Raw genomic sequence first — 221,394 nt, 5'->3', positions numbered from 1 at the left:
GATCCCATCCGGCGATCCCCTTTAACCAGAACCATTATCCTGTGTGTGGTGGTTGGGCTAACCTGAGATCCCATCCGGCGATCCCCTTTAACCAGAACCATTATCCTGTGTGTGGTGGTTGGGCTAACCTGAGATCCCATCCGGCGATCCCCTTTAACCAGAACCATATCCTGTGTGTGGTTGGGCTAACCTGAGATTCCATCCGGCGATCCCCTTTAACCAGAACCATTATCCTGTGTGTGGTTGGGCTAACCTGAGATCCCATCTGGCGATCCCCTTTAACCAGAACCATATCCTGTGTGTGGTTGGGCTAACCTGAGATCCCATCCGGCGATCCCCTTTAACCAGAACCTGTGTGTGGTTGGGCTAACCTGAGATCCCATCTGGCGATCCCCTTTAACCAGAACCATTATCCTGTGTGTGGTTGGGCTAACCTGAGATCCCATCTGGCGATCCCTTTTAACCAGAACCATTATCCTGTGTGGTTGGGCTAACCTGAGATCCCATCTGGCGATCCCCTTTAACCAGAACCATTATCCTGTGTGTGGTTGGGCTAACCTGAGATCCCATCCGGCGATCCCCTTTAACCAGAACCAACATGAGATCCCATCTGGCGACCTCATTAAACCAAAACTAAAAAAATATGTGTAGCTCGGTCAACCTGAAATCCCATCTGGCGATTCCCTTTAACCAAAGCTACATGAGATCCCATCTGGCAACCTCATTAAAGTGGAACTAAAAAATGTGTGTAGCTCGGTCAACCTGAAATCCCATTTGGCGATTCCCTTTAACCAAAGCTACATGAGATCCCATCTGACGACCTTATTCAACTAGAACTTAAAAAATGTGTGGTAGCTCGGTCAACCTGAAATCCCATTTAGCGATTCCCTTTAACCAAAGCTACATGAGATCCCATCTGGCGACCTCATTCAACTGGAACTTAAAAAATGTGTGGTAGCTCGGTCAACCTGAAATCCCATCTGGCGATTCTCTTTAACCAAAGCTACATGAGATCCCATCTGGCGACCTCATTAAACCAAAACTAAAAGATGTTACATAACTCGGTCAACCTGAAATCCCATCTGGCGATTTCCTTTAACCAAAGCTACATGAGATCCCATCTGGCGACCTCATTAAACCAAAATAAAGAATATGTGTAACAAAATGGTCTCATTGTAATGGGTGACCTACCCAGGTGGAGGATAGAAAAAATATGAAGTGGTCTCATTGTAATGGGTGACCTACCCAGGTGGAGGATAGAAAAAATATGAAGTGGTCTCATTGTAATGGGTGACCTACCCAGCTGGAAGATAGAAAAATATGAAGTGGTCTCATTGTAATGGGTGACCTACCCAGGTGGAGGATAGAAAAAATATGAAGTGGTCTCATTGTAATGGGTGACCTACCTAGATGGAAGATGAGAAAAATATGAAGTGGTCTCATTATTATGGGTGACCTACCTAAGTGGAGGATAGAAAAAATATGAAATGGTCTCATTGTTATGGGTGACCTACCCAAATGAAAGATGTGATGTGACAAGTGTGAAAAATGGGACTTACCTGGCGAAGTCCTGAAGGGATGATAGAAGAAGGGCCGGAAAACTTGGTGCTTCTTGATAATTCTTGATCGCAGGGTTTGAAAACTCGATGCTTCCTGATTGCAAGGTTGATCTTTTCATTTCTTTGAGATTTTCCTAACAGTAAGGTTTATCTCATCTTCTTCCCGTTTCAAGGTCACAACCATGATTCTCTGTTATTATCAGCTCAATGATTCTCCTTTTTTTTTTGTTCCTCAATCTTGCTAAACTACATTGAGGATTTTTCCTGCAACAAAAATAAAAAATATGTGCAATGTTTTGAGGTTAGATGACATGTTCCATCGTCACATGGTGCCTTTGTTTTCATTCCCAAGCTTTCTTTGTTCTTTCGATGCATTGGCTCATTCATGTGCTAGCCATCCACTCAGTTGTAAGTATAGTGCCCATCCTGGGCTGTCCACGATGATTACTGCTCTCGTTGTTTATCAAGCTTGACAATGCCCCCAAGTGTGGTGTTGCTTGATTCATCATGAAGGATTTTATCTCCTTTGGATTCTTCTGGGAATTATCCTCTGATTGGTTCTTGCAGTAAAAGGACTCATCGTTGTAAGCACAATGTTCTTCTTCATGGATTCTTCTCAGCTTGTCAAATCAGATCATGAACGGAAATGTGTTGGCATCATCAATGATGTTCATCACCTATATTCATGCGGTGAAGTGCGCATTTGAGATTCAGAATAGATGGTCCCACAGTCAGTCTTGGTGGTGTGCATCTTTCGATGTTCATTCAAATGCACTCACCTGATAACATATGTTAGGAGTCATAGCCATGTTTTAGCTGACGATAATAAAATGTCCTTCAAGTGCAGCGTTGCTCATCAATTGCTGCTGAAGTTCACTAAATCACTGACTGTCTTTGAACAACATTGCCCCCAGTAATGATCTGAATGCTTGTTCTACTTATTAGCTTTCTTTAAACACCATTGTCCTCAGTGCATTGATTCATCATTTGATCATCTTTCTTTGCCCCCCAGCTAATATGAATACTGTTTGTTTTCCTTCTCAGAGATCCACTGTATTGCCCCAAAGTGTCTCAACTTTTCAAGGAGTGTTGAGAAGAGTTGATGTCATTCTTGTCAAGGATTTTGCAAATTCGGTCGATGTTCTTGTTGTTTAACAATCTTTCTTGTTATGGAATCAACTCTCATATTTCAAAGGTCATGTCAATTCAAGTCTATTTGTTGAAATGAAATCAAAGAAATATCAGTTTTGGAAAAGATCTTTTAAAAATCAAGCTTTTTGGTCAAAGACCCAACACACACTATTCAATATAGTTCCTTTGATTGTCTTGTATTTTGAAAACAGAAATGACCCATTGTAAGTTTAAAATGACTTTTTTCATGGTTCTTTATGTCAGTTTTAATCTTTGATCTTGGGTATATCTTTTCACGGTCTGCAATGAGGTGACCTTCTGTGAATTTCAAGGAAAACAAAAGGCTCAAGTCAAAACTTGAGGATTCATCAAGAAAGATTGTTTTCTTCTTTAGCACTAATCTTATCAGCATGCATAATAACTCGTAGCTTGATTCATGAAGTCACGACTCTTATGGAAAGGCTCTTCAAGTTTTGAGAGCGCCATTTATCAGTTCAAATTGCTTACTTGATCGAAAAGGGCTTTTAAAAGTATGTAATGCAGGCTATGGTTCATGGCTATGAAAGAAAGGAAATTCACAAGCTTAAAAAGTGTTTGAGGGTTTCAAAGACCTAGGATCAATATCAACTATTCATCAACTTTCTTTCTCTTGTTGTCATAGTAGAGAAAGTGATATATAACCTTGTTAATCTCAGAATTCTTTTAACATAGATCATAATGCAAATCCAACTTTCCTTTGATGAATAACCAAATCTCAATCATCTGATAACTTCAGGGGCTTTATCATGGATGCCAAAGGTCATGGCTTTCCATAGCATTTCTCATAGTTTTCTAACACGCCCCCAGTCTAGGTCTTCTTTCTTTTAACTCACTCTCAAACTTTGGACTTTTGTTCTAAGCCTTCTCTTTCACTTTTGTCTTCTCTTATTTGCCCCCAAAGCGGGGTGTGATCCTAGTCAGGGTTTCTTGAAAGAAAATATTTTATCAGGCTCAAATGGGGACCACAAGGGATAATATTTCAAGAAATGTGAAAGGATAACAAAGATGGCCTTTTCTCATCTCAAGCAAGGTCGGTTAGAACCGATAAATTTTGACCTCATCTAGTGTAATGATTAGAACTTGTAAGAGTCATGATTCACGAGTCCATAACTATTGAATCCACTACATGTCATTATGCATACTGCTAAAATTTAGCTACAAGTGTGGTTCAGTTTCAGGAGGTATGAGTTCAAAATTGTTTGGTCACCTCATGTAATTTTCAAGCATCGAGTCATTTCCGCAATCAAAACACTTTTAATGTTCAGGATTAAACTTTGCATGTTGGAGTTTGATCAAACATATTTTGTCAAAGTACCCTTTGAAATAAGCATCTCTTGATTTCAAAACAACAGGAAGATAAAGGAAAGACATGTTTCGTTCAAGGATGAGATGTGACCCCAAAACAAAATGCAAGATGGCAAAATTCATGACAAAAATGATTGACAATTCAACACCATTCTTGGATCAGCTTTTCTGGCAATATTTGTGCTTGGCCAAGCATTTCTGATCACTCATCATTCTGAGGATGTTCTGGCGACAAAATGATCGATGACATCATCTTTCACAAACTGAGCTCGATTCTTGAAACTCTTACATTTGTTGAACTGAAATGGCTGAGGACCCCACCATGACAACACATCTCTTGTCTGGATTGAACCACCTAGAAAACGGTGGTTGCACGGGTTTTGTCGGAGTCAGGCAAAATTCTAGAATCTGGCAGATGCTAGTCGACAAACTTAAGTGGTAGAGGGATGTCAATCCTGACAAAGGTACTTGAGCAGTTGATGCTACAGTGAGACCTGACTAAACCACATGAATAAGGTTTTCCACCTTCAGAGTTATTTTCTTATTCATTTCTCTTCATTGTTCTGGAATTCATGGCAGAACCTTCAATCTTTCACTTCTTCATGGCACGTTCAATTCTTTCGACAATCTTCACAACCTGTCAATATTTCAATGTTGTTGTAGTTGGTTGAGGGTTGTCGGAAAACTTCCACCAACTAGGTAATCTTGGCAGCGCCTAGAAACTTGCAGCATTGCCACTGCCGACGTGTGGAATCACGCATTATCTTTATTGGAAGAGAACCTGATGAATCTAAAACTCCTTTGTCTCCTCTTCGATCCCTCACTAACAGTGCAGCAAACAGACACTTGTAGAGGGAGTTCTGCTCCATTGAAGTTTCAGTCTTATTCCTGTTTTTCAGCCCACGTTTGTCTCTTCTCCCTACTTTTGTGTTTTAATTCCAACAATGGTAGGAGAAAATTGTAGATGATCCGAAACTACTGCATTCCTTCTTGGATTCTCCACTTGCAGAGCCACAAACAGATTTCTGCAGAGAGAGCTCTGCCATGGTGAAGTTCTATATTTGCTCCTGCTTTCTAGCTCAGGTCTGGCTTTTCTGCCTACTATAGTGTTTCGATGCTGAAACTGGTGGCGTAAATTTTCACATGGTCTGAAGGTACTACATCCCCTCTTGCATTCCCCACTTGCAGAGCCACAAACGGGTTTTTGTGGAGTGAGCTCTGCCATGTCAAATTTCGATGACTGCTCATGTTTTCAGACTAGGTCTGACTCTTCGGCCTACTCCAGTGTTTCGGTGCTGAAACTAATGAGACAAAGTTTTGTAGCATATGAAAATACTGCATCCCCTCTTGCATGCTCCACTTGCAGATCCCCAAACAAATCTCTACAGAGAGCTCTGCAATGTAGAAGTTTGATGTTTGTTCATGTTTTTTCAGACCAGGTTTGGCTCTTCAACCTACCACAGTGTCTTTGTGCTGAAACTGATGAGAGATTTTTATAGCATATGCAACTAATAAAACCCCTCTTGCATTCCCAGCTTGCAGAGCCATAAACAGATTTTTGTAGAGAGAGCTCTGCCACATTGAAGTTTGATGACTGCTAACATTTTCAGACCAGGTCTGACTCTTCTGCCTACTACAATGTTTTTCTGGTGCCACTGGTGAGAGAAATTTTTAAAGCATATGAAACTACTACACCCCCTCTTGCATTCCCCACTGGCAGATCCACAAACAAATCTCTACAGAGAGAGCTCTGCAATGTAGAAGTTCAGTGTATAATCATGGTTTTTTTTTTTGCTGCTGAACTGGAATTAAGCTCACAGTGGGGGGTAACTTCAAAGAAGGCTAATGCACCATGCACAGAAGGCTAGCAATTATTTGGTGCCATTAGAAAATGTGGAGGCGATGAATAATTATCAGTGCAACTGAACAAGAACAAAGGTTGTCATTAGCTGATGACTGAAGGCATTGCTGCAGTTATTCATGACTGAAAAGGATAGGTGCAGCTTCAATTGGACGTGGGAAAGCAGTGTTTATACAGAAGACTGTGCAGACATTCCCTTTACATTTGAAGCTCAACACTTGTTCAAGCAGATCTAAGTCTAGCTACTTCACCTTTAATGCTCTCAACTTTCTTTTGACAATGAGCCTCTCTCTGACCCCTTTCTTCATTTCCCATCATCTTTGTTCAATCAGGTGTAGCAAAGCTCGGATGGGGATCCTATTTTCAACTTGGTGCATGCATGACAAAATGTATGACATGTAATCTATATGATGAACTCGCCCTTCGAGGGGTGACATATGGTCGTAACTCTTGTATGATGAAACAAGAATCTTGATTCTTGCCCAAACTCTACAATGAAAATTTTCTGAGTGACGGCCATTGGGTCACCCACAAGTCTTGAGTTCAAGATGCTTCAAGAAGGGTTTGCCTTGATGCAAAACAATGTATACGGAGCACACATCCTAAAGGCAGGTTCTAATCTTTTTAAGTGAGACAAAAGGCAGGTTTACTACTTGGTCTCTAAAAGGGGTCTCTTGTTGTCCCAGTGATCACCCTCTTGAAGGCAATATAGGGGCTTGTAGGCAATGAGATGGCACGTGTCCAACTATTACCAGTCTAAGCACTCAACGAAGAGTTGGGGTTTACACAAATTTAAACCTTGACTAAAAGTCGTAAGGTAAGCTGCTAGTCCCCCTCCTAACCTGAAGCTTGTGTGTGCTTTCAAAAATAAATACAAGTGATGCATGAAACAATTCTAAAAATGCATGGATAAGACAAAAATAAAACAAGACAAAAATACAAAAACTTAAACACATCAAATACACAAAGCTTAGTCCAATATTGTCAGAAAACAATACCTTCCTTAGTGGAGTCGCCATTCTGTCGCACGTCAAAAAATTCGCGCGGCGTCGGCTGGCGATTTTATCGTTGTTTGTTTTGATTTGATTAGTTCGTCGGAGTCGCCACCTAGTAATTTATTAAGGGCTACTAGGAAACCTGATGTACTGGTCTTGTCAGAGATTCACAGGAAAGGAACTGGTTGTGGTTAGGAAAGGTATTAGCACCCCTAACACACCCTACCTGAGGTAAGCTGCTTCGTGGACTTGATGTGTTTTTTAAAAATAAAATTTTAGCCCAATTCTAAGGCTTTGATAAATCAGTTATTGGTTCCCAAAATATATGTAGATACATGTTCTACATTTTCATGGGAAATACAACATGATTTTTATCTGTCCTTTAGATATTTGTACATATAAATTAAAATATTAAATTCATTTTTTTTATTCAATAACATACATAAAATAAAAAAAATACACAAACACACATACACCTTCACTGTATTTTTTTCTGTTCTTTTTCTTTACTGTATTTTTTTTCTCTTTCTTTTCTTTTTTGCTTACATGTTTACAAAATACAAAGTACAACAAAAAAAAACTCCAAACTAAACCAATATTACATTAAACAAAAATTACATTAAACAATTCTAAAATTACAAAACAGCCATCCAAAAATCCATAACAGTGCTGGGACCAGTTCTATGACGGCATGAACAGTGGCGGCGCGTGGCCAGAAAATGGTGGGTTCAGCTCAGCTTCTTCTCCTTTTCTCTTCTCTGCCGGTGGTGACCTGCAAAGTAATCAAGAAAACGCAACAGAGCAAGTTGATTTCAGTCTTATTCTTTGTTTTTCAATCGGCTTCGTTTTTTAGATCTGCTCCACTTCTTTTTTTTTTTTTCCTTCAGATCCGCTCCTCTTCCCTGCCTCATCTCTTCTCTGTCTCATGGATTTCATCTCCTTCTCCTCTGCTTCGGACGGCGCTGCTGGCTGATGGTGGATCCGTGGCCGGACATGAACGGCGCTACTAGCTGACGGTGTGGAGGCTGTCTGATGGTTGCTGCCGCTGGAAGCTGTTCGGGAGGAGGTGCTGCTGTTGTGGTGCTCGCTGGAGGCCGGTTGATGGAGAGAGAGCTGGGTTTATCGGCTGTGGGAAGAAGCTGCAGCTGCTGGAGGTCGGCTGCAAGGCGATTTGTGAGGGAGGAGCTGGAGAAGGAAAGCTCTGCTGGGTGCTGCCGGATGAAGAAGGCGCCGCTGCGGCTGGAGAAGGGAGCAGCTGAGAGAGGATCTGTGGAAGGGGGTGCTAATTCGTGGCTGTTGTTGCTCTATGGCCGGTTGATGAGTGAAGATCGGAGTAAGAGAGAGGAGGTGAGGGGCTGTCTTGTGTGGGCAGAAAACTGGAGATGGAAGGATGGTTTTGGGTGAAGAAGCTGGAGGGAGACGAAGGGGTTGGTCTTCGGGTGGCTGGTTTGTGGGGGATGGGGAATCAACCCCTGTGAGTCTCAGCTTGGCGAGGGAGAAGAAGGCAAAAAATTCCAGCCAAGGGAGGGCTGGCGGCCTGGCAAAGATGCAGCAGAGCTATCAGCTCTCTTTCCTCTCCCCTTTTCATACGTTAGGTCTGCCTATATGAAGGAAAAGGGAGCAGCGGGGAAGGAAGAGGGGCCGGGGACCAGGGACCTGTTGCCAGCTGCTGTGGGGAAGAAGAAAAGCCAAAAGGGAGGAGCCTCCTGTCGGCTGGAAAGTGAAAACAAGGTGGGGCTGCTGTCTAGGCTCCTCCCCTGATTTTCAGCCGAAAGAGAGGGATCAAAAATGGTCTTGGACCCGGGGGGGGAGCGGCTTTTCGGCGCAGTGGGTGCAGGGGAGAAGAAAAGATATTAAGTTTTGCCCCCCTTTAATTGTAAAATTGCCCCCCCCCCCCCCCCCCCCAATCCAATATTCAAAATTCCCTATGCATAGGCATAGGTAAAATATTGTTTGAGCCTCAAAATTGGTCCCTCAACTCTCTTTTTTTTTATAAATTTGATTTTTTTTAATTTTTTTGTATTTTTAAAAACGAGCAATATCAACGTCGACTCAATGAGGAAAATCAATGATTTTAAAATTAACGCGTTAAAAGTTGAACGCGTTCGAAAGACCTTTGAAAATTTAAATTCTTTTTAGACGACGGTGCAAATGCTAAAAACGATGCAAATATATTAAAAATATATTTTTTTGGGTTTTCAATGCTTTTTGCTATTTTTAGATTTTTTCTGAAAATTTATTAAAACATGGGTCAAAAATTGGGTAGCAACAGTGGGAACATGTTATGTATTTTTTTCATTTTAAAAATATAAATTTTACTCTATTTCACTCTAAAACTATTGTAAAAAAATATTTATTTTAAATTTATCTATATTTTATAGTTCAAAAATTAAAAATAAAACAAAATCAATCCAAACTCATCTAAAAAGAGTTAATTGTGACATCACTATATATATATATATATGCTACAACTAGCTTAAAAAGGTCATGTTTATCAGGACCATAGAGTAAAAAAAAAGAAAAAAATTGAATTGCATAAGAATAATTAACTGAAACTTGTATTCCTAAACAACGTTGACCCCAAGTCAAGTCTTCTCTATGGATCCTTTGTCCCTAAATAAGCTCACCTCAAGTAATCTTTTGTGCTTCATGAGGTTCCAAAAGCTGAAAATATTCATCTTTTCCAAAGCTGAAAATATTATTTTTTTGTGCGTCATTAGGCATACCAACTTCCATCCTTGAGAAAGAGTCATAGGTATACCAACTTCCAAATGTGAACCAGTTTTTATTAACTAAATAAACTTATATTACGAAGTTTTAATTATTAATATTAAATTTAAAATACAAATTGCACATATTTCAATATGTTATGTAGTTTAATAAATTAGGTTATGATTGAATTGATTAATTTATGAGTTAATTTATCTAGTTGATTAAGTTTGATTGAATCAACTTTCACTTCAATTTTTTAAAATATAAATCAAGCTAGGTTTCAGATTAACTTATCTTTTTGGAAATAATTAACGTGTGGAAAATTATGCTTTAATTTTAATAGCGATGGCAAAATCAAACAATATCGTTGATATTGATAAAATAAACCACAAATGATAATATTTATAAAATACTTCTTGTCATTGTCATGACAATAAGTCTTTTTTTTAAAAAGTACTTATTAGTTTTTTTTTTGTAATACAGTCAACAAGTAAGATGGATAGAAGGATTCAAAACGTCATTATTATCAACCTCCTATATACCATCAGCTATAGAAAAACTTTTGATACAATGGAGTGTACATGTTGGTAAAAGGTTGTTACTGATCCAGAACAGCAGCCACAACTGAAGAGAGAAGGGAAAGGGAAACTTGCAGAATCTCTCACTTGGAAGCATCTGTTTTACCACACTTCGATGAAGAATCACAGAGGAAGGATGGCATTCTTCTTCAGGGAAAACTGAGAGAAGAGGAGACCCAGAACCGGGGAGAAGAAAAAGCCATGAAAGGCAGGGGCTGTTCTGCTTTCTTCTCCCTACAGATCGGGCTCCACCGACCACCAAACCAACCAGCCACCCTCACCTTCATCTTGGACCCAACACTGCCGCCAGCCACTTGTAAAGGAGAAGAAGAAAGTGAGATCAAAGGAAAAAAGCAGATCAGATCCTCTCGCTGCAGATCTGAAGATATCTTTCATCGCCCAAGTAAGCCAAAAGTAAACAGTAAGCCAAAAGTGAGGGAAAGTAAGCAGCTCACACAGCAACATCGACGATCTTAACAGGAGGACAGAGAATAGGACAGAGAACTGCAGCCAGATCATCAAGAGACAGCCGATCTCTCCCCTTTCCTCCACCGGAGCTATTGCTTGGATGCAGAGCGGAGCTCATGCATAGTACTGACCATGAAGAATGAAACCGGGCTGCAGCACACAAAGCAAATGGTGAAGACCGGTTAGCTCTGGCCGGACGATGTCTTCTCCCTCCTCGTTTCCTCAAGATGCATAAAGGTCTCCATCGGTGACACAGCTAACACAGGAAAGGCAGCAAGGAGGAGATCTATCTGATCCCCTCATTTTTCACATTACCAGCGACAGCCAGAAATTCCAGCACTGTTCCGAGTTTTTTTGAAGCTGCTGTAGCCACATCTGTCTATCATCCTCTCCCCTGCAACGATGCTCCCATCCAAAACACTTCCCCTTTTGTCTATCATCCCCTCCCCTGCAACCCAGGTTTTAGCAACCTCTTTCAAACCTCCCTCTTACAATCCAACCCCACAAACACCTGTCAATGTCCCTCTTAAACATACACAACACCCCCCTCTTCATCCTGCCACCATGAACTTTCTGCAACCTATGTGTTACACAAACAACAGTCAAAACAACAAACACTTACCTAACACAACTCCTACTCCCTCTGTTCTTACTAAGTTTTATTTTGAACGTTTCCCATCTTGGATTGATTACCAAGATCTCAAAAAAGCTTTTTCAAAAATTAGTTTGGTCACCAATCTCTTTGTTTCCAGGAAAAAAACAAAAATAGGGAGACGGTTTGGTTTTGTAACTTTCTTCTCCCATTTAGAAGAAACAGAACTTTGTGACAAATTGAATCTTATATGGTTTGACTCTTTCAAAATTCGTGCAAACTTAGCAAGATTCCAAACACCTACAGATTCCAGGGAAAAGACAACCCTCACCACAAAGCCAGAAACCAAAATCTCGCCCAAACTAGCCCTCAGAGACAACAGGACCTTTGTTGAAGCTCTTTTAGTCCAACAACCATCAAAGAAGACTGTGGTGTATGAGTCTACACAGGATGACAAGGAATGGTTATTGAGAAGTTTAGTCGGTTTTATAGCCACAAAAGTGGACTATGCACAACTGGAGCATATGGTTTTGAAAATTGTTAAGAAGGCAATTGGATTTCGCTTCCTGGGAGCAAGCCAATATCACCTTTACAGACAAAGAGACCATGGAGAAAGAATTAATAAACAGTTGCTCTGCTTTGGCAAACTACTTCTCTAGTATCAAACCATGGAAGAGGGAAGTAAAAGCAGCAGACAGATTTGCTTGGGTGTCTATTCTAGGACTTCCTCTGATTGGATGGAACCGTAGATGTATTAAATTCATGGTAGAAGATGTAGGCAAGATGATTGGGTACGACATTACAAGTGTGAGTCAAGGTTCACTTATGGGAGTCAAGGTACTTCTGAGCACAACCTCTTTCACAACTTTAAACAAGCAGCTTTCACTGATTCTAGACGGAGAGGAATTTGATATATCAGTCATGGAAATGAAGCCAGGTTTTAGCCCCCTGCTTACCACAATTAAATACTCAATGGATACATCAGGCACTGAAGAATCAGATGAAGAGACATGCAGTAAATTTATACCTCCAGAAGAGTTTTTGCCGGCCAGTATAAATGAACCAGAAGCTGACTGGACCTCACCAGTGCAACAGGACAAGGACATGCAAAATGACCCCTCTCTCATTCTCTGCACAAGGTACACTGAATTACCCAGCAACCTAGACCAATCTGACACAACATACAAAACCTTCTACCTTTTTCCTGAAACTAAGGAAACACACAAGCTACAGACAAAAAACCAGCAAATGCACACCGCCTCTTATCAATCTTCCTCTATAGAGCCATGCTATGACACCATTAAGGAAAATATACAAGTGGCAGAAACCAACTACAGCAACCCAGATGACTCAGCAGTACCCTTTTTAAGAGTGGGCCTTGATAAAAAACAAGCACAAACTAAAGCCTCTTCAACCCAGGTTATAAGGCCCACCCCAAAACTAACGAGACATATGATACTAGCCTAAAATCAGAGCCAGAATACACAACAACAATCTTTCTCTGCATTCATACGTGACCTGGCGGAACCACAAGAAATAGTAGAAATGGAGTTGGAAGGAAAAATAAAAGATACGAAGCTTAGAAGATCCAGAGGGCTTGCACCTAAATCTTCATTCAGCAAAAGGAAGAATGTGATGAAAGTTAGATCGTTTGCAACTCATATTTCTGATGGAGCACCCAACCTTCTTGCAATGAAGGTAACCAGCACCCAAAATAACACACCTCTACAAGACACCATATCATCCCCTGTTATCGAGTCATCCGGCGTTGGAAAGAACCATAACTACGCCTCCATGGATGATGAAACCAATGGCAAGCATCTCCATCTACCACCCCTATTGAACCCTCAAAGCAGCCCACAAACCTCTGCAGACACGACCAATGAAAACGCAAGCGGGAATAGCCATAAAATAAGAAAACTGAAGTTGTTCCAAGCCAATGGTAGTGTTGCTAACACTATGGAGGATTGTGATTCTTCAGACTCCTTAAACTCAGGAATCCAACAAGGAAATATTCGGTTTCAAATCACCTGTATGAAGCATCCAGACAATGGGTTTGACAGTGAAAAGGAGACTCAACAAATGATACAAGATGCCGAGGCTCTAGGTTTGGGAAACCCGCAAGAACTAAAAGGGTACGAAGAAGGAATAATGAGAAATATTGACAGAGAAGTAGAGGAGTGGACATCAGTTAATCAGTTGTAAGTTTTCTACCCCGCTAAGTCTAGTCTGCCTTGGTTTTTGTTCTCGTTATGAATATCTTTGCTTGGAACAGTTGTGGTTTAGGTATGGCACACAAACGAAATTCCTTCCGGAATAGGCTTATAAAAAATAATGTTGGTATCTGCTTCCTTTTAGAAACCAAGAAAAATAATTGTTGTGACTCCTTCATTAGAAATTTATGGAATATTGCAACTGTCAAATGGACTTCTCTAGAATCTGTAGGGAAATCAGGAGGAATTATAGCAATGTGGGATAACTCTGTTTTTTAAGTTAACTTTATAGAATTTGAGGGGCAGTGGATCAGCCTATGTGGGACGCATATTCCCTCTTCTTTTAATTGTATGATAGTTGGTGTCTACGCTGCATCTTCAGTGAAAGAATGTGCTGATCTATGGGAAGAAATTACCACTCTTAAGTTTGCTTTTAAACTACCACTGGTGGTGATAGGTGATTTCAACGAAACTCTACTCCCTAATGAGAGAAGTAGTGGTAACCTCAATCTATCAGGTTCAACTTCATTCCGCAGATTCATATCCGACTGTGAAATGGTTGAATACAATATGCAGGGGCACCAGTTCACTTGGTTTAGGGGCGGGTCTATGAGTTGTATTGACAGAGCTTTTGCTTCCCCGGAATTTCAGTTGCAGTTCCCGTCTCTATCTCTTTGCCGCTACCCTAGAGGGATGTCAGATCATTGTCAGTTGCTCCTCCAAAGTCCTGAGGTAGACTGGGGGTGGAAGCCATTTCGTTTCATAAACTGCTGGCTGTCGCACCCTTCTTTCTTAACAGATTTTGAGGCCCTCTGGTCTGATAGCTGTAAGGAGTTTCCAGGTGAGTATAGTCTGATTAAGAAGCTGGGGATCATCGGAAAAAAGCTGAGACAATGGAATAAATCCACTTTCGGGGATCAGAATCTAAAACTTGCAGACATCCAGAACTCCATTACAACACTTGAAAACAAAAGTGAAGTGTGTCCCTTGTCTGAGACCGAAAAAACAAAGCTCCAGTGGTTGAACTCTGATTTATGGGAGGTTAACAGAAGGGTTGAAGATATCTGGAGACAAAAATCTCGTCAAAACTGGTGTAAAATGGGGGATAAGAACACTCGTTTTTTTCACATATCAGCAAGTCTAAGGAAAGGCCGCAACTACATTAGTAAGATTGATCATAATGGTAGTCACATAATCTCCCCAAATGATATAAAAGAAGGCGCTGTCAACTTCTTCTCATCCTTGTTTCGGAAACCAACGTGTAAAAGAATTGAAATGGGAGGCTCGGGGTTCTCCAAAATTTCAGAAGCAAAGTCTATTTGGCTAGAAAGACCACCTTCAATGGAAGAAGTTAAGCAAGCTGTGTGGGACTGTGATGGTTCTAAAGCCCCTAGCCCCAATGGTTTCACCTTCTCCTTCTATAAAAAGGTATGGAATATCATCAGCTCAGAGGTTTTTATGTTGGTTAAAAGTTTTTTCAGAACCGGTAAACTTCCAAAAGGTATCAGCTCTTCTTTTGTAACTCTGATTCCAAAATCAAAGGGGCCGAGCAGATTCTCACACTTTCGTCCGATAAGCTTGATTCACGGGTTATATTAAATAGTGGCAAAACTATTGTCCACTAGGCTTAGAAGTGTCTTGACAGATGTAATCAGTGTTAACCAGTCTGCATTCATTGCTGGGCGTCAGATTTTAGATGGTTTCATGATAGCAAATGAGGTTGTCCATGGTGTGCGCAGTAAGAAGGAGCATGGCCTCTTACTGAAGGTAGATATTCATAAAGCCTTTGACTCAATTTTATGGGAACATATTGACACAAGCATGGGATACATGGGTTTTGGCCCACACTGGAGGAAGTTGATCTTTGAATGCTTATCCACTTCTAAATTAGCCATCTTGATAAATGGTTCACCCAGTAGAGAATTTAGTCTGGAGAGGGGTCTCAGGCAAGGGGACCCTCTCTCTCCTTTCCTATTTGACATCGCAGTTCAGGGATTGACAGTTTTATTCAATAGGGCATCAGCTTCAGGTTATTTCAAAGGCTTAGAGACTGCTCCAGGACATTACATAACTCATTTGCAATATGCCGATGACTCTTTGATTTTCCTGCCAAATGATTTTCCCTCTCTTCTACATGCTAAGAGGATACTTCGTTGGTTTGAGATCATTTCCGGATTGAAAGTTAATTTCTATAAAAGCTCTCTAATAGGAATCAACTTGGACAACGACTACACCTCTAGCTTGGCGAAGTCAGTTTTCTGTCGTAGTGATACTTTCCCGGTCAGGTACCTTGGACTACCTCTTGGAGCCAATCCCAGCAGACTCTCAACTTGGAAACCAGTGCTGTCCACTATCAGAGCAAAGCTAAGCACATGGAAAGGGAATTTTTTGAGCATGGCGGGAAGGTTATGTCTAATTAAATCAGTCTTAAGCTCTCTTCCTTTGTTCTACATGTCAGTTTTTGCTATGCCAAAGGGTATTATTAAAGTCATCTTCTCTAACCCAATCTTTTCTCTGGAAAGGAACCTCATCATCTCATGGCATTTTTAAGGTGGCCTGGCACAAGGTAATAAAGAGTAAATCTTCTGGTGGTCTCGGGCTAGGATCCATCCACAACAAAAATTTGGCTCTGCTATTTAAATGGCTTTGGAAACTGGATAATGGAGTGGTAGGAGGCTGGCAAGAACACATTCTTCTAAAATACCGACCTCACTTTATTAACGGTATCCCTGAGTTTACAGGTTCTTTATCTCCAACTTGGCATGGCATTGTTTCGGCGATCTTCTCAACACAAAACAGAGCCAATCTTTTACATGCAAATGTCGGGTTCAAGGTGGGTGATGGGAGGAACATCCGGTTTTGGACTGACTCTTGGCTTGGCTCTATAACCACTCTCCAAGTCTTATTCCCCAGACTGTATAACCTCTCCCTACAACAAAAATCCAGCCTTGCAGATATATGTGATTTGACAGATACATCTTTCAACCTATCCTGGAGAAGACCACTCCGGCCTCGTGAAAACTGCATGAGGGAGAGCTTGATTGCAGAGGTGCAGCGTGGTCTCATTTTCTCAGATGGTGCAGACCGCAAGTTATGGAAATTTCACAGCTCTGGCATGTACTCAGCTAAATCAGGTTGCGCTCTTTTTGATAGTCTATCGGCAACTGAAAATAATCACTACCTTGTTCTGTTATGGAATAGTTATGCCCCTCCAAAAATAGATGTGTTCATATGGCTTCTTGTTCATGGCAGTTTAAGTACACGGAGTTTTTTAGCTGAGAGGAGAATCATTAAATATGAGGAATCTCACTGCCCATTCTGCTGCAAGGAAATTGAGACAATTAATCATCTCTTCCATTGGCGTCCTATAACATGGTCTCTTTGGGGTCGTTTCTTGAATTGGTTTGGGTGTTCAGGTTGTCTACACAAAGACCCATATCAAAATCTACAGGAATGGTCCGGTTTGATTAATGGAAATTTTCAGCGACGTGCTATTAACCTCCTCTGCAAAGGTCTGTACTGGTCATTTTGGATAGTGCGCAACCGCCTAATCTTCGAATCCAAGGCTCCGGATTGGGATATGATTTTTGATCTCACCTTTCACCGTTTGGCTTTCTGGTTGAAGTCTTCAGTTAGAAATTTCAGCTACACAGGCTCAGATCTTTTTAGAAATCCAGAATGTATTATGAACTGGACTAATTAATTAGGTCCCTCGTCGCTTTGGTCTTCTCTTCTCTTTTATATTCCCATTGTATTTATGTTTCATTCAGTTCCACCTACTTGATGGGGCTGTTTAATATATAATTCACTCGTTTACTATAAAAAAAAAAAAGTAAGATGGATAGAAATTTGTAGTGTGAGATGAGTTTGTAAGACTATTGCCATCTGTATTTTTTCCAAGATATAGGCCAATGAGATGGTCCATGAGACCATTGCTATCAAGCATCTTTTGTTTTTTCTACGTGATGGGTCCATGAGACCTTTGCTCCATAAGCTTGGGAACAGATAATATGCTTTAATTTCAATTTAGATTATAAAAAAAAAATTAAATGCTTAAGCATAAAAAATAAATCTCAAGTGTTAGAATGCAACCACCAATTAATTAATGGACAATGGACCTTATATTAATATATGACGCATCTTTCAATGGGAATGTAAATGCTTTACTAGAATATCATTTTTTTAATTTGTTTTTTTGGTTATATTTAATTTTTCATCAATATTTCTAACGTAAATTGCTACGTATTTTGCATCTTGAAGGATTGAGAGATGGGAGACAGAAAAGAAAAAGAGACAAAATAGTTTAGAAGAAAAAAATAATAATGAGAGACAGATAAGAGAACAAAAATAGTTTATTGAATAATGTTTTATATATTTTTATTAGAGAAATCAATATAAACAAATTTATAGATAGACACTAATTTATCAAATACTTAAATAGAAAAATAAAATCAATTAGAGTACTTGAATATAACAAAATATATATATATATATATATATATATATATATATATATATATATATATATATATATATTGTTCATAAATTAAAAATATAATAAAATCAATCCAGACTAATCTGAAAAATAATTAATTATGATATCATCATTCTGATAATAAAACTAATAAAAATATTTTATTAATTAAATTATGTGAATATAAGTATTCAAATTGAAAAAAAAAACATTGATACAAGCTTTTAAATAAAAAAATTATAAAATAAATATAATTTGTACTGTCATTATCTCTTCTGCATTGCTAGCACTTAACGAGTTGAATATATAATTCTCGTGTGAATAACATTACAATAAATTTAGCTGTATGACATGATAACATCTGTTTATTTTTGTATTTTAAAAATAATAAATTTCTTTAAATGGATTACCTACTTTTGAAAAATCAAGCAATGAAACACAGAAAGAGTGAAGAATAATCAAAGTGGTGCGGCTCTACATCAATTTTGATCCATGTTTTTGGTATTAATCTCTTCATTCATTTACAGCAGGAGAAAAGAACATCACCTGCCTTTCTTGTCTCTTCTTGCTTGGAAGGTGAAGATAAGGTATGTAAACCTTCGAGTGCCACCCATTTTACTACATGGACCAAATATTTTTCCACCGCTTCATCACCATGAGTTATATTTTTTTAAAAAAATAAAAACAGTTATATATAAATTTTTTCAACATTTGTTTTATTTTAAAAAAATTTAAGTGAAAATAAAAAAATATATACAAAAATATAATCAAATAAATAAAGAATTATGTATGTTAATAAGTGAAGAAAAACCATAAACGATGACTCAAAATAAAAACTAGAAAAATCAAGAAATAAGTATACATCAAGTTTAATAACCAAATTTTTATCATCTATTTTTTCCAAAAAGATATTCAGATCAAAAGTAATATTATAAAAAAAATAAAAGGATTATATATATATATATATATATATATATATATATATATATATATTAAAGATAAATGTTAAATGTATCAACTCAGATATTGTGAATTATGTAGTAAAACTAGCTTAAGAAAGTCATGAATTATATATATTCTACACGAGAGGGGATGGGTCCGTGGGATGGGAGACCGTTGCCTTCATGCAGTTTTTTCCAACGCTCTCTACTTGCCGGATAATCGTTTCCAAGAGCTGGTAAGTAAATTATTTTTGACATTAATATATTGGTAAAAAAATAAAAAAATTAATTTTAAATAAAAAAATTAATTTTTTAAAAAATACAGTTTCAAATTTATTCTCAAACGACCATTTAGTATATTAAAACTAAAAAAAAAAAAAAGAATTAGTGTTTAGTAGGAAAACAATATTAAAAAGTTAGAGTTAAGTAGGAAAAAAAACACGGCATAAAATCAATCAGGAAAGATTCATATTGAACCCTAAATGTTAAAATTAAAATGGAAAATGTTGAAGATTTTTTTACTTAATGTTGAAGAGTTAGTAATATAACCTTTACTGCGCGCAGTTTAGATGGAAAAATTGACTACAACAACAGCATGGGTAGGATTTCTCTTATTAATATTAAGAGAGAGAGAGAGGATATATATATATATTCATTAAGATATTTTTAAAAATTACTGAGATACATTGTTTTCATTAAGATATGGAATTCTTTAAAACAACAAGCGATGCAGTTTTTTGCACGGCATGGGTCCGTGAAGTCCTCTATAAAAGCCTTAACCTCCTCGCTGCCATTTGCAGCAATATTGTAATAGTTGATATTAAGATGGTGTTAGTGATGACGGTTTCGCTGCAAGGATGGGTGCCTCTTGGTTGCTTGGAGGAAGAGAGGATCGCTCTGTTGCACCTCAAAGATTCTCTTGGCGATCCCAATGGCACCTCCCTTCCCTCCTGGATAGAAGCTGACGCCGCCTGTTGTTCTTGGGAACGTATTAACTGCAACAGCAGCACAGGTCGAGTCACCATGCTCGATCTTTGGAGCGTAAGGAACTGGGAGATTGGTACTTAAATACCTCCCTTCCCTCCTGGAGAATAGCCCACGCCAACTGCTGTGATTCGGTACAACAGCAGTACAGGTCCTTACTCCTTCTTGAGGGCGCAAGGATTGGTACCTAAATGCCTCCTTGTTTCTTCCTTTTCAACAACTCAACGCTCTCGACTTGTACGGTAATAGTATAGCTGGTTGGGTTGAGAAGAAAGGTTTGCTCTCTTAAGTATTACAAAATATTTATGTTACTTTTAGTTTTTTAGAATTAATCAAATAAAGTGTTGCTTAATTAGTATCATTAATTTTGGTTCTATATGGAAGAAAATAGAAAGCATATTTAGTAAAAAGGAGTTGTTTAATTCCTTACATTATTAATATAATCATTCCACCACAACAGATTATAATCATGACATCATCACTTTAACAATTATTCCTCTTACTTTCATTGTCATCATTACTTCTCTTTCTTTCAACCTCTTTACATGAAGTCATCGTACCAATTGCATGCCTCTTCATCAATAATAATTAAGTTACTCCAATAATATCTTTTATTAATTCTTTACATGAAGTCTTAATTAATTTATTTTTTATTTGTTTATATAGGTACTTATGAGTTCCAGAAGTTGAGCAATTTGGAGTTCCTTGACTTGGCATATAATAGCTTCGATAACGGTATTCTATCATTTGTGGAGGGGCTTCCGTCTCTTAAATCACTATATTTAGATTATAATAGACTGGAGGGGTTAATAGATTTGAAAGGTTTGTTTTTTTATATACTATTATTTTCATAAATATTAAATTTAATTAACACAATTATCTATTAAATTTAATTTCAAAAAACACAATTAATGAGTATTGTATTAATTTATTTTTATATAAATATCAAGAATCTTTGAGCAGCTTGGAGTACTTGGGTCTGGACAGCAACAATATTAACAAGTTGGTAGCATCAAGAGGTAATTAGTAACACATTCACATTACCTACCTGGCTGGTAGCATCATGAAGATAATATTAATTATTCTTGTTTCTTCTCTAACTAACTTGCAGGTCCAAGCAGCTTGAGGACTCTATCCCTAAATAATATCACAACCTATGGAAATAGCTTCTAGTTACTAGGATCATTCCCAAACCTCACGACACTTCATATGAGCGACAACGATTTTAGAGGAAGAATATTTGGTGACGGTAAGTTATATATTATATTATATATAGTTATGTTTATATATTTGAGTTTAATTCAAAAATTCAATTTGCTACTTTTGAACAAACAGAGTTGCAAAATTTAAGCTACTTGGAAAGTTTGTATCTAGACCAGTGTTCTCTAGATGAACACTCCCTTCAAAGCCTTGAAACACTGTCTTCTCTAAAAAATATGTCATTGTGAGAACTTAATGGCACTGTACCTTCTGGAGGTAAATTAACAAATTTCAACTCCATTGTTACTTATCATTGATCATTTTATTTCTCTCTGTACCAACTACAATTAGGTGTCTATATAGATTTCCTCTTTTATGTTTTAACAACCTATTAAACAAGTCTTGGAGAGACAATTAAATCTCAAATTTTAAAATTAACTCCATTGAAATCTTTATTATTTTAAAATTCTACCATCCATTTAATATAAATAATATTTCAATTTAATTTCCCCCCTCTCTCTCAACACTAATTCAGTATAATGTAAATAAAATGATATCATAAAAAACAATAATTTCTTTAATGAAAATGTAACTTCATACATAGAGAGTGCTATTTCTAGGAGGAGAATAAATTAACAATGGTGTATTTTTATATTTTTAGGTTAGGCGTATAAAAATCCTTCTCTTCATTGAACAATATAATCTCTACACTTAACATATATTTTTAGTTTTTTTAGCCATGATTAATATATAATTAATTATTTTTAATCTTAATTCCTTCTACGTTAATATAATTTCTTGTGTAATTGATTGTGACAGGCTTACTTAATCCCAAGAACTTGGAATACTTGGATTTGAGTTCCAATACTCTCAACAACATCTTCCAAGTCATCGGAACGATGACCTCTCTTAAAACTTTAAGGTTGCAGAATTGCAATCTAAATGGCCAATTACCTACAGCCCAAGGTAAGGTTTATGACTCTTACTCTCTCTTGATTATATATTTTCCATTAGAAACTTAAAGTTCTTTTTCTAAATTATAATGTGATCAGGCCTATGTGACTTAAATCATCTCAAAGAGCTGTATATGTATGACAATGATCTCAGTGGTTTCTTGCCTTCGTGTCTAGCAAATTTGACTTCCCTTCAACAATTAGATCTCTCTTCTAATCACTTGAAGATCCCTATGTCATTGAGCCCATTATACAACCTTTCAAAACTCAAGTCTTTTGATGGTTCAAGTAATGACATATTCGTAGAAGAAGATGATCATAATCTGAGCTCAAAGTTCCAGTTAGAGTCCCTCTTTTTGAGTAATGGTGGACAAAATACGAGAGCATTTCTCAAGTTCCTTTACCATCAGTTCAACCTGCAATATGTGGATCTTACAAACATCCAAATAAAGGGAGAGTTTCCAAATTGGTTGATTGAGAACAACACATACCTCAAACGTCTTTCTTTAAAAAACTGTTCTCTTTCAGGTCCATTCTTGTTGCCAAAGAGTTCCCATGTGAATTTGTCATTCCTAAGTATATCCATGAATCACTTCCAAGGCCAAATCCCTTCAGAAATCGAAGCTCGTTTGCTAGGGTTAGAAGTTTTATTTATGTCTGACAATGGTTTCAATGGAAGCATTCCTTTCTCGTTGGGTAACATTAGCTCGCTGCAAGGGTTAGACCTATCCAACAACATTTTGCAAGGGCAGATCCCTGAAGGGATAGGGAATATGTCTTCTCTTGAATTCTTGGACTTATCAGGGAACAATTTCTCTGGTTGTTTACCATCTGGATTCGACACTTCTTCAAATTTGAGATATGTTTATTTGTCTAGAAATAAGTTGCAAGGGCCGATCGCAATGACATTTTATAACTCCTCTGAGATATTCGCATTAGATCTTCCCCATAATAATTTAACTGGTACAATTCCAAAATGGATTGATAGGCTATCTAACTTGAGATTTCTACTCTTGAGTTCTAACAATCTTGAAGGTGAAATCCCAATTCGATTATGTAGGTTGGACCAATTAATCGTGATTGATCTATATCACAATTATCTTTCTGGTAACATCCTCTCTTGGATGATATCTACTCATCCTTTCCCTATTCAATACAATTCTCAAGATTCTATGCTCACATCACAACAATCTTTCGAGTTTACAACAAAGAATGTATCCCTTCCTTATAAAGACTTGGTGTTTTGTTGTGTATTCTAGTTTTAAGAACGCTAGTGATGTTGTAATAATTTTGATTTGTATTTTGTTTTTCTTTTTAGCTTCCGTGTGATATATTAAGTAAATTTCTTCATTGGTTAATTCGGCAAGTATTTTAGTTCGAATCAGTTTTGTGGGTTTTTATATAGTGAGGGCTTTTCAATTTCACGAGTTTTACTCCTCGTCATCTTCATATCTTGTACATTACATTATTACTTGATTTTTACGGATGATAAATTCAAATTTATAACACATATCCAAAAATATTTAATATCAAAGGGAATACATTACAACACAAATATCAATTCAAATTTATTTCACTGTTTGTATATAAGCTTGTGAGCACTTGGAGAATTCTCAGCAATTGGAGAGTTAAGAAGATCCACACCTTGACTTCTCACACGCATCAAGAAAACCTTTCAACTCAACAAAAAGTACTTTAGATGCCAGTAACTGTCCCATAAGGGTCTACGTAACAGCACTTACATATGATATCTGGAAATAAAATATCCAGTGCCGCATTAAGCATGTTGTAAAATTTAGCCGATCCTCCCAGTTTGGTCAATCGGTGTACCAACTTGCTCTCCGCATAATGCTTAATTTTTAGATGTTCCCAGGCTCAAGGAGGTTGAAGACCACAACTGTAAAAAACAAAATTATTCATTTAGCATGGAACCCAATCTCCCGAGAATGATCCAACAACAATGCTAAATGGCTAAAATATGGCAATTTTATGTTAACAAACTGCAAGAAAAAGAACTGATTTGTTTGTAACAGAAAAGGTGCAGCAAAATTTACCGATCTAATTACCTTGTGATAATGGCATTCCAGGTGATAACATCCTTGTTTGGCATTGAATCAAAGACCCTCCCCGCAGATATCAAATCCCCACACTTACCATACATGTCAATCAAAGCAGACCCCACATACGAATTTACCTCCATCTTCTTCTCCAAAACAAGCCCCTCCACCCATCTGCCCAAATCCAAATCCCCACACGCCCCAAGAACACTCACAAACGTCATCTGGGAAGACATTTCCATAAACAACGCAATTGCCTCTTTAGCAAAACCCATCGTAGAATACCCCGAAATCATCGAATTCCACGACACCAAGTCTCCCTCACCCATTTCATCAAACATCTTCCGTGCAAAACCCGTTTCACCACACCTTGCGTACACTGTAATCAAAGAATGGTTCACATACTCATCACCATCCATACCAGCCTTGGACACCAGACAATGACCAATCTTTCCATGAACCAAACCCCAAACATTCCCTGACGCTACAAACAAAAGGGTATGTAAAATTATTTGCTTTTAGGCCTAAAGACTTCAACTTGTAATCCAATTCAACACAAAAATCATACCTTTTCCATGTGGTTGTTAACCCACGAAGCATGACATCGAAGGCATAAATATTGGGTTTGGTGAGTTGATTAAAAACAATGGATGCATAGGCCAAGTCTTTGAGGTCAATGATTTTGGAAAGAAGGAAATTGGGCTTTGGTATTGAGCATATAAGCATTTGTGTGTGGATTTGTTTTAATAGGTTTTTGGATTTGCATGGTTTATCAGAGACAAGCTTTTCAGTCAGGGTTTGATGTTCTTTTTAGGTTTGGAAGTTGAGGTTTGAAGGAGGGAGATGGTAGGGGGGGTAGAAAAGAGGTAGGTCTTGTCTTGAGCATTGTTTTTTGGAACTCAACTCTGCTTACGCTTCCAAAACATATAACTAAGGCAACGTTTGTTACTGTCTCTGGACACAACAGGCATAGCATAGATAGTTACCCATCATTTTTTTAAAAAATCGAGCTGGAATGACCCAAAAAATAAATTTTAAAAAATAAAAATCACATCGTTTTGATTTAAAAAAAAGGTTTTTTCTTGCAACACCAATTTGATTTCTTGCATGTTCTCGTGTGGTCACCAATCAACATTTGACAGATTATATGCCCGGGAGAAGAAACTCTACCACGAAGTCAGGGTACATCTCAAATCTTCTGCATAACTTTTTGAATGATGCATTCTGAGCGTCCCTAGTTTTCAAGGCCATGATTATAGCATAGAATTTCAATGTATTTATTTTTTCTGCTGGAATGAGGTTTATCTATGCACAGCAGCTAAGAGACGATCCACACAGGATCCCAATCAATTCAAAGAGATTTGGAGCAGTGTTGTCAGTTGAATGAGGCAGAAGTATGGAAATGGTGGAGGTTGATGAAGTAGAAGATGTAATGACTACAGAGAAAATGACCGAAATTGCCATAAAGGTACTTTGTGCAGGAACGTCAGCTGCACTGAGCTCGCATATCTTTTTTCATCTATTTTGTTATAGCATCGCTGAGTCATCATATTTTGTCCCAATATTGTAAATTGAACCGGTTGAAATCAATAAACAAATGCTTCTCAGTTTCTTATAGCTATTTTGAATCCAAAAAACGAGCTGAATATCACCGGAAACGGTAAACAAAGAACCAGAAACAGGAAGAAGAAATTGAAAGTAAATCAATGAGAATGAATGAGCACTCACAGGGTGATTTTTTACAGTGGATTCAAATTCAACAACTACGAGGGCTATTTCCTGCAGCAAGGAGAGTTTCTAAATTTTCATTATAAGAATCCAACTACTTTGGCACACAATTAACAACTGTTTGATGATTATTTTTCAAAAATTTTTCATGAAAAATCATTACTGCTCATGACAAATAGAAAGCCAAAAACTGCAACTCGTGTTACTAGGAAGTATCTCTTCTGAAAGTTTTCTCCTCTTCCGTACTTTCCCTCTTGGGTTGCTTCTTAGGCTTTGAGCCCAGTGATAAAAACACATGAAAATAGTTAGAAATTCTATTTGAAAGAAAAGAGACATGGATGGTACTTTTTGACCACTTAAACAACAAATTGGTTTGGTTTAGTAAATCGACAACTCGACACTATCAGATGACCAATTTAATATTCACAAGAATAAAAAATGAAAATATCTTGCCTGAATTTGAAGGACATCTTGTTGAAGCGTCTGAAAGGAATTGCGGGACAGAAGAAGACGATCCAGCCTCCAAGAAATCTGTCTTAATTTTTTCAGCATATCGGATGAGATTACCATGCTCCAAGAGTGCACTTCGCAGCATTGATGATTCCTAATGGCATGGAACACATAAAAGGATAGGAGTTGAAAATATTTGACAAGTGAAGCAACAAACTCAAATGCTTTGTGCCAAGACAGAATAACAATAGCAGATCACGTGAAAATCAAATAAGTAGAAACCATGTTAACAGAAAATGGTTTCAAGAGAGTTTTTAAATGGAAAAAATAAAATTGATGGTAATGTGTTTTATAACAGCATAGATTGCTGTAGTGTTCTTGAAAGAAATTAGAGGGACTTGATTGTTAGATATTTACAGCAAGGCCACATGTAATAACCATAGCAATGCTTGTCATTAGGGCATTCAACTACAGAAAGTGAATGATAATAGTGTAATTGATTTTGCACCATCATGCCAGGTCATGTTTTCAGCCGTAAATAATTGTTCTGGCCATACAAATCTATCCATAAATTAAAAGAAAATAATTGAAAATTAACAGAAAATGAAGCAATATATAAAAGGGTAAAATCATCCCACAAATCCATATGCTTTCTAACACTAGTGTATGTCCACAAATCCATAATAAAATAATTTACCAACAAGTGCCACTCCATCTTTAAACACACGACAGTGCAGAGAAAGCTCTTTCCTTACCCATTGGAGGTCAGCAGCTTCTTTCTGTGCAGAGACAAAAAAAGTTGGGATCAGTATATCTTTTGCACCCTATAGAAAGGAAAAACATAAAAATATAAAATCTCTAGATCTGATAGCCGAACATTAAATAATGATATCAAAAAAAATGAAAAGAAATTCAAGGCAACCCATGTTAGATTGATTAACTGGTTACCCGCGATACAGCTGTCATAACAAGCCATGCATATTCTGTTTTCCAGCGTTATAAATTGATGAGTTGAATGTTAATGAAAAAAAGTCATAAATTTGGGATTATTTTACAAAACTTGATGGTGATCCTACAACCCCTAGAGCTGAATGTAATTATCGTGGATAGGATTATGCATGTTATACTATTATTAATGGGACAAGTAATATGTGGAGTCATTTGAAAGTATGTAAAAAGTTTCCTTTTGTAGTTGATTAGAAGCAAAAAAATTTGGTATTAGAACCTAATAAAGTAAGGGGTGAATTAGGAGATCGAAGTGTGGGAACTCTTAAGGCAATAGGTTATGATTATGATGAATGCAGAAAGGCACTAGTGAAAATGGTTATAATTGATGAGTTGCCTTTTAATTTTGTGGAGGGTAAGGGACTTAGATTATTTTCTAGGACCTTGCAGCCTAGATTTGACGTTCCTTCTCGTTTCACTGTTATGAGAGATTGTTTGAAACTTTATGTTGAAGAGAAGGAAAGATTAAAGAGAGCTCTTAAGGGTCAACGATTATGCTTAACAACAGATACATGGACATCAATCCAAAACATTAACTATATGTCCTTAACGGCTCATTGGATTGATAATGAATGGAATTGGTCAAGTTATTGAGAATTGTTTGTTAGATTTGGGGATTGATAAACTTTTAACTGTTACAGTAAACAATGCAAGCTCTAATAGTGTTATTATTTCATATTTAAAGAACGTGATGAAAGATTGGCCAACTAATATATTGTCAAATGAACATTTGCATGTTAGATGTTGTGCACACATTGTAAACCTGATTGTATGTGATGGTTTGAAAGAGATGAATGTTTTGGTTGTTAAGATTCGAAATGCAATTAGGTTTGTGAGATCTTCACCCTCTAGGCTACTTGTATTTAAGAAGTGTGCAGAAAAGTTGCATATAGAGTGTAAGAAATCATTGTGTTTGGATGTTGCAACTCGATGGAATTCAACTTATCTTATGTTAAAAGCTGCTGAAAAGTTTGAAAAGGTGTTTGTGAGGTTAGGTCAAAGTGAACCTAGGTATGTGAGTTACTTTTTGAAGGTTGATTCAAAGGGGAATAAAAAAAACATAGGGCCGCCTAGTTTGGAGGATTGAGAAAATGTTAAAACTTTACTGAAGTTTTTAAAGATCTTTTACATGGTTACATCGAAATTTTCTGGCTCATTGTATGTTACATCAAATTCTTTCTTCAATGAATTGATTTGCATGCATACAAACTTGTTGCAATTGTGTAAAAGTAGAGATAATCTTTTGAGTGGAATGGCGATGAACATGATGAGTAAATTTGAGAAGTATTGGGGTTGTAGAGCAAATCAGAATTTTTTATTGTATGTGCTAACAAAAAAAGTGAGAGATAATTTAGTGAGCTTATATGAGTTTTATTTGAAAGCCGATAAAGTGGTGGATGATAATAGGCATAAACAAGATGTTAATGATGTTATTGATGACATGGAGATAGATGTTAACACTTTAGCTCGATTCAAAAGCCACTTGCTAGAGGAAGATAGTGTGGAAAATAGAAATGAGGTTGAGAGGTATTTGGTTGATGGTTGTGAGGATCCTAATGATGATAAATTAGATATTTTGGATTGGTGGAAGATTAATGCTTCAAAATATAAGATACTTTCGAAAGGTGCACAACATGTCCTGACTATTCCTATATCCACAGTGGCTTCCGAATCAGCCTTTAGCACAAGTGGTCGTATACTTGACCAATTTCAAAGTTCTCTATCTCCAGCAACAGTTCAAGCACTTATTTGTTGTCAAAATTGGTTGCATTATGGTCCAATCCCAACTGATAATACAACCTTGATAAATGATTTTAAAACCTACAAAAACCTTGAATCAGGTAATGTTTCTTAAAAACTTACACCTTTTATTTTATGATTTATTAATTAACACATTTTTATTCTAACATGTTTAATATTTTATTTTGTAGAATTTGATGGAAAGTTGCATTTAGCAACGGATGATAATTAGTTCATAAATTGTGATGCATTTATTAAAAACGTATGGTATAAATGTCTTTTTTTATTTTTATATCTTCTGATTTAATTTATCATGTTATAATTCTAGATTACGAATTTCAGGAATCAAAGTGCAATGCTCTTGAAGTGCTTTTTTATTGAGATGATGTGCACATGAAGATTTATTTTTTGTGGCTTGGAGTGTTTTACGATAATGTAATGTTATTTGTTGTTTTTTTGTTAAGCCTTTTGAAGGCAATGGTATGTAATTTGAATTTTAACTTATTAGTGTGTGATTGTGAGTGTGTATTATTTATTTAAACTTTTTAGAAGTAGAAAAATATTAGTAAGTTAAAAAATATATTGAACACTAGATTGACATTAATAATTTCATATAAATGAATATTAAGAGGTAAAAAATTAAATATATTTGGAATCGTCAAAGAAAATGAGACAATATCAACATTAATTGTAAGCCTAATAGAAATCCATTAGAAACCCATTACAAAGCCCATTAAAAAGCTTATTAAAAAGCCCAAAATAAGCTTATAGGTTTGTCTGATTTTTTATCCAAAAAATAGGACCGAAACCAGCCGGTTTGGGCCGGTTCCAGTTTGGTTTCAGGTCTTCTTTTTTTTTCTGGTTTGGCTGTTTTTTTTTGGGAGAAAACCGAACCGAACCGAATTTACTTACCTCTAACTTAAGCTATTAAATAAAATTTTAAAGTATAATTTATATCATTTTCTAACATAAATAAAAATATATAAAGCTGGTGGTCCATAGCAAAAACGACATGGACATGTATCATCTGCGTGGTATCTGTTGTTTTCATGTCCATTACCCCGTAAAGGTTTGCCGCCAGAGGAGGAGTGAGTATAAGAAACAATTTTAGCCTCTTTATAATTTTAATTATCACATGCTCTCTCTTATCTATCTTCTATGCTCTACAAATATAAAATAATTATAACCCCATAAAGGTTGAATTTCATTATAAGAAGAAAAAAAAAAGTCAAAAGAAAAGAGCCTAGAAAAAAGAAGTAAGAGAAGTGTTAATTGAAGGCAACTAACACATGGCGATTGCCATGTGAGAGCACGACACGGGCAGCATGCATCTACCTCTGTACTAAGATTACATATAAATTTATAAATCAAAGCCAAGTAATATATAAGACCGACCATTTTTAGACTGAAATAATTTCATTATAAAAACCCTTAATAATAAAGTATAACATTCAATTCTCAAAGAAATAAATAAACACAATAATTCAGATAAAATATTGTGATCTCTATAGTTACGCGGTTTCCACAGGGGATTATGTTGGAATTCAACCATGATCAAACGAATTGGCAAAGCCTTCATCAATAAAGTTAAATTAAGCTCAAACGTTTTGACTCCATGGATTATTTATAATTTAGTTTCTATCTTAATTACTTAGTGAATGTGAGCGGGTGAGAATTGAGTCGGTCACATCTGATGAATCTAATATATCAATTTACAACCTAATTACTCTTAACAAAATTCAGTTTGATTTTTTTTGTAGAAGTTATGAATACTACATCATTTTAACTTTAAAAAACAAATTTAAAGCGATGCTACATTGAATTGACCCGAATCAATATGGGTTGACCTACTCAACCCATAATTCGTGTCTTGAAATTGGTCATGGACAAAGCCAGATTCACGGGGTGTTTAAGAGTGTGGTAGCGATTGCTTTTTAAAGTATTTTTTGCTAAAAGATGCATTAAAATAATATTATTTTTTTTATTTTTTAAAATTTTATTTTTAATATCAGCCCATCAAAACAATATAAAAATATAAAAAATTAATTAATTTTAAGTAATTTTTTAAAAAATTTTGGTCATTTTTGTTTGGGCTTGCACAACCAAATCAACTTCAAACTTTCTATACATATTTTTAATTGTAGAAAAAACTACATGAAATAATAGTTAGCGTAATTTAGAGATTGGAATAACACAGTTAATTTATCTTTGGTGAAGTTAATGGTTGCTATGTATCAAAATCTAACATCATCCAAAATTATGAGGGAGAATAAAATAAAGAATTAAAAGAGAATTAAGTAGCTTTTAATTATCTGTATGTGGCTTGATGATATATGTTGATCATAGACTGAAATAAAATACATGACATTATTTGGGATAAGTCGCTATAGATAGAGGATGCATAATCATGGACATAGCTAGAAAACAGATTGTGTGAGAACTTATTTAATGTATAGCTGTTCTCACAAGGCAGTGCTCTTGTTACAACGACAGGTACTTCATTATTCATTCTTGCTTTTATCAGCTCTTTTAGTTTATTAATTAAAACTAGCATGGTACGTTTTGTCCAATGACACGTCTTGTTGTGCTAGTTTCTGAGCAATTATTCAAGTAGCTAGTGGGTTTTAATAAATCTATTTCAGGAGCAATTATTCAATTATTCAAGTCTTTGTGACCAATCAAAGACTTGTGGACATTATTATTATTATTATTATTTGATTTGTTTATAATGGAGCAATATTGATTTTAATATAGGTTTTGTTATTGTTTTAAGACGAAAAAGATATAGACAAGAGACATATCTTGTTTTTTTTCTACATTCTGTAATTTTAAAATGATAAAAATTTATTTTAAGATTATCATAATAATATATTTATTTTATATAATTGTCTTTGCCCAGCTAGCTTCCAATTAAACGAATTTAAATTTTTTTGAAATTATATAAATTTATTTTAAGATTATCATAATAATATATTTATTTTATAAAATTTTCTTTGTCCTTCCAATTAAACACATTTATATTTTAATTTTTTGTATCTATTTTTTTTCTATTCTAAAACGCACTAACCGAATACATAAATGTCTAAATTTTTTAAAATAGTTATAACTTAGCAGCTGAGAGAAGTCTAATTCATAATTGGTTCATGTTTCATGAATTTATTGTTGTTTCTAACCAAGAAAAATCTAATAAATTTAACTGAAACTTAAATAAATAAAAATGAGATTTTAGTAAATTGCATGCCTTATTAAGTCATAAAAAATTATTTCTGTCATAAATTGACAAAAAAAAAAGAAGTCCTGATTTGATCCATATTTTAATTTGACTCTCCATCTTGATAAATTAAGATTTTATGTAAAAGTAATATGAGTTTGAGTACTATAATTACATGGTATTGGAACTTGATTAATTTATCTATTATTATTACAAGAGAAAATAAAACAAAACTCTTTTAAAACTGTGTTTTTATTATCGTATGGGACTAAACAATTTCCTTTTAAAAGCAAACAGCTATGCTTAGAAACGTTTTCAAGTCCTGGCACCATGCATGTTACCACAAAATCGAACTATATATTTACCTATTTCTCAAGACTTTTGATAGGTTTAGCTATTTCTCAAAGTTTTTTAAGCACATAAATTTCTCAACATTTTCAAAATCTAATCTATTTCGTATATTTTTTACATGTTTAGCATTTTTTTTTCATATTTTATTTTTGTTCGAGTACCCAAAAAAAATGAAGAAAAAAAAATAATGAGTGTCAGTAGAGAGCTAGCTGGAGAATTTTTAAAAATAAAAAAGAGAAAAATAAAGAATAAATATCTTTATCCTCTTTTTTTCATAATCTAATCCTACACTTAATTTTTTTTTAAATCCTAATTAAACATACCCAATTGAGGGTTCCCTTAAAAATCTCTCTCTCTCTCTCTCTCTCTCTCTCTCTATATATATATATATATATATATATATATATATATATATATATATATAACAGGGTAGCTGACCTCTCTCACTCTTGGTATAGAATGACGTATTTTCATAGACAAAGATTGGTATTCATATATAGATTTTTCTTCCATGATTAGGTTCTTTATTGATTGTTTAATTAGTGAACAATATTATACGTTTTACAATTATATAATACAATTGTAGTATTTTGCTTCTTAATATTCTACCATGCAATAGCATAATGATAGTTTTTTTTTTCATGGGTTGTATGAAAATTTTAGCTCCATTATAATGATATTATCTTCAATAACATCCCCCCTAACCTTCAAATTTATTTTTTCATGATGTGTCAAAGTATTTTTTTATAGTTGAGGATCAATTCCAGCTCTTTAGAGCTTAATATAAAAAATGTTTAGTAAAGAAGATTTAGTTTTTTATGTTTTTTTGTCCCCCTAATTATTGCACTCCATGTTTCATGCAGTAGCTTTTATGTTTTTATTTTATTTCTTTATCTAATATAAGTTAGACTACTATCTTTATAACTATTTTCTTAATAAAACTTTGGAGTATTACCAACAAAATAAATATATTCTACCCTTTTTTATAATTTTTTTGTTACAACTTCTTTTATGTATGGTAAAAGAAATCCAATTTTTTTGTCAGTTGTTTTAATTATAAGAAATCAAAGGATGGATTAGACAATATTTGATGGAATGCTAATGGTTTCATGTATATAAAAAAAAAATTCTTATTTAAGCCCATCTTCTAGTATTTTTTTTTTCTTTATTATAAATAAAGTTTGAAAGAGAAAAAATAAACTTGAGTTTATTATGGATATTTTTTTTATTAGTACCATATATCCCTAAGGATTGGCATAAAATGGTCTAATTAATTGATTAATTAATCCATTATAAAATGAAATAATTGCACTCTTTAGAGTTTATTTCGTTTTATAACAAGGTCATTCTTTAGAGTTGATGCTTCAATTATTGGTTTGAACCTTCCTCAGTTCCTACCCGTAACACTCTTGCACATTTTTGTTTGACATTGATACAAAACCCACCACAAATCATAAAATTAATAAGAGAAGGAAAAAAAATTATGTATAATAATTAGTAATTAGTAACATTTTTTTAAAAAAAAATTAATACTTCACAACAATCAAGGGTCTATTTCTTGATTTTATTAAAAGGTGTTACAAATCTTGCCACAATCAAGGAATACAATTTAAAACCTAATTTGAGGTTGGTTAACTCGTGATATGATAAATTTGAGATCTAATTTCAACAAAAAAATTTTTTACCTATTTTGATCCAGTAAAAGACTCGGGTTGATATAATATCTGATTAATATAAAAAAACTTAATCAAAATTCTTTAATTTTTTTTAATTTTTTTAAAATAATATTATTTTTATTTTTTATAAAATAATAAAAATAAAATTAATCTAGTTAACTCGAGTCAATTTATTTGTGACTTACAACTTGTCGAAACTAACTTGATTCAGATTTAAAAACTATGGATATAATATATCTTTCAATAAAGAATCATGTAATGAGATAAGTGAAATGAATTCTAACAACAGACCACTGATTTGAAACTTAATTTGTATGCCGGTGCTGATTTGAAACTTAATTTGTATGCCGGTGCCTCCCATGTTGATGAGATATATTACTCTTTAGAATATACATTATCAATATTTTAATATCATTTTACAAGTTAACGTTTCCTCCTGAAAAATATTTTCATGGAACTCAACTTGCAATAGCTCCTCTCATTCATCAAAAGGTTCAGATTTTATATATATATATAACCTTCTTCTTTCGAGGTTATGACCTAAATGCCTAGATATTGAAATTCCAAATCTCAAATGTCTTGACCCGAAATATGTGTGTGTGTATAATTGTGAATTGTGAGTAGAAGTGAATTTCGTACTCGAATTTAATTTAATTTTTTTTTTATTTTAGTATCTCAAACTATTTTTGATAAAAAAAAATGAAAAAGTATTTCTATTAATGTTAACCATGGGCAATGATTTAAAAACACGACATGTGCTATCCACCCTGCATCAAGCATTCTTGGGGAGGTGTTGTTCAACATGTCACTCTACCATTGGACAGACTTAAATACGCTCTAATCCAAGGTTAACTTCACCACCTCCCTAGCCAAGAATTGTGAACCATGAACATCATTCCCTATATATAGAATCACGGACCCTCTTCCCAATTTGCTCCCTTAGTGGACTACAATACTACATATTTCCTTTCTAAGTGATTAGGGATGACAATTATTTGTTCTTTTAGCAAAGCCTCGCACCATCTTTGTAGCTCAACTTGGTGTCTAATGTCATGTTTCTACCGTCTAATCCTTGTTAGAGTGAATTCTTTTTGTATTCAACTTTGCTATTTTCTCTCCGTTTCTTTCTTTGGTTTTGTTGTTCTGAAGGTTTTGAAGCCAAGAACCCATGATTCTTTTAAGCCTAGGAACTTAGATCTGTTCTTCACATCCGTGTCTGCCACCACAGTTTCAAGTATGTCGACTGTTGAAATGGAAGTTTTCTCCAATTCCCAACTCCTTGTTTTAACCATTTTAATGCTCATTGGTGGAGAAATCTTCACTTCCATGGTTGGACTTCATTTCAAGAAGTCTCAACTTAAGAAAATGGAAAACAAAATTTCTTCCCTTGCTAACAATGATCCTAGCACCTACCAATCTGGGTTGGTAATGGCAGAAAAACAAGATTTTGAAAATCTTGAATCAGGAAATCATGAAACTTCATTAGATAGTAGTGCAGATTTCTTGAAGTACAAATCAATCAAGTTTTTGTGTTTTGTGGTTTTGGGATATTTTATAGTTGTTCAAGTTCTAGGAGTTTCACTAGTTTCAACCTACCTAGCCCTTGTTTCTAGTTCAAGAAATGTGCTAAAACACAAGGGGCTAAACTTGCTAACATTTTCTATCTTTTCCGTTGTTTCAACTTTTGCCAACTGTGGTTTTCTTCCAACAAACGAAAACATGGTGGTCTTTAAGAATAACTCAGGCCTCCTACTCATCCTCATCCCTCAAATTCTTCTTGGAAACACCCTGTTTCCCTCTTGCCTAAGATTCTGTGTTTGGTTCCTGGGAAAGTTTTTCAAGAGAGTAGAATCAAATTACCTCTTGAAGAAAACAAGTGAAATTGGATATTTTCACTTGCTACCAAGCCAGCATTCTTCTTATTTGGTCGTTACTGTTTTTGGGTTTATCATCACTCAATTTATATTATTTTGCTCCATGGAGTGGAATTCAGCTGGATTAAGCGGTCTAAATTCTTACCAAAAAACTATAGGAGTATTATTTCAGACCATGAATACAAGATATGCTGGAGAAAGCATCGTGGACCTCTCAACCATCTCCTCAGCTATCTTGGTGCTGTTTGTGGTCATGATGTAAGTGTTCGCTTTCCTCTCTATCTAAGTTTAAATAACGCATAAATTGATAACCTATAGTTTCTATGTATTTTGTCTTTAAGAAAGGTGGCATTTTCCCCCATTTTCCTTTTGCTGTTTTGGTAATTGGTACACAGAACAGCCTCATAATCAGAAAATGTCCAAATTAAATAAATCATAAAAAAAATGTGAGGAATGAACTATCTATATAAGGAGTAGACTGAGTTAGTCCTCACATGCAATTCATTTACTTTTCTTTTTATTATAAAGTAGTTTCTATTCATAATGTTTTTGTTATATTATATATAAAGTAGTTTTTATTAAAGGAAACAATAATCTAGTGATTTACTAACCTAAAATTTAATCTAAATCAATTTTAAATTAATTCAGATATGAATTGTCCTAGCTGATTGTACGAGTCAACCTTGCAATCTAGTTAGAATTCGGTTTGATTTCTAAATATTTTTTAAAATAAAACTTGGGTTTAGATTGAAGATTAAACCAAGTAGCATGAATTTAATAACTTTGTATATCTTTATAAAATAGCATAACGACTTGGAAAATCGTAATCAAACTTGAAAAGCCAATAATGTAACCTAGGATACGAATCATCTTAGGATTACTGAAGTAGACTTTAATCTAAAATTTTATATGACTTGAAAACTCCACTTCTGACCTTACCAAAAGAATTCATATTTTATTTTCTGTTTACTTCATAAAATATTATTTCTCATACTAAGAAAATAGAATATATACATTGAAATAGCTTTATATATCCATTTTATTTTTCAGGTATCTTCCTCCTTATACTTCTTTCCTCCCCATAAAAGATGACGAAGAAATATATAAGAAGAAAAGAAACAGAAGGGGAAAGCTTTTGGAGAATATACTGTTCTCTCAACTATCATATTTAGCTATTTTCATCATCCTTGTATGCATCACAGAGAGGCAAAAACTGAAGGAAGATCCTCTCAATTTCAATGTATTGAATATTGTGGTTGAAGTAGTCAGGTACAAATATTTTTGCCCTTTTCTCCTTGGATCTTGACCTCAATTTTTAATATAATTGATGAAATAAATGTGGTAATTATAGCTAATTAACATCTTTGATTCTTTTTTCTTTTTGTTTTTCTGGTGCAGTGCATACGGAAGTGTAGGGTTTACAACAGGCTACAGTTGTGACAGGCAAACACAACCTAATAGTAATTGTGTGAACAAATTTTATGGATTCTCAGGGAAATGGAGTGATGAGGGGAAGATTATTCTCATAGTGGTGATGGTGTTTGGAAGACTTAAGAAGTTCAATATGGATGGTGGCAGAGCTTGGAAACTCTTGTGATCATGGAGACATGGAAATACCAGCAATATATATATATATATATATATATATATATATATATATATATAGTGGCGCCATGCATGTTTATATATATAATTAATTAGTCCTCGAAGAGGCATAATTATTCTTCTCTTCCTTTTTTAGGAGAGAGCAGGTATTCAACAAAATACATAATATAAAAATGAAGCAATTATTTAGTGTTTTTAATTAGAGTAGTTGTACTCCTTGTTTTTATATGAAAATAAAATTCAAGAATATATAATTGCTATAATTAATGGATTTAAATTTTATACAAAACGAGGAGTGCTCCTCTTAGAATATCTAATAATTCTCGTGCAAATGGATATTTAGAGGTAGGCTAATTAGAGATATAGTTTTCATACTTAACTGGAGAATTAACTTAAAAAATTAGTTTGTTAAATTAACTAGAATTAATCCTGGTTTTTTTTCTTGGTTATTGAGTTAATTAGATGAGTTTGGTTAAGCACTTGAATTAATATTTTGTTTGATTTAATTAAAAATTAAATTCAAACCAGTTCAAGTTTTGGATTTCTCATTAAATCTTATTAAATCAAGACTAATAACTATAATATATAATATGAAGTTTGGTTAGTCCTTTTATTGGGCTGAAACCTGATGCTCCTTTTCCGAGACTAATTGCTTAGGTTGGAATTTTGTATTATCTTGTGCCTTGTGGGATAAATGCCTCCACGTCTCTACCCTTTTGGGCTCGATGCCTTGTTACAATTATCTTCCAAATTTATAATAATAATAATAATAAAAGAAATGAATATATTTGTAAAACTTGACGTAACCCCCACAGGATTACCGGTGACTTGAATTGTTGTCATAGATTTGATCTCGGCCTGGGGATCGACCCGAGACTTAGTTAATCTTGGATTAAGATGTATTTGATTTAGTTTTTATAGTTAAAGTTATGGTTAATTATAACTTAATTATGCACAAAACTCAACCATAAAAGCTAATATTTCTTGTTTTTTTATAGCTTTTTAGTGGGTTTTACACCCAAATTTCAACTTTTACCTCTAAAACAACCACACACTAAAATTAAATTGAGATAGAGAATGGAAAAACTTGGCGACCAGGTTGACCCGACAAGACCAGGTCGAAAATCCGGTTGTAACCCGTTGACTTTTGTTTTTTTACTAAAACGACGTCGTTTTGATTTAAAAAAAAATTGACCCAGACGATTTAGTGATCGGGTTGAAACCCAGAATCCAAATCTTAGACCAGACCGGCCACCAGGTCAAGTCTAAAAATTATAATTATAGGTGAAGTGAAGTTTCAATTAAAATAAAAATAGGATTGATATAATATAACCTAGTAAAAAACTTGAATTAATCTATAATTTAGTTAGTTTCAGGAAAATTTAAATAAAATTCAATTAAAATATATTAATTTTTTTAAATGATATTATTTTTAATTAAAAATTAGATTGGTTTTCTTATAGATTCTAAACTTGATTTAACGGTTAATTTATCTAATAAAAAATCTTTGATTTGTCCTAAATTGATCTAGTTTAAAAATTATAAAAAAATTTAATAATTTTTTGCCCAAAAATAATTTAAACATTAACAAAATATTAATTAAAAAGTAAGTACTAGAATTTTAATAACTACACTAACATAAAATTCATTTATAAAAAAAACTCCCCACCCTTCTTGTTAATTGTTTTCTTTAAAGTTTAATTTATCAAAAAAATAGATTTGAGAAGGGCAAACTTTGCATATTTAAGAAATACAAGGGGCTAATTTCTAGCTCAATTTGTCTTCCACCAAGGGTAGAGAAGTCATTATAGACAGCACTGGTCTGCGCTTACAAAGATTTTTGCTTTCGCATGTTTTGAGCTCAAGTGGAAGAGTTTAATGGCGAAGACATGTTAAAGACTTCCCTTCAGACATTGAAATCACTTGCAATCACTACAAAACAACAGACTCGAAGATTTACTAAAAACTCAGTTGTAATGGAAGCTCAAAACGACAAAGTCTATGTCCAATATAACCACACTGATTCCTGCAAGTTTTCAAGGTGGACTGCCAGGTAAAACCAAGAAAGAACTCATCTTTATTACAAACTTTCCTTCTTCTTTTGAGATTTTATATATTTCTCGAACTGGGTTTTCAGTTTCAATCAAGTTAAACTTGGTTTTCTTGTTTTTTGATTATTTGGGGGTGTTAGGGAGAGCTTTGAATTCATGCATGCAAGGCCTTGGCAAGAAGTGGTTGATTTTTACTCCAAAAGTGTTAATGGGCAATTGTCATTGTGGGAATTGTTTGGAACTCAGGTATTTTTCGCTATGGAACTTAAAAAAGTTTGGATTTTTAGCATATAAATTGTGTTATTTGTAAGCATCCAGTGTGGTCTTGTAATTTTTTGTTGTATGATGCTAAAGAATTTTGTTTGCAGGCACATGATGTTCATTGTGATGATAAAATTGAAGAGGTTTCTAATGAAACTGGATTATTAGAGGGTGTTTCAAATGTCGATAAGTCTGGGAGGTGGGCAAGGGTAACATTCAAGATTGTGCTTTCATATCATGGAGGTTCATTTGATGGTTGGCAAAAGCAGCCTGGTTTGAATACCGTTCAAGGGTGAGTTGCTTGCCAGTTTCAAGTTCTGAGCACGGAATATGTGATGCCTCATATCTTGCTCCTTTTCTCCACGACTAGTAATGAGGTTCTGGGGAAACAGGCATCTATTATGTCTCAAAGGAAATCTGTATGATATGAATACTGTTAGAGAGACTTTTACTCTAAATTACACTGTTTTGCATTCAAATATTTGATGGATGCAGTTATCTGAGTATGTTTTTATGTTGTGCCAAAATACCCCAATATTTTTATCTTAATTTCTTTGGATTTACCTTCTTCTTCTTTTTTCCTTTAAAATGATCCAGGGAAATTGAGTTAGCGAATTCATAATTTATTTTTTATTTGGATTTGTTTTCATGTTCTTCTGTTCTCTTCTCCGTGTCTTTCAGCTTAGTGGAAAAGTCTCTTGGAAGATTTGTTGATGAGAAGAAAGCTCAACAGCTAAAACAACAATGTAAGCCATTAGAAGGCTGTGCTAGTGTTGCTGGGCGCACTGACAAAGGAGTGTCAGCTCTTCAACAAGTTTGTTCTTTCTGTATGTTAATGCCCTCTTCTTTCTGCAGTTCCTTATATTTTACAATACATTCAATGTTTTAGTATTCTTATTCATAAGGCCTGTTTCTTTCACTACTTTTTGTGTTTCCCAGCCACATCAACAAATATTGTGTGCTAAATTTGTGAAACTTATCATGTCAGTTTTCCACCCATTTATGATCCTTTTTTGGTTCAATCCAAAGCCTCAAATTTTCCTGTGATGAAAAAGTTCTGTTGACATTTTTTGTGGATATAGAAGATTAAAGTTGAGCAGAATTAGTTATTTTTTTATGGGTGATACAAGGATGATGCCTCAAAAATATTTACTGTGTGGGATTTCACAGTCTGTTTCATCACTTGTTCTTTTTATTGATTGGATTTTAGTTTTTGATTAATTGTATGTCCAGATACTTGGAGAAAAGATGTTAAGCCTCATGAAATTGAAGATGCCATCAATGATGTGGCACCAGGAAAAGTCAGGGTTGAATCCATTTCTGAGGTATCAATTACATTAAACTTCTAAATGCCTGATTTCATCGTTGTTCTAAACAGAAGCTAACTGTCTCGGTACTGATTAGTTCTTTAACTTGCTGTAGGTTTCACGTGCATTCCATCCTAATTTTTCTGCCAAATGGAGGCGCTATTTGTATATATTTCCTTTAAATGATGGAGAAAATAGGGAAGAGATTGAGGGTGAGGGGGGTATTGAAAATTTTAGTTCTCATGAAAATTGTGAAAAGCAAAGAAATGAATGTGGTGAACTGGCCAGTGAGGAGAATGTTGAAAATTCAATAATCAGTGATGAGGATGAACTTAAAGGTGCAAAGAAACCTAGGAGTTTCAGTGTATGCAGGGTTAATCAGCTTTTACAACAACTAGAAGGGAAGTTATTATCCTACAAAATGTTTGCACGCGATACCAAAGCTTCGAGGAATGTGTAAGAATAAAGAACAAAACGAAGACTCTCTACTTTCATGGCTAGGAAAGTGCGCCTTTATGCCTTTGGTCTATGAGTTGTTCTGGTCTTCCGATAAATGAGCTTTTGTTCCTCGTGGAGAATATATGAAGGGTTTATCTGTGTCTATCCTTCTTAAAGTATTCTTCAGTTATTGAATTTAGGAATCAAATTTTAATCTACTGGTTTGATCTTGCCAGCAAATTTATCTGTGTGTTTATGCCCTCATATATGCAGAGTGCACAGGATTATATGTCAACATGTTATAAATATACCTTAGATTCTTAATGAATCTTCAGCTCCTAGATATAATGCTGGTTAAATGAATTTTGTTCATCAGAACCATCTCTGTAGTGAATTCCTTATGAATCACATTGGCCCTCACTCATGCATCCATGACTTTTAGCTTTGTTTTTGGTTAGCTTTGGTTAGTCATTTTAAATACCTAAAAAAGAAAAAGGGTATTCTTAAATTTCCACTTTCTCAACCTGACTTTTTGGGTTAATGCCAAAAAATGGCGTGGGCATTGTCATATCTATGGGAAATTGCTGTTATTTCACTTAAATGTTGATTTAACAATAACTGACGAAATATGCAGTTGTTTTAATTTTATCTAAGAAGCCTGTAATTTGATTGCTAGTGGCATTTTTCTGTTACAGGGGTCCTCCAACAGAATGCTTTTTATATCATGCTCGAGCCATGGAAACCAGATTGCCTTCTCCTGTAAATTTTCTCACCATAACCTCTCTTGTGAAACTCTTTGTTTCTCCCTTTAATCACATCGCTTTGATTCTAGTGGATGGGTGGGTGAACTGGTATGCTTTGTGCAAGCACATGTTAGCAGTTTTGTGGAATCTATGAGTGGGAATGAATTCTCTTATCTCTTCCCCCCCTGAACATAGACTCCTTTATGAAGTTATATTTATAACATTTTTGAATATTTAGATGCATTACTAATGATGCTACTTCTTGTGTAGGATCATGAGAAAGGGATAAGGGTCATGTGTGTTGAGCTCATTGCTAATCGATTCCTACGCAAGGTTTGTCCGTTAAAATTTCATATCTATCACTAGGGAAGCATTTGTTTTTAGAATTTCCTGGCAATAATAGAATGATTCTGTAGATTCACCTTTAGAATTACTATAAAGTTCATGAGTTTGAAATTTCAGCTTGCAAATCTACTTATTAGTTTTTTTTTTTTTTTGGGGGGGGGGGGGGGACTCCACTTATTAGTTTACTCTGATGCAATGCATGACGACTCCACTTATTAGTTTACTCTGATGCAATGCATGACGACTCCACTTATTAGTTTACTCTGATGCAATGCATGGCGATTCTTTTCAAGTTAGGCTATTTCTCACCCAATCCCAAACACCACATCGGCCTCATGCTTTAACATTATCAGTTTGTTTTGGATCGTATTTGCTTTGCTTAACTATTCATAATTTAATTACTACCAGATGGTTCGGGTTCTTGTGGCAACCTCGGTAAGGGAAGCAGCTGCAGGTGCACAAGAGGATGCACTGCTAAAGCTGATGGATGCTACATGCAGACGTGCAACTGCTCCACCTGCGCCCCCAGACGGCCTATGTCTTGTTGATGTAGGATATACTGAGTTTGACCCACGAAACTGCCTCATTCCCTAGATCATATCTCATGGCAATTTCACATTAAATATTGCTTTCAGCCTACTTTTGAGCGGGTATGTTATGCACATATGAGCTTTGGACCATCATAGGATTTTGAGTGATCCTACATGAAAATTTTTGTTTCCAGTGACTAAAAGAAAGGAAAAGAAAAGGAAAACGTTACATGCTATTTTTTGCATATCTTGTTCTGTCGTTACTTTTTTTTCTTTTAAATATACATGTTATGACTTCTATAACCAATATTGTTTCTTTGCGAATTTTCTTGAAATCTTAGTTACGAAAAAGCCACAACTTATAGCTTCTTTTAAATCTAATTTTTTCAAATAACAAAAGCAATTACAATGCCAAATACAAACTTATATTTTTTAGATTTTGGTTATGTGAACTATCAGCTGCTTTGGACATAGAAGAAAAGAAAAATGAATAAAAACCAATTGTCTCCACCAGAAATTGTGTTTTAATTCTTCAGAGCAGGCATTTTATAAGGGAGGAAGACTTGGATTTCGGAGGAAAATAATGGATAATGTTATTAAAAAAAAAAAAAAACAAAGTGTTTTGACACAAGTGAAATGCTGGACACAGAAATACGAAAGGAAAGGGCTCAGCTTGGTGTCTAATTCAAGGTCAGACCGGAGATCTCTGGTCTAAATCCATATCTCACTCGTGCGTTCTAACAAAGAGATCTGACTTTGTCAGAACTTTATGCAGAACCCTTCTTTCATTTGCTTATTGTAAGACAACCTATACTAACCTCTCCTATTCTTAGCAAACCAATTCTCTTCCTCTCTCTTGTCTCTCTCATATCTTTCTTTCTATGCCATCAAAACTTCTTCACCTTCCCAAGCTTCCTCTCCACCCCCTCCCACCCCAGCATTATAGTCCTTGATCGAAGCCATTCATGTCTGCAATGGGCGCGCATGCCCCCTCACCAGTGCGCGTCCCACTACTCTATAGCATCGTGACTTCTAATCATAAAACCTCATTTCTTCTTGTCTTTCTTCTTGTATCCCTCCATTTTGTTGCCTCTTTGGGACTGACGGACTCCGAAATCCTCCTCAAGTTCAAAGGTTCTTTAACGAACGCATCTGTGTTGTCAGACTGGAGTGATAAGACCACACCATGCACGAAAAATAATGCAACAAATTGGGTTGGTGTAATTTGTGTTGAAGGGTCCCTTTGGGGGTTACAACTTGAGAATATGGGATTGGCTGGCAAGATTGATGTGGAAATTATAAAAAGTTTGCCAGATTTGAAAACATTCAGCATCATGAACAATAACTTCGATGGTCCCATGCCAGAGTTCAAGAAAATGGTTACATTGAGATCGATTTATTTGTCTAACAACCATTTCTCAGGGGTGATTCCACCGGATGCTTTTGATGGCATTTTGAAACTGAAGAAAGTGTATTTGGCACAAAATGAGTTTACAGGTGCCATTCCTTCCTCATTGGTAGCCTTACCTAAGCTTTTGGTTTTAAGGATTGAAGGAAACCAATTCAGTGGGAAGCTACCAGATTTTACACACAATCTCCAATCATTCAGTGTGTCAAATAATGCTTTGGAGGGGCCAATCCCTGCAGGCCTCAGTAAGATGGATTTGAGCTCCTTTTCAGGTGAGTTGCCCTCTTGATCTAAAGATCAGTAATGGCGACAAGTAATCATCTTTACTTAAGTTTTCTGAGACTTACAAAATGTAGGCTAGACATTGATTTTCTGTCATAAAGATTTTTAGATCATTGGCACCTCGAGCACATCAATTCACCAAAACAAAATTGAGTCTTAGTACTATTTTTTTTCAGATTTCTGGTGACATTGCCAATTTGTTCACTTTTATAGCTTTTTTGGTTGAGCAGGAAATAAAGGTCTGTGTGGACCGCCATTAAATGAATGTAATACCACAGACAACGATGGCCATGACTCTGACTCCAAGAAAACCCCAGTGCTACTGATCGTGATCCTTGCTGCAGCTGTGGGATTACTAACAGGTGCCATCGTTGCAGCTTTCTTATTACTTCGTCGTCGACGTCAAAGACAAGCATCAGGCTCATTAGAAGCACCTCCACCACCAATACCATCAAACCTCAAAAAGAAAACTGGTTTCAAGGAAGAAAACCAAAGCCCATCAAGCTCACCGGAGCACTCGGTAGGGAGCAGGAAGGGTGAAGGTCCAAAGCTGTCCTTTGTGAGGGATGATAGAGAAAAGTTTGATTTGCCAGACTTGTTAAAGGCCTCGGCTGAGATATTAGGAAGTGGTTGCTTTGGGTCCTCATACAAAGCAGCACTTATCTCTGGGACAATGATGGTGGTTAAGAGGTTTAAGCAGATGAATAATGTAGGGAAAGAAGAGTTTCAAGAGCATATGAGGAGGCTAGGGAGATTGAAGCATTCTAACTTGCTTCCTCTTGTGGCGTACTATTATAGGAAGGAAGAGAAGCTCTTGATTACCGACTTTGTTGAGAAAGGCAGCCTAGCTGTTCATCTTCATGGTATGCTTCTAGAACAAAATTTGGACAGTCGCCAAACATACATGGTGATGCTTTTCATCCATTGAATGTGTGCTCCACCATTGATGGACGGACATAATCGCTCTACGCATGTTTGCACAAGTGTCCATAGCATTCCTCGTCTTTTTCTTTCCATTCATTCATATAATGTGTGACATTTCTGTATTCTGACCTTGCTGCTGCCATCTGTTCCCTTTCAGGTCATCAAGCTCTAGGTCAACCAAGCCTTGGTTGGCCAAGCAGATTGAAGATTGTTAAAGGAGTAGCCAGGGGTCTTGCATACCTCTACAAAGACCTTCCCAACATCATTGCTGCCCACGGCCACCTCAAATCCTCCAACGTTCTTCTCACTCAATCCAACGAGCCAATGCTTACTGATTATGGACTAGTTCCTGTTATCAACCAAGAGAATGCTCAAGAACTCATGGTAGCCTACAAGTCCCCTGAATACTTGCATCATGGCCGGATTACCAAGAAGACAGATGTCTGGAGTCTTGGGATATTGATAGTTGAGATCTTAACAGGAAAGTTGCCAGCAAACTTCGTGCCACAAGGCAAAGGAAGTGAGCAGCAAGATTTGGCAAGTTGGGTCAATTCTGTTCCTTATGAAGAGTGGATTAATGTGGTGCTCGATAAGGATATGACTAACGTGTCAACAAAACCCAATGGTGGTGGTGAAAGTGAGGTGATGAAGCTATTGAAGATTGGTTTGAGTTGTTGCGAAGCCGACGTGGAGAAGAGGTTAGACTTGAAGGAAGCTGTTGAGAGGATTGAAGAAATAAAAGAGAAAGATAGTGATGATGATTTTTTCTCCTCATATGCCAGTGAAGGGGATATGAAATCTTCAAGAGGGAAGTCTGATGAATTCACATTCTCTTAAACATCTCGAGTATGGTTGAGTTAAAAATTGGATCTCTAATCTATTAGAGTGGGGGAGGGGGGAGATAAATAAGATTTTCTGCATTTGAATGAAGAGCCATGGGGATGATAATGCATAAGAAAATGAAGAAGAAGAGGGAAAAAAGAAGGAAATAGTCTTTGCTCTTGCATGCTTACCTCTCTATATAACTACCATGAAAACAAATAATACACTACTAAAATTCTTATATTAAGAGATTGTACTGCTATGGTAGTGTGGAAAATTTGGTGTATGGATTATTTTTACAACATCCATGAAATAGACAGTCCAAAATTCATTGAAATAATATATATATATATCTCCAAGACTAAATGAGCTAGGGTTTGACAGCTTTTTCTTTCTCCTTGGTAGTACAATGGATAGCAAGAACATTCACACAAAATGGATTCACTTGGATCAGAATTATCTGATTACTTAGTGTAATGGATGCTGTGGCAAGTTTCTGTTAAGCAATTGGTTAATTTAGTCCATATAAACCATTATTGTAGCTCAATACTAAACGGACTATGGAAACTCGAAACCTAGCTAAAGACAGGATTTCCTAATAAGAATAATCTAAACTGGCCCTTCCCTGCCTTACAAGCAAGTCTCTTGATGTATATCATCGCTGCCGCGGCCATTTCCAGCTCTGATCAGCAACTTCATGATGGATTCTGAGTATTATACAAGGCCCTGGAATGGAGCTGTTGCTTTGGAGTATCGGCCTGATTGAATAGTCATTCCATATTGTGACTGCATTTCGGGAAAATCAAGTTGGTCCAGTGAAGTGAAAGTGGTCTATTGAACAGCACAGGAAATCCTGTGCCTGCTGCTGAATCTGCTACTGAGAAATAGGAAAATGTTAGGCTAACTCAGGAATAGAACAGTGTGTGATCCCTGCCTCTTGGAACTCCTGACTAGGTCCATTGCCACCCTCTTGCCTTGTTCCCATGTTTGTTGTCGCTGCTGCTGCGTTGAGCTTTGGCTCCATACAAATGATCATACCTGTCCAGTTTCCCGATCCCCCATGCCTCCACGATCGCCCACAATTCCTATCTTCTTTTGTGAAAACCTTTAAGTCAAGTTATTTGATTAAATGCTTTTGAATATTAGCTAATCAATAGTTGTGATGTAGGAAAAGAGAGAAAAAAAATCATGAAAATACAAGAATCAAAGTAGAATAGTAATAAAAAAAATCATCAATGAAGGAGAGAAACCCAATCTCGAAGAGACCAAAACAAGAGTACACACTTAATCTTGCATAAACTCTGAGTTTCAATTTCGATTAATAATTCAAAAATCAAAATAATTGATGTCTAGGTATTTATTTATACACACCAAACCAAACCAAATAAAATAACAAATCTTAATTTAATAAGAAAACTAAATCATAATTTAAATACTAAATTATAAATACAAATAATTTTAAATAATAAAATCTAAAATAATCACATAATATCAAAACTTTTAAATAAATAAAAACCAATTCTCTTTGCTGTCCTTCATTCTCCGTCAAGTTGTCAAGAAAACCAAAACTAATTCGTTCTAGATATGAGGATGGTATGCTAATTTCTCATAAATGTATCAGTCTAGACAAGGATAGTATGTAAGTCTATGACCTATGACCATAGATTGATTCGAGGATCAAGATCTAATGTAAAAGTTGGGTCAGGTTAAATAGGGTTAATCTAAATTAATAAAAAAATTAAAAAAATTAAAGGTTTTGAAAAATATTATTATTTTTAAATAATTCAAACCCGATTTTAATCGAGTTCCAGGCTAAGGTTGACCAAATCAAACTGTTCAATTCTGAGTTGATTTTCTTGACACTCAAAGTAGGCTAGGAGGCATGTTGGTCGGGTTCGGACGGACTCTTGAATCAGGCTAAGTTTAATACAAAAGGAGACTTGGTCTTGATATGTGAAAAAAACCGTCAAAAAATGACAGGATGTCTTCTTGTATAACGAGAACTTATCGTAATTTGAATTTGATGAGTTTAGTTAAGCACATAAATAATTAATCATTACCTATAATTAGTAAAAGAAATGTTCAGTTTGAAGAAAAATGGATGGTGGCACTGATTAGTTTTCAAAGAGCTTCGCTAATGATTTGGCAACATGTTGAATGTGACTAGCTGTTTCTTTTTGTTCTGTAACTGACAGCCAGCCATGGTGGATTATTTGAGGGGCCAATGTCTTGTTACAACCTCAATGACCACAAGGACTAGATCATTGTTGGGGACAGACATCCATGGGTTAGGGTTAGGGTGTTTCTTGAACCTAGGGCAAGTCTTTCCAATGATCTTGTTTTGTTTCTCATAGTTTCTTCGTTTGATTCTTTGTCAAGAAACTAAAAGGGGGAGAGTGAAAGGGGGAGAGTGAAAGGGGCAGAAAATGTTGAATCTAAGAGGCAATGCTGAGAGGAGGAGAGGAAGAGAGAGGGCAACAGCTGTGGCTATAGATAAGGATAAAAGCAGCCAATCTGCTCTCATTTGGGCTGCTGATAATCTTGTCACCAGAGACCTTGTTTTGAAACTTGTCCATGTTAAAGATAGACAAAATGCAGGTTAACTCTCTTAAGAATTAAGATACATGCATTAATTTCTCTGCCATTGTTTCATTTATTACATCTTTACATATACATACAATATTGTCTGGACTATAGTCAGATATCCTATAACAGGAACAGGCTTTTCGATCATATGAGGTATTCATGATTTCTAGGCCATTGTTCTGCTGTTCCATTTTGAACAGAAAAGTTGCTAGGGATGGGATTTTGGTTAAAAGGATAAGTTTGTATGTAATTGTTTCCAAATATTTACGCAATTTCTTGTATTTTGTTGCAGTTTCAAATCATCATAATGCACCGGAGGAACAACAAAGCGATAGTCAAACGATGGACTTCTTTCTTCCATTTCGATGTTTCTGTAGGCGTCGACGAGTGGGTTTTGGGTGCTTCCTTCTCTTTATTTATTACTTTGTTAAACATCCGAATTCAAATGACATGAAGCAATGTTTTCAGATTTTGCTTTCTGTTCCTTCAGCTTTTTCTTAAATTTCCTTCTTTCATGATTTAATTTTCTGCATTAGGTACGATGCGAAACTGTGCTACTTGAGGATTCAGATGTGGCAAGAGCACTCATTGGATATGTTTACCGATATGGAGTTGACACTTTATTGCTTGGTGGAGGATCAAGAAATGGCCTTTCCAGGTGATTCCCAAATAGTTCTAGTCTATTATAATCAACCTGAAATGAAAATGTGTAAGCAGGCAGGTATTGTTATATCTTACAAGTCTATCAATTGTTCGGTGTTGTTCTTTGAAGAAATCTGTGCTACTAGGTATTGTTATGCAAAGATAGCTTCATGGTTATAAAGCAATTTTTTGAACCTTCAATGTTGGTTTGCACAGACTATTTAAGACTGTTGATATTCCTGGCACTGTGTTGAAAAGGGCACCGAATTTCTGCACTGTATATGTAGTTTCCAAAGGGAAGGTCAGTGGTTTGCGAAACGCAACTCGTCCAGTCCCAGCTAGATATGCAGCTGGAGGGGCACTGCTTGTGCAGCGTAACTCGAGTGTTGATCTACCTACAGCCATGTAAGACTAAATACTTTTCCTGACCTTGTACATTGTGCATTCTTAATTTCAGAATCTTTCTAGGGGGTAGCTCTTGTTACATGTTGATCTTCACAGACCAAGATTTTGAGATTCCCAGTTAAGTTCAGGATTCAGGATTATTTATATGATTCTTCCGACTGTATCTTTTTGCCTAATTGCCCATGGTGTACCACCAATTGCCTTGTTCTTCTCTGGCTAGTTGCAGCCTGGATAAAGTCTCTGCAATATCTTTGAACTATAACTATGGTGGTGGATACCACATATGGTAGATTAGATTGTCACTTATCACTTGTACCTATATGCTAATTCCTATGAAATAAGATACCTGTTAACATTTGATAACCATTTGTGTAGAGCGGAAAGCTGGTATGATGAGCTCTCGCCGGATCACCCTGATAGCCCGACTGAAAGTTCTGAAAGGCCTAGCACTGATACCACATTCTTTGCTTTCTATGAAAATCTGGGGAATTCTGAACTAACTGAAAACTTGCAAAAGGACTTGTATATGGATGAAAGAGACTTCGAATCAACACATTCAGGGTCCAGTTCCCCAGTTGAGCTTAGGGGTATTCCTGAATTTAAAATTTTTGACAGTCATGCAGAACCATGGTTGGAACTGAATGAGGTCAGAGTGCTACATAAGTCACTTTCGATTCCGAAAATCAAGTTTCAATCCTGTCTTAGTGCAAAATTGTACAGTGACAGGAGTTCGAAAGTAAAGTGTACTTTGCCAACAATTTTTCATATCTTTCAGCTGCACTTTCTCAACAAATGTTTATTTACAATTCCAGGAAGGCCATGAAGATGAGGTTAGAAGGCTAAAAAAAGAGCTCAAGCAAACAATAGATATGTATCATGCAGCCTTAAAAGAAGCACTTGCTGCAAAACAAAAGGTATTGATTAGAACATGTCCATTTAGTGACTTTCATTTTCTGGATTTTGCTTTAAGCATCGGTGATTTGTCGAAATATCTAATACTACTGTAATCTTAGCCTGTGATACTTTAATGATATCCAGATCATCAAATCTTCTCCAAATTGCAAGGTAAAATTGACTAAGATCTTAATTGGAGACTGTAGAAATTTAGCAGAATTTAGCTAGGGGAAGAATTGTTAAGAAGCTGAGTTCCATTTTCCTACCCAACAAATCCTAACCTTCAGTGTTTTAACTGCAGGTAATGGAACTTGAACATTGGAAAATAATAGAGGAGAAAAGAATACCGGAGGCACATCTAATCGAGGAAACTGCATTGAAGATGGTGGAGTGGGAGAAAGCAAAGAGTAGGGCTGCAAATGAAGCAGCAGAAGCAGCTCAGATGCGTGTTGAGATAGAGGTACAAAAGAGAATCAAAGCTGAAAAGAAAGTTCTCAAAGAGACTGAGGAAAAGAAGAAAGTTTTAGATGCTTTAGGACAATCCCACATAGTTGTCAAACATCAGAGCTTGTTCCACATGATAGTTGTTGTTCTTCTGTTTTACTTTTACTTCTCTGTATTTAAATGATCTTCTTTTGAGGTGATGTCCACCATTGATTTGTGTTGTAATCCCTAACTTTGTAATATGATTGGATTTCTTATGGTTTCCTGTAAAATAACGTTACCGAATTTCTGTCAATTCTTCAGGCTACTCCACAGATTTCAGTGATTCAGGCATGGTTTATTTTTCCCACATAACTTCTTAAGAGATTTGCATTGCAATGTAGAAGGTGAGAGTTCATGATAAATCACAGGAGAACATCACAATCATCACACATAATCAATATAGCTACAGCAGAAATGTACTCGATTCAAAAATTTATAAGCTGAAGCAGAAAATTTCTTGATTAACAATTCAATGCAAGAATTCCAACAGGGTTTATACAGCATCTACTCTCTCCATTACACTAATCTTCCCATAGTACACAATCAAATCAGATGAATAGTAACTCATCAATAAAAATCAATCAAGAAAAGAAACTTTTGGCTTAGAAGGCAGCATTACAACTCTGAAAATCTTGTGAACATAAAAAAAATATGGATAACCTAAAGAATGAATGACCAGTCTGGAAATAAAGAAGTAAATCAGTAATTGATATCAGGATTTTGGGCCAATAAGAGAAGAATCTACATGAGTTTGTAGTAACAATTTCTTCCATAGAGAAGAATCTGATAGCCTTCGCCACAAGAGCACTTGAAATGAATAATCAAGCATTCCCCAGTTCTTTCCACTGTCACAGATTCTTCACAATCTGTCTCTGAATCACTCTGCATCAACCAGAAAGTAATTTAAATGAAAACCATACACTAACTTTGACATAAATCATCAATCAAACCATCCATCAAACAGTCAATGTATCAAAATTCTTAATATGAGGATCTTCAAAATTTGGATCTTTGAACACAAAATTCACTCCAAGGTAAGGCCAATACAGTAGCTTTGGCACAATGAAACATAATTACAATCTAACTTTTATTTTGACCCAAATTTTTCTTGGAAGTGAAAAGGAGTTGTACCTTGATAGCATTAATATTCTCTAGCTCAGTGCCCTTATCATCTTCTTCATGATTTTCGCACGGTGGTTCTTCATCTGCAGGCATAATTATCTCATCCCACAACTGATTGATCTCCTTCATGTTGTCCCTCATCTTCTTCAGCCACTGTTTTTAACCATCAATTCACAATTTCACATTATAATCTGTCTCAATTATCTTAAAGAATAAGAAAACCAACCCAAGAATCCGAAAAATGTAAAAGAACCACATATCTACTTTGCACAAAGAATTTCAAAAAGGGAAAATCCAGTTTAACTCTAAAAGAGAACTATTTTAAAGTCTAAAAATCAAAACCAGCAGTCTCAAGAATCTTTGTAATTATCAAAGATAACAATACGATTAGGATTGACAAAAAATAAGTAGACCTTAAAGCTTGACGACCGTGAACAGCTCTCGTTTGGAGATGGGTCTAACACTGACCTTCTCAGTGCTGGCTGTGATGGCAGAGACACTGCATTAGTCCCTACCATCTTGGAGCTATCGAGTGGTGATTGCAGAGCTAATTGGTTGGCCACTGGTTCAGAACATGGATCAGAAAAGCAACGGTGGAAAGAATTAGGATAATTTGCGGTGGTGGTGGTGGTGTTTTCTTGGGATCCAAGAAAGGGTTTCTTGAGCTGGTTCAAGGAGGGAGTCGTGTTGAGGTCAGAAGGGCTGCGTTTGTTATTGGAGGAAAGGGCTCCTTGGTAGCCACAGGCATTGAAAAGATCAATATTCGTGGTTTTTTCGTTTCTTCAGTTCTTGATTGATGCAGAGATTTATTTTGTTTCTTTTCTTTGGCAGTCTATAAAAGGATTGGTTTGGGTTTGTTTATACAGAGGGGGAGAGGTGGGCGTGGCGCCAGTTTCAGAATGAACAAAAAAATCAGTTATCTTCATTGCCTTGTGGGCCTTAATGTGAATCTAAAATCTAGTCTAAATTGAGTTAAAACTCTATCAAAAATCTTCATGTTAAATTTATATATATAAAGTTGAATTTATGATACTAGCTAAATATAAAAATATATGAAAAATAATTTTAATTTTTTATATTATTGAAAAACACTTGTATACTAAAAAAAAATTGTATTGTTCATGTTTTTTCTTTATTTGAGAAATAATGGAAAACTTGTAAAGGAGAAAATACAAAAAGCTTCTAAAATATAGTTTTCAAATTCAGGACAAATTTTAAAAACTAATAAACTAATTTTTCAATTTTATGAATAAGAAAAATATTGTATTTGAATAAAAAGTTTTAATTTTCTTTTTGTTGACTATAGTTTTTCACAAAATTAAAGTATTATCAATTTCTCGACAGACCCTTGCCCTTCATGAGCCACACCACTTTGTAGAGGGGAAAAAGAAAAAGAAAGAGAACAAGATCCTTGTAGGGATGGCAAACAAATTATATAAGGTAATCAGTATTTTAATGATTTATATCTCATTTATGCAAATTATTACAAATAGATAACATTAATATTAGAAAAAAAAATGAAAATTGTTTTGCAAGTAATCAAGTGAGGGTGCCTATCATAATCCAAAGAATAGGGCCCCTCATTCAAAATCAAAACCAACCCAAATAAAGGTTTGTCTACCTGTCAAAGAAAAATGACAAATTTAAGGACACTCACATGAAATATGTTCTAGGGCTAATTCATATGGTTGATCTCATGGTATGCAGACATTTTCACAATTTGGATTTGAGGATCTCTATTTGTTAGTAAGAAATTCTACAGGGCTGAGGTGGATACAGATTCATAAGAAGAGACAGAATACATGAAAACCCTAGGTAAAGTTGCTCAATCTAGTTTCTGGAACTAACACAAGGCTACTCTGCACAGTGTGGCATTACTTGGCTGATTTTGGGAGTTTACCAGCTCATTTTCATTTGACCCCCTCCTTGCATGGGATTTACACAAGGTAGAAACAGCAGAAAAACCTCCTTGACCTTCTCATCAGGAAAGAAAGGAAAGGGTTTGAAGGTTAGTTTCTGAAGAAATTTCTTTGTTCTTCATGTTTATCAAGATGGTGATCATATATTGCTATGGTCTTGATGCATATTTCAAGGAGACAAGGGGCTACCATTGAAGCTTTGTTTGTTAGTTTGTTTGTTCTCATATAGTTTAAACTTGTACCTAATTTGATTTTAACAGAGACAGAGAGACAAAGATGGCCAGAAGGAATGGAGAAAAGAAAGAAGACAATGTAGCAGTTGCCATAGACAAGGATAAAACTAGCCAATATGCTCTTAAGTGGACAAGCTCTTACGCTTCTGCATATTAGACAAAAACCATCATCCATCCCCACCCCATGTATACCTCCTTCGCTTATTCATGTCAAAATGATAATAATAATCTGATAATCAGTTCTGGCTTGAATGATAATGATCATTATCAGTCATCGATCATCCAGACCTTGCATGCAATGCATGTACATAGGAATCAAAACATCCTAAAATCCATCACACAATTCAAATGCAATGATTACGGTTTAAGCTAGCAGTTCTGATATCAAAAATCTTTTCAATTCTTATTAGACATTGATTTGGTTGCTCTTAACTAAATATTTGACATGGGAATTATAAGCATCGTACTGATCACCATAACAATTGTCCCTTCGGTTGCAGGTGGAAACCAAGTCTCCATCAACTAAGTCAATGATGAGGTTGCTAGAACATATAGCAAACAAATTGACAGCCAAGCCAAAGAGTTGTTCCTTCCATTCCGTTGCTTCTGCACAAGAAAGGAGGTGATTTCAGCTGCCTGTTTTATTTTCAAATCCCCATTTCATTAGGTTAAACGTTTGGTCAAGTGCTACACGTAATTTAGCAATAGAGATTACTGGGGTTTCTTTTACTTCATTTATCTCATTTTTGATGTTTGATGCAGATAAAATGCACCGAGGTTGCTCAATAGAGGTGTATTGATCTTTTGCAGTACCAGAGAGGTTAACATGCACACTACAAGGCCTCCAAGAAGATATGGAAATCAAGTTCGACAGATTAACTTCTCTGGGGTGAATAGGTATAAAACAATGATGACCATCAATAATTCATAATGGATACAGGTTAATCACAGGATTTAAAGTCTAAATGGATGGAAGTTTCTTTTCATTCTCTTCCAGTAACAATGGCAGGCAGTGCCATGTTCTTATTGAATTATACTCTTTGAACTTAACGCAATTTGATACTTCTCTTTTCAAAGCTTGATAAGAAATCTAATTAGCATTAAATCTATTAGCATCTTTTGGCCATGCTACGAACCTTCTTTTTTTTGCTGTTGTTGTTTTGCTCGTATCACTAGTCCCAGCACTACCGCTTTCCTTCACCAACTAAAGACAAGTCAAAGCAAAGCCATAATATTTCTCACCACAAAAGCTATGCCGTCCATGCTCACTTGGCTGACATTTTGACACAAGCACTGATAACAAGACTGGTTAAAAGCACCAGTAGATCTTTAAGCAGAGACTATTTAAAGATGACGGAAATTTCTGATTAGAGACTATCCTCGTATCAATGAGAGGACAAACCTGATAATCACTGAAACACGTCACCATTCACTAGAAGAGGTGGAATAGCCAGATATGAAACGGTTCCAGGTTCTTACATATCATTTGTAAGCAGCGGAAGGCCAAGCACTGATCGCATGTTTCCTACTTTCCATGACGGCTTAGAAACTGGAATGGTACCTCGGCTTTCAAACCTCTCAGATAATGATTATAGATCCTTTGGGTCATCAAACTCAGGAAATAAATCAATAGATGCGAGATCAAGTATAATTTCTCATCAACCTAAGAAGGAGAGTGGCACATCATGGTCATCTTCACAGAACATGGTAAGGACATGAAGTCCCAGAGAAAGAATGGTTAACAAATGCATAAACACCCACCAACATGCATCAATTTATGTATGATCCTGATTGAAGTATGTTCCCTGGCAATGAAAGGGAAAAGCGTCCCAGTAGATGTCTCCCCATTTTCTTTCAAACCCATCACCTTCTTTATAAGTTTTTTTTAGGGGTGTTATGATTACCATAGAAACATAATCATTCATAACATGTAATCATGGGCGACAATAATAAACGTTAGGGAAAGAAAGACACACTCATGTAGCGTACAATGATTCACATTAGAATAGATAGAAAACAGAAAGATAATGCATGCTTCATTCAAAATTTATAGGATAATATGGAAGCTGAGATGTGGAGGCTCAGACATGAGCTCAAGCAAACAATGGACATGTATAGCTCAGCATGCAAGGAAGCACTAACAGGAAAACAGAAGGCACTTGACATTTCAAATTTCTTTGAGCGGAGTCTAAATTTTGTTAGTTCTTTGGTGAAAAAAAGTTCATCCTTCAGAATGAAATTATCAGTACATTTAAAACTATGTGAGGGGCATGGCATCATTCCATTATTTATTATTCATGCTCTCTTTTCATTTTCTTCAAACAAGCTCCTCGTAAATTAGTATGTTACTCAAACTTGAAAGTCAAAATAAACAAATAGCTCAAAGTATCCAAAAGCACCAATGGACACACTAATAAAGGCATGCCTAAACACATAAAAGTAAAAAATCAAACCTTGAGTTCAAATGCAATTTGATTGAATTCTGATGTAATTTCATTGCAGGCCAGGGAACTTCATCATTGGAAATTGGAAGAAGAACTAAGGTTAGAAGAAGCATGATTAGCAGAGGAAGCAGCATTGCAACTGGTAGCAAAGGAGAAAGCCAAGTTTAAAGCAGCCATTGAGGCAGCTGAAGCAGCTCAAAGGATCGCCGAATTAGAATTACAGAAAAGGCTAAATGCAGAAAAGATAGCTCAAAAGGAATCTGAGGAGAAGAAGAAAGCACTAGAATCCATTTCAAACAGTGATCTTCGGTATCAAAAATACACAATTGAGGAGATTGAAGCAGCAACAAATGAGTTTTCAAACTCACTCAAGATTGGAGAAGGAGGTTAATGGCCTGATTACAGGTGTTATCTGGATCATACACCGGTGGCCATTAAAGTCTTACATCCAGATGCAGCTCAAGGAATGTGTCACAGTTTCAGCGAGAGGCTCTGTCCATCAACCGAAATTAAATAAGTAAATACACCAGAAAACCTCCATATATCCATCAAAACTTTCTGGAATTAAACTAATGAAACTGAATTCAAAATGATGAAACTAACATCCTAGCAGAAGTGATAAACAAAGTCAACATGAGGAATTGAATTGGGGAACTAGTAACTTCTCACTCTTTTCTTTAGAAACCACAAAAGGAGAAACCAAACCTAGTGATTTTTGAAATGTCAAAGAGCTGACTAAAAACTAATCAGATTTATTTAGCCAGTAATGGTCAAGCAAAAAAAAGTCCCGACTATTTTGAGCTAATCAATTGCCTTCCTCCAGCTCGTAAAAGTTGAGCCACATGTATTGGATTTAAGTTTCTCAAACACAAGCTGTTTTTTTCTTTTTTGCTTTAGGAAGAAACTAAACAAAATCCAGTGAAATGGCACTGCCCCTTCTTCTCTTTTCTTTCTTTTATTGTTATTATTTTAACTTTTTTGTTCTATTGAACCATTTGTTCTAAAGATGTATTCTGACAATTTCTATGCAGATTGAAGTATTATCCTGCATAAGGCATCCAAACATGGTTCTCCTCCTTGGAGCATGCCTAAAGTATGGTTGCTTAGTCTATGAGTATATGGCTACCAGAAGCTTGGAAGACAGCCTGTTCCGCCGAGGAAATAGTCACCTCTTTCTTGGCAACTAAGATCCTGGATTGCTGCAGAAATTGGCACTGGCCTTCTTTTCCTCCATCAAACCAAACCAGAACCACTTGTGCACTGTGATCTAAAACCAGGCAACATCTTGCTTGAATGCAACTATGTAAGTAAGATTGGTGATGTTGGCTTGGCCAGGCTTGTCCCTCCATCAGTAGCCTACACAGTTACTCAATATCGCATGACATCAACAGCTGGAACATTCTGTTACTCATTTGGCATCCTGCTTCTACAAATAATAACAGCCAAGCCACCTATGGGTTTAACTCATCATGTTGAGAGGGCAATTGAGACAGGAACTTTTGCAGAGATGCTTGACCCAGATGTTCCAAACTGGCCCATCAAGGAAGCCATGAAATTCACCAAGTTAGCTCTTCGATGTGCAGAACTGAGGCAAAAAGACAGACCAGATCTTGGATCAGTCATGCTACCTGAGCTTAAAAGATTGAGAGAACTTGCTGAAGTAAACATGCCTAACATCATGCTTGGGGAGAGCACAGGAAGTTCACCTAATCACAGCCAATTTTCCACAGTTCAAGTGAGTTTTACACGCTTCCAAGACTTCTTTTTTAACTGAAAAGGAAAAAAATCTGCTTGTGCAAACTTCAATTTTTCTGAAGATGCAATGTTTACTAATTCCATAGCATATCATAGATCCCACAAGTACAACCACTGCAAGCTTTGCCGTTCATTTATTTCTGATCTGTTGTCAGGACGTCATCATTCAAAGCAACCTACAATCTGGATGTGATAGCCCAGGAAGCCACACAAGCACAGCGTCTTATAAAGGGAGAAGATAGAGTGCAAAATGAAAAACACTTCACTGTAGCAAAGATAGATAAATTTGGCACTTGATGTTACCTGAAGCTTGTTTTACATTCTTACGTAGCTCGCAGATATTGGTATGTAGTTGAGTATTCGACCAGGTACAGTGAATCCAACAGCACTCATTCAGATTTCTCCAGTATTTACAAATGAAACTGACAATTTATATCTCAACCATGTCCAATTTCATCTTCAGCCTCTGCAGGGGTAACCATCCTTAGATCAGCAAGATTTGAAAAATATTCTAGAATTTAAGATGACAGGGGACATCTTTTGGACAATTAGTCTAATCATCAGACATGGAATTGCTATCAAGCAGAGTAGACATCTGAAGCAAAAATCATCATCTTTTCCAACAAAATACAAAGTAATAATAGCTCCAGGTTGCATAATGACCACAAACTCTAGGAACCTAAAAGAATTCTACATGAGCATACTTCAATTTTCAGTCAAACCAACCGAGATTCATCAGAGTCACATATGGCCAATTGTCAGTAATTCCAAAAGATATGTTTACTTCTGTGTTGTTTCCTGAGATATATTTTAATGAGCTCTCTGTAAGTCCACTTCCTCTGCCTCTTAAATTCCATAAATGCCTCTGAGCTTGAATGGAAATCCCCTTTCCCGAAAACTTCAAACACAAAAGGATCTGTTGATAACACTGGAGAATTATCCACATGCATCTTGCTGAGAGCAAATTCCAAGTTTCTAACCAATCTTCTATCCAAGTATGCATCAACAATACAACCATAAGTCACAAGATCAGGAGCAACCTTATCATGTTTCATATGTTCAAGGCCAAGATGGAGATCCCACAACAAAGACATTCTTGAAAAAGCCAAAGCTCGTATATTAAATGTAGTAAGATCAGGATGAAATCCTGCTTCCAACATCTTCAGAAATTCCCTCTGCAAAGTTTTCATCTTAAAATTAGCAGAATAAGATAGAAGAAGAAGGTTCCAAATAAGGTTTCCCAGATTTTTCCTACCAAGACCTACATCCCTTAAGAACTCGCTTAGCCCGTAAAATTTTCTTTCCTTTATATACGCAAATGACATTGCTCTGATTCCTTCTCTTTCTATGAGGAGTCTAGACCTTTTAAGGCGATCATAAGCAGCTTCCATCTCTGCCAAAGAACCGTGAAGACTATAATAAACAACAAAAGCATTGCCAGTGGCAGAGTCTACCCAAAAACCTTTGGAGACCATCTTCTTCAACGTATCCTCCATCAACTCAAGTTGACCACCCTTTCCAAAGCAAGAGATGGCCAGTGAGTAAACCTGAGGTAAAAAGTCAAAAGTTCTCAAAGAACTCAACTGATCAAGAATTTTGATTACTTCATCAAAAAGTCCACTCTTTGCATAAATGTCAATTAAATCCGAAATTACTTGAACACTAGGCACAAAAGAACTATACAACATTTCCTCCCATATCGCCTGAGCTTGAGATAAAAGCCCACTATCAGCATAACAAAGCATCATAGCTGAAAGGGTACGGTTGTCTGGTAAAAACCCTTCACATTTCAACTCTAGTAAAAGCTCCTCAGCTAGATGAGGCCTTTTATGCTTACACAATGTCTGTATTAATGATGCACAATCGGCACAAGTTTCCTTTCCAAAAACACCCTGATCCCTCTTCCATTGCCGTATCATCTGCACGAAGCAACAATAAAACCACATATTTATATATATACGCTCAAAAAAATTCAAATTCCCTGGACACAAGCCTTCAAACTAAAACCATTTAACAAAAAGTTAAGATCTTTTCAAGAAACTCAAAGAATTAAATTCTAGCACGAAGTACCATAAACTAACACCATAACTCTAACTCATACAAACTAATCAAATCCCACTAATATTAATCCAAAACCAAAAGTGTGATTCCATTTTTGTTTCCTTGTTTTATGTTCTCATGCAAATAAAGTCCATGCCTTCAAAAGGGAAAGAAAGAAAGCACAAAAAGAAAAGCTAAAAAGTTAACTACAATTTGATCAAAGAAGGATCAGTCCCATATGAAATTCTAATCAAAAGATTGAATTTTGCATCGGTTAATCCATACACAACCATGAACACAAAAGGATTTGAGGGAATAATCGTACCTTTTGAGCCAAAGCTCTCTTTTTTGGGTCTCTTTTGATGGAAAAAACAGCAAAACGCTTCGGTTTATAAGACCCAATAACGTTAGCATAACATGTAGTTGCTGCTATTACTGTTTTTGTTTCCATTTTTTACACTTCTTTGAATAATCCTCGAAACACAGAGACACAGACTACCGCTGGTTTCAGATAGACAACTGTTGGTCTTGTTTTCTGCAAATTTTCCCGTTATCTTTGCCCTATTTTTAGAGAAAGTTATATTTTAGTCCCTGTGTTTTGAATTAAAATATAATTTAGTACTTTCTATTTAAGAATCAATAATGATTTCCTTGACTTTTGTAGCAATTTGTCTTTAAAAAAAATCGATTGGTAACTGTCTAAGAACATAAATTGATTTCACTTTCATTTGAACCAAGACAGGAATCCATGTTAGGATCTCATGCAGTGACATTAAGAGCAAGAGATTCTTCTGGTCCACTTCTCCTGCCTGCAGCTGCTCCTTGCGTACGAAAACCAAGTTTTATTATAGCAAGCACATTTTTTTCTTTTCAACATCTTGACGTGTGGATATTCCTAGGAGCCATTCCTTCACAGCAGCAAGCAAATGGTTTGCTGTGAAGAACTGTAGAGTGAGGAGGGAGTAGAGGTTAATAATCAAAGCTGCTGATAAAAAAGTTGACAGAAAGAGCAATTGCAGAAGTTCATTCCGGCGTAAGAAAACAATTTTAGCGGTGAGTCAATTTTCAGAAAATGATATCTCATCCCATCTGGCGACAAACATCCTGCAACTTAATTGATGTAGAGTGGATTTATAGAATATCTCATCCCATTAATTTGGTGACAAACAAATTAGGCATGATGTTTAAGAACAAGATCCATGTCTAGAGATTGCATCTGGGATTGTTTTGCTCCACACACGCTTTCATTATTTCTACTTATTGGGCTAAAACTATAAATATTGTTATGGGAGGCAAAAAAAAAAAGATAGATCATGAAGTGCAGAAGAGTCATGAAGTCATAACAAGAACTTCCAATGAAATACAACAAAGAAGACTGGAGAGAAGGATTGGAGTTGGAGAGGGGCGGAGAGAGGAGAGGTCACTATTTTAGGGTTTTAGGTTTATTGTGTTAGCTGTAAGAGCTCAAACTAGAGATAGCTACGAGAAAGCAGAGAATTTAGACCAGAGAGGCAGAGATGCTGGTGGAGGAGATAGATAGAGTAGAGGAAGTGTTTGGGCACGCTGTAAAAATTTAAATTTTGTTTGATTAAAATTAATTTTATTTTAGATTGTTTTGATGTGTATATATTAAAAATAAGTTTTTAAAAAAATATTATTTTGATGTATTTTTTAATAAAAAATATTTTAAATCGTAATCGATACCACACTTTTAAACACCACCTTAAAATGAGACAGTTATAAAGTTACACTAATCTAAAATTCGAGAAAAATATATACATGCCTGTTTTTATTTTGTAACATGTTTATTTTTAAGGTTGGACTAATCTTATTAGGTCCGGTTTTGTCAATTTTAGGTTTTTAAACCAAAACAAAACCTAGCTAATTTTATTTTCGAGTTTTTTAATGGTTTAATCAATTTTCTCTCTTTGTTGGTTTTGTTAGCTCATTTTTTCTTCTGTTTTTTTGTTTATTCAATTGTTTGGTTTTTTATCACATCCCTGGGACTACATCAATCAAGAAGGATTGAATTGCTAAAAGGGAGGAGAATTTATTGTTTCTTGCTTCAATTTCATTTAAATATATTTTTAACAAATTCAATGCCAAAAAATATTAAATACAAATAAAAATATTGATATAGATTTTTTATTAATAGATTGCGATTAACTTTATTGACAAAATTAATTTTTACCAACAATGAAATATTCTATTGATAAATTGCAAAATTCTCATAGTGATTCTTCTTTATAGCATTTGGCTCTTGCTAGATTAACTTAGTGAAAAACTTATGAAGTGATATCTAACAATGTTATTAAAAGCAAACCTGAAACCTAATCTAATATAGGTTTTAAATTAAACTAAATATAAATTGACTTAATTAAATTTAGTTAATCAATCAAGGCTTAATTTGAATTAAAAAAAATAATGTAGATTTAAATTTTAAAAAATTATTGTAATAAGATCATTTTAAATCGACTTAGATTAACTCACTTAACATGGTCTAATAACTTAACATGGTCTAATAACTTTGTCACCAACACATCACAACCCAATGAAACTTAAATTTAGAGACATCCCAATCTATCAAAGAAACTGTTGCAAATCATCAACAGTCGTAAGAGGGACTAAAAAAAGTTGGAGGAGCAGGTGGAATATCCAAATTATACAGATAAAAAATCAATTACACAATCCATTAAACCAGGGGGAAAAAAAACTATTTTTATTAAATAAAATGAGTGATAATGTAAAGAAATCTTTTATTCCAAATTCAATAGAATTTAAGCTCAAATTAAAATCAAACAACAGGAGCCTCTCATGTTGAATTTATAGAGCAACAGGAACTGTCAACACGTACGTACGGGTGCATACACCAATGGTATAAACACCATATTCGTCAACGCAAGCTTGAGCACAAGCCAGCTTTGTGCACTTCAAAATTTTAATACGAGCAACCACCCTAGCAAGGTCACCCACTGATCTAGTCCTTCAACTGCTCCTAATAATAATCATCCATTGAAATAAAATATAGAGTTAGGAGAACATAATATGTTCTCCTAACTCTATATTTTAATGGGGAGAGAAAATTACCATATGAGAAGACCAAGACAAGCATGGAGAAGACTGTGAGTAAGCAAGAAATGTCTACTGTATTTGTGACTCTCGCTTTTATAATTGTTGGTGGGCCGGATGGTTCATGTTCATACGAGGAACCGATCCATTTTTTCTGTCTTTGAGTTAATTCATTACAAACAACTGAGAAAAACTTCACATACACAAGATTAGACTTGTTAAGAGTATCAGAAAGTTTGCTAAGTTGGTCTAATGAGTCCTGGATTTGTCTTTTTGACTGTATATCTCTTATGTTTTGTTGTTGTCTTCCTTCTCTCGTTGTTTTTATTTTCTCTTTGTACGTATATGTTCGTGTAACTTTTAATTCTAGCTTGTCAAACCCTTGCAGGTATTAAAACTATCTTATTTGTTATATATTCTATTTATTATTAAAAAAAAAGGAAAATACATGAGCCATGTAAGGAAATAATGGATTTGAATCTTGTCAGTTATGTTGGAGTTGAATATTATTGCAATTTATTTTTTGAATTTCATCGTTGATTCTGAATTTAATAATTTAGATTAGATAAAAAAGCATGTTCATAAGCAAACATGATCTAAATCATGATTATTCAATTTAAAATCAATTATGCTATCTTTAAAAAATATATATGAAAAAAATCTTACCTCTTAATTAATACTAGATTTGGTGGAAAAAAATCTTACTCTCTCCTCTCTTTCTATAGAATTAATTAGTACCTTAATTTGTCATGATTTCTATTAATTAATGTAAAGAGTTATAATTTCCTTGGTTAATTTTTCTTTCTATCTAAGTGACTGGAAAAACGAAACGATGATTGTCAATGATTCAGTAAAATTATATTTTGTTTCTTAAAAGACGTTTCGGCCAATTAAGGCCTTTTGTTCCGATCTTGGTGGAGGAAGTTTTTGTGCCCATTAATTTCTTGGCTCATATATGAGGTCTCACGAGCTGATAATGGAGGTGCTTGTTGCTTCTTATGGTAGAATTCATCATTTGGCTTCTTTTAATATAGTTGTTAATTAAATTAACCATGAGTCATTGGGTTAATCTATAAATTCTTTTTCTTTCATTTTTTTTATTAAATAATAAATCCCAATAATCTGAGTCCATCAAAAATATATTTAAAAAATAATAATAATACATAGTGATCTATTTAGTTGTCCTAACCACTATTCCTTTGGACGTGGCTAACATTAATAATTATCAAATTTATCATTATAAAAAAGGAGTAAAGTATTATTAAGAAATTAATAACTAGTCTCTCTTGTATGAAAAATCCATGTTTAATTCCTAAGTTTTTTCATACACATTTATATACCATATATGATCTCTCCATCAATCATCCATTATCGTCTTACTGAGGTAATGAATTATAATCACTTTAGGGATTTTCTTAAAAAGATAATTCATATGCTATTAATAAGTTGACGTACGGTCAAAATCAGTCAAGAGATTAACATATAATAAATCCAAGTGTTGCATGAGAGCTTTATTTCCCAACTCTTTCAGCATGAGACACACTACAGAATTGCAGAATTAACGAAGCTTATTTTATCACATTATGAAAAACTTAAACACCATAACCAATATTTTAGCTGCCCAGAAAAGAAAAACGATGGAAGAATGATGTATTTGAAGGATTATGTGACCAATTGTCTTATATATATATATATATATATATATATATATATATATATATATATATATATATATATATATTGAAGGCATAATTGGCTCTAGTATACTTGATCAGTTGTAGTTTTCTCTTAAAAAATTGGAATCAATTTCTGTCTTGTTGGATTACCATCTGTATGAGGGGTCATATATATAAGCGAAAATTCATCTTCAAATATTTCACGATAAAAAAATATATATTTGGAGTTGGACAAACAAGAATTCACGAACATCCACCCGAATGATAATTAATACTATAACAATTTAGAAGTCAAGCACACAAATAGAGCATACAGTAGTACCCTTTATGATTATTATTATTATTATTCACACTGAAAATGTTATAAAGGTGCATTTCACATCCTTATTTCTTTTCTATGGTTCACAATAATAATAAAAAAAATATTTAGAGTGCTGGAAAAGTTGTGGTTAAATTGTGACTGTATATAGTGTATGCGTGTATGTAAAAATATTGTTTATCAAAAATTTAATTGTTTTTTTTAAATTAATTTTTAAATATTTTAGATTATTTTGTTATGCTGATATCAAAAATAAATTTAAAAAATAAAAAATATTAATTTAATACATTTTTTAATAAAAAGTATTTTTAAAAAAAATCATTATTATAATATCAAAACACACACTAAGAATATAAAAGAAATATACATAAAGAGAATAGAAAAAATAAAAAAATATTTTTGTAATAATCATTATTTACGGATCAAATATGATTTTCTCTCTTGTTTTTGTGAATATCTCTTTCTTATACGGTGGTAATTAAATTAATATCCAGTGATTATTACGTACAATGTGAGTAATATCATAAAGATTTTTCGTGCATCAACTTAGTATCTATAAACAAGCAATAGAGTAGCTAATGAATTTATTGCTCATTAATTAACATAATTGTTTTCTTGTTCTTTGTAATTTATTAATGAGAAGATCAATAAATGGTTGGATTCTTTTGTTTCGGTTACAAAAATACATGCATGGTGTAATGAGATGATCAAATTCATGGTGACATTTTCAATTTTCAATTTCCACACATTTAATACATAAATGATATATTAATTTGAAGGAACTAATCATATATCTTATTACTTTTATATATATTAAATTATATGTCTTATATATATCTATATATAATTAACAATTCTTGCTTTTTAGAGAATATATACATAGTTTAATTGATAAATCATTTATTAATCTCATATATAATTATTATTGATTAAATCTTCTTCACATGAAGGGTGAGAAATTAAGGGATTAAGGGGGCGGGAACTCCTTTGTCTGCAAGTGTAAAAATTGACAGACCTTCCATTAAATGAAGAATCAAAGTGCTATTTATTTGATAATTTAACTGTTTGCAATTAAAGAGATGAAATGGGTTGTTTCTATCTATTTTGAGTAACTAAGCTTTTCTTAAAGGTAATGTCTTGAACTCCATTAATTAACAACAGTGTATATATATATATATATATATATATATATATATATATATATATATATAGATCTCAACTCTATATTTAGCGATGTTTATCATGTGATTCGGAAAGCTAGCTAGAGAACTAGCAATCCTTCAAACAGTTTTCCCTCTGTAAGAAGGAAGATAAGACCCATAGGTATGTTTGGGGAAATATTGGAAGGTGTATATATATATAGATCTCAACGCCCTTAGAAGAATAACTCTGCCTTATTTATATAAGAATCGAACATGAGTTGCTCGAGATGAGCAAATATTCAAAAGTTCTTACCACTTAATCCAGCTATATATGGCTCAGGAAGGTGGTGTTATACCTGGCTCCTTGAGTTTTCAAATTTCGAAGAATGAAAATAGTATTTAAAATATGTTATTATTTTGAATATATCAAATCTATATATTTTTCTTGATACTTTATACTATGAGGTACTTTTTCATGATATATGTCTATAATTTTACTATATAACAAAGTAGTAGTGAACGCCATGACCCAGTGAGTATTTTTCTTCCAAATTTCTTAGAACTTGAAACCGATGAAAGCGTCAAAAGCAAAAAAGCAATTTGTATTATAATTGTAAGACTAGGGCTAGACTGTCAGGGAAACTCATGGTCCTGAACAGTTTGGATTGAAGAAAAAAAATCAGTTGGCCAGTAAAAAACACGGGTTGAGTTGATGACTCATTCAACTCGATCGAACCGTGTTTAACCTATGAACAATTTTTTCCTTTGAAATATTTTTCTCAAAACAAGGGTGTTTGATCCTTTTAAAACAGTTTTTTTGGATGGATTCATGTTTATCTTTCCGGCTTAAGGTTTGTTTAGGATGATGGTAATGGTTGTGGTTCAAAGTACCTTTCGCTTAAAAATACATTACAATAATTTTTTTATTTTTTTAAAAATTATTTTTAAGATCAACATATTAAAACAATCTGAAAATATAAAAAAAAATAATTTTTAACAAAAAAATTTAAAATTTTAAAAATTATTATTTTAACCATATTTTTGAACACAGCCTCGAACCCGACCCGAAGCTATGTTCTGGTCCACCACCGAGTGAGGTCGCGCACTCGAATTGAAGAACCTAAGTTAATGATTGGCTAAGAAAAAGGAGAGCGCCTTTTCATCACTTTGATCCTCCGAAGCCCCACAGGAATGCCTTTTTCTATGAAAGAGTCACATCACAAATTAAATAATTGAATCATGAAACTATAGTTCATACGATCGATGTTACATGGCCACATGCTATATTAATTATTCATTATTAATATTGGGCCATATTTGTTATTAAGGAAAACCATGTGGTAAACAACTTTTTAATTGCTTTATGCATTTGTGCATATGCTAACAAACTATAGTGTAAAATAATATACATTAGCCGCTCTTTGAATAGGGACTCTACGTTATTGTTTTTTTCTTTTTTCTTAAAAAACTTGGATTTACTTACCTAATTTTCATACTAATATACATTAGCCAACACAAAATCATTACCAAAAAGCAAATTCCACTCTCTATTTGGAATATAGATAGAAAACATTATTATTAAACTTTATTTGCGAGTTTAATTTTAATAATATATCAATCAGATAAATAATATAAATAAAAGTTAACTTGATAAAACATGATTAACTTATTAAGTTAACCCATGACTTGATCAAAATTTGATTTTATTTTTTTAAAATAATATTATTTTAATTTTTTTAAAATAATATTAAAATAATATATTTTAGATTCTTCAGGGTTAATTCAGGTTAACCGAATATTTTATTTATAAATGTACTGATTTGATATGAATATTTTATTTAGAACACAGATAAAAAATAATTTAACTTGATATATAAAAAATTGATATAATAATGACATTGAATGGGAAAAGAAAGGTTGTATAGTTTTTTTTATTAACAATTGTGGGGCCGTGCACTTTATGTTTAAACTTTAAAGCACAATTTTCTTCTCGAAATTGCTCGGTGTAGACAGCATGGCCGGCAAGAAATACAGTGGAAACTGTGCTTTCTCTTTCGGTGTTGTCTCCTCATCATTCAAAAAGCATCCCCTGTTTTCTTCTATTAAATTTCTTGCAAAGGTGGAATGATCTTTCTCGAGATATATTTCACTTTCAGGGATTTTATTTATGAGCTTTATTTACTAACAATTAAGTTGTTTTCACTTTCTTTTCACTTACCAATAAAAGAAAAATAAAGTCTCTTCACCTCTCTTCTTTCCATTTAGATTGATTGTTAAACCAGATTTACTATGGTTTTTAAAAAATTCAAAATGAAACTTGATCGGATTAAATTTGAGTGGTTCATCAGATTAATTTGATCAAAATCTGATTTGATTTTTTAAAAATTCAAAAATAAATTTTAATTTTTTTTATAAAAAAATTTCAAACGACATTGTTTAAATTTACCTAGGTCAACTTACCTAACCCATAAATCAAGTCATGAATAGTGCTGAATTTAATAACCTTAGTTTTAATATGAATGATTGATTGAAAGATTCAGTCTCAATGTTTGGGTAGCATTTCGTTACTATTTTAAAAAAAAATAAAGATTAATGGGTAGTATTTAGTTACTATCTTATAATAAAATAAATAAAGATTGATGGATAGCATTTCATTATTATCTCGTAATAGAATAAACAAAGATGGTAAAAATACGAGGACTTGTTTTCTTATGAAAATAAAAAAATTTATTTCAAATTATTTTCATAAATATTTATTTTATATTTATATTTTCATCTTTTCAATCAAATGTATTGATATCCTCACTTATTTTCTTTGTTTTGACATGCTAATCAAACACAAACCCAAATACATTAAAAAAAATAAAAATTAAATCCAAATGAGGCTTCTTAATTCATCTCCTGTTATATAATGGTTTATTTGTCACCATCACATGTATCACTGTTCTTGTCGATGTTGAAAAATTGCCGAATGCTACAAAACAAGTAGAATTCAAAAGAAGAAAATCACAGAGAAATTAGGGTAAAGTTTGAAAAGATTTCAGTCTTAAGAATCACAAATCAGGTGTCCTGTCGAAGGTAATACTGAGTCATGAAATTACTGACATTTGGAGTTTTGTGAGTTAGGTCAAGACAAAGTCAATGCAAGTCCATGCTGCCCTTCATTTTATATTGAAATTAACAAGCCTAAAATGCTCAGAAATTGTACTCAAAGCTACTTTCATAGTTTACCACTTTCGTTATAGCTAGACTATACTAATTATGAAAATCTTCACTTAATTATCCGTATTTTTTTTTACCAATGCAACGTATGCATTCAAGATTTTGTGTATTTAATAATGTGATGAGGTGAATTTTTTAATTAAAATAATATTTTTAAATTTTTTTTATTTTTTATGTTAACATATCAAAACAATCAAAAAATACCTAAAACATATCAATTTAATTTTTTTAGATTTAAAACAATATGAAACACATTTTACAAAACCAGAAGTTAATGCATTATCAAATAAGCAGTTCAACTTTAAAAGAATATAATTTTTTTTTTTGAAAAATAAATAAAAGAAAGTTTTTATTTTTAAATCTTAAGTATGAGTCCAACCCTTGTTATTTTTATATATATTAAATTTATATTTTCTTGATTATATTCACAAAGATTTTTAAATTTTGACTTAAAGAATAAATATCTCTTTAAACATGCATATATAACTAATTTATCAATAATTGGATTCTGTATTGGTGGAATATATATGTTTTTATATATGATGAATAATAATGATGATTAATTAAGTAAAATAGAAAATAAAATGATGGATTAAGAAGGATTACAGTAAAATGAAAAATATTTGAGGAAACATTAGAGAATAAAAAAAGATAGGAGGACCTAAAAGCAATAATCACTAAATAATAATAAGTTGTTTAAGTACAAACAAATTATTATAATTAATTAATTAATCAAAATAATTATTAGTACAAACTGTTTATATTCCCCTCTCCACTGAAAGCACAGGCATTGAAGCCCCCCTTCTCTCTTCAAGGTAAGCAGAGAGCTCTCTTTCTCTCTCTAAAAAAATCTTCCCCCATAAATCTAGCTTCATCGAATTTCTCTCTTTTGCTCTTCACTACTCTAAATTTAGCAGTGGTGTCTCTCTCTTTTTCTCTATCTAAAAACTCTTGAGTTGTTGTAATTAATATCTCTCCATTTAAGTCTCTCTTCCATGACATATATACCTGGAAACACTCCAAACCCTTTTTTTCTCTTTACAAGAGGAAACCCTTGTCTTGAATTTTGAAGAATTCAAGATTTGAGAGTTGCCCATGTCTCAGTTTGGTCTGAAAATGGAGACAAAGAGGCCAAGAATCACTCTTTCTTTGTTTACAACCTTAACTGAGACCTTTTCAATGGCTAACAAATCACCTAGGAATTTTAAGAATGGTGGTAGTGCTGTTGGGTTGGGAATTGTTGCTGCAATGGATGAGTCTGATAAAGTCTCTGACTTTGCTTTGTCACCAAGATCCAGTCCTGTCCCTGTTGTTTCATTGAAGAAACCTGCTTCATGTTTCAAAGAAGGAGGCATTGGGGTGTGGAATTTTGATAAAGGTGGTGTTGTTGTTGATGAGAATGATGAGAGTTATACTTGTGTGATTTCTCATGTTGGGAATAATGTTATTAAGAAGAGTGTTTATTATGATGATAAGGTTTGTGTTGATTCAGTGAGTTGGTTTGATGTTGGTTCTGGACTGCTTTATGCTGCTTCACCACCTGTGATGATGCCCAATGATGTTGCTGCTGCTGAAAGGAGGGAGTTTTGGAGCAAGGATTTCTTGAGTTCTTGCCATCTCTGCAAGAAGCTGCTTGAGGGGCTGGACATTTTCATGTACAGGTACATAAAGGATTGCTTTCTTTTTAATTTTAGTGGTTTAATTGTTTGGAATTGTGTGAATTCTGATTGACTGATGTTTTTCTTTTTTGAGCATGGATTGTTGCTTGGCCTTGAATTGATATGAAATTTTTTGTTTGGAAAGTGCAAATTGTTGATTGGAAATAGATTAATAGATGTCGATGGCTTAACCGTCAATGGATTAGTTGGCAAATCTGTGTTTGGAAAAAATATTGCTTACTCTTGCTGTTTCTGTCATGGCTGCATTGTTATTCAAGTAGATTACCAGTTTTGACTTAAAACTTCCACTTAAAAGATGTTTATTTTGGATTACTTTGTCATGGAAAATGTGGACATGACACGGGATAGCATATGTCACCATACAATCGATCGGGTCTTCTGTTAAGTTCCATTTATGTAGAACATATTTATGTTCGGATTTCTTTGTTCTGAAAAACACGTGGACTAGAAATGGGTAATATGATCGTAATATCGATCAAAGATGCCGTACAAATAGAGCATTAATTGATCTCGTTATCTCTTTTGAGTACTTGATGTTATAAAAGTTAACTGGTTTAAACAAGTTCAATTGTAGCTGCTTCGTTGTGGGTTTTAATAGCAGTTAATTCTATCTTTTTATGTTTAATATCAGGCCATTCAAAATTAGCGATTTGAGCCTATGTACTTTATCTCAAAGAATTTGATTCAAGATGGTGTATCCAGCATCTTATTTGGGGTTCCATTGTTGTCCTGAATCTCATATGTTTTAGGCTGCATACATGAATTCTGAAAGAATTGTTCATAAGTGATGCTCTTTTCAATTCGTGCATGAATTTGGACTCGCTGACTGTTTGGAATAGAACTTTGCAACCTCATTTTGTATTTCATTTTATTCATACAAAAATGTTGAAATAGAACACTGCAATTCGATGAGTGCAAATGATAAAATAAAGCAATGTTTTAGTTGTTTTTATCTTATTAAGCTGCCTCTAAATGATTATATACACCACAATTCAGTATGAAATGGGTATACAGCAAGTTGGATGCACTTTTCTATTTTAGTTAAGGAGACCATTCCATAGAAATAGGACCATCTAATTCCCGAGCAGAAGAATGATGGTGCAACTTGGTGAAAATTAGAACAGTCAATTACAGTTTGTGCTGGCTAAGAAACCTTTGTGCTGCCAGCTTGGTGACCAAATGAAGCATTGATGCCTTGTCAACTATATACATGGGTTTTTCTTTTCAAATTAAAAAAATCACTGCAAAAGCACCTTGATGGCTCTTTATCCCTACGTTGCGGGACTTGAAATTGTGTAATAGAGTCATGTCATGGGATTGTTTACAATGAACTGTGTTTGGTTGCAGAAGTTTGGTGCTAAAGGGCTATAGCAATTGAACTGTGTTTGAAAGTCTGGTTCTATTGCTATAACCCTTTAGCACCTCAGAATGCATTAAATGCTATAATTCGAACAAATTATAAAAGAAAGACAAGTGCTATACAGCCTTAAAAAGATTTGAGGTTGGACTATAATTTGCGGGGGTTTGGATGAAAAATTGTAGCTGGTAAAATGTCATTTTGTTATTCCATTCCTGAAAATAAGTAACAAGTTCTCACTTTGTTTGAGCATTGTGCTGCAGTAGAAACACCTAATAATTGACATTTGCTTCTGCATGTGTTTCCTGATTCTTTTAGGAAGGCTTTATTAGAATATTTTTTTTAACTTGAGCCTTGAGAACTTTCGGTTCTCATTCTCTTATCTCATATCACACACTCCTTTTGCACTACTAAAACAGAAATGGGTCCTTGTTTGCAGGGGTGAAAATGCATTTTGCAGTCCAGAGTGCCGCGATAAACATATCAGAATTGAAGATTTCAAGGAGAAGTCTGGGTCTGAAGCTCGGAACAAACAAGAGTGCTCTGTAACGCCCTGCTCCTCTCCTCTGTTATTTTTTGCTGGAGTAGCTGCAGCATAGAGTATTTTACAAAACACCAGTATTCAGTAAATAAAAGGAAACTAAAGAATATGAAGGATATCCTACAAATAAATTGCCATTGACGGTATGGAGAGACAGTAGACCGGAGTTTTTAATAGGGTTAAAGCAGGTGGTCTCCATACCCTAGATTGCAAGAAAGATTCTTCTGGGATGGGATTATTTCAGAAAGAATTTACAAGTTTTTCTGAATCCAACTTGGGTATCATATATAGACTTGAGTTTTTCAATTTTATTATTATTGCCCCATGGTCCACGGGTGCAAGGCAATTTAGTTGAATAGTTGCTCTGAACTGAGTGTGTACAAATTCTTCAAGCATTATTCAATAGAAATTATTTTGAGATTTTGATATGATTTATATATATTTTTTTCACTATATTGATATTTGTTTGGGTTTGTTTTCATTATTTAAGGTCTATAAGATCTTGACCAAATTAAATTATTAGGTTGAGTAAAATGATTGAGATTTGTTACCTTGATGAATTTGCACTGAATCTCTAGCTTATGCCTACTAGTCTTTTTATCATACAAAAGTTCCCAAACTTTTGGCATGTAAGGCCTTACCTATTGGCTGCCAATTGTACCGTTGGCCCACCTTGATCCTCTTTTAGGGACATGAAGAAGGATTAAGCACTGAAAGCAGAAAGGGGGGGATGACCTACCAACTCATCATCTAAAACATACTCGGCCCTAATGGAGTATTTGGTTAATGCATGCTCTTTGTGTTGTATGTCTCCAACTCTTGATATAAAATGGTGTCCAGTTTGTTGACAATGACAGAGAGAAAGGCCATTCTCTCTTCATTACCTCCTTGCATTTGTTTTTCTTAACCTTCACAACGTCTATGACTATACTCTTTACTCCCACAAAGCCATAAGTTTGCGTTTGATTAATGTGCAAGGATAGAAGAGAAACGTCGAAGACGGATCTTCATAAAATTTATCTGAGATAAAAGGTACTTTGGAGTGAATTTTTATCTTTTCAAAACAAACACGGAAGAATATAGAGATGTATCTTCATCATCTCTGTTTTTTATGTGGAGATAGTAATCAAATGCTACAAAAATAAATAGTTGCTGAGCTGACACATACTAACCCCAACAACAAAATAATTTAGTATTTGCTAAGTAGTCTTCACTATCTTTTTAGCTTTACCCTTATAATGGCAAAGAAAACCTCCAACCATGTAATGGCCAGAAAACCACGAAGGATTGTCTCTGAAGTGATTCATCCTGACTCAAATTCCTCGCCATTCACAAAACCAAATGCTTTCAAGAATAGGAGTAAAGGTGGCACAGTGACGATGGATGTCAAACACAGCAAGCTAGTGTCAAGGACATGAGATCTTCAAGCACGCTACCAGTTCCGTATATCAAAGCAATGAGAATGCGTTTTGCATGACTATGGCCGCCTGCCTATAATTGTGATTTTGGCTCAACAAAACTACAGAATTGTTGCTGATGAACTGGAAGGTTATTATGAGCTTCATCAAACCTAAGAATTGATTGAGTTAAACGGTTCGAACACAATCTCAGTGTAGAAAATAAGGTTTTTCCAATATATTATTGGAAGATACTTATTGAGATTTTGGTTTTGCTTGTTCGCCAGCTTTACTAGTGGAGTCTACAGATTTTCAAGTGCTGCTCTGTTTCCAATAAATTGCTTATTTTACAATCTAATGTTGCGCATGCTTCGGTGTTAAGTATAAACATAGATTTCTTTTAATCAAAGTTGTGTGTACCTTCTTAGATTCTATTTGGCAACGTGGCTGCTGTCCGTTTGTTAAAATTTTGATTTTTTTAATTAATTTTTTTGTTTTTTTTAATTGTTTTGATGTGTTTATGTCTGAAATAAAATTTAAAAAATAAAAAAAATATTATTTTAATATATTTTTAAATAAAAAATATTATACTAAACATAAAAAACTGCAGTTTAAAATGTAATCGGCCACGTAGACAAATGGGACTTGGTCATCAGGATTTAAACCTCGTACTAAAACCACTCTGTTGTGGAGCCAGTATAGGCGAAGGAAGACAAGGCCGAGAAATACGGCGATGGGGTTTGGGGAATGAGGAGGGTTTCAGGAAGGTCGGTGGTGGAGTGGAGGGAGAAGAAGGATGAGAGGAATGTGACGGGGAAGAAGGAAGAGGAGGGTTTTGGGGCTGTGAAGAACTTTTGCCATAAAACTTGACTGCCTCAACTAAAACATAGGCCTGCTTATTATCCAAGGAAGAATGCAGGTCGTACATATTTTTCCAGAGAAAGCACACCATTGAAAGGGAACTTCTGGAGCTTCATGTGGTCTCAGAGCTCTAAAACTCATCAGGATCCTGATAGAAAGAGAGGGCTGACAACAGAGCATCTTACAGTGGAGAGTGGAACGTAGAACAACCTTAATTCGACCTCTGCAAAAACACTCCAATGGACTTATTCCTTACCGTCAAGATTACCATCACACACATGTAATCTCTTTGTCTTCAAGAAGAATAACAGAAGTTCAGGATGCAACCTTTACAGTTAATTCAACCTGCTCAGGCTTCAAAGGCAGGATCATTGGCAAGGCACCTTCCGATGCGATAGCTTGCACATCTGAATCAAAAGGCTGTGCACCAACCCACTCAGGAACTATATATTTACCCAATCCCAGAGTCCTTGTCAGGACTTTAAATGATTCTAACCTGATACTCACTGCTAAATATATGAGGCCATTACTAACAAGAATCACACTCTTGAATCCATTCCTGCAAGCAGTTTCACATGTATATGAGTTCAATGTTGTTGATAAGAGGAGAGTCTTAGACGATCATGAACTGATCATAGGGCCTTAACTAGAAGCCCAACCTGATGCTTCCATGAATCTTCAATGTCATACAACAAACCTTTGTATACTATGCAATTCGAATCAAAATTCAGGGCTGTGATTAAGATATCGACAGCAAATTTTAGGCTAAGAATAATCACTTGTGAAAATAATACTAGCCAGTTCATGCAAGATTTCTCAGAGTATGGCTCTTCCAAAATATTGGGTTGGAGCAAAATTGTTGAAAGGTGACATTTTCTCAATATTTCTTTTGTATAGTGTGCTTTAAAGGTTTCTAGGATCCATTCAACTCAAGAAGAAAAAGAAAAAGAAAAGAAATGTGGGATTTCGATTCGTCTGGTCAACAAAGACTAGATCTTCCTCTGTTGCTTTCTTAATAAAGTAAGATACTGGAGGAAAGCAAATCGTATGGTCTGTACTCTACAAGAAGAGTCAACCTCCATGGTTTAGCTTCCTTCAATTCCCACTTTCAAGATTCATGATGACTGCCATTTTCCTAGAATCATTTGCATTATTTGATACTCATGAACCATTTGGAAATAAGATATTGGAGAAAATTAAACCATATGGTCTCCACAAATGCTTTAGTTTTCTCCAATTCTCACATCCAAGATCCATGCTTTGACCATATGGGAAACTAGCTAAAGAAGGATAGGTTCTATTTTCGACTTCAACTCCTCTATACAAGAGCCAATGAAGGTAAGATATTGGAGGAAACTAAATCACATGGTTTGCACTCAAAAGATGAGGCAACTTATAGGGTTTACTTCCCTCCAATTCTTACATTCAAGATCCATGCCAGTCGCCACCCTTCTTCTCAATCTTTTCTTTGGTTAATGCTCACCATGAACCGTTGAAAGTAAGATATTGGAGGAAACTAAACCATATATAAGACTTTGACAACGCATTAGCAGACTAATGCTTTAGTTTCCTCCAACTCTTTCTTCCAAGATCCATGCTTTAATTACCCCGTGGAAAACCTGAGTGAAGGTTTTAGTTTTGGTTGTGAAGATGAATGACTTTTTTGCAAATAGCATGGAGACACGGTTTGTTCCTATTTATAGACCTAGACCTGAAGAAATTGTAGTCAAATTTCTGCTCTAGCATATTATGTGCATTCTTAACTTTTCTCATGCACTTCCCGTGATAGCCTGACATTGATGAAGTCAGAGTAGTTGCATGGATTGCTAATTAAGGGATGAAAAATTACGATAATCACAATGTAGGATCAAAATGAAATGAAAACAAAATACTGGCTCACTTTACATTTTCTATCCCGTTAATTCTCATATCTTCCGAGCAGTGTTGTTAAAATTAGCTCGATGAATTAGGTCAACCAGGTGATTTGTTAATTCAGAATTTCATTTAATCTAAGTTTTAAATTAAATTATATATGAATTGACTTGATCGACTTAATCAAGTTAACTTAATTTACTTTAAAAAAAAATTGATATTTTTATTTTTTTTAATAAATTATTCACCCAATACCTGACATGTTTAATAACTTTGCTCACAAGTCTCAAGAGTAAATTTTAAAAATCCTTAATTTTGAATTTAGTTATAATTTGTTCCTTGTTTGAAAATATATAAATTGAGGACACAAGTTGTAAGTTTTCCTAAATTATAGTGTCATTGAAAACCCAGGGACTAAATAATAATTTACTCCAAATTCAAAGCTCATCCAGCAAAAAATAAAAAACTATATATTATACAAAACATGGAATATGGTTTTGATAAATAATAACTTTGTAAGAGGACAAAATCCTCCAGCTTTATATGAAAAAAAAAAAAAGAGGAACAAACAAGAAGCATTAAGAATAAAATGTTGCGCCAAAAAGTGATTGGTGGAGGTGGTAACAGCCTCCATCCTCCCTGAAAACACACTTGTTGAGAGGACTTTACCCTGGGGATACCCTTGTTCCAAAACCAAAAAAAAAAAAATGTGATAAATTAACACCAGAACTGCTAATTAACCATCAGCAATCCTCCCAGAAAATTCTTGAAATCAAATTAATAACATGAATAAACATGTTTCTTCAAATTATCAAATCAAACTACAATCAGGCACCACACTAGTAGCAGGTGTTGGAAGAGTGCTTCTCTGAAGACTGATCCTTTAAGTTTTGCGAAGTTGCAACCCCTTGTTCAACAGATGAAACAGACAGTGATTGAGGGTTCAAAAACCGCTGCTCCTCAGTAGCCTGTTCAAGCAAATCCTGTTTCGCATAATGTATGGATGTATTTCCTTCATTTGATGGTGTTGCTTGCCAAGGAATTAACTGGATTCTGCTGCAATGTCAATTTACTTGTATATTCAGAAAGAGGACTATTCTCCTGCACTCCATAGGGATCATTAGCAGAACTTCGCCTCTCAAACTCAGGGTTTCGGTGGTTAGAAACACAACTGCTACCTCACATATATAATAGTCTGTGGATTCTCTATTTCTTGCAGTCAAATTGATTCTTGATTAACAATGCTGGAATCTCGCAAATCGATGGCAATGCTTGAAGCAGTCTGCAATCTGACTGCAGAAGGAGGGCTACATCAAGCATGGTTCTCTTGGCTAATATCACTAGCTTGAAACTGTAGCGACTGGGATTGGTACGGACCACCTGCCTGCATCGCATTGCATTACATTACTAACAGGACTTTAGCTTGAACCCTAATATACCTCAGTCACCCTAACTGAACAGAACCGCCTCCTCTAGCAAAAGTCCATTATAGTATTCACTTCCCTTTGCCTGTGATCGCACTTCTTGCACAGCCAACCAGAGCAGCTCATCCACTACAATATCTCTCATTTCTCACCCTGAGTTTCATAAAAAGAGAATGAACTTCCATCTTTCTATCGGTATCAAGAAGGTGTTCTAAAGAAAGCGTCAATAACCCCAATGGTATTGTCTGCATATTTTTCTTTAGCTCCTCCAGTTCCATGCATCCTCCTCCTTCACCTCCTGGGGTCGGTTTCTTTTCTCGAGGGTTATCACCGTGTTCTTGGTTTTTGGATTTTGCTACAGTTTCTAGGGTCGTTTTATTGGAAACAAGAGAGTAAAAGGACAGGAAGAAACATGGAAGGGTGAAAATGCCAGCCACGGTTATTTTTCTTTGGGCTTCATTATTTTCTTAAACTAATCATTTCTTTTATTTATCTTTCATTGATTAAAATAAAGTTTGTTGAAAAGAGGGTTAATTACACCTATTTATATTTTTGCAATTTAATTGAGCTCTTAATCTAATATATGTTTAATATAACCATACCCCAAACCTGCTAGACGAGAGAAAAATAGTTATTTTGAGAAAGAAATTATTTTTCAAAAAATATCTTCAAGTTGAGTGCAGATCAGTAAATCAACCCAAGTTTTTTGCAGGATTAAGTTTTTCTTTCAATTCAGACGTCCTAGATCAACCGAGTTCTAAAGCAATTCAACGGGCAATCCAAGTTCTACGCCTATGAATGTAACAACTATGAATTTTAAAATATGATTAATTTGTGGGCCAAGATAGTTATTGAGCTAAATATCTCCCTTCATTTGAAAAATTTCGCATGTCTGAACTCTGAACTAAATGCGTACTTCCAGGATTATGCAAGCATGGATGAGTTTTAAACCAGTTCGACCCAAACTAAAAGGAAAACATACAAAATACATCAAAATTTCGTGACAAATTCTCACGAAATCTACAAGTTCTAAAACAAAGCGAAAGTATCCAAACACCACAAATGAAATGAAAGCTTCCGGCAGACTTGCAGGAAAACTCTGGCCTCGTGTAACCGCGCTCGAAAATTAGCCGAACAAGGTTGTAATTTGAGAAGTGATCTATTTATGAAGCTGAATTGGCTAGTATAATTTGTTGAGGCTGCAGCCACAAAAGATGAAAAATGGATTTATTTGAGAACACCTTGAGCATATATCAAGATGGAAATCAATACACACACACACAATGAAGAAGAAGCTTATATCTAAACATGACAAGGAAGTTTCATGGATGTGGAGCAACACGGTCAATAGGCAACACCATAACCTGAAAGGAACTAGGGGAAAAAAGGGATGACAATGCATTTGTTCGGGAAGTAATGCATGATTCTGAACTGGATGTGGAAACCTGGGACCCAGCATTTAAGAACATGCTTTGACTCTATTATCACACGCCAGAACAGAAAAGGGCATGGAGGTCAGTTTAACGAGTTTGTTGTAGTGAAAATGTGAAATGGGATTCTTATTAACCGAAAATGAGTGATTTTGAACCAAGATCACCATAATGTCTCGAGTCAGTTTTCAATGAAAGGGCTGCCTGTTTGGGAGTGTGGTTGTGGTTATTTTTCAAAGTGTTTTTCATGCCGAAATGCATCAAAATGATTTTTTTTTATTTTTTTAAAATCATTTTTGAGATCAGAACATCAAAACGATCCAAAATATAAAAAAAAATTAATTTTTAGCAAAAAAAAATTAATTTTTTTGGAAACGCGGGTGCCACCGCATTTCCAAATGCTCTTACCGCTGCTAACTCCTGTTCATGCTTGGGTATGAAAGCAGTATCAACATTTCCATTCTTGAAGTCCTGTCAGCAAGGCCGCAAAGGAAAAGACAACATAGATCCAATCAGCTCAAGTTTCAAACTAGAATACATGGGTTTTTTCAGCAAGTTTCATAAATAAAAAGTGTAAATTATAGTTGTTCTAACCTCAATGTCAAGGATAAGCTTGTGGTAATCTATTGTTGTTGGGACTCCTGGATAAAGAAAGTAACAGGGTTTGAAAAATTAAAGAATATATAGATTCTAAGAACAAAAACAAATTGCAACCATGGCCAAAAATTTAAAAGATGTTCTTGATTGACAGAAAGGCCACAAATGACTTGTCTACCCTGCTGCAATTAGCAGCGAACTGAAAAAAAAAAATTACACCTACCATTTGTGGATCATGGCTCACAAAACCAATTGAAGGATGAGCCTCACAAAAGGTTTGCATTTGCATGTGTCAAAATCAAAGACAGAAAAAAATGTGGTTTTCAAAATTCACACTCCCTAAACCCACTGTGCTCTTTCCATAATGCATTGCCACTAGCTCAAGTTGAGCATGAAAAAGAAACATGGCCAACAGTGTGAGGCACCTGTTGAAAACTTGGATACTTACCAGTAATAATAGTGTCATCAAGAGCCCTTTTCATTCGCTCAATTGCCTTTTCTCTCGTTGGAGCCCAGACAATAAGCTGCAATAAGTTCCAAATTTCAAACTAATTAAAACCATGCTGAAGCCTGTAGAATTGTTGATATGCACTATTCTAGGAGATATAAGGATGCCACACCAGACAAACATAACGCTGTGTTATTATGCCTATGGAGTGAACATCAATGCATTTTCATTAGGACAGATGCAACCAAAGAGTAGAAGATGGCAAACATACATGTGAGGTAAGCAAAACTAAGGAGCAAAAAACAATCACATTGAGACACAATGGCTTGAATCTCTTGTCACATGGCCAAAAACATACACAAGAACAAGAAATGTTTGACAAACCTTTCCAAGTAGGGAATCATAGCTTGGTGGAACCACATAATCAGGATAAACGTGGCTATCCATTCTAACAAACGGACCTCCAGATGGCAAATATGCTGTTATTCTCCCTGTTAGTTCGGAAGCAAAGGGGCAGCTGGATAATTAGTAAATAAGCTTCAAGGTTTTTGAAAACATATCCATGGAAAAGAAAATTAACCACAGCACGATGAATAAAATTTTGATGATTTTACCAGAAGCAACACCAACAAAATCAAGGAGTAACATGAGATGAACCAAACACTAAATAGACAAAACTAGCAAAGGCAATAAACCTCATGGCTTGTCACCTTAAAAAGGATTAGACCTTCAATGCATTCAAATGGTACAGATAAAACATAATTTGGCTAGAAAATAGCTCACTCAACATCAACCAGAAAAGAAGTAACAAAGAGGATCAAATAGCAGCAATAATTTTACAAGAACGTAACATTCAGCACAATGTACACATACCTGGGCCCGGTCGGAATCCCTTAAAAGCATCTTCTGCATTGATACGGCACTCAATTGAATGTCCCCTAAGAACAATATCTTCCTGCAAGTTGAAATCCAGAAAACAAATTCAAATAGATGTAGAAGCGTAGAACATTTTTTTTCTGTATCCTTTCCTCCAATACCTGTTTGTATTGAATTTTCTCTCCCATGGCTACACGAATTTGTTCCTCAATCAAATCGACAGAAGAAATCATTTCAGTTACTGGATGTTCCACCTGCATTTTAATTTTTTAAAGAATATTGTGAATCACCATAATAGGGATTTTATAAACACATTAGCAGAAAATTAAATCACTAATCATTTAAATTTAACCTGGATTCGAGTGTTCATTTCCATGAAGTAGAAGGAACCCCTTTCATCCAAAAGGAACTCGACCGTTCCAACACCAATGTACCCTATGGATGCTGCAGCTGCAACTGCTGCATCACCCATAGCCTTTCGTAACTCAGGAGTCAAAGCAGGAGATGGTGCTTCTTCCAACAGCTTTTGGTTACGTCTCTGTACAATGGGCATATTCAACAAAACCTTTATCTTCAATACACTAGGTTTACTGCTAAAAGTAAATGTGAAATAACACAATCAACAATGACAAAAAGAAAGGGATAAACAAGAGGGGTATCACTCTCTCAAAACATTTGGTAAGAACTTTCATGCACTCTATCTTATAATTGAGCATGACTAAGCTGAAACCAAGCCTCTCAGCTTCCTTGAGATTATTGATGCTTATGAAGGAATTACCAAGATTTAACACATTCCCTTGGTTTTTAAAGTTGAAAATGTAAAGGTAACTTTTTCCCATAAATTAATCCAACACTCTCTCAGGAATAGATTACAAATGGCCACACATTGAGATAATTGCAAAATAAGAAAGTAAATAATACCTGAATGCTGCAATCTCTCTCACCAAAGTGAACAACATTACCGAATTTGTCTGCAAGAACCTGAAAAATAAAATGATATACTAGAATGATTCAGAAAATAGCACGTAAATGTTGACAGTAATTAGATGTAGGAAAAAAAAAAGGGAAAAAAGAAATTCAGCATTACTGAACTGAACTATAATATTAACAAATCAAAACTCAGCAGTGTTAGAAGTGTTATATGGAAAGCAAGACTACATAAGAATGTACTTCAATTTATAATCTTGAAACATTCCTTTCGGCAAATTCTTTTATCAACCTGGTTGAGTCAACTCAAAAGCCAATAGTGTTTATACTAATCAACTAAGAAATTGTTCCTACCTCATACAAGATTCAGATTCTCTGCCAAGCAAATTAAAGTGCTTATTTTTCTGCATGTGCAGAAGAGCATTGAAGCTCAGGAATTTAGATTTGGATTTCTGTTTATCTTCATCATACAGCATATTACATTTGTAGATAGGAGGGACACTATGCTGAAAATATGAGTAGGCATGCTTGATAAATGCCTTTTATCCACAGTAAAAAGATATATAATGTTCAAGAAACATTTTTAGATTACAAAACTGGCTTCTTCCTTCTCTTTTTGTACAAGTTGTCTAAGACAGAAGCAGGTTCCGTCCAATGAGGTTTACATGTTGATTGAATCAAATCTCATTTGGTTAATTCATTCATAGCACTATGTTCTTATAGCTGGTAATTCTACATGACTAAGAATAATCGATTGCTATAATCAAACACTTGATAGTAGTTTCCCCCACATTTACATTAGAAAGGTTTCTGACATTCCACTTTCAGACTCTACTTTAATGATCTTCCAAAATAATTCTTAGGAACCTTCATTACAAATACTCTCTAAATAAACAAAAATTACCTGGAACTCAATGTGTCTTGGATTTTGAACATACTTCTCCAAATAAACTCCATCATTTCCAAATGCCGCAGCAGCCTCACTTTTAGCTTGCTACAGAGCAAAGAAAGTGAACCAAACTCAATTAAAGACAACACACTTTAACCAGGTAAGCATTGAATATTACAATGAACGGCACCATACTAATAGTGTACCTGTAGCAGCTTTACAAACTCATCAGGTTCTTTGGCAAGCCGCATTCCACGTCCTCCACCACCTGCCGTTGCCTTAAGCACATATTTTTTTTTAGTAGAAGTTTCTATGCTTCTCAATTTTATGTTCATTTGCATGGTTTTAGAACTGGAAGAAGAAATCTCAATCTCATAATAGCCAGTCCAGACCCCCCTATTGTCATGAAATTTCACAGTTTTCCTTCTATATATTCTTCAGAAACCAAACGGAGAAATGGTGAAATATACAATTGAGGATAGCTTATTACTGACACAAACATATAATTTCAATATATGATCCAAGTGATCGTTTTCAAAGAATCCCGATTATTAATGATTCTAAGAATATTTTATTTGATTGCAGTTTTAATGCTTGGCACTACTGTGCAAGGTTAATTGGAGTGTATTTTAGCTTACTTCTGTATGCATGCTCATGCACCCACATACACACACATGAGCAGATTTCCAGTACATGTTGTAGAGAGCTCAATAAACTGCTTGCTGTGTAGCTGAGTGAAAAAAGAAATTAGATGGCACAGATGTGATGAAGCTAGAAGCAAGGAAAAAACACTATTCCATCCTTTCTATACAAATCAAAATTGCCATTTGTCTGAATCTGGAAGGGTCACAATGGTGTTTATTGCAATTTCAATGATGTAACAACCTGCATAAATGATGTCAATTCATATGGAAGAAGATTATTTACCTTGATCATCACAGGATAACCAATCTCACTGGCAAGCTTTACTGCTTCCTCGGTACTCTAACAACAATTGGTGCACAAGAGCTTGTCAGATAACATCAAACTACATCTTGTTATATTAAAAAAAGGGGGCTAACCAGATAAAAAAAACCACAGAACTTGTAAGCCATGCAATAGTTTTCATGCCAATTTTTGGAATCATATCAAACAGATAGTGGCCAAACATGGCACCTGTAACAAGCCATCACTTCCTGGTACAGTTGGAACATTTGCCTTCTTCATTGTTTCTCTAGCAGTTGATTTGTCACCCATGACTCGTATGCTGTCAGGCTGCCACAAAGCAAACAAGAATTTGCATATCATAGTTTTTGCAATTATGCAAGTGATACAGTAACAATAAACATGCTTCATAGTATACTTTAACCAGGTAAAACTTCAGCCAATTCTATATCCTATTACTTCAAAACATGCTGGTGGAGTAACTCAGTCAATTTCCCCATTTACAGTACAGAAAAATACAGGTTTCAAACACAAAAAGGAAAAAACATCAAAATAAAAGAAAAACAAGAGAATGCTTTTGCTAGAACCATGTATGCCATGACGAAAAAAATTGGCAAGTTGGCTTATGAAGTTGAAGGCATGAATCAGCATTCTATGAAAAACTTGTGTACGCTGGTTATGAGCTTGGAGAGACAAGTAGCATTTTTTCCACTGTTCTTGTGCTAGAACTGAGAATTATGTCAATTTTAACCAGCATTTTTCTACTGCTAAGCCACCTGGGTATCTGAAACCACTTTACAAACTAGAAAAATGCACTGAATAAACTACAACGCAAGCTGAAATGGAGCAATATGTACCCAATCCTAAAACCTGCCCAAAATGGGATTTGTGTAAATAATCACATTCCATACAAAAGAAATCAAGGTTGAACTTCAGAGCCAACCCTTCAGTGGCTAAAAATGTATTTCACTCAACATATTTGATGAAAAACTAAAATAATAACCTACTCTATAATCACATAGCATAAAGATAATATATCTTCACACTGTCCTCAACATACTTTTTCCTGCATGTCAAATAACTAAGATTATCAACAAACTTTGATAATCAGCATCATACCATGCTAATGAATGAGATCTATTTACAAAATGATATCATCCACTACAGGATTTGTTTTTTCAAAAAAGATTATAATAACTAACTGTTACCCATAACCCCTATTCTTACTAGATTGAATTGGCTGTTCAAATCCGTGTGTGTGATAGTCAAAATACAGGATTTTCACCCTGTATGCACCATGATTTCTGAGAACATAAACAGATGTTGTGATTGAGAAAGAACTAATTTTAGCTCTAATTCAGGGCATAAAGAATTAAAAAGAAAATAGTTGAAATGTGATTAGCCAAGATCTAGTAGATATCGTAGAAATCTCACTTTTTATTATTATTAAGTTTCTTGGTGACTACTTACATTAGGCCCAATAAAGTTTATTCCATGTTCTCTGCACATTTCCACAAAAACAGCATTTTCAGCAAGGAAACCATATCCAGGATGCAGCATTGTGCATCCACGACTGATAGCAGCAGATAAAACATTTTGGATCACTAAGTACCTGTGGAAAGACGGTGGAAACATACACATAAATCCATTATATTCCACATCTGCAACTTAAAAGCATCGTTCATTTGTTGCTGAGGAATTGAATGACAGCCCAGAAAATCAGAAAACAGTAGGGCAATGCTTTAATGAATTGGACATGAAGTGAAATGAATAGAGTAGTAACAACTGTTAAAGTGAGAAGAATTGTTTTAGATCACTGACCCAGACTCGGAAGCTTTTCCTAAACTTTCCCTTGCTAGTAGCAAGGAAATGTCCATGTGTGATGCATGTGACTGATAAAGTAAGGATATTATAACCACTTACGATTGGTTGCTGGGTGCTTCACCTATGCAAACCGACTCGTCAGCCAATTTCACATGAAGTGCATCCTTATCTATGGTTGAGTAAACAGCAACACATGGAATCCCCAACTCATGCGCAGTTCGAATAACACGAACAGCAATCTCTCCTCTGTTTGCTACCAGAATTTTTTCTGCGCGACATGTAACCCCAAGAGCTCCTCCATTCTTCTTAGCACAGTGATTAGCTTGGGTAGCCTGAGTTCTTTGTGTAGGAAAGTTAACCTTAGTTCCCACCATAAAGCTGCATTGAGAATTCCTGATTCCACTATTTCTCTTCATGAATAAACCCTAACGCATTGAATAAACAAACTATTTCAGCATCTATAATCCTAGCAAACAACCACAGACCTGGGCAAATTAAGGATACAGTGAAGCTTTTCTTTGAACATAAGCATCAATAAGGCTATTTCACCACAAACACAACCTCATAAGACTAAAAATGCATGACATAGCAGCACCATTGAATTCGTTTAAACATACAATCACCATGCATCAGACACATACTTGCTACCATTTATCTTCAAATCCCAACAAAATTTTTAATGGAAAAAAAAAAGAAGCTTTTAGCTCATCAACCCTCCCAAATGATCCTCATTAATTACACCACACACACTAGCAAAATCACAGAATTGAATTAACACCACATAACTACAATTTATGTAAATCACTGAATACTTGTTCAAAAAAAAAAAGAAGTAAATCACCGAATTGGATTCAATTCTCATCCCCACAAATGCAAGCCAAACCCAACACTAAAAATCCAATAATCAATACCATCCACTAAACAACAAAACAAACAAAACCAAGATCCATTTCCTTCCAGTGAACATTTCAAAGCAAATACATTACAAACCAAACAAAAATAACACACATTTCTAACAATTCAAACAAAAAACAAGTCACATTACGCAAAAACAACTAAATCACAGAATAGAAAAACAAAAACAAGACGACGACAACAACTTACAGGAGTAGAGGTAACAGATTTGCAAACAGGCAATGTTGCCTCCATTTTGGAACCCGTAAGGCCTACAAAAAAAAACAAACAAACCCCACTTCAAATAACAACAGGAGTCACATTACTTTCAACATGAACACAAACATAACTAAATGAGATGATGATCACTATAATTACCTTGAACAAGAAATGATGGATTGTTTCAGAAACAAAGAAAGCACAGGGAGTAAGAGAGAAAGAGAGAGAGTGTTTAAGACAGAAGTGAAGGAAGGAAGATATTTGTTGGGACTTTAGTTTGGATTGCTGTCTTGTCGATAGAAACGAGGAAAGACGAAGAGTGTAAGAGAGTGTGTGAGATCGAAAGCTCCGCCTGGTTGAGTTTGGGTTGCCAAAACAAAGCTAACCTCTCTTTACTCTTTTTTTTTTATTATTATTACTTCCCGAGTCATCAGTAGGAGGGTTAATTCAAGTAAACCTGGAAAAGGGTTGACCGCCAAATTTTAACCGGATTAGACCGAAGTGAATAGAATCATCAAGTCAACCATATTTTTTTTCTTTTTGTATTGTTTTTCAACCTGGAATAGACTAAACTACTGATTAACAAGCAAGATGGATCGGTCTAAATCTTGGATTAGCATGCAAGAGAGTGTGTGTTTTTTGTTAGAGGTAAACCGACTGACAAATGCTAATTTGAACCGATTTGAATGGATGAATTTTTAAAAATAATTGTGCTTGTAGATGATTAATTGAGAGAATATGTCGTCTAATGGCCGGTTTAAATTGATCATCTATATGTTAATTTTTTTTTTTTTTTGAGGTAGAAACAGATCCTGAGGATGGACATATTATTATGTGAGTTGTCAAATCAGGTGGGATGGACAATTCAACTCCTTATATTGAAAGCATTAATGAAATCCGCAACCTCCTGCACAAAACATGAGATGGGATGGACAATTCAACACCTTCGAAGTAGAAGATGATGATAGGATTCTGTGATTAACTCTAGCACCAGTAGAAAGAACAAGGCAAGCACCAAGAAAAATCAAAGAACAAAAGATTTTGGCCATTTTTTTCTTTTAACGGAGTGCATGTGAAAAACTTATCTTCTATTTCCCAAAAACAAAGCCTGTCTGAGTCAAGAAGTTGGGTTCTGCTCAATTTGTAATAACCTTAAATATATTTAGCTAAAAGCCGCGTGTCATCATAAGAGGTTTTGTGTTGAACAAAATAAGAATTGACCGTTTAAACTCGTTCGATTCGACAGATAAATCCACGAACAAAGTCAAAACAATCGGATCATTAACATGGCTTGGCAAGCCCGACCCAAGTGTCATCATAAAAGGATAGTGCTTCACGAACCAAAAATAAATTCTTAGTACAACAAACTCTCAACAACGTAAAATAATACAATAACAAACACTCAGACGAAAGTCCTATCCACGTATTAAAGTTATTTCACGACACATGTGTCTAATACATATAAATATGAAATGGTGTGGCCATTTAAGGACTAGTAGTAGACTGAGGTGGCTTGATGTCCTTGGGAAGAGCTGGTATGGTAGGTAATGTGGGCTTTGGAAGCTCGGGTAAATGGGGGAAAGGTGGTAATTCAGGCAATTTGGGAACTTCAGGCTTTGGCAGCTCAGGAAATTCAGGTTTCGGTAATGGTGGAAGTTCAGCCTTAGGCAATTGTGACAGCTCAGGCAATTCAGGCTTAGGGAGCTCAGGAACCTTAGGCAATGTTGTCTCCAAAATCCTGCGCGCTTCTATCCTGCTTGTGTTGTCCACCAATGACAAAGTGATCAGCAAGAGTGGTGAAATAAATGTCAGGAAACGAAGAGAAGCCATGGTTTTGGAGATGGCAATTGGGAGGACTTCAAAAGTAATTAAATAGAGTCGTATACTAAATGCAAAGCTTCTCCAATCACTTTGGTGTATTGATTTCACTTTGTATTGGGGGTTTTATAGATGTGGGATGTGGAGAATAGGGCAGTTTCAATGGAGATTTGGTGGGAAAGCTTGAGTCTTGGTAGTTTAACTTCTGGGATGTAGTGAATAGGGCAGTTTCAAAGAGTGATTTGAAGGGAAAGCTTGAGTCTTGGTAGCTCACCTATACATAATACTTCCACGATTATCATGACAACTGTGAGCTTTATGGTTGATCATTGTATATTTGATGCATTATCCGTTTAAGTTAATCCTATTTTGCATTTTCAGATTTTCTTGTGGGGTGCAACCAAATTAATGATGAAGCACTAGCTAGGCACGTCTTGCTAGATTGTATGAATGGTGAAGTATATTTTTCCAGTTGAAGACTAATGAAAAACAGTAGTAAAAGGAAAAGGTCTTGCGAAGAAGTACAGGATTTCCTGCCAAAACTCCCTAATATTTTCCCAGGCTATGACATGTACTGCTATAATTAGATTCGTTTTGAGACAGCAGATTGTGCATAAACTTGCTTGGATAAGATCATTGAAACTAGCATAAATTATTCAATTATTTATGCCTCTGTTTTTCTAGTTTTGTGTTTTTTTACCATCTTAAGTAACTTTTCGGGGTCTTATTTCATGTTGTTTCTGCTTGGCGTTTCTGCTTCGATTTTGCAGATTGACTAGTTTTAAGTGATATTTTTATTTTCAGAATTTATCTTTTTTGCAAGTTTTCCGACCTTAGTTATTTAAACCCAGCCTGTCGGCTATTTTGGTTATTTAGAGTATTATTTAGAACTTCTACCCTGTGGTGTGAGCTTACAATAATATTTAAGGTTTTCTCAAAAATCTTTTCGTTTTTTGATTTAGTTCAGGCTGCGTCAAAAATTCTTCCATTGATGGGTGCTTCAGGACATGTTCCTGCGGACACCAGCTTCCCATCAGAGTTGTCTGTTTAGACTCTTCAAGAAACCCAGGTGGAAAAATCGTAGATTCCCCTGACAAGATCAGGTCCGATTCACAAAAAGGTTTTCTTGCTGATAGCAAGTGCCCAAGCAAACTCTACAAGTTGTTGTTGTGTCGTGACCGTGATGTTACCAAAATTCACAGCAGTTGAATATAGCAAGAAGCTCACGAAATGGGGAGCTTGAGATAGAGTGATAGACAAAACGAACTGGCATCAGCATCAATCAGAGGGAGAAGACCATCTGGGATAGCTTCAAACTGAAAATCAGGCATGCCATCAAGGGAGCTATGGCCTCAGGATTTCACAAAGATGGTGTGAAAGCCTTTGTGGTGTATTAGTCTTGCTACTTTGAGCATGAGAGTTTTTGACCTCGAGCTAGCAGGATATGGAAGCACACTACATGTGGCTCGTTTGGCTTTGAAAGGAAGCCCATCCCTCTCACTCTCTAGCACATTCTGTGAGTTAGAAATCTCCCATCACGATTCTACGAATTACTTTGAACTTTTCTTTCCAGTATTCAAATTTTCAAATCACAGGCATTTTTTTCTCTTTTATTCCAATTTTCTTTCTTCAAATTAAAATCCAACTCATTGTGCTGCTATTCTCAAGATCAACAAAAAAGAAATTCAATAAGCTAATCCTAACAAAAATTGATCTCAACGTCAACAAAGAAAACCTCCTACCTCCAATCTTTCCTGACAATCCTTTCTCAAATTGATTTCTAGTGGAAATGAAACTATACCATCTCCAAGCATGATGGTGTGTGCACCAGAAGGCAAAACGCTGTATGCATTGGAGTCCACGACATTCAAGCTCCTGCAAGCATTAAGCTCGAGCTTGACCTTCTCAACTCCACCAGCTGGAACAAAAACCCTCTTGAAACCAATAACTTGCTCAAGATAAGTTGCCTTCTGGTGGCTTTGAATAAACAATGGCTACTTCACTTCCGTCTATGCTGCCCACATTCTGAACTTCAACTTCAAATTGATAATTGCAATCAAGGTCATCCACTCGAATTGCAGGACAAGGAGGCTTATATGAATCATTTTCCAATTTGATGTGGACTGATCTCTTCGAAGATGTTGGCTTGTAACCGAATTGAGTGTAACTGAGTCCATAGCCGAATGGATAAACAGTAGAGCCGTTAAAGAAGTTGTAAGTCCGACCAGTGGAGCTGTTCAAGAACTTGTAAGAGGCTGTTTGAAGTGTTTTTACAAGACGATTAAAAAAAGTATTTTTTATATTGTTTTGAGGTGCTAAAATTAAAAATAAATTTTAAAAAAATAAAAAATATTACTTTAATATATTTCCAAAAAAACACTTTAAAAAAAGTATTATTATAATAATAAACGTGATTTAATTCCGACCAGGGTAGCCTAGACTTCATTGGCAACTTATCGGTCCTACACGTATATAAAATGAAAGTCAATATTAAAAAAAAACAAAACAAAACTTGAAATAAATAAATGAATAATAATTACTTAACCCTTACCCCTTTTCAACTACCGAAGAAATTATCATAAAATTGAATTTTAAATTTTCATTCTTTAGTTTCCTCCAGCATTTTATTTTTATACCTCTAACAAAATATAAAAATATTTAATTCCTTAATTGTAAAGAATTTTTACTTTAATAGCCTTGCAGAATTTATCCATTTTTATATATAATAACCATGCAAATTTTATTTTATTTACCAATATTTAATTTTATTTTCTTGGAAAAATAAGTTTGATAATACACCAAATCTATAAAATCTAACGTTTTTTTATCAAAATTAGCCATTAACAGACAACATGTCGTATCTATAAAGAACATGGTTTACGCATCCAGGTTCGTGGCCTAGTGGTCTTGGCAGGGAATTTCCTGCCTCTACACCCTAGGTTTGAACTTTTATATGCACACATGTCATCCTCACGGTGTCTTACCTATTTACTGGGCTTGTGGGGTGTATAGTGGATCCGAGAATTAGTCGTGGTACCCGTAAATTAACCCGAACACCTCAGGTTATATAAAAAAAAAAACACGGTTTACATGGATGACAGACAGCATGCAAGATAGGTCAAAAGTTCTCAAGCCTTATCATTTATCTAATTTAATCTATGTTTATACTCTCAATCTAATAGTTCTAATTGAAATTTTATATTAATTATAAATTAGTTAATTAAACATTGGCAATTATTCTCCAAGTGGAGATTACAACTCCCACACTAGCATTGTTTTCTAGTTTTTAGTAGGAAAAAAAAAAAAGATGTTCTTCCTTGTCAATTGTGAGAAGGCGACAACAGCATTTGGCAAACTTTTTTCCTAAAAATGGTTAAAAATTAATGAGGTAAAATTTTTAAATCGATGCTAGTTCTTGACTGGAATTATAAATTAAACAAATTGAACTGGGTTAATAAAAAACCATGTTCTATAAAAAAAATTAAAAATAAAATAAATTAACCGGGTATTAACAGTATCGATAAGTCATACCGTGTCGATTTTCATTTAATTTTTTCTAAACCCGGCTCGAACCAAATCTAAATCAATGAAATCATGAGTCAAATACTGAGTCAACCTCTCGACACAGATTAACATGAGGAGTTGGTAGGCAAATCTTGAAGATAAATAAAGAGCGCATGTTGAATCTTCTTCACCAACCAACTATAATGCTGACTTTTGGAAAACTGTCAACTCTTTCCTACCTTGAATTTGAGGAAGCCCGTGGATTCTCTCACAAAACCATTGGCAATGGCCACCTACCCTCCTACCCCCATTCCTCCACCTCTATATAAACCCATTTCCCTCCTCTCTTCTCTCAAAATCATACCATTTCCCAGCATCCCTTCTTCTAACCATGGCTTCTTTTGTTACAAAATCAATGGGTTTCACTCTTTTAGCAGTAGCATCTGTTTCATGCATAAAGTTTGCATGCCCTAACGTCTCCACATATTTCTCACCACTACCCATCTCTGTCATCCTCCCTCTACTTCCACTAATCGTGTACTTGTTTAGCTCCGTTTTTACCAAGTCTTCAACTGGCGACCTACCTCCTGGCCCTGTCTCGTACCCAATGTTTGGCAACTGGCTCCAAGTTGGCAATGACCTGAACCACCGTCTTCTAGCTTCTATGTCACAAACATATGGTTCTGTGTTCCTACTTAAACTTGGTTCAAAGAACTTAGCTGTTGTATCCGACCCTGAACTAGCCAACCAGGTCCTGCACACACAGGGTGTTGAATTCGGGTCTCGCCCACGTAACGTTGTCTTCGATATCTTCACCGGCAATGGACAAGACATGGTGTTCACGATCTATGGTGAGCATTGGAGAAAAATGCGTAGAATCATGACACTACCGTTTTTCACCAACAAAGTTGTGAACCAATATAGTACTTCATGGGAGCAGGAAATGGACCTTGTGGTCGATGACCTTAGAGCCAATGAGAAAGTTAGGACCGAAGGGATTGTTATTAGAAAACGTCTGCAGCTGATGTTGTACAATATTATGTACAGGATGATGTTTGATGCAAAATTTCAGTCACAGGAGGACCCTTTGTTTGTTCAAGCAACAAGGTTTAATTCCGAGAGAAGTCGGTTGGCACAAAGTTTCGAGTATAATTATGGAGATTTTATCCCTTGGCTTAGACCATTTTTAAGGGGGTACTTGAACAAGTGCAGGGATTTGCAGCAGAGGAGGCTAGCTTTCTTCAACAACTATTATATTGAGAAAAGAAGGTAATTAATCACTAATCTTCTCTCTCTGATTTCTAGCAACATTCCTTTTAAGCTCTAATTTGACCTTAAATTTGTGGTTTTACAGGAAAATAATGGCTGCCAATGGAGAGAAGCACAAGGTAAGCTGTGCCATGGATCACATAATACAGGCTCAAATGAAAGGAGAAATCAGTGAAGAAAATGTACTTTACATTGTGGAGAACATTAATGTTGCTGCTATAGAGACAACATTGTGGTCTATGGAATGGGCCATAGCTGAACTGGTCAATCATCCGACTGTTCAGAGGAAGATCAGAGATGAAATCAGAGCCGTCCTAAAGGGAAGTCCAGTTACAGAATCTAACCTGCATGAGCTACCATACTTGCAAGCCACAATAAAAGAGACATTAAGGCTACACACCCCAATTCCCTTGTTAGTGCCACATATGAACCTTGAAGAAGCAAAGCTAGGAGGGTTTACCATTCCTAAAGAGTCAAAGGTGGTCGTCAATGCATGGTGGCTAGCTAACAACCCTGAATGGTGGGAGAAACCATCAGAATTCCGGCCAGAGCGATTCTTGGAAGAAGAACGTGACACAGAGGCCATCGTTGGTGGAAAGGTTGATTTTCGGTTCCTACCATTTGGCGTGGGTAGACGTTCCTGCCCAGGGATCATACTTGCAATGCCAATCCTAGGACTGATAGTTGCAAGACTGGTGTCGAATTTTGAGATGATAGCTCCTCCTGGGATGGAGAAGGTTGATGTGAGTGAAAAAGGAGGGCAGTTCAGCTTGCACATTGCAAGCCATTCCACTGTTGTTTTCAAACCAATCAAAGCATGATCTCATCACAAGTTCAGCTTCCTAGGCATGTATCAAATCACTAGCTTGGTTGTTTGTAAAACCTCGCTTTTACTCTTCATTATTCTCGAAATTGTGAGATTTTTTTTTTAATAAAGCTTTGAATATGTAACACATTGTCTTCTCTTTTACAAAATTGCAGACAGAAATAAGATTAATTTCTAGCAGTCTGCTACGCATGGTTATTTAAAACTTCATCAATCAATCGAAAACAATTCGAAAAGAGAAGGCATCAAACACTGTTGTTATCTTCCCTAGAAAATTGATACATGAAACATATCTAATCTGCATTACATGGATTGACTAGTAATTGTATGCACCTACATAAGCTTCTGATGTCTGTCAAGTTATGTCTCAAAAAGATTCATGACATTTCTGAGGCGTTACATGGGCATAACTTTTCATCTCCATGTCACCAACTTTGTGTGTATACAATGAAATCAACTGTCAAATATATAAGATCAACAGCATGAATGAAACTCAAAAGTGAAGGAGAAAAGGAGATGGAATCTATAGTTGCCAGTATATAGCACATCTTAAGTGGCCACCACGGTATAATTGTTGCAAGGTAAGAACTTTTGTGCTCATGGGCACCCCACACAACAAATGCCTGCAAAAAGACAACTTGCAGGTAAAGAGAATTTGCAAACATGATACCTCGACGAAGGCTTTCGCTGGCAGCTGCAAATTTACTCTCCAAACTGACTTCACCCACAGCTTGGGCAGCAGCATGCAACTGAAAAGGAGGCAAGTGTTGAAAATTACCCTCAAGCTTCTTGGATTTTTCTGGAAGCACTTATTACTTGTGTAAATGATTCAATATATATATATATATATAAAAAAAAAAAAAAACAGCTGCAAAAGAAGGCTTTTATTGTTTCCATGTTCAAGTGATAGCCAGCCTGGGCAGGATGGATAAATCCAGAGAGCATACTGGGATTTTGTAGACACTATTTTAGAGAATATTGTGTGAGGACCACCAGATGAACCACACGACAACTTTCTCTTTGGTGAGAAGTAGCACAAGGACAGCAAATGATGTTTTAGAAAGAATATTTCACAAATAACCTGGTCCAAAAATTCATCTAGTCTTCTTGAACTTCTGATAACGCTACCCTCAAAGATATCAGTCATTTGCATCACCTCTGAAAAACTAGCTCCCTGAAAAAAGGGAAGAAAAAAGCATTATTAAAAAAAATTGCAAATTCAGTCCAGCTGAAATGCAATCTTAATAACCAAACCAAAGACACAAAAAAAAAAATTGATGGCTAAATCCATCAACCAGCCTAGACATTCTGGACCTTAGAGGAATTAGAAACTGTTCAGAAATAAGTCATAAGTCATAAGTCATATAATCACATATTGCAGAGACAAACTGAAATGATTGCACAGAGAGAGAGAGAGAGAGATTAGTGGCTAAACCAAAACGTTTCCCTATTATCAGTGACTCGATAGCCAATTTGATCGAGTTGCCAAACACCAAGTTTGGATGTCAATAACATTACAAAGAATACTACTGAACATGATCCCTCCAGAATTTTCATACTAATTTAGAAATTTTCCCAAACCAGACATCGATCAGGAAAAGAAAAGGGGCATACCCAAGTTAACATCCCATTGCCATCCCTAAACATTACATGAAAGCAGCAAAAAAAATTTAAAGATAAGTATAAAACACTAACCTTTGACCAACAGTAAATCACATCCATCAAGAATGGTCTGACAGTTGATTCTACATATTCATCAACATTTATGTCCAATTTGCATTCATATTGTATCTGTAATCATGCAAAAAGACATTTTTAACTATCCTTAATGAGTTAATTTCATAATATGAACAAAATGAAGGCAAGGAGACATAGCAGCCTCATTTTTCATGCACTCTCTTGAAGTTGCTGTAATGGTTCAGCAAGTTCTGTTCTCAACTGTATCTGCTCACTTGACTTGTCTACTGGAATGAAGCAACTAGCAAGGGCAGCCACTTGGGGATGATCAAGATCGTTGAAAGTACCTGTTAAAAAATCATCAAAGGATATAAATAAAGGCGGATGAAATAAGTGGGTCAGTCTTATATTATGCATCTAAGACTCCCAGCAACCTGGACAGAGAAACCCAGCCAGAAATAAAATAAGATTTGCAGTGCATGAACCATCATGAGATGGTCTTTAAACTCACCATGAACATCAGTTCTGTAACAAGTAATTCATCTCCTGTGTCTATTAAGCAGGCTGCTCTTCCCTTTAGCTGGACAACACCATCAGCATCTATATGTCCAAGTCTTTTCAAGACTCGCGATCGGTTCTTGAGTTCTTCACGAAATTTTTGAAGCTGCAAACAATAGTGAATCAAATTAAAAGAAAATGCAAGTGGAAAACTGATGTAACTAAGCTTGAAGACAGTAGATAATAACAAGCCCAACATCAACAAAAGCAAATACTGGAAACACTTTGAATAAAAGTTGGAACAAGAACAGCAACTCAAGTTCGCATGCTTATGCTATTTTTCATCTTTATTCTGTGTGGCTGTATTGTTCAGGCATGAACACCCAATAAAGATTTACAGTCAACACCTCTGTGCAGTCAGCAGATTTTCTAATGTTTCTTTTGGAGTACACTAAAAACATCACAGGATGTAAAGAGGAAAATCACGATACAGTGGGTGAATTTAAACAAGAAAGCAACTACCAACTACAAATGTTATTGCACTCACAACCACATACCTCACTATCTATTCAAGGAACAAAGCACCCGTGCAACTAATGTATCACTCGCAACCACATACCCAACTATCAATTCAAGGAACAAATTATTTGGCTGACCTCACCCATGCAACTAGTTTATCATGATTTATTTTAAATGCGATTTGATGCTTGAATATGCAATCAAGAGACATTCTTAAAATGACAAGCATTTTCTTCCTTTCCCTTTTCTGATTAATAGAAATCAGAACTACATAAGTAATTTCATGCAATAAGATCAATCAAAGTTTATTCCACGAGGCATTCTCCTGATCTCCTCCATCAGGATTTCAGAAATATACATCACACATGCCGAATCCATATCACAGATAGATCTAACTATATTTTACAAAGTTCAATCAAACTAGCATACAACAAGAAAAAATACCTGGGAATCACGCATTTTCGATTTGAGTTGTTGAATTTCATGATTCACCTCAGCTTTTCTATGAAAACTTTTCATCTGATTCACATCTTGAGACTGCATGCATAAAATTGAATGATTGTGATTGCTAAATACCACATGAAGCACACATTATCGAGAGAATTTTCCAAGAGCAGTAACTTTCTTACTGCCTAACAAAATTTTATAGGAACAATGTGTGGAGGGAAGTTGATTCTGAATGATATGGCAAACCTTGTGCAGTGGATGTGCATGTAGCTTTCGTTCCAATTCCTCAATTTGATTAACCAACCCGACAATTTCAGGATCCTCGATTTTCCTTTTCAAACAAGCTACAGACACCTTCTGAAAAGGGTCAAGCTCAAATTTATAACTTTTCGCCATCTCCCCATTATACAAAGGGTTTCATCTTTATTCACCACATACCCACTTGGGACCACAACTTCATGAACACAGGTCCGTGTCAAGTTCCTCTTCTTCAAAGCAGATTCTTGCTTTTGTTGAGCACCAACAATCTCTGCTTTCTCTTCCTTCTTCTCTTCCTCCTCCTCCTCCTTCTCAGGTTCTTTTCTCTTTGTAGGTGTCAGTGTTTCCTCCATTTATAAATTTCCACCCTAATTCACTCCTAACTTGCCCTAGATTAAGAAAAATTCTACCAAGAATCAAAACTAGTGCGCACTCTTTCAGCTAACAAGAGCAAAAAAAAATGCATAAAAACAATTAAAGTTCAGATTTTGTTTCAGTATCAGACACCTAAAGCACTAAAACAAATTGACTAGCACCGAAGGAAATCAAATGAAGTCAAGTCCTAGTTATTTCATGCATTTGCTTATAATTTCAGTTCAGAAAACAGAGGTTTTGGCTTTAAAGAAAGTGGTCTCAATTTGTTTGGTTACCGAGAAAACCCAGGAAAATTTGAGCATCTAAGACATGAAAAAAGAAGTACAAATTCTGGGACTTCGTAAATTTTCCCCAGTTTTCTCAGGGACCGTGCAGAAAAGAGAGAAAAAAAACAGTGGGTTCGAAATAGAGCCCTAATTATTATTATTTCGATAATTTCCATGGGTAATTTTTTGTTGGGCTGTATTGAGACCAATAAGATATTATTGGGTTTATGGTTTTTTATTTATAATATTTTGTTCTTAGTTGTGTATTTTTTTAGTTGTTCTTTGCATAAATCAATCCGGACTCAATAAGATATTATTATTTTGTTTTGTATTTTGTTCTTTCCATTTTCGTATGATCTTGTCTGATAATTGAGAGCTCATGAACATGCCTGAGATCAATGTATTTGCCATAGAGATCTAGCTCCTTACAGTAACTCGTTTCTGTGATCACACGAAGGAAAAATTCAAGATATGTTCATGCCTGCCCATCAGAGCCAGAAGGAATTATCATTTATCATTGGCCTCTAGCTCTCCATTTTTCTCTGTAAATAAAGAACCATACTATTTTATTCCTTGGCCTTACCCTAATACACACAGATTATTTTCTCAACAATTTGTCTTTCAATTTTTTACCTTTATGATGCTTTACCTTCATGCACAACTTATTCATAGCTTTTCTATGTGATTTTAGACCTTTTGATTTCCTAGGGTTTTTTTAGAACCCTAATATCTTGTTTGACTTTCTTTAATCTAATTCTTACTTTAACTATGTATTTTTGGAATCTACATTCATTTTTTTATTCGTAGATAAACAATGAAAAACCAATACCTTTTGGTCTAAAAGCTATATTTACAATGGATTATATAAATACACAATAGAAAATTGGAGAATACTAGCAAAATATTCTATTAGCATTTAGAGAAAATATTGTCGGTATTATAAATCAGTGACACAATTGGCAACAAAATATTATTGTCGGAAAATTGAGCGTAATGTGCTTTTACCATCCATTTTATATTAAAAACCCATTAGCATTAGAAATTTATAACGGAATTACCGATAAAAAATTCTTTTTCATCAATATTTAAAATTTATTTTAAAAAAACAAAGAAAGTCTATTCTTTTTATAGTTTACCGATGTTTTTAAAACCCAAAAACATACAATTAACAAGACCATAAGAAAAACAGAAATTGTTGCAATAGATGCGAAAGAATAAACAATTTAAGGTAAAAACTTGTTAGATTCCGGATTCTTCATATAGATAAATTTTCCGCATTACATAGTAACTAATGATTATATTACACCATAAATATATATATATATATATATATATATATATATATATATAAAAGATGAAAATACATTAAAAACTGAAGATAAAAAGATATATCAGATCTTACTATGACCTACCAACATAGATAAAATGTTCTACAAATAACTTCAAGATATCGGAATTTTATAGCATAGCATCAATTAATTACAGTCCAATCATTCTGTGTCAAATGTCTAGTAATTAAGGTTGCTCTTATGAATCAGGTGGGGAGATAATATCATACAAAGAGGTATAAAAACCTTTTGTTTAATGTCATTTTAATGAATAAGCAATTAGTGTTGATTATTGATGAACAATTCTGAAAAAGTTTACTGACAAAGATATTTAAACTTCATTTCCGAGTTTCTTGATGAACAATCATTGCAAAATGAAGGAACAGAAAAATCAAGCAACAAATTTGATTTAGATATCTAACAAATCCCATGGTTATATCTATAAAACATCCAGCCCAGTGAGTTTAACAACATGGAGCTTAAGCAATTAGCGTGCAAACTATACGATATTATAATTCTTCTTACTTGTTTTTTGTTTTAACTCATAATCTAATCACTCATTTCAAGTTTAATCCATAGATGAACAAGTTAGCATTACGCATCTGCTTTGACATAATCTTGTATGAGTTACACAGAAACTCATATTGCTCTAGGTGTTTCAAATCGCAAACACCAAGTTTTTAAATTCTCTTAGATATAATAGAATTTTCAGAAGTGAAAAAAACCCTCGTCTATTTCTCTTAGAGGTTGCAATTCCGTTGGAAGTTACTGACATATCAAAATACTGATGAAATTGTTAACAAGACTTTTATTGACTTTTTTTATTTTTGAAATTCTATCGCAATTTCCATAGGATAATGCCGACAAAAAATATCCCACCACTATTTTCATTGGTAATTATATACTAAATTTTTTTATATTTGTATTATTCTCTAATAAATTTTTTTCAAGTAAAAGTTATTTGGGTTTGAAACTTGCATAGACCTACACTACCTTATATTTATTTTTTATCAAATAAATGAGGATGATAAGATTCGAACTCGTGATTATTTGGTTATCAAGACTTTGATATTATGTCAAAAAATCATCTTAACCTAATAGCTTAAATAATTAGATAAGATTCCAGAATATAATTTATATTATTTTTTAATAATTATTAATGAAAATATTTTTATCGAAATTCTCGTTTATAATTACTAATTTTCTAATAATTTTACGAGTCATGATTGAAGTCGTGCAAGCTTGACAATGAGAATGATGAATGAAATGAGATCAACAACATCTTTTAGACTTGGAAAGAAGGTGAGAACAAGATCAGCAGACCAAGATCTGGTTCAAAAAAACTGTCGATTTTGAACACGCATGCGAGAATGAAGCTATCCCATGTATACATACAAAGAGAACAGGTTTTAAGATGTAAAAATTAAGATTAGTTCCTTGATGAACAACTAACAGCAACAAAAACATGTTAGATTGCTAATTAATAAATGATAGACATAATTAATTAATCCTAATCTTGGGCTAGAACAGGCTAACAGTACCACGCAAGACTTGATTCATGCAAGCTACCATACGACTCGAAACAAAGTTCCAACTTAAGATTAATATTCATTCGTATGTCTGTAAAGAATTCTGTCCTTACATTTTCTTGGCAAACAATCATACATGAATTACAACCATCATCTACTAAAAGAACTTGGAAATATTAAGGTGATTCACTGTTCATAGCAACTTAGCCTTTCTTCTTTTTTTTTCCCTTTTTTAAGAAGATCACTTTTTTATTTTTTTTATTTCAGTCTTATTTTTTGATATTTTATTGATTTTGAATTGATCATCGTAATTTGTTTTGGTATATTTTTTATAAGATTATTACAGTTTTAAAGAAATATCCTTCTAAAAAATTAGTGCTCAATTTTTGCAAAATATCAATTTTTAATTATCATATTATTAAATAAAAAATAATTTTAAAAAATAAAGTTTTAAATCCAGTGAAGTTTATAATCTAGGTCACAGGTTTTGCGGGTTAAGTGGCGAAGTCCAAATTGATTTAATATGTCATCATTTTAATACTAAAAAAGATATCATCTTGATTTTTTTAAAAGTCAAATTAGGTTTTCATCAATCATTCAAGTTGTCTTTAAATTCATCAAATCAACTAAATTATCTTATGCAAGTTAATTTTAAATATAGGCTAAGTAAGGAGTCAGATTGAAATGTTTTATAATTGACCCGTTAGGTCGAGTTTAATAATAATGCCAAATAATTTTTTTTAAAAAAAGATCTCATCTTCCAATTATTTTTGAATTATTTTTAGTTTTTTTTATTAATTTTATTTTTTAATATTTAATTAATTTTAAATTAGTATTTATAATTTATTTTAGCTTATCTTCTATAAAAAAAAATTAAAAAAAACTTTTTAAATTAAAAAAAAAATTGACTCAACAGAACGTGGAGGTCAGGGAACTAGTTTCAATCAGAAGGAACATCGATAGCAAACAAGCATACCTTCGACTTGCTTATTTTTATTTGACCAATTTTAATTTTTTAAACCAAAATCCACAAAGAAAAACAAATAGACCCAAACACACGAGCCCAACCCATCAGCCCATTAATACTTCACCTCCTCTCTGACTTCACCAACAAGTAGCTAACACTTGCTTTTCTCTTAAAGAGCAAAAAAATCCCCAGTTTTTCTTCAATTTCTAGGGTTTTTATTCTTCCTCCTCTTATTCGAATTATCTCAAATCAATGGAATCACACAAAGAAAATGAGATCAACGGCCCCCATTCCATGGGGACAACCATCATAGGCGTCACCTACAACGGCGGTGTCGTCCTCGGTGCCGATTCTCGCACCAGCACCGGTAAAAATCACAACTTTCTCCTTCTTCAAAAAACCTGAAAGAAAAAGACCAAAACTTTATGACTCTACGGTTTTTGTTGTGGGTTTTTGTAGGAGTTTATGTTGCAAATCGAGCATCAGATAAAATCACTCAGCTTACTGATAATGTCTACTTATGCCGCTCTGGATCTGTAAATTACTATTTTTTCTTATTTCTGTAAATTTTATTTTACCTTGTTTAGTTTTGTTTATTTTGGGTTTGATTTTATGTAATTTGTTGATAGGCTGCTGATTCTCAAACTGTGTCTGATTATGTGAGATATTTTCTGCATCAACACACGTAAGGGAGTTTTTTTGTGTTGATGAATGCTGTTTCTCTTTTTCTCTTCTTTTTTGGTGTAAAGTCTTGATTTTTTTGGATGATTAGTTGAAGAGCTGATTTGGGTTTTGTGGGTTATGTGTGTAGAATACAATTGGGGCAGCCGGCGACAGTTAAGGTTGCTGCTAATCTTGTTAGGATGTTGTCTTACAATAACAAGGTTGGTTCGGTTTTGATGCTTGTACTGTTGTGAATTTGTTTCTGATGATGGTGTTGGGTGTCTTACAATAACAGGGTTGGTTTGGTTTTGATACATTTTTTTTGTTGGTTCAGAATTTCTTGCAAACTGGAATGATTGTTGGGGGTTGGGATAAGTACGAAGGAGGTAAAATTTATGGAGTACCTCTTGGAGGGACACTTTTGGAGCTGCCTTTTACAATTGGAGGTGTGTGAAGTGAACTCGTTGGCATTTTGCGTACCATTAGTAATTCTTTCGTGTTTTTTCTGTGATTCTTGTTGATTTGTTTCTTTTTTGCACATGCACTTGTTTATTTTATCCCATCAGCAACAGCGATAATAGAATGTTACTATTATTTCTCGTACTTGTATAATTGTTCAAGGCAACGGTATGGGTCAATGGTGGATTCCTCTCTTGCACCCATCTTGTCAGTTGCCCGTCATGTTGCCTCACCTATACCTGCCTTGTTTGCAACTGTCGATGAAAATGCAACCTGCCCTGAGGAACTTGTCAATCCCTTATTACTTCCTTGGCTGGCAGTGACAATGCTAATTAACCAGTGGCATTACAAGAAGCAATGTGAACTGGCCATGGTGTCTTCACTCTTTAAACTTTAGTATGAGAAAAACACCTGCTTGCAGAGACTTAATCTTGTACCGTGAATCTAGTGTTCTTGGGATGAATGATAGGTTACTCTTCTTTTATGTCATCAGAAGCTGTTACATATTAACAGGTTAAGCTTGAGTAGACCACCATTGTCTGATATATTATAAGGGAATAAACTACCATTGTCTGCAGTAGTTGGAGTTGTTACAATTATGTAAATTTTGACTACTATGTCGTCATCCTATGGAAAATGGACTAATAAATTGCATCAGTTGATTAATTGTTTTTATCTGCATGTGGCATGCAGGATCAGGATCTTCTTACTTGTATGGTTTCTTTGATCAAGCATGGAAGGATGGGATGACTCAAGAAGAAGCTGAGGTATGTAGTCTAACCTGTGTGTTTGTAAATATGTGAACATAATAAATTTTTATGGTCTAAACTAGTGGCTTGACTCGATTGAAATCTGTTTCTTTTTTGTCTTGTCATAGTAACAATTTTTTTAGTAGTTGTTCAATAATACTCCATGGTTTCACTAAAGTGTATTTGCCCTTGTTTTGCTGTGGGCTAATATACTAATGATAGATTTTTCTAGAATTATGAACTTCAATTTTTCTTTGATAGACTGTTGGTGCTTGCTTCCATCCTAAATTTTTGCATACTAGAAACATGTTCTTGTCTTAGAGTGATTCTTTCCGAGCCTTATGGTTAGGCAATGGCTAAGAAGTTGCCTCTGGCTTCTTTTCTCCCCCCTGAACATCGTTTTTTGTTGCCTTCACTGTGCCTAGACCTGCTTTTTTTTCCCCTTCTTGAGCATATTTGCTGTCTTTATTATGCCATTTATTGCCTTGCGGTTTGTGATGCTTGTGATTTCTTGCAGCAATTAGTGGTGAAAGCAGTTTCTCTTGCTATTGCTCGTGATGGTGCGAGTGGTGGTGTTGTTCGGACTGTCACTGTATGTTGTTGATTCTTCTCTCATTCTTCTCTTTCCATTTGCCTCTTCTAACCATCATATTTGTTCAGACAATCATGGTATTTTAATTAGGGCATGATTGGGATAAATTATTTTGGAAAACAACTTCTCCATCACTTCCCGTTTACTCATTCAATCACCTTAAAAACAAGCTCGTATTAGTTGCACATGGAACGCGCAGAAAAACTTTTATATTTGTTTCTGCTAATTTAATGTCAATCAAATGTTCGTTACACAGATCAACTCAGAAGGCGTGTCAAGAAAGTACTACCCTGAGGACAAGCTCCCACGATGGCACGAGGAGCTGGAACCACAGAATTCCCTGTTGGACATTTTGTCATCATCTAGTCCTGAGCCAATGGTCACTTAAGAGAATGCTGCATGATGTTCGGCATCGAATGTCTTGAGAAAATGATGCCAGACACGTGTTCTCTTAAGAAAATGCCTCGTGATGTCATGTACTGAGTGCTGTGAGCGATGTTTTTCTTGTGCATTGTCATGCTAAGAAAAGTACTTTCGCCGATGTAATGACTATTTTTCTGATTTCTCGTATCTTTGTGTTGATGAATCTACCATTTGCTTTAATCAAGGATGACCGTTTCATAAGAAGCATAGGCCATTAAAAATGGCAGATTACACGTTTCATATTATTACTTGCATTATGGTCAGTGTAATTTCATAAGATCGAATGTAATTTGAGAGAGGGAGAGTGAGAGACTTTTACCATAGCACCTTGGAACCTTCAAATTTAGAGGCTATTCTATTGCAAAACTGAAGAACTTTACACATTTAAACTCGGAACTCATCAACCAAATTTATGATTTTGCTTGCTACAACACATTTGAGGGGGAGAATTCTTTACCATTGTAAACATAGTTAACTAAAGGCATCAAGACAGCATCAAGTAGATAGGCTTAAAGGGCATGCACCAAACTGGATTCTTCACCGAGCTGAACCAATCAACTTTTGGACCAAGGGATTGATGGTTCGGGTGCAGAAACCTCTAGTTTCGTGCTTCTGACCTGTGTTTTCTAATGTACAACTAGGCTAAGAGGAAAAATTGAGCTCTAACTGGCCTAGAACAGGTTTGCAATCTCACTTGATCATTGCAGGTGCTTGGAAAAATCCAGCAGGCAGGCGATGGAAAAGCCCAGATGCGATGGAGTCATAGAAAAGCTATTAACAGAATCCTACAAGTAATACAAGGTCCCCACGTGGAAGAAGAATTGTTGGCATCTTCGTGGGCTAATTTATGCATTGACATTATCAGAACTACTGCCGGCTTGATTAGGAAGGACAGAGTTGCCAAAATCTCCATCCAAGCTCATCTGTTGGACTTCTTGAGGAGACAGGATCTTGATGCAGCGGACACAGTTCACAAACTCTCTGAACACCCAAACAAAAGAATGTAAGGAGGAGAGACTATAAATAGTGTTTGCAGCTTGAAGACATTCCAGAATACAAGAGAGACATTCAAAATTTAAGAGCAAGTCAATATAAATTAGTCCCGATGTAGAGATCATAAGACTTTCACATATCGCTTAATCTATGACTCAGGATCCCCTTCGATACAGAATGGAGAAGAACAATTGCCATCTTTGACAAAGGAAACAGGTGACTTCACCAGAAATTTACTTAACTACATTGAAATTGTTCTTGTTTGGTGCAGTAAAGTCTTCCAAGGAAAAAAAAAAAAGTAATAATACCTATACGTGGCTGCATGGAAAGTTAGTCCTAAAGTAATTCCATCGAGTATCAGATTATATTTTCATTCCAAGAGATTAAATGAAACCCTCCAAGATGAAAATCATTTCAGCAAACAAGACAGACAAAGCCACAAGGCAGAAAAGAGGCTGAATGAATTGAAAATGGGAATACTTGAAACCCTAAGTTTGTCTGGTTCAGTGATTGGAAAAGGGAAACTAGACGGGTATCAGGTGAGGAAAAGCTTCAAGAAACACATTTAAGGCCCTTCTGTCAGAAAGCAAGAAAATAATATTTTGAAGTGATGACATAGGAGGTTCTGCGTGTAGTACAATCTACCCAGCACATTCTCTATGGTAAGTACTATGAGAACATTTTCATACTTGGCTAGCTATATTTCCACCAAGAGCATAAAGCATACTAAGAAAATACAATGAAATATCATAGAAATTAGAAGAGTTATGAGGGCTAGAGGGCTTACTCCCAAGGATCATCCCCCACTAGCAGGACATCATTCTCGTGATCAGTGTAAACAAGTTTCCAGCCTATCCTTTGTTGATCTTCCAACTGTCCCTCTATACCAAACCTACGAGCCAGATCCTGCTTAAGCTCGTCATAACCTGAATACCGCGTTATGTCAATTGACCTTCCAACAGCTCCACGCTTGTACACCTTTACAGTAAAGGTCATCCAACTTATAAATAGTAGGCAGAAGAAATAACAGGATGACAGATATGAATGTATAAGACAAAGATACAGCAAGTATAGCAAGTGTGGGCATGCACATTAATGTGTGCATATAAGAAATAGCATTATATGGATGAAAACAACAAACCTTTGTATATGTTCGCATTCGCTGAAACTGTTGCTGTGGAGGAGCCCAAGAACCTCTATTCAATAAGCTACTGTCATTGATTGTTGAGTCAATTGAATTGAATGGCATATCTGGAACTCCAAATGACTTGGAAACAATTGCCGATGAAAGCTCCTGTTGAGGATCTTTGGAATTTTCACAATTTGTAAGCATGCCTCCTGAAGAGAGATTATTTGAGAAGTCCTTCCCCAGCCCCATCATGCCCTTTGTTAATAAATGGTCAGAATTTATTGGCATCACAAGTTGGCTATCAATGTTTGTCCCATACAAAATATTATTCCTCGGATCTCCCTGGAGCTCACCATCATGGCTTGCGTCTCTCAACAACACTGATTGGGGATTATATGACAGTGAATTGTTATTCTGCTGCAAATGGACATCATTTTGTGATAGGCAAACAGAAGTTGTAGAAGATGATGTGTCCAAATAATCTATCTGGGCAGCTACCCCATTTAGGTATGTTTGTGAGGAAAATAAACCTGGGTTTTGATTCTTGGAGATGTTCAATGATGGCTTAACCTCAGATTTCTGCAGCAGATCTTTAACTAAATTACCATTAGAGGACACGGTTTCCAATGCACTAGGGCTAAAGAGTGTCACGGCAGACTGAGCCATGTCCTCTCCCATTGCTGTGCTTCGGTGGGCCCAGCCGTTGATCATTGGTTGAACTATGTTTGGAAAATTGTTTGTGGAAGGTGAAGTAGAACAGGAAGGAACATCATCAGTGATACCAGACTGTCCTGGTCCAGCTGCTGCAGTCAATATACTGCTACCAGCTGTGGAGAGCTGATTGGCCATTGAGCTCAGCGGAAGTCCCATGTGACCAGCCATTTCTGACAACAGCATGATGCCAGAATGCTGTTGTTGAGGTTTCAGCTGTTGAGGCAGATGTGAGAATCGAGCATTGGTTTGGTTGTTACTCTTAGTCATCTGCTGTGGAATAGTATTTGGCTGAGGGAGAGAAGTGGGTGTTGTTTGAGGGATTTCCACCATTTGGCTGGGTGTCATGGACCTAGAAAAACTCTGGGATGCATCCAGCAGCTGCCTTTGTGAATCTTGAAGCTGACCAAGTTGACCAGCCTGATGCATAGCAGATTGCTGAGCTGAAACTGATTGCTGTTGTTGCTGAAGCTTCTGCATCAATTGAGACTGAATCTGATTGTCAGACATTTGCATATGTTGGTTTACTTGATCAGACAACTGAGATTGCATTAGGCTTTGCTGCTGGTTCTGACCCATAATATGTTGCTGTTGATTCTGCTGCTGCTGGTGCAAGGTTTGCGGAAGGTTTCTAAGAAGCTGATGGCTTTGAATAGATGGCTGTTGCTGAAGAATGTTATTGGTCTGGGCAAGAGTTTGAGGCTGCAGAAGTTGGGCTTGAACTTGACTTGAGGGTAGAGTTTGAGCCATCATATTTTGCCTCGATTGTTGAGTGATGTCACCCATCTGTTGCTGTGACTGTATGATGGAACCCAGTGGGTTGAGCAAGGACTGTAGCTTTGGAAGCTGATCAAGCTGTTGTGCTTGCTGAGGCAGCCTTTGGGCATTGAACTGTAAGTTGTTTGGCTGAGGCATTTGAGGTGATGACAAGCCTAACTGGCGGGAAAGATCACCTCCAGGAAGATTCTGCAGAACAGACCCTGACAACGATTGCATATAATTGGGCTGCATTGAGTTTGCCAGTGAAGGGTTTTGCTGCATGTTCATTCGCTGGGCTAGGCTTAGGCCAGGGAGAACCTGGGGATCTTTCATGTAGATATCATCACCAAGCCAAGGCATAGTCCTCTTGAATAGGCTATCTAAATCAGTGGAATCATCATCTGCAAAAGTAAAGGTGACAGGCAAGTCAGGTTTACTCTTAACAGAAACACTGAAAATTTGAAAGCCCAAAATCATGGTCAAGCTTGAAAGTGCTTTGGCATTATTCAATTTCATGAAGAGAGTGAGAAGCACCTTCAAGATTTTAATCACCATATTAGCACATTTGGTCCCAACAGATCACATGCAGAAACCTTGATAGTCAAACTTCGATGCAGAAAAGATAAAACAGTAGAACATATCCTATCAAAGCCTCTCCCACATCATTACTCTCTTGACAATTTGATAGTATCAACCAGATGATGCCATTTACAATCACACAAGACATAGGAAGGATGGATTTATGGAAAGAAATAGCAAACAGCACATGTAATTCAATCAAAATGCCTAGCAATAGGGTAACCTAACCAAAATTCCTGGGTGACATGGTCAGCGAAGAACTCATATGAAAAACACAAAGCAGAAATGACTAGAAGAGCACACGCCAGTTAACATTAAGGCTAAAAATTTCCTATACTGTAAGAAGCTGATCGCAACTTATATTGTACCTGGCATTCCCGGTTGCCTTGGATGCTTAGATCTAAAAAATGGAGGAGGACATATGAAAAATGGAGCAGTCACTGGTTCGATCTCCCAGATTGAGACTCGATTGCGTCTTTCACCAGCAGTTGACTCATCCCAACCAACCTATGAAAGAACATGGAGTGTTTAAATTGTAATGTACTTCAGAAGTAAATTTGGCATGATTAGAATAAATCAATAAAAAAGATGCTACAATCTTTACCTGCAAATTACGCCATTGTGAGTTTTTCCATCTTACAGGATCAAGATCACTGATACCAGTAATGGTGCCCATATGCCTGTAGTACAGATTCATTTTCTTTAACTTTCTAATTGAAGGAGAAAATTGAGATTACCATTTTCTAAGAACAACCGGCAAAGAATCTAGGAATCAAGCACCAGATCAATATGAACAGGTGCCGATCAGCTCAACTAAAACTCTTTCCAGATTGAAATTAATCATAAGACACATCCTAAATTCACTACAACATGCCCTGGGACCTCAAAATAATTCCATTTCAACTTCAGAATTCTTGAAATCAATAATGTTAACAAATGACATTTAAGAACTGCAAAGAGATAAGATTGCACCTTCTTGTTCCTGACTCTTCAGTTTCAAACATCATGCGGAAGCGCATGCCAAGTGATATTTGGTTGCTGTACACTGCCTTGTAATACTTGGCTAAAGGGATAACAAATTCTGATGGACTTGCCCTGCATAAAAATGCATCTGGTGTCAATTAATCCAATACACTCACAGCCTATTTTATATTATTACGGTAAATGTTAAACATAAGCATGATACGATGAAAAATAAAATAATTACCTTGGATTATAGTACACGGTAAAGGGGCTATTGTTTGCTGCTGCATGGGCTGCAGCAGCTAGGATCCCAATATGCATGCTATCACTTGACAATACCGATGATGATAAGTTGGTAGGTTGCCTGTTAGCCCTTCTGATGCCCAATAGAAGCTGCTGCTTTTCATCTCTAACCATAAATAGTAAGTATCATTAGGTTGATTAAGAGGGCATGTTTACTGTAAGAAAGTGACCTGAACTTGAAATGCATTCATACAAGATTTAAGATGCCTCTGAATATGAAAAATCAAATTTCAGTAAATTAAGTCATTTTACACATAATTCAAGGAATCTGAATTCATTAATCTTTACCTCATAAATAAAACTGAGTCACCGGCAAAAAGCCTCTTCCCACTGACAAATAAGCTCCACCCAGTTGTAAGCAAGTGACGCTTTGGTTGTCCTGGGTTTAGAGAAACCAGGAACTTACATAAGATAACAACAAATTTGACAACAAACGAATAAGCAATTGTAGGTATAGTTCAACTAATTATACTTCATGGGTGCTGCAAAATTAACATACCACGATAGATATGCCGGAAAGTCCAAACATTATCATGCAAATCCCTAGCTACAAGTTCTTGAGCAGGTGGTTGCATGGAGAAATCCTATACAAGGGAAGGGGAAAAGATTAAATATTGCTATAAAGATTAACATGGACACTATGTAGAGCTAAAGGAGAACAGCTTACAAGAGGCGGGAATGTCTTTTCAGCTGCACGGCGAGGCACGGAGAAACCTCCATGAGTGCTTGTATCACTTGCTGTCAATGTTTTACAGAAAAACTCTGTCTGTGGTTTATTTGACTTCAGTGCAAGATCTGACCTCAATAATGCATCCTTGTCAAACTGCAAAAGGTTGCTGATAGATTCAGTTGGAGTTAGCAGCTAAAAACATGCTAAGGCCATTTTAAGATTTTTTGGACATTGCATTGGGATCAGTTATAGCCAGTTCATTTGTAGGTGCTTTCCTTAATTAGTCCACACAACTAAAGCAAGTATACTTTTTTGAGTTATTATGAATCAAATCCTTACAGAAGAAACAGGTTGAAGTGTCATCTGAACATAAACTTCATCTGTTTCAGGGTCCGCCTACAAAATCAGACACAAGAACTAAAATAATTGAGTCACCAAATAAAGAATTTTATGATGTTCGAGATGAAGGCCAGAGAAGGTCAGCTTTTATACGTGTAAGGTGACATTGTGAAGGAGACACAGCAGCTTCGAGGGAAGATTTGGGTAGTTTGGAATTTGCGCATTCACATCCTTCTTCAAAGATGCTGCAACCTGAAATCAGTAATTTTACTCTCAAGTACCAACATGGACTGACTTCTAAAGGAGGAAAACCAAAACGACATATAAAATTCCATCCACAACATCCATTAAAAACCAATTTATAACAAAGTATTTTTTCACGTTACACCTACTGGTTCTTTCACCTTGTTCAGTGGAAATGGAGTACTTATAGAAGCAGCAAAAAAAATGTCATGGTTAAAAATTACATCACGAGTAAATTGGCATTCAAACACACAGTGACCTGTGAGACTCTTGATAATTAACTTTAATAGTAAAAGAAATGTTGGTTAACATAAACTACAGAAGTCAAAAACTAAAAAAAATTCATAAAAGTTTTCTTTTTATTATTTGATCAACTAATATTACAGTTGCTAGGAAAAAACTTCCATGGACCACAAGTTGACTTGATAAAAACAAGCCAAATGATCTGATACAATGACATTTTAGTACTTAAAAGAGCACATGACAACCAGGTAATACATACCAAGAGAATGTTTCTATTATAACCCTAGCTAAAATAAGTTAAGTCCCACATAATCTGAATCAAGGCAAAAAGGGTAACTTCAACTTGCCACCTGAAATAGTACCCTCAAAAGTAAATCCGAAACCTTGATCTACTTTTCCTTTCCTTATAATCTACCTATTTATTGCACCCAACTAACCGGTTTAGGTAAAATTCATAAAGCTTAGCCCACTCTAGATCAAAACCCTGACACATCATTTACCGCAAACAATCAGCCAATAAATCCAATAAAAGAAGGAGGTAGGTTAAAAGTATTCACATTATTGACACAAAACAGCAACAGAAAATGACTAACCTGTTCACTATGCCCTTGAGGGAAGTAGACCACATGAGTTCCGGCCGCCGGCAAGTTCACTAGTGGTCCTGCACATGCTTGCCATAACTCAGGGTTTATGCTCTTCTTCTCTACCCCTGCATCATCCCCACGTGTCACACACTCATTAGTTAACAAATTCCCCTTCAAAATCCTCATATATTTTCCTCTTCCTTGTACCTTTGTTTGTTTCCTGGGAAAAAAAATCAAACCCGGAAAAGGAAAAGGAAAAGGAAACAAACTTGCAAGACTATTGTTTTCAAGCACTGAAGAAACAACTACATAAACAAATGGATAGATAAATACACAGAAAAACAGATTCCAAAAATATAGAGACAAACACAGCTCTTACAAACCAATGTAATAGAGACAAAACTAGCACAGAACAACCTTATTAGTTAGTTATTTACACATAAATCTCTAGCACTTTTTTCAATGCTTTACACACATCTCCCTTAAATCTTTAATAACAACAAATAAACAAACACAAACTAGTAACATAAATTAAGAGATGGACCAGACCTTCACCGTTGGTGACTGCGGTGGCGGCACCGTTGGCCGGTGACTTCATGGTTTCCTTATATAAATTCAACAAAGCAAGAGTCTTTTTGATCCAAAACGAGTTCCTCACTTTCTCATGAGTTTAAACTTTTACAAGCTCAAAACGTGAGCTTCAAAAGAAACCCAGTAAGAAAATTATAAAGTCGAGCAGATTTTTTAGCTTAGATCAGCTCAGCAAACAAGAAAAAAATCAAACTTTTGAAGAAATGGAATAAAGGGTGGATTTTGAACTGGAAAAAAAATATGGGGTAGTTTGTTTGAAAGTGAGTGAGCTTTCCCGGCGATAAATTCCGGCGATGTCGCCGGAGAAACGGTGAAGAGACAAAAAAGCAGTAAAAAGGAAGAAATGGGTTTTTATGGGATTGAGAGTTTTTGCTAAGTTTTTCACAGACCAAATGTTGAAGCTTTGCCCCCTTTCTCCCCCTACATTACCCAGACAAAATTCCTCTCTTTTCCTCTCCTTTCCCTTCAATGCTCTTGCCTTGCTTTCTTCAACCTCTCTTTCTCTCTCTTGTTTTTTTATTTATTATTTTCTCTTTCCTTCTCTCTCTCTCTATAGTATTTTATATGGATTACCAAAACCTCTCTCTCTCTCTATCAATTTCTGTTTCTTTATAGCTCTCTCTCACTCTTTCTGTCCTTGAAAGGGGCACTGACTTCTCACAACTAAGCAGTCAACCTCCCTACAGTAGCCTAGTTCACATGTAGGTTAGAAGTAGAGTTTAATGTCACAGATGATATAATATTTCTCAACTTAACCATTGTTAATCTCCCTTGCTGTTCTTCTCTTTTGTAGAGCATAGGTTTAACCTCCAAACAAAGAATAATGTTAATGTTAGTTAAGATACTTTTGTTTGTGTGATGTTGTCTTATTTTTACCCTAATCACGTAATTTTTCATAGACATTTGCTTTGATCATCACCGTCACTCTCCACTAAGAGCACATTCTTTGCACATGGTCAATATCCATTCTTTTCAAGTTTCACGTTGCTTTTTCCATTGCTCTTCCCTTTTCCTCTTAGTTTCTTGATTAGATTATGATATCGATACTATATTATTTTCGAGAAAAAGTTGCATTCTACAATCTGTCAGCTATTGTCATATAAAGAGGTTTTTTTTTTCAAATTTATTACCAATTTTATCTATAAGAAATACCGAAACAAAGTCAGAATCTTCGAAGTATAACTATATTTCACATCAAAATTAGAGGTTTTATGGGGGGTTTTTTATAGTTAAAAGGGAAGCATAGCCCTTGATAGAAAATCCTGAATATATACATCATCAATACCATAAAATTAAATGCTAATAATGATTGGTCTTAGGAAGCATAATCATAATCATCAACACGACTATATACATTAATTACTCCTTAAACGGCCATTAAATTCCTGAAGAGGAAATTTGAAGTGGGCATTCCATTATTGTATGAGCTGTGAAGGAGGAGGCCAGCCTCGCCTCGCATTATTGCTGAATGGGCATCTCTCTTTTAACTTTTAAGTGGAGATCAAGAAAACATTAATTGCTTAATTACAAATCTTCCCTGAAAACTACCTGCTGATGTGGCAGACAATGTCGGCGTCTGGGACCCACCCTGCATATGCGATGTTGACACCACTGCTTAGCTTAGCATTCTTTTATTTTTGAGCTTTGCAACCTTGCTATGCAATCCTTGTCAAATGTCAAAATATGCCCAAATCTTTATTATTTTACTAAAAAAGTTATTCATCTATATTTGCTGATGCCCCAATCAAGTTTAATGAATGATTTTATATTATTTTATAATAAATCTTATAATAATAGATCTTATAAGGTGAGAACTCTTTAATTTCGAGACTTGGTATAATTTTGCTACTACTATATATTTTATTTATTAATTAAAATAAAAATAAAAATTATAAGATTTAAACTTATAATCGGATGGTTATTAAAATCTTGATATTATATTAAAATACTTTTCAATCTAAATATTTAAATTATTATATGAAATTTAATAAATAATTTTAAATTAAACCTCACCATAAACATCATTTGAGACACTAAAAACCACACCAAGTCTTCAAGGAAATCACATCTCACAGAAATACACTCCAAGATTTCTGCATAAGATAGGATGGAGAACAAGAAGGTGTCGGGTGCGGTTTTCCACAATTCGAGGATTAAAGTGCAAAGCAGTAAAAACCCAAGGGAGTTATTTACACTTGTTTACTTATTTTTATTCATTCATTTCTTTATTAATATTAAAAATTAACAATTTTATGGCTCCCATGTGCCGTGTTTCCTGGAGCAGTAGCTTGGTAGGTCCTCGGCTTCGATCATCAAACACTATGTGCTTAAATTAAAAGCCGACCCCAGAAGTGACTTGATCAACGGTCAGTGTTTCGTCTCTCTGGATCTCGTGTTTTTGAACCGATGATTACTCGGCGGCTCGGCTAAGTCAGGTTGTCAACCCCATTGGTCTCTAGATGGTATATATATAGTGTGGCAAGTTCTGCATGAAGCTAGGACCAGAGTCGTTCATTAAAGGACATGATGTCTTGTGATAGTCAATCATGACCGTTGAATTTGATGAATAATTAATCCAACATAGGACCGTCCCTCTTGAAGGATCCTGAATTGTTCCGGGCGTAGTCTGATAACTTCGATTTGAGGATCGATTTTCCTATTTTTTTTAAGGAAAAAAATCAAAATTATATCATTTAAATTAAATTAAAAAATCAATGAATTAAAAGCCGTGTTTTGAATGACTTAAAGGGTCAACACGTGTTTTTTTAATGGATTAGTCAAGTTTTTAAAATTTATTTTTTAAATGAAAATTAATTTGATCTTGATATATGAAACTCTCATTACATCAAAATATATGTGACAGTCCCGTGAATTTATAATTTAATAATCAATTAACGATTCATTTCGATTGCAAGAAAGTATCTAAAAGAACAATGACGTGAGGACGTTCTAGGGTCATTTCTTAATAGTTGGATTTGTTATAAGTTTTATTAGGAGAATTCAGAAGCTAAATTATTGGATTTTTTTAATCCAGAATTTTGAAGGCTGTATCATGATATTCAGATTCTTCGATCTAGACTATGGGGTTTCTTTATGAAATAATTCCTCTCGTTTTTCGATTGGGAAAAATCAATCCTTTAAAAATATTTTATTTTACGGAACTATAAAATTAAAAAGCATGTGAAAAATATAATATTTCATAAATTAAAAACAATATTATTTATAAGCTAAATTATAAGGCAATAAAAATCCTATGACCAACGTGCAATAGCAACTAACCGGATAATCGGTCCACGCTATGTAACGAATCAGGTAAAAAATAATATATATATATAAAAAATACATAGTCATTGCTAATTTTTTTCAATATAAAAAAATAAATCGTATAGGAATTAATCTAATATGACTCAGTCAACCTATCTAATCTACAACCATCCCGAATAATTGATAAAAACATAGCTTAATCATTCCATTGATACGGTCATTGAGCTCGTCTGAATCCTAACAAGACCTTGGGGAAGAATGTGAAAATAAATAATTATTATGATATTCTCTTTTATAGATACCAAGATGATAGTATATTTGGTTGATTTGGGTGAACTTAGATTAATATATCAATTTTCATTATAGATCATAAGACCATAGTAATCTCATTTAAAGAAATTCAAAATAAACTATGAATCTCAATTTTCAGTAAGTCTAATATTAAATAATAAAATTTTTTAAAAATCAATTAGAAAAATAATAAAAATAATGACTAAATCAATCCAATTTAACATGTTAAACTTGTGATTCGAATTATGAAACCAATATAACCTAGTAGAAAATAAAATTAAATAAATCATATGGCTTAATTCATAATTAACCCAACATTAGAAGATAAAATAAAAAAGATCAATTAAAAACACACAAAAAATAACTAAAGTCAACCAGGGTTAACTCATAAAACCTGTGACTCGAATTACGAGACAAAAATAACCTCGTAGAAAGTAAACTAAAATAAATCACGAAACCTAATTCTCAATTAACGTAACGTTGAATGATAAAACTATATATATAAAAAAGTAAATTAGAAAAAGAAAAACTCTAAAATCAACCAAGTTATTTCATTAAACCTATGGTCTTGATACTGGGACTAAACAACATCGTAAAAAGTGATCTGAAAAAAGTTTATGAAGGTTAATCATTGATAAATATAATGTTGAAGGATATGATTAAAATAGAAAAATCTATTAAAAATTAACACAGAAAAACAATTCGAATCACAGGACAAGTATAACCTCATAAAAAGAAAATTAAAATAAATTATAAAGTCTAATTTCCAATCAAGTCATTATTAAATGATGAATATGAAAAAGAAAAGGTTAAATAGAAAAATAAAAAATAACTCAAGTCAACCGAGCTCACTCGTCAAACTCATGATTCAATAATAAGATCGGGATAGCTTTATTAAAAGTAAATTTAAAAAAATATAAAACTTAATTTATAATAAAACTAGTATTGGATGATGAATTTAAAAAAATAATAAAAAATAAAGTATTATTCTAAGATTTATGTTCTTTGAAGAGAGTTATAATGAAATTCCAGTCTTGTTTTTTATATATATTAATGTTTTGCGTGACAATCAATTAAATTTTTTATTTCATGATAATAGATATATATCTTCAAGCTTATGATACAATCAAAACTAGACTTTTTTTCCTCAAACAATTTCAAGTACACGTCTCTCTTAATGCATCAAAAAAAAAATCAATAAATTTCTTTAATAATCGTACCAATCCCTCAAGATTTACGTATTCTACTCATCTGAATGCATAAATCTTAGATTTCAAGATATTAAAAATTATTGAATTCCATATCTCGGGAAGCTAAAAGAAATTCATAAAATAATCAATGGACTATCATCTTCCTCGAGAAGAAGAAAAAAGGTCGCAGAGATGATGAAATCGTATCACAAAAAAGAAAGGATGAAATCATGAAAAGGAAGGGAGTGGTGCTGCTGCTAGTGCTGCACCTCTGCCTCTAATTAATCAATTAATTATTAATTTAGTGATTAAAAAGGCTAGTAGGTGAGCACAGTGCCGCTTAGAGCCCTAAAACACGGCAGGTTTAATGGGAGTTGTAATTACCGATATCACAGCCAGAAGCATGCGCACTCTCTCACCTCCACTTAGATGCTTCCACGTGTCACGTCACTTCTTCCCTCCTATTTTTTTTAATTGTTTACGTAAAATTAGGAAGATTTGACACCTTCATTATATCGTCTTTTGAATTGTGGATGAAAGGTTCATGCATTATTGTTGTCAAGAGAATTCTCGAGCTGAAGAAAAAGAGAGAAACAAAGAAAGACAGGTCTCTGTGTGTGTCTGTTTCACTTCGTTTTTCATGACCATGGAATCTGTCACAGCTTCGTTAATGATTGATATTGACGTGCAAATTGTTTTTCTTTTATAATTTTTTATATTAATACATCAAAATAATTAAAAGACAATAAAAAAATTTAATTTGAAATTTTTCCATGCTAAAATCACTTTTAAAACTTACATAAATAAAAATAAAAATATAATATCAAACGGTCTTTATTTAATTCATTAACCTAAAACTTAATTAGAGTTATGTTTTGTTTTGAGTTGGTTTAGAGAAAAAATTAGTCAAACTTGATTAATTTGATTGGGATCAATTCAAATTATTTTATAACTGACTCAACATATTTATAATTTAGATCGAGTATGATCTTTCCTTGACAAAAATAAATAAAAGTTTGTACGAGAGTATAATAAATATTATTTTTTAAATTATTTTTGTTTAAAAATATATTAAAATAATATTTTTTAAAAAATATTATTAATATCAACATATTAAAATGATAAAAAAATAATTAAAAATAAATTTTTTCTTTTCAAAAACACATATAATTAGATCATAACCACAAGCAGGAACTAAAAATCACTAAACCCCCGCAGCTTCTTCACTTTCAAAATTCCAAGACACTTGTAATTGAGAGTATGAATTTAAGAAAAACAAAACGGGGGCATGGGGACAGGGATGCATTCAACAATTCAATTCCAACTTCAAAGGCTGCTTTCCTTGCTTTGCTTTTCATATATACGTGCGTTTCCTGGGATCTGTGTCCAGAATTAATAATAAAGAAAAATATCTTTTCATAAAAATAATAACCCGACTTTTGGAATCTTCTGCTGCCAACCCACCGTCGTAAAATAATCTTCTTTTCCCCAAGATCAAAGAATATTGCAATACGATAGAGACGAATCTCCTTTGCTGTTCTGTCGTAATAAATATTTTTCTTGCTAAAACTTTTTTCTAAAAATAACATCTTGGAAAAACTGCAGTTTAGTCGCTAGCTTATATAGTCATCCCGAGACAAAAAATTTTATCAATTAGGTCCTTGATAATGTCTCAGACACTTCTTAACTAACTTCCTTTGTCAAACTTTATTGGTGTTTTGGGTTTATTATGTCTATTTTCTACAATAAATAACACGTTTTAATAAAATAGTCAATGAGATGACGCAATCAAATCTAAATAATAGGAATCAGAGAAAAAAAATATGATTTTTTTTAAAGGATCATACAAAAATCCCAGTTTTATTACTGATTTTTTTTTTATATAGTTTGCTCTCAAAATAGAGATTATAACCTTTTAAACAAGCTTTAAACAAGCCATTATAGGACATGAATAGTTAGAATACTATTTAAAATAGAAAAATAATGCAGCTTGAAAATAAAGTTAAAAATCCAAAAATAACTAGAAAAATAATAAAATTCATTAAACAATAACTTTCAAGCTTCAAAAACTTTTTTGATCCCAACTAGTCGCAGAAAGTATAACCAACCCTATAAATTTTCTTAGAAAAAATTAAATTTAATACATATTTGTTAACTTATCTACATGGTCCGGATATATTAAGTTCATATATAATTGATAAAAACCTCACGTATCAATTTTATCTAATTAGCAGGGTGAAAAAAAGGATTTAATTGAAAAATATCTAAGATGACTGTAACCAATTAATAAAAGTTTTCATTTTTTGGAACTCATGATTGATGTTAATGTTATTAATGTACCGAACAAGAATATAAATATATATATTTTTCATAAATCCTTGTGAATACACCCTGGTATAATAAGCACAATTATTAAAGAAAAGCACGACGCATGAAGATTAAGGGGAAATAAAAAAATAATTCATGATTCTTCGATGCCTGTTATATGGTACAACATCCATTATGATTTGAGTATTTATCCCATATATCAAGTGGCCGAATAATCGCTTGTCAAGGTTTGTAAACTTGTCTAAATTATAGACGTTGAATAGGCAGCTAGGTCCATCTTCAGTCCAATAATCCCACAATGATCAATCTTGCCATTGGTAGCTAGTATTATCCAAGTCCAAGATAGCCCGATTTCTTCATTTGAATATCTTGTGACGGTCAAATTTCTACATTTTGAATTTCCTAGTAGTTCTCAGGGCAGATAAATTCCTTTTTATTTTTTTTGCTTTTTTCCTACTTTATAGCAATCCTACAAAACCTAGCTTGATAAGTTAATCTTATAATTCATGATTAGAGTCTAAGACGGGCAGGTTAATAAAAAACCCGGTATTTTTTTTCTTTTTTTAAACCAAAATGATGGCTTTCATTATTTTTCCCAAGTTAGGTTTTTGTTTTTTTTTTAAAATAAAGCAGGAAATGCAAAAAAAAACATAAAAAGGAGAAAAAGCTAGGAATCTAGACATTGCACATGACAAGATGGGGCAAATGGGCATTTTCTCAGGGTCCAGAATTCGATATGATGTTAGGGCAGAGAAAGTAAATGGGAATAGACACCAATCCTATCTTTTGATCATTCATATGTGCAGTGCATGTATAACTTTTAAATTTGTCGTCAGCTTCTTTATATATAATTTATTTGGCCCATGATGTTATTTTGCCAACCACCTTATAGATAATGATGAAATTATATATAATATGCTTTAAAATTCTATAATCATGCCTAGCTGTAGCAAAAGTTATATACGGCGCCGCATGTCCAAGGATATCAATTTCTTAATTTGTCCATCTCATTCTACCCTAAATTCCAAGTCTTATTGTTTGGAAATTAAGTATATGTATATGATAGTTTTCTCCTCAAGAGGCTTTTAATTTTTTTAAAAAAAATAAAAAAAACCTATCTCCACTATAAAGCAACTAAAATCTTGAAAGTATAAAGGAAATAAACACAAATCTAAATTAAAGAAAAAATTAGAAAAAATAACAAATTAAGTTGATCCAAATAATATTTTCTTACCCTAATTTTAGGGATTTGTTGGTATAATAAGTGACATGATGACTTTCCAAAGAAAAACTTCACGGAAAATCGCATCAAAAATTTTGAATATAATCTAATGATTAATTTTTTATTATTATAATTTTAAAATGGTGACCTAGTTTGATGCCATCATATCTAGTACTCTTTAAGTGTAAACCTATCTAACTAGCTTAAAAATATTTACTAGATTAATTATCCATTACTTGAATTAGATATCCATGTTAAATATATCCTCACGAAAATGATTATTAGAACTTTCGGCTTCTTCAAGCCGACTACATCAATCTTTATCTCTCACGTTTAGAATTATCATATTCTGGAAATTAATAAATAATCCAGCTCGCTTCTCATGTAACTTCTGAACCACATAAGGGCACGCACATGCAAGCGTAGCATACTCTTCAAAATTCATGTTATTTTAAGAGATAGTTTATTCAAGAAATTAGATCCTTCAACGAATAAGAACATGGTTTTGGTGGGCTATATATCATTGTTTATTTAAAAATTTAGTTTCAATAAATCGATAACGTATATGATTAGCTAGAATATATACTTGGATTAGATATGGTAACACCTGGAAGGAATCATTAAACATCGTTTCAAATGTATGCTTGTAAATATGGTGTAAAATAATTTTTTAATTAAAAATATATTAAAATGATGATTTTTATATATTTTTTTAAATTTTTTTAACACTAGTACATCAAAATCATCAAAAATTTAATTTAAAAAAATTAATTAATATCTTTAAAATAAAAAATAATTTTAAAAATAAATTGAACTGAGAAATAATATTGGGAATAATTATTTATTTTAGTACCCTCTGAAGAGCATACAACGAAGTCATCAAATGGCTATATGTTAATATAACCAATCATGTATATTCTAATTAATCAATAATCTGGGTGTTCGTCATGGTTTGTACAGGTTGTCAATTTGTTTTTTTTCCTTCATTTTTATTTAAAAGCATATATACCCCTGAAATTGGTAGGGTACTGGATTAGATTTCGAAGTTAGATAATTTTATGGGATTGGTTTGGTGGGTAAGCAACTATATTCCTCTCTTACTTCTTGATTCAAACCTTGATGCTAATATTCGAGCTAGCCGATGTGAGAGAGTACATCACGAAAAGGACTTATATATTTTGATTGATACACAAACGGATTAATTAAGAAATACTCTTTGTTTTTTTTTTTATAAAAAAATTGAAAATTAGACAGAAAGGCTTTCCATATAGAAAAAAAGATATTCACAACACAGTGTTTATAAAGCGCTTCCATAATCGTCGCTCTTCAACAATATTTGTCTAGATTTCGTCTCCCATATTGTAGTTTTCTTCAATTCCTTTCTCCCCTTCTCTGTCATTTGATCCTTTTTTCAGGAAAACACATGCATGCAGGACGCTGACCGTCGCAGGGGGTTCGCTCTCCTTCACCGTGGGTAAAGAACAAAGACAGAATAATGATTTTTTCTGCACAATTCTCTCCTCAGAACAGGGTCCTCATACATATAGTACACGTCTCTTAGAAGATTGTACAAATCTTGGAAAATTATTTACAGCATGTGGGATCAATTGACAAGCATGGATGCCCTTAATATCGCCAAGAAAGCATGGCCATGTTCTGGTTGTTGGTTTGATATTATATATATTTTTGTGGATATCAAACATGCAAGATGGCAAAAACTTGGCCAATAGAAATTATAATTTTGTTTCTTCATGCCACACACTAGTTAAATTTATTTCCAAAACTCCTTTTTTTTTCCTCGCAGAGAAAGATATCGTCGTATTATTTCTTACATAACGAGACAAAACTCTATATTTCCAGAATAAGTTTATAACGAACTATTTACGCCAGTAAATTCATAAAAATTCCTATCACTCCAATCCTAAGAAATTGACGTCACAATAAACAATTAATCTTTTAGACATGCATGGCAAGGTCTGGTTCACTAACTTAGATTGGCTGGCTGTGCATGGATAAGAGCATTAAATGCAAAACACTTGCCGACTTGAAAGGTTTGTATCTTCTTCAAGCCAGCTAATTCGACTTGTGCATGCAGCTACTGTAACAACGTAGTTTTAAGAACTCATTTGAGGTGGATTGATTTATTTTTGAGTTTCTTTTTTGTTAAAATTCAAAGAATATTATTTTGATTAAATAAGTAAATTTAAAATAAAACCCGGTATAAATCATGTTTTAAATATCCGAGCCACTGAATTGCCCCGTCTGCCAGGCTAGGTTTACAACTATATATGGGATATAGCAGCCATGGAGGTCTCTTGTAAGTCAAGTCCTTTATTAATTCGGTGTGTAGCCCTTTTCAATCCAAACCCTTCCTTTACCTTTTGGACCACGCATAATAGAATTGGAAGAAACGTAGGGTCTCTAAATCATTGGACTATTACATGGTAATAGGTATCGATACTTAGCCTACAATAAATTTTGACACAGACACATGAAAACAGCCTATACCCCATTTGTAAGAAGACAATATCTTGGCCCTACTCCTACCCCTTCAACCCCATCAGATTTTAATTATCGTCCATGGATCACATGGAATGTTCAATGTTGTGGTTATGTCAGCATCCATGAAGATAGATTTATATATTATGAGAATATATAGTTTCATTTATGGTGGGCAAAAGGGAATGATTCTATAATCTATTGAATCATGCTGATCACTAATATTGATCGTGTTCAAAAGGCACTAAAGTTCTTCAGTATAAATGAATGCATATGGATGGAGTGATTCGCTTTTCTTTGAAAAGCATCAATCAAGTCCAGAATTTCTACCTCCCCCCTACTCTAACCTATGACAAGTTCATTGTATTTAGCTTGAAAAAACATAAAAAATAATGTGTTTTTTCAAGTTAAATACAGTTTAAAATGCGATATATGTAGACAAATGGATACTAAATCATAATTAGGAGGGATAAAAAGTGATCGTTCCTATCACTTCGGATCATTTGCTAATAAAATGATAGTGACAATATGACTATCAATTTTCTTGACCTCATACTGCCACGAGTGCCTGAATTTCTTAGTTCATATATAGATAAGTACCAAAAATATATTTTGGACCTTAAAAAAACTATACCTCAAATCTAAGGTTGGAGCGATTTTATATTAATCCTTCCAATCCTCCTTTTAGAGTATCCTACAAGGGGACATTGTGCTTCAATGTTTCTTGAGTTGAAGCTTATTGCTTGCTTGTTTACATCTACATTTAGAGGAGGGTTTGCCATTGTAGAAGCCAGGAAAGTATTCATGAGTAGCTCTGCCTCTGCTGTACGTAAAAAGGATGGCAGTGTGTTGGATTTTTATTGCACCAAATCACTATATGGTGGGACCTTAGCAAGTCTTTGACAAATTTGGGTCCATTGTGTTTCCAAGAGACTAGACTCAGAATTGCTAACAGGCCAGTATGGTTTTGCCACGTATGCTGATTGTAGTGTGTCCGCAGGTGATGCACTGTGCTTGATTCAGATGGAATTGCAGAATGAAGAACATAAAACTAGGGTTGCTGATTACCCATGCTTGTCAAAACTCAATTCAATCCCGCATGTTGATTGAAAAATCTGGTCGAAATCCGACCGAAGATCAACACGATGAAGCTTTCATCAGTCAAGACCCGACAGGTTAAAAAGTTAATTTAAAAAAAAAAGAAAAGATGAATTTATTTAGAGTAGGAATTAACTAAAATCACTTTATATATATAATAGAAAATTGAATTTTTTAAAATAATTTAGATTTTAACTGGGTTAAATCCTGAATTAGATCTGACAATTATACCATTAACATTCCCTATTTTTTGGAACAAAGACATTGGGATTTTTAATAAACTTATTATTAGTATATTGAAGATTGATTAGAAAATTAAAATATACTAGGGTGGGGATTTTTCGATCCCCATGATTTACATGTAAAAAGAATATTAATATTAACTTTGATATTTTTTTAAATTGATATTCTTTTTTCAATTAAATTAAATGTATTGCATGTAAAATAAATATTAATATTAATCTGATATACAACATTATCAAACTTTTCTTACTAATTATCAATGTTTTTAACTGTTCACTCGTAATTTGCCTCTTGATTTCTTATGAACCTAAGGGTTCTATGGTGGGCATGGGACAATCTAGTTTGCTCTTTGAGCCCAACCGTAGCCCTAGCCTCTTAGGTACTTCGAGCTAGATTTGTTTGTCTGGGCTTTATGATATGTGGCACGTGTCATTGAGCCTATTTTCATATTTTGTAGACAATATGTGATTTGTTCTCTTCTCCAAAAACAAATTGAAATTTTGATTTATTTTTAATCTAAGATAAAAATTGAAAATTATGAAAATTAGTAATTTAATGATAGATTAAAATGGTTTGACAACACTTATACTCAATTTTGAACACAAAAATCTTTAGTATATAATGTCCTTCTATATTAACATATATTAAATTCCTGCTTTAATTGTGGTTTTTGTTTTTATATTCCTAATTTATTCACTAAGTCAGTCTAGTCATATTTAAAAAAAAATAGGGTTGATATAGCCAAAATTAAAGTATAGTAGCTAATTTAACTAATATACATCATTCGATTAACCACACAGAATTTATTCTATTTTAATACAAAAAAAAAATTCATTTTGAGACTAAGAAATGCCTCGACAAAACCCAGACAAAATCACCCTTTTATGAACTTCTTTTCTTATTGATTCTTTCAATTTATTGGTGTATTAATCTCCAACGGATCAAAAATGAAAGGCAAAAGTAAAGGAAATTTCAAACAATAAATAAAAAATCATTGATAGCTCATCATCATGTTACTGGTACTCTTGCTAGTGGACGTTCCAAATTCAAGGAAGATAATATGCTAGTGGACGTTCCAAATTCTTTAAAATTAGCAAAATCTTATACTTCATAGTTCTTTATCTGAAATCTTGTTTTGCTTCTTATCTAGAGTATAACAAAACTCATGCATGTATCCTTGTTTTCCCAAATGCTAGTAAGAGAACATATCCATCCATGACCAGGCTGCTAATTAAGCTAGTGGTGGCGGCCTAGCAGGGCAAACACAAGGAGCTATACTCAAGGGTTTGTGGCATGCTTGCTGATTTAGCTTGGTCCGTCAATGGGCTGTTACCATGCCATGTATGTTTTTCACGTTATGTGTGGACACAAATGGCAGCATCCCATGTCCAATATGGGTGCATGATGAATGCCAAAATGGTAGAAAGTTACGTGACCTAAATGATGACAAGAAGTGGCTGCCATTATTTACTGAAATAGGGAGATCGGTTCCCCATTTCATCAATAAGTAGAGGTGGTTATGAGAGCTGATAGACACTAAGAAATAGAGAGTAAGAGTGCTGTGAGTGTGAGAGAAGTTTGAGTTTAGTAGAGAGGTTTTTCTCCTCTTCATTGTAATGTGTATTTTCACGATCTGTTAATGAAAAACGGCAGCTCGGACATGTACTTGGCAGGACTTCGAGTTTTAGACTTATCCAACACCAGCGTTACATCGCTACCATCATATATATTAGCAGTTTGAGTAATCTTCGGTGGCTATATTTGAATAATTTTCGAAAGCTTGCAGTGCTTCACTCTGAAGTGGGATCTCTGGTGAAACTGTACACTACCACTATTTTTAGATTTGCCGACAGAAAATTGCACTATTATTCTGTTGGTAAGAAAATTATCGATGAAATCACCGACAAAAAGTCTCTGTTAATAAATTTTTCATCGGTAATTTTTTGTCCATCGATAAGTCCGTTAGTAATAAAAAAATATTATTACCGATGGATTTACTGACGGAAAAAGCGAGCAAAAAAAAATTTCATTCCGTCGATAATTCCCTCGGAAACAAATCGTATGTAATTCTGTCAGTAATTATTTAAAAATATTTTTTAAAAATATATTTTACAAAAATATAAAATAATTAAATTAATATTAATCAACACTCTATATATAATACTCAAAATGCTTGGAAAAAAGAAGAAGAAAATCAACTCAAAAAAATCTGCAACAAATAAATAACATGAAAAAATAAATTCAACTAAAAAAAATCATATGAAAAAAAATTAAAAAATCCTATTAATAAATGAACTAAAAATTGATCTCATATTAAAAAAAATCCTACAACAACATTCATACAGTTATTAAGAACAAAAACAATTAAAAATAAAATAAAAAATAAATATAGTGAAAAAAAACAAAAAAAAAGAATTTTTTTTTATTTTAATGTAGTTGCAGGTGAAGTTAAGAAAAAAAAATTATAAAATATACTAATTAAAAAAAATATTAGAAAAAAAAAATAAGAATGATTTTAAGACGGATCTCATTACATTGTTTTTTCCAAGAACAATAATCTCATCTCTAGAAGGAAGGTTTACTCATAACAATAAGCCAGTGCTTAATATCACAACCATCCTAAGGAATCGTCTTCCTTTTTCTTGTAAATGATCTGACTTCTGAAGTTGTGGGATGATTCGCCGTAATGCTGTTCTTTTTAGAATAATTTTATGAATTATTGAATTTCAGAATAAATTAAACACATTTTCTCTGTAATCTAGTGCTTGAAAAATCGAATTTTTTATATGCCACGTTAAATACAATCCATGACACCGCAATTTTTCCAAAGGTTACAGAAAATCGGATGCGTCTGCGGTTCTTTATTACTAGGAACTAGGAAAAAAATAAAATGAACAGCGTAAATCGAGTTTGTGTACAATCATTTTTTAGATATAGTCCATTCACATTCATCATCAACTGGAAACATTATCAATAGTCAATTAACATATGGAGAAACCATTAAGTTCTTTCGGTGGCGTTGCGGCGGCGAATTTTCAGGTATCCGAACTTTCCTGCCCCTGGAGAAGAACCCTCAAACACGTATGGCTTAAAGCCTGTGGCAACGTGGTACCTCCGTTGAATCTGGAGATTAGATCAAGATCAAAGTTGTTAGAACATTTTCGATACAAGAGAAGTGTTCAGAGGTGTTATGAAAACTGAAAGAAAGCTATACTTCAAGAATTTGCTCATTGCTTCCCACAAAATTCTTTCCGATAACACAAACTGTGCCACCGCTTCCCCCTCCGGTGATCTTCGCTCCATACAGAGTCCCATTTTCAGATTTGGAAGCTTTGCTGTGCTGCATTTCTTGTACCAGTTCTACCAGTCTGTCTGTCCCATCAGAGCCAAGTCCACACGCACCATAGCTGTAATGGCACTGCAATAAATGATTGCATCATCAGATTAAGTGCTTATACAGCAAGCCAAATTTTGTGTTTTACAGCAATACCTGATACATAAGTTCCCCAAGAGCAGAAAGTTGTCCATCCGAAGTAGCAGCAGTTAATAATGCTTTGAAAGCCTACAGATCAAGTAAAAGAAGTGTGATAGCTTGAAGAAAAAAAAATCATTTGTACTAAAAAGCAAAGAAAATCTATCCAAAAAATTGTTAAAGAGGATTTTCTCTATCACCATGTTAAGGAAGCTAGCGCGAGGAAAACACTTCTCATAACTTTTATCAGTGTATAGATTACTGAGATAGTGCTCATAAGAATATAGATTACTGACCTCGACTCTGAAGTTCTCATAAACTGGATGCCTGGTTGGTGCTTTAACTGCATAAATATGTTTGGGATCTATTGTTGTGACTGAATCCTCATGATTAACATATTTCCTTATGAATTCTTCACCTGCAACAGTCTCTGGAAGCTTATCAACATACACACCTTCGTACCTGTAAAATGATGCGAACGGTGATTATAGCTTGGAATTCCACATCATGTCCAAAGCAAAGATGATAGGGATCCAAGACAAGAGGAAAAAGAAGCGTAGAAAGCAGAGCGTTTGTAATCATGTCCGTAAGTACTCAAGACAGTGACATGTTACCTATGAGGTGGGAGATTGCATAAGTAATCTAAGGAAGCCTCATTATTAAGCAGTTCGATGCCATCCTTGTCCATGTCGTCTTTGTTGTTTCCCTTCGACAGTCCTGCAGCTGTAGACTTTATTATCTTTCGGCCCATATAAGTTCCAATTCTCACAGATCCATAATCTGAACCACCAACACTGTAGAGAGGAAAAAACTGCAATTATACTGTACTGCTACAACAACTTATCAGATCCTGGTGTCTCTAATCTGAATTTAGTCCTGCCATTGCCAGGAAATTTTGAAAATGTCATACCTGTGTCTTAATCCTGAATCTATGCCCCAAAATCGTACATGGGAAGGAATATCAACTACTCCTAGTACCTCAGCAGGCTGCACAGAATACAGAGTTTATGTAACATAAACTATTACCTCAGAGATTACAAACCTAATAATAGCACTGGTTGTAACACTTACCTGGCATACCATCGCTAGAAGTTTGTTTGCTTCCCCACACGCAGAGGTCATTTGATCCATCACCCCACATGGGGCTCCAACAACATGATTCTCCACCTATAGGAATTCACTGATTAGATAAGCTATTGAATAGATGAGTTTCAAAGTTCATAAATATAAATCAAAAGAAATGTAACCAAATATATTTTCGGCGATATAACTTGCCTTTTGGCAAAGCAAAGCAAGATCTCGCGGGGGAATGTTTAAACCTGCACACAGACAGACAAAGATCAGCACGGTGAGAAGTTTGCTCAATTAATTATTATATATTAACATTAACAATAGGTTCTAAAGGAGAATCTCATGACCAAACAACAGAAATATTTGCAGGCATATAATGTTAAGAACTATAGTCACCATGAGCAGCAGCAATAGCAGACATGGTGGCAACCTCCAATGCTGCAGATGAAGAAACGCCTTTTCCTTCTGGGACTCCTGAAGAAACCTGAAAATCAACTGAAATGATCAACAACAATGAAGAAACAATAAAACAAGAAGCTCACATACTGGATAATATTTCAGTTGATCAAAGTGAATAGAAACTAACCAGTATGCTGATACTGTTCTCAAAACAAACACCCAACTCTGTCATTAGTACCAGAATTGTCCCAGCAACATATGCTGCCCACCTGAAAAAGTTTCAAGAGTAACAACTAGAATGCAAATCACATAAAGATCACATATCAAAGTAGAGAATAACTACCCACTTTTGAGATGGATCTTTGGCAAAATACTTCCTTGCTGCCTCATAAGATATTGGCTTCTCACCATCTTTAAAATCAGATAGATCCATGTCAAATGTTGGTCCACGATTATTCAATTCTGAGCCCAATGACACCTGAAATGGCCCCAGAGTTTGAATATATTGGAGAAGAAAACTACTAATTTTTCACTTCAAATTAAATTGGTGCTTTTGAAATAAGTAGAGACCGCATTAGCTTGTGTATTCTTTTATTGAATCTTTATTCCTCATTAAATACTATTCAATTTTCAATTTCTTTAATTTTAATCTTCATATAAACTTCACTCAATTAACTCGTACAGCCAGGATGACAAAGTTAACTTGTTTGTTGCTTACAATTTCTAGAATGGGTGCAAGTTTCTCGTGATCAGCATGATGTCTAGCCTGTGCATGTTTCCACAGCTTCTGTTTACTTGGATGATTCTTTTGTACAGCAACATGACAAGCTTCTCTGATAGGCATCTGCAGGAAAAAAAAGAAAAAAAACTATGCAAAATTGCTTGTAAACAAAGAAAATCCATAACAATCATGCAGAGTCATGCATGAAAAAGATTGAGCAAGGCCGCAAGGTGACGCGGAGAAATAAATACTAACCTGCAAAACTAGACTTCCTGAATAGTCAGCAATACCACCCAAGACATCTAATCTCCCTGGTGCTCTTGCTACAAATATTTCCTCCTGCGTAACCATGCATCATATTGAAAAATTTAACATCACAACATAAAATATTGTGGCTAAACAAGGGGGGGCAATTTCATCAGTATCAAGCCAATACAGCAGAGAGATCTGTACACTCTAAGTCGCATTCGAGTTGTTCTAATCACATAGGAACACAAACATACAAGTCTCATGACACCTGATGTTTCATGACTTTATATTTTCTTCTACATAAACAGAACAGAACTGCATAAGCATGTGCAGAACCAAAAAGATAAAAGTTATTCTAATTTTTGTTCCCTTTTCTGGCCTTTTCAGCAGAATTTGTTTAGCAAAACTCCTGGCGCAAAATGATTCTTTGAAGGTCAAATTAAGGTGAGATATTACAAGAGAAGTTTGATGACTAAGTCAATTTTGTCCTCATAGAATATATATGATTTTCTGCCAAAAATTAATCAACGGAACACAAAGTAGGATCATAAGAAAGCGAGAATCACCTCCCAGTTGAACAATCCAGCAGCAGCCAAATCCTCCCGCACTTCATCGTCGGTATCCTTTTTTGAGTCATGTCCTGCACCTATGTCTGCCAAGCTCTTTAAGAACGCCATTGTATCGGGAAGACCTTGAGGGTCACCGTGAAGAATCTCAAAGTCTTCTACCTCTCTACTTAAAACAAAGAGAAAACAAAAGGGAAAGACAAATGAATATGAGATGAAAAGAAAGGAAACACGATCAATTTTCACAAACCAAGTAAGTTTAATGACAACAACCTCAAGAATTGGGAGCCTTCTGATGAACGACCTACAAGCTTGCTTTCTTCAAGATTGTACCAATCTGGAATACCTATAATTCTGTTGTTAACTCTTTGTAGTTGATATCCAAGCACAATCGCATCTCGCAATCTTCTTGCTCCACAAGGCTATAGATAAAGGAAACCAAGAGAATTTTAGTAGAAACGGGATTCGGAAAGCAATATAGAAATGCTCATGGTAGAAACATGCACCAGAACATGACATTCCCCCTGCAAAATTTATATCAGATATAGTGGTTTGTCTGCAAGCCGATGACATTTGAATTGTACTGACTGAATCAATAGGCAAATCAAATTCACCTTATCAGAAGCATGATTTTTTCCAAGAGCTGTATCCCGAAGTATGCGAGCAGCAACCTGAACAAAGCAACAGAACATGCACTTGTAGAAAACTTTTGAATTTTCCAATATCAACTTGATTCTTGGATTGTATAGAATCAACCTTTCTCTAGTTCTATTAAAACTTTTCAATAAATTACGGCGTAAAAGCTGAAAATTTAACATAAAAGCATACCTCACCGCCATTGACACCTCCATCATAGCATGGTTTCAATCTAATGGCACGCTCAAGGTAGGGTTGCCAGCATCCAGTCAGCAAATCTCTCCTAATCATCTCAACACCTCCATGATAATGCTGTTTCGACATAAGATACAGAACACTTCACATGGTTGCCTTGAACACTTACTGTTAAATGCTGAATATTAGGTAAGAGTAAAACAAAAACAAACACAATATAAGCAACTTTACCTCAAGCATGTTTCTCAAAAACAGCTCTTCATTAAAGTAATCTCTTCGTACAAACACAAACGGCAACTTGTATGCCATAGCTTCACTAAATGTGCCATATCCAATTTTCCCTGGAATAGAAAATGCACTGCGCTATCAAAATTTTGTTTTAAGCATTAAGCTCTATCAGCACAAAAGAACAGTCTCAGTCAAAGTACCAAGCATGCAGTCTGAAGCTGCTATCACATCTGGCGTATAAGCATCTTTCGGAAGCTTGATGAAATTCGGGGGATATTCTTCCTTGTCAGAACCCCCGCATACCTATCTCAGAAAGATTACAAAAGTAATTTCATCAGAACAAAATGCATAGATCCAATCCAAAGTGAGTTCAATAACCATTACATAACCTGAGTAGAACTTACCACACACTTCCAACCAGGAGGTAGAAACTCCTCCTGTAACTTCCACCCAGCAGGCTACAATTGCCCGATGATGGCATATAAAGAGTCAGCATAGATCTTAATAACTAAACCTTCATAAAAAAATATCAGAAAAATATCCAGAAAAATTCTTTTAGGCCTTTTTTGATAAGTAGTTTAGGAGAAAAGAATCAATTTCTGAGATCAACCAGGTAGTGTTCCAGAAAAATTTTCGTTAGATAACAGAGAAAAATTTCGGCCAACGTAATGCAGATCAAATGCCCTGTACTAACAACATACCAGGGAAAACACAAGCAATGCTCACCTGTCCGCCAAAATTGAAAATTACTAGCTTCATATCCTCTTCAACTCCGAGCTCCTTCCTGACCTGCTCTACAGAGACATTACTTGCTTTCTGCACACTACATTTTAAATCAATAAAGTAATGGTACTCTTTACAATTTAGCGAAACACCTGACCTCTGCTCTGGATTTGTGCAGTCCCCTCACAACAAGGGGTACATCAAGAACATCACGAAAAGCAGGCACTGCAAAATGAAACAGCATATAACATCAGCTAACTAGAAAACCTACTGATAGAAATAAGAAAATAAAGTAGGAGCAGACAATAATGGAAATAAAGCATAATAGAGCTCTTTTCAAACTGATGCAAAACAACAACAAAAGCTGAAAGGCGAATAAAAGGATAGAAATATGATTTCACAAACGTACTTGGACAATATCCTGGTAGACGTATTAGAAATTCACAGTGAGAATAGTCCTCGGCAATCTGCAAAAAGTTTCATGGCCACAAATTGATTTAGCATGATGAATATCAGTGTTCATCATAATCACAGAAGATTGCGGGCTACATGAATAGTGAGTCCGCTTGAAATTTTTTTGACCAATAATATAAATCAAAAGTTGTAAAGGCATTCAATCTAGAGATGAAAAGATTAAAGATACCTGCAGAACAATCGAGCGATGTTGTGATCCAGCATCCACCACATATTCTGCGTAGATGAAGTCCCAACTGCCAATGTTTTCAGAGAAGGGAGAATAAACATAGTGATGTAACCTTACATTCAGGAGTGAGGACTGAAAAAAAAACATGATAGCAACATCAAGACTTCAAATATTAACAATTATGTAGAGTACGTAGAGCTGATCAGTAGAAATGGTCATGGTGAGTTATGCAGATATAAAAAATGCAGGCGTGGTGATAACCAACAGTCTGCCACTAAAATCAATTCTTTAGTTCGTATATCAATATCTCATTTTTTCTCCGAAGTTAATTAAACACAACTTATTCAAAGTTCCTTTATTCAGTAGAGAGAGTCCTGTTATCGATTACAATTTCTCCAAATCATCGACCTATTTCAAAGCCACTCAGGTAACCTCAACATGGACACTAACTGATGTGTACACTTGTTTCCATAAAAAACGAAACAGATTACCTGAAGTTGGTGCAACAAACAGAACGGATGCCGGCATCTGCAGCTGCTCGGCAGGCAACAGGAACAACATCTGAAACCTGTTATATGAAAGACTAATAAGAAAATGCTGCCTACAGCTGTAAACAGCATATGTATGCATGTATAGCGGAAAAGATCAGGAGCATTTAGGTACCACTAGGTCAGCTTTAATAGACTGCAACCACTTCACTTCTGTTGCTAAGATAGTCTCTCGAGGGATTACTGCTGTCTCAGAATACTGAGTTAAACAAAATAAGAAAACAAAGTCAGTCAACCAATCAACCTGGAATGAAAGATGAGTTAACCTGAAAGGCTATTCATTTAAATCTATGACTTTGAAAACATTTTCTGGGCTTGCACCGTACCTTTTCCAAGGAGGCAATACGATCAACTGTCAAGGCATCACATTGAACAGCTCCACAATCCAGCAGCTCCTGCCATTGCATATGTAGAGCAAAGGGTCACACCTCTTAAGTCTAGAAGGCCTCAATACGACTAAACTCAATTTCCCAGAACTACAAGATCATAAGGATGTTCAAGGCATAACAGCACATCAATTCAACAAAAAGTAACCTTTCGAAGGAACAGTCTCGGCGACTGTATTGCAGAAGTGTAAACAAAGTCTGGTGCAGCTGTAACCACATGAACCGTATGTCCCTCTAGAATTAAATGACGAACCACCTGCAAATCACAACACATCAAATATTAAAATTTGCTCTTAAATATTGATATCAGAAAACTAATTACATAAGTAGACAGAATAATAATCTTTGAATTCTGTGAACTATAATCTGACATACAAATTGCATATTCGACCAAATATTTATATCATTGCTTTGTAAGACTGCAAAACATCAATAAATGACTAAAAAAAATGTGAATTACAAAATTTAAAACCCTACTCGTGGAATAGTGATGTGATGTTACAAATTTCTTTAAGCAATGCTGTTCATTCCAAAATATCCATCCTATCATTGACGGGTGGGCTCGACCGAGGACATATCTCATACGACTCGAACCATCAAACAGCTGGTATTATCCGGAAAACTCATGCAGGATGAATAGCATTACCACAACATATAATCTAGAGATACCTTAACTACAAAATCACTTAAACAGAATGATATAAGCTGATCCACGATTAAATTCAGCTCCCGTAACATATATATTCAGGAGGGATCAATCAAAGGTTCTGGTTCAATGAGACTCAATGGAAGAGACACATGTGAAAAGAGAAGGTACCCTCCGGGCTCCACCTTAAACACTCTAAGATCCTTTATCCATCCCCCTCCTAAGAAATTCTTCGATATCTTGCAGAGGAAGATGACTATTCATCTCCCTTGCACCTTCCGTGAATAGCCGGGGCGTTGAGGAAGAACATTCAGGAAAGTTTTAGGGAAAAAACAACAAAGGGCATTGAGATATTTCCGAAAACAAAAAACGAGAGAAAAGATCTAAGAAAAGAAATCAAGAATCTCACCAAAGATGAGCAAAAAGAAGCAAATTATTCATGTACCTCAACAACACGAGTGGCATGACCAAATCCATGACCAGTAACATAGTAAGCAAAAACCAAAGGTTGCTGCTGCTTTGACGATACTATTCCCTCCATTAGTGATCAGTTCCTTCTCCACTCCAAGAAAATATTTGACGTATAATTAACAATAATAAAAATGTATAATGAGATAAAGTGATCAAATCAAGGAGTTGGGATATTGTTTTTAGAATTCTTGGAAGTTTATTTAAATGCGAAAGTGAGAGTGGATAAAGAGGACGAAGTCAGCGGGAGTGAGTTAGTTACCTAGTTTAGTACTCCGACGTAAGATGTCTCTATCATGTACCTTTTTCCAGGTCTTCTTTTATTAAAAACAATTCCAGTCGTCTCCTAAATAACTGGAATCCGGTGGATCTAGAATCTAAATTTATCCAGTGTAGAAAAAAATAAAAAAAAGGAACAAAATTATTTAGTTCTACCAAAGCCTGATCATAAATTCATTCACATAATTTTTTCATCAAAACAACTCATTTTAATTATTATTTTTTTTTTAAAATAATCAGCACATGGTTGGGATTAAAACTATGTGAATTTTGGTTTATTTATTGAAGGAACAAGCACAAGCACAAGTTCTTCTTCTTCTTTTTCCTCTGAGATTTTGGTAACAAAAACTGCCCTTTCGTGGATAATTAAGGTTGCGTATTAAAATAGACAAATTTGCGGTGATAAAAGAAAAGAAAAGAATGGATAAATTTACAATTTTTAAAAAGAGCATAATTTAATTACATTAAAGCAAATAAATTGAGTTGAATATTTATAGGCTATTTTTAATTATTTTCTTATGTATTTAATTGCATTAAAGCAAAAAAATTAATTGAATCTTTACAGGTTATTTTTAGTTATTTTTCTTACGTTATTTCTTACTCTTTTGGAACAACACCAATAATATTTTAAAAGGAAATGCTTATTTAAAAATAATTCATAAAATCTTCAATTAATATGTATGCATTGCTAATTAATTTATATTCACGTTGGATATAATCGAAAAGAATTATTTAAATTAAAAATGGTTCATATATACCAATATATAATGTTAGATGAGAATTCTTTAGTTAATTATTTTAAGAGTTACATATATTTATCCTAACTATGAATTATTAAATTTTGAAAGATATTTCAATTCACGTCCTAGTTTGAGTTAAGTCCAATTAAAAGTTATTTATACGATCCAAAAATTTAACAAATTAACTCAGTTATAATTATAAAAATCTAAATAAGACTATTTGTATATAAAACATGTGTATTCAATAAATATTTCAACCTATAACTAATTGAGAACAATTAATCTATATCAGATATTAGAAAAATTAATACTATAAATTAGTTAAATAACACACTTGTAATTATATCACACGAGTCTTACGAACACATCGTGCCCTGTAAAAAATTCAACACTAACATTATTAGGTCAACAATTATTTTCTCAAAACAAGTAAATTTAATGTCGTAATTATTTATTATTAGGTCTAAGGCAATACAATTTCAATAGATATAATTATTTGGTCAACAAATGATGCATTAATTCTTTATCAAAACTGTTCCACGAATGATGCTTCCAGGAATGACCAGCTAGCTGTCTATACCTTATCAGGATTTTTCTTACCATTTTGGGGCTCGAATATCTACGTATAAAACCCTCCAATCTCCTCTCTATTTCACACCACCAGCTAGTCTTCGCTTTACTAAGCTGTAACAATTTCAGAAATGGCTTCAAAAACTGTAGCCCCAGTTGCCCTACTCCTCTTCCTAACCCTTCTCTGCTTCACTTTCGTGAGCTCCGATTCTCTGGCTTCAAACGTCGACAACACCGCTAGTGAAATGTCTAGCTTCACCAAAACCCTCATAGATCAACTTCAGTCCGTTGAAGATGCACTGATTTCCTTCGAGGGGAACGTCACCAACCCTCTCCTCAAAGAAGCAGTAGAAGGCGTCATACGTTCACTCTCATGGTTAATCAAGGAACTTGAAAAAGGCGCCGGCGGCACTATTGCTGATCTTCAAAGTAATTCTTCCCTGCCGGATATAATAAAATCTGTTCTAGGTGCACTCTCAGGGCTCATCAAGGAACTCATCCAAGCTCCTGACATGCCTGATATTTCCATTATCGGCCAAGTGCTTGAACCCCTACTGGATACGTTGATATCACTCATCAAGGTATTCGCCCCTCAGGACCAGACCATCTTCAACCTTCTACAATTCCTTTCGGACTTAATGGGTAAGTTCATCAAGAAAGTCGCCATCGTTGCTCCTCAACATGTTGGCCAACTCAAACCCGTACATGGCTCATTGGCATTGCTGATCAAGGCACTCGCTGCCTAGTCTTCAATGGCATCTTTGTCCCCGGCTTCCGATTCCGTTAAGTTCGAGCTTCGTTCTTTTTTTTTTTTTTGTAACTGAATAACAGATGCAAATCGTGTTATATGTATGGTTTGTTGATTATCAATCAAGATTAATTCCCACATTGCTTTTTTAAATAATTTTTTATATATCTATATAATAAAGAATATATGAAATCATGTGAGATTTCATGAAAATTATATATGTCTCGAATTATATATTGATTTTATTTACTTAGGATATGTTTATGTTCAGTAGATAAATTTTATTTTCAAATCCAAATATCAAAAACTCCCATGCCTTGCTAGCACTCTTTATTTTTCACCATCGAAAAATAGAATTAGGCACTAGTGGGTTTGATTAGTCATAATCATAATTCAATCCTAAACCTATAAGAATTTCATTGCTTAATATAAAATCCTTATATAATTAAGATTTTAATTCATGCTTTAACTCTAACATATTGCAAAATAAAAGAAATTTGACCAATAAAACTATACTCAAAATTGTTAATTTTGGCTTCCATTCTCAAAAAATTAAAAGAAAACTATTTGGGATATATATTTTGTTCAAGATCACACTCAATGTCCTCCCTCAAGAACAAACCCGAGATCAAATACATGTCAAAAACAAAATCAACAAAAATCCAAATCTACTCCAGAAAAAGAATTTTTTTCATCACATTCCACGGACTACCTATTTTACGTCTTAATGTAGACATTATTCAAATTAAAATTGTCTTTCTTCGAAGAAAAACTCTTTTTTCGTTACAAAAAAATAATAATTACCAAGACAATATGCTAAGATTTGGAATTATATGGTGATGGTGATCTGAAAATAACTAGCTGGGATTTTATTGGATTGGCATGAGAATGAGACTACTCCTTGCTTCTTCTTCTTCATTTTTTTTTATAAGGATTGAACAATATACTACTTTGATGGAAGAATCACAACGATACTCGTTTAAGTTTGGAATTCTTCGGTAATGTCTTTGATTACAACGATGGTTGAGACAGGGAAAGCTTTCCTAGATCTAAAAGGACTTGCGTTTATAATTTTGGTAACTAGTGTTTAGAATCCTTGTTGAAATATGATAGTTTAAACTTATTTTTAATCTATAAAGAACAGGTATTTAGAATTTTGTGTGTTGAATATCAATAAATAAGAACTTGAAAGGATAATTATTTTAGTATTTAGTATTTTCAACAATATTTGATATCAGAGTCCAAGTTTGCCAATAATTCTATCCTACAACCAGGGCGAGAGATGCTGGATAAGTGTGAGGGAAAACCTCACCTCATAAGCTAGCTTTTGAGGGAGAGATATGCTCAAGACCACCTAACAATGAACAAGAGATCAGTCGGAAGGTTAAATACTTGATTGTTTGTTTAGTATTTTTAACGGTCGGTATCAAAGCTTAGGTTGATTAGGAGAACATGGACTTAGTAGTTGTCTCTGTCCATTAATAATAGTATCACGCAACAGCTATTCTCCATGGCAGCAATAGAAGCAGGAGAAATAGCTCAATGCAACTACAATTTAACAGCACACACACGGTAGCAGCAGCTCAAAATAAATGCACTAGCAGCAAGAAAAATAGACACAATAGTCTTTTTATGCACCAACAAGCTTCCACACAGTAACAAAACCTCCACGATAGTAGTACTTGTAATTGCACAAGACAAACACAGCAGAAAAACGCAGCAGCTATAACAATTTTTCCAGGTAGCAAAGAAATTAATTTCAACCATATATAAATATCATCAAATGATTGGTTCACGGCTGATATCAATAAATAGAACTTTGTAATTACTTCCCAACAACTTTTCCTCCCAAAACCGACTTTTCAGGGGCAAATAAAGATTGTCCAACTCAGGATCAATAACGTAAAAGGAATGCCAAAATTAGTTCATTATTTGTCTGTAGGCAAAATGGTGGTCAAATTCTAAGAGCGAGCTACCGCCTAGTGGTACGTTGATTTCCACCAGATTGGGTTGGTTTAAATAGAATTCTGATGGTTCTACCTCGATAAGCCTAGGCGGTTTAGAGTTGGGATCTAAAGGATGCACCACATACATCAACTTGTGAAAATAAATTGAAATTTAAAAAACTCCCTTGTTAAAAGACTATTCAGTGTTAGGACTATGGACACCACCTATCTTCACATTAGTGTGATATTGTCCACTTTGGGCCTAAGCCCTCATGGATTTGCTCTTGGACTATACTCAAAAGGCCTCACACCAATGGAGATATTTGTCCATCCTTATATACCCATGATCCTCCCCACTTCTAGTCAATGTGGGACTTTGGTCGTACACCCAACAATCATTCCCTCGAACAAAGGACCACCGAGCCTCCCCTCAAACCAATCATTCATCCGTCCACTCTCTACCAACTAGGATTCTTCATTTGGGCTATACCCAAAAGGCCTCACACCAATAGAGATATTTGTCCATCCTTATATACTCATGATCATCTCCACTTCTAGCCAATGTGGGACTTTGATCGTATACCCAACAATCCTTCCCTCGAACAAAAGACCACCGAGCCTACCCTCAAACAGATCATTCATCCGTCCACTCTCTACCAACCAGGATTCTTCATTCTCTACTTCACCGTGTTGGGGTCAGGACACGTCCATGAAGCATCCGGAGAGCACTACCTGACTTGAGAGTTTTTGCTCTTTCTAGGTCAACTCCTCTTCACCGTGTTGGGATCAGGACACGTCCATGAAGCATCTGGAGCACACCGCCTATCCAATAGAGCTGATCCATGGATTACATCGTGATTGGGGGCCCACCACCTTTTGTTCGGCATTCCGAGGATTCATCCATCATGGCTAACTCTGGGGCCTGACTCTGATACCACTTATAAGGACTATGGACACCACCTATCTCCACATTGGTGTGATATTGTCCACTTTGGGCCTAAGCCCTCATGGATTTGCTCTTGGGTTATACCCAAAAGGCCTCACACCAATAAAGATATTTGTCCATCCTTATATACCCATGATCCTCCCCACTTCTAGCTAATGTGAGACTTTGGTTGTATACCCAACATTCAGGACATTTGGTTTGTATTTTCTCCACCTATGTTGGGAAATGGGTTGTAATTTTGCATTACTAGTTGCTAATAGAAAAGCTCTTGAAGTCTCAGCTTCTAAGGAATCCTTTAATGGTTCTTTGTTAATTGTTGGATCTGATTTTGCTAACGTTATCAATCAGCTGAATAATCCAGTGGCCAGGCCTGGATTCTAATGTGTTGAGAGTTTGACCAGACTTGTTACCAACTTCCGTTTTGTTCATACTCTCCGAAAAGCTTATTGTTTTGCTGATCATCTTGTTAAGCAATGAGTGCATCGAGCAGAAGAATATTCATTGTCTGGTTATAGTTGTCATTTACTGAGGTTATTCGGGTTCTGCTACCTTCTTTAATTTCTTCACCTTATGGATTATTTCCCTGGTTTTTTGTCAGATCTTGTTTATCGGCTAGTATTTTGATGTTGTGTTCTTGCTGTGATTGATTGCCTGCCAATGATGTTATGTTTCAGACTGTTCTTATACCTTGAATTCATTGTCTTCACCTTATGAAAATCTATGGATCATTTCCCTGCTTCTTGCTTCTGTTCTTTTACTGAATATTTCCATAGATTTTCTGTCATATGACTGGTTCTTCTTCAGTTTGCATATATATTTTTCCTTACGATGTTGTTTTGCTACAGATTATTCTGCTGCTGCTACTCTTTAGAACCTGTTCGCCCCTACTGCACTTGCTGTTCTGCATGGTGTTGTGCTATGCTAGCTGTGCTGTTATGTGAGATTTAAATATATCAAACCATTTGGAATAAACTATTATGCTGTGTCATATATTGTGCAGCGAGATTAAACATTTCAAATTATTTAGAATAAAGTACTATTTTATGATATTAGTAAAATCACTTAATTAAAATTATCATTAATGACATAACTTAAATTAAATAATTTTCTTAATTTTTCTTTAAAAACAAACAAATCCTTTAATAAATGAATTATTTATACGAAAGCACATGCAAAAAAGAAGCAATAATAACAACATTTCATGGTTGTTTTAGTAAACTGACCAACTAAATAATTTAATTAATATCCATACTAGTTAAGATTTAATATATTAAAATAAAATAATTGATGTTAATTAATTTTGAAATATTTTTTTTAATAAAAGAAGCATCCTTTGTATATCTACTCTATGATTTACTTTAAGGAGAGAGATAAATAATGAAAAGAAAAATCATATCAGTACCCATTAAAAATTATAAAAATATTTTCATGGAAGCTCGAAAAAAAGATATTTTAATTTTTTTCTTTCTTGTTTTTTCATGTATCTCTTTTATAGAGTAAGCATTTGTAATTTCTACTAATTTTGCATAAAACAATTGCATCGCATGTCACATTTTAAAATACTACTAGGATTCATAAATTGTAAAATATTAATTAAATTAAAAATCCTAAGCTAAGTAGTAAAAAGAATCCAAATATATCAAGGTAAATAAAGATAATCCTGCAAATTAACTTCCAAACTTTATTTTAAAACCTTTTTGAGCTTTAATTATTATAAAATTTTAATCCTATAAAAAATAAAATTTTTAAAAGTTTTTATTAAACTTTTAGCTAGATTAAATGATTATTAACTATGATAAGTCTTTATAATCACAGAAGCATCTTGTTGCCAAAACTTGAAAAGGTAGATCACCACCCTTGTTTTTTTTCTTATATGTTGAGAGATTATGGAAGGAAGATAATTTATACGAGAAAATTAGTTTTTTATACCAATTAAAAAATAGAGCATTCAACTTATTTTTTAAAGATTGATTTTTTTTCATTTTTTTTTAAAACCATTCTAATATATCACTAAACATTTTGAAAAGTAAATGGTATGTATACTAGTTACATGTTTTTGTATAAAAAATATCAAAAAAAGTTAAGATCTAAAAGTGTTACGTCTTTCTGTAAAGTTATACCAAAAAATTTTAGGTTTGGCTGCAACACTTGATCTAAAAGTAATATTTATAATATTAATAATAACATTAAACTTGCATGACTCAAGTTTAAGTGGGTCTGATTGCAATACCAGACCCAATAGCCTTGGATATGGGTTTGACTGCAAGGTTGTGTCATAAAAGTGTGGTAATCAAATAGATTAATTAAAAAGAAAAAAACAAAGAAAAAAACCAACATGAAGAAAAAAACTAATGAAGAAAAATAATTTTTTTTTTGAATTAACTGGGTTAACCCTTCAAACCAGATTAACTTGTCAAACCTTGGATTCGTGTCATAAAAGTTTGATAACTAAATAGAAAAAAAATTGACGGGTTAACCCATGATTAATTGGGTTAACTCAGGAAACCAGGTTAACTCATCAAATCCAGGATCCATGGCATGAAAATTCGATAACTAAATAGAAAAAAATTAACATTAACAAACTACATTAAACGAAAAAAAATAACTAAAAAGGAAAAAAAAACAAAAAGCATCAACATTTTCATGGTAAACTGCACTGTGCAGTCCACAGTAAAAGGCATAAAAAGGCAAAAAAGCAAAAAAAAAGAAAAACTAAAGGCATTAGCCGATAACTAAATAGAAAAAATTTTAATATTTATGAACAAAATAAAATAAAAAAATATTAATTAAAAAGAAAAAATAAAGAAAAAAAACTATAAGAAGAAAAAAAACTAATGAAGAAAGAGAAAAAAATATAAATTAACTCTAAATCAACTGGGTTAACCAGTCAAATCTGGGATTCATATCATAAAAATCTGATAATTAAATAAAAAAATTTAATATTAAAAAAGTAAATTAAAAAAATAATTAAAAAACAAAGAAAAAAACTATATATAAAAAAAGAAACTAAAAGCATTAGCTTTTTCACTGTGGACTGTGTTGTGCAGTTCACAGTAAAAGACTTAAAAAAAAAAAACAAAGGCATACGCCATAGGTTAATTGTTTTTGCTTGCATAAAAAATATCAAAAAAATCTAAGATCTAAGAGTGTTAGGTTTTTCTGCAAAGATATATTCAAAAACCTTAGGTCTAACTGCAACGCTTGACCCAATAGTAATATTTATAATATTAATAATAATATTAAACTTACATGAGTCAAGTTTAAGTGAGTTTGACGGCAACACCAGACCCAATAGCCTTGGATGTGGGTCTGGCTGCAAGGTCGTGTCATAAAAGTGTGATAATTAAATATATTAACTAAAAAGAAAAAAACAAAGAAAAAACCAACACGAAGAAAAAAACTAATGAAGAAAAAGAAAAAAAATCTGAATTAACTGGGTTAACCCGTCAAACTTGAGATTTGCGTCATGAAAGTTTAATAACTACATAGGAAAAAAAATTGACGGTTAATCCAAAATTAATTGGGCTAACCCGTGAAACCAGGTTAACCCGTCAAACCCGAGATATGTGTCATGAAAGTCTGATAACTAAATAGAAAGATATTTAAAATTAACAAACTAAACTAAACGAAAAAAATTAATTAAAAAGAAAAAAAATCTGGGTTAACTCGTCAAACCAGGTTAACCCATTAAACTTGGAATCCGTGTCATGAAATTCTGATAACTAAATAAAAAAATTATTAAAAGGAAAAAAAACAAAAAAAATTGACGGGTTAACCCATGAAACCAGGTTAACCCGTGAAACCTGGGATATGTGTCATGAAAGTCTAATAATTAAATAGAAAGAAATCTAACATTAACTAACTAAAATAAACAAAAAAAATTAATTAAAAAAAAAAAATTTCGGGTTAACTCGTCATACCATGTTAACCTGTTAAACTCGGGATCCATGTCATGAAAATCTGATAACTAAATAAAAAAAAAATTAACATTAATAAACAAAAATTATTAAAAAAAAAAACAAAGAAAGATGCAAAAAAAAACCTTAAAGACATAAAAAAATAAAAAAAAGGGAAAAACAGTTAAAAAAAAAAACAGTTAAAAAAGCTAAAAATATATAAAAAAAAATTTATATTTTATTGTGAATTGCACTATTCAATTTATAAAAAAAAAAAAACCGTTTTAGTTATAGTTTAATTAATTTTATCATGGACTATTCATTGGGCAATCTTCAAAATGGGCTTAAATCTTTCAGAGAAAAATTGGTCTCCTAGAGGATGTGCTGTATTACATTATCCTCACTGCCCACCAAGCAAAAAGACTAGACCAAAAGAAGAATGTCTTGCTCCACTCTTCTGGACCAAGTAAGTTGCAACTCCCTCTTTATCTGTCTGTACCACGTTTACTTCTTCATAATTAAATGTGGGCAGGTTTAGTTTGTTACTGTTTGTTTTGTTTCTCGGACGTTACAGAGTCTTCAGTTGGGTTTTGCCAAGAAATGGACTTCTGTATCTTTGAGACCAAGAACAAGCACTTGTTGCACTTGTCAGGTGATTATCTTATCTGTAAACACTGAACTCTGCACATTTTGGTCTATGCTTCATTGTCTTGTTTTGCTTTGATAATTTTAGTGGGACTTGATTTTGGGTTATTATTGTTATTGTCAAAGGTTTAAGGTTTGGTTTCAGGGAGGGAGGATTATAATTTGTGGGAGATTTTTTTACTACTTTTCTATGTTGGTATGGATTTTTAAGTGGTACAGGCTTCTTTTAAGGCTTAAAACAGGTTTTTACCTGGTTGAATATGATGGAGGATGAATCTATGTGGACAAAATTGTTGCTTTATGTTGAAAAATGAAGATGGGAAATCATGGTTTTGCAAGATGTAAATCGATTGGGTTTTATTTAATTCTCCCCACAATTCCTTCCATCTATTAGTGAAAGAACTTATTGCTGAATGATATAATTTGGGCTTCCACCGTTTTCATGGTTAGAGAAATGAATGGATTACTCATGTATGCGTGCTTATAGTCAAACTATTTGCCCTAAATGTTGGTTTTAGGATTATTTTTGTAAGTTTTTTTTTTTTTTTTATCGTGGTTAGGGAAGGAAGTGAAATTTGATGTCTTGATGAATGGATTGTTGTTTATTTGATAAGCGGATTTTTCTGTGCTATTTGTGTATGGGAAGCTGCTCCATTTCTTAAATTATGTTGAGGTGCTGAGATGTTCATGATTATGTACTTTACAGGAAAGAAGCACCTTGGAGCCAAAAAAGAAAGGAGATAGAGAAAGCAGAGGAGAGAAAAACAGGTCAGTCATCGAGGATAAATCCCTTATTTCCAGATCTCGTATAAGTCAGCAAGACAGCCTTCCTCCATTGGTTGGTGCTTTGAAAGCTTCAGCTGAAAAAAATGCAGCCAGCTTTCACTTCCCTGGGCATAATAGAGGGCGTGCTGCACCGTCTTCATTAACACAGCTTATTGGGTTGAGACCATTTATTCATGATTTACCTGAGCTTCCAGAGCTTGACAACCTCTTTTCACCAGAGGGGGCCATTTTAGAGGCACAAATGCAAGCTGCCAAACTATTTGGATCTTCAGAAACATGGTTTCTTGTTGGAGGTACCACTTGTGGAATCCAAGCTGCAATAATGGCAACTTGTTCACCTGGAGAACATATTGTTCTCCCTCGCAATTCACATATATCAGCCATATCTGCTATGGTATTATCTGGAGCAATACCGAAGTACATAATGCCTGGGTATGATTGTAAATGGGATATTGCTGGTGGTGTCACTCCCTCACAGGTGAGTCTATTAGGCCTTATTTGTTTTTGCATTTCAAAAGCGTTTTTGAAACAATTTGAATTTTATTTTATTCTTTTCTTTGCTTCAAATTAATAATTTTTTTGTGTGTTTTTAGATCATTTTGATGCGCTGATATAAAAAATGATTTAAAAAAATAAAAAAAACATTATTTTGATACATTTATGAGTGAAAAACACTTAAAAAAACAACCGCAACCACACTCCCAAACACGCCTTCCTGCTGGCTGAAGACATGTTGCTATCTACCTTCTAAAATTGTTTTGTTACTTACAATGGTAAAACGTTTGCATTCATATTTTTTAGTATGAACAAGAAATGTATGTTTACAGACATCACATTAGAGCCTTTCAACATTTACAGGGAAAGATAAAGATGCCAACCATTCCTTTCAGTTTTAATTAAATAAGACCCTTTGGTTTATTTAATTTTATTGTGCTGATGGCATGCCAATAATATCTTTAAGATGGATCATATTATAGGTGGGGAAAGCTATCAAAGAGTTGGAGATGGATGGTAAAAAACCAGCTGCAGTTTTTATCACATCACCTACTTATCATGGTATATGCAGCAACTTGAGTGAGATTTCCCAACTTTGTCATGCTTATGGAATTCCTGTGATTGTCGACGAGGCTCATGGAGCACACCTAGGATTCCATCCCCAGATGCCTCATTCAGCTCTTAAGCAGGGTGCTGATTTGGTGGTACAATCCACTCACAAAGTTCTGTGTTCCCTTACACAGTCATCAATGTTGCACATGTCTGGGAATATTGTAGACAGAGATAGAATCTGTCGGTGCCTTCAAACCCTTCAAAGCACAAGCCCCAGTTATCTGCTTTTAGCATCATTAGATGCTGCTAGAGCTCAACTTGCTGAAAACCCAGGAACAGTTTTCAACAAAGCTTTGGAGTTGGCAATTGAAGCAAGCACTCTCATTAAAAAGATTCCTGGTATTAGCATGCTTGACTTGGCGAGCTTCAATGAATTTCCTGCCATTGATCCCTTGCGCCTCACTCTTGGTTTTTGGTCACTTGGTTTATCTGGCTATGAAGCAGATGATATTTTAGATAGGGACCATGGAGTCATCTCTGAGCTTGTTGGGACCCAATCTATTACATTTGCAATAAACCTTGGAACTTGCAGGGAACATAATCAAAGGTTAGTATCAGGTTTAAAGAAACTACCAACATCTTCCTTACATTCCAAAACCACGGAAAAGAGGGTGGAGAGAAGAGAGCATGCACCCTTCAATGATATTTGTATCAGTTTGAATCCAAGAGATGCCTTTTTTGCAAATAAAAGGAGTGTGAGTGTCAGAGAGAGCCTTGGCAAGGTCTGTGGTGAGCTTATATGTCCATACCCACCAGGGATCCCTGTAATGATTCCTGGTGAGATTATTACAGAAAGGGCTTTGAATTATCTGCTGGATGTTAGAAGGAAAGGTGCTGTTGTTACTGGAGCTTCCGATTCTCATCTCTCTTCCATAGTTATCTGTGATGTGTGACAAAGGACAGTGCTAAGTCAACAGCTTTGTTGATTTCTTGTTTCCCCTGCTGGAGGCAATTGACAAGAGAAGAAATTACTTTCCTGTGGTGTCAGAGACTGGAACTTCAAATTCAAGTCATAGGGTTCTGATAAGACTAGCTGTTGGTGCTTCGCTAAGACGGTTAAAGACTGTTTGTTGCTGTGTAAGAGCTGTCTACGTGAACATGAAACCTGTTGCGCTTGTGCCACAAGTTCATCCGTAAGTGGGAGACATCAAAGCTTGTCATCTGTGAACATTGATGAAATCTTTACTATGCTAGGCTCTTTTCTCTATCAGATTTCTGCTCCAATTGCTTGAAGGTGTGTTTTGCAGACCCTAGACTAATGAACCATTCAAAATAACAGCTTCAACCATTTTCAACTTCCATATCTTCCCTTTAACATGCATGTGATGGCTAATGACAAAGGGGTAGAATTCAACTTTAGATGGCAATGGCTTCTAAATGCAGGGTTCGTTGCGTCGTTCTTCATTTGTATCTTTCAACAAGTTCGTATTATTATTTGTTGTAATTTTGGGCATTGACTTGATACTTGTGGCATTAGTGTAGGAACATGGAGCATGTCAGTATTATATGATGTGCCCCCACCGCCCTGCCAGAAGAATGCTGCTGCCGGTATTGATATGGAAGAATCACTTTTTTGGAGCCCAAATTTAAAGCAAAATGCAGCGAGCAGAGAGGAGGTATAGCGAACGAGAGAAGTGGAGGTGCCAGCAACCTGCCAGATAGATATGATCAATGTTATGAATATTGTGGTTCTTGTATAATTTTAATCATACTCTTTAATTGAGTTCTAATCATAATTACGTATGATCATCCCTACATATTACATGATTTCTTTGTTGATTTAATCTGAAGATCATGAATCGACCACATGTAATATACCTCTTTTTTTTCCTGAACAGGTTTGTCCCCATTTATGCTCGACACCTTCTTACCTTTCCTGTTTTCCACTCTTAATTCCAATATAACCATGGCAACAACACAAGGATCATGGATCATGGCTCAGGTCACTAGCCCCACATTATATGGGCAGTCCATGATCCGTTGCGTCTTCATTTCTCGACAACTACCCTTTATTCCTTTCCAGGTTCTATTTGTGCAAAAGCATACGAAGAAGGTATAAATGGAGATGAAAACAATAACCCGAGTCAAATTGAAAAATCTGCTGTCAGGAACATGTGATTCTAATTTCTATGCCCCGGTACTCAATCTAGGGTGAAACAAGCCCAGAAATTCTCTGACATGAACAAAATAACAAAAAAGTAAACAGTGGCTGGTCTAGGATATAAAAAGAACCAAACATTTAGATTTCCTTCATTATGATTTTTTAGCATCCCATAACAAAGATACATTCCAGCTAACCATGCATCCTCCCCCGCCCATTTTACCACTTTTTTTATGTGAAAGGTTCATCAGAACCTAGTGGTAAAAAACAAATAGCATTGCAAGGTAAAACATGGAAGCAAGACACAAAGTGTGACATTGAGTCAACCAAAAGGATCTGGAGCGAGCCTCACAAATCACAACCACTATTTCTAGATTGATCAGGCTCTTCAACTTTTGGTTCATCCAGATTACACACTGGATTAGTCCTGTGACTCTGTTTCGATGGTGTCCTTGCTTTCTTCTTTACTGGCCAGTAGAAAGGAAGATAAGCAGAGGACTGAATCAAGGGTGGAGGTAGGATTGCTGGCCGGCCAAGCTGGAGTTCTGTACAATCACCTGGACCAACCCATTTAAGGGGATTTGCTGCAGCAAAAACAAGGATATATCATTAGTAAGTTTTCAAATGAATTCTTTATGCAGCAGATGATGCCTTCAGGAATGCTATCTTGAATTCAGTACAAAATCCCAAGCAGGTTAAGCCAGCAGTCTGACCACAAGGTTAATCCAGTCGTGCAACAGATTCTCAAATAATTCTCCCCAGGACCACCCATTAATCAATCAAAAGTTATAACCAACCCACCCATGAAGAATTCTTTCCAGGTAGTCTAAAACCATGGCCACGAGGAAATTAGATAAAAAACACTACATACTCATTAATTCATGATAAGGACTCCACCTAAAGAAACAAGTGGTAAGAGTTTCTCAACACACATAACAATTTATATGCATAGGTTAGATTGGTTTATCCAATGCCTCACCCCATTACCAATTCCGATGAGACAGCCCCCACATTCCAGAACCACATAGACCCAGATGATCTAAATACAGAATCAATCCAACCTGAATAGTGTTGGGTTTCATGGATCGACCACAAAATATACTCCTTACATGGAACAGCAAGAGTGCACTGCATTAATGTAAGGAACCCACATATGGTACATATATTAGACAGATCAGTTTCAGGTTTCACCTCACAAGAAAAATAAAACTCAAAACACAGTGTAATCAACTTTGCTGTTCTTTGAAGACAGGCCCAGATTCTAGAATCCATTGAAAAAGTGAGAAGAGAATGGTGCTTGAGGCCTCTTTGGAATGCAAAAGCAAACTGGTAGCAGTATGGTCTGGCCCTCACATATTTAAATAACTTTATATATGTTTCATGTAGAACTGCGGAAAAAATTACATTGAAAAAAATAAAAAATAAAACATCCTAACCAAGGGAATTAGAAACTACAAACTGTGCAACTTTTGCAATCCTCCAGAAAACGTGTGGCAACTTTAGAGAACTAAATGAAAAGGAGCAAATTTCATTTAAATTGCTTCAAATGCTTTAGTCATGCATACCCTAAGCTGAGAAATGAGAAGACAAAAGTTAGTCGAGTCTGAATACAGAACCTCATTCCTCCAGATTTATGTCTGTGTCGAAAGTTAAAATTGATGGAAGTTTGCATCACCAAGTTAGAATACTGAGCCAGTTCACCAAGAATTCCCTTCACTTCATGTTAACAAGTAAAAAGCTAATCATTTTATCTGCATACCTTCACCAGGTTCAAGAGGTCTAGCATCATCACATGAAGCTGATAAATGAGGACGCTTTTTTCTCACATAGTTTTCCTGCAGAGGCTTTGGTATTTGAAATGAAAACTGTGTGAGAGTTAAACCATCTCTCATATACTCTGGATGTTCAATTAAGTACCTGCAAAATCAAGAGATTTAACACCTAAAACAAAGGTCAGCCAAAGATTATCTAGCATTATACATAGAGATTAGCTAAAGTGATAAACAAGAGGTCCGAGCTATTGCAATATAGGAATATTCAAGCAAGAGGAGTCAACATACTTTTGGATTTCCACCATTGAGCGAAGTCTCTTGCCTGACGGTGCTTGATAGTACCTGAAAATTAGAAAGGGAAATCAAAAGGCATATAATGAAGAAATCATGATGGTAGAAGTTTCCAGACTGGAACAGCTATAGATCTTGATGCAGGCATGTGAATATTAAAAAATGGGAAAACTGATTAAGAGGACAGTGCAAAGTGAATAAATCTACATTTTCAACTGATAGAAAAGAGGAGGGAGTAAGCAATCATAATAGTGTAGCCAAATGACATTACAAAATTAGTCATCGTCATCAATTAATCGTCATCAATTAAAAGCATGTTTGGGAGTGTGGTAGCGATTGTTTTTAAAAATGCTTTCATTCCTAAACACATTAAAATAATACTTTTTATTTTTAAAAAATTATTTTTAACATCAACAAATCAAATTAATCTGAAAACATCAAAAACATATTAATTTTGAAGCAAAAAAAAAATCAATTTTTTTCAAAAGCGCTTCCGAAACGCAATGTCAAACACACCGTAAGACTTGAGCCATTAAAAGAATTTTCTAGATAATACATAACTACAGTTGATGCAGAGTTGCTTGTGCTCTTAGAGACATGAAAGGCTTTAAGGTTCTTGATAGGTTTCCATAAATGGAAACCATAATGTGTGAAATTAGATTATAGTATGGAACAAGCTATGTGTTTCAAAAAATATGGTACACGTACACATCTGCAAATTTGGTACTTCCTTCGCCCCTGATTCTCAGCAACCTTTGCCACCCAGGAGGGGGCTGAGCAATGTTAGGTTTATCAATTGCCCACAGCCTACTCCCATCTTGATCAATGTCTGTTGGATCATCACATGATATATCAGGCCGCCACTCACGAGCAGTTTCACAAAAAAAAGGCTCTTCCAGAATATGTTCACGTAATTCTTCATACTTCTGTTTTGTTGGGATGAGCCTCCACTTGAAACATTTGGCACATTGCACAGTAAAAGCTCCTACAGATGGCAAAACTCTAGAAGGCACATTCAGGTCTGAGTATCTTCTAAATGGATGGTGGGACAGGATCGGTTGAGGAACAGGTTCAATTTCACCAGCATCATTAGCCAAAGGGTCATAAAGAACCAACTGTTTAGAGGAATCTTCAATTGATTGGTCATCTATATCCCATGTATCATCAGAGTTATCCTCATTCGAGGAAGAAGAAACTTCAATTGGTTCCTGAAGAGAGCTATTCAAATGACCTGTGTAACGTGAACCAGTGCAGTCATCTCCTTCCTTTTTTAACACATGGAAAGTTTCTCCAGGATGGGACTGCATCTGATTATGCCTCAACCACCTAACAGACAGTCATAAGGCTAGATCATAAAACTTCTCCATCAGTGAATATTTGATCTTTTTGAAAAAAGAAAAGAAAAACCTCCACTTTCATAGGAAAAAGGAAAAGGCAATTTATCCTGATATAAGGGGGGGAAAAGTCCATAAAAGGAGGACGAGACATCCTTGTAAATACAAGTCAAGAAACAGAACAAAGATAAAGAACCAAGGCTTACAAATTCTTTTGAAAGACAATGGAAGAACAAGTTATTTATCAACATTTAGATACTGAAATGTTCATCATTTAGAGTTAAACCCCCCTTTTCTGTAGTTTAGGTAATTTTTCCCTTTTCATTGGCAGGTTCTTTCCTCCCCCAGTTGACACATTAAGATTCCACTAAAGTATCCATGCATCACTTGCATACCAGGCAAAATACAGTACAAAACGTACTATTACAACATGTTACGAAGAAACAAATCCTCAAATGGCAAATTACTATAAATAAATATAACATGGATCACCAACTAACCTATATCTGCTCTTTAAAATATGAACACGGAAAATCCTCCCATAACCTGCACATAGAAAATACCTCAATCATATCAATCTAGTCTAACAGATTCTATACTTATAACAAAATTATTATAAGAAAAAAAAACACAGCCACTAGATTTTTCCTATGGTAGAACTCAATGTTGCATGTTGCTAAAAAATAAACAAAATTTAAAACCCTTCTCTACTATGTTATTATCCAACCAGACTTGACAATATATCAACTTTTCTAGTCCCCCCAAAAAAGAGGTATGCTTAAGTTTATATATTTAACTAGATTGGTAGGATCTAAGATAAAAAAAGAAATTGAAAAGTATACATTTTTAGAATAAGGAAAAAAACCAACAAAAAGGAAAGTCACTAGTGCAGAATAATACTGAAACTCAAAAAAACTTAAATAGACACAGACAAATCACACTTCCCCAAAAGGCAACAACACACGAACAAACACAAAAGAGAAACACAAACACTCCAAATATGCCAGGTCAAGTTCCAAGCTTTTCTCTTTCTCAGTAACCAAACAAGTTTTCCAAGACAACCCAACAAGCCAAACAAACATTAAAACAACAGGAGCTGATCTGATTGACAAAGCAAAAGATCCGAAACCCAGAAAGATAAATCACAACCTGGAAGAGAAACATAGAAAAAGAATCAAACTTACAGTTGGTGAAGGTGATGTGATCAGAGCCGTTGGTTGTATGAAAGTTGACTGGATCGTACGGTCAAGAATGTGTGATAGAGAAGTGGGAGTGCTGTTCTGTTTCTGTGTTTTCGCAGGGTACAATCTCTCTGCTTTGGTCTCTTTTCCTTGCTTGGATAGATAGGAGACCGTTTTTATTTATTTATTTTTAGCTTTTGCTTTTGCTTTTATGAGTAAATGAACCGATCGATAAAGGTGATGTTTTGTTTAAAGGATGAGCCCTTAAGAAAAATTACTTTTTCAATCAAGTAGGATAATTTTAAGATTTTTTAATCTGATTTTTTTAAAATTTAGATTTAAAGTTAAATTATATAAGAGATGCGTGTCAATCAATTTGATCAATTTAAAAACAATCCAGTCAATTAGTAAAAAAAATCTGATGATAAATTTTATTTTAAAAATAATAAAATTAATATAAAAAACCTTCTTACCCAATTCTTTACTTGACTTAGATTTAAAATTAAACAGTATAAGGATTGTTATGATATAATAAAGCTAAATTGATTAATCTAAAAATAAATCAATTGATTGATGAAAAAATTAAAAAATGAAATTGATAAAAAATAATAAAATTAAAAAAACTATCGACTTGACTTTTTATCTAATCTAAATTTAAAATTTAAAAATATAAAAGTTATTTTAATATGATCTAACTGACCTTGATTATTCCAAATATACCTCAAAAAATTATTGAAAAGGTTTAAGGCTAAAATAAAATAAAAATGTCAGGATTGAAAAAAAAATATTTTTGTTTATGGAGCTCTATTCATCTAAACAATAATAAAAAAAATCTTATTTTTTTTAATGTGTAAGTTAATATGTTGTCATTTTATTTTTTATTATAGTTAAAACTCGGCTTGTTATAACATGTTAATTTGATGATTTATCTTATCAGGTTTTAACTTGTGATAAATTTGTGAAAATGTTTTTTTATAAAAGTATATTATTTCAAATAAAATTAAAATAATATCATTTATAGATTTTTCTTTTTTAAAAAAAAACTTGGCTTGAATTTTAAGAAATAAATGATTTGGTCCTTCTTTTTTAAAAATTATCAAGTATTCTTTGTTCTCTAGCGTTCTTTAATAACTTGGTTAGTGTGCCTATGCTGCTGGCTTGCATAATGAAATTTATATAAATATTAAATTGTTCCTTGTTAAAAAAATTATTAACCAATCTTTTTTCTTACAACAACTTAGGAGTGTTTGTTTTAGTGGTTAAGTATGCTTTTTAAAATATTACTATGGAATTGATTGAGTTAAAATTGTATAAATTAGTTGTCAAATAAACACGATAAACTCCAAAACATATTCGAGTTATTTTTTTATTAAAATGATTTTTTTTATTTTTTTTTAAATATTAGTATTGATTTAATATGATTAGATCAAGTTTAAATTAATCAATAAAATTATTAAAAACTCAGGTAGTTCAACTTATCCTGAGTTATGAATTTTCTAAATCAATTCGTGAGGCCTAGTAGAATTTAACAACTAAGTATCCAAACCCTATGGTCAAACTTTGCACGAAGGCACATGTATTCATTGTTTTGACACCATTTCTATTTTATTTTATTTTATTTTTTTTCCACCCACAGATTTAAAGGATTTTGAGCTACCAGATCGGCCGCCCTCCTCTTATATTATAATATAGAAAACTACAATTATTAAGATTTTCAACCAAGTGTGCATGCAATATGACGTATTTTAAAATATAGGCTTCACAAAAATAAGATTTCAACATGAGACAAAACCATAAATGGATGGCTGAGTTAACAATAAGATTTCAAAAATATATTTTTAAAAAACAACTACAATCACACTTTTAAACACATATTTTAAATTTAAATACTTGAAAAAAACATTTGCAACAATAAATCTAATTAAAAGAGAAATAAGAATCGAATTTTTTTTTAAAAAAAAAACCCTAAAAAGACTCTTTTTTAGATTCTAGGTTAGGTTTTTCACCAACCCGACCGGTCTGGGCTCCAAGTTTGCTGATTTGCAGGTTGACCCTCCAAGCCATGTCTTACAACTAGGGTCAAGATCATCCAGGAAACAGAACACCCAGCCTGCATGGTAGGGGGTCGATGATGCCTTGTGAATCCTTGCTACTAACATTAACAACTTGTTCTAATCAACAAATGTAGACTGATATGATAATCATGCTACTACATAATAGCATCAACAGCTGAAAGCCTGATACTGATAGCTGCAAAATGCGTAAACAAGTTCGTCTGTTCGGCCGAAAATTCGGTATGAAAATCACCATGAGTGAACCAAAACAACCATCCTGAAAGCAATCGTGTACTTGGAAGGGGATAGAAGCAAAGCCTGGAGGGAACACAACAGAGGAGAAATAAAACAATAGCTAAACCTGATGGAAAGATGACATTCAATAAGGACATATCTGATGACTCCAGTATTCTTTCTGGAACTTTAAACTATCAGCCTCAGCACTCCATGCGAACAATTTGGACAAATCTATTTTACATTCCCTAGAGATCAAGTCAATAGTAAACATGCAAGATTGAATCATACACTTGCCTGAAATGATCCTAGCAAGAGAAAAGGAAAGGAGACAGAATCCTAAAGAGTTTGGTTAATTCAATTCATTCCTCTTGAAATCGTAACTGCAAATATCATCAAGCCTGAACTATTGATTTAGTTTTGCTTTCACTACATATGCAAACATTGTGGGATATGCAAAGTTCACTCGGAAACCAGCAGCCTGGAAAGATTAAATAGATAATAATTGAGGGAAATGTCCATCCAAAATATTGATACAGCCGATAAATAAAGCTTGAAAAACGCATTTCATATGCAAGACCAAAACATCATTTTCCTTTATACCGATTGTCAAGAAAAAAAGGCTATAAATATAGTTACAAAATTTCAATGCTTATACCCACTCATACACACGGAAAAACCCTGCTGTTATCTGACAGCATGAATGAGTTTGAAGACTCGAAAACTGCGCTGACATACCAGATTGTTGGATGGCTCAAAATGAAGGTGAAGAAATCATTTTATTATCTTTCGATTCCTCGAGATGTTGCCAACCGAACAGGCAAACACAGCTAAAACAAACATGCACTCTCGGCAATAAGATAACGAACTCTTCAATTCCCGCACAATAAGATGCCCTTGTCATCTTGCACAGAGTTAAAAAAAACAATTGCAACACAAAATCCCTAATGCATATGAGAGAATGCATATATATATATATATATATATATATATATATATGCATCAATCAAGCAGATCTCGATTATCCTCCTATTGTTAAGTGTAGTTGAGGTGAAAAGTGGAAAATATCCGTGAAGCTTCCATATGTATGAAATAATCAGCGAATTCATCATTCATGATCTAAGGGAATAATAGCACAGAATTGCCATATGTTTGAAATACTCTCACCAAGACTAAACTATGAATTACTGCTTGGTAGAGGCGGAAATCTTTTTCAGCCCTCAACACTGCAAATCATGAATTCCGCAAAACAATTTTCCATGCTAATTACTGATTGCTTAGTTGACAACAGCAGTTGAAAATCACATACTATGAAAAAAAACCCCATAAAGTCCTGAATCTCATCTTGATCATTTTCTCCTTCCCAAATATCTAATGAATGATGACTATCTTATAACATCAAACTTCAGGATTCATGTTGTTGTCAGCTGACAATCAAGTTCATTATCAGTCAAACTATTAAACTTCCTAAAACTTTTGGAAATCTTCAGAAATAAATTCTATCACTTTGCATCCCCATTTCCACACACCAAGATAAGAATAAAGGACCTTTGCTCTCGCCTGTACCCAGAATTCATTTCATTTCCTGTTCCATACCTAAGCCCCTTGAAGAACTACAGTGATCCATTCCACACATCAATCAATCCATAAAAAAAGAGAAGAAAGCATAAAACCAGGTTAATAAACCTGCATAAATGAAGAGTATGACAACATAAAAAAGCAATCATGATTATCACTAAATCACTCACTTATTACTGACCAATAAAAGCTTAGAACTTTAACATTCATACTAATAACTAAGCGATCCATAAGCCGGCATAGCAAAGTTCAAACTTTAACATTTATACTAATCAATTCATACCTACAAACCCCATAAAACAGTAAAATCTAACGAAACCTAACAAAACCCATTTCCCAAAAGGAAGCAGATTCGACAAATAAGCACAGACCCACCATGGAACAAGAGAAACCACGGTCTGGGCTCGATTCAGAAGGGACTAAGGAGCTGATAAATCTGGGGTTTAGGCTCAGAATTCATTCCAATGATGATAATCATTGGAATGAATCCATAGTGTGTGATTACTTTCGCCTTCTTAAATGTCCATGTGCTCCATTCTTTGACATACTGTGATGCTGACTTCTCTTCCACACCTTTTGCTCCCTTGCCGCTGCTGCTCTTGCCTTTCGTCTTTAGAGAAACCCTAGACGCCATTTGTTTGGCTGGTTTAAGAAAAGAAAACTTGGAAGAACCTTATATTTATGTCTGGGTTTTTATTGTGTGACGTGTTTGGTGTTACTGCTTTTGCTCAGTTGTCTGTCACTTGCTTCTCCAAATCTGAAAATTCTAAATTGGAAACTTATCGTAAAATCTGGTCAGGACCCCTGAATTCACTCGGAAACTAGAGTACTTGAGACCTAACTGAGTCGAATTTGAAGGTATATGAGTTAAGAAGTTTATTCTGTCAAAACAATAAATATAACATCTGCTCTTTGTGCCGATGCTCGGTGTGTTTGTTAGCAGAATTCTTAGAGAAACAAAGACATGCATGCATGGCTTACGATGTTTCATATTTGGTTCAATAAAACACATCGCATCTTTGGAAAAACTAGAGGATTCAAAACTTTCGTCAGGACAGAGCTCCTGGTCTCTCAATATCATCCTTTCTGTTGCCTGTTTCGTCAAATTACTGGTAGAGTGACTTCACAACTCAATATTGTTGGGTAGGGTGGGCTCATTAGCTGTTGATTTAACCTTTTTGCATGAGAAACTAAAAATTCTGTCTCTCATGATGCATCTTTTGCCAAAAAATACAGTAGGAGGGAAAAGCGTGGTCGAGCAGTATGAACGCAAACAAAGAACCTACTAAGAGGCACCCTCCTCGATCTCTATCTTCAAGGCTCGAAGATTAATCTCATGGCAGATGGAAATGAATGACTGGCCATTCAAAATGTAAGAAAAGGAAAAAAAGGGGGGGGGGGTGGTTGATTTTTTATCCACGGGCCCAAGAGGCGATAGTTTACCTTGTGATGGACGTCAGAACCTCGAAGTCCACTTAATCCCAACACATAAGCTCAGTCAGTTCAAAGCTATGTAAGAATCATGGGGGGATGCTATGGGTTTTGGTGGTTGCAAGATGCCAGAAAGTTGGTGGATCAGTAAAAAGCTTAGCGATTCTTCAAAAAATTTCCTGAATAACATTAGTTGGGAGCAGGAAATGGAAGGGAATCAAGCAGCTGACCGTTACTCTACACATTGAACATCAAGCTTAGCGATTCTTCAAAAAATCTGTTGAATCTAAAAGAATCCACTACCGCAAATCCAGCACAAATCTCTTCCCTCAAACCAAACAATACAACAGAAAACAGTCTATTAATGACCAGTACGAAAATTGAGAAATTCAGAGCATCAACAAGATATGAGTCAACTGACAACACAGGAAAATAACTTATCTATACAAGGAATAATCAAATCTATCAGGCAAATACTATGCAATGGGGATAGTAAACCGAGCAGAAAAGGTACATGGTAAAGCATCCAAACAAAAATGATGATTTATGTAAACTATAAGGGTAGAAGCAAACTGGATAAAACAAAATCCACACAGCAGAGAACTGGCCTTCCCTAAACAAAAGCGAAACTGGATAATCACTACCGAGAACAGTTGTTTCTTCATTATTACTCAAGTAATGAAAGGCATCACCTCTTTCTTGATCTATTTTACATCAGTTGAATTCGCTGGTAAACTACCTCTTGTATCATTGCATTCATCAACAAGAACCGCCATATCACAAGAGAAACATTGTTTCATGCAATCAAAGCAAAATCTATCAGTGAGATCACACTCACAAATTACATAGAATGTATTGCAATCTAATTGCACAAAAATTAACCCCCATTTCTACCGCTTGATATACACTATTTCAAACGAGGATTGCGTGACTGCATAAGACAAGCACAGACAACAAAAGATGATGGAACAGACAAACTCAAATGGACGTGGAAGAAATGAAACTCAATTAGTATTATGATCAATATATGTAAAGCTACATGGCAAAGCATCTAAAACATGCTGCAGATACAAACTATATGCTAAAACTAAAACTGGATACAACAGAAAATTCACACTCCAGAGAGAACTAGCTTTCACAAATTAGTGAAAAAGTCAGTCAGTCACACAAGTTTTCGATTCTTCCAGAAATCTTTTCCATGTGAAGCAAAACAGCTAAAAAATTCCAAGCAACCTCATGCATTCATTATAACTTATTCTTGTCTATCGCTAAGCCCCATCCACAAACATACTCCTTTCCAGATGGAACATTGGGAAAATGAAGGATAGAAACCAATCTGCAAAACTCATGTAGATGGCATAATACAAGTTGGAATCCTAGGGTCTCTATCTACCCACAAAAAAACACAAATGAAGCATGCAATTCCTACTTTCATCCATCCAACATCAACCTATAACTCAAACAAAACTTATCAAAAGCGATCAAAGAAGTGCCTAAAAAGAGAATAAATTTTTACCCAAGACATGAATTTAAATAAATTCTCCATCACTAAACTTCCATCTTTACCTATGCACAAACACAATTTCTCAAGCAGAATCATACATCACTCACAAAACAAATCACATAATCGAATCCAACAAAAACCATAACAAACACAAAAAAAACATCAAATGAACAGGCAAGACAGACAACAAGCAAAAATACCCTCAATAAAAAAAGTAGTATATCACCTTCAAAAAGATCCTTAAGCATCCAGATACCATAACAACAAAAACATAAAACGGGATCCTTCAGAAACTTCAAAAAAACCCAAAAAAAGAGCAACAATTTCTCAATCATTCAGAAATCTCAACATCACCATCAGTAATCTCCTGCTGCAAATCTTTTGGATCTTTCCCATCAACAGTACACCCAACAGAAACACAAGTCCCCAAAATTTCCTTCACTGTCCCACTCAGATCCTTCGCCATCGATCTCACACTCATAACCTTAGCAATCTCAATAACATCATCAAGAGAGATGTTCCCATTATGCTTTATGTTCTTTGTCTTCTTCCTGTCTCTCTCTGGCTCCTTCAACGCCTTGATAACCAAAGCGGCGGCTGAGGGCACGACGGTGACCTTGGCCTGACGGTTCTGGACGGTGAGCTTGACGGTGACACGGAGGCCCTTCCAGTCCTTGGCAGTTTCTTTGGCGATGTCTTCTCCGATTTTCTTGGGAGAAAGTCCGAGAGGTCCGATTTTGGGAGCGAGGGAACTGGCTGCACCGACTTCGCCTCCGGTTACCCTCACGTAAACGTCGACAACCTGAGATGGGTCAAACTTCGGCGGCATTTTTGCTGCAGCTTGCTGACCGAGGGAATGAGAAGGGAGGCAAGGGTTTCACGAAATAGACGGATTATAAAGATATATTGGGCGCTAGGATTTTAAGAGAGTAAAATGTCTTTTTTAGCCCAAAAAGGTGGGTTTTTTTCTTGGACTTTAACCAAGCCTTATTTGATTCCCTGTATGATAAAGGGAACCGTAGTCCGGAGTGATGGGTAGAACATGCAGCATTCATATTACTTTAATGTTTTTAAATTACTTTAATATGTTAATTCAAAAATAAATTTTAAAAATAAAAATAAAACATTATTTTAATACTTTTCTAAATAACAAAAACATTTTAAAAAATAAATGTTACATACTTCTAAAATCTAATGAAATGGAGTTGATTAGCAATAAAAAATAAAATTCTTTGAAAACATGAGTTTACCGTGTTTGGTTTTTAACAAATATGTATTCATTTTGTTCCATGATTTATTTGAAATGGTCCCTAAACTGTATTATGTTAAAATGGTCCTTGAAAGTAGATTGAGGGGAGGATCGAGGAGGTAGGAGAAATAATAATTTTTCATGAGTTTCTAGAGTTGATTACAATATGTTTTAAAACCGTAATTTTAAAACTTGATTTTGGTTGCAGTTGAGATGATTAATCTGAACTGATTTCTCATTTTGTATATTGATTCACTTAATTTTTTTTTTAAAAAAAATCAATAGATTTTTTATCGAATTTAAAATCAACCCGGATTTTTTAGCAGAGTTCATCCATCTCTCTCTCTCTCTCTCTCTTCTCTAAACCAGAGTAGGCTCTAGTTCAATTATGTCCCTGGTTACCCGTGTTCCAAGTTCTATAACAATGCATACAACATCTTTCCTAAGACCTATAACATGTTCAAGGGTTCACCTCCTCGATCTCTATCTTCCAGGCTCGAAGATCAAAATGAAAGGAGGAATAAAAGGAGGGGTGGTTTTTTTTCCATGGGCCAAGAGGCGAGATAGATTACCTTGAGATGGACGTCAAAAGCTCGAAGTCCACTTAATCCCAACACATGAGCTTAGTCAGTTCAAAGCTATGTAGAATCATGGTGATGCTATGGGTTTTGGTGGTTGGTAGGCAAGATGCCAGAAAGTTGGTGGCTCAGTAAAAAGCTAAGCTATTCTTCAAAAAATTTCCTGAATAACATTAGTTGGGAGCAGGAAATGGAAGGGAATCAAGCTGCTGACCGTTACTCCACACATTGAACATAAATCTGTTGAATCTAAACGAATCCACTACCACAAATCCAGCACAAATCTCTTCCCTCGAACCAAACAATAATGATGATATAAATTCACAGGAAAATAACTTCATCTATACAAGGAATAATCAAATCTATCAGGCAAATGCTATTCAATGGGGGCAGTAAACCGAGCAGAAAAGGTACCATGGTAAAGCATCCAAACAAAAATGATGATATATATACTGTAAAGGTAGAAGCAAACTGGATAAAACAGCGAAAATACACACAGAAGAGAAATGGCTTTCCCTAAACAAAAGCGAAGCTGGATAATCACTACCGAGAACTGGCTTTCCCAAGCAGCAAATAGACTAAACCTTACTAGCAGTTGTTTCTTTATTATCACTCAAGTAATGAATTTGCAGCATATACATAGGAAATTTATTCAGATAGGCATCACCTCTTTCTTGATCTATATTATATCAGTCAAATTCACCGGTAAACTGCCTCTTGTATCATTGCATTCATCGACAAGAACCGACCATAGCACAAGAGAATTTCCTTGAAAAAAACATGTCCAATTGGCAGAGGCATTATTTACACATCAATTGCTACTTAAACACAAGTTAGTGAATATGTTGGGTTACATCTACAAGGCAGAAACAGAATTTCAGGTAATAAAAGAAAAATCTATCAAGGGGATCATACTCCCAATTACATAGATTGTACTGCAATCAATTGCGCAAATTAACCCCCATTTCTACAGCTTGATAAATACTATTCCGTAGGAGGGTAGCATGACTGCATGGGATAAACAAAGCACAGAGGATGATGGAACAGACAATGTCACATGGATTTGGAAGAAATGAAACTCTAGTATTATGATCAAACTAGACATAAAGCTACGAGGCAAAGAATCTAAAAACAGTTGAGACATAAGCTGTAAGTTAAAACTAAAACTGGATGCAACAGAAAATTCAAACTCCAGAGACAATTAGCTTTCACAAATTGGTGAAAAAGTCAGTCAATCGCACACGTTCTCTATTCCTCCAGAAATATTTTCCCTATGAACCAGAACAGCTAAACAATTCCAAGCAAACTCTTGCATTCATTATAACTTATTCTTGTCTATCGCTAAGCTGCATCTACAAACATACACATTTACCACCGGAAGATTGGAAAATGAAGGATAGAAACCTATCTGAAAAGCTCATGTAGATATGATAATACAAGTTCTATCTATCAAATAAAAAAAACAAATGAAGCGTAAAATTATACTTTTCATCCATCCGTCCTCGTCCTATAACTCGAACAAAACTCATCAAAAGAGATCAAAGAAGTGCCTAAAATATGAATAATTTTTATCCCAAGGCATAAATTAAATAAATTCTCCATCACCAAGCTTCCATCTTTACCTAGGCACAAGCACATAACTCTTCAAGTAGAATCATACACCCAGCACAAAACAAATCAGATAACCAAATTCAATAAACTAAAAAAAAACAGAAACACAAAAAAAAAACCAAATGACCAAAAAAAACAGTAAACGCAACTAGCAAAAATACCCTCGATAATAAAGTAGTAAATAACCTTAGAAAACATCCTTAAGCATCCAGATACGATAAAATTAGACAAAAACATCAAATGAGATCTTTCGGAAACTTTAAAAAAACCAAAAAGAGCAACAATTTCTCAATCATTCAGAAATCTCAACATCACCATCAGTAATCTCCTGCTGCAAATCTTTTGGATCTTTCCCATCAACAGTACACCCAACAGAAACACAAGTCCCCAAAATTTCCTTCACTGTCCCACTCAGATCCTTCGCCATCGATCTCACACTCATAACCTTAGCAATCTCAATAACATCATCAAGAGAGATGTTCCCATTATGCTTTATGTTCTTTGTCTTCTTCCTGTCTCTCTCTGGCTCCTTCAACGCCTTGATAACCAAAGCGGCGGCTGAGGGCACGACGGTGACCTTGGCCTGACGGTTCTGGACGGTGAGCTTGACGGTGACACGGAGGCCCTTCCAGTCCTTGGCAGTTTCTTTGGCGATGTCTTCTCCGATTTTCTTGGGAGAAAGTCCCAGAGGACCGATCTTGGGAGCGAGGGAACTGGCTGCACCGACTTCGCCGCCGGTCACCCTCACGTAAACGTCGACCACCTGAGATGGGTCAAACTTCGGCGGCATTTTTGCTTCTCTGTGATGCTTGCTGACAGATGTAAAGAGAAGGAGGTCAAGGGTTTCAAGAAATAGACGGTTTATATAGATATAGTGGCGGCTAGGGTTTTGGGAGAGTGAAATACCGTTGCTAGCCCTAAAAATGGGCTTTTTCTTGGACTTTGATCGTACTAAAAGGAAACAAGCTGTTGGATTTTATTTTTTTTGAGTTTGTTTCCCTAATATATATATATATATATATATATATATATATATATATATAACTCTATAGTTTTAAAATAAATACTCGAATCATGAGTTAAAAAAGTAATTCTAGTTAGTTTAAGTCTATCAATTTTATATTTTAAAATAAAAATAATATTATTGAAATAAAAATAATTTTTTTAAAAAAATCAATTAAAAAAAGTTTAAAAAACAACCTGGATCAATTAGGATTAATTTACTAAACTTGTGACCCAAATTATTAGATAAAGATAATCTTATAAAAAATAGATTGAAATAAATTATGAATTCTAATTTTTTATTAACTCAATATTAAAGAAAAAAACTAAAAAAAAACTCGAATCAACCGAATTAGTCTATCAAACCACGATCCAAGTCATTAGTGTAGAATAACTTTATAAAATTCTTAAAACACTTAATATTAAAAAAATATAGTTAAAATAAAAAAAAAACACAAAAAACCCCTCCACCTTTAGTGTTTTTTATTAATTAAAGCAAGATGGCTCGATTTTTCTTTCGATCATGAGATGACTTGATCTTAGCACTGCATTAAGTAAATATCAGGTAACAAAAGGTTGGCCTCTCATTTGTCTCCAAAGATCCATATTAAAATAATATGGTGTGTGTGTGTGTATCAAGTGTTTTAGGAACACATAATAGGAATCATTCATGCCACCCCATGATTCTTTCCTCTCTCTTTTCCTTTGATCATGCGTCCTCCGATAAGTTTAGCCATAATTAATTCTATCCTCGATTCAATCGCATATATGTAAGCATGTGTAAGGAAAATCCATACGTTTCATATATTCCAAAAATTCACAAGGAATTTATAGCAGTTTCTCCAAGTAGCTCAAACAGAAAAGAAAATGGAGGCGAGGATGATTAGGTCTCTCTTGGTTGCTTTTGCAGTGGTGGGGATGCGCACTCTACTGTAGGCTGCTCTATCTTGGATTGCTACCCAACTTGCTTCCTTCCTTCCATGTGTCCTCTCCCACCAAAAATCTGCTCTCGATGTATCCTCCAAGCAATTTTTAACCAGATAAACCAATTTTTGTTTCTTCAAACCGGATCAATTCACACCCGGATGTATCCTCCAAGCAATCCAGATTTTAAAACAATGCTAAAACTCTTCCAAATGTTATTCGTGTCATGACCTCTAGAATATCTTTGCTTTGAGAAATGGCACGATGATTGAATTGAAGAGATGAATTTGATATCAAAGCATAGAACAAGGCTCAAAAACCCAAAGATAAAGCCCAAATTGAGTGAGTTCCAACAAGCAAACCTATTCTTACAAGAAAAATAACCAAGATGGCCTAACTCACGCTAGACATGGATCTAACGACCTAAACCCCTACTCTGCGTTTTCTCTCTGGTTGTTCGGTGCCTGAAAAACCCTTTACCCATCAAGAATCAAAGAAAACCGAGAACCCTCCACTCTCTCAAGCTTTGAAGCCAAAAGAGAATTATCAGCAAAAACACTAAAGATAAAGAGAGATGCAAGAATCTCAAGAAAGAGCAGAGTATACTCTTGTTACAAGGAAACCCAGTTTTGGTCTCCCAACTGGTTGTCCAATCTGCTTGCCTCTTTTCATCTACCTCAAATTTTCTAACTTTCCATTCCATTTGGTTTTCAACAACACTTTCCCTGATTCAGGTATTCTTTTTTTGGGCTCTTATTTTCATTTAATGTTATTCATGTTTGTAAGTTGTTGTTCTGGGTTTCTGCTTGTTTTTTTGGTTGCTGCTAGTTTACCTTGTGTTTGTTTTCTTTGTTTCCATTTTGTTGAAGTTTTCTTCTTTTATGTGTTGATAGGCCTGAATCACTAAGAAAACATAACTCATTTCTTTAGCAGAGTTGTTTTCACAGAATGAATGTGAATTTGATCATGTTAAGATGGGCTGTGATCATTTTCAGTTTAACTGAGTTCTATGCTTTCGTTTAACTGAGTTCTTTTGGATATCTGAAAGTTGGTATTTTGTTGTTCAGTGGGAATTTGATCATGTTAAGATGGGTTGTGATCATGTTAAGTTGGATTGCTACCCAACTTGCTTCCTTCCTTCCATGTGTCCTCTCCCACCAAAAATTTGCTCTCGATGTATCCTCCAAGCAATTTTTAACCAGATAAACCAGTTTTTGTTTCTTCAAACCAGATCAATTCACACCCGGATGTATCCTCCAAGCAATCCAGATTTTAAAACAATGCTAAAAACTCTTCCAAATGTTATTCATGTCATGACCTCTAAAATATCTTTGCTTTGAGAAATGGCATGATGATTGGATTAAAGAGATGAATTTGATATCAAAGCATAGAACAAGGCTCGAAAACCCAAAGATAAAACCCAAATTGAGGGAGTTCCAACAAGCAAGCCTATTCTTACAAGAAAAAAAACCAAGATGGCCTAACCCACGCTATATGAAGAATTTGCTGCAGAAGAAAAGTTGAATAATGCAGAAGTAGAGAAAGAAGAAGAGTATGAATTTCTTTGTGAGAAAGAAGAAGAATTATACGTTTAGAAAATCTGCAATCTGCATGCAGCATTTACTTCTTTTATTTTTCTTACTTTCTCATAGTACATGAATACATATATATACACATATTCTAACTAACTTCTTTTAACTGACTTAACAGTTATAACTAACTTTTAACTAACTTAACAGTTATAACTTATAACTGACTTTATATGTATTAGTTATAACTGCAATTATAATTTATATGAGAAATGACAGAATGGCCAATCTTCTTAGTCTTCTGTGGATGTTGATTCTTCTGCATGCGTGGCTTTCTCTGCAATCTTGGAAGGTTTCATATGTTCCTTATGTGTATTGATACTTTGCTCTAGATTCCAATATCCCCCCTCAAGATAGGAATGAATATTCACCATTCCCATCTTGCCAAGGACAGGATTAAGTGTGTGATAACCAAGTGGTTTGGTGAGTGCGTCAGCTAATTGAAATCTGGAAGGAATGTGAATAATGGTAAGTAGTCCTTCCTGTAGTTTTTCGCGTACAAGATGACAGTCAAGTTGTATATGTTTGGTGCGTTCATGATGGACTGGGTTGGAGGCGATTTCTGAGGCCGGTTTGCTGTCTGTGTATAGCAAGGCAGGCTGAGAGTGAGGTATGTGGAAATCTGCCAACAAATAAGTCAGCCATTGAATTTCACACGATGTAGTTGCCAAAGCTCGATATTCAGCTTCTGCTAAGGACCTACTTACAGTAGGTTGTTTCTTTGATTTCTAGGAGATGAGGGAATCTCCAAGAAAAACCAGATATCTAGTTACACTTCTTCTAGTATCAATGCAGCCTCCCCAATCACTGTCAGAATAAGCCTTTAAATGAAAAGTAGAATCAGCTTTGAGAAGTAATCCTTGACCTGGTGTTGCTTTAAGATACCGAAAAACTCTCTCTACAGCTTGCATATGCATTGTATACGGGTTGGACATGAATTGGCTGAGAGTTTGGATGACATATGATAAATCTGGACGTGTGAGTGTGAGATAGAGAAGTCTGCCAATGAGTCTACGATAAGATGCAGGATCGGACAAGGAAGGGCTAGCATCATGAGTACTGAGTTTCAGTGTGGATTCCATTGGAAAACTGACTGGTTTAGCGCTAGAAAAACCACTATCTGCAAGTATATCTAAGGCATATTTTCTTTGGCAAAGAACAATGCCTTTGGCAGATCTAGCTACCTCAATGCCAAGAAAGTACTTCAGGTTTCCCAAATCTTTGATAGGGAAGATCATGCGAAGGTACTGCTTGACTTTGTTGAGTGTTGTACGAGTGTTGGAAGCGATGAGTACATCATCAACATAGATTAACACTGCAATGAAGTCGTTGGTAGATTTCCTGATGAAGAGGCTAGAATCTGATTTTGCTTGTAGAAATCCGAAATGTAGTAGAGATGTAGATAGCTTGGAAAACTATTGTCTTGAAGCTTGTTTTAGACCATATATGCTTTTTTTGAGTTTGCAAACTCGAGGATCATTTGGATTGGAGTAACCAGGTAGTAATTGCATATATACTTCCTCATGTAAGTCACCATGTAAGAAGGCATTGTCCACATCAAGCTGATGTAAATGCCAATTGTTGACGGCAGCAATGGTGAGAAGAACTCTAACTGTTGTTATCTTTGCAACAGGAGAGAAAGTGTCAAAGAAATCAATGCCCTCTTGTTGTGTGTATCCTTTTGCCACCAATCATGCCTTATATCGTTCAACCTTTCCATCAGCTTGGAATTTCACTTTGTATACCCACTTACATCCAATGACAGATTTATTCTGTGGAAGAAGTACTAAATTCCAAGTTTGGTTTTGCTCAAGAGCTATGATTTCATTTGTCATAGCATTTTGCCAATGAGGAATGGAGCTAGCTTGTTTGTAAGTTTTTGGTTAAAAAACAGATGAAACAAAAGAGGTGAAAACACATTGTTGTAAAGATAATTTGGAATTAGATAAGTAAGAAAAGACAGAGTATGGCTTACCAGGAAGGGAGCAATCTGAAGAGCTTGGAGTTGCTGAAGGAATCTTAGTCATATTTCCACAATAATACTGCTTTAAGTAATTAGGTGGATGTTTATTTCTTTCAAACCTTCTGAGTTGGGAAATATTATTATGAGTTAGGGGAGAAGTTTGAGGAACAGAAGGTTGTAAAGGTAATGTTGCAGGAACAACATAATTGTTTAGAGGTGACTGTGCTGGGATACAAGGAAAAGAGTCAAAAATTTGAGGATAGTCAGGAAACACAAGGGGTGTATGAACTGTGTTTGGAATAGGTGGGAATATGGATTCATGAAACACAACATTACGAGACACAAAAGTTTTGCAGGTTGATAAGTCAAGCACTTTGTATCCTTTAATGTGTGGAGGGTAGCCAAGAAAAATGCATTTTGTGGCTCATGGTTGAAATTTTCCTCTGTTGTGTGTGATTGTGCTAGTAAAACATAAACACCCGAACACCCTTAAGTAATTGTAATGTGGTGGTTTGTTAAAAAGAACCTGATAAGGTGTTTGATTTTAGAGAATGAGAGAAGGGGTGCGATTGATTAGGTGAGTAGCTGTGAGAATGCAATTTGTCCAATAAGTTAAAGGAAGTTGGGATTGAAACATTAGAGATCTAGCTACATTTAGCAGGTGTTGATGTTTCCTTTCAACCCTTCCATTCTGTTCAGGTGTTTCAACACAGGTTAATTGATGAATGATGCTATGTTTTTGGTAAAAAGTAGGCATATTAAACTCTTGTCCATTGTCTGATCTGAGAGTTTTAATCTTAGTGTTGAATTGAGTATAAACATAGGCTAGAAAGTTGCTAAGAAGATCTCGTGTTTCAGATTTAGATTTCATTAAAAATAACCAAGTAAATCTACTGTAATCATCTACAATGGTAAGGAAAAACTGATAACCAGAATATGAGGTAACAGAGAAGGGTCCCCAAATGTCAATGTGAATTAATTGAAAAGCCTCTATGGATTTATTAACAGACAAGGAAAAGGGCAACCGTTTTTGTTTAGCTAGGGGGCAAATTTCACAGATGGAATTGTTGCTAATAGTAACTGAAGGATCAGTTTTGTTCAAAAGATTGATTTTGGAAGTAGGGATGTGGCCTAAACATAAATGCCAAAGATCAGTGGCAACAACACAGGACTTGATTATTGATCTAGGAGGTAAGCCTTTGGTAGTTTGATCAGGGGGTTTGTGAAGGCTGTATAGACCAGGTTCAGCTTCAGCAAGCCCAATCATCTTCCATTTGCTTAGATCCTGCAGGATACATTTCGTGTGAAGGAAAAATAAGCCAACAGTGTTATCAGCAATTAATCTTGAAACAGAAATCAGATTGATATTGAAAGCTGGAACATTAAGTGCATTGTGCAAAATGATGTCAGGAGAGAATTTAACCGTCCCAGTAAAAACAATTGGTACATGTTGACTATTTGGCAGATGAACTTTGGACTGAGTTGTAGGCAGAATAATGGATTCGAAAAGAAGGAGGCTACAGATCATGTGATCTGTTGCTCCTATATCAAGAATCCAAGAAAATCTGATCTGAGGTGAAGATACTGTATGACATGAAAAGGATATACTTGATGTAGATACTTCTTTAGTAGCATTATTTATCTTTGAGTTGGAAATGCTATTTGCGAGAGTGAGTAGATTCTGCATCTGTTCTTGAGAGAAAACAATGTTAGGAGTGTCAAGATGTTGCTCCAAGACAACAGTATTATGTGCAGTGGGTAATCTTTGAAAATTTCTACTGGCATGTGGCATGGTGGCAAATCTTTTCCCTCTTGGCCCTTTCCATCCAGGAGGGTATCCAATAATTTGAAAACATTTATCAACAACATGTCCAGGATATCCACAGTGGGAGCAGGTTGCCTCTGTTTTTCCTTTTTGTTTAGCAAAACGTGTAGTATATGTTAAACCTGATCTAGAATTTGGATTATGGTATTGTTCAGCAACCATTGCTTGTGAATCAATGGGAATCCCTATTGCATTTGTTAAGGACCTCTGACTCTCTTCTTGCAGAAGCAGGGAAAAGACTCTGCCCATGGATGGCAAAGGAGTTTGAAGCAATAATTGGCTTTTGACTGCTGAGTAAGAATCATGAAGTCCTACCAAAAATTTCATAACATTATCTGATTGTTGTCGATCTGTTAGATGCTTTAAAATGTTGCATGAACATGAATCAAGATTTCCACATTTGCAGTTTGGGATTGGACGATAACTGATATATTCATCCCATAGTGCCTTGAATTCACTAAAATATTCAGTGACAGATTTTGAGTTCTGAGAAATGGAACTTAAAGATTTCTCTAAACTGAAGACCCTTGGTCCATCACTTCTGAGATATCTAACTCTTAATTCTTCCCAAATGTCGAATGTCGTTGTGAAGTAAAGAAAGCTGCTGCGTATATCCTTGGCAATTGAATTCATCAGCCATGACAGAACCGGATTATTTGATCTTAGCCATGCCACACGAAGTGATTGATTGGTGGTGTTTGGTTGAACTAAAGAACCATCAATGAAGGCAATCTTGTTTTTCACTGTTAAGGCAATTGTCATGGCTCTACTCCATGCAATATAATTTTCACCAGTGAAAATTTCAGAAACCAGAAGTGCACCAGGATTATCAGAAGGGTGGAGGTAGTAGCAGCTGGAAGAATCATCAGAAAGATTTAGAGTTGTGGTATTGAATGAATCTTTATATGCTGTAGAAGCATTTTCTTCAAGATGATCAGACATTTTGAAGTTTTGAAGGAATCAAGAAGATGATGGCAGAAATGTTTTTAAACTACAAAGATTTTGAATCTTTCTAATGATGATGAAGGATAAGTTTATATTTTCAGAAATATAGCTCTGATACGAAGAATTTGCTGTAGAAGAAAAGTTGAATAATGCAGAAGTAGAGAAAGAAGAAGAGTATGAATTTCTTTGTGAGAAAGAAGAAGAATTATACGTTTAGAAAATCTGCAATCTGTATGCAGCATTTACTTCTTTTATTTTTCTTACTTTCTCAGAGTACATGAATACATATATATACACATATTCTAACTAACTTCTTTTAACTAACTTAACAGTTATTACTAACTTTATATGTATTAGTTATAATTGCAATTATAATTTATATGAGAAATGACAAAATGGCCAGTCTTCTTAGTCTTCTGTGGATGTTGATTCTTCTGCATGCATGGCTTTCTCTGCAATCTTGGAAGGTTTCATATGTTCCTTATGTGTATTGATACTTTGCTCTAGATTCCAATACTATACATGGATCTAATGACCTAAACCCCTCCTTTGCGTTTTCTTTCTAGTTGTTCGGTGCCTGAAAAACCCTTTACCCATCAAGAATCAAAGAAAACCAAGAACCCTCCACTCTCTCAAGCTTTGAAGCTAAAAGAGAATTATCAGCAAAAACATTAAAGATAAAGAGAGATGCAAGAATCTCAAGAAAGAGCAGAGTATACTCTTGTTGCAAGGAAACCCAGTTTTGGTCTCCCAACTGGTTGTCCAATCTGCTTGCCTCTTTTCATCTACCTCAAATTTTCTAACTTTCCATTCCATTTGGTTTTCAACAACACTTTCCCTGATTCAGGTATTCTTTTTTGGGCTCTTATTTTCATTTAATGTTATTCATGTTTGTAAGTTGTTCTGGGTTTCTGCTTGTTTTTTTGGTTGCTGCTAGTTTACCTTGTGTTTGTTTTCTTTGTTTCCATTTTGTTGAAGTTTTCTTCTTTTATGTGTTGATAGGTCTGAATCACTAAGAAAACATACCTCATTTCTTTAGCAGAGTTGTTTTCACAGAATGAATGTGAATTTGATCATGTTAAGATGGGTTGTGATCATTTTGCAGTTTAACTGAGTTCTATGCTTTCGTTTAACTGAGTTCTTTTGGATATCTGAAAGTTGGTATTTTGTTGTTCAGTGGGAATTTTAGTGTGTTCTGGGACTCGGTGTATGGCGAGGATTCGGAATAAATAAGGCTAACATATTGTCTTAAAGAAGGCCATGGTCATAAATAATAGGGAAGGAGTTAGTAATTAGCATTCAAGATTGGATCTGCATGACCAGGACTGTTTTTGATGGATATTGGTTTTTTGATTGACAAGAAATGGCAGCTGGTTTTTAATGTGTGTGCATGCTTTGCTCATGTTGTCATATATGTTTGTTTTCTCAAATATATAATGCAAATATCAAAATTGTCTTCAAAACACTTATCTGACTCTCTGTTGCAGATCAAATTCCATATATTGAATCGGGCACTTACGTGGCCTACAATGACGAGAATGGTGGGGTAATCCAATGTTTAAAGGAAGATGGCATTGTTGCTTTGGACACTGACTTCAGCTCGCTCCCAGAATGGATATCAATGAAAGCGATGGTTAGCACCTGGCTTGCAGATGCAATCATGTATGAACTCTGGGTGGGGTCTGATGGAACCTCTGCCCGAACAATTTATCACTCTGGCCTCCCTTGGTTGATAGGAAAGGCTCTATTAATGAAACAAGTGCACGTTGTTAAGCAGCGACTTGGGATAACTAAAGAAAATGTTGAGCGAAGGGAAGCAGAGGTTACACTTCTATCGTTTATGATATTTTTCTGCAACTTGTTGATATCAAATCTGCGCACTTACACTAGTGTTAGAAAGCATACACCTGTGGAATGATTTTACCCGTTTATATATTGCTTCATTTTCTGTTAATTTTCCTTGACCATGGCCTTGCAATTTTTTTATTTTAATTTATGGATAGATCTACAAGAGAGCAAAAATTGCATATGGAGCTTTGTCAACCACAATAGGGGATCACACATTTCTTTTTGAAAGGTGTTTCTTTTTTATATCGTGGTTAATATATGTATTTTTCATTTTTTACCTGAAATCATCTAAGATATTTTGGTTTTTATGTTTTGAATTCAAATTTTAAGTTTGAGGTCTTGACTATGCATTGATTATACACCCAACTTCATTTTTCTGTTTGTGCAGGCCATCTAGTTTGGACGCATATTCCCTTGGGCATGTCCTTTTCACTCTTCAAGCATTTTCTGTGAGTCACTTTACCAATTGTCTTCTGTGACCTGTGAGAGCTAAATGCTGGCATTTGTATGGCTAGAACATTTAGGTTATAACATGTAATTACATCACTGATGCTAGCAATGTTAGCCACCGGGATATCCTAAATTATGTTCTAGGCCTGCTAGAACTCTGGAGCACTTGGCAATGAGATTCTCCCATTACTTAACATATTCTGCATATCCCTCTGCAGAACCAATAGCAAATTCAGTAAGCGAGCTGTTTGCAACTGACATTCCTGCACAAAGTACCTTTATGGGAATTTCAGCCATTTTCTCTGTAGTCATTACATCTTCTACTTCATCAACCTCCACCATTTCCATACTTCTGCCTCATTCAACTGACAACCCTGCTCCAACTCTCTTTGAACGGACTGGGACCCTGTGTGGATCGCCTCTTAGCTGCTGTGCATAGATTAAACCCATTCCAGCAGCAAAAATAAATACATTGAAATTCTATGCTATAATCATGGCCTTGAAAACTTGGGACGCTCAGAATGCATCATTCAAAAAGTTATGCAGAAGATTTGAGATGTACCCTGACTTCTTGGTTGAGTTTCTTCTCCCGGGCATATAATCTGTCAAATGTTGATTGGTGACTACATGAGAACATGCAAGAAATCAAATTGGTGTTGCAAGAAAAAAACCTTTTTTTAAATCAAAACGATGATGGTAACTATCTATGCAATGCCTGTTGTGTCCGAAGACAGTACAGGACAAGACCTACCTCTTTTCTACCCACCTACCACCTCCCTCTTTCCAACCTCAACTTCCAAACCCAAAAAGAACATCATCAAACCCTAACTGAAAAGCTTTTATCTCTGATAAAACAATGCAAATCGAAATATATGAAATTTGTAAATGCGTTTCAAGCTAATATGATTTTTTTTTGTTCAACTATCACTTCATATGTGTGCACAGAATGGAGCTTCCAATGAAGCAATTGTACTATTCAATGGAATGAGAGAGGCAGGTCCTGATTGAAGTATTGTCTGCATGTTCCACAATAGGGGCCCTTGATTTAGGGAAATGGGTTCAGACACATGCATCAGAAAGAGGTTTACAGCACGATGTCTATGTTGCGAGTGAATTAATTGATATGTATGCAAAATGTGGGAGCTTGGATGATGCACTCAGGGTTTTTGAGAGTATGCCTCATAAAAATGAGGTCTCATGGAATGTCATGATTTCTGCTCTTGCTTTCCATGGGAGGCCCTGGAAGCATTATCATTATTCAGACGCATGTCAAAGGATAATGGCACTGTTCAGCCTAATGACATCCCTTTCATAGGAGTCCTTTCTGCATGTGTGCATGCCGGATTGGTTGATGAGGGCTGCCAATTGTTTGAATCAATGAAATTGTCATTTGGATTGGTCCCAAAAGTCAAGCATATTCTTGCATGGTTGATCTTTGTGCGCGTGCAGGACTTCTGAACGAAGCTTGGGACTTAATCAAGAAGATGCCTGGGAAACGAGATGAAATTGTGTTGAGGTCATTGCTTGGTGCCTGTTAGAGGCGTAGAAATACAGATGTTGGTGAAAGGGTCATTCAATTGTTTCCAGAGATGTAATTATCTTATCTAAGATATATGAAAATATGAGAAGGTGGGATGATTCTGCAAAGATGAGGCAGTGTGGTGTCTCTAAAACCCCTGGTTGTAGTTGGATTGACGTTGGAGCTCGTGCTCATGAATTTCATGCTGGTGGCAGCTTACATCATCATTCGGAGAACATATAGCAATTGCTGAATGAGGAGATGAAGAGAGAAGGTTACATTCCAAATATCGGTTGCATATAGAGGTGGAAAAGTTGAAAACTTGGTGGCCTCTTTCAGCCATTGACAGTGCATTCGGAGGGATTATATCTTCTGGTTAATGACTACAGCCAAAATGTTGAATGGTAAGTTGTGTTCTTAAGAGCTTGAGCAAGGATCTCTATCTTGCAACTGTACAAATGTAGTTTTCTATGGTGATTCATCCTTTAGGGTGTGGGGTTCATTCGTTGTTAAAGAAGAGGAAAGTGTTTTCCGGTGCTAAAAAGAGGAAAACACTTTCCTTTTGGAAAAAGGGTTGTGTTTTCCATGTTTGAAACCACTTTCTTGGAAATTGGTTTCTCGTAGTTTATCAAACATAGAAAAGTTGTTTCCATGAGAGTGGTTTTCATGAAACAAACAAGCCAGTTTAGTTTTTAATGCTCCCTTCTTTGCTTTCTTAACTTTCTCGTTGTTGTGGCAATTACAACTGGAAATATGATAAAGCTAAAGGACATGCTAGTGGAAGTGGAAGAGAAGAAATGCATTTTGATTTGTCAGTGTTTTAAGCAAGTGGAAGTGGAGGTAATTAAAGATTCTAACAAGAGACTTAACTTTATTTTCATGTATTCTTTCACCGGATATCTGTCCATGTCTAATTGGATCTATTATTCTTGTAATTCTCATTTTTTAGTTTTTTTTAGAGGAAGTTTAATTTTTTTCTTTTTACCTCCATGTGAAAGCTAAGGTTTTCTAGTTTTCTGTACATCACTTTTGGAACATCCGATACCTAGTCTAAGCGTAATCAAATGACTTTAATCAAGCATTGCAGCATATGCTGGACGTTTGAGATTAGAGTATTCAGAAGTGGAGATGAATTGTTATGTGGAATCTCGAGACTGCTTTGATTCATTAATTTGCTCAGTACCGGGTGGTCATCCATTTCAAGTGGTCGGGGAGTGCCATATGGGCAAGGGTCAGCCCTGAAGGGATTCGTTCTCGACATTACCCTTTGATATTAGCTGGGAAACTCAATCTAAGACAGCTCAATACTCTCAGTTGCTGAAGTTGTAGATCAAGCAAATTATCTAAGTGCTCACAAGCTTATATGTAATCAGTGAAATAAATTTGAATTGATATCTGTGTTGGAATGTATTCCCTTTAATATTAAATATTTTTGGATATATATTTATGTTGTAAATTTGAATTGATCATCAGTAAAAATTAAGTAATAATGTAATATACAAGGGAGGTAAAAACTCATGGAATTGAAAAGCCCCCACTGTATAAAAACCCTCGAAACCAAATGGAATTGTATAAATTAATACAACATGAGCATGCATTTAAACTTGTTTAAATCTTAAAACTAGAATACACAACGATGCACCAAGTCTTGGTACCATCAAGGCTATGAAAACCCAAACTTGTATAAAATGGGAAGATTGTCCACTAGAAAATAATAGCAATTATTGATGCTCACCTCAATAAAGTGAAACCAAGCTCGTCGCCAATATGGATTTATGTATAGAACTGCACCTATCACCAGCAGCACCATGATATATACAACCCAAAAGGTCACATAGAAAACCTCCATATCCATGAAGCCACCATTATCTTCATTGTTCGTTGAAGTTGGCGTTGGTGATGGTGGCATAGCCGCACCACATATTTTGGGTAGCGGTTCTCCACAAAGAAAAGGGTTGTCCTTGTAGCAGCTCTCCTCAAACGTGGCAAATTGTGCAACTCTCACAGGAGTCTTACCAGACAAATTATTGTGAGCCACACTAAAAACTTCTAGAGAAAATAGTTCAGTAAGTCGAGGTGGGATTTCTCCATCCAATTTGTTGTAGGAAAGATCCAAGCTCTCTATTTCCTTTAAGTTCCAAAATGTTGGTGGAATTGGTCCAGTCAAACTATTGTGCGAAAGGTTCAACGCCTTGATCTTGCTGAGGTTTCCAATTTCAGGAGGAATCTCTCCTGTGAAATTGTTGCATGAGAAATCAATTCCTGTTAAGTACCAGATAATGCTTCCTCTATAAGAAAGGGATACATTCTTCGTTGTAAACTCAAAAGATTGGTGTGATAAGGATTCATAATCATAAGAATTGTATTGTTGAGGGAAAGGATGAGTAGATATAATCCAAGAGAGGATGTTACCAGAAAGGTGATTGTGAGAAAGATCAATCAAGGTTAAGTGGTCCAACCTGGATAATTGAATTGGAATTTCACCTTCAAGATTGTTATAACTCAAGAGTAAAAATCTCAAGTTAGATAGCCTGTCAATCCATTCTGGAATTCTACCAGTTAAATCATTATGGGAAAGATCTAATGCGAATATCTCAAAGGAGTCATAAAATGCCATTGCGATCGGCCCTTGCAACTTATTTCTAGACAAATAAACATATCTCAAATTTGAAGAAGTGCCGAATCTAGATGGTAAACGACCAGAGAAATTGTTCCCTGATAAGTCCAAGAATTCAAGAGAAGGCATATTCCCTATCCATCCAGGGATCTGCCCTTGTAAACTGTTGTTTGACAGATCGAACGCTTGCAACGAGCTAATGTTACCCAACGAGAAAGGAATGCTTCCATTGAAACCATTGTCAGACATAAATAAAACTTCTAACCCTGGCAAACGAGCTTCGATTTCTGAAGGGATTTGGCCTTGGAAGTGATTCATGGATATACTTAGGAATGACAAATTCACATGAGAATTCTTTGGCAACAAGAATGCACCCGAAAGAAAACAGTTTTCTAAATGAAGTTCTTGTAGGTATGTGTTGTTCTCAATCAACCAATTTGGAAACTCTCCCTTTATTTGGATATTTGTAAGATCCAAAGATTGCAGGTTCACTTGGTGGTAAAGGAACTTGGGAAATGCTCTCGCACCTTGTCCATGACTATTCAAAGAGAGGGACTCTAACTGGAACTTTGGGTTCAGAATATGATCATCTTCTTCTGCGTATATTTCATTACCTGATCCATAAAAATACTTGAGTTTTGAAAGGTTGTATAATGGGCTCAATGACATTGGGATCTTCAAGTGATTATAAGAGAGATCTAATAGTTGAAGGGAAGTCAAATTTGCCAGACACGGAGGCATGAAACCACTGAGATCATTGTCGTTTATATATAGCACTTGGAGATGATTTAAGTCACATAGACCTGATCACATTATAATTTAGAAAAAATTAAAACTCTGAGTGTCTATTGAAAAATATACAACCTATAGAGAAAGAGAGAGTAAGAGTCATCAACCTTACCGATGGTTTGAAAAATGTTATTGTTGAGAGTATTGTAGCTCAAATCCAAGTATTTCAAGTTCCTGAGATGAAGAGAGCCTGCCATAATCAATAAATTATATTAACATAGAAACAATTAAAATTATAAAGGGAATGAAAGAGTTAGCAAGAAGCAGCTTACAGAATGAATAATAAGTATCTCAATTGAGTTGATTTCTAAATTTGGAATTGAATTCTCTCTTATTGGTCAATTTGCTCTAGTAAGCAAATTGCTAATAAGTTGCTAGTTCCGGTGGTGGGCATCACGTGGTTCTAGTCAATTATTGGCTGAGTAGTTTATTTTTTATGCTTTTTTTCTTATGTTTTTTGAGTTTTTTTATTTAATTGACTCATAATTAGTTTCTAATTTTTTAAAATTTTCCAGATTAATATTAAAAAAGAAAGGCTATACAAATAAAATAAAAGTTCAAGTTTAAAATATTATAATTTAATCCACCTATAACACACTATTATTTTTTCCATAATTGTTTTTTAGAAAAAGCCATATATATTTTGGTGGAATGTAAGGAAAGTATAAGTGAAACTATCAAAACTGATATTCTTAATTCCATATATTTTTTTAAGAAAATGCTTTATTGGCGAGATGTTTCTTTGGTAGAATTCAAGATGGTCTTAATTCCGATCAATTAAATATTTTATCAGCTAAGGAAAATGGGTTATTTATTCTTTATCTACATTAAATTGATATTCTTTAGAGAAAATAAATTTCTTCACAACATTAATGAGTGTTATTAACATTCTTTCTTAATTCTTTCTCTTTCTATAAATTGATAAGACTTGGACCGTTCTCTCTCTCTAGATTGCTTTTTATATGTCATAGTAAATTTAGAAAATAATATTCTTTATTTTATAATTTCATATTTTGTAATCTATCATTTTCAAGATATTTAAAACACTCAAGTTGTCTTTTTTTATGGTTTTAAAAATAATAATATCTTATAATATCAATCTATCAGTGTAAATTATTTTGATTGGTCCACATATAAAAAGATAAAAAAAAGTCCACGTGTATATAAACAAAGTCTCCCGTGATTTTTTTGTTCAACTCTCCTAAGAGGTTATTAAATAAAATAATTCTTTAGTAATGAATTATGGCTAAAAATAGCAATAAAAAATGGGAAGGGAAGTGTAGAAATTGTAGAGTCCAATTAAAAGAAGGATTTTTGATACGTTTGACAAAAAGAAACAGAAAAACATTATTGTTAATTTATTCTCCTCCTAAAAATAATACTCTCAATATAAGAAGTTACTTTTTCATTAAAAAAATTATTGTTTTTTTATATTATCATTGTGTTTACATTACATTGAAATGGTGCTCAGAGAGGATCAAAATTAAATTGAAATATAGTTGTAGACTTTTAGAATAATGAAGATTTCAATTGAGTTAATTTATAAACTTGAGATTTAATTGTCTCTCTGAGAATAGTGGGTTACTAAAACATAAAAGATGAATTCTATATAGACACATCTAATTGTAGCGGGCATAAAAAAAAAAACAGAACGGTTAATTTACCTCTATAAGGTACAGTGCTGCTGAGAGTATACAATGATAGATTTTTTAGAGAAGGCAGTGCTCCAAGGCTTTGAAGAGAGTATTCATCTAGAGAACACTGGTCTAGATATAAATTTTCCAATGAGTTTAAATTTTGCAACTCTGTTTGTTCAAAAGTAGCAAATTAAATTTTTGAATTAATCCCAAATATATAAACATCACTATATGTAAAATATATAACTTACTATCATCTAATATTCTTCCTCTAAAATCATTGTCTTCCAGGTGAAGTGTCGTGAGGTTTGGGAATGCTCGTAATGATTGCAGTAACTGGAAGCTACTTTCATAGGTTGTGATATTTTGTAACCATAGAGTTCTCAAGTTGCTTGGACCTGCAAGTTAGTTAAGGAAAAAATGTATGATTAATATTGTATAGATAATATCTTCATGATGCTATCAGCCAGGTAGGTAATGTACATGTCTTAATAATTACCTCTTGAGACTATCAATTTGTTAATATTGTTGCCGCCTAAACTCAATTCCTCCAAGCTGCTAAGAGATTCTTGATATTTATAAAAATAATAGTTAATTAATTCACTACACCACATAAATTGTGTTTTTTTAATTGAATTTAATAGAGAAAAGATAAGTATATAAAAAAACTAACCTTTCAAATCTATTATTCCCTCCAGTCTATTATCACCTAAATATAATGCTTTAAGAGATGAAAACTCCTTCACAAATGATAAAATACTATTATCGAAGCGATTAGATTCCAAGCTAAGGATTTCCAAATTGCTCAATCTTGATAACTCATAACCACCTATATAAAAAATAAATAAATTAAGACTTCATGTAAGGAAAAAAAAAGAGATATTATTGGAGTAATTTAATTATGATCGATGAAGAGGCATGTAATTGTTATAGTGAATCCATGTAAAGAGGTTGAGGCGGTGAAAGTGAAAGTGAAAGTAAGAGAAGTAATTGTTTCACTGATGATGTCATGATTATAATAATATTGATAATGTAATAATATCTGTTGTGGTGGTGTGATTATATTAATAATGTAAGGAAATAAACAACACCTTATTGCTAAATATTTTCTTCGATGAATTACTTACTGTGGAGAACCAAAATGATGCTAATTAAACAACACCTTATTTGATTAATTCTAAAAAAATAAAACTAATCTAAATATTTTGTAATACTTAAGAGAGCAAACCTGTGTTCTCAACCCAACCAGCTATACGATTACCGTACAAGGAGAGACCGTTGAGTTGTTGAAAAGGAAGAAACAAGGAGGCATTTAGGTACCAATCTCCCAGCTCCTCATTCCTTGCGCCCCCAAGACCGAGTAAGGTGACTCGACCTGTACTGCTGTTGCAGGTAATACGTTCCCAATCACAACAGTGGGCGTCAGCTTTCATCCAGGAGGGAAGGGAGGTGCCGTTGGGATAGTTAAGAGAATCTTTGAGGTGCAACAGAGCGATCCTCTCTTCCTCCAAGCAACCAAGAGCCACCCATCCTTGGAGCCAAACCGTCATAATTACTAACAGTACCGTCAACATCTTAATATCAGAATATAAACCAAGAGAGAAGGTTGGATCAATATTTGTTATAGAGGACAGCTAGCGAGGAGGTTCAGGCTTTAATTTATAGAGGACTTTGCGGGCCCACCTCTTGGAAACGATTATCTGGCAATGGAAAAAACTGCATGAAGGCAACGGTCTCCCATCCCACGGACCCATCCCCTCTCGTGTAGAATATATATAATTCATGACTTTCTTAAGCTAGTTTTACTACATAATTCACAATATCTGAGTTGATACATTTATCTTTAATTCACAAGTAGATGATGAAAATTTGGTTATTAAAATTTTTATTGCTATATATTTTATTTTGATTTTTTTTTAATTTCATCTCTTATAATTCAATTTAATTTTATTTTTATATTAATTCTGGTCTTTATTTTTTTATTGTTATTTATTTTTTTATTTTTTTTAATTAAAGTTTTTATCTATCAAATTTAATCCTCATTCTTTTAATTATTATTTATTTTATTTAAAATAATTTATAAAATTATAATTATTTTTTTAATTTCATTATCTTTCAAAAAAATTTATCTGTCAAATTTATTGGTCTCCGTTATTTTAATTATTATTTACTTTATTTGAGATAATTTATGAAATTATTTTTTTTTTCAATTTCATTCTCATTCAACTTTTTAATTTATAAGATTTATTATTTACTTTATGAGATTTTTTATTTGATTATATGTATTAATTTCTTTTTTATTTAATTACTTGTTCTAGTATGTTTTAGAATTGACAAACTAGTGTCTGTCCATAAGTTTTAAAATATCTTAATCTATACTTGTCTCTTGATTTTTTTGGTTTTTATTTTGAGTTATCGTTTATGGTTTTTTTTTCACTTATTAACACACATAATTCTTTATTTATGTGATTACATCTAAGTGTAAATTTTTTTTTTCACTTAATAACAGCATTCCCTATTAAACCAAAGTTTTTCCACGAACCCATCTCGTGGAAAAAACGCATGATGGTTGGAAGAGGTCTCATGGCCTCTCCTCGAGGAAAAATGCATGATGGAAATGGTCTCACGGACTTATCTCGAGGAAAAGCAACGCTATCGAGGACCAAAGTGCAGATGGCAATGGTCTCACAGACTGATAAATGCATGATGGTAATTGGATGTCGGACCCATTCTAAGAAAAAAAATGCATGACGCCAGGAACTGGAGGATTGCCACCAATTATAGTGATTTTTTCACTGTTGGAGAAATACAGTAGTTTAGGGAATTTTTTTTAAATATATTATATTAATATAAGAGGGGCATCCTTAAAGTTATTAGGATAAAAAACTTAATTAGTTTTTCAATTAGTATACAATCTAACCCATTGATATATCTTTCTGTCCAATACGGTAGATTTGGAGCTAAAATTCTATAAACATTCAATGTTCATGACTTTCTTAAGCAACTATCACAATATTAATTGTTGCAAATGGCAGCGAGGAGGTTTAGGCTTTTATATAGGACTTTGCGGACCCATGCCGTGGGAAAAAACTGCATGATGGCAACGGAGACATCCCCTCATGGACAAGAAATATATATAATTCAATGTTCATGACTTTCTTAAGCAAAATAAATAAATAAAAACTGAAAAAAATATCAGTAATTTTAAAAAATATCTTAATGAAAAACACACTTAGCAGCCACATAAGTTAGAAGCTTCATTTTTTTGGTTTTAAAAAAAAATTCCACTTCATAGTCGCATCCTCTCGTTTTTTTCTTAATTTTTCAATTGGCCGAAATCCTATTAATATTTTTTTTTCCAGCTCCTATTAAAAAACCAAATATTTGTGCTTTTACCCAACATTTCCCAATCACAACAGTATTTCTTTTCCTACTAAACACTAACTTTTTAATATAGTTTTCCTCCTAAACACTATTTTTTTTTAGTTTTAACAAACTAAAAAGTAGTTTGAGAATAAATTTGAAACCGTGTTATTTTTAAATAATATTTTTTAAAAATTATTTTTTTTATATTTTTTATTGTTATGATATATTGATGTTAAAATTAATTTTAAAAAAATATTTTAAAAACAACTTATTTTATTTTATTTTAATACATAACTCATAATATCTGAATTCATTCATTTAACATTTATCTTCAATATATATAATCTCTTTGTTTCTTTTTATAATACTTTTAATCTAAATATCTTAAAAGAAATATAACAAGTTTTTTTTTTAACACTACTGATCACTTCTTTAAATATTAGTTATTGTTGATGAATGAGAATTTAAGTGAATAGAATTTTAGAATTTTTAGAAGAATTAATTCTCTCAAATTTTGTCATATTTTCTGTTTTTATTTTTATTAATTTGGCTTTTCTTTCATACTTTTTAATATTTTTTGGATGAGAATGAAATATTTTATATAAATTTTAAAAACAACTCTGAGATTTATTCATATATATTTTGTGTGATTCTTTACTTATATAAACGGATGAAGCATGGAAATTATAGTACTTTCTTTTTATAATACTTTTAATCTGAATATCTTTTAGAAAAAAAATATATGAAGAAAATGTTCTCTCGGGCTCACCTCATAGGGGAGAAAATGCATGATCGCACCATCCAACGGGCCCATTAATGAAAAAATGGATGATGGCATAGGACGGCAGTGTACACTCTTTTTCACTATCCCTTTCGTCTTTGTTTTGATATTATTAAGTATTGCTTGCGTGGATTTCTTTACTCCGCAAGGACTCACTATTTTCTCGAATAATATTGAGGATGGATTATATTTTTATTTTTATTTTTTTCAATGATCATTTAATGTCTTTATATTAGTTTTCAAGTTTTGAGATGAAGTTCATAGCTATTTTCTCTTCAAAGACAAGAAATATATCACAAGATTAAAACTACTTTATATTTCATTAAAATAGATAAATAAATAATTAACTTATATAGTTACAGTATGTTCTTCTTAAGCAAATAAATTGATTTCACGTGATAGTAACATGAAGGATTTTCTTCCGATCAAATAAACAAATTTATTTTAATTATAAATTATTATTTATTTATCAAAATAATTATTATTTTGGAAGGAACTTTCCCCCAAAAAAACCTAAACTCAAAGTTATCAGGAAAAACAAAGAAAATCGATGGACTTCTTATAAAAATATTTGATTGATATATGATACAAAAAATGGGTATAATGATATGAGAAAATAAAAGTTTATATACTAAAATTAATAAAAAGTGAAAGTAATTGATGTAATGACATAGCAACCATAAACATATGGAGGATCAAAATAAAAATAACTCATTTTTAAGCTATAATTGTTCATGTATATATGGAAAATGATAATTTTAATATACAAATTTTTAGCACCTCGCCGTACTTTTCATGATAATTATTCTCAAGCTTATGGGGAAATAATCTTCGCGTGGAGAAGAGACGCGCCACCACTACTTCATAGTTCGTGGACTTTTTAAGAACCTATTTTTGTAATTTTTAGATGTTTAAACTTGTATTTAAATTTTTATTAAATGTTTTTTAGTTTTTGTTATTCTGTAAACATGTAATAGAATGAGTATAGTAAAAAAGTGATGTTAGTGTGTGTGTTTGTATTTTTTTTTTTATGAATGTTTTCTTTTAATGTTAAAATTAAAAAAAAAGGACAAAAAAAATTAAGTGTTTAATTTGAATATGGTTAAATATCTCAAGGATAAATAAAATTATGTTGTATTTCCCGTGAAAATATAAGAACACGTTTCTACATCTATTTTGGGATTTAATAACTGATTTATTAAAGCTTTAAGAATTTGACAAATATTTTAAATTTTCAAATCACATCAAACCGCAAAGCAGCTTACCTCAAGTAGGGCGCGCTAGAGGTGCTAATACATTCTTTAGCCACAACCAGTCCCTTACCCTTGAATCTTTGACAACGACCAGTACATCCGGGTTTCCTAATAACTCTCAATTAAATACTAGATGACGACTTCCAAAAACCAAATCAAGCAAACATAATGAAAAATTGCCATCAATACCGCGTGGAGGACGTGCGACACATATAATTCTATGGTATTATTATTTATATAAATGGATGAAGCATGAAAATTATATATAGAAGGCAATTGTTACAGACTAAACTTTGAAGATGAAATTGAAAAATTTCGAGGAGCAAACTAAAAATTGAATTACACATATTAATCACTTGATGAAAAATTAAATATGAAAAAAAATACAATAAAAAATGATAATATATTAATCTAAGGTCGATTGTCCATTAATTAGTTGGTGGTTGCATTCTAACACACTAAATTGAGATTTTTTTTATACAAGATGAAATTAAAACATATTATTCTTTCTCAAGCTTACGGGGCAATATATTTATTTTATTTAAAAACTTTTGATTTTACGAAAAGGTTAATAAAATATCTTTGTTAGTTTTGTTATAAAATAATGACATCACAGTTAACTCCTTTTTAAATAACTCCTTTTAGATGATCAGTTTGAATTGATTTTATTTTATTTTTAATTTTTAAACTATAAAAATATAGATAAATTTAAAATAAATATTTTCTTACAATAGTCTTAGAGTGAAATTAGAGAAAAATTTATAATTTTAAAATAAAAAATACATAAAAACATGTTTTTCTGTTCCCACTATTCTTGTATTTTATATCATGGTAATTAAATGTTGCCTGATTAACATAACACTAAATTATAATATAAAAAATTAATTGTGGAATGGTATGGTAGTTGGATCTATTTGTTTTTTTTTCTGTGTGATTAAATTAATTATCTCGATAAATGACACATGTGTTTGGGGGGGAATAAAATTAATTATTGCTAGAGAGGCACTGGAGCAATTGATATTTTGCAAAGGAAGGCATGGAATTCGATGCCAAGGGAATGTAAGATAGTTGTTGACTGCGGGCGTCAACGTGATAAAGCAATTAATTATAGTGAAAATCAAATAGTTAACAACGACAAGCTGAATTCAATTTTGATTTGAAAATTCTTTTTGGCAATTTGAACGGTAGGCGAGCCGAATCAAAAAGGGAGTGTTACCTCGTCTTAATGGTATTTAAATTTGGCTAGCATTATTTTTGAAAGTTTTTTTTATTTAAAATAATATTTTTTATCTTAAAAATATTTTAAAATCGGCATATCAAAAAAATTTAAATATATATATATATATATAAATTAAATAAAAAAATCAAGGGCATATCTAAGAAAAGTCTAACAATGAATGGAGATATTTAAAAAATGATAGAAAATAAATCAAATCAAAGCAAAGCCGTGGAATTAGAAACCAAAAATGGATCAAATTTGTCTATATAGTGAGCCATCTTAATGGTGGGGCAAAAACTTGATGGAGAGATAATTATTTATTTATCAAAATAATTATGTATTCCAGAGAAAAACCCAAACTAAATTTCATTTGATCAAAGTCACACCATATATTTATTTTATATAATAATAAAAAAGTTCGTATACTACTATAAAAAATAAAATATACTAAAATAAATAACACTCAAATAGCTCTGACTATTCACATATTTTATTTTCTAGACAAAAGAAATCAATAAAAATAGGTGATGTTATTTTGTAAATGGATGGAGATATCAATACCAAAAACATGGACAAATTTTTTTTAATTTAAATATTTATTTTCATGAAATCTAATAAATAAAATATATTTATTAGTTCTATTATCAGAATGATGATGTCATAGTTAATTTTTTTTAGATGAGTCTGGATTGATTTTATTTTATTTTTAATTTATGAATAGTAAAGATATGTAAAATACTTATATTTAATTTTTTTTATTCAAGTACTCTAACTGATTTTTTTCTATTTAATATTAATAATTATAGCTTTCTAAAATAAGTTTATTTAGTTAATAAAAACTGGTTCATTTTTGTTGTCTCATCTCTCTCTCACTTTTATTCTTTCTTCTTCTTCTTCTGAGCTGCTTTGTCCCTCTTTCTATCTCCCATCTCTCAATTCATCAAAATTCTAAATACATAGCATTTAACGTTGAGAATTATACCCATTGAATTATACATATTATTAATCACTTGATGAAAAATTAAATATGGCTAGAAAACAAATACAAATATATATATATATATATATATATATAATAGCATATTATCCCTTCTCAAGCTTATGGGCAATATGGTCTCACGGACTCTCATCATCCCTTTGAAGAAACTTCTGATAGCAATGGTATCACGGACCCATCTCACATTGTAATTTGATTATTCTTAACTTTCTTGATTTTTTATGTGTTTCACTACTTGATGATTCAAGAGTTATTCATTCGAAAAAAACAATTAATTGTGGAATCGTATGGTAACTGCATCTATTTGTTTTTTTTTTTGTGTGATTAAATTAATTATTTCGATAAATGACACATGTATTTGGGGAAAAATAAAATTAATTATTGCTAGAGAGGCACTGGAGCCTTTGATATTTTGCAAAGGCATGGAATTCGATGCCAAGGGAATGTAAGATAGTTGTTAGACTGCTGGCGTCAACGTGATAAAGCAATTAATTATAGTTAGCAACGACAAGCTGAATTCAAGTTAGATTTAAAGTTGGATAATAACTATTTGTTGAAGTATTTTTATTTGAAAATAAATTAAAATAATATATTTTTTATTTTTTATTTTAATTTAAAAAAATACTTTTAATATCATTATACTACAAAATTCAAAAAATATATATAAAAATAATTTTAAATAAAAAAAATCAAATTTTATCTGATTTTCATTTGAAATACAATACCAACCGGGGCATATCCAGGAAAAATATATAAAGGAAAGAAAATATTCGGAGAATGACTGAAAATAAATCAAACCAAAGCCGTGGAATTAGAAATCAAAAGATGAATCAAATTTGTCTCTACAGTGAGCCATCTTAGTGGTGGGGCAAAAACTTGATGAAGAGATAATTATTTATTCATCAAAACAATTATTTATTCTGGAGGAAAACCCAAACTCAATTTCATTTGATCAAAGTCACACCATCAAAGAAAACAAGAAAAAAGTATTTAAGTGATATAATAAAAAAAAAGTTGGAATATTAATATAAGAAAAATAAAAATCTACTAAAATGGATGGCACTCAAACAGTTTTGAATATTTGCATTCCTTATCTTCCAGGTAAGAAGAGACAATAAAAGCAAGTGACGTGTCTTTTCTCCTGTTGTAAATAGATGGAGACATCAATATCAAAATAAATATGAATTAGTTAGAATAATTATAACTAACTAATATAATAGGTTTTAATATTTACTTTTAACATATATAAAATGAAAGATATTAAGAGTTGATTAATGTTGTTAAGCTATATATATATATATATATATATATATTGATTTTAATATTAGTATTATAAAGTTTATTTAGTTAATAAAAACTGCTCCATTTTTGTTCTCTCATTTGTCTCTCACTATTGTTCTTTTTTTTTTTTTTTCCTGAATTGTCTTGTCTCTCTTTCTTTTCTGTCTTCCATCTCTTAATCCTTCAAGATTCAAAATACATAGCAATTTACGTTAGGAATATTGATAAAAAAAATATAACCAGAAAACAAATAAAAAAAAAGGATATTGGAGAAAGAGATTATCTAATTCTAGTGAAGGATTTGAATTTCCATTGAAAGATGCGTCATATATTAATCAAAGGTCCATTTTCCATTAACTAATAGGCGGTTGCATTCTAAAGCTTGAGATTTATTTTTTATGCTTAAGCATTTAATTCTTTTTTATACACTAAATTGAAATTAAAGCATATTACCCCTTCTCAAGCTTACAGGGCAATGGTCTCATGGACCCGTCTCGTAGAAAAAACAAAAAACACTTGATAGCAATGGTCTCATGGACCATCCCATTGGTATATATCGTGGAAAAAAATGCAGATGATAATGATCTTGCAGACCATCCCACTAACCCAAATCATGGAAAAAATGCAGATAGCAATGGTCTATATCGTGGAAAAAAATGCAGATGATAATGATCTTGCAGACCATCCCACTAACCCACATTGTGGAAAAAATGCAGATAGCAATGGTCTCATAGACCCATTTGACACTGCATCCATCTTTTACTTGTTGATTGTATTACAAAAAATACTAATAATTACTTTAGAAATAGAAAAAAGAAGATTTGTTGACATGACAATGACAAGAAGTATTTTATAAATATTATTATTTGTGGTTTATTTTATTAACGATACTGTTTGATTTTGCCATCACCATCAAAATTAAGGCATGGTTTTCCACACGTTATTTCCATAAAGAAAATAGCAAGTCAAGTCTTATGTATCCATCATTGTCATCCAATTTATTAAACCACTTAACATATTTAAATATGTGCAATATGTATGTATTTTGAATTTAATATTAATAACTATAACTTTGTAACATAAGTTTATTTAGTAATAAGAAATGGTCCACATCTGTTCTCTTATCTATTTCTCACTATTGTTTTTTTTTGTATTATTTTTGGGGACTGCTTTATCTATTTTTCTTTCTTTTTTATCTCTCATTACATTTATAAAACCTATTCAAGTTATAGATTGAGTGATTCAATTTAAAATAATATTATTTTAAAATAATTATAACAAAGTCATTTTAAAAAATACTTGAAAAGTCAAATCTAGTTTCATTTCGATTTTAACTGGACCATATGCTGACCTAATAAATTAATATAGTTTAATCTGATCAATTCTTATCTAATTTAATAAAACCTAGTTTGAGAGTAAAATACTAAATTCTTTATACCATCAAGTTCACCTGTTAAGCTAGACCAGATTTAATAACACCTCTCCCGGCTCTCAATCCATTGAACACAAATGAAAAAAAGCTTTACGTACAGATGTGTGGGTTTGTTTAGAGATTCGTTATTACTTCCTCCCCCTGTCCTCTGTTTTTATTTGATGCTAGCTAGCCTCTAATTTTGGCTCTACCACCTTTCTATACTAATACTCGACTATTATAAAAAAAGAAGAAGCAGAAGCAGAAACAACTTAGCGCGGTTGTGTATAGATAGTTTCCTTAAATGAAGCATGTACATGTCTGATGAGCAGAAAGACAAAAAATGGTAAATGAGGACAGCATTGCATCACCGCCATGGCAAACTCGGCATTACCGAGGAGTGCAGCAATGTGCAAAGCAGTGTTTGATGTGCTAAGGATATAGAGAGCCAAGTAATGGTTTCTTCTTTGAGACTAAGAGTCAGTGTGTAGCAGAATGAGCCTTCCTTCTCTCCTTCAGGTCAATCGTCTTCGAGAGCCTATGTTCTTGCCTTGATCAAGACTCCTATCTCAGTTATTCAACATATATGAAGAAATTCTCCAAAATCATTTCTTGACATAACATCTCACCCACCCCTCAGCCCTTTTCAAATCCTCCGTCCCCTTATGCCCTTGCACAGACTTGCCACCGGGGCATCTTTTATATGGAATATGCAATTTCCAAAAGGTCTGAGGAATCGAACAAAGAGGGCAATGATTGGGCATCAGTCTTGAAACCACAATGATCCGATGGACGGGAGCCGCTAGTGGAGAAGGATTCATGCATCTCTGTTTTTGTGTATTTCTCATGCTCTCTTTCACTGTACAACAGAACTTTTGCCTCTTCAGTTTTTCCTTTTAGACGCTCTTCAATCAATGGAAAGAGGAAACACCACAGAAAGGTGTAAACTGACAAGAAATTCAATGCTCACACTTTGAATTTTAATTTGCATGTTTCAGGTCAAATTACAGAGTAAAATCTCATTTATCAAGATTGTCTTGTTCGTTATTGATGATGATTAGTGATTCGAAATGGATGCTGGAAATTGGAACAAAGTGTTGGTGTAATTTGCTCCCGCTTTGGGGGACTTGATTTTCTTTTCTTTGAGTTATGTCATGAATTCAAGTTACGCAGGATTTAAGAATTCTTCAAGACATAGAACCATCTTAATTTGGGGATCAAAAACTTGATGGACGAGTTGTTAGATAGGTTGTGAGAACATCAAGGCCCAAAGAAGAAGAGGAATTCTTTATGGGGCACAGTCACAGACATATCTAGAGAAGATACAGAGTTGAGTTGAAACTTGTTAATTGACTTTAAAAAGATGCAGAGCCCCTGACTTAAGGCAAAGACAGATATTTTAGAGAAGGTGGTGCTCAAGGGTTTTAAGGGAGTTTTCTCCGGGAAACAAAAGTCCATCAACACCTTTTCCAAGGACACTAGATGGAGTTGCATCTTCGAAGTTGTTAAAATAAGAAATTTACTTTGGATTAATATACAATCTAACCAATTGATACAATAGATTATAATAAATTTAGAGTAGAAGTTCTAAATAAGGTGACTGTAAATTAGCGTCACAAGTCGTTCTTCCAATGTGCTACTTCCCTTCAACCAAGGATATTCATTACCTTAATTATTATAATTCAAAGTAGATTGTTTCCTTCCAAACATGTTCTTGCTTATCATCCTTTATTAATTTTAGAATAAAATTGCCAACATATTAGTTTTTTTGTTTTTATGATAACTTAATACCTTCAAATTAGTTTTCAAGTTTTGAGATTAAGTTCATAGATGTATTCTTACCACGAGATTAAAAATGATTTTATATTTAATTAAAATAAATAAATAAATTAGTAACATAGATATGATATTCTTTCTTAACTAATTAACACAACAGAACGACCTAGCGTTATCATGTTGAAACAATGCCTACCCAAATAACTCAAGCCCAAACAATGACATGAATTGGGTAAGCAATGTCTCCTTTCTTTTTTATAACAAATACTAATGGGATTCTGATAAAACAAGAAAAAGATAGAATCTTTATAAGCTAAGATTCTCCAAGAAGTTTAAAATAGAGGATTGTATAAAAATGAATACATAAAATCTTTATAAGCAGCAGATAAATTCATAAAGAAGATTCTCAATAAGTTCAAAATAAAAAATTGTACAAAAATAAATATTCTAGTTGAGTGTGGAGTGAAGATATCAAACAATGATGAAGGGGAGAAAATAAACTCTACAACATTAATCAAAAATCTAGTTGAGAGTTTGAGATTTTAATATGCATTTGTCTGGATATTCTTTTTGGAGTAAGAGTTGTAAGTAGGTTTATGAAAACACCAACTATGACTCACTTCAAAGCTTAGAAGCGAATTCTTCGGTATATCAAATGTACTATTGATTTTGGCTTATTTTATGGATATTCTAATAGCTTTGATCTTGTGGGCTATAATGATAGTGATTGAGTTAGAGATATTAATGATAGAAAGAGTGTTATGGGATTTGTTTTCTACATTGGAGACATATCATTCACATGGAATTCAAGTAAGCAATCTATAATCACTTTGTTAATATGTGAAGCTGAATATGTAGTTAATACATCATGTGTTTATCATTTCATGTGGTTAAGACGATTATTAAAAGAATTGTAAATGCTACAAGAAAAGCCTTTTTATAGACAACTGTAAAATCCTCTAAACCACATTAACTACAAAGCAGCTTACCTCAAATATGGTGCACTAGGGGTGCTAATATCTTCTTTAGCCACAAATAGTCTCTTACCCTCGAATCTCTGACAAGACCAATACACTCAAGTTTTCCTAGCAACCCTAAACCAAACAACTAGCTAGGTGGCGACTCCTAATCGACCCCCAAATGTTGGGTGTCCATGTGCGACACTAGGGAAGAAGTAGATGTTGATGAGGTCAAGTTAAACATTGTTCTTGCAGGTGAAGTTATACCAATTGATGGAGTTGTTGTTGATGGTAACTGTGAAGTGGATGAGAAAACTTTAACTGGAGGGTCATTTCCGGTTGCCAAACAAGTGGATTCCGTAGTGTGGGTTGGAACTATTAACTTTAATGGTGTCATCAATACTTCTCTCTGACACTCTATGAATTGTTTTTGAATGCATTTTGGCTTTGGTGGTAATGGGGTGTTAGAACTACTGCTTTAGCTGAAGACTGTGTGGCGGCTAAAATGGCAAAGCTTGTGGAAGAAGCTCGAAACAGCAAGTCTAAAACTCGAAGATTCATAGACAAATTCGCTCAGTACTATACTCCAGGTTAGGCATACTGCAGTCCAATTACTCATCCAGTTTTATAGGCTTTCACTGAAGTAGAGTACCGAGAACGAGTATTTGGACAGCCCTTCACATCATTCTTTTAGAATGAATCGTCAGCTCCATTGCTAGACAATCCTACCTTTCATTTTGTGGGAAAGTTCTCATTTTAGTTCCTTGTTCAGATTTGCAGCGGTGATATTCATGCCGGCTGGCGTAGCAGTGATTCCATTAGAATTACGAGTTCATAACCGTGATCACTGGTTTTACTTAGCACTGGTTGTTTAGTCAGTGCATGTCCATGTGCTCTTATCCTGTCTACACCAATTGCAACTTTTTGTGCACTAACAAAGGCAGCAACAGCTGGTCTTCTGATCAAAGGGAGGGTACTATCTCGAAACACTAGGCAAGATTAAGGCAATGGCTTTCGACAAAACCGGCACCTTAACAAGAAGTGAATTTGTTGTCACAGATTTCCAACATCTCTGCGATGATATAAGCTTATACACATTGCTTTATTGGTAAAGACTAGGTCTATAATTCTTCAATTATGGCGAACTTTACTCTTCACTGGCAAGTAATGTTTATGCAAGTTTCTCAGGGTATCAAGCATAGAGAGTAAATCAAGTCATCCAATGGCAGCTGCGCTAGTCGACTATGGAAGGTGGCTGTTACGATCCTAGTCTACTGCTGGGGAAGTCTGGTTGAAGATATTGTTTACTTACTGGTCTTTTGTTATTATTTACTTGGTCTTTTGTTTGAAATAGTCAATAATGTTGCTGTTGCTAATTCCTTAGAAGCAGGAGTCAAAATAACTAGTTTGTTAAGTAATAAATTATGAGTACAAGTAGAAGTAACTCCTCTGATTTTCTGTATTTAAATCCTTGTTTTAAATGAAATGATATCAAATTCAAACATTCAAGAAAAGACCACTGTCTTTTGAAGGTCAAGTTACCCTCGAAGTAGCTTATATTCTCTTATTTCTATTTAGTTGCTGGCTCAAGCTAAGGTTTATAACAATGGCATTCAGTGGAACCAAAGCCTGAGGATCTAGAGGAATTTCAAAATTTTCCTGGAGAAGGAATCCGAGGAAAAAATAAAGTGAAAAATATATGTATTGACAACAGAAAGATTGCTCACAGAGCTTCCGGAACAGGTGAAAAGCTCTAATTATAACCACTGGATTCTAGTACTCCAAGTGAGAAGAGATTTTTCTTCAAGTCAGGTACATACCGTACCTCTGTTAGTGTCTTGACTACCCCATTATGCATCTTCAGATGGATAGTCCCAATCCCTTTGATCTCACAAACATCATCATTACCCATCAACACAACTCCTCCATCAAACTCCTCGAGTCTCAAGAATAAGTGCTTATTAGGGCACATGTGATAGGAACATGCAGAATCAAGAATCCATTCACCAGAATGGTTTTCTTGTGATGAGACCATGAATGCAGAGTCTTGTTCATCCTCATCTCGTGCAACGTTCATAGTTGGTTCATCTTTTTCCTTGTTACCCTTGATTGGACAATCTTTCTTCCAGTGCCTTTTTTTGTGACAAAAGGCACACTCATCTTTTGCAAGATATCGTCTGTTTGATGATTCTCCTTTGAATTTTGAGCGAGATCTCCCTCGCCCTTGAAATCTTCTAGGGTTTGTTCTGCCTCTAACTGTCAATGCTTCTGACGTTGATTCCTTGTGAATAATTTGATCCTTCTTCCGGTACTCATTGTTCACCAAAGCATTGGACACATCAATGAATTTAATCTTTTCTTTACCATACAGTAAAATGGTGATGAGATGTTCATATGTGTCAGGCAATGAATTCAATAACAACAGAGCTTTATCTTCATCATTGATTTCCATATCTAAATTCTTCAAATCAACTATCATTTTATTGAAATCATTCAGATGCTCATTCATGAAAGTACCTTTCTTTTGTTGAAAACGGAAGATCATTTTCTTCAAGTAGAGACGATTCTCTATACTCTTCTTCATAAACTTGTCCTCCAGTGCTTGCCATAATTCCTTTGTAGAGTTTTGTTCTGAAAAGGCGTACTTCTGATCCTTTACAAGACAAAGTCGAATGGAACTGCAGGCCAATCGATTTATCCTTTCCTAGCTTTTATCATCCAAATCATCCGGTTTATCTTCTAGAGTGAAATCCAAATTCATTTGGACAAGCATATCCATGACTTCACATTTCCACATGCCAAAATTACCTTTCCCAACAAACTTCTCCACCTCAAATTTGGTACTCGATACTGGGATGTATTATGGAGGTATACTAGCATTTCCCGTTGATCTTTCTTCTGGAATATCAACCATTAGGACGTCTTTGGATTACAAATAGAGTCCCAAAATTGTTAAAACACGCACTTTTATGCTCAAAAGAGCCAAGAGAGTAACTTTGGCTTGCTCAAAATGGACACCACATTTGCATCCGGAATGGTTGAAAATGTTAGGAACAAGCTTGACTCGACCAAAAACGGGCTAAAAAATCACCGAGTTGGCCAAAAAAACCAATCTGACTGAGTTGACTCAAGAAAGGAATATTCTGTAACACCCTGTAATTTAGTACATTCATAAAAGAACTTTGAGCCTTAACTTTTAAAAAAAATGGGTATTTTTTTTTCATCCACCGAACTTATCCGAGACTTGCCGAAATTTCCACCGAAGTGGAAATTTCGGCATAGTTTCCTTTATACCTGGAGGTCCCAAGTTATCGATAATCATCATGTATAGTTATACTCATTTCTCAATCATATCATAATCATGTAGAACCTTAACAACACATCATTCATGGTACATGCCTCACATTTCGCATGCTCATTTCTTTCCCATTAACACACATAATTCATAACAATTGCAAGAAACAAACTAAGATTACAAATACAGAATAATATATTTTTATGTCCGACGCTTAATGTAAAAGGAGTACTATTACATATTAAGTCATTTAGTTCCTTAAAGAAAAAATAAATTAATGTTCATCTTCTTATTCAATCATACAAAAGGAGACTAGAGGACCTAAAATGCTACTCCTGGCGTGAATCTGAAGGACCTGCAATTTCATAATGTATATAATAAATATAGCATAAAAGGAAAATCACACAATACATGCACAAGTAAATAAACATATATTCAACGATATGCAATCATAGTTCCTTGAAATTCTCATTTATCCTTCCATTATTACGTCTCTATTCATCCTTCCTAGAATCATTCAACATTTTTATTTTGTGTCTTGTTTCACCTCACGAGCGCATTTAATTCATTATAATATCTACCATGTGATTTCTCTCTCTCTTACTTTATCTTTTTATATCAATTTCAATCCCAACATCTATTATACCCATTATGGCTTTTCCATATAAGTTGTCAAACTCGTCATGATTTCGGTCCAATTTTAGTTTATAAATATATTCGACTCACAAATTTCTTGTGCCCATTTCGACACATTCCAATATTTCTTTAGATTTTCAGTAAAATCTCTCATTATCATGGAACCTGCCATCATTTTCACAATATTCACATCCGATCCATCTTCAAATAATGTGAATACCATACATACATCATTCTATTTAATTCATCAACCTAATCTCATTTGACCACTATAATTAAGGCCAAATTTCATTATCTATCACTATTATTGGCATTTTATTACACTATCATAATTATCACCAAATTCTTATCATGTCAGCAACAACACGAAACCTTAATACAACATATTTACATTATTAGTCATAATTTCTTTGACATCCTCCATGTGCGCAGGACATGATTCTCAAATTATATCAATTACAATTTATTAATTAATTCAAAATACATCATATATATATATAGCATTGCATTCCTTAAGTGTATAACACCTACCATGTTTAATGAACTTTTATTCTCACGTCCCAAGCGATACGATATTTGCCTCCATCCTTCACAAGAATTAGATCTTCATCAGTTTCTCTTTTTTTTTTCTTCAAAAATCTATAACATAAACACAAATTACCATTTTTGTTCAACAATTAGGTATCGTCCAACATTCCATTTATAATCTGACAAGTCAGTCATCCTAACAATATTAACACCACACAAGTAAGTTTAACTCAAGTTGTATATTCCGGTCATTAGAAAACAAAACTAATGCCACTAGCCCATCACCGGGTAACTAGTTCCTCCGCCATCTTATTCCATAATTTCCAATCAATATCCGCCTCTTCAAGGCCAAAAGAATAATCCTATCAAGATGTTAATCCCCATTTCATTAATATTTTTAATTATTCCCTATCAGAAATATCATTATAATACCTCTCCCCTAAAACTTGGAAGGGAATGCTGACACTAATAAATTTTCATTAGTGTTATTAGTCTCCCATATCAGGATCGGCTAATCAAGTTCATTGTAAACATCAAAATTAATACCACTGATTGATGTTATCGACTATTTTTAACATGAAATAGCCAATCAGATTTTTCTTTCCATAATATCTTGGAATATTTCCGGAAATGTTGATGTCAAGATTCTTGACATCATTAGCTTTCACTTCAGGAATAGCTAGTCAAGTTTCATGTGATTGCCGATATCGACAACACCGGTCGATATCATTAACTATTCTCACCCGAATAGTTAATCAAATTCAGTATCCCTCATTTTCAGGGATGATTATGCCGATGGATGATTATGCTGATGTTAGTAAACCTTACTAACATCATTAGCCTCCGCATTCGGGACCGGCTAATCAAGTTTCATGTGATTGCTGATATTGACAGCACCGGTCAATATCATTAACTATTCTCACTCGAATAGTTAAGCAAGTTCAGTATCCCTCGTTTTCAGGGATGATTATGCCGATGTTAGCAAACCTTACTAACATCATTAGCCTCCGCATTCGGGACCGGCTAATCAAGTTCGAGGAATGATCATCAACGAAGTCTGTTAGTGTAATTCATATTCTTAACCCAGTCAAGTACTCAAATCCATTTTTAATTTCTCATTTATTTCACTTTATCCTCTCTCTTTGTGGTTTCACCCATAGACGCAAAGACCAAGAATTTAATAAGTTAGTAAATTAACGCTACGTAAAAAGTGTAGGTATAGAACACCTACCAGCTGCAGAAGCTCAACTCGCTCTTCCTTGTTGTTGTCGTGCCCCTCTTGCAGTCCCTCCTTAAGCTCCTACTATACGAGCTCCTGAGAAGTCGAGTGAATGCTTCTCCTACATTTTTAATATAACATCCTGAATCATTATTGAATCTTCCCGATTTATTCATAATATTCATAAATTCACAAAATCAAATACTTCCGTAAACAATTTCCATGAATGTATTTTATTTTCTTACTTGTCATTTAAATTCATTTACATTAGAATTTATTTACACTAACATTAAACGCCCATTTAATTCAATTTTTCATCAATGATCTTCAATGTCCAAAGGGCATGACTTTTCGTCACCGATTTTCTTTTGTCAAAAGACATTTAATCTATCACCAAACAATGTAATTTAACTTAAATTTCATCAATGACTACACATGCCAAATTTTTCCAAAAGCACACTCAAAATGATTCCTTATATCATAATTCAACTTACAACATGATTTCCCATTCTAACACAACCAAAATATTAGTCAATCACTATTCTTTATAGAATTTAACTATATCATCACTTATCAACACATCAAACATGACTCAAACATAACACAAACACAACCATCATCATTAAACCCATTGCCATTATCCTTAGTCCCAAAACATACTTTTTATGCTAAACCTCATATTCTCATTCAATATTTCTCAAACCAAACTTAAAACATCATTATGTAAATTTAGAATTCAATAAATCCAAACGGTGGAATTATACATCATCATCATTAGAATAAAATATCCAAAATTAACATACATCCAACGGTTAAACCTCCCGATATCAGAACAATACTGGACTGACCTGAAATTTGGAGACCTGCTGTTCGGGAAGTACAATTTCTAGTAGAAGTGTTCTTTTCCGATCCAAACCGTTCAGAATTTATATAACATCTGGATGAACAACGTATCCAAAATCCAGACCAATCCAGCGGTGAAACAATGATATAATGGCCGACGAACAAACCTGTCTTGAAGGGTGATTTTACAGAAATGTTCCTCCGGTGACAGCCCTCAAACGAAGTCTGATATTTGCAATCCCTCCGGTCAGAATGTAGGTGACATTGAGTATAATAACATATCAAAAAATCAATCTAATCCAACGGTGCAAAGTCAAAATATGGCTGCCTAAGTTCCTGCCCTGTTGCAATCCCAAAACCCATAGTTTCAAATCAATTTATTCCTTCTATTTTTCAGCAAATCAAGCCACTATCATGCAATTAATCTTGAAATTCACATGAACAATTACTCCCCCAAAATATTTACATGAACCCTAGAATTTTAAACTTAGAGGTTTTCTTCTCCTCATGCAAGAACAAGAGAGAAAAACGAAATTACTAAAGGGTATGTTGCTTACCTTTGCTACTTTAACTTATTTCAATGAATTCTTGCAAAAATTTACAAAAATCATGTCCTCCTCTTCCAATTTCCAGCTTCTTCTCTTTGTTTCTCTCAAGCTCTATAACTCTCTAAGTTGTCATTTAATTTGTTTTCTTGGATATAATCCTCCTAAGCACACTCCCTTTTGATTTAGCTTGAAGAAATGAAGAGAAAATGAAGAAAATGGGACAAAACAAATGGTCTCCCTCCTGTTTTTCCATTTACAGAGGACGTGCTCTGTTTTTAAAGAGAGGAGAGGAGAGTATTTGTTTTGATAAAATTACAAAAATGCCCCTTGTGTCATTTTCTTCAATTTACCCGATTTCCAGTGCTCTCGTAAATCCTTCCCAAACTCCGATTGACACGAAATTTGAACCTAATATAAAATAATATATCTGGAGATTCCTTATAAAATTTCATCCCGATCCAACGATCGGATTGAGATATATCATCGATATCGTAAAACTAGACAATGAATGTCTTTTACACTAAAATCTGAATTTCATGCATTAATTTATTTACTTGGATCCTCGTGACATTTCCCCTTAATTTATACTCAATAAATTCAATATTACCACATTTATCATTAATTTTTCAAAATACGTGTTTTGACCGGGGTTTACATATCTTCTGGGTTTTTTTTCTTATTCTTTATCCATTGAAACTCGTCACTGGTTTCGCTAACGTTACAAGTTTTAAACTAAAAATCATGACTCTCTTTTTGACTTCAACAATACCTTTAAAGTTGTTTATGGAGATCATTCTCTCTCTCACATGACACATTTATTGTCATTCATACTATTTATTTATTTCTTTCATACCGAATATCCATTACTCATCGAAACGTCATTACTTCAATCCTATGTGTTGTTTTTTTTTCCTTTTCTTTTTATTATTATTATTTATTTTTATTTACGGGGGTTTACATATTCTGTCTCTGATAAAGAATATTCTGTCATAGTCAAGGGAATATTCTCTTACTGTTAACGGAATATTCTTATTCTGTCAAGAGAATATTCTATCACTATTAGATGACGTGGCTGATGATATGGAGATGTGGGCCCTTGTTGATGACGTGGATGATGACTCAGTGCCAACGTGTCTGGTGACGTGGCATAGTCTTCTCAGGCTAGAATTCCGGCACTGTCTGGTTTTTCCGGCAGATTTCAGGCGAAACTTCAGCGAGCTCTACAGAGTTTGTTTCAACTCCAATTTTGATGATCTTAATATCGCCGGGCTCGTATCGACGAGAGGAATCTCCGCAAGTGGTCAAAATCAAGATATGAGAACTTTGAAAATTCTGCAACTTCGAACCGAGGGCTGAAAAAACGTGTTTTTTTAGTGTTCTAGCTTCCCTAATGCTCTGATACCAATTTGTTGTGCATACTGGACTGAAAGCAAACACAAATAAAATACAAACAAGCAAATTTACGTGGTTTCCCAAAACCAGGTACGTCTATGGAGGCAGCATATTGTATATTATTGGAGGAATGATACAAACACTCAACTCAACCCAATACAATCCTACAAAACCCAGTGTTTCACTCTTACACTCGGTGTTTCTCTCAAATCTGCACTTTCTCACTCTCACAGTTGCACTTGCACTCACTGCACACTTCTTCTACTCTTCTCTTTGTCTCCATTTATAAGAGAAATGAGAGCCTTGACAGCAACCCAATAAATATCAACCAACTACTAACTACTACAATAAATATAGTGGTTAAAAGTCATGGTGGTTGGAAAAATGTCGACAAATTTGCTATATTGATAATAGAAAGATTGCTCACAGACATGGTTGTTAAAAATGCGTTTTAACTCGTAAAATTGTCCGATTTTACGAGTTAAAACACATAAAATGTGTAAAATCGGGGTTAAAACTCGAAAACCAGTAAAATCGGTCAAACCCGGTCAAACTCGCTTAAAAACAGGTCAACTCGGAAAAAACGTTAAAAACGTAACGTTTTCCCGAGTTAAGCAAAACTTTCAACAAAAGCAGAATTTTGAAATGCCCTATGTCCTCTGACTCAGCACAGTAGTCTCTTTCTTCCATTCTTCCATAATCCATCTCTTGAAACGCTCTCTCTCCCGATCGAAAGAACTCCTACAGTCCTATTGATTCCGCTCTCTCCAAATTCATCTCCTCAGTGGCTCAGTCCTTCCTCCTCATTTCATCGACTTTGATTTTCGTGATTTCTTACCCGATCGATTTCATAAGGTATTTTTTCAAAATATTGTGTTTATTTTAGTTTTTTTTTGTGTTTAATATATGTCGATTATTATGCGTTATCCTTAATTTTTTCATCATTTTTTTCATCATTATTTCTTGTTTTGTTTCTGTTTTTCTGCCTTTATATTTTTTTCATGCTTCTATTTTTCGATCAGTATTTAGAAAAATTATATTAAGTTATAATTTTATTTTATTTTATTTCAGTTCTTTTTTCTTAATTAATTTTTTTTACTATGCTTCGATCAAGTTAAAAAACATCAGAGCTGGAAATGGAAGAGAACTAAATTATCATTGTTTTGAATTAACAGCCTCTGTTTTTAGGAGTGCTTCTGTTGAATGAATATAACCATATTTCACTTGATAAGTTCCTGAACTGTGAATTAAAACCAAAAAAAGATGTGAACGGAAGAATATTTGAATACGGGAATGGAGCTTCAATTAGGAATGAGTGTGGAAAAGAGGGAGGACTTGTACAGGTTGGACTTGGGAGGAGTTATGGCACATATTCACAAAGCTCTGTTTTTAGGAGTGTTTCTATTGAATGAATATAACCTCTGTTTTTTTTTTTGTTGAATCTATGCATCAATGCTTAATATAGAATAAAATACAGTGCTTTGTGATTTAAATTGTGTTTAATATAAATTGTGAATCTTCTATCATGTTAAGTGTCATATTTATGGTATAGCTTCTGAGAATTTGAAATTTTAACATATGAGGTCAGTGGAGGTTTAGGACATGGTTGTCAACCTGTTGGATCTTCTGAATTTCATAAACTTGGAAGCACCAGATTTGTGGCTTGTTTGGTTGCAAAGAAACTCCTGCACATCTTTTGTTTTGAAGTCATTTGATGAAACATGAAGATGTGATTCAGTTAAAAAGTGGTATTGCATTATGTGCAAGATCATCAGGCCTTCATAAACGGTTGATTGAACTTGTTGTGTCATGGCCTGGTTTCTTAGTTTCAAAATTGATTGTGGTTATTTTACAGAAGCTAGGGAGTTACTCTTTATGTCCAGATCCTTTGTGTTCGACTTCAATGCCTGACAAAAGATTGTAATATCTTAACATACATTGTTTTTCTTTTTTTATCCTTTAAATAGTAGTTAGGCATGACTTTTAATAGTCTGCAATCTGCATGGATATCTTTGATTACTGAAGTGGTACCTGCAGTCTGCAGAAGTGTAATATGTTTGGATATTTGTATTGTTTAAAATATTTTACTTGTGATTTTATGATTTTCGTTAAAATATTTTACTTGCAATTTTACGATTTTTAGTTAAAAAATTTTACTTGCGATTTTACGATTCAAGTTTACGAGTCAAGTTTATATTATATGTTCCGTGTCGTGTTAAAAAAGCGTTTTTGATAACCTTGCTCACAGAGCTTCCGGAATAGGTAAAATGCCCTAATTATATCCTAGTAAGAATAAACAATATGATTCACATTTCAAACTAATCATCTATAAAATAACTTTCATCTTGAAAGTTTTTTGCAGTCTTATAAAATAACCATGATTTCTATCGATTTGTAATCTGATATGTAAATCAATCGGTTCCTTTAAACTAACAATATATGATGTGTCATAATCTAATTTTTTATTTTTTAAAAAAATAAATAAATATGAAAAAAATAATAATTTAAAAATTGAATCAAGATAACACAAATTGGGAATTTGAGGACTATTAAGGATAATATTATAAATTTAAAAGTTAATTTGGACAAAACTTGAAAGAATTGAGAAGTTTGAGGACTTTAGTAAACTTTAAATTAGTTTAATTAATAAAATCTAGAAGTTAATTGAAAAAATATCAAAATTCAGGATTAATTTTGATCAAAATTATAAAAAATTAAAGTTAAAGAACCAAAATAAATAAATGGTGATACGGAGGGTTAATTAATTATTCCAAAGCTAATTTTAAAATAATTAAAAGTTAAATAGCTAAGTAAAGAATGAATTAATTAAATTGAAAACCAAAAATTGTTTTGTAAATGGCAACAGGGTTTCAATTGCAATTGATCTAGGAGAAAAATTAAAATAGCCTTTTCAGGTGAAAACAACGCCGTTTCAACGCAAACTATTCATCTCCTTCATCCCACCGATTCAGCAGAAACGGCAGTAGATCATGGTCACGTCTCTATCCAGTATCTCTCCTCCACAATGTGCCCCTAACAGTCCAGTAATGGGCATTTTTTTTCTCAAGCATGACAGGACCGTGGTAATCTCCACACTATACCGGGAGTGATGAAGGGGCATTCTCTTGCCTATAAAGACCAGTCCACAACACACAGAGACGAAGAGGCAGCTGGGAAAAAACAGAGACAGAGAGAAGACAGAGAGACTTGTGACCTTCCTCCAGCAAAAGGGAACTTTAACCTCCCCTCACCGTAGGTTGTTGATCCAACCAACCAAATACAAACCCAGAGAAACCAGGACGAACAGAGAAAGGCCACAAAGAAGGGGAGAACCACAGACAGGTAATGCAAAAAAAAAACACAGACGAAATGAACAAACACAGATAATACAGAGAGAGACCAAGAGGAACAAGAACAGAGAGAGACAGAGGGAACAAGAGAAAGCAAAAAAAAAAAAGAAAAAAGAGAGAAAACAAGCAGAGAAAAGCAAGAACAGAGGTGAAGTGAACGAAAAACTGAAGTAGAGGGGAAGAAAGTAACATTGGTTAGCCAGCCCTCCATCACCATCGTCTTCGTCTTTAAGTAGCAGCTCCAGGTAAGTCTTCCTTTCTCTTTCCCCCGCTTTGCAGCTTCAATTCTTAATAATAATTGTAATAATAATAACAAACATGGATTGTGGACCATAAAGAACAGCGAACGAAAGGCCTTTTATCATTATCCTATAATCTAGAATAAATCGGTCATTTCTGCTTATAAAAGCAAGTTATCGCTCAGGATATTCTATACGCAATACGTGACTTACCTTCAGCTAAATTCAGCTAAAAATTGAATACTCTGGTTATTATCACTCCAGAGCTTTATTTAAAAGCAAGCATACTATCTGCAAGTCTATCAGCAGCCTCCTCGGCTGGTAGTAGTAGCTTAACTCCCTCTAGATAGTGCATGTCTGCATAGCTTTATTATTTGACACACAATAATACTTTGGAAACATAAAATATCCGACACAGACGAGTGAAAGAGCATATTCTTTCTTTCCCTGGCAAATTAGAATGGCAACAAGAAGAATTGTAATCTGGATTGGTTCAAAATTAAGAGTCAAAGATGTTAATTACCTCAATGTCTAGGATTCAAAGCTTTCCAGAATCCACACACCAATTCAAAGATCTAACAAACCATCTTCATTTGCATCCATACTCCCAATAGCTCTTTCCACTCAGTATACGAATTTCATACAAAACTTTAACTATAGCAATCTGAAAATGGAAATATATCAAGTTAAGCATGAAAAATGTTTCCCAGGACGTCATTACAAGATTGACCCAGGTTTCAAGGCTTAACCGGTTAAATTCGTGATTCAAACTGAAAATACTTGCCCGGATTAACCAATGAAGAAATTTAATTATTATATCACACAGAAGCTAAAATGAAAAAACAAAACACAAATGAAAATTAATACAACATTGCCTGAGCATGCCTTAAAACTTGTTTAAATCTTAAAACCAGAATACACAACGAAGCACCAAGTCTTAGTACCATCAAGGCTATGAAAATCCAAACTTGGATAAAATGGAAAGATTCTGCACCAGAAAATAATAGCAATTGTTGATGCTCACCTCAATTGAGTGAAACCAAGCTCGTCGCTAATATGGATTTATGTACAAAACTGCACCTATGCACCTATCACTAGCAATTGCGAGTATTTTCTGCATTTGAATTTGATTAGCTTGATTTTATGGGTTATGCAAATTGATTTTCTTCTACAGCATGGTTCTTCACCTAGAGCTTCTGTGTTGGATAATGAGAATCTTAGTTCTTCTGAATACACTGTTGTGAGTGTCTGATACCCTCGTCTTTGATTTGAATTATGGTTGGCTTTTCTCGTTTTCATTTTGATTGATTGTTTCTCTATAACGTGGATCGTTTCTGTAGGTTTCATGGTCTTATGTCCAGAGACCGGAGCCTGAAGAAAACTCGTCTGAGGTGTGTCTTTGTTTTTCTGATGTTAATAAATTTTAGAGCCCAAATATTGGAAAAACTAAGAATGATGCATGATTGGAAATGCTAAATGAGTTGTTTATGTTTTCATTTGTCTATCTTGTATAATACGTACGGTCGATTTTGTGTTTGATGCCAGGCCATCTATCAATGCCAACTTCTGGGCTGTATTTTTCTCTCATTCATTGACAATTGCATGACTAGGATTTGACCACCATTCTTAATATTTTATGCAACCTTTGGATAATTTTGGTGGGACTGCATCTTTAATTTTCTCCACATTATAGGATATACATTCTTCCTGCGTCTTCTTTCAGCGTCACATGCATGGAAAACAAATTTTTTTTATGAAGTCCCCGTGGTGTATAAATGTTGTTTCTTTGACACCGAATAGACTTGTTAGGATGTTGATACGGAGACCTTGTCATGTGCTTGAAGTGATATTTGTGATTTCAGGCAAGTGCTCTTATTTCTTAGATGACAGAGGAGAGATATGCTGTTTTCCAGCAAATTAAGCTACTTCAGCAAGAACTGGTAAGGTGCTTAGTATGTGAATATATCATGTAAGCTTAATTGCTGAAATTCTTTTAGGTGTGACTTCAAGAAATATTAGGTACCTAGAAAAGAAAAATACTAAGACAAATACAACAAGATAGTCCAACCTCAACTTCCAAACTCAAAAAAAACATCATCAAACCCTAACTGAAAAGCTTTTATCTCTGATAAAACAATGCAAATCGAAAAACCTACTAAAACAAATCCACACACAAATGCTTATGATTTTTGTGTTGAATTGTATTACAAGCTGGAGTCTTTAGGCCTAAAAGCAAATAATTTCACATACCCTTTTTTGTTTATAGCGTGAGGGAATGTTTGGGCTTTGGTTCATGGAAAGATTGGTCATTGTCTGGTGTTTAAGGTTGGTTTGGATGGTGATGAGTATGTGAATCATTCTTTGACTACAATGGACGCAATGGGGTTTGCACGGAAGGTGTTTGATGAATGGGTGACAGAGACTTGGTGTCGTGGAATTCGATGATTTCGGGGTATTCTAAGATGGGTTTTGCTAAGGAGGCAATTGGGTTGTTTATGGAAATGGGAGGAGGGGTTTGAGCCAGATGAGATGATGACGTTGGTGAATGTTCTTGGGGCGTGTGGGGGATTTGAGCCAGATGAGATGATGTTGGTGAATGTTCTTGGGGCGTGTGGCGCTTTGGGTTTGGGGAGATGGGTGGAGGGGCTTGTTTTGGAGAAGAAGATGGAGGTAAATTCGTATGTGGGGTCTGCCTTGATTGTCATGTATGGTAAGCGTGGGGATTTGATATCTGCGAGGAGGGTCTTTGATTCAATGCCGAACAAGGATGTTGTCACTTGGAATGCCATTATCACATGGTAATTAGATCGGTTTTATACTTTGTAATTGTCACATATAGTGGAATTGTGTTTATTTCTGTTCCTTTAAACTAACTTGAAATTTGAATTCTTCCTAATTAATCAGCTATGAAATAAAAACCACACAAATATATGAAATTTGTAAATGCGTTTCAAGTTAATAAGATTTTTTTTTTGTTCAACTATCACTTCATATGTGTGCACAGAATGGAGCTTCCAATGAAGCAATTGTACTATTCAATGGAATGAGAGAGGCAAGTCCTAATCCAAATAAAGTCACAATGATTGAAGTATTGTCTGCATGTTCCACAATAGGGGCCCTTGATTTGGGGAAATGGGTTGAGACACATGCATCAGAAAGAGGTTTACAACACGATGTCTACGTTGCGAGTGAATTAATTGATATGTATGCAAAATGTGGGAGCTTGGATGATGCACTCAGGGTTTTTGAGAGTATGCCTCATAAAAATGAGGTCTCATGGAATGCCATGATTTCTGCTCTTGCTTTCCATTGGCAGGCCCTGGAAGCATTATCATTATTCATACGCATGTCAAAGGATAATGGCACTGTTTAGCCTAATGACATCACTTTCATAGGAGTACTTTCTGCATGTGTGCATGCCGGATTGGTTGATGAGGACTGCCAATTGTTTGAATCAATGAAATTGTCATTTGGATTGGTCCCAAAAGTCAAGCATTATTCTTGCATGGTTGATGTTTGTGCGCGTGCAGGACTTCTGAACGAAGCTTGGGACTTAATCAAGAAGATGCCTGGAAAACGAGATGAAATTGTGTTTGGGCCATTGCTTGGTGCCTGTCAGAGGCGTAGAAATGCATATGTTGGTGTAAGGGTCATTCAATTGTTTCCAGAGATGCAATTATCTCATCTAAGATATATGCAAATATGAGAAGGTGGGATGATTTTGCAAAGATGAGGCAGTGTGGTGTCTCTAATACCCCTGGCTGTAGCTGGATTGACGTTGGAGCTCATGCTGGTGGCACCTTACATCATCATTCGAAGAACATATACCAATTGCTGAATGAGGAGATGAAGAGAGAAGGTTACATTCCAAATATCGGTTGCATATAGAGGTGGAAAAGTTGAAAACGTGGTGGCCTTTTTCAGCCATTGAGCAGTGCATTCGGAGGGATTGTATCTTCTGGTTGATGACTACAGCCAAAATGTTGAATTGTAAGTTGTGTTCTTAAGAGCTTGAGCAAGGATCTCTATCTTGCTGATAGAAATGTATCGTTTACCCTCGCATGAGTATGTTTATGTAGAATGAAAATGGTTGTTGGATTGGTACATGCATTTGCTGTAAAATAATGCAAGTTCATTGTGGAAAGAATTCCAAAACTATTTTTTTTTCCAGAACATAAGGAGGGAATGTAGGGGGGAATATTGGTGGATTGAAATAAAATGCACTTGACACCTTTTAAAGTTTTTAAGGGATGCCATAAATCATCATTTTCAATAGTCCTCTAAGCCATAATGTTGTTTAGTTTCTGAACAGACTTCACTTGGAATCTGACAAAACCCAATCTACGATTAGAACTTATGCAGAAATTGCCTCATAACATGACTCCATATCTATTTGTCTTTCCCTAGTGGGACCTTGTAATTTCATAGTTTATCAAACATAGAAAAGTTGTTTCCAGAAAAGTGGTTTTCATGAAACAAATAATGCCAGATTAGTTTTTTAATGCTCCCTTCTTTGCTTTCTTAACTTTCTCCTTGTTGTGGCAATTGCAGCTGGAAATATGATAAAGCTAAAGGACATGCTAGGAAGAGAAGAAATGCATTTTGATTTGTCCATGTCTAATTGGATCTATTATTCCTGTAATTAAAGATTCTAACAAGAGACTTAACTTTATCTTCATGTATTCTTTCACCGGATATTTGTCCATGTCTAATTGGATCTATTATTCTTGTAATTCTCATTTTCTAGTTTTTTTTAGAGCAAGTTTAATTTTTTTCTTTTTAGCTCCAGGTGAAAGCTAAGGTTTTCTAGTTTTCTATACATCACTTTTGGAACATCCGATACCTAGTCTAAGCGTAATCAAATGACTTTAATCAAGCATTGCAGCATATGCTGGACATTTTAGAGTATTCAGAAGTGGAGATGAATTGTTATGTGGAATCTCGAGACTGCTTTGATTCATTAATTTGCTCAGTACCGGGTGGTCATCCATTTCAAGTGGCCGGGGAGTGCCATATGGGCAAGGGTCAGCCCTGAAGGGATTAAGGGATTTGTTCTCGACATTACCCTTTGATAATAGCTGGGAAACTCAATCTAAGACAGCTCAATACTCTCAGTTACTGAAGTTGTAGATCAAGCAAATTATCTAAGTGCTCACAAGCTTATATACAATCAGTGAAATAAATTTGAATTGATATTTGTGTTGTAATGTATTCCCTTTAATATTAAATATTTTTGGATATTTGTGTTGTAAATTTGAATTGATCATCTGTAAAAATCAAGTAATAATGTAATATACAAGGGAAGTAAAAACTCGTGGAATTAAAAAGCCCCTACTGTATAAAAACCCTCAAAACCGAATGGAACTGTATAAATTAATACAACATCGCTCGAGCATGTCTTTAAACTTGTTTAAATCTTAAAACTAGAATACACAACGATGCACCAAGTCTTGGTACCATCATGGCTATGAAAACCCAAATTGGATAAAATGGGAAGATTGTCCACTAGAAAATAATAGCAATTGTTGATGCTCACCTCAATAAAGTGAAACCAAGCTCGTCGCCAATATGGATTTATGTATAGAACTGCACCTATCACCAGCAGCACCATGATGTATGCAACCCAAAAGGTCACATAGAAAACCTCCATATCCATGAAGCCACCATTATCTTCATTGTTCGTTGAAGTTGGCGATGGTGATGGTGGCATAGCCGCACCACATATTTTGGGTAGCGGTTCTCCACAAAGAAAAGGGTTATCCTTGTAGCAGCTCTCCTCAAATGTGGCAAACTGTGCAACTCTCGCAGGAGTCTTACCGGACAAATTATTGTGTGCCACACTAAAAACTTCTAAAGAAAATAGTTCAGTAAGTCGAGGTGGGATTTCTCCATCTAGTTTGTTGTACGAAAGATCCAAGCTCTCTATTTCCTTTAAGTTTGAAAATGTTGGTGGAATTGGTCCAGTCAAACTGTTGTGCGAAAGGTTCAATGCCTTGATGGTGAGGTTTCCAATCTCATGAGGAATCTCTCCTGTGAAATTGTTGCATGAGAAATCAATTCCCGTGAAGTACCAGATAATATTGCCTATATAATAAAGGGATACATTCTTCGTTGTAAACTCCAAAGATTGTTGTGATGAGGACACATAATCATAGGAATTATATTGTCGTGGGAAAGGATGAGTAGATATCATCCAAGAGAGGATGTTACCAGAAAGGTGATTGTGAGAAAGATCAATCAAAGTTAATTGGTCCAACTTGGATAATTGAATTGGGATTTCACCTTCAAGATTATTATAACTCAAGAGTAAAAATCTCAAGTTAGATAGCCCGCCAATCCATTCTGGAATTGTACCAGTTAAATTATTATGGGAAAGATCTAATGCGAATATCTCAACTGAGTTATAAAATGTCATTGCGATCGGTCCTTGCAACATATTTCTAGACAAATGAACATATCTCAAATTTGAAGAAGTGTCGAATCTAAGTGGTAAACGACCAGAGAAATTGTTCCCTGATAAGTCCAAGAATTCAAGAGAAGACATATTCCCTATCCATCCAGGGATCTGCCCTTGCAAACTGTTGTTTGACAGGTCGAACGCTTGCAGTGAGCTAATGTTACCCAATGAGAAAGGAATGCTTCCATTGAAACCATCATCAGACATCAATAAAAATTCTAACCCTGGCAAACAAGCTCCGATTTCTGAAGGGATTTGGCCTTGGAAGTGATTCATGGATATACTTAGCAATGACAAATTCACATGAGAATTCTCTGGCAACAAGAATGGACCCGAAAGAGAACAATTTTCTAAATGAAGTTCTTGTAGGTATGTGTTGTTCTCAATCAACCAATTTGGAAACTCTCCCTTTATATGGATGTTTGTAAGATCCATATATTGTAGGTTCACTTGGTGGTAAAGGAACTTGGGAAATGCTCTCAAACCTTGTCCACGACTGTTCAAATAGAGGGACTCTAACTGGAACTTTGGACTCAGATTATGATCATCTTCTTTTGTGAATATTTCATTACCTGATCCATCAAAATACTTGAGTTTTGAAAGGTTGTATAATGGGCTCAATGATGCAGGGATCTTCAAGTGATTGGAAGAGAGATCTAGACGTTGAAGGGAAGTCAAATTCGCCAGACACGGAGGCAAGAAACCACTGAGATTATTGTCATACATATGTAGCTCTTGAAGATTATTTAAGTCACATAAGCCTGATCACATTATAATTTTGAAAACAGATTTAAAACTCTGAGTTTTTAATAGAAAATATATAACCTAGAGAGAGAGAGAGAGAATAAGAGTTATCAATCTTACCGATGGTTTGTAAGATGCTGTTATTATTGAGAGTATTGTAACTTAAATTTAAGAATTCCAAGTTCCTGAGATGAAGGAAGCCTGCCACAATCAAGAAATTATATTAACATAGAAACAATTAAAATTATAAAGGAAATGAAAGAGTTAAAAAGAAGCAGCTTATAAAATGAATAATAAGTATCTTAATTGAGTTGATTTCTAAATTTGAAATTTAATTCTCACTTAATGATCAATTTGCTCTAGTAAGCAAATTGCTAATAAGTTGCTAGTTTCGGTGGTGGGCGTCACGTGGTTCTAGTCAATTATTGGTTGGGTAGTGTATTTTTTATGTTTTTTTTTATGTTTCTCGAGTTTTTTTATTTAATTGACTCATAATTAGTTACTATTTTTTTTAATTTTCCAGATTAATATTAAAAAATAAAGGCTATACAAATAAAATAAAAGTTCAAGTTTAAAATATTATAATTTCATCAACCTATATCACACTATTATTTTTTTCATAATTGTCTTTTAGAAAAAGCCATATTTTGTTAACATGTAAGGAAATCATAAGTGAAACTATCAAAACTGATATTCTTAATTCCATATATATTTTTTTAAGAAAATGCTTTATTGGCAAGATATTTCTTTGGTAGAATTCAAGATGGTCTTAATTCCGGTCAATTAAATATTTTATCAGCTAAGGAAAATGGGTTATATATTCTTTATCTACATTAAATTGATATTCTTTAGAGAAAATAAATTTCTTCACGACATTAATGAGTGTTATTAACATTCTTTTTTAATTCTTTCTCTTTCTATAGATTGATAAGACTTGGACCGTTCTCTCTCTCTAGATTGCTTTTTTTTATGTCATAGTAAATTTAGAAAATAATATTCTTTATTTTATAATTTCATATTTTGTAATCTATCATTTCAAGATATTTAAAGCACTCAAGTTGTCTTTTTTTATGGTTTTGAAAATAATAATATCTTATAATATCAATCTATCAGTGTAAATTATTTTGATTGGTCCATATATAAAAGGATAAAAAAAAAAGTCCACGTATATATAAACAAGATCTCCCTTGATTTCTTTGTTCAACTTTCCTAAGAGGTTATTATATACAATAATTCCTTACTAATGAATTATGGCTAAAACAAACTAAAAAATGGGAAGGGAAGTGTAGAAATTGTAGAGTCCAATTAAAAGAGGGATTTTTGATATGTCTGATGAAAAGAAAAAAAGAAAAATGTCATTGTTAATTTATTCTCCTCCTAAAAATAGCACTTTCAATATAAAAAGTTACTTTTTCATTAAAAAAAAATATTTTTTTTATATTATCATTGTGTTTACATTACACTGAAATGGTGCTGAGAGAGGACCAAAATTAAATTGAAATATTGTTAATATTAAATGGTTGGTAGACTTTTAGAATACTAAAGATTTCAATTGAGTTAATTTCTAAACTTGAGATTTAATTGTCTCTCCAAGACTTATTTAGCGGGTTGCTAAAACATAAAAGATGAATTCTATACAGATACATCTAATTGTAGCGGGCATAAAAAAAAATAGAATGGTTAATTTACCTCCAGAAGGTACATTGCTGTTGAGAGCAGACAATGATAGATTTTTTAGAGAACGCAGTGCTCCAAGGCTTTGAAGGGAGTGTTCATCTAAAGAACAGTGGTCCAAATACAAACTTTCCAATGAGCTTAAATTTCGTAACTCTGTTTGTTCAAAAATAGCAAATTGAATTTTTGAATTAATCCAAAATATATAAACATCACTATATGTAAAATATATAACTTACCATCACCTAATTTTCTTCCTCTAAAATCATTATGGTGTAGAAAAAGTGTCATGAGGTTTGAGAATGCTCCTAATGATTGCAGTAACTGGGACATATTTCCATAGGTTGTGATATTTCCTAGATATAGAGTATTCAAGCTACTTGGACCTGCAAGTTAGTTAGGGAAGAAACGTATAATTAATATTGTATGAATATTATCTTCATGATGTACCAGCCAGGTAGGTAATGTGAATGTATTACTAGTTACCTCTTGAGGCTATCAATTTGCTAATATTGTTGCCGCCCAAACCCAAGTGCTTCAAGCTGCTCAAGGATTCTTGATATTTATCAAAAAATAAATAAATTAATTCACTACAAAACATAAATTGTGCTTTTTAAAATTAAATTTAATATTTATAAAAATAATAGGATATAAAAAAACTAACCTTTCAAATCTATTAACCCCTCCAGTCTATTATAATCTAAATATAGTGTTTTAAGAGACGGAAGCCCCTCCACGCATGATAGAATACTGTTATTGAAGCTATTATCTTCCAAGGCAAGGATCTTCAAATTGTTCAATTTATGTAACCCATAACCACCTATATATATATATAAAAAATTAAAGACTTGATGTAAAGAATAAAAAAATATTATTAGAGTAATTTAATTATTGAATGATCAAGAGGCCTGTAATTGTTAGAGTGACTTCATGTAAAGAGGTTGATACGGTGAAAGTGAAAGTAAAAGGAGTAATTGTTAAAGTAATGGTACAATTTGATGATTATAATATTTGTTGTGGTTGGATTAATAATGTAAGGAATCAAAGAACACCTTATTACTATATATGATTTATATTTTCTTCGATGATGAATTACTGTGGAGAATCAAAATAATACTTAAGAGAGCAAACCTTTCTTCTCAACCCAACCAGCTATACGATTATCCATCAAGATGAGACTGTTGAGTTGTTGAAAAGGAAGGAACAAGGAGACATTTAAGTACCAATCTCCCAGTTCCTGATTCCTTACGCTCCAAAGATAGAGTCCGGTGACTCGGCCTGTACTGCTGTTGCAGACAATACTTTCCCATTCACAGCAGCGGGTGTCTTCTTTTCTCCAGGTAGGTAGGGAGGTGCCGTTGGGATAGTTAAGAGAATCTTTGAGGTGCAACAGAGCGATCCTCTCTTCCTCCAAGCAACCAAGAGCCACCCATCCTTCCAAGGTGTTGGGAAAACTCGGGACAACTAACCGGATCAATTAAGCGGAATACATTCACAATTCACAAGTCCCAATCCTTTTTCCCTCTTTGTGCAGTAAAAAACAGATTCAAACAATGATCAAATATAATGCAAATAATCACACAAATTAACACCAAGATTTTTACGTGGAAAACCCGATGCGGGAAAAACCACGGGACCGGAGTCCACCTAAAAACTTCCACTATCACAAATAATGGGTTCACAACTGTTCTTCCTCAGATTCAACTAAGGGATACAACATATATATCATCAAGAACTACTTATTCTCGGATTACAACAAGATTAAAGGAGAATTATTTGAGAAAAACTCACAAAACTGACAGCCCCGTTTTCTGTCAAAACGGCCAGCTTCCACACCACCAATCTTCGATCCAACCGTCCAGAATGAAGAGGAATGTGTCTAGAAGCTGCTGTCAAAATCTCAGCCCGATCCAACGGTGAACGAACTGGAAATCGAAGAAAGAACGCAGGCTGCTCTGCTGCCTCTTCTTCTTTCTTTTTCTCGGTTTTCTTCTCCTTTCTTGTTAAATTTTCAGCTGTTGCTACAGTACCCGACCCACATTAATTTAAATTCCAAGAGACAACATGTCTCTTGACAATTAATGTGGTGGTCCCACCATCACATGGTGCGGGACCACACAACAAATCTCCCCCTCACGCACCATGTGAGGAATTCGCCATACTGGCGATCAACATGTAAGCTTCAATTTAGGAGGCTCTGACAAGCCTGCTTCCCTTCTGCAAAACTCAAACTTCTCTCTCGGTAGAGGTTTGGTCATCATGTCTGACACGTTGTCATCGGTATGGATCTTCTCGACAGCAAATGACTTCATCTCCATAGCATCTCGAATCCATTGATATCTAACCTCAATGTGCTTTGACCGAGAGTGAAAAGTAGGATGCTTACTGAGATGGATTGCACTTTGACTATCACAGTGCAACACAAAGTTCTCTTGAACTAGGCCAAGTTCATGTAAGAACTTCTTCATCCATAACAACTCTTTGCCCCCTTCAGTAAGAGCAATATATTTAGCCTCTGTAGTGGATAATGCCACACATTTTTGCAACCTTGATTGCCATGAGACTGCTCCCCCTGCAAACTTCATCAAGTATCCTGATGTGGACTTTCTAGAATCAACATCACCAGCCATATCTGCATCTGTGTATCCATCCAACACAGGTTTATCATTACCAAAACATAAGCTGAAACTAGAAGTACCTTTGAGATACCTGAGTATCCATTTCACTGCTGACCAGTGTTCTTTACCAGGATTGGAGAGGAACCGACTAACCACACCAACTGCATGAGCTATATCCGGCCTTGTGCAAACCATGGCATACATCAAGCTACCAACTGCGGATGCATAAGGAACCTTTTCCATCTCATCTTTTTCTTCATCACTTGAAGGACACTGTTTAGAACTTAATTTAAAGTGGCTTGCAAGTGGAGAACAAACCGGTTTGGAGTTGCTCATGTTGAATCTCTCAAGTACCTTTTGGACATATCTCTCCTGAGATAGCCAAAGTTTCTCCTTCTTCCTGTCACGTGTGATCTTCATGCCAAGAATCTGTTTTGCCGGTCCTAAGTCTTTCATTGCAAAAGACTTGTTTAACTCTTCCTTCAACATCTGAATCTTCTTAGCATCATGGCCAACAATCAACATATCATCCACATACAACAGGAGAATAATAAAGTTTCCATCTGGAAACCTTTTCATAAATACACAATGATCAGAAGTAGTCCTGTCATAACCATGATCCACAATGAAAGAATCAAACTTCTTGTACCATTGTCTTGGAGCTTGCTTTAATCCATATAGGCTCTTTTTCAACTTGCAAACTAACTGCTCTTTACCTTTTGCTTCAAACCCTTCAGGCTGCTCCATGTAGATTTCCTCATCTAAATCACCATGGAGAAAGGCAGTTTTCACATCAAGTTGCTCAACTTCAAGGTTCAAACTAGCAGCTAAGC

General features: G+C 34.5%; 24 protein-coding genes, 1 long non-coding RNA gene and 2 pseudogenes across 50 annotated transcripts; 13 read left to right on the top strand and 14 right to left on the bottom strand.

Moving 5' to 3' along the window:
• Nucleotides 1–19,705: 19,705 nt before the first annotated feature.
• On the top strand, nt 19,706–23,264 carry LOC133674021 (receptor-like protein 45). The gene is made up of 4 exons (XM_062094977.1): nt 19,706–19,928; nt 20,519–20,587; nt 21,872–22,018; nt 22,105–23,264. The coding sequence occupies exons 1-4, from the start codon at nt 19,706–19,708 to the stop codon at nt 23,262–23,264; spliced, it is 1,599 nt and encodes a 532-aa protein (XP_061950961.1).
• Nucleotides 23,265–23,548: 284 nt separating this feature from the next.
• LOC133674232 (pentatricopeptide repeat-containing protein At2g34400-like) lies at nt 23,549–25,151 on the bottom strand. Its single transcript, XM_062095260.1, has 3 exons — nt 24,631–25,151; nt 24,072–24,546; nt 23,549–23,902 (listed from the first exon to the last, which is right to left on the bottom strand). Exons 2-3 carry the CDS (start codon nt 24,479–24,481, stop codon nt 23,881–23,883), a joined length of 432 nt encoding a protein of 143 aa, XP_061951244.1. The 5' UTR covers nt 24,482–24,546; nt 24,631–25,151; the 3' UTR covers nt 23,549–23,880.
• Nucleotides 25,152–35,063: 9,912 nt separating this feature from the next.
• On the top strand, nt 35,064–37,722 carry LOC133674845 (cation transporter HKT1;3-like). Its single transcript, XM_062096121.1, has 3 exons — nt 35,064–36,355; nt 37,148–37,366; nt 37,496–37,722. Exons 1-3 carry the CDS (start codon nt 35,208–35,210, stop codon nt 37,692–37,694), a joined length of 1,566 nt encoding a protein of 521 aa, XP_061952105.1. The 5' UTR covers nt 35,064–35,207; the 3' UTR covers nt 37,695–37,722.
• Nucleotides 37,723–39,496: 1,774 nt separating this feature from the next.
• Nucleotides 39,497–43,622, top strand: LOC133673906 (uncharacterized). The gene is made up of 9 exons (XM_062094838.1): nt 39,497–39,755; nt 39,894–39,999; nt 40,122–40,306; nt 40,696–40,841; nt 41,248–41,339; nt 41,437–41,777; nt 42,455–42,518; nt 42,773–42,835; nt 43,256–43,622. The coding sequence occupies exons 1-9, from the start codon at nt 39,592–39,594 to the stop codon at nt 43,439–43,441; spliced, it is 1,347 nt and encodes a 448-aa protein (XP_061950822.1). The 5' UTR covers nt 39,497–39,591; the 3' UTR covers nt 43,442–43,622.
• Nucleotides 43,623–43,859: 237 nt separating this feature from the next.
• Nucleotides 43,860–47,028, top strand: LOC133673908 (pollen receptor-like kinase 1). Its single transcript, XM_062094839.1, has 3 exons — nt 43,860–45,057; nt 45,298–45,930; nt 46,149–47,028. Exons 1-3 carry the CDS (start codon nt 44,343–44,345, stop codon nt 46,826–46,828), a joined length of 2,028 nt encoding a protein of 675 aa, XP_061950823.1. The 5' UTR covers nt 43,860–44,342; the 3' UTR covers nt 46,829–47,028.
• A 2,211-nt stretch (nt 47,029–49,239) lies between these two features.
• Nucleotides 49,240–51,968, top strand: LOC133674020 (U-box domain-containing protein 35). The gene is made up of 8 exons (XM_062094976.1): nt 49,240–49,411; nt 49,692–49,786; nt 49,936–50,057; nt 50,258–50,446; nt 50,822–51,092; nt 51,259–51,360; nt 51,485–51,511; nt 51,642–51,968. Exons 1-8 carry the CDS (start codon nt 49,240–49,242, stop codon nt 51,966–51,968), a joined length of 1,305 nt encoding a protein of 434 aa, XP_061950960.1.
• Nucleotides 51,969–52,258: 290 nt separating this feature from the next.
• LOC133674509 (uncharacterized) lies at nt 52,259–53,921 on the bottom strand. The gene is made up of 3 exons (XM_062095656.1): nt 53,362–53,921; nt 52,958–53,101; nt 52,259–52,708 (listed from the first exon to the last, which is right to left on the bottom strand). The coding sequence occupies exons 1-3, from the start codon at nt 53,464–53,466 to the stop codon at nt 52,568–52,570; spliced, it is 390 nt and encodes a 129-aa protein (XP_061951640.1). The 5' UTR covers nt 53,467–53,921; the 3' UTR covers nt 52,259–52,567.
• A 1,536-nt stretch (nt 53,922–55,457) lies between these two features.
• Nucleotides 55,458–61,881, bottom strand: LOC133674507 (pentatricopeptide repeat-containing protein At3g42630). 11 transcript variants are annotated; one of them, XM_062095650.1, is made up of 5 exons: nt 61,665–61,881; nt 59,603–61,218; nt 56,503–59,482; nt 56,237–56,405; nt 55,458–55,706 (listed from the first exon to the last, which is right to left on the bottom strand). In XM_062095650.1, the coding sequence occupies exons 1-2, from the start codon at nt 61,788–61,790 to the stop codon at nt 60,058–60,060; spliced, it is 1,287 nt and encodes a 428-aa protein (XP_061951634.1). In that variant the 5' UTR covers nt 61,791–61,881; the 3' UTR covers nt 55,458–55,706; nt 56,237–56,405; nt 56,503–59,482; nt 59,603–60,057. The 11 variants fall into 11 exon arrangements, with proteins under 11 accessions (XP_061951634.1, XP_061951639.1, XP_061951638.1 ...); XM_062095655.1 differs by having other exon boundaries at nt 56,237–56,304; XM_062095654.1 differs by having other exon boundaries at nt 56,237–56,295.
• Nucleotides 57,160–59,912, top strand: LOC133674019 (U-box domain-containing protein 34-like; annotated as a pseudogene).
• A 9,664-nt stretch (nt 61,882–71,545) lies between the features above and the next one.
• LOC133673960 (FCS-Like Zinc finger 14-like) lies at nt 71,546–74,797 on the top strand. Its single transcript, XM_062094908.1, has 2 exons — nt 71,546–72,428; nt 74,243–74,797. Exons 1-2 carry the CDS (start codon nt 71,863–71,865, stop codon nt 74,400–74,402), a joined length of 726 nt encoding a protein of 241 aa, XP_061950892.1. The 5' UTR covers nt 71,546–71,862; the 3' UTR covers nt 74,403–74,797.
• Nucleotides 74,798–80,746: 5,949 nt separating this feature from the next.
• On the bottom strand, nt 80,747–89,332 carry LOC133673703 (biotin carboxylase 2, chloroplastic). 2 transcript variants are annotated; one of them, XM_062094568.1, is made up of 17 exons: nt 89,086–89,332; nt 88,918–89,005; nt 87,913–88,238; nt 87,460–87,601; nt 86,221–86,319; nt 85,993–86,049; nt 85,272–85,343; nt 85,081–85,170; nt 84,171–84,230; nt 83,602–83,787; nt 83,411–83,503; nt 83,247–83,328; nt 82,758–82,864; nt 82,374–82,449; nt 81,923–81,969; nt 81,737–81,799; nt 80,747–81,097 (listed from the first exon to the last, which is right to left on the bottom strand). In XM_062094568.1, exons 2-17 carry the CDS (start codon nt 88,960–88,962, stop codon nt 81,062–81,064), a joined length of 1,581 nt encoding a protein of 526 aa, XP_061950552.1. In that variant the 5' UTR covers nt 88,963–89,005; nt 89,086–89,332; the 3' UTR covers nt 80,747–81,061. The 2 variants fall into 2 exon arrangements, with proteins under 2 accessions (XP_061950552.1, XP_061950551.1); XM_062094567.1 differs by having other exon boundaries at nt 88,918–88,979.
• A 5,260-nt stretch (nt 89,333–94,592) lies between these two features.
• LOC133674605 (cytochrome P450 CYP73A100-like) lies at nt 94,593–96,470 on the top strand. The gene is made up of 2 exons (XM_062095814.1): nt 94,593–95,517; nt 95,603–96,470. The coding sequence occupies exons 1-2, from the start codon at nt 94,640–94,642 to the stop codon at nt 96,336–96,338; spliced, it is 1,614 nt and encodes a 537-aa protein (XP_061951798.1). The 5' UTR covers nt 94,593–94,639; the 3' UTR covers nt 96,339–96,470.
• Nucleotides 96,471–96,538: 68 nt separating this feature from the next.
• On the bottom strand, nt 96,539–100,559 carry LOC133674606 (DExH-box ATP-dependent RNA helicase DExH10-like). Of its 3 annotated transcripts, XM_062095817.1 has the most exons (8): nt 99,731–100,559; nt 99,482–99,574; nt 98,532–98,684; nt 98,223–98,367; nt 98,039–98,134; nt 97,425–97,517; nt 97,014–97,092; nt 96,539–96,800 (listed from the first exon to the last, which is right to left on the bottom strand). In XM_062095817.1, exons 4-8 carry the CDS (start codon nt 98,232–98,234, stop codon nt 96,769–96,771), a joined length of 312 nt encoding a protein of 103 aa, XP_061951801.1. In that variant the 5' UTR covers nt 98,235–98,367; nt 98,532–98,684; nt 99,482–99,574; nt 99,731–100,559; the 3' UTR covers nt 96,539–96,768. The 3 variants fall into 3 exon arrangements, with proteins under 3 accessions (XP_061951801.1, XP_061951800.1, XP_061951799.1); XM_062095816.1 differs by having other exon boundaries at nt 96,539–97,092; nt 99,667–100,558; XM_062095815.1 differs by having other exon boundaries at nt 96,539–97,092; nt 99,731–100,558.
• A 3,789-nt stretch (nt 100,560–104,348) lies between these two features.
• Nucleotides 104,349–107,297, top strand: LOC133674349 (proteasome subunit beta type-6). The gene is made up of 8 exons (XM_062095403.1): nt 104,349–104,574; nt 104,667–104,743; nt 104,837–104,892; nt 105,019–105,091; nt 105,205–105,316; nt 106,023–106,096; nt 106,596–106,670; nt 106,927–107,297. The coding sequence occupies exons 1-8, from the start codon at nt 104,460–104,462 to the stop codon at nt 107,056–107,058; spliced, it is 714 nt and encodes a 237-aa protein (XP_061951387.1). The 5' UTR covers nt 104,349–104,459; the 3' UTR covers nt 107,059–107,297.
• Nucleotides 107,298–107,421: 124 nt separating this feature from the next.
• On the bottom strand, nt 107,422–115,872 carry LOC133674348 (auxin response factor 19-like). 2 transcript variants are annotated; one of them, XM_062095402.1, is made up of 14 exons: nt 115,159–115,872; nt 114,619–114,734; nt 113,693–113,791; nt 113,540–113,596; nt 113,198–113,353; nt 113,030–113,114; nt 112,819–112,909; nt 112,472–112,636; nt 112,237–112,359; nt 111,869–111,944; nt 111,633–111,771; nt 109,228–111,086; nt 108,874–109,064; nt 107,422–108,074 (listed from the first exon to the last, which is right to left on the bottom strand). In XM_062095402.1, the coding sequence occupies exons 1-14, from the start codon at nt 115,205–115,207 to the stop codon at nt 107,939–107,941; spliced, it is 3,342 nt and encodes a 1,113-aa protein (XP_061951386.1). In that variant the 5' UTR covers nt 115,208–115,872; the 3' UTR covers nt 107,422–107,938. The 2 variants fall into 2 exon arrangements, with proteins under 2 accessions (XP_061951386.1, XP_061951385.1); XM_062095401.1 differs by lacking the exon at nt 115,159–115,872 and having other exon boundaries at nt 114,619–115,039.
• Nucleotides 115,873–130,166: 14,294 nt separating this feature from the next.
• On the bottom strand, nt 130,167–138,359 carry LOC133673804 (L-arabinokinase-like). The gene is made up of 29 exons (XM_062094697.1): nt 138,264–138,359; nt 137,321–137,428; nt 137,113–137,181; nt 136,902–136,985; nt 136,730–136,806; nt 136,239–136,305; nt 136,005–136,062; nt 135,753–135,820; nt 135,599–135,661; nt 135,277–135,330; nt 135,073–135,175; nt 134,876–134,985; nt 134,642–134,761; nt 134,428–134,484; nt 134,087–134,235; nt 133,814–133,979; nt 133,254–133,337; nt 132,996–133,121; nt 132,625–132,755; nt 132,465–132,546; nt 132,275–132,362; nt 132,083–132,126; nt 131,875–131,974; nt 131,718–131,736; nt 131,422–131,601; nt 131,104–131,269; nt 130,826–130,897; nt 130,550–130,753; nt 130,167–130,458 (listed from the first exon to the last, which is right to left on the bottom strand). The coding sequence occupies exons 1-29, from the start codon at nt 138,357–138,359 to the stop codon at nt 130,336–130,338; spliced, it is 2,868 nt and encodes a 955-aa protein (XP_061950681.1). The 3' UTR covers nt 130,167–130,335.
• Nucleotides 138,360–147,770: 9,411 nt separating this feature from the next.
• LOC133674786 (uncharacterized) lies at nt 147,771–151,706 on the top strand. Of its 5 annotated transcripts, XM_062096025.1 has the most exons (6): nt 147,771–147,877; nt 147,986–148,063; nt 148,763–149,320; nt 149,820–151,082; nt 151,197–151,333; nt 151,427–151,706. In XM_062096025.1, the coding sequence occupies exons 1-4, from the start codon at nt 147,851–147,853 to the stop codon at nt 150,840–150,842; spliced, it is 1,686 nt and encodes a 561-aa protein (XP_061952009.1). In that variant the 5' UTR covers nt 147,771–147,850; the 3' UTR covers nt 150,843–151,082; nt 151,197–151,333; nt 151,427–151,706. The 5 variants fall into 5 exon arrangements, with proteins under 5 accessions (XP_061952009.1, XP_061952008.1, XP_061952007.1 ...); XM_062096024.1 differs by lacking the exon at nt 151,197–151,333 and having other exon boundaries at nt 149,820–151,183; nt 151,432–151,706; XM_062096023.1 differs by lacking the exon at nt 151,197–151,333 and having other exon boundaries at nt 149,820–151,183.
• Nucleotides 151,707–152,171: 465 nt separating this feature from the next.
• On the bottom strand, nt 152,172–156,848 carry LOC133674787 (methyl-CpG-binding domain-containing protein 2-like). 5 transcript variants are annotated; one of them, XR_009835268.1, is made up of 7 exons: nt 156,632–156,848; nt 155,948–155,993; nt 154,822–155,439; nt 154,111–154,164; nt 153,810–153,967; nt 153,030–153,178; nt 152,444–152,634 (listed from the first exon to the last, which is right to left on the bottom strand). XR_009835268.1 is itself a non-coding variant. In XM_062096028.1 (6 exons), exons 3-6 carry the CDS (start codon nt 155,418–155,420, stop codon nt 152,399–152,401), a joined length of 1,041 nt encoding a protein of 346 aa, XP_061952012.1. In that variant the 5' UTR covers nt 155,421–155,439; nt 155,948–155,993; nt 156,632–156,848; the 3' UTR covers nt 152,172–152,398. The 5 variants fall into 5 exon arrangements, 4 of the variants coding, with proteins under 4 accessions (XP_061952012.1, XP_061952010.1, XP_061952011.1 ...); XM_062096028.1 differs by lacking the exon at nt 153,030–153,178 and having other exon boundaries at nt 152,172–152,634; nt 153,816–153,967; XM_062096026.1 differs by lacking the exon at nt 153,030–153,178 and having other exon boundaries at nt 152,172–152,634; nt 156,632–156,846.
• A 3,886-nt stretch (nt 156,849–160,734) lies between these two features.
• On the bottom strand, nt 160,735–161,477 carry LOC133673662 (mitochondrial import receptor subunit TOM7-1-like). The gene has a single exon (XM_062094504.1). The coding sequence runs from the start codon at nt 161,126–161,128 to the stop codon at nt 160,904–160,906; it is 225 nt and encodes a 74-aa protein (XP_061950488.1). The 5' UTR covers nt 161,129–161,477; the 3' UTR covers nt 160,735–160,903.
• Nucleotides 161,478–163,626: 2,149 nt separating this feature from the next.
• Nucleotides 163,627–164,303, bottom strand: LOC133673783 (large ribosomal subunit protein uL11). The gene has a single exon (XM_062094671.1). The coding sequence runs from the start codon at nt 164,256–164,258 to the stop codon at nt 163,761–163,763; it is 498 nt and encodes a 165-aa protein (XP_061950655.1). The 5' UTR covers nt 164,259–164,303; the 3' UTR covers nt 163,627–163,760.
• Nucleotides 164,304–167,016: 2,713 nt separating this feature from the next.
• On the bottom strand, nt 167,017–167,708 carry LOC133674865 (large ribosomal subunit protein uL11). Its single transcript, XM_062096148.1, has one exon. It carries the CDS (start codon nt 167,655–167,657, stop codon nt 167,160–167,162), a length of 498 nt encoding a protein of 165 aa, XP_061952132.1. The 5' UTR covers nt 167,658–167,708; the 3' UTR covers nt 167,017–167,159.
• A 7,949-nt stretch (nt 167,709–175,657) lies between these two features.
• Nucleotides 175,658–214,308, top strand: LOC133674817 (mitochondrial outer membrane import complex protein METAXIN-like). 2 transcript variants are annotated; one of them, XM_062096079.1, is made up of 4 exons: nt 175,658–175,962; nt 176,603–176,937; nt 177,119–177,192; nt 177,352–180,021. In XM_062096079.1, the coding sequence occupies exons 1-4, from the start codon at nt 175,803–175,805 to the stop codon at nt 177,440–177,442; spliced, it is 660 nt and encodes a 219-aa protein (XP_061952063.1). In that variant the 5' UTR covers nt 175,658–175,802; the 3' UTR covers nt 177,443–180,021. The 2 variants fall into 2 exon arrangements, 1 of the variants encoding a protein (XP_061952063.1); XR_009835274.1 differs by lacking the exons at nt 175,658–175,962; nt 176,603–176,937; nt 177,119–177,192; nt 177,352–180,021 and adding exons at nt 212,961–213,058; nt 213,858–214,308.
• LOC133674816 (cuscuta receptor 1-like) lies at nt 180,456–185,590 on the bottom strand. 2 transcript variants are annotated; one of them, XM_062096077.1, is made up of 7 exons: nt 185,204–185,590; nt 184,649–184,804; nt 184,475–184,543; nt 184,227–184,373; nt 184,003–184,143; nt 182,451–182,528; nt 180,456–182,352 (listed from the first exon to the last, which is right to left on the bottom strand). In XM_062096077.1, the coding sequence occupies exons 1-7, from the start codon at nt 185,547–185,549 to the stop codon at nt 180,596–180,598; spliced, it is 2,694 nt and encodes an 897-aa protein (XP_061952061.1). In that variant the 5' UTR covers nt 185,550–185,590; the 3' UTR covers nt 180,456–180,595. The 2 variants fall into 2 exon arrangements, with proteins under 2 accessions (XP_061952061.1, XP_061952062.1); XM_062096078.1 differs by lacking the exons at nt 184,475–184,543; nt 184,649–184,804.
• Nucleotides 197,213–198,775, top strand: LOC133674018 (cadmium/zinc-transporting ATPase HMA2-like; annotated as a pseudogene).
• Nucleotides 200,498–204,339, bottom strand: LOC133674356 (uncharacterized). 2 transcript variants are annotated; one of them, XR_009835214.1, is made up of 5 exons: nt 204,097–204,339; nt 203,545–203,880; nt 202,709–202,817; nt 201,481–201,588; nt 200,498–200,668 (listed from the first exon to the last, which is right to left on the bottom strand). It is a non-coding gene; the product is annotated as an uncharacterized LOC133674356 (long non-coding RNA). The 2 variants fall into 2 exon arrangements; XR_009835213.1 differs by having other exon boundaries at nt 201,481–201,536.
• Nucleotides 210,779–212,527, top strand: LOC133674818 (pentatricopeptide repeat-containing protein At2g34400-like). The gene is made up of 2 exons (XM_062096080.1): nt 210,779–211,008; nt 212,073–212,527. The coding sequence occupies exons 1-2, from the start codon at nt 210,952–210,954 to the stop codon at nt 212,439–212,441; spliced, it is 426 nt and encodes a 141-aa protein (XP_061952064.1). The 5' UTR covers nt 210,779–210,951; the 3' UTR covers nt 212,442–212,527.
• Nucleotides 214,309–214,388: 80 nt separating the features above from the next.
• LOC133674017 (cuscuta receptor 1-like) lies at nt 214,389–219,950 on the bottom strand. The gene is made up of 7 exons (XM_062094974.1): nt 219,075–219,950; nt 218,608–218,763; nt 218,430–218,498; nt 218,183–218,329; nt 217,959–218,099; nt 216,390–216,488; nt 214,389–216,286 (listed from the first exon to the last, which is right to left on the bottom strand). The coding sequence occupies exons 1-7, from the start codon at nt 219,109–219,111 to the stop codon at nt 214,479–214,481; spliced, it is 2,457 nt and encodes an 818-aa protein (XP_061950958.1). The 5' UTR covers nt 219,112–219,950; the 3' UTR covers nt 214,389–214,478.
• Nucleotides 219,951–221,394: the final 1,444 nt, after the last annotated feature.

This window comes from Populus nigra, chromosome 15 (assembly GCF_951802175.1).
Source record: "Populus nigra chromosome 15, ddPopNigr1.1, whole genome shotgun sequence".
In the NCBI taxonomy this organism is placed as follows: domain Eukaryota; kingdom Viridiplantae; phylum Streptophyta; class Magnoliopsida; order Malpighiales; family Salicaceae; genus Populus; species Populus nigra.
Note: the sequence above shows the minus strand (reverse complement) of the source record. Positions and strands in the feature narration are given on the sequence as shown.

Bases quoted from the DNA above. Each gene is read 5' to 3' on its own strand.
- LOC133674021 (XM_062094977.1), top strand. From the start codon at position 19,706: ATGACGGTTTCGCTGCAAGGATGGGTGCCTCTTGGTTGCTTGGAGGAA. The intron at 19,929-20,518 runs GTACTTAAATAC...TTGTTTATATAG, and splicing joins CGTAAGGAACTGGGAGATTG to GTACTTATGAGTTCCAGAAG. The intron at 20,588-21,871 runs GTATTCTATCAT...TGATTGTGACAG, and splicing joins ATATAATAGCTTCGATAACG to GCTTACTTAATCCCAAGAAC.
- LOC133674232 (XM_062095260.1), bottom strand. From the start codon at position 24,481: ATGGATGGTGATGAGTATGTGAACCATTCTTTGATTACAGTGTACGCA. The intron at 23,903-24,071 runs GTAATTAGATCG...TGTTTTTTACAG, and splicing joins TGGAATGCCATTATCACAAG to TTGTGGTCTTCAACCTCCTT.
- LOC133674845 (XM_062096121.1), top strand. From the start codon at position 35,208: ATGACAATTATTTGTTCTTTTAGCAAAGCCTCGCACCATCTTTGTAGC. The intron at 36,356-37,147 runs GTAAGTGTTCGC...TTTATTTTTCAG, and splicing joins GTGCTGTTTGTGGTCATGAT to GTATCTTCCTCCTTATACTT. The intron at 37,367-37,495 runs GTACAAATATTT...TTTCTGGTGCAG, and splicing joins ATTGTGGTTGAAGTAGTCAG to TGCATACGGAAGTGTAGGGT.
- LOC133673906 (XM_062094838.1), top strand. From the start codon at position 39,592: ATGTTAAAGACTTCCCTTCAGACATTGAAATCACTTGCAATCACTACA. The intron at 39,756-39,893 runs GTAAAACCAAGA...TGGGGGTGTTAG, and splicing joins TTTTCAAGGTGGACTGCCAG to GGAGAGCTTTGAATTCATGC. The intron at 41,778-42,454 runs GTAAGAATAAAG...TTTCTGTTACAG, and splicing joins ACCAAAGCTTCGAGGAATGT to GGGTCCTCCAACAGAATGCT.
- LOC133673908 (XM_062094839.1), top strand. From the start codon at position 44,343: ATGTCTGCAATGGGCGCGCATGCCCCCTCACCAGTGCGCGTCCCACTA. The intron at 45,058-45,297 runs GTGAGTTGCCCT...TTGGTTGAGCAG, and splicing joins GGATTTGAGCTCCTTTTCAG to GAAATAAAGGTCTGTGTGGA. The intron at 45,931-46,148 runs GTATGCTTCTAG...GTTCCCTTTCAG, and splicing joins CCTAGCTGTTCATCTTCATG to GTCATCAAGCTCTAGGTCAA.
- LOC133674020 (XM_062094976.1), top strand. From the start codon at position 49,240: ATGTTGAATCTAAGAGGCAATGCTGAGAGGAGGAGAGGAAGAGAGAGG. The intron at 49,412-49,691 runs GTTAACTCTCTT...ATTTTGTTGCAG, and splicing joins TAAAGATAGACAAAATGCAG to TTTCAAATCATCATAATGCA. The intron at 50,447-50,821 runs GTAAGACTAAAT...CCATTTGTGTAG, and splicing joins GTTGATCTACCTACAGCCAT to AGCGGAAAGCTGGTATGATG.
- LOC133674509 (XM_062095656.1), bottom strand. From the start codon at position 53,466: ATGGTAGGGACTAATGCAGTGTCTCTGCCATCACAGCCAGCACTGAGA. The intron at 53,102-53,361 runs GTCTACTTATTT...GGTTAAAAACAG, and splicing joins CACGGTCGTCAAGCTTTAAG to TGGCTGAAGAAGATGAGGGA. The intron at 52,709-52,957 runs GTACAACTCCTT...TGGTTGATGCAG, and splicing joins AGAATATTAATGCTATCAAG to AGTGATTCAGAGACAGATTG.
- LOC133674507 (XM_062095645.1), bottom strand. From the start codon at position 61,790: ATGGAAACAAAAACAGTAATAGCAGCAACTACATGTTATGCTAACGTT. The intron at 61,219-61,664 runs GTACGATTATTC...TGCTTCGTGCAG, and splicing joins AGAGAGCTTTGGCTCAAAAG to ATGATACGGCAATGGAAGAG.
- LOC133673960 (XM_062094908.1), top strand. From the start codon at position 71,863: ATGTCTCAGTTTGGTCTGAAAATGGAGACAAAGAGGCCAAGAATCACT. The intron at 72,429-74,242 runs GTACATAAAGGA...CCTTGTTTGCAG, and splicing joins CTGGACATTTTCATGTACAG to GGGTGAAAATGCATTTTGCA.
- LOC133673703 (XM_062094568.1), bottom strand. From the start codon at position 88,962: ATGGAGGCAACATTGCCTGTTTGCAAATCTGTTACCTCTACTCCT. The intron at 83,504-83,601 runs GTTAAATTTAAA...ATTAAAATGCAG, and splicing joins AAATGAACACTCGAATCCAG to GTGGAACATCCAGTAACTGA. The intron at 81,098-81,736 runs GTAAGAGCATTT...TTGTGGCTGCAG, and splicing joins ATGAACAGGAGTTAGCAGCG to CCTCAACAAATTATACTAGC.
- LOC133674605 (XM_062095814.1), top strand. From the start codon at position 94,640: ATGGCTTCTTTTGTTACAAAATCAATGGGTTTCACTCTTTTAGCAGTA. The intron at 95,518-95,602 runs GTAATTAATCAC...GTGGTTTTACAG, and splicing joins TATTATATTGAGAAAAGAAG to GAAAATAATGGCTGCCAATG.
- LOC133674606 (XM_062095816.1), bottom strand. The intron at 97,518-98,038 runs GTTAGTGTTTTA...CCCTTTTTTCAG, and splicing joins TGATTTACTGTTGGTCAAAG to GGAGCTAGTTTTTCAGAGGT. The intron at 97,093-97,424 runs GTTATTTGTGAA...CCTCCTTTTCAG, and splicing joins TAGATGAATTTTTGGACCAG to TTGCATGCTGCTGCCCAAGC.
- LOC133674349 (XM_062095403.1), top strand. From the start codon at position 104,460: ATGGAATCACACAAAGAAAATGAGATCAACGGCCCCCATTCCATGGGG. The intron at 104,744-104,836 runs GTAAATTACTAT...ATTTGTTGATAG, and splicing joins ACTTATGCCGCTCTGGATCT to GCTGCTGATTCTCAAACTGT. The intron at 106,097-106,595 runs GTATGTAGTCTA...GATTTCTTGCAG, and splicing joins TGACTCAAGAAGAAGCTGAG to CAATTAGTGGTGAAAGCAGT.
- LOC133674348 (XM_062095401.1), bottom strand. From the start codon at position 114,795: ATGAGGATTTTGAAGGGGAATTTGTTAACTAATGAGTGTGTGACACGT. The intron at 113,792-114,618 runs GTTAGTCATTTT...TACTGATTTCAG, and splicing joins CTCAAGGGCATAGTGAACAG to GTTGCAGCATCTTTGAAGAA. The intron at 112,360-112,471 runs GTAATTATTTTA...ATTTTTATGCAG, and splicing joins ACCGTGTACTATAATCCAAG to GGCAAGTCCATCAGAATTTG.
- LOC133673804 (XM_062094697.1), bottom strand. From the start codon at position 138,359: ATGGAGGGAATAGTATCGTCAAAGCAGCAGCAACCTTTGGTTTTTGCT. The intron at 136,306-136,729 runs GTAATCTGTTTC...AAACATTGGCAG, and splicing joins GTTTGTTGCACCAACTTCAG to TTGGGACTTCATCTACGCAG. The intron at 136,063-136,238 runs GTATCTTTAATC...AACTTTTTGCAG, and splicing joins ATCGCTCGATTGTTCTGCAG to ATTGCCGAGGACTATTCTCA.
- LOC133674786 (XM_062096025.1), top strand. From the start codon at position 147,851: ATGTCTTGCTCCACTCTTCTGGACCAA. The intron at 147,878-147,985 runs GTAAGTTGCAAC...CGGACGTTACAG, and splicing joins GCTCCACTCTTCTGGACCAA to AGTCTTCAGTTGGGTTTTGC. The intron at 148,064-148,762 runs GTGATTATCTTA...TGTACTTTACAG, and splicing joins GCACTTGTTGCACTTGTCAG to GAAAGAAGCACCTTGGAGCC.
- LOC133674787 (XM_062096026.1), bottom strand. From the start codon at position 155,420: ATGCAGTCCCATCCTGGAGAAACTTTCCATGTGTTAAAAAAGGAAGGA. The intron at 154,165-154,821 runs GTACGTGTACCA...TCTAATTTTCAG, and splicing joins AGTACCAAATTTGCAGATGT to GTACTATCAAGCACCGTCAG. The intron at 152,635-153,809 runs GTATGCAGATAA...TTTTTGCTGCAG, and splicing joins ACCTCTTGAACCTGGTGAAG to CAAATCCCCTTAAATGGGTT.
- LOC133673662 (XM_062094504.1), bottom strand. From the start codon at position 161,128: ATGGCGTCTAGGGTTTCTCTAAAGACGAAAGGCAAGAGCAGCAGCGGC.
- LOC133673783 (XM_062094671.1), bottom strand. From the start codon at position 164,258: ATGCCGCCGAAGTTTGACCCATCTCAGGTTGTCGACGTTTACGTGAGG.
- LOC133674865 (XM_062096148.1), bottom strand. From the start codon at position 167,657: ATGCCGCCGAAGTTTGACCCATCTCAGGTGGTCGACGTTTACGTGAGG.
- LOC133674817 (XM_062096079.1), top strand. From the start codon at position 175,803: ATGCAAGAATCTCAAGAAAGAGCAGAGTATACTCTTGTTGCAAGGAAA. The intron at 175,963-176,602 runs GTATTCTTTTTT...TCTCTGTTGCAG, and splicing joins CAACACTTTCCCTGATTCAG to ATCAAATTCCATATATTGAA. The intron at 176,938-177,118 runs GTTACACTTCTA...ATTTATGGATAG, and splicing joins TTGAGCGAAGGGAAGCAGAG to ATCTACAAGAGAGCAAAAAT.
- LOC133674816 (XM_062096077.1), bottom strand. From the start codon at position 185,549: ATGTTGACGGTACTGTTAGTAATTATGACGGTTTGGCTCCAAGGATGG. The intron at 184,805-185,203 runs GTTTGCTCTCTT...TTTTTTATATAG, and splicing joins TGGTTGGGTTGAGAACACAG to GTGGTTATGAGTTATCAAGA. The intron at 182,529-184,002 runs GTAAATTAACCG...TGATTATGGCAG, and splicing joins CAGCACTGTACCTTATAGAG to GCTCTCTTCATCTCAGGAAC.
- LOC133674818 (XM_062096080.1), top strand. From the start codon at position 210,952: ATGACAGAGGAGAGATATGCTGTTTTCCAGCAAATTAAGCTACTTCAG. The intron at 211,009-212,072 runs GTAAGGTGCTTA...ATGTGTGCACAG, and splicing joins AGCTACTTCAGCAAGAACTG to AATGGAGCTTCCAATGAAGC.
- LOC133674017 (XM_062094974.1), bottom strand. From the start codon at position 219,111: ATGGATAATCGTATAGCTGGTTGGGTTGAGAAGAAAG. The intron at 218,764-219,074 runs GTTTGCTCTCTT...ATATATATATAG, and splicing joins TGGTTGGGTTGAGAAGAAAG to GTGGTTATGGGTTACATAAA. The intron at 218,499-218,607 runs GTTAGTTTTTTT...ATAAATATCAAG, and splicing joins GGGGTTAATAGATTTGAAAG to AATCCTTGAGCAGCTTGAAG.